This window comes from Panthera tigris, chromosome X (genome assembly GCF_018350195.1).
Source record: "Panthera tigris isolate Pti1 chromosome X, P.tigris_Pti1_mat1.1, whole genome shotgun sequence".
In the NCBI taxonomy this organism is placed as follows: Eukaryota; Metazoa; Chordata; class Mammalia; order Carnivora; family Felidae; genus Panthera; species Panthera tigris.
In genome coordinates, this window is record NC_056677.1 from 72,989,798 (window position 1) to 73,278,155 (window position 288,358).

Here is a 288,358-nt window from a genome sequence, read left to right on the forward strand (position 1 = left end):
AGGTTTTCATCTTGATGGGGTCCTAAGAGTTCAGTTTTGCTTTGGATTCCCTTGCCTCCTTGTCTAGTAAGTATCTGCTGCAGCCAACGTCAAATAGGTTGGTGCCTGTTTTATCCTGTAGGATTTTGATGGTATTAAACCTCACAATTAGGTTTTTCATCCATTTTGGATTTATTTTTTAGTATGGTGTAAGAAAGTGGTCCAGTTTCATTCTCCTGCATGTCACTGTCCAGTTGTCCCAGCCCCATTTGCTGAAGAGATGTCTTTTATCCATTGCCTACTCTTTCCTACCTCGTCAAAGATTAGTCGGCCATACATTTGTGGGTCCACTTCTGGATTCTCTATTCTATTCCATTAATCTATAGGCCTGTTTTTTGCCAATACCATATTGTCTTGATGATTATAGCTTTGTAATGCACCTTAAGGTCTGAAATTGTGATGCCTCTGCCTCTAGCTTTTCTTTTCTTTTCCAATATTATTTTGGCTAATCGGGTCATTCTGGTTCCATACAAATTTTAAGATTGCTTGTTCTAGCTCTGTGAAGAATGCTGGTACAATTTTGATAGGGAATGCATTGAATGTGTAGATTACTTTGAGTAGTATCAACATTGTAACAATGTTCTTCTAATCCATGAGCATGGAATGTTTTTTTATTTGTGTCTTTTTAAATTTCTACTATAAGCTTTCTATAGTTTTCAGGGTACATATCTTTTACTTCTTCGGATAGGTTTATTCCTAGGTATCTTATGTTTTTTGGTGAAATTGTAAGTGGGATCCATTCCTTTATATCTCTTTGTGCTGCTTCATTCTTGTTGTATAGAAATGCTGCAATGTTTATTATTTCTCTTCTGCTGGCTTTTGGCTTTATGTGCTGCTCCTTTCTAATTCCTTTAGGTGTGGAGTTACGTTGTGTATTTGAGACCTTTCTTGCTTCTTGAGATAGGCTTAAATTGCCTATTTACTTTCCTCTTAGGGCTTCCTTTTCTGTATTCCAAAGAGTTTAGACTGTCTTGTATTTCTTTTCATTTGCTTCCATGTGTTTTTTAAATTCTTCTTTAATTTCCTGGTTAGTCCATTCATTCTTTAGTATGATGTTCTTTATACTCCTTGTATTTGATGCTTTTACAAATTTTTTGCTGTGGTTGATTTGAAGTTTTATAGCATTATGATTGGAAAATATGCATAGTATGAACTTCATTTTTTTTGTACATATGAGGGCTGATTTGTGACTCAGTATGTGATCTATCCTGGAGAATGTTCTATGTGCACTGGAGAAGAATGTGTACTCTGCTGCTTTAGGATAAAATATTGTGAATGTATCTGTTAAGTCAATCTTGTGCAGTGTGTCATTCAAAGCCATTGTTTCCTTGTTGGCTTTTTGCTTAGATGGTGTGTCCATTGTTGTAAGTGGGGTATTAAAGTCTCCTACTATTATGGTATCATTTTCTATGAGTTTCTTTATGTTTGTGAATAATTGATGTATATATTTGGTTGCCTCCACATTGGGGCATAACTATTTATAATTGTTAGATCTTCTTGATGAAAAAACCTTTTAATTATGATATAATGCCTTTTTCATCATTTGTTACAGTCTTTGTATTAAAATCTATTTTGTCTGATATAAGTATGGCTACTTCTGGTTTGTTTTTTTTTTTTTTTTTTTTTGGCCTCCATTCGTTTGATAGATGGTTCTCCATCCCCTTGATTTCAATCTGGAGGTGTCTTCAGGTCAAAATGAGTCTCTTGGAGACAGCATATAGATGGGTCTTGATTTTTTTTAATCCATTCTTATACCCTATCTTTTTGATTGGAACATTTAGTTCATTCATATTCAGGGCAATTACTGAAGGATATGAATTTAGTGCCATTATGTTACTTGTAGATTTTGTGTTTCTGGTGATGTTCTCTGGTCCTTTGTAGTCTTTGTTGCCTTGGTCTTTTTTTCCACCACTCAGAGAGTCCCCCTTAAAAGTTGTTGCAAGACTCCTTTAGTGGTCACAAACTCCTTTAGATTTTGTTTGTCTGGGAAACTGTTTATCTCTCCTTCTATTCCAAATGACAGCCTTGCTTGATAAAGGATTCTTGGATACCAAATTTTCCTACTCATCCCATTAAACATTCCCTGATACTCCTTTCTGGCCTGGCAAGTTTCGGTAGACAGGTTTTCTACTTACCTTATGTGTCCACCCTTGTAGCTTAAGGATCTTTTGTCCCTAGCCTCTTTCAGAATTCTCCTTCTCCTTATATTCTTGAAAGTTCACTATGATATGTCATGGTGTTGAATTGTTTTTGTTGATTGTGAAGGGAGTTATCTGCCTCTTGTATTTTGGATACCTATTTCCTTCTTCAGATAAGGGAATTCTCAACTACATTTTTTCCCCAAATAAAACTCCTGCCCTCTTTTCTCATTCTTTTTTGTCTCTTGACTCCTACGATATGGATATTTTTTCATCTCATGGTATCACTTAGTCTTCTAAGTCTCCCCTTGTGACCTAGTAATTTCCTTTCCCTCTTTTTTTCAGCTTATTTTCCACAATTTTATCTTTTATTTCACCTATTCTCTTCTCTGCTTCTTCAATCCTCACTGTTACTGTACCAAGTTTGTTTTGCATCTCAGTGATAGCCTTTTTAAGTTCATCCTGACTAGTTCTTATGTCTTTGATCTCTGCAGCAATATATTCTCTGCTGTCTTCTATTCAATTCTCAAGCCCATTGTGTAGTGTTATGACTGTTTTTCCACATACTTGTTCAAATATATTGTTTGTATCTCTTTTGACAAAGTCTCTGGTTAATTTCTTCTTGACATTTGTTTTGGGGAGAATGCCTTCATTTTCTCTTTTGCGTGTTTCAAAAGCTTGTTATGTCCTACACCTGAGAGTACTACTATATATAAATTTACATCAAAGTTAGCATATAGTGCAACAACTATTTCAGGGGTAGATTTCAGGGGCATTATTTCCATTATGTTTCTTGTAGAGTTGGAGTTCCTGGTGGTGTTCTATGGTCCTTTATAGTTTATAGTCTTTTTTGCTTTTTTTTTTCTTTATCTTTTCTTCCCTCAGAGAGTCCCCCTTAAAATTTCTTGCAGGGCTGGTTTAGTGGTCAGGAACTCCTTTAATTTTTGTTTGCTGGGGAAACTTTTAATCTCTCCTTTTTTTTTGAATGACAGCCTTGTTGGATAAAGAATTCTTGGCTGCATATTTTTCTGATTCAGCACATTGAATTTATCCTGCCATTCCTTTCTGGCCTGCCAAGTTTCTGTGGATAGGTCTGCTGCAAACCTGATCTGTCTTCCCTTGTAGGTTAAGGACTTTTTCTTCCTTGCTGCTTTCATGATTCTTTCTTTCCTTTGACTATTATATGCCTTGTTGACGGTTGGTTTTTGGTAAATCCTATCGGAGTCGTCTATGCTTCCTGTATTTTGATGTCTGTTTCTTTCCCCAGGTTAGGAAAGTTTTCTGCTATGATTTGTTCACATAACCCTTCTACCCCTTTTTGTCTCTTTTCATCTTCTGGGACCCCTATGATTCTGATGTTGTTCCTTTTTAATGAGTCACTGATTTCTCTAATTCTTACATCATGCTCTTTTTCCTTAGTATCCCTATTTTTTCTGCTTCATTATTCTCCATAAGTTTGTCCTCTATATCATTGATTCTTTGCTCTGCCTCATCCTTCCTTGCTGCCGTGGCATCCATTTGATATTGCAGCTCATTTATACTATTTTTTATTTCACTCTGACTAGCTTTTACTTCTTTTATATCTGCAAAAAGGGATTCTAATCTATTTCAACTCTAGCTAGTATTCTTATTATTGTAATTCTAGATTCTAATTCAGACATCTTGCTTATATCTATGTTAGTTAAGTCCCTGGCTGTCATTTTTTTCCTGCTCTTCTTTTCAGGTGAATTCCTTTGTTTCATTATTTTGAAGGGAGAAAAGTAATGAGGTTAAAAAATTTTAATAAAATCAAAAAAGATTAAATTTATAAAATTAGAAACAACAAACTATCAAATAAATGATGCTAGATCCTAGGTGTGTTTTGGTGGGCATTGAAAGGGGCTTGATAGATTAGAGAACAAATGGGGAAAGAAAGGAAAAAAAAAAAGAAATGTTTTGAAAATTTGAAAAAAATGAATACACTGTAAGAGAATAAAATGAAATGATGGAAGTAAAATAGAATTTGAAAATATTTCCAAAAATTAAAAAATATAGTAGAAAAATTGAAGAAAATATTTTTAATAAAAATTAAAAATAAAAATAATTTTTCTCTTTCTGTATTCAAGAAAAAGAAAAGAAACAAAAAAAAGAAAAAAAAACGGGGAAAAATATTTAATAGATGGACCAGCGAACAGACTGAAACATGATTGAAATTACTTCCTTTTCCGCCAGAGTTCAAACAATGAAGCACTTTATAGTCTGTAAACTAAGCAGGCAGAGAGACTTGTGTTCCTGGAGAGTGACGTTGGCCCAGTTGGGCGGGGCTTAATGTAATTGCTCCGTTCTCCACTAGATAACACTGCTTAGCTTACTTGGGTGGATTGTTGTGGTACCTGTATGTGTGTATGCGCATGTGTGGGAGGGGTGAAAATGGCATTACCCAGCTACCCTGTCTCTACTATTGGAAGTCTATGCTCTCCCCAACCAGCAATCGCTCAACTGCCCTTTGTGTCTGGCTTCTGTCCACTCCCCGCTTTTACACTGTCCGTGACCAAGCCCCAGGCAGAATCTCCCTCCTGAGTTTTGTCTCAGATGCGGCTGTTTTCCTTGACCCCTTACTTCTGAGGGACTGTGGCTTTGACCTGTTCTGACCCTCTGTGGGAGGGTCTCACTGAGCAATGGCTAGGTGCCAGCCACCCCCAGGAACATTTGTGGGATCATGCTGCTGCTGATGCCCAGAGATTAGGCTTGGTGCCAGCCCATCCCAGAAAAACTTCATGTGATTGTGTAGCAGCAGCATTTCAGGAATTATGGAAAATCACAACACATCTGGCACCAGGCTTCACCCTTAATGACCTTGTTCCAGCACCAGCAAATATGGTTGTTCTCCTGGGTCTACTGGGGCCTTTACCTTTGGGGGATCCACACAGCCTCTACCAAATGTCCTCCCAGCAGGGGAACGACCTCTCCCTGTGTGCCCTGAAGTCCCCCAGGGGATTTCACTCTGCTCCTGGAGATTTGCCCTTCCCACCTGAGCTCCATCAGGTATTGAGCTGTGGAGTTTCAGACTCTGTGCTCCCCCTGTTTATAGGAGAAGGAATTTAAACCCTCTCCTTTCTCCTTTCTCCCTTTTATTTCAGCTCCTCCAGCTGTTTCCAGTTTTACACTTTCCAGCTGTTTTGGTTGGGGGGGGTGGTACTGATAGGGAAAAATCTTTTGTAAGATGGCCGACAGGACTGATAGATAAATTCCAGTCCCTGCCTGAAGACTCCCCTTCTGGGTTCTTGTTACCACCCTTTTTGCCTCTGGCACCAAATTACTACTAATGAGGAATGCGGAAGTAACAGACTATAAATTGTCCCCTCTGTTGATGTTCTGGGCTCAGACCTCTGGAGAATGATCTCCTCTGAGCCACTGGTGTAAAATAAAATGCCTGCCTTCCAATATCTCCGAGTGCTGCTTGGTTCTTCTGGTGGGTGATCCAGACCAGTTTCCATAACAATGCTTTTCCCATATTTTCCCCCTGTCTCCATCCTCTCTCCACACGCAAAAACAGCTCCCTGTCCTCCGTGGCTTCTCTCATCCCCAGTTCACCTCTCCGTGCCATGTACCTGCTGACTTCTGTGGTTCAGATTGTTGTGTTAATCCTTAAATCAGTTTTCCAGGTGTGCAGGAGAGTTTAGTGTTGATCTGGCTGTATTTCATGGATGCGAGACACAAAAAACCTTCAATGTTGTTCACCATCTTGGCTCATCCTCCAGAATACTACTATTAAAAAGGGGTCATACACTGTCCAGGGCCTGACACTCCAGGAAGTGTTTCTGGTGTATGCTGTTTGCACTCTGTTGTTGTGTTTACCTGCTCATTCCAACTAGTCAGCTTTCTGCAGAGCTCCTCCTTGCTTACAGTGGTGAAGTGTTTGGACCTTTAACTAGGTGTGCTTTGATTTAATTGTTTAAGTAACACTGGGGAAAAAACAAGGGAGCTTGATCCCATAAAAATAGAAAGAACCATAATAAAAAAATAATCAAACAGAGAATCAGAAAACTATAAGGCTGATTCCAGGGGTGGAGGGGAGAGAGAGAAAAAATGCAGAAGAAAAGAGGAAAGAAGGGAAAAAAAGAATAAAAAAAGGCTGATGCACACACACACACACACACACACACACACACACAAAAGAAGATAAAAAGAAATGACAAAAGCAAATCAGAAAATATAAGCCCGATTCCCAAAAATAAAAGGAACAAAGAGCTAAAGAAGAATTTTTAAAAAGTTGTTTGTTGGTGGCTGGGGATGGTGGCAGTGCTAATCTAGAGGACAGACCAGCTGTGGTGTCTCAGTGTCTGTCTTTCACCAGTAAATTAGCAGTTCCCACAAAAGAAGGACAGGTTGGTGTATGTGGGTCTTGTTCCACTGGGGTGCTGTTGCTCTCTTAAGTCTCACGTGTTGGTGTTGGCAGCAAAATGGCACCACCCCAATCTCTTGTCCTAAGCCTGGGGATCTCTATTCCCACTGTTCAAGCAGTCTTCACGGATTAGTGAGGGAAGCCAGGTTGCCTTCTCTTGAATTTTTTTTCTTTTGCATCTGGCTGTGATTCAGAGCCCAAAGTCTTAAAGTGACCAGAATTTGGCATATGACTGGGATTCAAACCCAAAGTCTTAAAGGACCCAGCACAGCATGGTTCCATTCACGTCCTCTGGAGTAGAGCCTCTCTACCTGCTGATGAAAGACATTTGACTGGTGCCTTCAGGGTTTTGTGTCCTTGGGGAGGCAAAAAACCCTCTTCCAAAATTATTCCAGGAAAGTGACTGTTCTCTCCCATTGTGCCCCAGAGATTGCTACACCATATTATGCACTCTTGGGCAGCTCCATCCTCCCAGGAACTCATGACATGGTTCTGCTCTGGAGAAAGTCATGCACTTCCACAACCTCAGAGTTTCAGTTCTAAAAGCTGTTTTTTTTTTAAAAAAGAACTGGGACACTCAATATTCCTCACTTCTCAGTCTGTGGTCCAGAGAGGTTTTCCTCTTGTGCTAACTCAATACCACACTTTCACAACCCCTCTCTCTTTCTCTTTCTTTCTTCCCCTCCCTTCCGTGGCTCCACCATTTTATCTTCCCCAATTCACATCCATGTCCCTTGTATTTATCCAAGCTGTTTCCCTTAACCTGTGGAGGTCATTCTGCCACTCCTCAGATGTATTTTCTGGGTGTTCCAAGTAAATCTTATCTCAGCACAGCTATGTTTGAGGGACAAGGAAAACCCAGGGTCCCCTACTTCATCATAACTCCTCTTGATACATTAATCCTTTGTCTACTTACTCAACGAGTTACAGATCCCTATATGTCTTATTGAGTTGACTATGCATGTTATCCACCAAATTGGCTATCTTTTCACTGTATTCCACACTACAGTCCTTTCTATTCAGTGTTATTGCACATTCAATTTCCTTAGGTTGAAATAATTTTACTCACCCATTAATATTTCTTTATCCTTTAATTCCCAGATTTCTTCCATGCAGATTACCTAAATGATTTCAATCTGCAGTGATTTCTTTCTTTTTTTAAATATAATTTATTGTCAAATTGGCTAACATACAGTGTGTAAAGTGTGCTCTTAGTTTTGGGGGTAGATTCCCATTGTTCTTTGCTTATATACAACATCCAGTGCTCATCCCAACAAGCGCCCTACTCAATGCCGATCACCCATTTTCCCCTACCCCCCATGCCTCATCAACCCTCAGTTTGTTCTCTGTATTTAAGAGTCTCTTATTATTTGCCTTCCTCTCTCTCTGTAACTATTTTTTCCATTCCCTTCCCCCATGGTCTTCTGTTCGGTTTCTCAAGAGCCACATATCACTGAAAATGTATGATATCTATTCTTCTCTGGCTGACTTATTTCACTCAGCATAATACCTTCTAGTTCCATCCACGTTGCTGCAAATGGAATGATTTCATTATTTCTCATTGCCAAGTAGTATTCCATTGAATATATAAACCACATCTTCTTTATCCGTTCCTCAGTTGATGGACATTTAGGTTCTTTCCATAATTTGGCTATTGTTGAAAGTACTGCTATAAGCATGGGGGCACATGTACCACTATGAATCAGCACTCCTGTATCCTTTGGATATATTTCTAGTAGTGATATGGCTGGGTCGTAGGGAAGTTTTATTGTTAAATTTTGAGGAACTTCCACACTGGCTTCCAGAGTGGCTGCAACAGTTTACATTCCCACCACAGTGCAATAGGATTCCTGTTTTTCCACATCCTCACCAGACTCTGTAGTTTCATGATTTGTTCATTTTAGCCACTCTAACCCATGTAAGGTGATATCTCATTGTAGTTCTGATTTGTATTTCCCTGATGATGAATGATGTTGAGCATCTTTTCAAGTGCCTATTGGCCATCTGGATGTCTTCGCAAAAGTGACTATTCATGTATTTTTCCCATTTCTTCACTGGATTATTTGTTTTTCAGGTGTTGAGTTTGGTATGTTCTTTATAGATTTTGGATACTAACCCTTTATCTATTATGTCATTTGCAAATATCTTTTCCAATTCGGTCAGTTGCCTTTTAGTTTTGTTAATTGTTTCCTTCACAGTACAGAAGTTTTTATCTTGATGAGGTCCCAATAGTTCCTTTTTTTAATTTTAATTCCCTTGCCTTTGAAGATGTGTCGGGCATAAAATTGCTGCGGATGAGATCAAAGATGTTGTTTCCTGCTTTCTCCACTAGGATTTTGATGGTTTCCTGTCTCACATTTAGGTCTCTCATCCATTTTGATTTTATTTTAGGGTATGGTGTAAGAAGTGGTCTAATTTCATTCTTCTGCATGTTGCTGTCCAGTTCACCCCACAGCATTTGCTAAAGAGACTGTCTTATTTCCCCTGGATATTCTTTCCTGCTTTGTCAAAGATTACATGGCCATACATCTGTGGGTCCAATTCCGGGTTCTCTATCCTATTCCAGTGGTCTATGTGTCTGTTTTGGTGCCAATACCACACTGCCTTGGTGATTACAGCTTTGTAGTAGAGGCTAAAGTCTGAGATTGTGATGCCTCCAACTTTGGTTTTATTCTTCAATATTGCTTTGGTTATTCATGGTCTTTTGTGGTTCCATACAAATTTTAGGATTGTTTGTTCTAGCTTTGAGAAGAATGCCAGTGCAACTTTGATTGGAATTGCTTTCAATGTGTAGATTGCTTTGGGAAGTATTGATATGTTAAAAATATTTATTCTTCCAATCCACGAGGATGGAATATTTTTCCATTTCTTTGTGTCTTAAATTTCCTTCATAAGTTTTCTTTAGTTTTTAGCACACAGATCTTTTACATATTTCATTAGGTTTATTCCTACGTATTTTATGGTTCTTGATGCAATTGTAAATGGGATCACTTTCTTGATTTTCCTTTCTGTTGCTTCATTATTGGTGTATACAAATGCAACCAATTTCTGTACCCTGATTTTGTACCCTGTGACTCTCCTGAATTCATGCATCAGTTCTAGCAGCCTTTTGGTGGAGTCTGTAGGGTTTTCCATGTAGAGTATCATGACGTCTATGAAAAGTGAAAGTTTGACTTCTTCTTTGCCAATTTGGATGAACTTTATTTCATTTTGTTGTCTGATTGCTGATGCTAGGATTTCCAACAGTGTGTTAAACAACAGTGGTGAGAGTGTACATCCCTGTCGTTTTCCTGATCTCAGGGGAAAGCTCTAAGTTTTTCCCCATTGAGGATGATGTTAGCTGTGGGATTTTCATATATGGATTTTATGACGTTGAAGTATGTTACTTCTATTCAGACATTCTTGAGGGGTTTTATTAAGAAAGCATGCTGTATTTTGTCAAATGCTTTTTCTGCATCTATTGACAGAATCATATGGTTCTTATCCTTTCTTTTATTAAGTGATGCATCACAATGATCTATTTGTGAATACTGAACCAACCCTGTAGCCCAGGAATGAATCCCACTTGATCATGGTGAATAATTTTTTTATATGTTGTTGAATTTCATTGGTTAGTAACTTGTTGAGAATTTTTGCATCCATGTTCATCAGGATATTGGCCTGTAATTCTCCTTTTTTTGTGGGGTCTCTGTCTGGTTTGGGAATTATGGTAATGTTGGCTTCATAGAATGAGTCTGGATGTTTTCCTTCCATTTTTTTTTGAACAGCTTGAGAACGATAGGTGTTAACTCTTTCTTAAAATCTGGTAGAATTCCCCTGGAAAGCTTTCTGGTCCAGGACTCTTATTTGTTGTGAGATTTTTGATAACTGATTCAATTTCTTCACTAGTTATGGGTCTGTTCAAATTTTCTATTCCTTCCCATTTGAGTTTTGGTAGTGTGTGCATGTCTAGGAATTTGTCCATTTCTTCCAGGTTATCCAGTTGTTGGCATATAATTTTTCATAGTGTTCTCTGATAATTACTTGTATTTATGTGGCATTGGTTGTGATAAATCCATTTTCATTCGTGATTTTATCTATTTGAGTCATCTCTCTTTTCTTTTTTGAGAAGTCTGGCTAGTGGTTTATCAATTTTGTTTATTTTTTCAAAAAACCAACACTTAGTAACATTAATCTGTAGTTACTATTAGTTACTATTTCTTTCTTTCTTCTTTCTTTCTTTCTTTCTTTCTTTCTTTCTTTCTTTCTTTTTGGATTCTATATAGTTTATTTATGCTCTGATCTTTATTATGTCTTTTCTTCTGCTGGATTTTGGATTTCTTTATTGTTCTACTTCTAGTTTATTTAGGTGTGCTATTAGGTTTTACATTTGGGGGCGCCTGGATCGCTCAGTCAGTTAAGCGTCTGACTTCGGCTCAGGTCATGATCTTACAGCTTGTGAGTTTGAGCCCTGCATTGGGCTCTGTGCTGACAGCTCGGAGCCTGGAGCCTGCTTTGGATTTTGTGTCTCCCTCTCTCTGCCCCTCCCCCGCTCACACTCTGTCTCTCTCTATCAAAAAAAAATAAACATTAAGAAGTTAAAAAAATATTTTATATTTGGCATTTTTCTTGTTTTTTTGTTTTTTTGTTTTTTTTGTTTTTTTTTGTTTTTGAGATAGGCCTGGATTGCAGTGTTCTTTTTCCTCATAGGACTACCTTTGCTGCATCCCAAAGGGTTTGGACTGTTGTGTTTTCATTTTCATTTGTATATATATATATTCGCTAAGATACATCACATACTGGGTTACAACGCAGCCCTCAAACAACATAAAAGAATTGAGATCATACCATGCACACTTTCAGATCACAGTGCTATGAAACTTGAAATCAAAGAACACCCTACTAAAGAATGAGGGGGTGAACCAGGCAATTAAAGAAGAAATAAGGATATATATATATATATATATATATATATATATGACACTTTTATCCTTTATCCTCCATATCCACTTTATCCTCCATGTCTTTGGATGTTTCCAAAACTTTTTCCTGTGGTTGTATGTGATCCATCTTAGCGAATGCTGTGTGTGCACTCAAGAAGAATCTGCTTTAGGATGAAAAGTTCTAAATATATCTGTCAAGTCTATCTGGTCCAGTGTATCATTCAGGGTCATTGTTTATTTACTGTTTTTCTGTCTAAATGGTGTGTCCATTGTTGTAAGTAGAGTATTAAAGTCCCCTGCAATTACCACATTCATACCAATAAGATTGCTTATGTTTGCGATTAATTGTTTTAGATATTTGGGTGCTTCAGAAATCGGTGAATAAACATTTATAATTGTTCAGTCTTCTTAATAGATAGACCCTCTAATTGTGATATAATGCCTTTCTTCATCCCTGTTACAGCCTTTACTTTAAAACTAGTTTGTCTGACATAAGTATGCTACTCCACTTTTTTTTTTTTTTGACTTCCAGTAGCATGATAGATGGTTTTCGATCCCCTCACTTTCAATCTGAAGGTGTCTTCAGGTCTAAAATGTGTCTCTTGTAGACAGAAAATACATGAGTCATGTTTTTTTAATCCATTCTGATACCTTATGTCTTTTGATTGGAGTACTTATTCCATTTACATTCAGTGTTATTATTGAATGATATGGGTTTAGAGTCATTGTGTTATCTGTAGGTTTCATGCTTGCAGTGATGTTTCTGGTGTGTTGTAGTCTTTACAACATTCACTCACAGAGTCCCCCTTAGGATCTCCTATAGGGCTGGTTTAGTGGTGATGAATTCCTTCATGTTTTTTTTTTTTTTTTTTTTTTTTTGGGCGGGAAACCTTTTGCTCTCCTTGTATTCTGGATGACAGGCTTTCTTGAATAAAGGATTCTTGGCTGCAGCGTTTTCCTAATCTACACATTGAAAATTTCCTGCCATTCCTTTCTGGCCTGCCAAGTTTCAGTAGATAGGTCTCCTACTACCCTTATGCTTCTACCTTTGTATGTTAAGTCCCGTTTATCCCTAGCTGCTTTCAGAATTCTCTATCTCTGTATTTTGCCAGTTTCACTATGATATGTTGTGCAGAAGATTGATTCAAGTTACTTATGGAGGGAGTTCTCTATGCCTCATGAATTTCAATGTCTGTTTCCTTCCCCAGATTAGGGAAGTTCTCACCTATAATTTGTTCAAGCACACCTTTGGCCCCTTTCTGTCTCTTCTTCTTCTTCTGGAACTCCTATGATATGGATATTGTTCCTTTTCGTTGAGTCACTTAGTTTTCTAATTGTCCCCTCATGATCCAGAATTTTTTATCTCTCTTTTTCTCAGCTTCACCTCTTCCCTTAAATTTATCTTCTATTTCACCTATTCTCCCCTCTACCTCTTCTATACTGGCTGTCCGGCCTTTAATTTATTTTGCACCTAATTACAGCATTTTAAAATTCATCATGAGTATTTTTTTAGTTCCCTATCTCTGTGGCAAAAGATTCTCTGATGTCTTCTATAATTTTTCAAGCCCAGAGATTAATTTTGTGACTATTATTTTAAATTCTTGTTCAGTTTTATTATTTAAATCTGTTTTAATCAATTCTTTAGTTGTCATTTTTTTCCTGGAATTTCTTTTGAGGAGAATTCTTCCATTCCATTATGTTTCATTATTTTGGCTTGTTTTCTGCCCCTTATGGGTTTTAAAATATTTTTATTTGCCTGCACCTGTGAGCACTACTATATTAAAGAGGGTTCATATACTGTGCAGGGCCTGGCCTTTCAGGAGGTGTTTTGTAGAGAGTATTACTTTCTCTCTGTTGTGACTTTGGTTAATTTATCTCCCTACTTGTAGTGATGTTTTGGACCCTCTACCAAGTGTGCTTTGATTTGTTCATTGAAGTAGCCCTGGGAAGGAAAGCAAACAAACAAATACACAAAGAAACAAACAAAACAAAACAACAACAACAAAAATAGAAACACCAGTTATAAGTAAACTACAGGGTGTCGGTGGTGCTGATGGAAGAGGCCTTATCCCATACAAAGAGAAAAATGACAGGAGCGAGGAAAAAGAAAAAAAAAATAAAAATTTACCAGACAGAGAAACTATATAGCTTAATGAAGGAGGTGTGAAACATGTATGAAGAGAGTACAGTAAATATGTCTGCTTAAACAAACCAACAACCAGAGTAACCAGAGTAGAGAAGAGGGAGATAAGGAGAAAAGGAAGGAAGAATATATCTATATAATAAGAACTTTCTGAGATAAATCAGGCAGTGCAACAGTGCTGGTCTGGAGGAGGGGCTGTCTGGATTGTACCTGTCAATCCCACTCTTGTAGATATGCAGTTACCAGGCAAGGAGTGGCATGGTTTGGTGTAGGCATGTCCTGCCTCCACTGTGGGCCTGCTGTCTGTTCCCTGAAGCCACACCTTGCTGGTGAAGGGGAGAAAAAAAAATGGTGACACCCCAGTCTCTCCTCCACGGACCAGGAATCCCAAACCACTCTGTCCAAGCCATCCTCACTGTACCTCAAGCAGAAACCAGGCAGTTTGTCCCACTCCACTGACTCCCATGCCTCCCTGGCACTTGGCTGGGACTTAAACTCTGATGTCTGTAAAGTTCCCACTTTTTCCAATCCAGTTTTGAGGAAGTGCCGCTCCTTTGAGCAGATATATTCTTGCTTCCCACAGCAGTCTGGGGAGGGGATCACTTTCTCCCACTGTGGACTTTGCCTCTGAACTAGTTACTGAGCCTGGGATGGCTGCCCTTCTCCCCAAGTTCATGAACAGGACAGCCAGCCCCAGTTCAGGGAAAGCCCTGCAGTTAGAGATTGGATCTTTCTCCAACCTGGTCTGTGGTTTTTCTCTTGTCCATATAAATTCGTAAACTTTCCCAGCCCCTCTTTCTCTTCCCCTTGTCTCTGCAGAAGGGAGTCTCTCCTCTCTGCTTGCTTTATCTCTCCCAGTTCATAATCACTTACCTATGGCCTGTCACGTTTTCCCATTTGGTCCCTGGAAACGTCTCTGTCACTTTGCTGCCTGGGCTCTTGGAGTTCAAAGTCCTTTGGCCTCAACACTTCTTTCTTTGAGAGATGAGCGAACTTAGGAATCCCCTATTTCTCTGCCATGTTGGTCCCTCCCTGTGACTTGTCTATTTTAAGGGAAGTCCACCTCCTTTTCTATTTCTAGTCTCTACTATAGTACTCAATACATATTTATATTCTATCTCTTGTTTTACTCTAATTGTTTCATGTGTGTATTGCATCACTAAGATTTTTTGTGCCACTAGGTGGACGAGCCTTGAATTCCAAATTTTTATCTCACAACTAAATACACACACACAGACACACACACACGCACACCACATATATATTCATCTTTTTTCCTTTGGAAACTTATTTATGGTGGCCAGAAACAAGTTAAATATTAAATGATACAATTTTGACATTTAAACATGGGTTCTGTCTAGGTTTAAATCCTAGCTCCTCCATATACTTCTTGTGTGAACTTAGGAGTGATTATCCTTCCTGTGCTTTAATTTCTTCATCTGTGAAAAAGAAATAATAATATCATCAACTCCATAGTGTTATTTTTAATTGGAATGTTTATCAGATTTACTCTAAAGTAATTCTTAATATGAATGAATTTAGACCAGCGATTTTATAATTTTGTTCCCATCTATTTTTTTCTTTCTGTTACTCCACCCTTTTGGGGGTTTAATTTGATTTTATTTTTTTAAAGAAATTTACTTTGGGGCACCTGGGTGGCTCAGTTGGTTGAGCATGTGACTTCGGCTCAGTTCATGATCTCACCGTTCATGGATTCAAGTACCACATTGGGCTTTCTGTTGTCAGTTCAGAGCCCACCCACCTCTGTCTGCCTGTCCCCTGATCACTCTCTCTATATGTACAACATTTAAGAAAAAAAAAATCACTTTAATTCATTTGGGAGATTTTTATTTTTTTCTATATAATTATTGATTTTTTCCATTATTTTTAGTGGTTTCTTCAGGGAGTATGTTATACCTCCTTTTGTCTTATACCACTGGTTGGTGTTAATATTGCCACTTCAAGTAAAATGTAAGAATCTTGAAATTATGTGTATCAATACCAAAATCACATCCTTTGATGTGGTTGTCATGTCTTATAGCTACATATATTGTATATATAAATCCCACAACACAATATACTATATAAATTGTTCTATATTATGGTGATATTATCCTCTTAATTTTATAAATTAAACTATTTTTTAGATTTATATGCTGTTGTCATAAATAATGCAGATCTTCTCTATCTCTATACCCTTTTCCCAATTTTGTCAATGGCACCATCATGAAAAACTATAATATAGTGTTTAGTTTTCATTAATGTAGACACAATAAAAAAAGGAGTTATTTAATTACATGGAAGTCTTGTGATGCTTTTTAAACGCCAACTCCACCTCATTTTTTGTCCTTAATCTCTAGTATCCATTAATCTGTTTTCCATATCTATAATTTTGTCTTTGCAGTAACGTTATACAAATAAAATCATACAGTATGTAACGTTTTGGCCTTTTTCCCTCACCACAATTTCCTCGAGGTTCCCCAAAGTTGTTCTGTGTATAGATAATTAATTACCTTTATTGCAGAGTTGCATTCAGTGGTATGGATACACCACAGTCTGTTTAACAATTCACCTTTTGAAACATGTCTGGGTCATTTCCACTTTTTTTAATATTACAGAAATTGCACTTAATATTTGTGTACAGTGTTGTGTGTGAAAATAAGTTTTATTTTATCTGAAAAAAACTCCCAGTAGTGCAATTTTTAAGCAATATGTTGGTAACATATTTAGTTTTTGAAGAAACTGTCAAACTTCTTCAGAATGGCTCTACTGTACTATCTTACATTCCCACCAGCAATATATGAGTGATCTGCTTTCTCCATATCCTCACAAACACTTGGTGTTTTCACTCTTCCTTACTTTAGTCATTTTGATAGATGTGTCCTCATATTTCGTTGTGTTTTAAATTTGAATTTTCCCACTGGCTAATGATTCTGAACATCTTTTTCATGTATTTATTTGACCTATCTATGTCCATTTTGGAGAAATGTGTGTTCATGTCTTTCATCCATTTTTTAATTGGATTTTTTACATTGTTGAGTTCTTTATAGATTATAGGTTCTAATTCTTTGTGGGATATGTGGTTTCAAATATTTTCTCTGTAACTTATCTTTTCATTATTTTATGGAGTACTTTCACAGAGCAAAACTTGTAACTCTGAACAAGTCCAGTTTATCAAATTTGTCTTTTATAGATCATACTTTTGGTGTCAAGTCTACAACTCTTTGTTGAGCACTAGTTTCCAGAGACTTTATCCCACTTTTTCCTAAAGTTTTTAGGGTTCCATATTTTATATTTAAGGGCATTATTCATTTTGAGTTACTTTGTGTATGCAATGTGAGATTAGGTCAAGGATTTTTTTTTTTTTAACTATGATAGGTGTACAGTTTCTTGGGCACTATTTGTTGTAAGAATTATCCTTTCCTTATTTAATTGCTTTTAGAACTTTGTCAAAACTCAGTTGGGCATGTTTTTGTCTATCTACTTCTGTATTCTCTAGTTTGTTCCACTGGTCTATCTGTGTGTGACTTTTTCTGCCAATACAACACAATCTGGATCACGGAAGGCTTTACTCTTGGGTATTGCTAGTGTGATTCTTTTTCAAGAGCATTTTAGCTATTGTGTTAGTATGCATGTGATGCTACAACAAAAATACTGCAACTAGATAACTTAAATAATGGACATTTATTTCTCACAGTTCAGGAAGCTGGGAAGTCCACAATCAAGTTGCTGGTGTGGTTGACTTCTGGTGACATCCATCTGTCCACAAACATCTTCTTTCTCACTGTATCTTCACATAGTGGAGAAAAAGTGCACTTAGGCCTCTTCCTTTTCATAAGGACAATTGTTCAATCATACAATATCCGCCCTCAAGAACTCATCTAAACCTAATTAACTCCCAAAGTTCTGACCTCCTACTATCATCATATTAAGGTTGGGGCTTCAACATATGAATTTGGGGGGACATAAACATTCGGTCCATAATAGCTATTATAGGGACTGTGCCATTCCTTATAAATTTTAGAAGAAGCATATCTATGTCTAGAAAAAACTTTACTGGAGTTGATAAGAATGTCATTAAACCTGTGTCTGTGTGTTCCTGTGTGTTTGTATAATTGGTCCCACTTAATGTAGCTATGCAGTAAGTCTTAACATTTTGTCTTCATATCTCACTGTGCAGTCTTTTTCTCTCTCCCGTGCCCTCAAATAACCTTTTGTACCCTAGAGAGTGTTGCCAAAAAGGAAAATTCTTCCCAGGGTATTATTTTTATACACACTTTATTGTGAATAAGTAAGTTGTTCTACTTGACAGTATAGTTTTTAAATTTATCCATAATGACCTATTTATCTCTTGTTTATTTTCCTTTTTTTAATTTTTTAAAATTTATTTATTTTTGAGAGAGAGTGAGATACAGTGTGAGTGGGGAGGCATGCGAAAAAGTGGGAGACATAGAATCTGAAACAAGCTCCAGGCTCTGAGCTGTCAGCACATCTTGAACCCACAAAATGCATTATCATCACCTGAGCCAGTGTCTGGCACTTAACCAACTAAGCCACCCAGACACCCCTCGTTTATTTTCCTTTTACTGTATATCTAAATGAAATCATTATTATACTGGAATATGAAAACAGATTTTCTGTTACCATATAGTCATTTGTTATTTGTTTCATTTTCATTCTGTTACAAACAATTTTTCAATGAACATTTTTGTACACGTCTCATGCATATTTGTGAGAGTTTCTCTTTGCCCAAATTTGGAGTAGAATCCCTGGGTTTTTGGGCACATGTATCTTCAGCTTTATTAGATGTTGGCAAAATGAGTATACTAATTATTTAAATGTAACTTTTGTTACATAATCTCATACCCTAGCTGATTCTTCATATTTTTAAGAGTTTTTAATTTGTGTAATTTTCATGGATGTAAAATATCTCATTTTTGTTTTTGTTTGACTTTTTATGACCATTCATGATTCTAAACTTTTCTTTATACTTTTATTGGATTTCTGTTTTTCTCTTATCTTTTGTATTTTCTGTTTAGATATCTTGTCTCCTTTTCATATGTTTTTGGATAAGCGTAATATACTTTGGCAAAGTATTTACAAAGAGTACCAATTTTCTGTACAGGAAACTGTGTGTGTGTGTGTGTGTGTGTGTGTGTGTGTGTGTGCAGATCTGTCGAAGTTTTATAGGAATGAAGTTTACATATTAAAACAGAAAAATGTTTTGCAAAAACAGTTTTTTTATCTAATGTAAACTTATTGAAGTTTTAAAATAAAGGATAAAAAGGTAGTTTTCTTATATTTTGTACTGAATGAGGTTAGCATTTTTTTTTCTCCTTGAACAGCACAAAAAGTGCACTTCTCCACATCTCTTGTTATTTTGCTTTGATCATTATAAACTGACAGCCATGCTTATGAGCTTACCTAGAAGAAATAAATGTCATAATCTAGGTAAACTGTTAACTCTAAGAAGAATATTTTTTACCTTTTTGTGAGACAAATGTAACTCCTTTTAATTCTTACAACTCTTAACCACTCTTCTAATCATTCCATTATATTCTGTCCATACCATTAGCTAGCAAACTACTTCAAAGTTGAAGCTATGAATTTTCTTGATTTTTCACAATATTTCAAGAGACTTAGGGATATGCCCAAAGAAATTTTTCCAACAATAAAATCCTCTGAAATAATGTTTTTGTAATGAGAATTTGCATTTTTTATGTTGTTTATTTCTAGATGGCTCCAAATACCTTATAGATTAAATTGATTTTCTTCTCTTCACGATATCTAAAAAAACTAGGGGAAGGGCATATTGTTTTTTACTTTCTTGTACAAAAAGAATACTTGAGGAGCAGGATAGTTTTTATGACTTTGCTCACACTATAAGTAGGGAAAGGAAATGAGAATATGATCAGTTCAAGGATTTCTCTATAGATTACTTTGCTACTTACATTTTATATTTTTATTTATTCCAAAAATGTCGCCAAAGACACATTCTGTGACAAGCCTGGGCTTTTCTTTTCAAATGGACTTTCACTTAAAACATCTCAACTATACGCTAGCTATAAGCCTCTTATGGAGCTCATCATTTCTGCATGACCAAGCAGGCACTAATCAGATTTGAAAGAAATAAAACTCTTAAGTCGAGCTCTTAAATTATTATTAACTTCCATATATTACTGTTGGTTCAGCCTTCATATTAATTGGATTTGTAATTACTTGTGGAAAGTTTCAAGTAAGTTTTTACATTTGTATATACAGTTTGATCAGTCCTCACAATTCTATGTTTTTCTTCAAATGCCTCTTTTCTCTTTCTTCTTCTGGGACTACTATAATATGAATGTTATTATGTTTGATGGAGTCATTGTGTTCCCCATGCCTATTCTCATTTTGCACAATTCATTTTTCTCTCTTTTGTTCAGCTTGATTACTTTCCATTACTCTGTCTTCTATGTCACTAATTCATTATTCTCCTTCTTCTTTCCATCCTGCTGTTCATTCCACCAAGCATGCTTCTCATTTTCATTTATTAAACTCCTTATCTCTGCTATGTTATTCCTTACCTTTGTGTTGAGTCTCACTCATGTCCTCCACTCTTTTCTCAAGTTCAATGAATATCCTTATGACCATTGCTTTAAATTTTCAACCAGGCATGTTATTTATATCTGTTTTGCTTAGATTTCTGGCTGCGGCCTTTTCATGTTCTTTCATTTGGGATAAATTTCTCTGTCTCCTCATTTTGTATGTCTCTCTGTGTCTGTTTCTCTGTGTTAAGAAAGTCAGCTGTGTCTTCTGCTCTTGAAAGCAGTGACTTTCTGAAGAAGAGGTTCTGTAATTTCCTCCAGTGCAGTGTCCCCTGTTAACCAGAACCTGGCACTTCAGAAGAGTATCCTATGTTTGTTGATTATGCTTTGCTTATAACAGAGATCTTGATTCCAATAAGTTTACTTAGAATGTTTACTTATCCAGATAACATAAAGGTAATGCATAATTAGTTTCCAGAACTCATTGATTTTGCCTGGGGCTTCTCAGGAAAACTTTCTGAGATTCTCTTCAAGTATTTATATGCTAAGTACCAGCAAGAGACAACACATTCATGAAGGAGAGATGATAAAAGCTAACATTGAGACTTAAAATGCCTGTTGGAAAATAGATTGAGAAGTTGGAAATGAAGAGTAATCTGTTTGTAAGTTGCATAAAAGTCAACTATTCATGTATATTTATTTCTTAGTGCTGGAACAAACTTATTATATCAGTCAGCATTCTCCAAAGAAACTGAGCCAATAAGATGTGTGTGTGTGTGTGTGTGTGTGTGTGTGTGTATGTGTGTGTGTGTGTTTTCTCTGTATCTGTCATCTATCTACAGAGAGACATTGGTTTATTATAAGGAATTGGATCATATGATTATAGAGGCAGACATGTTCCAAGATATGGATCAGCAAGTTGGAGACCCAGAAGATCCAATGGTATAGTTTCTATCTAATGGCTGGCAGGCTTGAGACCCAGAATAGCCAATAGTTCAGTCTGAATCTGAAGTCAGGGGGAAAAAAAAATGATGTCCCAGCTTGAAGACAGGCAAGAAAATTCCTTCTTACTCAGGGAAGTGTGACATTCTGTTTTTGACCTTAAACTGATTGCATAAAGCCCACCCACATTAAAGAAGACAATTTACTAAGTATGTCAACTTAAATGTTAAACTTATCCAGAAACAGCCAAAATTATGCTTAACCAAATACGTGGACACCCTGTTGCTCAGCCAAGTTGACACAAATTTACCATTACACATACAAAAACAGAGAGGAAAAATTAGATTTATAGAAAACTGTAGACAAAATACATACCAAAACTTTGGAAAAGATATTCATTGTTTACAAGATTTTAAAATCCACTGCAAGTAGAAACTTAAAAATGTCTTCACTTTTCCATATTATGTATGAAGAAACTGTGATTAGAAGTTACTTTTCAAGGTTATACAGCTCATTACCATAAAGCCAGAACTAAAACCTAAACCTTACAATTGGGATATTCTTTCTAAGAATAAACTGGTATAATTTCCCCTTATCACCTGTACATTACATGGAAGCTGGATAAAATTCAAACTAAATTTCAAAATGGTATTGGTGAAAGCATTTCTGATACATGATTGTTATAGAAACACTTGCCTTTGTACCATGTAGTGATTCTGATTTAAAGTACTTTGTACACGGTTATTACTGAATTATATGGCAATTCAGAGTTGATTCAAAACATGCCCTTTTTTATCCCCTCAAAAAGACTTTTTAAACAACAACAACAACAAAAAGACCTTGAATACTCCCTGTGAAAGTAAAGAGCATGATAAGGAGGTGTTTATACAGGCATGGGGCCAGAATGGACTATTCGTTTTCAATTTTTGGTCACTGAGAGAGGCACCTCTTCTAACTTAACTAGCTTAGGAAACTACTGCTCTTTTCCTTAAGGTGTGGACTTAAATTACTGTTAATACATCCTCTAGTGAAGAGAGAGGAACAAACCATAGGACTCTTAATGATAGAGAACAAACTGAGGGTTGATGGAGGGAGATGAGTGGGAGATGGGCTAGATGGGTGATGGGTATTAAGGTGGGCACTTGTGATGAGCACTTGATGTTGTATGTAAGTGATAAATCGCTGAATTCTGTTATGCCCAGAATTCGTGATCCCCAAAGACCACTAGGGAGCCGAGTCCGATGCAAAAGCAAAGAGCCTTTATTCGAGCTAGCTCGAGCTCAATCCCCTACCTGCACCGACGCAGCGGTGAGATACCAGGGAAAGAGAGCGAGTTTCAAAAGGACAAAGGTTTTATTGGGGCCTAGGGGCAGTTGGTGAGGTAATGGCTATGGCCTCAGCCGATTGGCTGGGGAAGGGTCCTGGGGAAGGGTCCGAGTCCTGTTAGGCAGGTAAGGGGGGGTTACTCAAGGGGAGGAGGTGTGGTCAAGGTGAAGGACACAGAACAAGATGGAGTCGGCCGGCGTAGGCCCGCCCTTTCAAATTCTACTTCTGAAAACAATATTGCACTGTATGTTACCTAACTAAAATTTAAATTAAAAAACACATTCTGTAGTGGGGTGTGTGTGCTTTTAGTCATGGGTAACCAACACTGTCTCATGTTTCTGAAACTATTCAGGTTTTTAAGTAAATATTAATGTAAAAACATTCATATTTTTAGATATTATGTAAAAGTAACTACAAACCTGCATGAGAGGACTGATGACAAGATGTTCTTCCTTAATGAGGTACCATTAAAATTTCCATGAGTACCTAAAAAAAAGATCATAATAAATCCCTTGGTACAAATTCTTGTAGGACAAAATAGTGCGCTTTCAGAAGTGCACTAATGGGGAATGAATCTGGCAGGGGTGAGTAGAGGGAATATATAAGGAAGTGAGTTTAAATACTGCTTTTGCTCACTTGCCTAGGTTTAAGCCACAGCTAATATAATTCAGGTAAGGAAGAAGAAGCTGGGTTAGATTTGCAAATCGAGGTGGGAGGGCTGTGAGCATGCAAATCCAGCAGCTGCAGTGTGTTGGGGTAGCTGCTTTCCTGTGCTAAGCTGTTTTACTACTTTAAGATCTGATCTCATCATCCTGTCAGTGTGACTTCCCACCTACTGTTAGCTGAAGTTTTCTGCTTCAGTTAGAAAGCTAGAAGTATTCACAGGACACCACCACAGGCAATGGGGGAAGGGAGGGAAGCAAGAAAGACTGCTCTCAGCACTTGTGCTTTTGTTAGTTCTACAGAAGAGGCAGGGAAACAGGAGATAACAAAGGCTCCATTTCCTTTCTCTGAGAGAAGGCTTTTGTCTTTCCTCCAGCAACAATGTCAGTGTTTGGCAAAAAAGAATTTGATGTGAAACAGATCCTAAGGCTGGAGGTGGTTTAGTCATCCTTCTCAAGGATCCTCCAACACTGGAAACTGCCTTCAGCAGGAAGGATATGAGCTTAGAGGGACCCCGGTTCAGGGCACATTGAACAACCACTCTCAGGACAGAAATAGACTGGAAAAAAGGAACAATCCTTTCCATCCCAACATACTAACATCAGTGCCAGGACTAGCCCCTGACCATCAAAGAGCCTTTCAGAATTGGCCTCACAAAACCTGATAGAACATTTTCGAGCAAATGAAGCTACTCCTATGGCACTTCCAGAAGGGAATTTGTTTAAAGAAGCCTGAGAAACACTTAAAGATTTGGAGATGACTGCTGCTGATAATACAGAAGATTCTACAGTGAGGTAGGAATTTTCAATTGCATAATTGAAAGCCACAGAATAGGTTAACTCTTCAACTCTTATTTAGTGTTTAAATAAAAGTGCTATAATTATCTCTGAATTTGTATGCAGCCAATGAACGTTTACAAGAACCCCCTACCTCTAAGTCTATAAAGGAAAAGAGTAATAATTCATAAGTTTTGATAATTAAAGGGAAATATGTTTTAGGGTGGTGAGTTTACTTTTCTGATTCCATTCCAATTCTGTTAAGATTTCTGTTTTAGGGCTAAGAGGTATTTAGTATAATTACTAACTTTTTGTAAATATCTTCTGTGGCTTGGAGGTTCACATGCTTTTGATTCTCTATGCAAGTATAATGAGTTACATGACTAGCAACTCTGACTTTGTGAGGTAGGCCAATTTTGACAAAATAAAAGCTCTAAGTGCTCAGTACATTCTTATCTGTTCTATAGTACATAGTTGCTGTATTTACACTAAATAAATACATTATCTTTATATGAGAGTACAGAACAGCTTCCTTTGGCATTTGAAATTTATTTGAAGTTGTATTTGTTTCATAGATAGTTTATAATCATGAAAATATTTGACATAAAGCAAGTAATGAAATGGTCCTTATATCAGTGAGATCGTAGAGTTCGAAATGGAACACTTCAGCTATTTGAGGATATTAAAATGAAATAAGAAGTGATAATAAAGTATAGCTTAAGTATAGTTCATAAAATATTTGATTATGTCTTCATTTTTGTGTCCACTAACTGTTTGAAAAAGAGAAAACTGTGTTCTGTATGCTAATCTTGTCCAATATAACTTAACCTAGTAGATTTTTACTTTTTTTTCTTTTACACTATCAGATTTTATTTCCCCATATATTGTAGACACAACTGATAATCTTCGCAATGTAATTAAAGTGAAAAAGAACCATAAGAAAATAAGTATTTTTATATATTTTAAATTATGTAACATTTCAACATGAAGCTATGCTTATTGTTCGGAAATAATCTTTATTTGATGTACTATGTCTCTACATAACTATAGAAGATAAGGACCAGCAAATTTGCTTCTAGATATGTTTTTCTTTCCATAAAACTGCCTGACAATTCCTTCCTTCCTTATGTAATATCAGTAGAAAAAACAATATAACATTATGACAAGTGACAACTGTGAAAAATAATGCCTTTATAGAAAATCAATCTTCTTAGTGAAATATAAACATACAAAAGATTTTGTGAAATGACTTTAAGAATAATTTTAGGTTGTGATACAGACACTATAAGAAGTAAAGTGTGTATATATTAATTTCCTAAATAATTTGTGATTATGCAAGAAAATGCTATATAACTGCTGGGATAGCAGGTTGTATTTAGTACAACTAATTGGACTTTAAAATAATATGTAATATATGCTTTTAGATTTAGCACATTTTTATGAATATGATTTATTATCAAGTTGGCTTACCTACCACACCCAGTGCTCATTCCAACGAGTGCCCTGCTCAATACACATTGCCCATTTCCCTCTCCCCCACACCCCATCAACCCTTAGTTTGTTCTCTGTATTTAATAGTCTCTTGTGGTTTGCCACCCTCCGTCTCTGTTTCTATTATTTCCCCTTTCCTTCCCCCATGGTCTTCTGTTCAGTTTCTCAATCCACATATGAGTGAAAACATGATATCTGTCTTTCTCTGACTTATTTCACTCAGCATAATACCTTTCAGTTCCATCCACATTGCTGCAAATGGCATGATTTCATTCTTTCTAATTGCCAAGTAGTATTCTATTGAGTATATAAGGCACATCTTCTTTATTCATCAGTTGATGGACATTTAGGCTCTTTCCATAATGTGGCTATTGTTGAAAGCACTGCTATAAACGTTGGGGTACATGTGCTCCTATGCATCAGCACTCCTATATCCTTTGGGTAAATTCCTAATAGCGCTATTGCTGTGTCATAGGGTAGCACTATTTTTAATTTTTTGAGGAACCTCCACACTGTTTTCCAGAATGGCTGCACCAGTTTGCATTCCCACCAACAGGGCAAGAGGGCTCCTGTTTCTCCACATCCTTGCCAGCATCTGTAGTTTCCTGATTTGTACATTTTAGCCATTCTGACTGGTGTGACGTGGTATCTGAGTGTGGCTTTGATTTGTATTTCCCTGATGAGGAGTGATGTTGAGCATCTTTTCATGTGTCTGTTGGCCATCTGGATGTCTTCTTTGGAAAAGTGTCTATTCATGTCTTCTGCCCATTTCTTCAATGGATTATTTGTATTCTGGGTGTTGAGGTTGGTAAATTCTTTATAGATTTTAGATGGTAGCCCTTATTCCCATATTTCATTTGCAAATATCTTCTCCCATTCTGTTGGTTGCCTTTTAGTTTTGTTGATTGTTTCCTTTGCAGTGCAGAAGCTTTTTATCTTCATAAGGTCCCAATAATTCATTTTTGCTTTTAATTCCCTTGCGTTTGGATATGTGATGAGTAAGATATTGCTCCAGCTAAGGTCAAAGAGGTTGTTGCCTGCTTTCCCTCTAGGGTTTTGATGGTTTCTTGTCTCACATTTAGGTCTCTCATCCATTTTGAGTTTATTTTTGGGTATGGTGTAAGAAAGTGGTCTAGTTTCATCCTTCTGCCTGTTGCTGTCCAGTTCTACCTGCACCATTTGCTAAAGAGACTGTCTTTTTTTTTCCATTGGATATTCTTTCCTGCTTTGTCATAGATTACATGGCCATACATTTGTGGGTCCAATTCTGGGTTCTCAATTCTATTCCATTGGTCTATGTGTCTGTTTTTGTGCCAATACCGCACTCTCTTGATGATTACAGCTTTGTAGTAGAGGCTAAAGTCTGGGATTGTGATGCCTTCCACTTTGGTTTTCTTCTTCAATATTACTTTGGCTCTTCGGGAACTGATTCCATTTCCTCTCTGGTTATGGGTCTGTTCAAAATTTCTATTTCTTTCCGTTTGAGTTTTGATAATGTATGGGTGTCTAGGAATTTGTCCATTTCTTCCAGGTTGTCCTGTTTGTTGGCATATAATTTTTCATAGTATTTTCTGATAATTACTTGTATTTCTGTGGGATTGGTTGTGATAATTCCATTTTTTTTGTGATTTTATCTATTTGGGTCCTCTTTTCTTTTTGAGAAGTCTGGCTAGGGGTTTATCAATTTTGTTTATTTTTTCAAAAAACCAACTCTTAGTTTCATTGATCTGTTCTACTGTTTGTTTCCTTTCCTTTCCGTTCCTTTCCTTTCCTTTTTTTTTTTTTGTTTGGATTCTATATAGTTTATTTCTGCTCTGATATTTATTATTTCTTTTCTTCTGCTGGATTTGGGGTTTCTTTGTTGTTCTGCTTCTAGTTCCTTAGGTGTGCTATTAGATTTTATATTTGGGAGTTTTCTTGTTTTTTGAGATAGGTCTGGATTGCTGTGTATTTTCCTCATAGGACTACATTTGCTTCATCCCAAAGGGTTTGGACTGTCGTGTTTTCATTTTCATATATATATATATATATATATATATATATATATATATTATTCTTCTTCTTTAATTCCTGGTCGACCCATTCATTCTTTAGTTGGATATTCTTTATCCTCCATGCATTTGGATGTTTTTCAAACTTTTTTTGTGGTTGATTCCAAGTTTCATAGCATTGTGATTGAAAGTGTGCATGGTATGATCTCAATTCTTTTATATTTTTTGAGGGCTGTTTTGTAACCCAGTATGTGATCTATCTTGGAGAATGCTGTATGTGCACTCAAGAAGAATGTATATTCTGTTGCTTTGGGATGCAGAGTTCTAAATATATCTCTCAAGTCAATATGGTCCAGTGTATCATTAAGGGTCATTGTTTATTTATTGTTTTTCTGTCTGGATGGTGTGTCCATTGTTGTAAGTGGAGTATTAAAGTCCCCTGCAATTACTACATTGTTACCAATAAGATTGCTTATGTTTGTGATTAATTGTTTTAGATATTTGGGTGCTTCAGAAATCGGTGAATAAACATTTATAATTGTTCAGTCTTCTTGATAGATAGACCCTCTAATTGTGATATAATGCCCTTATTCATCCCTTGTTACAGCCTTTACTTTAAAACTAGTTTGTCTGATATAAGTATGCTACTCCAGCTTTCTTTTGACTTCCAGTAGCATGATAGATGGTTCTCGATCCCCTCACTTTCAATCTGAAGGTGTCTTCAGGTCTAAAATGTGTCTCTTGTAGACAGAAAATACATGAGTCATGTTTTTTTAATCCATTCTGATACCTTATGTCTTTTGATTGGAGTACTTATTCCATTTACATTCAGTGTTATTATTGAATGATATGAGTTTAGAGTCATTGTGTTATCTGTAGGTTTCATGCTTGCAGTGATGTTTCTGGTGTGTTGTGGTCTTTGCAATATTCACTCACAGAGTCCCCCTTAGGATCTCCTATAGGGCTGGTTTAGTGGTGATGAATTCCTTCAGGTTTTTTTGTTTGTTTGTTTGTTTGTTTGTTTGTTTTGGCGGGGAAACTTTTTGCTCTCCTTGTATTCTGGATGACAGGCTTTTTGAATAAAGGATTCTTGGCTGCAGAATTTTCCTAATCTACACATTGAAAATTTCCTGCCATTCCTTTCTGGCCAGCTAAGTTTCAGTAGATAGGTCCTCTACTACCTTTATGTGTCTACCCTTGTAGGTAAAGACTGATTTATCCCCAGCTGCTTTCAGAATTCTCTCTTTATCTCTGTATTTTGCCAGTTTCACTATGCTTTGTCATGCTGAAGATCAATTCAAGTTATGTCGCAAGGGAGTTCTCTGTGCCTTCTGGATTTGAATGTCTGTTTCTTTTCCCAGGCTAGGGAAGTTCTCAGCTATCATATGTTCAATCACACCTTTAGCCCCTTTGTCTCTTTCTTCTTCTTCTGGAACGCCTATGATACATATATTGTTCTGTTTCATTGAGTCACTTAGTTCTCTAATTCTCTGCTTGTGATCCAGAATTTTTTTTAATCTGTCGTTTTCTCAGTTTCATCTTTTTTTCATAATTTTATCTTCTATTTCACCTATTCTCACCTCTACCTCTTCAATTCTGGCTGTCCCACCTTTAGTTTATCTTGCACCTCATTGACAGCATTTTTTAAATTCATTATGAGCATTTTTTAGTTCCTTGATCTTTGCAGCAATAGATTCTCTGCTGTTCTATGCTTTTTTCAAGCCCAGTAATTAATCTTACGACTATTACTCTATATTCTTGTTCATTTTTATTGTTTAAATCTGTTTAGATCAGTTCTTTAGCTGTCATTTTTTCTTGGAATTTCTTGTGAGGAGAATTCTTCTGTTTCATCATTTTGACTCATTTTCTGTCCCTAATGGGTTTTAAAAGCTTGTTATGTATCCTGCACCTGCGAGAATTTTTATATTAAAAAGGGTCATACACTGTCCAGGGCCTGGCCTTGCAAGATGTGTTTTGTGGAGATTGTTACTTGAGCTCTGTTGTTGTGACTTTGGTTACTTCATCTCCCTACTCGTTGTGATATTTTGACCCATCCAGTTGGTGTGGGTTGACTTGTTTGTTGAAGTAGCTCTATGCCTTGTCACGTTGTCCCAGTGTGTCCCTGGAAGATACAATCTCTTCCTCCCATACTCTCAGATTTCAAAGTCCATTAGCTTCAACTCTGCTTTGTTTGTGAGACGAGAGAACTTTGGATCCTCTTACTTCTCCAACATGTTGGCCCTTCCCCCATTCAGCATATTTTCATTTGATCTCTTTTCACCATGAATTACAATTTTAATAACTGCTGAAATTTGAGATTAATATTAAATGCATTTGACTCTGTGGTAGAGAAATTTAAATTATCCTCTGTTACCGCCTGATAAAATTTTTTAAAGATTCCTAAATTGATATTCCAACATGAGAACACTTTTACGATAAATTATTTGATAGAAACATGCTGGATAAAATGTCAAATATAAATTTTCACCAAAGAATGTTTTATATATATATAAATTTCTTTTTTATTTTATTTCTGATATGTTTCATGTTCTAAAGAAATGTTCTGTTAAATTTTCTTTGGTTACAGTAGAAAGTTAATATTTTCTTAAATTAAATAGAGTGGTTTTATAGATGTGCCAAGGATATTTTTAACAAAAGAAAAGGTGTTAGGAAATTATTAATTAAAATATGATGGATTATTAATGTCATATTAGCTATTCTGTATTAGGTCTTAAGGAGAGTTTGAGAAGGAACTTATGTCTTGATTCTCTAACGCTTCTCTTCAACAAGACTGGGGACACAGGAGGAAAGGTTCCTGAGATATTGGCAACAGCCTCACATTCCCTCTTGCGGTAAACAAACAAACATGGCAGTCCGTGTGGAAAATTATCACACTACTACAAGATGGGCTGTGACTTTCTGGGCAAAGTAAGGGTATCTAAGTCATCCTGCTTTCTACAAATATTGCAGAAAATTAAGAGAATGAACTAAATTATTAAATTGGAGCATAAATGAATAACATACAATTATTCCTAAAACAGATATTAAAAGCAAAGTATTAAAGTTATATGTAAGTTATGAATCACTAAGTTGTATACCTGAATCTAATATTACACTATAAGTTAACTAGAATTTAAATAAAAATTTGGAGAAAGAAAAAAAATAGTTATATTAATATCTTGGCTTGATCATTTTAAAGCCCAAAAACATTCCTATGTAATTGAGTTGTAATTTACTACTTCATTTAGGAACAGCACTGTATCATGATCGCACACTGTTAAGTTTGTACATACCAGTATGCTTGTCATTATCATTTTTTGTTCTAGTTGTCTACTAACTCTACATCTTTGCTTCATTATAACTATGTTGCTCAGTGTTCTTTCTTTCCTTTATTTCATCCCTAGCATTCTAAAAATCAAAACAAATATTTTAACAGTCTGTTATAATCGTGCTTCTTATATGGCAAATATTCTTATTTTTGTTTTTTAACTTGTTTTTAGATTCCACTTATGAGTGAAATCACATGGTATTTGTCTTCCTTGATCTAATTTATTTCACTTAGGAAACTATTTTACACTGCATTGTTCAGTAGAAACTGTTACTTCAAAGGAAAAAATAAGGAACAAACTATAATTTGTAGTTTATAGAAAGTTTATGGTTAAATCCCTTGGCATATGGTTTAAAATGTATGGTATAAGATTATACAAATTTTCAATTGCTTTATTAAATTTAGAGTATTTTTAAAAATAATTTAAAATTAATGAAATGATTCCAAACCATTTTATAGATGGAATATCTGATTTTAAATCTTGATTTAAATCTTTGTTACTTGCAGCCTCATTCCATGGTCCTCATGTTTCATTTCTAGCAGTGTGGTATTGTATATATATTTAAGTTAACATTAACTAAAATGTATTTAATATTTGGAAAAATTGGGACTCCTTTCAGTGTAAGGATCTAACAATACGTTAGTTCCATGTTCCTTTAAATACCATAATTAAGCATGTCTATAGTTGTTATTTCTGACATTTGAAAGGCAACTATTTCGGGGCGTCTGGGTGGCTCAGTCGGTTGAGCATCGGACTTCGGCTCAGGTCATGATCTCGTGGTCCATGAGTTCAAGCCCCACATCCGGCTCTGTGCTGACAGCTCGGAGCCTGGAGCCTGCTTCGGATTCTGTGTCTCCCTCTCTATCTGACCCTCCCCTGTTCATGCTCTGTCTCTCTCTGTCTCAAAAATAAATAAACATTAAAAAAAAATAAAAAAAAAAGAAAGGCAACTATTTCATTTCTGCATTTGGAAATAGAAATGAAAGACTCAACATGTATGGTATTATTTAATATGTGGCTTCAAGAACAACATATTAAGTATATCAACCTGTGCCACATTGCCTAAATGTTCAGACACTTACTATTTTAATTTAAAGTTTATCTTTTAAACTTCTATGTATTCTTTCTGATTTTTGTAAAACATCTCCTTAATAGCAATCTTGTTGATGACTTTCCTATGAGTTTGTAAGTAAAAATTGCTTCCAATGCTATATATATATTAGTGTAAAATTCTTATATTTGAATAATATGAAAAACAAATCAAGGTAGAGGAGTGGGGAACACTAGATCCTTAATAATAAAAACACTCAGATTGAAATATAATGTTCTATAAAATGTACCTGGAACATTTTTAGTGCCATAAAAGAAGAAAGTTCTCAAAAAATAATGATGGGGCTATGTCATGTCAAAGGACATAGGCGCCAACTATAAAAGTTCCCAATGGCCAAAGCTAGAACAATGTTAGCAAAAAAATAAAATTATATTTGATTATAAACCAAAATTTAAAAAAATATTCGTAAGTCCATAAATAAATAAATACATAAATCCATAAATAAAAGACAAATGTATTATGCAGAAAAATTCCATGTTATTTATGTACATACTCTGCCCTCAAGGAGGTAGAGGTGACTACTGTGTTTTAAGTGTGGGCAGTACATATTGACTTCTTTCTTAAAAGTGATACAGTATAGAACCACTGCAGGGGTGTGGTAATTTTACAAGGAAGAAACCTGACAAATACTACCTGAGCCAGGTAAGCAAGTTTAACATCAAAAGTGCTTAGTAATTTTGACAGTGTGTACACTTGGTATGATGTGATGAGAATGGCACTTCTGTCCTCTCCTCCCACAAAACCCATAACCTCTCCAGCTAATCATGAGAAAAACATCATACAAATTCTAATAGAGGAATATTTAAAAAGCACCTGGTCTATAATTTTCAAACTACTAATATAATCAAAAAAGGAAATCTGAGAAACTGTCACAGTTGAGAGGACCCTAAGAAGACATGAAAAATAAAAGGGATGTGGAAGAGAAAACAGACCTTAGTTAAAAACTGAGGAAATCTGGGTAAAAAAATGGACTTAAGTTAATAATAATGTGCCACTATTGGTTAATAAATTGTAACAAAATTGCCATACTAATATAAGTTATTAATAACAATGGAAACTGGGCGTGGGCTTTATGGAGACTATACAATTTATAGACTATCACAATTTTTCTGTAAAACAATATTTTAGCAAGTGCTATCTTAGTATGTAGATTCCATAAGTCAATAATAGAAGATTATGTAGTTGTAAGATTTTGTTGTTTGTTTTCTTTAATTTGTTCTTTGTCAACTGATTAAAGGATATTAAATCAAAAGAAGTAGGCTTTTTCCTATACATTGGCAACAACATAATAAACAGTCTAAAGGCAATTCTAGGAAAGGAAGCTAACATTATGAGAATATCTAAAACCTGTATGCAATTTCTGGCCCTATCCTGATGATATGGACTGTAGTTACTATTTGTTAAAGGATACATACACCCCAATGTTTATAGCAGCATTATCAACAATTGCTAGACTATGGAAACAGACCAATGTCCACCAGCTAATAAATGGATAAAGAATATGTGACATATATATAATGAATATTACAGAGCTATTGAAAAGAATGAAATCTTGCCCTTTGCAACAATGTGGTTGGAACCAGAATGTATTATGCTAAGCGAAATAAGTCAGTCAGAAAAAGACAAATACCATATGGTTTCACTCATATGTGGAATTTAAGAAACAGAACATATGAACATATGGGAATATAGGGAAGGGGAGAGAGGGAAACAAACCACAAGAGACTCTTAACAATAGAGATAAAACAGAAGGTTGATGGAAGGAAATGGGTGGGAGATGGGCTAGATGAGTGATGGGTATTATGGAGGGCACTTGTTGTGACCAGCACTGAGTATTGTATGTAAGTGATGAATCACTTAATTTTACTCCTGAAACCAATATTGCACTGTATGTTACCTATGAAACTTATATATATATATATATATATATATATATATATATATATAAAAACATAAACATATATAAATATATATTATAAATATATATAAATATATATTATAAATATATATAAATATATATTATAAATATATAAATATATATTATAAATATATATAAATATATATATTATAAATATATATATTACAAATATATATAATATATAAACATATATATATGCGCATGTGTGTGTATGCACATATATGTATATAAAATTAAAAAAAGAATGAAAAAATCACAGCCCTGGTAGCCAATATATAAGGTTTAAAAGAGAAAAAAGAAAATTAAAAAAAGACTTAAAAAGAACTACCTAAGGAAAAGTAACTAAAAGAGAGAAAATTAAAATCAAGTAGTTTTGTTTTATCTGCTGTTTTAGGATGAAACAGGTATTACTGATATTTAAAAGAAAAAGCATTATGTAATGTTTTACTCTGAAACACAGTAAAATAACATGGCATTTTCCAAATCAATATATTGACACTGGAAGAGAGCAAAACCAGTGATCATGTTTCTTAAAACTATCAGAGTGGGGGAGGTAGGAGAAGATGGCAGAGTGGGAGGACCCTAAGTTTATCTTATCCCCTGGATACAACTGGATACCACTCACATCATTTTGTTTTAACATAATTTATTGACAAATTATTTTCCATACAACACCCAGTGCTCATCGCAAATAGTGCCCTCCTCCAACCCATCACCCACTTTCCCCTCTCCCTGACCCCCCATCTACCCTTAGTTTGTTCTCAGTCCTTAAGAGTCTCTTATGGTTTGCCTCTCTCCCTCTCCGTAACTTTTTGTTTTTTTTCCCCCTTCCCCTCCCCCATGGTCTTTGGTTAAGTTTCTCCAGAATCACATACAAGTGAAAACATACGGTATTGTCTTTTTCTGCCTGGCTTATTTCACTTAGCATAATAGCCTACAGTTCCATCCACGTTGCTGCAAATGGCCAGATTTCCATCTTCCTCATTGCCAATTAGTATTCCACTGTATATATAAACCACATCTTCTTTATCCATTCATCGGTTGATGGACATTTAGGCTCTTTCCATAATTTGGCTATTGTTGAGAGTGCTGCTATAAACATTGGGGAACAAGTGCCCCTATGCATCAGAACTTCTGTATCCTTTGGGTAGATTCCAAGCAGTGCCATTGCTGAGTCATAGGGTAATTCTATTTTTAATTTTTTGAGGAACCTCCACACTGTTTTCCAGAGCGACTCCACCAGTTTGCATTCCCACCAGAAGTGCAAGAGGGTTCCTGTTTCTCCACATCCTCGCCAGCACCTAGAGTCTCCTGATTTGTTCATTTTAGCCACTCTGGCATGAGATGGTATCTCACTGTAGTTTTGATTTGTATTTCCCTGATGAGGAGTGATGTTGAGCATCTTTTCATGTGTCTGTTGGCCATCTGGATGTCTTCTTTGGAAAAGTATCTATTCATGTGTTCTGCCCATTTCTTCACTGGATTATTTGTTTTCTGGGTGAGTTCTTTATAGATTTTAGATGCTAGCCCTTATTCCCATATGTCATTTGCAAATATCTTTACCCATTCTGTCGGTTGCCTTTTAGTTTTGTTGATTGTTTCCTTTGCAGTGCAGAAGCTTTTTATCTTATGAGGTCCCAATAGTTCATTTTTGCTTTTAATTCCGTTGCCTTTGGAGATATGTTGAGTAAGAAATTGCTGCAGCTAAGGTCAAAGAGGTTGTTGCCTGCTTTCTCTTCTAGGGTTTTTATGGTTTCCTGTCTCACATTCAGGTCCTTCATCCATTTGGAGTTTATTTTTGTGTATGCTGTAAGAAAGTGGTCTAGTTTCATCCTTCTGCATGTTGCTGTCCAGTTCTCCCAGCATCATTTGTTAAAGAGACTGTCTTTTTTTCCATTGGATGTTCTTTCCTGCTTTGTCAAAGATTAGTTTGCCATACATTTGTGGGTCCAATTCTGGGTTCTCTATTCTATTCCATTGTGTCTGTTTTTGTGCCAATACCATACTTTCTTGATGATTACACCTTTGTAGTAAAGGCTAAACTCTGGGATTGTGTTTTCTCCCGGTTTGTTTTTTTTTTCTTCTTCAATATTACTTTGGTTATTCGGGGTCTTTTGTAGGTTCATACAAATTTTAAGGCTGTTTGTTTTGGCTTTGAGAAGAATGCTGGTGAAATTTTGATTGGGATTGCATGAATATGTAGATTGCTTTGGGAAGTATTGACATATTAACAATATTTATTCTTCCAATCCATGAGCATGGAATTTTTTTTTTCCATTTCTCGGCATCTTCTTCAAATTCCTTCATAAGATTTCTATAGTTTTCAGCATAAAGATCTTTTACATCTTTGGTTAGGTTGATTCCTAGGTGTTTTATGTTTCTTGGTGCAATTGTAAATGGGATCCATTTCTTTATTTCTCCTTCTGTTGCTTCATTATTGGTGCATAAAAATACAACAGATTTCTGTATATCGATTTTCTACCCTGAAACATTGCTCATTTCATGTATTAATTCTAGCAGACTTTTGGTACATTCTGTAGGGTTTTGCATGTAAAGTATCATGACGTCTGTGAAAAGTGAGAGTTTGACTTCATCTTTGCCAATTTGGATGCCTTTTATTTCATTTTGTTGTCTGATTTCTGATGCTAGGACTTCCAAATACTATGGTAAACACCAGTGGTGAGAATGGACATCTGTGTCATGTTCCTGATCTCAGGGGGAAATCTCTCAGTTTTTCCCTGTTGTGGATGATATTACCTGTGGGATTTTCATGAATGGCTTTTATGATGTTTAAGTATATGCCTTCTATCCCAACTTTCTTGAGAGTTTTCATCAAGAAAGTATGCTGTATTTTTTCAAATGCTTTTTCTGCATCTATTGACAGAATAATATGGTTCTTATCCATTCTTTTAAGTGATGTATCACATTGATTTATTTGTGAATATTGAACCAGCCCTGCAGCCCAGGAATGAATTCCACTTGATCATGGTGAATAATTCTTTTTATATTCTGTTGAATTTAATTCTTTATAATCTTGTTGAGAATTTTTGCATCCATATTCATCAGGGATATTGGCCTGTTGTTCTTTTTTTTTTTTATTTTTTGTTCTGGGTCTCTGTCTGGTTTGGGAATCAAAGTAATGCTGGCTTCATAGAATGAGTCCAGATATTTTCCTTAGTTTCTATTTTTTGGAACAGTTTGGGAAGGAGAGATATTAACTCTGCTTTAAAAGTCTGGTAGAATTCTCCATGGAAGCCAACTGGTCCAGGATTCTTATTTGTTGGGAGATTTGTGATGACTGATTCAATTTCTTCACTAGTTACGGGTCTGTTCAAATTTTCTATTTCTTCCCATTTGAGTTTTGGTAGTGTGTGGGTGTTTAGGAACTTGTCCATTTCTTCTGGGTTGTCCAGTTTGTTGGCATATAATGTTTCATAGTATTCCCTGATAATTTCTTGTATTTCTGAGGGATTTTTTGTAATAAATCCATTTTCTTTTGTGATTTTATCTACATGGGTCCTCTCTCTTTTCTTTTTGAGAAGCCTGGCTAGATGTTTATCAATTTTGTTTATTTTTCAAAAAAAAAAAAAAACAACTCTTGGTTTCATTGATCTGTTCTACTGTTTTTTCTTTTTTCTTTTTTGGATTCTATAATGTTTATTTCTGCTCTGATTTTTATTATTTCTCCTCTTCTGCTGTGTTTCGGTTGTCTTTGCTGTTCTGCTTCTAGTTCCTTTAGGTGTGCTGTTAGATTATTTATTTGGGATTTTTCTTCTTTCTTGAGATAAGTCTGGATTGAAATGTATTTTCTTCTTAGGACTGCCTTTGCTGCATCCCAAAGGGTTTGGATTGTTGAATTTTCATTTTAATTTATTTCCATATATCTTTTAATTTATTCTCTAATTGCCTGGTTGACGCATTTGTTCTTTAGTAGGATGTTCTTTAACCTCCATGCTTTTGGAGGTTTTCCAGACTTTTTCCTGTGGTTGATTTCAAGTTTCATAGCATAGTGATCTGAAAGTGTGCATGGTATGATGTCAATTCTTCTGTGTTTATTGGGGACTGTTTTGTGACCCAGTATGTGATCTATCTTGGAGAATGTTCCATGTGCACTCAAGAAGAAAGTATATTCTGTTGCTTTGGGATGTAGAGTTCTAAATATATCTGTCAAGTCCATCTGGTTCAGTGTATCATTCACCCCATTTTTTCTTTACTGATTCTGTGTCTAGATGATCTGTCCATTGTGGTAAGTGGAGTATTAAATTCCCTTGCAACTACACATTCTTATCAATAATTTGCTTATGTTTGTGATTAATTGTTTTATATATTTGGGTGCTTTTGAATTCGGTGCATAGACATTTATAATTGTTAGCTCTTCCTGATGGGTAGACCCTATAATTATTATATAATGCCCTTCTTCATCTCTTTTTACAGACTTTAATTTAAAAGTAGTTTGTCTGATATATGTAGGGCTCTGCAGCTTTCTTTTGACTTCCAGTAGGATGATAGATAGTTCTCCATCCCCTCATTTTCAATCTGAAAATGTCCTCCGGTCTGAAATGATTCTCTTATAGACAGCAAATAGATTTGTCTTTTTTTTTATCCATTCTGATAGCCTATGTCTTTTGATTGTAACTTTTAGTCCATTTACATTCAGTGTTATTATTGAAAGATATGGGTTTAGAGTCATTGTGTTATGTGTAGGTTTCATGCTTATAGTGATGTCTCTGGTACTTTGTGGTCCTTGCAACATTATACTCACAAAATCCCCCTTAGAATCTCTTGTATGGCTGGTTTAGTGGTCAAGAATTCCTTCAGTTTTTGTTTGTTTGGGAAAACCTTTATCTCTCCTTCTATTCTGATTACAGGCTTGCTGGATAAAGGATTCTTGGCTGCATATTTTTCCTGTTCATTACATTGAAGTTTTCCTGCCATTCTTTTCTGGCTTACCAAGTTTCAGTAGCTAGGTCTGCTATTATCCTATGCTTCTACCTTTGTATGTTAAGGCCCATTTATCCCTAGCTGCTTTCAGAATTCTCTTTATCTTTGTATTTTGCCAGTTTCACTATCATATGTTGTGCAGCAGACTGATTCAAGTTACATCTGAAGGGAGTTCTCTGTGTCTCACAGATTTCAGTTTCTCTTTCCCAGATTGCAGAAGCTGTCAGCTATGATTTGTTCAAGTACACCTTCAGCCCCTTTCTCTCTCTCTTCTTCTTCTCGAATTCCTATGATATGGACATTGTTCTGTTGAATTGCATCAGTTAGTTCTCTAATTCTCCCCTCATAATCCAGAAATTTTTTATCTCTGTTTTTCTCAGCTTCCTCTTTTTCCAATTTTTTTACATTCTAAGTCACCTATTCTCTTCTCTGCCTCTTCAATCCGAGCTGTGGCTGCCTCCATTGTATTTTGCACCTCATTTATAGCATTTTTAAATTAATCATGACTTTGTTAGTTACTTGATCTCTGCATGTCTCTATGCTGAGATTCTCTGATGTCTTCTATGCTTTTTTTCAAGCTCAGCTATTAATCTTATGAATATTATTCAAATTTTTGTTCAGTTATATTGCTTATATCTGTTTAGATCCATTCTTTAGATGTCACTTCTTCCTGGAATTTCTTTTGAGAGGAATTCTTCTGTTTTGTCCTTTTGGCTGGTTTTCTGTCCCTTATGAGTTTTAACAGCTTGTTATTAGCTCTGCACCTGTGAACACTCACATCATGGTAAACAACCCACAAGATGACCCAAAGATGGGCAGAATGAACTCCACAACCAAAAGTAGAGAAGAGACTACATCAAGGAAAGTAGGAGAGGTGGATATGATTTGATACCTCAACCAACTGTGGCCCTTTATAGACAGGAGGGAGCTGGAAGGGATGAATTTCATGAGTTTTTATGACCAGTGGGAATTAAAGCTTGGAATTCTAAAAAATTAGTGAGCTTGGCTTTTGCAGAGCTCTGAGAGGCCTAGTAAGTTGAGTCCCTGTTCTTAAGGAAGCAACATGCCAAACAGCCTGAGCATGTACAACATAGAAGCAAATGCCTGGGACACATGGGAGTGAGAGTGATTTACTCATTACACTGCATGTCCCAGAGAGATAGCGATATCAGAGAGACCTCTTGAGGAACAAAAGTGCTGGTGGGAGCCATTTTCCTCTCCCACCCCTCAGGAAAAACACACAGCCACCTGCAGGAATGAGCACTGTGCCCATAACCACTACCTAACATGCTTGCACCAAGTCTTGTCCTCCCACCCTTTAGCTGATCAACACTTTCCAGTCACTCTTTCCTCAGTCTCAAGGCTGCAGGGATTCTCCCTCAGAAAATAAGCATGCACCTTACTAACATCCCATCTATTGACCCATGTCTTATGTGGGGTCTCAATCCTAGTGGCTGCAGTGGTCACAGCAATGCCTATGATGACAGCAGTGGAAGCTGCAGAAGCCTGAGGTGCACCTTGTAAAATGCATGCACCACCCACACATGCTGTGAAGATCTGCTTAGGCCAACCTATCCTGGCATCAGGGGCTCCAGGTCTCATTTAGCAAGCAGACCAGATTGTACCTTGTTAAAATGCACTTTACACCTCCTAGGGACCAAACATTGCCCATAAAAGGCAATGAGTTACTGCAGAAAACCAGACTGAAGGAAAAGGCATCCAGAACACAACAGGGCACACACAACACACACAGGAGTCATTCCCTGAAGCTCCAGTTTCTGGAAGTAGGGGACAGTGCACTGCATGCTGCTATAAGACTTCTCAATAAGACCATTACTTTCAAGATTAGGAAACATAGCTATGTTCCTAACACAGAGAAACAGAGACATAGACAAAATGAGGATATGGGGAAATATGCCACAAATGAAATAATAGGACAAATTTACAGAAACAGACCTAAGCAAAGCAGATATAAGTAATATGCTTGATAGAGAACTTAAAACAATGTTCATAAAGATACTCACTGAAGTTGAAAAAAGAGTAGAAGACATCAGCAAGACCCTTAGAAAGAGACAAAAAAGAATAAATTAGAGATGAAAAACATAATAAATGAAATTAAAACTACACTTGATGGAACAAATAGGCAAGATGAAACAGAGGAATTAATAACCTTGAAGATAGAATAATGGAAAGTAACCAAACTGAGCAAATGAGAGGGAAATTATGCAAATTAAGCAGTCTTACAGAAATCAGTGACTCCATTAAGAATAATAACATTTGCATAATAGGGATCCTAGAAAATGAAGAAGGATAAAAGGGGGCAGAACTTTTATTTGAAGAAATAATAACTGAAAACCTTTCCAATTTGGGAAAGAAAACAGATATCCAGATCTAGAAGCACAGATATCCCTCCCCCTGCAAAAAAAAAAAAACAAAAAAAAAAAACAAAAAAAAAAACCCTCAACACAGGGAGGTCCACACTAAGACACAAGTAATTAAAATGGCAAAAAGTAGTGATGAAGAAAATAAAAATAAAGTAGAAAGGGAAAAGAAGATAGTTACATACAAGGAAAACCACATTGGGCTACAAGCAGGTTCTTCAGCAGAAACTTTGCATTCCAGAAAGGAAGAGTATGATATATTAAAAGTGCTGAAAAGGAAAAATCTTAAGGCAAAAACAAACAACAAACAAACAAACAAAAAATAACCCCTCTATCCAGCAAGGCATCATTTATAATACAAAAATAGTTAATGAGTTTCTCAGAAAAAAAAATGAAAAGGGATTTTCTCAAACAAAAACTACAGGAGTCCATGACCACTACACCAAAATACAAGAAATATTACAGAGGACTATTTGAGTATAAAAATTCAGCTTAAAGAAGAGTATGAAAAATAAGTATATCTGTAAAATAAGGGGATTCACAAAATAAAAAGATATAAAATATCACATAATATACTACCTATTTTATGTAGAGGAGTAAAGTTTTCAAACTTAAGTGACGATCAACTTAGTATACATGTTATATACAAACCTAATGCTAATCACAAATCGAAAACCAGTAAGAGATAAGTATAAAATAAAGAAAGAAGAATCCAAGTACACCACTAAAAAACCCCCAGCAAACCATGAAAAGCAGCAAGAAAAAAAGGGTAAGAGAAAAATTATAGAAACGAACCACAAAAGTAACAAATGGAAATAAATACATATCTATTAATAATTTCCTTGAATATAAATAGACTTAATACTCTAAAAGACACAGGGTGACAGAATTAATAATAAAAAACAATCTATAGACTGTCAATAAGAAACTCATTTCAGACCTAAAGACACCTGCAGATAGAAAGTGAGAGGATGGGGAAACATGTATCATTGAAATGGATGTCAAAAAAAGGCCAGGTTAACAATATCTGTATTTGACAAAATATATTTTAAGACAAATACTGTAACAAGTGGGGGTGCCTAGGGGGCTCAGTCAAGTGTCTGACTTCAGCTCAGGTCATGATCTCATGGCTCTTGAGTTCAAGCCCTGTGTTGGGCTCTGTGCTGACAGCTCAGAGCCTGGAGCCTGCTTTGGATTCTGTGTCTCCCTGTCTCTCTGCCTCTCCCCTGCTTGTGCTCTGTCTCCCCTTCAAAAATAAACATTATTTTTTTTAAATAAGAAAATTTATAAAAGACTGTAACAAAAAAAGCAGGGCACTATATCATAATAAAGGGGACAATCCAGAAAGAAGATACAATTGTAAATGTTTATGTATCCAACATGAAAGCACCCAAATACATAAAACAGTTAATAACAAACATAAAGGAACTAATAGATAGTAACACAATAATACTAGATTTTTTTAACACCCCACTATCAATGGACAGATCATCTAAACAGAAAATGTACAAGGAAACAATTGCCTTTAATGACACAGAGAAACAAATGGATTTAACAGATATATACAGAACATTCCATTCTAAAAAAACAGAATATACATTATTTTCAGGTGCACATGGATCATTCTTCAGAACAGATCACATATTAGGCCACAAACAAGTCTCAGCAAGTTGAAAACTATTGAAGACATACCATATGCATCTTTTCTGACCACGCCACTATGAAACTGGAAATCAACCACAAGAAAAAAAAATCTGAAAAGACCAAAAATATATGAAGGTTAAATAACATGTTACTAAACAATGAATGGGTTAAGCAAAAAAAATAAAATAGGCATAAAAAAAGTACCTGGAAATAACAGAAAATTAAAAAAAAAAAAAACAGTCCAAAACCTTCATGATACAGCAAAAGCAGTTCTAAGAGTAAAGTATATAGCAACACACCTTATAAGAAGCAGGAAAAAAATCTCAAAAAACAAACAATAACAACAACAAACACCTAACCTTACACTTAAAGGATATAAAAACAACAAACAAAACCCCAAAGCAGAAGAAGGAAGGAAATAACAAATATTGGAGAAAAAATAAATGATAGAGAAACAAACAAAAATAAGGCAGATAATGAAACCAGGGACTGCTTCTTTGAAAAAACAAATCATTGATAAACCTGCAACCAGACTCATTAAAAAAAGAGAAAGGAATCAAATAAGCTAAGTTACAAATGAAAAAGAAATGCAAACTGACATTAAAATTACAATTGTAAGAGAATATTAAGAAAAATTATATGCCAAAAAATTAGACAACCTTAAAGGAGTGGATATATTCCTAAAAACATGAACTACCAAAATTGAAAAAAGAAAAAAATGGAAAATTTGAACACCAATTATTTGCATCAAAATTGATCAGTAATCAAAAAACTGCTATGAAACAAAATTCCAGGACCAGATGGCTTCACAGATGCATTTTACCAAACATTTAAAAAAGATTTAAGAGTTAGTGTCATCTATTCAAGACAATTTTCCAAAGAAGATTTCCAGATAACTAACAGATACATGAAAAGATGAGCAACATCACTCATCATCAGGGAAGTGCAAATGAAAACCACAATGAGATATCACCACATCTGTCAGAATGGCACAGTTGGTGGGAATGCAAACTGGTGCAACCACTCTGGGGAACAGTATGGAGGTTCCTCAAAAAGTTAAAAGTTGAACTCCCCTACAACCCAGCAATTGCACTAGTAGGTAGTTATCCAAAGGGTACAAAAATATTCAAAGGGGTACATGCACTACTTTGTATATAGCAGCACTATCAATAATAGCCAAACTATGGACAGAGCCCGAGTTTCCTTTGCCTGATTAATGGGTAAAGAAAATGTGAGATTATACACACACACACACACACAATGCAATAATAGCCATCAGAAAGAGTGAAATCTTACCATTCACAATGATGTGGTTAGAGCTAGAGTGTATTATGCTAAGTGAAATAAGCCAGAGAAAGAGAAATAGCACATGATTTCACTCATATGTGGAATTTAACAAGAAAAAAAAAAAACAGATGAACATATGGTGAGGAGAAGAGAGAGGGAAACAAACCATGGGGGACCTTTAAAGACAGAAAACAAACTGAAGGTTGATGGAGGGAGGTGAGTGGGGGATGGACTACATAAGCCATGGGTATTAAGGAGGGCACTTATGATTAAGCACTGGGTATTGCATGTAAGATATGATTCACTTAATCCTACTCCTGAAACAGTATTGCACTGTATATTAATTAAATAGAATTTAAATAAAATTTTTTCCAAAAAAATAAAAAATAAAAATGAAAAATTAATATATTTTCTCCTTGAACTATTCCAATGAACAGAAGAGAAAGAAAACATTAAAAATTCATTCTATGAGACCAGCATTACCCTGATGCCAAAAGCAGATAAAGACATGACATGAAGATGACTACAGACCAATATCTCTTATGAACATCAATGCAAAAATTTTCAACAAAATACTAGTAAACTAAATCCAACAATACATTAAAAAGTCATTTATCGTGATTAATTGGTATTTCTTTCTAGGATGCAAGAATTTTTCAATATCTGCAAGTTAATGAATGTGATACATCACATCAATAAGAGAAAATATAAAAATCTTATGATCATTTCAATAGAAGCCGTAAAAGCTTTTGACAAAGTACAAAATCCATTCATTATAAAAACCCTCAACCAAATAGGTTTAGAGGGAATGCACCTCAACATAATAAAGGTCTTATATGAAAAACCCACAATGAACATCATAGTCAATGGAAAAAACCTGAGGCTTTCTCTCTAAGGTCAGGAACAAGACAAGAATGTCCACTCTCACCACTTTTATTCAACATAGTACTGGAAGTCCTAACCACAGCAACCAGACAACAAAAAGAAATAAAAGGAATGCAAATTGTTAAGGAAGAAGTAAAACTTTCACTCTTTGCAGATGACATGATACTGTATAAAGAAAACCCTAAAGACTCCACCAAAAAATTACTAGATCTAATAAATAATTTCAGTAAATTCACAGGATGCAAAGTCAATGTGCAGAAATCAATTGCACTTCTATACACTAATAATGAAGCATCAGAAAAAGATATTAATAAAACAATCCCATTTACAATTGCCCTTAAAATATTAAGAAACCTGGAAAGAAACCTAACCAAATAGGTGAAAGATGTGTACTCTGAAAACTGTAAAACACTGATGAAAGAAATTGAAGATGACATAAATGGAAAGACATTACATGCTCATTGACTGGAAGAACAAATAATGCTAAAATGTCTATACTACTTAAAGCAATCTACACATTTAATGCAATCCTTATGAAATACTGATAGTATTTTTCATAGAACTAGAACAAACAATCCTAAAATTTGTTAGGAACTCTGGAAGATCCCAAATAGTGAAAGCAATCTTGAAAAAGAAAAAAGTTGGAGGTGTCACAATTCCAGACTTTAAGTTATGCTACGAAGCTGGAGTTATCAAAATATGGTCCTGGAACAATAATGGGCATATAAATCAATGAAGCAGAATAGAAAACCCAAAAATAAGCCCAAAATTATATCATCAACTAATCTTCAACAAAGTGGGAAAGAATATACAATTGGGAAAAGACAGTCTATTCAACAAACGGTATTGAGAAAAGTGGAGAGCTACATGCAAAATAATGAAAGTACACCATACACCATACACAAATATAAACTCAAAATGGATTAAAGACCTAAATGTGAGAAATGAAACCATAAAAATCATAGGGGAGAACACAGGCAGTAACCTCTTTGACACTGGCCATAGAAACTTCCTTCTAGATGTCTCCTGAGGCAAGGGAATCAAAAACAAAAATAAACTATTGGGACTACATCAAAATAAAAACTACAGCAAAGGAAACAATTAACAAAAGTAATGGCAAGGTATGTAATCGGAGAAGATATTTGTCAATGACATAACTGATAAACGGTTACTATGCAAAATATATAAAGACATTACACAACATCCAAAACCCAGATAATCCAATTTATAAAATGGGAAGAAGACAGGAACAGACATTTCTCCAAAGAAGGCATACAGATGGTCAATAGACAAATGAAAAGATGCAAACCAAAACTACAATGAGATACTCACACCTGTGATCTCACTCTTGTGAGAATAACCAAAATATAAAACATAAGAAACAGCAAGTATTGGCAAGTATGTGGAGCAAAAGGAACCCTCCTGGCACTTTTGGTGGGAATGCAAATTGGTGCAGCCACCATGGAGAACACTATTAAGGTTCCTCAAAAAGTTAAAAATAGTTGTACCCTATGGTCCAGCAATCATACTACTGGATTTTTACCCCAAAAATACAGAAACACTAATTCAAACAGATACTTCACCCTTATGTGTATAGAATTATTTACAATAGGCAAATTATGGAAGCAGCCCAAGTGTCCATGAATGGATAAAGAAAATGGAATATTATTCATCCATAAAAAGGAGTGAAATTTTGCCATTTGCAACAATATGGATGGAGCTAGAGAGTATAATACTAAGCAAAATAGGTCAGTCAGAGAAAGACAAATACCATATGATTTCACTTATATGTGAAATTTAAGGAAGAAAACTAACAACTGAAGGAAAGAAGAGAAATCAAGAAACAGACTCTTAACTATAGACAGCAAACTTATTGTTAACCAGAGGAAAGGTGTGTGGAGAGATGTGTGACATAGGTGATAGGGATTCAAAAGTGCACTTCTGGTGAGCACTAGATGATGTATGCAATTGTTGAACCACTATATTGTACACTTGGGACTAATATAACACTATGTTAACTAATTGGAATTAAAATAAAAAACTTAATTTAAAAATATCAATGGAAAAATTAAAAAAAATGTCAATGGAAAAAAAAACTGTCAGTAGTGTATCCTTTGGTACTGTTGGCTAACCTTCCTTAACCTGTCACTATTAATCAAAATGACTTATCCCTTCCATGGTCTCAAACATTCCTATTCAGAATAAAAACATCATGGCCTACTTACACACTCTATTTCTCTTACTTCTTCAGTACCCATGCAAACACCTTGGGAATATTTTTAGCAATTCCTTAACATGAGTGATTGTATTTTTGTCATCCCACCAGTAGCTTACTTAATAGAAACAATCTCTTAAATCTTTTGTCCATCTTTTCCCTGAAAAAATAGACTGCTGTGAGCACAATGACATTTAGGTGTCCTTTTCTGGCTAGTGCTCATTACATTTGATATAACAACACTAATAAACAACTGAATATGTAACAGTCACATAAAAATTTAGGCAACACAACTATTTAATTTAGTTTGAAGCCTGTTGTAACATTCAACCAGCCAGTTCCTTAACTAAGACTTTGGTATTCATTTACTATTTCCTTCATTCAACATTTGTTAAACCCCTACTGTATGCATTATGCTTTTTTAGGCTCTCTCAGGATTAAAAGGTAAATATGTGCTGATTCCCACTAAAGACTTATAATATTATTGGGGAGATAAAGTGTATTCACTTAAAAGTTTTCTTGGTCATAAAAAAAGGAGTGTATTGCAAGATAAGTTTTAAGTTGCTTGGTGATTGAGTCCTATATGCATTCAAAGACAAGAAAAAATTCTGATCAGAGCAACCTTAGAATACTTCATGGAGGAGAGATGATTTGAGAAGAATCTTAAGGAATGGATAGCATTTTGATACAGATGGGGAAGAATAAATTCCAGGTAGGAGGAACAACACAGAGTTTCTTCAAAACAGCACTGAAGTGGGGCACCTGGGTAGCTTGGTCAAGTAAGTGTCAGACTCTTGATTTCAGCTCAGGTCATGATCTCCTATTTCATGGGATTGGGCCCCATATCGGGCTATATGCTGAGCATGGAACCTGCTTGGGATTCTCATTCTCTCTCTCTCTCTCTCTCTCTCTCTCTCTCTCTCTTAAATAAAAAAAAATAAACATTAACAAAATGACAGTGAAGTATGAAAATTGAAGGTGTGTTCAAAAGATAAATTTCACTTTAGTTGATGTGAATCATATGCGTTGGAGAATAGTACAAAATTAGGTAGGAAATGAAGGTCAGGCCTAGACTATGTAGGGTTTAAAAAGACAGGATAAGGACTATCTGGACTTTATCTTAGAGTTCAGGGCTTATTAACCCCCAATTATTAGCTGAAATATTTTGTGTCTGTAATAACTTTAGGAACAGATTCTGTTTGCTTTTCTCAGATCTCAAATAGTTTTGTTTCACAGGAAGAACAAAGTAATGAATGGTAGCAAAGAAAGCATGTTAATAGGTATAATGCATTAAGGAAAAACATGTGGTGAGAAAAATAGAAAATACAGTACTCACCATGACATGCGGAATATCTACTTAGGATGTTTAAATATTAAAAAATGACTTTTTATCAATGTCTGCTTGAATGGGATTCCAGGACTCTGGACAGTTCATGGTTATATTTTAACAAGTAATTTTTTTTTTATTTTCAAAAATAATTCTAGTTTTATTTTATTTCTATTGTGGTAAGAACACTTAACATGAGATATACCCTCTCAACAAAATGCACAATAGAGTATTGTTAACTATAGACACAGTATTGTATAGCTTATGTCTGGAACTTATTCATCTTGTATAACTGAAACCTTATACCTGTTGAACAGCAACTCCCCATTTCCCATTCCCACCCCCTAGCCACTGGAAACCACCATCCTACTTTGTTTTTATGAGTTTGATTATTTTACGTACCTCATATATGTGAAATCAAGTAATTTTTGTCCTTCTGTGACTAGCTTATTTCACTCAGGATGATGTCCTCCAGGTTCATTCATGTTGCAAATGGTAGTATTTCTCTTTATTCAGGCTCATATTACATTGTGTGTATATACCACATTGTTTTTATGCATTCCTCCACTGATAGACACTTAGGTTATTTCTGTATCTTGGCTATTGTGAATAATGCTGCAATGAACACGGGAGTGCAGACATCTCTTCAAGATACTGATTTTAATATTTCATGTATGCTTAGACATGAGATTTCTGGTTCACATGATAGTTCTATTTTTAATTTTTCAGGGGGAAGCTCCAAAATGATTTCCTTAGCAACTGCACCATTTTACATTTCCACCAACATTGTATAAGTGTTCCAATTTCTCCATATCCTTGCCAACACTTGTTATCTTTTTTTTTAATTGTTAAATTAGCTAACATACAGTGTAGTCTTGGATTCAGGAGTAGATTCTTGTGCTTCATCACTTACATACAACACCCAGTGCTCATCCCAACAAGTGCCCTCCTCAATGCCCATCACCTATTTTCCCCACCACCCCAAACTCCAACCTGCATCAACCTTCAGTTTATTCTCTATATTAAAGAGGCATGAGGTGATATCTCATTATAGTTTTAATTTGTATTTCACTAATGATTATTGCTGTTTAGCACCTTTTCATGACCACTGGACATTTGTCTGTTTTTGGAGAAATGTCTGTTCAAGTACTTTGCCCATTTTTTAATCACATTATTTGTTTGTTTGTTTGTTTGTTTTTGCTATTGACTTGTATGAGTTACTTTTATAGTTTAGATATTAACCCCTTATTACATAGATGGCTTGTAAATATTTTCTCCCATTCCATGGGTTGCCTTTTCACTCTTGATGATTTCCTTTGCTGTGCAGAAGCTTTTTAGTGTGATGTATTCCCACTGGTAAAGTTTTGTTTGTGTTGCTTGTATTTTTGGTGTTGCATTGAATAAATCATTTCCAAGACCAATGTCATGAAGCTTTTCTTTTGCTAAGAGTTTTACAGTTTCAGGTCTTACATTTAAATATTTAATCCTTTGTGAATTGATTTTTGTGTATGGTGCGAGGTAAGGTCCAATTTCATTCTTTGGCATGTAGATATGCAGTTTTTTCAACATCATTTGTTCAAGAGGCTGTCCCTTTCCCATTGTATATTCTTAACACCCTCATCAAATATCAGTTAACCATATATGCATTTTTTCTGGGCTGCTAATTTTGTTCATTGGTCAATATGTCAGTTTGTGCCAGTACCATACTGTTTTAATTATTTATTTTAGCTTTGTAGTATATTTTGAAATCAGGAAGTATAATGCCTCCAGCTTTTTTTCTTCTTTCTCAAAATTGTTTTGACTATTTGTTGTTTTCATTGTACTTCTATATGAATTTTAGGATTTGTTTCTATTTGTGTAAAAAAATGATATTGAAATGGCAATGAATCTGTAGATAGCTTTGGTATTATGGGCATTTTAACAATATATATATATATTTTCAACCTATGAACATGGAATGTCTTTCCTTTTATTTGTGTCTAATTTCTTTCCTTGATGTTTTGTAACAGTTACCATACATTCTTTTACTTTCTGGTCAAGTTTATTCTTAAGTGTTTTATTCTTTTTGATCTTTTTGTCAATAAGATTGTTTTTCTAACTTATTTTTCAAATAGACTGTCGTTAGTGTATAGAGACACAACTGACTTTTATATGTTTGTGGACTTTGTATCCTGCAACTTTACCAAATTCATTAATTTTTCTACTAGTTTCTTTGAGGAATCTTCATGACTATATATCAGTTCATGACATCTACAAACACAATGTTTCTTTTTCCTTTTAAAAAAATGTATAATTTTTAATTTATTGAGAGTAGGAGGAGGGGCAGAGAGAGAGGAGAGAGAGAATCCCAACCAGGCTCTGCACTGTCAGTGCATGTCTTGATCTCACAAATCCTGACATCATGACCTGAGTCAGATGCTTAGCTCATTGAGACACCCAGGTGCCCCTCTTCTTGGTTTCTCATTTGGATGACTTTTTTTTTCTTCCCAATTACTTTGGCTAAGAGTTACAGAAGTATGTTGAATAGAAGTGATGAGAATACACATTCTTTCTTTGTTACTGATCTTAGAGAAAAAAACATTCACATATATTGTTTCACTGTTGATTATGATGTTAGCTGTGTGCTTTTCATATAAGACCTTTATTATTTTGAGGCAAATTCTTTATATACTTTTTTTGATTTTGATATTTAAAAACTCTTATTATCACTTTTCTAAAATTTATTGTAATGAATGAGAGATGTTTGTATCACCCATTAGCAAGCCACTTGCATTTTTCAAGTTTCCATGAAATGATATATTAATCCTATAAAAAAAGAAAAAAAATCAGACAAGTTTTGGCATATTCATATTGAGTATAATTACTATTGTATTGAAGAATATAGTACCTTAACTGGAAGAGAAAAGTACTGATTTTGAATAAAAAATTAAGTATAAGAACAATCAAAGAAACCCTGCTGTATTTCCTTAGAATAGTTTTAATAATCTTGAGCTTTCATTATTACATTGTGTATACATGAAGAATACAATATAGACTACATATGCCTGAGAAAGAAAACATAATTTTGCAGAACAGTTATGACAGTCAGCATTATTATATAAAAAAAAGGATAGATGTAGAAGATAATCTTATAAAAAACTTTAGAGGTATAAAACCATGTATTTTTAATTTTTTTCTTTGGATAAAGATAGTCAGAAGTATAAATGCCAAAACACCTTGGTAAGTCAATAAAGGTGTTCATTTTCTCTGGGGAAGTAAAGTTTAAATATAAAATCTCTAGGTCAACAAACTTTGAGTACTCTAATCTTGAAGTACTTCTTATTCCAGGTTAACTAGGCAACAAGTATAATACATCAGAAATTTCACCAAGTATAAGCAAAGAATTATCACAAGGGCCAGGCCAGTATGGTAATCCCCATCTCTTTAAAGATGGAGCTTAGACCTTAGATTGACTTGATTTTCCCATTGCTAGTAATAAGCCTATATTATTTTCACCTCTAAAGTGTATGTACAAAAAAATTTCACAAAAGAAATTTAAGAGCTTCTCACTGTGTTACAATGAATTAACCCAAATCAGAGTACAGTCAAAGGACTAAGAACATTAAAAAGGGATCATTAAATAAAGGGATCTTCAATTGGTAGCTATAGCATGTTTGTCTAGCCAAGACCACAAAACTAGAGGACTGAATCTGGGATACAGGTGACAGAAAAAAATAAGAATTTGAAACCAAGGTTGGAAAAACATCCCCTGCTAAATTTCTAAGGTTATAAAAGTTATAATGGAGTGGTAGAGGTAGACCAGTTTTAGATAATAGTTAAATGGACTACTCCTGGGACAATTCACTTTCCTAATAGTGCTAAATAGGATCTCAGACTTCCTTGTGCTCAAGAATCACCTGGGGAGCTAGTTACTCAATATCCACCATAAGAAAATTTATTAGTTTTGAAGTGGCATTTAATCTGAAATTTTAAGACTTCTGAACCAAACTTAAAAACAAACACGTGGTCAGCTATAGCAAGCCAAGTTTGTCAAGATTTCTACAGATACTAATATGTTGACCAATGTAAACATGAGATAATTGAAACAACAAGGCTTTATATAAAGTATAATAAATTATAACATATAATAATATATTTTATATAAAGAATTGTAGATACATTTGAATCTGAGTTACATTGACAAGTTCTCAAATATTGACCAGGAAAATGCTTGAAAAATAGTCAGAAGCATTAACTTAGCCTAGCATCCTCTCATGTGTAATGAACTTTATTATGTTCTGTGAAAGGATAACAAAGGAAGAAAACCATATATCCTACCATTAAGGAGTTCATAATCCAGTTGGAATGGAAAACACAACCTCCTGCCACAAAAGTGTTAAAAAATAATTGCAAGACAACATCTCAGTTTTGATTCCCTAGTGTTTGATATAGAACCTATATGACATAATTAAGATGGAAGTAGGTTTTAACGATTCAAGACATCTTGAAATTCCAACGTAGAAAGTTTAATCCAAGGATAAAAACAAATTTTAACAACATGAATTCTTTTTTAATATTATCAGTTTTTCTTTCTTTTTGCTTAAAGTTTTTTAATTTACTTATTATGAGAGATAGAGAGAGTGGGAGGGAGGGAGAGAGAGAGAGAGAGAGAGAGAGAGAGAGAGAGAGAGAATCCCAAGCAGGGTCTATGCTGTCAGCACAGAGTCCCATGTAGGGCTCAATTCCACAAACTGTGAGATAATGACTTGAGCTGAAATCAAGAGTTGGATGCTTAGCTGACTGAGCCACAGAGGCATTCCAATTGTCAATTATTCAAACTTAAAAAAAAATGACAATTTACCATTATTAACGTCCCTCGACGCTTGGTGAGCTTTCTAGAAGGTTGGTCAATAATTAATAACACTGTATCTCTTATAGATATTTATTAAAAATACTGATTGCATTCTTCCACACTGACTTCAGAACTACCTCTACTACTTAGTTTTCATAAGTAATTGGCTGCTCTTATTTTACTTTCTCCTTTAGTTTTTTTGGTACTTCAGAGTTTCTCTCTTCACCTTCTGGTTTCTTTGCTCTCTGCATGAGCTAATGCATTAAAATTACATAGATTTAAAGTGAAACCCCAAACTGAAAAACAAAAACAAAAAAAAAGAAATTATTGTCATTTTTAACAAGATAGAAAAGGGGATGAAATATTAAGCCTTTCTTTACAAATTATGATCTGAATAAGATCATTTAATATATTAAATAATCGCCTTTCAGAAGCATTTGGATGATCAATAATTTGGCTTGCTTAATGATAAAGCAAGTTTGATAGCAATTAGCATACATATTGCAACAGATCAAGGTGGTTTTTATTTCTATATAAAGTATTGGGTATAAACTTGAGCTTGCCACATAATCAGAGCAAGTATATATGCTATGATTATTTTCATAACTACTGTGTAACTGGAGGAATAGGAAATTTCTTCTCTAAATTTTTTCATCTCTTTTACTTTGAATTATGTCTAAAATAATTGTATATTTACATATACCTTAGGATTTTACTGTACGGAGGACTTTTTTCTTTTTGTTTTCAATTGTTTTAATGTTTATTTATTTTTGAGACAGAGAGAGACAGAGCATGAACAGGGGAGGGTCAGAGACAGGGAGACACAGAATCTGAAACAGGCTCCAGGCTCTGAGCTGTCAGCACAGAGCCTGACGCGGGGCTTGAACTCACGGACCGCGAGATCGTGACCTGAGCCGAAGTCAGCCACTTAACCGACTGAGCCACCCAGGTGCCCTGAGGACTTTTTTTTCAATATATGAAGTTTATTGACAAATTGGTTTCCATACAACACCCAGTGCTCATCCCAAAAGGTGCCATCCTCAATACCCATCACCCACCCTCCCCTCCCTCCCACCCCCATCAACCCTCAGTTTGTTCTTAGTTTTTAAGAGTCTCTTATGCTTTGGCTCTTTCCCACTCTGACCTCTTTTTTTTTTCCTTCCCCTCCCCCATGGGTTTCTGTTAAGTTTCTCAGGATCCACATAAGAGTGAAACAATATGGTATCTGTCTTTCTCTGTATGGCTTATTTCACTTAGCATCATACTCTCCAGTTCCATCCAAGTTGCTACATAGGGCCATATTTCATACTTTCTCATTGCCACATAGTACTCCATTGTGTATATAAACCACAATTTCTTTATCCATTCATCAGTTGATAGACATTTAGACTCTTTCCATAATTTGGCTATTGTTGAAAGTGCTGCTATAAACATTGGAGTACAAGTGCCCCTAAGCATCAGTACTCCTGTATCCCTTGGGTAAATTCCTAACAGTGCTATTGCTGGGTCGTAGGGTAGGTCTATTTTTAATTTTTTGAGGAACCTCCACACTGTTTTCCAGAGTGGCTGCACCAGTTTGCATTCCCACCAACAGTGCAAGAGGGTTCCCGTTTCTCCACATCCTCGCCAGCATCTATAGTCTCCTGATTTGTTCATTTTGGTGACTCTGACTGGCATGAGGTGATATCTGAGTGTGGTTTTGATTTGTATTTCCCTGATGAGGAGTGACGTTGAGCATCTTTTCATGTGCCTGTTGGCCATCCGGATGTCTTCTTTAGACAAGTGTCTATTCATGTTTTCTGCCCACTTCTTCACTAGGTTATTTGTTTTTCCGGTGTGGAGTTTGGTGAGCTCTTTATAGATTTTGGATACTAGCCCTTTGTCCTATATGTCATTTGCAAATATCTTTTCCCATTCCGTTGGTTGCCTTTTAGTTTTCTTGGTTGTTTCCTTTGCTGTGCAGAAGCTTTTTATCTTCATAAGGTCCCAGTAGTTCATTTTTGCTTTTAATTCCCTTGCCTTTGGGGATGTGTTGAGTAAGAGATTGCTAAGGCTGAAATCAGAGAGGTCTTTTCCTGCTTTCTCCTCTAGGGTTTTGATGGTTTCCTGTCTCACATTCAGGTCCTTTATCCATTTTGAGTATATTTTTATGAATGGTGTGAGAAAGTGGTCTAGTTATAATTTTCTCCACGTTGCTGTCCAGTTCTCCCAGCACCATTTGTTAAAGAGACTGTCTTTTTTCCATTGGATGTTCTTTCCTGCTTTATCAAAGATGAGTTGGCCATACGTTTGTGGGTCTAGTTCTGGGGTTTCTGTTCTATTCCATTGGACTATGTGTCTGTTTTTGTGCCAATACCATGCTGTCTTGATGATGACAGCTTTGTAGTAGAGGCTAAAGTCTGGGATTGTGATGCCTCCTACTTTGGTCTTCTTCTTCAAAATTACTTTGGCTATTCGGGGCCTTTTGTGGTTCCATAAGAATTTTAGATTGCTAGTTCTAGTTTCGAGAAGAATGCTGTTGCAATTTTGATTAGGATTGCAATGAATGTGTAGATAGATTAGGGTACTATTGACATTTTGACAGTATTTATTCTTCCAATCCATGAGCAGGGAATGTTTTTCCATTTCTTTATATCTTCTTCGATTTTCTTCATAAGCTTTCTATACTTTTCAGCATACAGATCTTTTACATCTTTGGTCAGTTTTATTCCTAGGTATTTTATGCTTCTTGGTGCAATTGTGAATGGGATCAGTTTCTTTACTTGTCTTTCTGTTGCTTCATTATTAGTGTATAAGAATGCAACTGATTTCTGTACATTGATTTTGTATCCTGAAACTTTGCTAAATTCATGTATCAGTTCTACCAGACTTCTGGTGGAGTGTATCAGATTTTCCATGTATAATATCATGTCATCTGCAAAAAGTGAAAGCTTAACTTCATCTTGGCCAATTTTGATGCCTTTGATTTCCTTTCGTTGTCTGATTGCTGATGCTAGAACTTCCAACACTATGTTAAACAACAGCGTTGAGAGTGGACATCCCTGTCGTCTTCCTGATCTCAGGGAAAAAGCTCTCAGTTTTTCCCCATTGAGGATGATGTTAGCTGTGGGCTTTTCATAAATGGCTTTTATGATCTTTAAGTATGTTCCTTCTTTCCCAACGTTCTCGAGGGTTTTTATTAAGAAAAGTTGCTGTTTTGTCAAAGGCCTTTTCTGCATCGATTGACAGGATCGTATCGTTCTTTTCTTTGATTAATGTGATGTATCACGTTGACTGATTTGCGAATGTTGAACCAGCCCTGCATCCCAGGAATGAATCCCACTTGATCATGGTGAATCATTCTTTTTATATGCTTTTGAATTCTATTTGCTAGTATCTTATTGAGAATTTTTGCATCCATATTCATCAGGCATATTGGCCTGTAGTTCTCTTTTTTTACTGGGTCTCTGTCTGGTTTAGGAATCAAAATAATACTGGCTTCATAGAATGAGTCTGGAAGTTTTCCTTCCCTTTCTATTTTTTGGAATAACTTGAGAAGGACAGGTATTATCTCTGCTTTAAACGTCTGGTAGAACTCCCCTGGGAGCCATCTGGTCCTGGACTCTTATTTGTTGGGAGATTTTTGATGACTGATTCAATTTCTTCACTGGTTATGGGTCTGTTCAAGCATTCTATTTCCTCCTGATTGAGTTTTGGAAGACTCTGGGTGTTTAGGAATTTGTCCATTTCTTCCAGGTCGTCCAGTTTGTTGGCATACAATTTTTCATAGTATTCCCTGATAATTGCTTGTATCTCTGAGGGATTGGTTGTAATAATTCCATTTTCTTTCATGATTTTATCTATTTGGGTCATCTCCCTTTTCTTATTGAGAAGCCTGGCTAGAGGTTTGTCAATTTTGTTTATTTTTTCAAAAAACCAACTCTTGGTTTCGTTGATCTGCTCTACAGGTCTTTTAGATTCTATATTGTTTATTTCTGCTCTGATCTTTATTATTTCTCTTCTTCTGCTGGATTTAGGCTGCCTTTGTTGTTCTGCTTCTATTTCCTTTAGGTGTGCTGTTAGATTTTGTATTTGGGATTTTTCTTGTTTCTTGACATAGGCCTGGATTGCAATGTATTTTCCTCTCAAAACTGCCTTCGCTGCATCCCAAAGCGTTTGGATTGTTGTATTTTCATTTTCATTTGTTTCCATATATTTTTTAAACTTCTTCTCTAATTGCCTGGTTGACCCATTCATTCTTCAGTAGGGTGTTCTTTAACCTCCATGCTTTTGGAGGATTTCCAGACTTTTTCCTGTGGTTGATTTCAAGCTTCATAGCATTGTGGTCTGAAAGTATGCATGGTATCATTTCAATTCTTGTATACTTATGAAAGGCTGTTTTGTGACCCACTATATGATCTATCTTGGAGAATGTTCCATGTGCACTCGAGAAGAAAGTATATTCTGTTGCTTTGGGATGCAGAGTTCTAAATATATCTGTCAAGTCCATCTGATCCAATGGATCATTCAGGGCCCTTGTTTCTTTATTGACCGTGTGTCTAGATGATCTATCCATTGTTGTAAGTGGAGTGTTAAAGTCCCCTGCAATTACCTCATTCTTATCAATAAGGTTGCTTATGTTTGTGAGTAATTGTTTTATATATCTGGGGACTCCTGTATTCGGAACATAGACATTTATAATTGTTAGCTCTTCCTGATGGAAAGACCCTGTGATTATTATATAATGCCCTTTTTCATCTCTTGTTACAGCCTTTAATTTAAAGTCTAGTTTGTCTGATATAAGTATGGCTATTCCAGCTTTCTTTTGACCTCCAGTGGCATGATAAATAGTTTTCCATCCCCTCACTCTCAATCTAAAGGTGTCCTCAGGTCTAAAATGAGTCTCTTGTAGACAGCAAATAGATGGGTCTTGTTTTTTTATCCATTCTGATACCCTATGGCTTTTGGTTGGTGCAGTTAGTCCATTTACATTCAGTGTTATTCTAGAAAGATATGGGTTTAGAGTCATTGTGATATTCGTAGGTTTCATGCTTGTAGTGATGTCTCTGGTACTTTGTCTCACAGGATCCCCCTTAGGATCTCTTGTAGGCCTGGTTTAGTGGTGACGAATTCCTTCAGTTTTTGTTTGGGAAGACCTTTATTTCTCCCTCTATTCTAAATGACATACTTGCTGGATAAGGATTCTCGGCTGCATATTTTTTCTGTTCATCACGTTGAAGATCTCCTGCCATTCCTTTCTGGCCTGCCAAGTTTCAGTAGAGATATCAGTCACGAGTCATATCAGTTTCCCTTTATATGTTAGAGCACGTTTATCCCTTGCTGCTTTCAGAATTTTCTCTTTATCCTTGTATTTTGCCAGTTTCAATATGGTATGTCGTGCAGATCAATTCAAGTTAGGTCTGAAGGGAGTTCTCTATGCCTCTTGGATTTCAATGCCTTTTTCCTTCCCCATATCTGGGAAGTTGTCAGCTACTATTTCTTCAAGTACACCGTCAGTACCTTTCCCTCTCTCTTCCTCCTCTGGAATACCAATTATGCGTATATTATTTCTCTATAGTGCATCACTTAGTTCTCTAATTTTCCCCTCATACTTCTGGATTTTTTTTTATCTCTCTTTTTCTCAGCTTCTTCTTTTTCCATACTTTATCTTCTAGTTCACCTATTCTCTCCTCTGCCTCTTAAACCTAAGCCGTGGTTGTCTCCATTTTATTTTGCAGCTCACTGATAGCATTTTTTAGCTCCTCCTGGCTGTTCCTTAGTCCCTTGATCTCTGTAGCAAGAGATTCTCTGCTGTCCTTTATACTGTTTTTAAGCCCAGTGATTAATTTTATGACTATTATTCTAAATTCATCCTCTGTTATATTGTTTAAATCAGTTTTGATCAGTTCGTTAGCTGTTGTTATTTCCTAGATGTTATTTTGAGGGGAATTCTTCCGTTTTGTCATTTTGGATAGTCCCTGGAGTGGTGGGGGACTGCGGGGCACTTCCCCTTTGCTGTCTTGAAACAGTGTTGCCCACTTGCGTTGGTAGGCAGGGCCACAGGCAGACCTGATGTCTGCCCCCAGCCCACCAGTGGGGCCACAGTCAGACTGGTGTGTGCCTTCTCTTCCCCTCTCCTAGGGGCGGGATTCACTGTGGGATGGCGTGGCCCATCTGGGCTACTTGCACACTGTCAGGCTTGTGGTGCTGGGGATCTGGCGTATTAGCTGGGGTGGATCGGCAGGGTGCACAGGGGCAGGAGGGGCCGGCTCAGCTGGCTTTTCCTTCAGAGATCCGCTTTGGGAGGGGCCCTGGGGCACCGGGAGGGCGTCAGACCCACCAGAGTGATGGATCCACAGAAGCACAGCGTTGGTTGTTTGTGAGGTGCCAGCAAGTTCCCTGGCAGGAACTGGTTCCCTTTGGGATTTTGGCTGGGGGATGGGCGAGGCAGATGGCGCTGGTGAGCACCTTTGTTCCCCGCCAAGCTGAGCTCTGTTGTCTGAGGCTCAACAACTCTCCTTCCCGTTGTCCTCTAGTCCTCCCGTTCTCCGAGCAGAGCTGTTAGCTTATAACCTTCCAGATGTCAAGTCCCTCTTGCTGTGGGAACACACTCCATTTGACCCCTCCACTTTTGCAAGCCAGACTCAGGGGCTTTGCTTGGCTGGTGGGCTGCCCCTCTGCCCCGGCTCCCTCCCGCCAGTCCGTGTAGTGCGCACTGCCTCGCTGCCCTTCCTACCCTCCTCTGTGGGCATCTCATCTGTGCTTGGCTCCAGAAAGTCCGTTCTACTAGTCTTCTGGTGGTTTTCTGGGTTATTTAGGCAGGCGTAGGTGGAATCTAAATGATCAGCAGGACACGTGGTGAGCCCAGCATCCTAGAGAGGACTTTTTAAAGAACTGCATAGGTTTCATTTCCTGCTTGTTTTCTCTCTCCTTTAGGTTTAAGGTTACATTGTACATTTGAGTCTTTCCTTGCTTCTTGAGATAGGCCTGAATTGCAAATTATTTTCCTCTTATCACTGCCTTTCTTTTGTCCCAAAGGGTTTGGACTGTTGTATTTTCATTTTTATTTTATTTCATGTATTTTTAAAAAATTTCTTCTTTAATTTCCTGGTTAACCCATTCATTCTGTTGTAGGATGTTTTACCCTTCACGTATTTGAGGGATTTCCAAATTTTTTCTTGTTGATTTCAAGTTTCATATTGTTGTGATTTAAAAATATGTATGGTATGATCTCAATCTATTTGTGTGTTGAGGGCTGATTTGTGACTCAGTGTGTGATCTATTCCGGAGAATGTTCCATCTGCACTCAAGAAGAATGTGTATTCTGCTGCTTTTGGATAAAATGTTCTGAATATATTTGTTAAGTCCATTTTGTCCAGTGTATCATTGAAAGCCATTGTTTCCTTGTTGATATTCTGCTTAGTGATCTGTCCATTGGTGTTAATGGGGGTATTAAATATTCCTATTTTATGGTACTATTATTATTATTATTGAATTTTTATGTTTGTGATTAATCAATTTATGTATTTGAGTGCTCTACAAACTAGTAGTCTTATGACTGCTTCTTGAAGTTCTTCTTCAGATGTATTGTTTGTATTGTTGTATATATTGTTTTGAACAAATCCTTGGCTGTGATTTCTCTTTGATCTTTCCTTTAGGGAGAATTTCTCTATGTTTTCATTTTGACTGTTTCTGTCTTTTGTGTGTTTTAAAAGCTTGTTATGTGTCTTGCACCTGAGAGTACTACTATATTAAAAAGGTGTCATACACTGTCCGGGGCCTGGCACTCCAGGAAGTGTGTCTGGTGTAACCTGTATTCACTCTGCTGTTGTGTTTTGGTTGCTCTTTCCCACTGGTCATTCCCCTGAAGAGCTTCTCTATGCTTGCATTGGTGGAGTGTTTGGACTTTTAACTAGGTGTGTTTTAGTTTGTTTGTTAAGGTAACTCTGGAAAAAAAAATGAAGGGGGAACCTGATCCCAAAAGAAGAGTAAAGGGAACAACAACAACAAAACAACAGAGAATCAAAAAACTATAAGATTGATTCCAATAAAAAAAAAGTAAAGAAAAGGCTTTTTTAAGGGGAAGAAAAGAAAAAAAGAAGAAAAAAGAAAATAATAAAAAAATTGCTTGATCCAAAAAAATAAGACAAAAGGAAATGTAAAAAACAAACAAGAACCATGGAGCCTGATTCCATAAGAAAAAAAAATAGAAGGAAGAAAAAAAAACTGTCAGTGCTGTTTTGAGGCACAATTTTCAATGCACTTGGTGCATGGTGCGTTCTGACTTTGCTGGTCTTCTGGAGGAGAGGCCAGCTGCATTGGCTCTGAGTCATTCTTGCCCAGTTAATAAGCAGTTGTCAGGCACTGGGAGGGGTATAGGCTGGTCCTGCCTCCACTAGGGTCCTGTGTTGCTTTCTGAATCCCCCCTGTGTTGGTGTTGTGGGGGAAATGGTGCCACCCCAACATGTCCCCAGACCAGGGGTCCACAATCTCTGCTGTTCAGGCAACCCTCACAGAATAGTGAGGGCAGTCAGTTTGCCCTGTGCTATAACAGTAGCCATGCATTGAAGAAAGCATTCTCAGACACTTAGACTGAGAAGACTTGCAGGGCTCCCTCTGCCAGCAAAACAGCAGCAACAGCAAACTGTACATAGTCTTTATTTCATGTTCACCAGGTATAAACATCAAATAATGTCAAAGCATGGGAGGAAAACACAAAGAGCCTCCAGACATAGACCAAACACACATCTGTGTTTACATGAAAGCATGCAGGGAAAATGTGCAGTTTCAAGGACTCCCAGGCAATTAAAGTGGGTCTGTTCCCTAACTGGCTCCTGAAGGATCATGTGGCTCTGTTCTCATAATACTATTGTGTTTGACAGCCTTGAGACCAGAAAACCACTGATGTTTCAGCAATTACCCCATTCACTTTCCCAGGGCTTACAATACACTCTCTTACAATAAATACACACATAATTCTCCTACATTTTTTTTCTTTGCCACGTGGTTGGGATTCAAAACCTAAAGTCTTAAAGGATCTAGCACTGCATGGATCTGCTCCCCTCCTCTGTAGTAGGGCCTCTCCACTTGCTGATGAAAGTCCTTTGCTGGCACCTGCTGGGTCTTTTGTCTTTGAGGAGGCAATAAACCCTCTTCCAAAAATATTCCAGGAAAGGGAATGTTTTCTCCCAGTTCAACCTGGAGATCTGTACTCCAGGGCCATCTTCCCTCTCCCCAGAAGCACGCATCACAGCTGCAATCCAGAGAAAGTCACAAATTTCCAAAACCTCAGAGTTTGAGTTCCAAATGCTGTTTGCAAAAAAGAACTGGGACACTCAGTATTCTCACTCCCCAGTTCGTGGTCTAGAGAGCTTTTCCTAACTCGAAGCCTCACTTCCTCAAACCCTCTTTCTTTCTCTTCCTTTTGCCTTTCCATGGACATTTCACTCCCCTCCAAGGCACCGCTATTCCTCTCCCCACCATTCACTTCCACACACCTTACACCTGCCAATCTGTCTTCCTCCAAATATGAAGATTTTTCTACCAGTCTGCAGATCTATTTACTGGGTGTTCAAATTATCCGACCTCAATACAATTGTGTTTGAGGGACAAGGAAAGCCCAGGGTCCCCTTACTTCTCCCTTTAGTATTTTTATGTGTTTCCTTAATTTTTACTGATGCATGCAATACCATCAGTAAAATACCCTGAAGGCTTCTAAAGCACAGAACTCATTAAATGCTTTATAAATAGTAGTGAGAATGCTATACATAATGACATAAAACACTATTTATTGAATTTAAGGCTGTTATTTATGTTATTTTTAAAACAGCTTTATGTTGAAAACTATGTTACTCACTCTACTTGCTAATACTATATTACAGTGGTATTTCCCAGAAGGCTTGCTTTGATACTTGTCTGTGATAAAAAGAAATAAAATACATAGAAGTCAGTATTTCTGCTATAATTTCTGCTATATAATACTATATTTTCCCTTTCCTACTTCCATCATCTTTAAAAGAAGAATGGCTCTGGAATTTATAAGACAGTGCTCACATCAATAAGAGAGCCATTAAGGTAAATGCCCCACCTACAGTGCTTAAAAATATGCGAGTGAATATATGGGTAATTGAGTAACTTACAGATATCTAGATATTTTCCCAGTCTGTTTGCTTTAGTTAGTATGAGGGAACCAAAATATCACTGACTTGATGCAATTTGACTTTCAAAAACAAATCCTTTTGACTACATTGAGACAATATAAAAAACAGCAGATGATTTTATTTATAATATTAATTTGAGTTCTAAAGAATATTTTTACAGATGATTTTATTTTTATAATTCACATGATTTTCAACGTTAAGTAGAAATTACAAGAATGACTCTATGACCTTCATCTTAAACTTCCCATAATAGTATTCAACCTATACACACACACACACACACACACACACACACAAACACACAGACACACACACACACACACACACACACACACATTCACACACACTTCCTAGAAAAGATTAAGCTTTTAAAAACCAAGCCCTCTTCTCAGGGTATAATTAATTAAACATAATTTGTATTACTGATAAAATACTTAAATAAAACTTAACTAACTTAAATATTATGTATGCCTTTCAGATTTTACTTCATTAACTAATCTCATTCTTTTTACTTAATGAAAACAAAAAAACCCAAATGAACAGAACAGGGAGGCTGTGGGGAACTTTATTCTGATATGTATCTTACAGTTAATGTCAGGTATTCTAAGAATTTAATAGGAGACTACTTCAGATCAGTTATTTGATAATTTTGTTTAAAAATGCTTTTTGAGGCACCCATTTAACTAGGTGAGTCTGGCGTGCTGGAAAGTTATGGTCCTGTATGTAGCTCCAAATAATGTTGGAAATAAAAGTTAGAGAGTCTTACTACAGATTCCCATTCTATACTAGGTATGACATCTAAACTCCTGTGATTTTCCAATGTTTGAGATTTTCTTCCTCCCTTTTCTAGTTGTTCTTTTTCTTTCTTTACTATTTTGATTCTTTTCTTTTCCTAGGAGAGGATGAACAGGAGTAAGAATTTCTGTGTGGATGGGAGTTGCATACGGAGTTGTGTGGGGAACAATCTATCATACCTATATAACTGGATATAAAGTATGACGATTATTGATATTTAATTCTGGAAACTACTATATTTCAATATTTTTTTCTAGGTATGGTAAATTAATTAACAAAGCAGAAGCTTTAGTTAAGCTGACATAAACGGCCTTGAAAAAAAAGTAAATCAACTTTTTGGAGTACTATTACTATAATAACTATACCTAATTAAAAGAGACAGCGATTTTTAGAGGTATTTATTTAGTATATTCATACTGATAACCTTTGGGAAGTCAAAATATGAACTCACTTTATTGCATTTCTTTAAGGAAGAGGTTTATTTTGTGGTAGCCTGCTGAAGCTCCATGATGAAATATAAGGTAAAGCCTGAAATTCTGCCACAGTATACTATTCATATGTTTTTGACTATGAGCTTCATTTAATTCTATATCCTTCACTCTCATTCCTTTCCCTTTCTCTTCTTAAATTTTAAGGATTTATGCAAGAAAACTTGGAAAGAAAAGAGACAAAACCACAGATCCCAATGCTGTACTTAACTTTTTATTTGAATTTTTTCTTACTGAACAATATTGCCCAAAACTTTGACTTTCTCAGATTTTATTAAAGTGCATAGATACTTTAAATACTAAAATAAAACAAACCACAGGAAATTTTTCATTTTATTTTCATATTTTTCAAATAATTATGGCTAAAATATACATTAAAGTTTTAGAAGAGAAGTTCTGCAGAGTGGATACAAGAATTTATAATTTTAATGAGATTAGCAAACTCAAAAATAACCAAGAACATACATATTATTTTCATCATATATAATGTGGATATATAGATAGATAGATAGATAGATATAGATATAGATATGTATATATAACTTATATGCACATGCATGTATCATGTAATAACATATATATGTTCTTAGTAATGTTAAGACCTTGAGTCATTTTTGGGTTAGACTGTTTTCATGCTGGTTTCTCTGGAATTGTCTTCTCCTTAGGCCTTCTCATCATTATACACTATCTGCTGAATTTAATGGAGGGCATTAAGAGAGATAAAACTATTTTTTTCTCAATTCAAACTTTTTGTAATTGTTTTTCTTTAAATATATGCTCCTATTTTTCCCCAAATTCTCCAGTTCCTTTTATGTCACCTGCACATTTGGAAAGTAGTTTTATGTCTTTTGCTAAAACATCATGTTCATGGTAACTTCTTTATCTATTTTTTTATTGATGTATCTGACTTTCATACTCAATGATTTGTGGGGGGGGGCTTCAACAATACTAAATACCCTATTTTTATTATTTTTTCATAATTTGCCACCTCTCTACAAAACATCCAAAATAATGTAGTTATAAAAATATACATGGCTGATTTTCAGATTGAGCTGTGACTGAAAAGCAGCAATGGGAATTTGTCAGTATTGTTTAGTCAGTCAATGGCTGTGAATTTTAAACAGGTATCACAGAAAGCCTCAGACTTAACCTTGTGCATAACAAGACTCTCTTGCTGCTTTGCCGAATTCAAAACAGTTTTCCTCCTATCTCTTGAACTGCCTTATGCTGCTGACTGCAAAAAGAGAATAATTGGTAGTTGTTATGGGCAGCAAAGTGTGATTTTGTAGTCTAGGGTTTCTTCTCCCTAAAAGAATCATTATTTTTGAAGTCTACCTCAGTTTGTACTCAATTTGCTCAAAATATTAGAAATGATTTGCTTTACAAAACTAATGGAAATTAAAAAGCACAGTGATGAAATTGCTAATATACTGAAGAAAAAAATAGTTGACATGAGCAATAGAATTTGTCTTCCAATCATGCTAACCGGTTCTATAATGCCCATTGTTTTCTGGAAAATTAAAAGCTATTTATGGCTCCACACCCAACCTAAATTGTGTGTTTGTGTCCTGGGGCATTTTTCTACCACACCCTATATAAAAAGGCATGAGAGGGTACACTCTGGAGTCAGAGTATCAGAATTAAAAGACAAGTTTTTCTACCTATTTATCTTATGACTTTAAGTGAATTATTCAATCTCTTTGTGCCTCATTTACTCTCATTTTTAAAATGAGAAAACCATGTGCACCTATCTCATATGATTGTGTGGAAGATTAACTGAAGCAATAAATATAAATTTATTGGAACAGTGCCTCACATATAAGTGTTAAGTAAATATTAACATTATCATTTTACATGAACAGTTTTCATCATAACTCATTTGTCATATGCAGATTGTTGAGCATACTATTGTTTCTTGCATGTGATAAAAACTGCCTCCTAATTATATAGTCATTGCTTAATCATTCAGTTACTTATTTTATAGTAAGTATAAGCCATTGTTATTTTACCAAGGTCTTCATTTCATTTCTCATTTGAGAAGATTTTCACGTGTCTTTATAATTGAGTCAATAACAAACATCTTTTCCACATTTGCTGAACTGGATATCTAGAATGGTAAAGTTTAGGTAACATTTTCTAGTCATCCAAGCAGTGGATGGAATAAGAAATTTAATGGTCCATTTTAATATATGATTGTGCTATTTGGGTTGTGATAAAATCAAACTAACTAAATATAAAATAAGTACAAAAGTGACAGCAAATATTTTGGGCTTTTCAAGCCATCCAGTCTCTATTGTAACTACTCAACTGACTTCAGTGTGAAAGCAGCCATAAATAACATATAAATGAATGAGTGTTACAGTGTTCCAATGAAACCATATTTATGAACATTGTGAAATTACATATAATTTTCCTGTGTCCTTTTGATACTGTTAATTATTTTAAAGTGTAAAATCCATTTCTAGCTCACTAACGATACAAAACAGATGGCTGGCTGAATTTGGCTCACAGGGCATAGTTTGCCAACATTTGTTCCAGAAGCACTTAATGAGGCATTGAAGGAATGTTTTTTACAACAAACAACCATGAAAATTCTGTTATGTTGACCTTAGCTGAGATACTTTGAGTCTTGCACCTTCTTACTAGCTGACTCTTGCTCATTTTTTAGAGGTGTTTTATTTTACACTCCTTTTAGGTTCAGTTTTGTATGTCAAGATGTCCTCCTTACTGTTAAACAAGCTAAAGTAATTCTGACTGCAAGCTTTTTACACTGATCCAAAACAGTAAGTGAAAGTCAAAAAAAGCATACTACTGTAAATCCCTTTCATCTCTGGAAAACAAAAATTATGTAAAGGTAAAAATTCCCTTAAAACTACTACTTAATTAATATATTCAATATATATTTATAAAGCATAATATATCCAACATACCTTGACAGAGAGGATGATCTGTAAATCAACTGTTGCTTACATTATAGCAGAGAACATAACGTATGTTTAACAATAACTGTAAAGTAAGATGAAGTGTAATAAATGTTGTAATAGTAGCATAACCAGTAAGCCATAGATTATGTTAGTATTTTGTAACTTAATTAGAAAAACTTGCTTACCAAAACTGTACTTTTAGTAATAATAATGATATAAAAAACCTGTACCCTTAGTTCTCATATGCTAGCTACTTATTCATAGAAAGTGTGTGTGTGTGTGTGTGTGTGTGTGTGTGGCATGTTTATTCCTTTGGTCAATAATTAGGTGTTTAGTAGTTTCATAAAAGCTAGCTTTTTCTCCATACTGGGGAAATACTTAAGTAAAGTCCAGATACCTAAGGGCAGTGTTGCCCACCAGTATTTGCTTTCAGAACCCAGTGACAGTAGTGCTTCAGTCTTGTCTCTGGACTCCTCACGGTGTCCCCTTATGTAGGCAGTGTAATTTGAGGAGTACTCGAAAAACACCCCATGGCCCAAGTATTCTGCCCTTATTCATCTCACTAATCTCCACATTTATTTTTGGAGATTGCTTCCTCTTTTTCAACACAGTCATTGTCCTCTGTTAAGCCATAAATAGCCCTGGCATCTCTTCTACTGGTTTCAGTTAAGATCACGTTTATTTACAGGACTCTGATCCTATATTCCATATGTTGTTAGGTTAATTTTTACAATAATGAAAATAAAGCAAGGATGTATCAAAATTGAATTTTTATGGGTTTTTTCATTTTGTTTTTAAGTTTTTTATTTAGGAATAGTTGACACACAGTGTAATATTAGTTTTAGTTGTACAACATAGTGATTTGACAAATGTAAATATTATGCTATGCTCATGAGAAGGGTAGCTACCTTCAGTCACCATACAATGGTATTACAATATCACTGATTATGTTCAATATGCTGTGCCTTTTATTCTCATGTCTTATTTATTCCACAACTGCAAACCTGAATCTTCTATTCACCTAAACCCATTTTGCCAATCCCCTCATCCCTCTTCTTTTCAGCAACCATCAGTTTGTTCTCTATATTTATAGGTCTGAATCTGTTTGTTTATTTATTCATTTTTTGAGATTCCATACATTAGTGAAATAAGTAATTTACCTTTCTCACTTATTTAACTTAGCATAATGACCTTTAGTTCCATCCATGTTGTTACACATATCAAGACCTCATCCATTTTTATGGTTGTGTAATATTTCATTATATACATATATAATTAAAATGTGCTATTTTTTTCTCATTTATTTATATAAATCACATTTCTTTGTCCATTCATCTATCAATGGGCATTTATGTTGCCTCAATATCTTGGTTATTGTAAATAATGCTACAGTAAACAGGGGTTACATACTTTTTTTTAGTTAATGTTTTCATTTTATTTGGGTAAATACCAGCAGTGGAATTATTGTATTATGTGGTATTTCCATTTATAATTTTTTTAGAAACCTCTGTACCATTATCCACAGTGGCTGTACCAATTTACTTTCCCACCAGTAGTGCATTAGAGTTACTTTTTCTCCACATCCTCACTAAAATAAATTCTAAAATTTTATCATATTCTATCCTCTACTTAAATTACTAGAATGTGTTACCATTCTAGAAATACACTTTAGCAAATGAGAGAGTATTTTAATTCAATTTGATTTAAACCTGAGATGGGGTATATTTGGAAATAACCAAAAGGACAGGAGAGAAATTTTATCAAGAACAAATTTAGAAGTTATTACCAAATTTTAGGGACACCTGGGTGGCTCAGTCAATTGAGTGTCTAAATCTTGGTTTCAGCTCAGGTTATGATCTCATGGTGTATGGGTTCAAGTCCCATGTCAGTCTGTGCACTGACAGTGCAGAGCCCACTTGGGATTGTCTCTCTCTCCCTCTGTCTCTGCCCCTTCCCCACTCTTGTTCACCCCTGTCTCTCTCAAAATAAATAAATAAACATAAAAAAGAAATTATCGTCAAATTTTAAAAATTAGGAACTTATATTAATATACATTTAACATTGTGCTGCTATTAAAATACAATTATTTTACATATGTTTCTCACTGAAATTATTTAGTTGTGATGAATTGACAACCAATTTACAGAGATATGAATATGTATACTTTTATGGGATTTTTCTAAGATAGTTTTCTGTAGTCACATCATCAAGATAATCTCAGTTGGGTTCTTAATCAAGACTCATGTAATACCACTATTAATGTAGTGTCCACTTGTTTAAAAGAAAGCCTTTATTTAAATTTAAAAAGGTACAGGAAACAGCAAAAAAAATCAACAAAATACAAAGACAAGCTATGGAATGCGAGAAAATACCTGCAAGTCATTTATTTGATAAGAAGTTAATATCCAAAATATATAAAGAACTCATAGGGAAAACTAAGGTGGTGGCATAGTAGGAGGATCCTAGGCTTATTTCATCCCTCAAACATGACTAGACAACTGTCAAATCATTCTGGATATACAAGAAATCAATCTGAGAACTGAAAGAATAAACTGCACAAATAGAGGGAGAGAAGAGGCCACATTATGGAAGGTAGGAAGTAGATGTGGTTTGAAACAGAAATGGATTGTGGTGCTGCAGACAAGAGGGAGCCCTGGTCATGGAGAAAGGCAAGAAAGAGTGGATCAAATAGGGATATGCACAAAGAGAGCACTTACCCAAATCCATTGCCTGGGAAAATGAGAGGGGCTGTTTTTCACGAGTTTTTGTAACCAATGAGGTGAAAAGACAAGAGTTTTAGAGGTCGGCAGCCTTGGTTCGGATGGAGACCTGAGGGCACTGACCTAGTCCTAGACAGGAGGTAAATAAGTAACCCCTGTGCAGACAGCAAAATCTGAAGATCAGCTAAGGCACACAGGAAGAGACTTCATTCTTCTTGGAGCACATCTGTGGGAGGTGGCATTCACATAGACACCTCTCTGGAGACAAAAGCTGGAAGACATCTTATCCATAACCTGCCCTCAGCATAGGCACAGAGATAGCTGCTGAATGCAGTTAAACTGGAAACTGACTCTTTAGCCTGTTTTACTCAAATCCCATGCCCCTATGCTCTGGCACTACTTCCCTTCTCCATAAAAGGTGCACCTGTCCAAGAACAGCAAGACTATCCCACAGAAGACCAGCACAGGCCCCTACCACAGTGTGTCCCTAAACTTTGGAGTATTAAAGTCAAAAGGCTTAGGTGGGATAGAGCCCAAAGTGCACCGTGCTTCTCTAGGCAGGCAAACAACCTGGAGACAGATGACATGACCATAGTAATCTGAAAAATTCCAGGGATGTACAAAGGGAAATTATTTGATCTTGTAGGAATGCTTCCCTGATAACAGCAAACACCCTTCTCTAGGGACAAAGGAGCTGGCTGTCACCATTTCACTCACTTTCCATTCAATAAAACCAACCTCAGTAAACAGCACAGCTCTAACACTGGCTGCCTAAACTGCTTAACACTAAATCTCTTCCCCTTGCACTTTTCTGGTACAGTTTCTCTCAAGAAAGTGTGCCTAAGGACTACTGCAGTGGGCGTATCCCCCAGAATATCAGCACAAACTCCCGCAAGCACCACGTCTACTGAACATAGAATTCTCCAAGTTTCCAGTTCTAGTGAAAGTAGTATCAAGTCTCAAGAAACAGACAAGTGCACACTGAGTTAAAACTCAACACACTTCCAACTGCAGGCAAGAATTGCCTCTGCAGACAACTGACCTGGTGCATAAAGTAACCAAAATACAACAGCAGAGTGCACACAGCACAAACCAAAGACACACACTGAAGCACCACGCCCTGGACACTATATGACTTTTTCATAAAGCCATCAGTCTCAGGAGGAGGAAGCATAACAGGATTTTCTAACACACAAAAGAAGACAGAGACCTAGACAAAATGCCAAGATGGAGGAAATCTCCCAAATAAAAGAACAAGAAAAGGTCAAGGACAGACATCTAAGTGAAACAGATGTCAGTAATATACGGGATGGTGAATTTAAAGAAAAATCATTAGGATACACACTGGGCTTGAGAAAATCATGGAAAACACCATGGAAACCCTTACTGCAAAGGTACAGTTTTTAAAAAATCAGAAATGAAAAATGCAATAATTGAGATACAAAATAGACTTGACGTAATGTCCACAAGGATGGAAGAAGCAGATGAATGAATAAGTGGTATATAAAATAGAATAATGGAAAATAATGAAGCTGAACAAAAGAGAGAAGAAGCATTAGGAATTGTGAGAATAAATTTAGGGAACTCAGTGACTCCATCAAATGTAATAACATTTGTATCATGGGAGTCCCAAATGAAGAAGTGAGAAAGGAGGGAAGATGGTTTATTTGAGGAAATAAGAACTGAAAACTTTCCTAATCTGGAAAAGGAAACAGACCTCCAAATCCAGGAGGCAAAGAAAACTCTTATCAAAATCAACAAAAGCAGACCAACACCAAGACATATTGTAGTCGATTTGTACAATTATAGGGACAAAGTAAAAATCCTAAAAGCAACAAGATAAAAGAAGCCCCTAACAAGAGAAGACCTGTAAGGCTAGCTGCAGATCTCTCCAAAGAAAGTTGGCAAGTCAGAGGAGTAGAATTATATATTCAATGTGCTGAATGGGAAAAATATGGAGTCAAGAATATGGTATCCAACAAAGCTGTCATTTAGAACAGAAAGAGAGAGAGACTTTCCCAGACAAATAAAAACTAAAAGAGCTTGTGATCACTAAAATAACCCCTGCCAGAAATATCAAAGGGGACTCTTTGAGTTGGAAAGAAAGACCAAAAGTGACAAAGACCAGAAAGGAACAGAGAAAATCTCCAGAAAAAAATAACAAAACAAACAATAAAATGGCACTAAGTACATATATATCAATAATTATTCTCAATGTAATTTGACTAAACACTCCAATCAAAAGACATAGGGTTTCAAGATGGATGAAAAAAAGAAAAAAAGATCTACCTACAAAGGACTTATTTTGGACATAAAGACACCAGCCAATTGAAAGTGAGGGGATAGAGAAGCATTTTTTCATACAAATGTAAGTCAAATGAAAGCAAGAGTTGCAATACTTATATAAGACAAACTATATTTTAAACCAAAGTCTGTAACAAAGGATGAGAAAATACACTGTATCAGAATACAGGGGACAATCCAAGAAGAAGATATAACATTTGTAAATATTTATGCACCCAATATGGTGGAATCCAAATATATACAATAATTGATAACAAATGTAAAGTAACCATTGATAATAATAAAACTATAGGAGGGGACTTGAATACTCCACTTATAGCAATGGATAGATCATCTAAGCAGAAAATTAACAAGGAAACAATGGCATTGAGTGACACGGTGAACCAGATGGACTTAACAGATACATTCAGAACATTTCATTCACATTATTTTCAATAGCACATGGGACATTCTCCACAATAGATCACATACGAGGTCACAAGTTAGGCCTCAAGATTTACCAAAAGATGGAGATTATACCAAGCATATTTTCTGACTGCAATGCTATGAAACTTGAAGTCAACCAAAAGAAAAACATCTGGGAAGACCACAAATATATGGCAGTTAAACATCATGCTACTAAACGATGAATGGGTCAAACAGGAAATCAAAGAAACAAACATAAATGGAAATTTTTCAAAATGAAAACACGATGGTCCAAAACATTTGAGATGCAGCAAAAGTGGTCCTAAGGAGGAGGTCTATAACAATACAGGCCTATCTCAAGAAGCAAGAAAAATCTCAAATAAACAACTCATCTAAAATAGTAAGTAAAAGAACAATAAACAAACTAAAGCCAACAGAAGAATGGAAATAACAAAGATTAGAGCAGAAATAAATGATATAGAAACTAAAAATATAAAAAAAACAAAAACAAAAACAAAAATACCTAGGAGAATAGATCATTGAAACCAGGAGCTGGTTATTTAAAGAAAAAAAAATCAATAAAATTGATCAACCCCTAACCAGACCTATCAAGAAGAAAAGGAAAAGGACCCAAATAAATAAAATCCCTATTGACAGATGAGAAATAACAAATACCACCATAGAAATACAAACAATTATAAGAGAATATTATGAAAAATTATATGACAACAAATTGGACAACCTGGAAGAAAAGGATAAATTCCTAGAAACATATGAGCTACCAAAACTGATACAGGAAGAAATAGAAAACTTTAACAGACTAGAAAAGAACAAAGAAATTGAATCAGTAGTCAAAAATATCCAAAGAAAATTCCAGGGCCAGATAGCTTTACAGGGGAATTCAAGCAAACATTTAAAAAAGTGTTAACACCTATTTTTCTCAAACTGTTCCAAAAAGCAGAAAAAGAAGGGAAATGTCCAAATTCATTCTATGAAGGAAGTAGTACCCTGATACCAACACCAGACAAAGACTCAACTAAAAACAAAACTATAGACCAATATCCCTGATGAACATGAATGCAAAAGTTCTTAACAAAATACTAGCATATTGAATCCAAAAGTACATTGAAAGAATCATTCATTATAATCAAATGGGATGTATTCCTGTCCTGCAAGTGTGGTTCAGTATTTACAAATCAATCAATTGGTTAAAACAGATGACTATAAGAAAAAATTAGAAACATATACTTGTTTCAATAGATACAGAAAAAGCATTTGACAGAGTAAAACATCCATTCCTCATAAAAAATCTTCAAGAAAGTTGGGATAGAGGGAACATACCTCAACATCATAAAGGCCATATAGAAAATAACCCACAAGTAATATCACCTCAATGAGGAAAAACTAATATTTTCCTCTAAGGTCAGGAAGAAGGCAGGGATGTCTTCTCTCACCATTATTATTTAGCATAGTACCGGAAGTCCTAGCCTCACCAATCAGACAACAAAAATACATGAAAGACATCCAAATTGTCAAGGAAGAAGTCAAACTTTCACTATTCATAGATGACATAATACTCTCTATATATAGAAAATCCAAAAGACTCCACCCAAAATTTGCTAGAACTGATAAACGATTTCAGTAAAGTTGCAGTACACAGAATCAACATATAAAAATCTGTCTCATTTATGTACAGCAATAGTGAGGCAGCAGAAAGAGAAATCAAGGAACTAATCCCATATGCAATTGCATAAAAAAAATAATAGTAATAAGACAACATAGGAATCAACCTAACCAAAGAGGTGGAAGATCTGTATTCTGAAAACTAAGAAACAATGATGAAAGAAATGAAGATGACATGAAGACATGGAAAAGAAAACATTTCATATTCATGGATTGGAAGCACAAATATTATTAACATATGTATACTACACAGAACAATCTACATTTAATACAATTCCTATCAAAATTCCACCAGCATTTTCCACAGAGATAGAATAATCCTAAAATTTGTCTGGAACCACAAAAGACCCAAATTGCCAAAGCAATCTTGAAAAAGAAAAACAAAACAGGAGGCATTTGGACTTCAGGTTTTCTTACAGAGCTGTAGTTATCATGGCAGTATGATACTGGCAGAAAAACAGACACATAGATCAATAGAAAAGAATATAAAACTGAGAAATTAACAGTGAATCTTGGACAAAGCAGGAAAGAATATCCAATGGAAACAAAAACAAAAACAAAAACAAAACAGTCTCTCCTCAAACAAATGGTGTTGGGAAAACTGGACAGTTACATGTGGAAGAATGAAATTGCACCACTTCCTAACAACATACACAAAAATAAATTCAAAATGGATAGGAGAATCAAATGTGACATAGGAAAGCATCAAAATCCCATAGGACAACACAGCCAGAAACCTCTGATATTGGCTGTACCAACTTCCTACCAGATATGTCATCTAAGACAAGGGAAACAAAAGCAAAAATGAACTATTGGGTTTTCATCAAGGTAAAAATGTTTCTGCACAGAGAAGGAAACAATCAGCAAAACTAAAAGGTGGCCTACAGAATGTGAGAAGATATTTGCAAATGACATATTGTTTAAATGGTTAGTATTCAAAATTTACAAAGAACTTATCAAAGTTAAACCCCCAAAACGAATAATCCAGTTAAAACATGGACAGCAGACATGAATAGACGTTTCCCCAGGGAAGACATACAGACAGATAACAGACATGAAAAGATGCTCAACAAACTCATCTGGAAGATACAAATCAAAACTACAATCAAATACCATCTCACACCTGTCAAAATGACTAAAATTAACAACACAGGAAACAGAAGATGTTGGTGAGGATATGGAGAAATGGGAACCCTTTTACATTGTTGGGAATGCAAACTGGTGCAGTCACTCTGGAAAATCGTAGGGAGGTTCTTCAAAAAGTTTAAAAATAGAAATCCCCTGTGATCCAGCAATTGCAGTGCCAGGTATTTATTCAAAGTAAACAAAGGCATTTATTCGAAGTGACACAGGCACCCCAATGTTTATCACAACATTATCCACAATCACCAAATTATGGAAAGAACCCAAATGTCCATTGGCTGAGGAATGGATAAATAAGATGTTGTATTTTGTATGAATATATATGGAATGGAAGATTGCTAAGACAAAACAAATAATGAAATCTTGCCATTTGCAGCTAGGTTGATGGAGCTAGAGTATTATGCTAAGTGAAATAAGTCAGTCAGGCAAAGACAAATACATGATTTCACTCCTATATGAAATTTAAGAAATAAATCTGATAAACATAGGTGTTAAAAAACAGAGGCAGACCAAGACACAGACTGTTAAATATAGAGAACAAACTGTATGTTACTGGAGGGGAGGTGGGTGGGAGGGATGTGTTAAATAGGTGATGGGTATTAAGGAGGGCACAAGGTGTGATGAGCACTTTGTATTGTATGTAAGTGAGGAAACACTAAATTACACACCTGAAATTAATATAACACTGTATGTTTAACTGTAATTTGAATAAAAACCTGAAAAAAATGAACTCATACAACTCAATTGAAAAAATAATAACAATAATAATCATCTGATTTTTCTGAAAATATTCATGGTATGATCTCCATCTTTTTGTACTTGTTGACACTGTTTGTGTCCCAGGATGTGATCTATTCTGCAGAATATTCCATGTGCACTTGAGAAAAATGTGTATTCTGCTACTTTAGGATGAGAAGTTCTGAATATATCTGTTAATTGCATCTGGTACAGTGTGTCATTCAAAACCACTGTTTCGTTGTTGGTGTTCTGTTTATCTGTCCATTGTTGTAAGTGGGGTGTTGAAGTCCCTTGCTATTATGGTATTATTATCAATGAGTTTCTGTATGTTTGTGATTAACTGATTTGTATGTTTGGGTTCTCCCATGTTGAGGGCATGGATGTTTACAATTGTTAGGTCTTCTTGGTGGATAGACCCCTTAATTATGATATAACATCCTTCTTCATCTCTTGTTATAGTCTTTAAGATCTAGATTGTCTGATACAAGTATGGCTACTCCAGATTTCTTTTGGAGACCATTAGCATGATAGATGGTTCTCCATTCCCTTACTTTCAACCTGTAGGTGTCTCTAGGTCTAAAATGGGTTTCTTGTAAACAGAATATAGATGGATCTTGTTTTCTTATCCATTCTGTTACCCTATGTCTTATGATTGGAGTGTTTAGTCCATTGACATTGACATTGACATAGAGTGAATATTGAAAGATATTAATTTATTGCCATTGTGTTGCTTGTGGAGTCGGAGTTTCTGGTGGTGTTCTCTGGTTCTTTCTAGTCTTAGTTGCTTTTGGTCTTTTATGTTTTGTTTAGTTTTTTTTTTTTTCTCCTTTCAGAGAGTCCCCCTTAAAATTTCTTGCAGGGCTGGCTTAGTGGTCACAAACTCCGCTAGTTTTTTTTGTTTGTTTGTTTGTTTTGTTTTTTCCTGGGAAGCTCTTTATCTCTCTTTCTATTTTGAATGACAGCCTTCTGGATAAAGAATTCTTGGTTGCATATTTTTCTGATTCAGCACATTGAATGTACCCTGCCACTCCTTTCTGGCCTGCCAAGTTTCTGTGGTTAGGTATGTTGTGAACCTGATCTGTTTTCCCTTGTAGGTTAAGGACTTTCTTCCCTTGCTGCTTTTATGATTCTCCTTGCCTGAGTATTTTGTGAATTTGACTATGATATGCCTTATTGATGGTCTGTTTTGTTGAATTTAATGGGATCTCTCTGTGCTTCCTGGATTTTGATGTCTGTGTCTTTCACCAGGTTAGGAAAGTTTTCTGCTATGATTTGCTCACATAAAACTTCTACTCCTTTTTACCTCATCTTCTTGTACCCCTGTAATTCAGATATTATTCATTTTTAATTAGTCACTGAGTTATCTAATTCTTATATCGTGCTATTTTGCGTTAGTTTCCCTCTTTTTTTCTGGTTCATTATTATCTATAAATTTGTCTTCTATATTGCTGATTCACTGCTCTGCTTCATCTATCCTTGCTGCTGTGGCATACACTTAAGATTGCATCTCAGTTGTAGCATATTTATTTTCATCCCAACTAGATTTTACTTCTTTTATCTCTGCAGAAAGGGAGTCGATACTTTTTTCAACCCCAGCTATTATTCTTATTATTGTAATTCTAAATTCAGGTTCCTTTCTTTCTTGTTTATATCTGTGTTCACTAAGTCCCTGGCTGTTATTTTTTTTCTGTTCTTTCTTTTGGTGTGACTTCCTTCATTTCATCATTTTGGAGGAAGAAAAATAATTAATAGAATTTAAAAAATAATAAAAAAAAACAATACAAAAAGTGAAATAAACGATGATAGATCCTAGGTGAGTTTTGGTCTGGTTGTTGAAATAAGCTTTATAGAATAGAGGAAAAAGGGAAAGAAAAGAGTGGAAAAAAGGGGAAAAAAGAAAACAAAAGTGGAAAATGTTTGAAAATTTAAAAGTATATAATAAAATAGAATAAAATGAAATGATGAAAGTAAAATAGGATAAAAAATTTACAAAAGGATAAAAGTTTAGTAGAAAAAATTAGAAAAATAATTTTTTAAAAACGGAAAATAAAAATAAATATTTTCCCTTTCTGTATTCAAGAATAAGAAAATAAAGGGAAAAAAAAAGAATAGATGAACCACGGAACAGAATGAAATATGATTGGAATTGCTTTGTTTTCCCTGCAAGTAAAACTGTGAAGCACTTTATAGTCCATAAACTAAGCAGGCAGAGAGATCTATGGTTCTCTAGAGCATGGTTGGAGCAGTTGGACCGGGATTGGTATAATGGCTCTGTTCTCCACTATATGTGCTGCTTAGCTTACTGGGGTGGATCATTGCGGTGTGTGTATGTGTGTATGTGTGCATGTGCATGCGCAAGAGAGGTGAAAATTATTTCACCCAGCTACCCAGTCTGTTATCAGAACTCTGTGCTGTCGCTGATGGACAATCAAGTCCCTCTCCTTTGTCTGTGGCCTCCATCCACTCTCTGCTTGTACTCTGTTCATGGCCAAGGTGTCAGCCTGCCAGGCAACACCTCCTTCCTGAGTTTTATCTCAGATGGGACTGTATTTCCAATCCTCTCACTTCTGAGGGCCACGCAGTTTTGACCCACTCAGACCCTCTGGGGAGGGTCTCCCAATCAATAGCCATGTTCCTGCTCCTAGGAACATTCATGTGACCACACTGCTGATGCCCAGAGACTGCAGCCAGTGTCAGCCAGACCCAGGAAAAGTTCATGCAATTGTGTAGCAGCAGCATTTCAGTGATTATGGTAAATCACAACACACACATAGCACCAGGCTTCATGGTCCCTTAACGCCCTTGTTCCAACATCAGCAAACATGGCTGTTCTCTGGGGTCTGCTGGGACATTTGCCTGTGGGGAGGCCACACAGCATCTACCAAATGTCCTCTCAGCAGGGGAACTGCCTCTCCCTGTGTGGCCTGAGGACTTTTCAGACCTCACAGTCCGTTCCTGGGGATTCACCTTTCCCACCAGAGCTCTGCCAGGTATCAAGGTGTAGAGTTTCAGACTCTGTGCTCCCCTGTTCATTGAGTCTTAAGGGTATCCAAACCATCTTATTTTTCTTTCTTCCTTTCTCCCTTTCTTCTTAATTTCCTTATGGGTGTTTGCACTCTCTCTTTCTCTCCAGCTTTTTTCTGGAGGAGTGCTTTTCTTGTACTCTCCCCACCTGTCTCTTTCTTCTCTCCACAAGCAAAACCAGCTCCCTGCACTCCATGGATTTCCTTGCCCTCAGTTCACCTCTCTGTGCCCCATACTTGCCAAGTTCTGTGGTTCAAGTTATGCAGATTGTTGAGTTAATCCTTAGATCAATTTTCTAGGTGTGCAAGATGGTTTAGCGTTGATCTAGCTCCATTTCAGGTATGAAAGACACAAAAATCTTCCAGGCTGCTCTGCAATTTTGGCCCCTCCAATAATTATCTAATCTTTAAATGGGCAGAGGACTTGAATAGATATTTGTCCAAAGACATAAAAATGGCCCACATGTACATGAAAAAATGCTCAAAATAACCAATCATCAGCGAAATGCAAATCAAAATCACATTGAGCCAGCACTTCACACCTGTTAGAATGGCTATTATAAGAAATAGAAGAGATATCAAGTGTTGGTGCTAAAGTTGAGAAAAAGCAACCCTCATGACATGTTGCTGGAAATGTAAGGTCATGAAGCAGTTATGGAAATAAGTTTGGCATTTCTCAAAAAATCAAAAATAACATTATTATATGATCTAGCAATCCCACTTCTGGGTATATATCTTAAAGAAATTAAATCTGTATGTTGAAGATAAATCTGCATTCCCATGTTCACTGTAGCATTAGTCACAGTAGCCAAGGCATGGAAACAAGCTAAATGTTCATTTACAGATAAATGGATAAAGAAAATGAAATATGTATGTATGTTTTAGACAGTGTATAAAACTATGTGTACACACACATACACATACACAATGGAATATTATTCAGCCATAGAAACAGAGGAAACCTGCTATTTGTGACATTCATGAGTGAACCTTGTTTGTGCATTATACTTAGTGAAATAAGTAGAGGAAGACAAATACTGTATGATCTCACTTAAATGTGAAATCTATAAATCTACAAAAGCCAAACTCATAGGAAATGAGAGTAGATTAATAGATTGGTTGTTTCCAGAGGCTGAGAGGTAGGGAAAATGGTTTGATGTTGATCAAAAGGTGCAAATTTCCAGTTATAAGTTGAATAAGTTCTGGGGACCTAATATATAGCATAGTGACTATAATTAACAACACTGTATTATATACTTTAAAGTTGGTAAGAGAATAGACCTTAAATGTTCTCATCACACAAAAAATAAATGATAATTATGTGAGGTTATGAAGGTATTAACTAACACTCTTGCAGTAATAATTTTGTAGTATATAAGTGTATCTGTCATCATATTAAACACCTTAAGATTACACAATGTTATACACAATTATATCTCAAAATATCTGGGAAAAGGTGTCAAAAGAAGAAAATATAAAGATATAACTGATAAGGAAGAAGATAGTCATAAAATAAGCAAGGCATGATCCCACTATCTGAAAATAGCTAGAGATGTTGAATGTACTGTTTCAAAAAGAGGAAGAGACAGAGAGTAGAAAAGTAGTTGACAGAGACTGGGTATGGAGGAAACTGAAAGAGGTTGGTAAAAATGTGCAAATGTTCAGCTATAAAATGGATATGGTCTATGGATCTAATTTAACATGGTAACTTTGGTTGATAATACCATATTGTATAATTGAATTTCACTAAGAAAGTATAACTTATATGTCCTTGTCAAAAAATAATATGTGTGTGTGTGTGTGTGTGTGTGTGGTGATAGATATGTGAATTAGAAGGGGGAATTCTTTAATAATGTATATGTATATCAAATCTTCATGATGTGCACTTCAAATATTTTATGATTTTGTAAGTTATACAACAATAAAGCTGAAAAAAGAAATGCTAAATATATTTAATGTTTTATCATACTCTGTATGATTTAGCATTTTAGTATACACCTATCTATTATAATCTAATGCGGTATATCTTATGTATTGCAGAAAGTCCCTAGTGTGTAACTTTTTAATTGTATTTTGAAAATGTTAAGTGCCTTAATTAAATAGACATTTAAAAATGAGCTTTTTATTTCTTATGAGGGTTCAATCAATACCATAAATAAAGGTCAGTTCTCATTGTTTTCTCACGAAATACATTTATTATTTTTCTATGTTACTGATTATATATATATATATATATATTTGCATCTTAAAAGTTACAGAATGTTATCACCACATAGCTGTTCAACATTATATATTAAGTAGCAATGGAGTCTACAAAACAATTGCAATTCTATCAATTTCATGAGAGATGATAGCCATGACACAAAAACTAGTTTCAGGTTACTTTAGAAAAACATCTTAGAAAATTTTATGATGTAACACACTGCTCAAAAATAATCAATTATAGTTTATTTTATTTTAAATATTATATTTTATTTAGAATAAAGTGCATTCATTACAAGGTTGTTCATTTTAAAGCTCTCTACCTGATATCCAGAGGTTTTTCTTTCCTTTTTTTCTTTATTATTTATTGATTTTAAATACAAATACATATAAAACATTTTATTTCAGTTTTCACTTCTGATTTCAAATCTTAAAACTGTATCCAGGAATATCACACAATCTCTTCTTGGCCATCGTGGGTAAAATGTGAGGGTGATCACCAATGTCATCATAAAGATTAGCTCCCAGTTGACATTTTGTCAAGATTCCAGTTGCTTCATAGTATCATAGAATTGTAGAAATCTCACATAAAGGACAGACTCTGATGTTTATCATTACCAAATAGATTTCCTTTCAGCTTTATTAATGAATGTTTCTGTATTCAGACACTCTTTCCAAAATTTTCACACCAACATTTAATTTAACCTGTGGTCCTTGTCTAAGATATTTTTTTTTAAGTTCAATATTGCCTAGAGCAAATGTTTTCAGTAATTTATGATTACTCAGCTACTGTATTTGCTTTTTAGTCCTTCAAATTTGGTTTATTAGAAGTGAAATCCAATATTTGCTAATTATATATATATTTAGCTTTCCTCAGTACACTTTTTTTGAATTGTATTCTTCATTCAAGATTAGATTTTACCTTCTACTTTTTTTTAATGTTTATTTATTTTTGAGAGACAGATCGAGAGAGAGAGAGAGACAGAGACAGAGTGGAGGAAGGGCAGAGAGAGAGGGAGACACAGAACCTGAAGTGGGCTCCAGACTCTGTGCTGTCAGCACAGAGCCTGACGCAGGGCTCGAACCCACGAGCCCTGAGATCATGACCTGAGCCAAAGTCGGATGCTCAACCCACTGAGCCACCCAGGCGCCCCAGATTTTACCTTCTACTTAAAGCTTTCCCTGAATACTCCAGCCCACAATGATCTCTTCATTTATTTTTTATTTTTAAAATTTTTTAACGTTTCATTTTTTTTGAGAGAGAGAGACACAGAGTTCAAGCAGGATAGAAGCAGAGACAGAGAGAAAGAGACACAGAATCTGAAGCAGGCTCCAAGCTCTGAGCTGTCAGCACACAGCCCCATGTGGGGCTTTAACTCCCGATTCGTGAGATCATGACCTGAACCGAAGTCAGGAACTTAACTGACTGAGGCACCCACGCACCCCTGATCTCTTCTTTCTTTGAAGTTATATGACATACCATATGTGCATTACATTTTTCAACTGTTCCTCCTCATATAATCTGTTTTTCCAGAATGATGATTACATTGGATATTATTTTATGAATATACTCCAATTTCAATATTCTTCAGGTGACAGGAGAATAACTATAATTAGCATTAAAATTGCAAACGTAATCTGACCAAAACTACAGACTCCAATAAGGCTGTTATCACGTATACCTGTCCCCATCACTGTATCAGGAAATTTCTGGTCAATTATCCAAAATTAGCCTATTTTGTTAGCCATAGTACACTCTACCAATCCATAAGGTGATAGTGGTCAACTAATTTAGTAGAGGTTTTTTTAATATCTGAACTGCCAATGGCAAGTCAATTCTCCTGTTTCCTATATTAGTTCAGACATCACTGTTTTATTTTACATGGAAAATTATTTTTAAAAACATTTAATTTTTTTTTAAATTTTTTAATGTTTATTTATTTTTGAGAGAAAGGGTAGAAAGAGCACGAGTGGGTGAAAGGCAGAGAGAGAGGCAAACACAGAATCCGAAGCAGACTCTAGGCTCCAAGCTGTCAGCACAGAGCCTGACGCGGGGCTTGAAACTACAAACGGCAAGATCATGACTTGAGCCGAAGTCGGACACTTAACGAACTGAGCCACCCAGGAGCCCCTCATTTGATTTTTTAAAGCATGATTTGAACACTTGTTAGCCTTGGATTCTATACACTTGAATTATTCATGGACCAATTTTACACTTTCAGTATTCATGGACATTAGTAGTTCTTAAAAGCCTATACATTGAAATAATACTTCTAGAATCATTTTGGCTTAGGTTATTATTTAAAATAATAAAACATATTTTAATAAAGACTTGTTTTAGTTTATTTTAAAAATTTCAATTGTATTTATTGAACTGGATAGACATACACCTGCTGTTACAAGTGGGAAGTTAAACATTAACCACACTTATAACAACTTTTTTTTAAAAATTGTGAATTAAGCTTGAATTAAAGAAGCAGATTAAACTGTTCTCTATCTGTTGACACAAAGGACAGTTAACATTAACTATATTTTAATGATATTGTTGCATTTAGAATACATTTTTAAGTACCTACATAGACAATATTAAATAACCCCCATGTAATTGCTCAAATCATTCAATCCCTTGAAGTTGTTAACTTACCATGTTATATACATGAATATGGAGATATATTTACATTCTTTAAGGACTTTCCAAGTTTTAGACCAAAATTATTTTTATGACTTAATAATCTGGTGTCTCAGCCAAGTATGTTTTAAAATTATTGGATATATTGAAGACTCTTTACAGAGACCATTTTTTTACAATGGCTACAGGCATTTCTGCAACCTATTTCTATACAGATTATGATTGTTCTCACATGAAACAAAGTCAGTCTCTCAATCTTCACTACAGGAATTAAATCTAATACTGACTCTTTATTATTTAATCAACAGCTATACTACTAGTACTTCAGGTCCTTATCTTCCCTTCATCAACTAATTAATTCCCAACTGTCCATTCATTTTCTGTCCTATGTCACCTTGATCCATTTTATTGTTTTAAGTTTATTTATTTATTTGCAGAGAGGGATAGAAAGAGAGAGAGAGAGCAGTGGAAAGGCAGAGAGAGAGCAAGAGAGAATCCCAAGCAGACTCTGTGCTGTCAGCCTAGAGCCCAACACAGAGTTCTATCTCACAAACTGTGAGATAATGACCTGAGCCAAAACCAAGACTTGGTGGTTTAACTGACTGAGCCACCCAGGCACCCCACCTTGTTCCATTTTCTTCATAAAACTAGTCAGTATTGAAATTTTCTTTCTTTATTTGTTTATTTGTGTGTCTAACCCCCACTCACTCCATAATACAGGCTCTGTGAAAGCTGAAATTCTACTTGTTTTGTTCACCTAGGTATCCCATGGATTGGTATATAAAAGGTGCTCAATAAATGTTGTTCAATTGTACTTTATTATAGAATTCAATCATGAATTAATTATCATCCAGTACTTTACAAGTACAATCAAAACCAGTGATATTTGAGAGAATATAAAGAAGTGTATCAGAATCACCTAAGCACGATTTTTAAACAATTCCTGGGCCTTACACTAGGCCTACTGAATCAGAATTTCTAGGGTTGTGGCCCAGGTCTCTGTATCATTTCAAAAATTCACCAAGTGATACTGATGTAACATTTCCACTGAATATATCTGATTGGTGTTTGAGAACCATCAGTCTAGTGCATATGCTAATTTTATATTCACTTTTTCTCTGTGTTTTAATACTGTTTCTGTATTAGGTTAGCTCATCCAAAGCAACAATCCTAAATTTTATGATGTGGTAACCCAAACAAATGCTTTTACTGAATTGTATTATATTTTCAAACTTAAGTTACCAACGACTTAAAATACACTGTTATGTATGTAGGTTCCTGTATATGGACCTTATGACAACCACAAACCAAAAACCTCTAATAAATACACAGAAAAATAAAGAGAAAGAAAGCCAAGAATAACACAACAGGAAGTCATCAGACACAAGCAAAGAGATCAGGAGAACATGAAAGAACAGACAACTACAAAAACAATCACAAAATAATTCAAAAAATGATGATAAGTACATTCTTAACAATAATTACTTTAAATGTAAATGGTCTAAATGCTGCAATCAAAATACATAAGTGGCAGAATATATTAAAAAACAAGACCCATGGGGGTGCCTGGATGGCTCAGTCAGTTTTGTCCAACTCTTCATTTTGGCTCAGGTCATGATCCCAGTATCATGGGATCAAGCCTCAGGTCAGACTCTGGGCACGGAGCTGCTTGAGATTCTCTCTTTCCTTCTGCCCTTCACTCCCTGCTCTCTCTTTAAAATGTAAATGAATTAATTAATTAATACAAGACCCATCTATATTCTGCCTATAAGAAACTCATTTCATATCTAGACACATACAGACTGAAAGTGGAAGTACTGGAAAATATATACTATGCACATAGAAGGAAAAAAAAACAACAAAACAAGGAAGCAATACTTTATATCAGACAAAATAGACTTTAAAACAAATACTCTATAAAAAAGACTCTTACAAGAGATAAAGAAGGCCACTACCTAATGATAAAGGGAGGCTGTAACAATTATAAGTATCTATGCATCCAACTTTGGAGTGCCTAAATACATAAATCAAATATTAACAGACATAAAAAGAAGACTTTATAGTACTACAGTAATAGTAGGGGATACTGACACCCAATTTACATCAATGAGTAGATCAGCAGGCATAAATCAATATGGAAAAAGTATCACTGAACAACCCATTAAATCAGAAAAACTTCAGAGATATATACAGAACATTCCATCCCAAAACAACAGACTACACTTTCTTTTCACGTGCACATGGAATATTCTCCAGAACAGATCAGACATTAGGCCACAAAACAAGGCTCAATCAATTTGAGAAGACTGAAATCATACCATGCATCTTTTCTGACCACAAAAGTATGAAAATAAAAATCAATCACAAGGAAAAAAATGTAAAGAACACAAACACATGGACACTAAAAAAACATGACACTATATAAATGATGCATCAATGAAACAATCAGAGAAGAAATTGTTTTTAAATATACAGAGATAAATAAAAATAAAAACACAAGGTTCTAAAATATTTGGGCTGCAGTGAAAACAGTTCTAAGAAGGAAAATTATAGTGATATAGGCCTACATCAAGAAAAATAATTCAGACAATCTAACCTTAAACTGACAGAAATGGGAAAAGAACAAACAGAGCTGACGGTTGGTAGAAATAAGGAAATATTAAAGACAGAGCAGAAGTAAATGAAATAGAGACAAAAAAATGGGAAAGATAAATAAACTAAGAACTTATTATTTGAAAAGATAACCAAAATTTTTAAACCTTTAGACAGACTCATGAAGAAAAAAGAGAATACAATTAAAGAAAATATGAATATAAACAGACGTTAACAACTGACACCACAGAAATACAAAGGATTATAATAGACTACTAAGAAAACTTTTATAACAGCAAAGTGGACAGCCTAGAAGTAATGGGAAAATTCCGAGAAACATTCAATCTTCCAAAACTGAAACAGGAAGAAACAGAAAATCTCCATGAAATATTAGTAATTAAATTTAATCAGTAATCAAAAGAACCCCAATGAACAAAATTCCAGGACAAGATGGATTCACAGGTGAATTCTACCAAATATTAAAGAAGAGTTAGTACCCATTCTCCTCAAACAATTCCAAAAAAATCAAAGAGAAAGGAATTTTTCCAAATGCATTCTATAAGGACAATATTACCCCAATACTAAAACTAGAAAAAGACACCACAAATAAAGAAAACTACAGGCCAACATTCATGATGAACATAGTTACAAAAATCCTCAACAAATTATTAGCAACCTGAATTCAACAATTTATTAAAATGATCATTCTTCTTGATCCTTCTAAGGATGCAAGGATTGCTCAATATTTGCAAATTGATCAACATGATACACCACTTAAAAAAATGAAAGATAGGGGTACCTGGGTGGCTCAGTCAGTTAAGGATCCAACTTTTGATTCTGGCCCAGGTCATGATCTCATGGTTTGTGGGATCAAGCCCCATGTCAAGCTTGTACTGTACTGACAGCATGGAGCTTGCTTGGCATTCTCTCTCATCCTCTCTCTCTCTCTGCCCTCCCTTTCTTGCTCTCTCTCTCAAAATAAACTTTAAAAAATGAAGGATGAAAAGCATATGATTATCTCAATAGATGCATAAACAGCATTTGACAAAATTAGACAACTATTCATGATAGAAACTCTCAACAAAGTGGGTTTAGAGGGAACATACCTCCATGTAATAATGGTATATATGAAAAACACACAGCTAGCATCATGTTCAATGGTGAAGAACTGAGAGCTTATCCGCTAAGATAAGGAACGAGACAAGGATTTCCACTTCCACCACTTTTATTTACCTTAGTACTGGAAATCCTAACTACACCAATCAGACAAGGACAAGAAATGAAAGGCATCCAAATTGGTAGGGAAGAATTTAATCTGTTACTATTTGGAGATAACAAGATAGTCTACATTGAAAATACTAAAGACTGCCAAAAAACTGATAGAAGTAATAAATGAATTTAGTTATATTGGAGGATACAAATTTAATACCCAAAAATCAGTTGCATATCCATACACTAATAATGAAGTATTAGAAAAAAGAAATTAAGAAAACAACTCCATTTACAATTTCACCAAAAAAGAGCAAAATACCTAGTAAATAACTGAATCAAGGAAGTGAAAGACAAGTATTCTCCAAACCATAAAATATTGATGAAACAAACTGAAGACAACAGAAACAAATGTAAAGATATCCTATGATTATAGACTGGAAGAATTAATAAGTACAAAATGTCCATACCAACCAAAGTGATCTATAAATTCAATGCAATCTTTATTAAAATATCAACAGTATTTTTTAAAGAAGTAGAACAAATGATGCTACAGTTTGTATGGAACTTCAGCACACCTTAAATCTTGAAAAAGAACAGAACTGGAGGTGTCACAATACAAGATTTCAGGATATACTACAAAGATGTAGTGATTAAAAACAGTACTAGCACAAAAATAGACAATAGATCAATAGAACAAAGTGGATATAACAAAAGTAAACCCATACTTATATGGTCAATTATTCTATAACATAGGAGGTAAGAATATACACTGGGGAAAAACAGTCTTCAAAAAATTGCTCTGGGAGAACTGGACAGCATCATGAAAAATAATGAAATTGAAACACTATCTTACACCATAAACAAATATAAATTCATAATGGATTAAAGACCTAAATGTGAGGCCGAAATATTACGTCTCATAAAAGAAAACATAAGCAGTAATTTATTTGACATTGTCTGTCACATTTTTCTAGACATGTTTACTAAGGCAAAGGAAACAAAGCAAAAATATTGAGATTACACCAAAATAATAATAAAAAGAAATGTTTTGCATCAGCAAAACAAAAACATAACCTACTAAATGGGAGAAGATAGTTGCAAATGACATGTCTCTTAAGGGTTTACTATCCAAAATAAATAAACAAGCCGACACCAAAAAAAAAATAATAATAATAATAAAATCATAATTTAAAAAATGGCAGGGGACATGAATAGACATTTTTCCAAAGAACACATACAGATGATCAACAGATACATGAAAAGATATTCGATATCACTAACAATTAGGGAAATGGAAATAAAAACCACAATGAGATAACACCTAAAATCTGTCAGAATGATTAAAACTTAACAAAACAACAAAAGAAATAACAAGTGTTGGTTGGATGTGAAAAACAACAACAACAACAACAACAATGCTTGTGCCCTATTGGTAGGAATAAAAATTGGAAACACCAGTATGGAAAACAATATGAAGATTCTGTAAAATATTAAAAATAGAAATATCATTTGATCCAGTAATTCCACTAATGGGTATTTACCCAAAGGAAACAAAAACACTAATTTTAAAAGATATATACACTCCTATGTTTATTGCAGTATTTACAAAAGCTAAGATATGGAAGCATCCCAAATGTTTATTGATATATAAAAATGGATAAAGAAGAAGCAGCACGTGCGACTTCTTTTTCTTCCACATACATTGGCTACCGTTTAAATTCCATCCTTTCTCTGAGGAAAGAAATGAGAATAGGGTAGCTTAGAGATAGAAACTTGATGCTGTGACTTTATGCCATTATCCACAGCACTTAAGAGTGATGGGGAGGATGCAGCAGAAGATGGCGGCTTAGGAGGACGCTGGGCTCACAGCGCGTCCTGCTGATCACTTAGATTCCACCTACACCTGCCTAACTAACCCAGAAAACCGCCAGAAGTCTAGCAGAACAGAGTCTCCTGAGCCAAGCGCAGACGAGAGGCCCACGGAAGAGGGTAGGAAGGGCGGAGAGGTGGTGCGCACACTGCATGGACTGGTGGGAGGGAGCCGGGGCAGAGGGGAGGCCCGCCGGCCAAGCAGAGACCCCGTGTCTGGCTTGTAAAAGCGGAGGGGCCAGACACAGTGTGTTCCGACAGCAAGCGGGACTTAGCATCTGGGAGGTCATAAGTTAACAGCTCTGCTTGGAAAGCAGGAAGGCTGGAGGACAAAGGGAGGGAGAGTTGCTGAGCCCCGGGACGACAGAGCTCAGTTTGGCAGGGAACAAAGGCGCTCGCCAGCGCCATCTCCCTGACCCATCCCCCAGCCAAAATCCCAAAGGGAACCAGTTCCTGCCAGGGAACTTGCTTGCTCCATGCAAACACCCAACTCTGTGCTTCTGTGGAGCCACCACTCCAGCAGCAGGTCTGGCTCCCTCCCTGTGCCAGAGGGGCCCTCCTGAAGTGGATCACCTAAGGAGAAGCAAGCTAAGCCTGCCCCTCCTGCCCCCTTGCACCTTGCCTACCCACCCCAGCTAATAGGCCAGATCCCCAGCACCACAAGCCTGGCAGTGTGCAAGTAGCCCAGACGGGCCACGCCACCCCAGAGTGAATCCCGCCCCTAGGAGAGGGGAAGAGAAGGCACACACCAGTCTGACTGTGGCACCAACAGTGGGCTGGGGGCAGACATCAGGTCTGACTGCGGCTCCGCCCACCAACTCCAATTATACACCACAGCACAGGGGAAGTGCCCTGCAGGTCCGCACCACTCCAGGGACTATCCAAAATGAGCAAACGGAAGAATTCCCCTCAAAAGAATCTCCAGGAAATAACAACGGCCAATGAACTGACCAAAAAGATTTCAGTAATATAACAGAAAGTGAATTTAGAATAATAGTCATAAAATTAATCGCTGGGCTTGAAAACAGTATAGAGGACAGCAGAGAATCTCCTGCTACAGAGATCAAGGGACTCAGGAACAGCCAGCAGGAGCTGAAAAACGCTTTAAACGAAATGCAAAATAAAATGGAAATGACCACCGCTCGGACTGAAGAGGCAGAGGAGAGAATAGGTGAACTAGAAAATAAAGTTATGGAAAAAGAGGAAGCTGAGAAAAAGAGAGATAAAAAAATCCAGGAGTATGAGGGGAAAATTAGAGAACTAAGTGATACACTAAAAAGAAATAATATACGCATAATTGGTATCCCAGAGGAGAAAGAGAGAGGGAAAGGTGCTGAAGGGGTACTTGAAGAAATCATAGCTGAGAACTTCCCAGATCTGGGGAAGGAAAAAGGCATTGAAATCCAAGAGGCACAGAGAACTCCGTTCAGACGTAACTTGAATCGAGCTTCTGCATGACATATCATAGTGAAACTGGAAAAATACAAGGATAAAGAGAAAATTCTGAAAGCAGAAAGGGATAAACGTGCCCTCACATATAAAGGGAGACCTATAAGACTCGTGACTGATCTCTCTTTTGAAACTTGGCAGGCCAGAAAGGATTGGCACGAGGTCTTCAATGTGCTGAACAGAAAAAAATATGCAGCTGAAAATCCTTTATCCAGCAAGTCTGTCATTTAGAATAGAAGGAGAGATAAAGGTCTTCCCAAATAAACAAAAACTGAAGGAATTTGTCACCAGTAAACCAGCCCTACAAGAGATCCTAAGGGGGATCCTGTGAGACAAAGTACCAGAGACATCGTTACAAGCATAAAACATACAGACATCACAATGACTCTAAACCCATATCTTTCTGTAATAACACTGAATGTAAATGGATTAAATGCGCCAACCAAAAGACATAGCGTATCAGAATGGATAAAAAAAACAAGACCCATCTATTTGCTGTCTACAAGAGACTCATTTTAGATCTGAGGACACCTTTAGATTGAGAGTGAGGGGATGGAGAACTATTTACCATGCTACTGGAAGCCAAAAGAAAGCTGGAGTAGCCATACTTATATCAGACAAACTAGACTTTAAATTAAAGGCTGTAACAAGAGATGAAGAAGGGCATTATATAATAACTACAGGGTCTATCCAACAGGAAGAGCTACCAATTATAAATGTCTATGTGCCGAATACTGGAGCCCCCAAATATATAAAACAATTACTCACACACATAAGCAACCTTATTGATAAGAATGTGTTAATTGCAGGGGACTTTAACACTCCACTTACAGAAATGGACAGATCATCTAGACACACGGTCAATAAAGAAACAAGGGCCTGAATGACACATTGGATCAGATGGACTTGACAGATCTATTTAGAACTCTGCATCCCAAAGCAACAGAATATACTTTCTTCTCGAGGGCACATGGAACATTCTCCAAGATAGATCATATACTGGGTCACAAAACAGCCCTTCATAAGTATACAAGAATTGAAATTATACCATGCATACTTTCAGACCACAGTGCTATGAAGCTTGAAATCAACCACAGGAAAAAGTCTGGCAAACCTCCAAAAGCATGGAGCTTAAAGAGCACCCTACTAAAGAATGAATGGGTCAACCAGGCAATTAGAGAAGAAATTTAAAAAATATATGGAAACAAACAAAAATGAAAATACAACAATCCAAATGCTCTGGGATGCAGCGAAGGCATTCCTGAGAGGAAAATACATTGCAATCCAGGCCTATCTCAAGAAACAAGAAAAATCCCAAAGACAAAATCTAACAGCACACCTAAAGGAAATAGAAGCAGAACAGCAAAGGCAGCCTAAACCCAGCAGAAGAAGAGAAATAATAAAGATCAGAGCAGAAATAAACAATATAGAACATAAAAAAACTGTAGGCAGATCAACGAAACCAAGAGTTGGTTTTTTGAAAAAATAAACAATATGACAAACCTCTAGCCAGGCTTCTCAAAAAGAAAAGGGAGATGACCCAAATAGATAAAATCATGAATGAAAATGGAATTATTACAACCAATCCCTCAGAGATACAAACAATTATCAGGGAATACTATGAAACATGATATGCCAACAAATTGGACAACCTGGAAGAAATGGACAAATTCCTAAACACCCACACTCTTCCAAAACTCAATCAGGAGGAAATAGAAAACTTGAACAGACCCATAACCAGAGAAGAAATTGAATCGGTTATCAAAAATCTCCCAACAAATAAGAGTCCAGGACCAGATGGCTTCCCAGGGGAGTTCTACCAGACGTTTAAAGCAGAGATAATACCTATCCTTCTCAAGCTATTCCCAAAAATAGAAAGGGAAGGGAAACTTCCAGACTAATTCTATGAAGCCAGTATTACTTTGATTCCTAAACCAGACAGAGACCCAGTAAAAAAAGAGAACTACAGGCCAATATCCCTGATGAATATGGATGCAAAAATTCTCAATAAGATACTAGCAAATCGAATTCAACAGCATATAAAAAGAATTATTCACCACGATCAAGTGGGATTCATTCCTGGGCTGCAGGGATGGTTCAACATTCACAAATAAATCAATGTGATACATCACATTAATTACAGAAAAGATAAGAACCATATGATCCTGTCAATCGATGCAGAAAAGGCCTTTGACAAAATCCAGCACCTTTTTTAATAAAAACCCTTGAGAAAGTCGGGATAGAAGGAACATACTTAAACATCATAAAAGCCAATTATGAAAAGCCCACAGCTAACATCATCCTCAATGGGGTAAAACTGAGAGCTTTATCCCTGAGATCAGGAACACGACAGGGATATCCACTCTCACCACTGTTGTTTACCATAGTGTTGGAAGTTCTAGCATCAGCAATCAGACAACAAAAGGAAATCAAAGGCATCAAAATTGGCAAAGATGAAGTCAAGCTTTCGCTTTTTGCAGATGACATGATATTATACATGGAAAATCCGATAGACCCCACCAAAAGTCTGCTAGATCTGATACATGAATTCAGCAAGGTTGTAGGATACAAAATCAATGTACAGAAATCAGTTGCATTCTTATACACTAACAATGAAACAACAGAAAGACAAATAAAGAAACTGATCCCATTCACAATTGCACCAAGAAGCATAAAATACCTAGGAATAAATCTAACTAAAGATGTCAAAGATCTTTATGCTGAAAACTATAGAAAGCTTATGAAGGAAATTGAAGAAGATATAAAGAAATGGAAAAACATTCCGTGCTCATGGATTGGAAGAATAAATATTGTCAAAATGTCAATACTACCCAAAGCTATCTACACATTCAATGCAATCCCAATGAAAATGGCACCAGCATTCTTCTCGAAACTAGAACAAGCAATCCTAAAATTCATATGGAACCACAAAAGGCCCGAATAGCCAAAGTAAGTTTGAAGAAGAAGACCAAAGCAGGAGGCATCACAATCCCAGACTTTAGCCTCTACTCCAAAGCTTTAATCATCAAGACAGCATGGTATTGGCACAAAAACAGACACATAGTCCAATGGAATAGAACAGAAACCCCAGAACTAGGCCCACAAACGTATGGCCAGCTAATCTTTGACAAAGCAGGAAGAACATCCAATGGAAAAAAGAGTCTCTTTAACAAATGGTGCTGGGAGAACTGGACAGCAACATGCAGAAGGTTGAAACTAGACCACTTTCTCACACCATTCACAAAAATAAACTCAAAATGGATAAAGTACCTGAATGTGAGACAGGAAACCATCAAAACCCTAGAGGAGAAAGCAGGAAAAGACCTCTCTGATTTCAGCCTTAGCAATCTCTTACTCAACACATCCCCAAAGGCAAGGGAATTAAAAACAAAAATGAACTACTGGGACCTTATGAAGATAAAAAGCTTCTGCACAGCAAAGGAAACAACCAACAAAACGAAAAGGCAACCAACGGAATGGGAAAAGATATTTGCAAATGACATATAGGGCAAAGGGCTAGTATCCAAAATCTATAAAGAGCTCACCAATCTCCACTCCCTAAAAACAAATAACGCAGTGAAGAAATGGGCAAAAAACATGAATAGACACTTCTCTAAAGAAGACATCCGGATTGCCAACAGGCACATGAAAAGATGCTCAACGTCACTCCTCATCGGGGAAATGCAAATCAAAACCACACTCAGATATCACCTCACGCCAGTCAGAGTGGCCAAAATGAACAAATCAGGAGACTATAGATGGTGGAGAGGATGTGGAGAAACGGGAACCCTCTTGCACTGTTGGTGGGAATGCAAACTGGTGCAGCCACTCTGGAAAGCAGTGTGGAGGTTCCTCAGAAAATTAAAAATAGACCTACCCTATGACCCAGCAATAGCACTGCTAGGAATTTACCCAAGGGATACAGGAGTACTGATGCATAGGGGCACTTGTACCCCAATGTTTATAGCAGCACTCTCAACAATAGCCAAATTATGGAAAGAGCTGAAATGTTCATCAACTGATGAATGGATAAAGAAATTGTGGTTTATATACACAATGGAGTACTACATGGCAATGTGAAAGAACGAAATATGGCCCTTTGTAGCAACGTGGTTGGAACTGGAGAGTATGATGCTAAGTGAAATAAGCCATACAGAGAAAGACAGATACCATATGTTTTCACTCTTATGTGGATCCTGAGAAACTTAACAGAAACCCATGGGGGAGGGGAAGGTAAAAAAATAAAAAGAGGTTAGAGTGGGAGAGAGCCAAAGCATAAGAGACTCTTAAAAACTGAGAACAAACTGGGGGTTGATGGGGGGTGGGAGGGTGGGGAGGGTGGGTGATGGGTAGTGAAGAGGGCACATTTTGGGATGAGTACTGGGTGTTGTATGGAAACCAATTTGACAATAAATTTCATATATTGAAAAAACAAAAGAAGAAGCAGCACACACACACACACACACACACACAATGGAATACTATGTTGCTATAAAAGGGGATGAGATCTTTCCATTTGCAATAGCATGAACAGACTTAGAGGGTATTATATTAAGTGAAATAAGTCATATAAAGACAAATACTATATGATTTCGTTTATATGTGGAATCTAAAAATCGAAACAAATGAATAAACAAAAATAAGAAACAGACCCATAAACACAGAGAATAAACTGGTTGTTGCTAGAAGGCAGGAGGTTGGGAAATAGACAAAATGGGTAAAGGAGAGTTGGAGATGCAGATTTACAGTTATGGAATGAATAAATAATGGGGATAAAAGGTACAGCATAGGGAATGTAGTCAATGGTATTGTAAAATGTAAGGTGATTGATGGTAGCTGCACTTTGGTGAGAATAGCATAAAATATCGACTTGTTCAATCACTATGTTGTACACTTGAAACTAACGTTATATTGCATATCAATTATACTTAAACAAAAAATTTTAAAAATTTGACTTCTCTGAGGAAATAAATAACAAATAATCTATGTTTTACAAAGGATGGCTAGGCTGTAGTAAAAGAATGAAATTAAAGGATGAGGATGAAAAAAGTATGTACTATAAAAATTACTAAAGGAAATCATGTTTTTGAAGCGGTCAAACATTGTTAAAATTAGTAACACTTTTTATTACAATCATGATATTATTTATGCTGTGATTTTTTGTCCAACCAAATCTGTGAACCACCACATTTTTCACAAGACTGAGGCCAAATATTTCTCTCTACTGTTAAATTATTTGGCCAAGAGGTTTCACAAAACTATGAAATAGCTAAAATTCTTCTTAATAAATAAATTTGAGTTTTTTTATGATTTTGACATCCTTTGTGTTTTGCAAGGAAAATATTTTTTAGAAAAATATTGACTATGCTGGTAAATCACCGAAATAAGAGGTTTAAAGGACATTTTTGATGTGATAGGTTAAAAAAACAGTTTAAAAATGGATCCTTTAGAAATGAAATAAAATTGATGGATAATATGTTTAATATTATAAAACAAAAATGTATGATTGAATATGAGTTTATAAGTTACAATTAAACCCTTAAAGCTCACAAAAATATGATATATGGCTAATTGAGTATATTTCCAAGAGAGATGAGTTCTGAGATTCAAATATTTACCACAAGGAGCTCCCAAACAGTATTTCACTGTGGCTTCACCATTGCATGTTCACACCAGCAGTGTGTAAGGGTTCCAATTTCTCTACATCATTGCCAATACTTACGTTCCTTTTTTTTTTTTTTTGTCTTTTAATTATAACCATTCTAGTGGGTATGACGTGATATTTCATTGTGGTTTTTATTAACATTTCCATAATAGCTAATGATATTGAATATCTTTCAATGTGCTTGTTTGCCATTTGTATATCTTCACTGGAGTACTGTCTATTCAAATGCTTTGCTTATATATGAATTGGGTCATTTTTGGTGTTTAGTTGTAGTGTTCTTTATATGTAATTAATACAAATCCCATATCAATATATAGTATGAAAATATTTTCTCCTATTATGTGGGTTGTCTCTTCAGTTTTTTGATCATGTCCTCTAAGACACCAAATATTTTCATATTTATGAAGTCCAACTTATTATTTCTTTATTTTGTTGTTTCTACTTTTAGTGTCATACCTAAGAATTCATTGTGGAATCTAAGGAAATAAGGATTTACCCTATGTTTTCTTCTATGAGTTTTATAGGTTTAGCTTTTTGTGCTTTCTTTTTTTAGTTATTTTTTTGGTATATGGTTTGATGTAAGGGTCCAAATTCATTCTTTTGCATGTGGATATCCAGTTTTCCTCACACCATTTGTTGAAGACACTATTATTCTCCCCCACCTATTGAATAGTTTTGGCACCTTTGTCAAAAATAAATTGAGCACAGAAGAATAGGTTTGTTTTTAAATTCTCAAGTTTGTTCAATTATATTTCTTTTCTTATGTAAGTACAACACTGTCATGATTACTGTAGCTATGTACTAATATTTGAAATGAGGATATATAAACATTTTGTTATATATATATAGCATCTATTAACCAACTGAGCCACCCAGGTGCCCCAAGGATAAATTCTAAATTATATCCTTGTCTAAAGTCTTAAGTACCCTCATTCGTTATCCTGAGTTACATGAGCATAATACCCCTGAATATATATAGTCATGCATTCCCCACTTCTTTTAGCCTGCTTATGGACAGCTGCTTACCTAACCATTCTCCACATCTTACTTCCTTATCAATGAAATTACCATAAGAATAGAGTTGTAAAGGGGATTAAAGACTGACTTTACATGGATTACTTGGAGAAGTAGCTGTCACTTAGGAAGTGATAATTCAGTGTTAACATGATTGTTATTGATATTACACTAGCTGGAATTCATTTCAGAATTTAAGGATTGCCTTAACATAAGGAGTTGAAATTATCATACCTGCTTCTCAGCTTTCTGTGACTAAAAAGAATAACATAATTAATTTTCCTGAATTTCTGCTTATATTTCTAGATGGCACAAACATTAACAGTCCTTACTGGTCATAAAACCTTTTCAAAGATGCCATGCCAATTCCAGGCCAGGCTTAACTTTCGTCTAACCTTATTCTTTTTGAATTTCTTTTCAATGTTGAAAACGTTAGTATCACTTAAATTCAGTGAGAAAAAAATGTGAGTAAAATAAATTTTCATAAATTTTAGGCATACAGAATATATGTGGATAGGGGATAAGTAGTGGTTACATCAAAGCAACAGTAATATGGTTTGGTTCATATTTATTTTAGTGTATGTAGAAATACAGGACACTAGGTTGTGAATATTCTTTCTTAAAAATCTGACTGTAAGACCTTCTATAGAAAGTGGTGGGCTTTCCACATGTGTTATAGTGCATCATACATCAGCATAGAGCCCTGTGCATGGCAGCTTTCGATAAATATTTGTTGAATTGAATGAATCAGCATTTTACATATTATTTTCCATAAGCATTAAGAAAATGAATTACTCCCAATATTTGATATCTGGTGCAGAAGAATCATTCCATAGAAAATAACATTAACATTATAATGCTTTCCTGTGTAGAAAAGTGTGTTCATTCATATCTGATTTCACTAATTATTCTTAGATAATAGAACATTATAGTAATGGGATTCTGATTCCTACACTGTTTTTAAAATAAGTAAAATTATTTTAAATGCATATGGTCTAGTAGGAATATTCATTCAATGTCTGTGATAATTATTTGTAATGAGTATATCTTACTGCTGTTCTCTGTGCACACTAGAGTTATATTTTTGGTCTATAAATTTTGGGTTTCTAATGTAGTTCAAAATTGTTGTCCATGCAAAATGAACAATGTTTTTAGAATCCCTAAAAGAGAGTTTTATTCAAGCACAATCAGGACAGCTGCCCAGGAAACAGGCTCTACAAAGGGATGAAAGTGTTCCAGAGACGGAACAGTTTCATAGGGTTATATACTTTTTTATATCTTGTAAAAGCCCAAAAGATTATAGAATAGCATACAGACAGGAATCATGAGCTTTATCATAATGGAATGCAGGGAGCAGGAGCATTGATCAATAGCTCAATGACAAGATGGTTTTCCTTTAGGCCACTCATTCACAAAACAGATGTATAATGCATGTTTGGGACCATAAATCAGACTTTTTGTTTTGAACAAAGTTTATATATGCTCATGCTGACATAGAAAGAAATCTAAAATGCTTCTACTATATACTAGGTCTTTAGAGAGTTTTTCTCTCATCATTCCCCCTTTTTTGATTAATAATCGTTTGACAGAAAGCATTGATGATCATTATTTTTCTCTCAATGCAGGGTGATTGTTTATCTGCCCCTGGTCCATCATGTCCTTTGATGCTAGGCCCAATGAGACACCTAGGAGTCTATGATAGGGGATAAACTGTATTGATTTTAATAAGGAATATTATAATTGGTATATATATATTTTTCACTGAAACCAAATTGTCATGCAAATATCATAAATGTGCATAAATGTGGTGAGTTCTTGCCTTTGCATTTTTGTAACATTTATAGCATATATACAGAAATACTAATAAAAATACAATTAATAACATTTAAAGTAATCAATGGAGAGTAGTTACATAATTAGGAAGACCAGAGAAGAATTTTTTAAAAAATCTACTAAAGGTATTTTGTAATCTTGAATTAATTTGAATTAATTTGAATTAATTAATCTTGAATTATTCAAATTAATTCAAATTAATTCAAGATTACAAAATATACATATAAATATATAAATATATAAATATATATAAATATATATATATAATCTTTTATCTACAGTTAGTTGTGCTTTGTGATATGTTTGAGCTGATTGGTTTTATGGTAATTAAATGTTATGTTATTGTATGTAAAGTTTTCTCTGCCCAATTAATTTCCATAGATATTACATTGTGTGTTGGGTGTAATTATATCTCCCTAAGCATTTGGTCATCAATATCACTATTAGTATAATTTTTGTTAGCATTGAACAATTCTATTTGAGTTGCAAAGCCAATATTATACCCTATAGCAATAGTATTATGATGGAAACTACTCTAGTTACAAAATAAATTGAAGTGTATTACAGAGGTGTTTTGTAATAGATTTCAAATCTATTACAAAATTTCAAGATTTCCCCCCTCAAATCTTCCTTTCTCTATATACCATATGTTAGTTTATATACGTATAGCCGATATAGGCTAATTTGGAATGGGTTCAGGGTCCCATTTTTGTTTAGGGCATAGCCATATATTTTGCCTGAATTTGCAGATGTTGGTAGATATTGAAATCAAGGAAGAATCATTGGCTAATAAGATCAATCTTCCTCCCGTAGGAAGAAGTCTAGTGGTATTTACAATAGTTCCTATTCCAATTATGATGTTGAAAAATGTCATAAGCCTGGTTGGCCATAAGTTTGGGTACCAAGGCAGTATTTGAACATTTACATAAGTTATATAAGTCTTTAATTATTTTCCACAGATTAGGAGAGATGTACATTTTATGTTTCTGCAGTTAATAAAGAAGGTCTTTGAGCCATGTTTGCAATGGAATCTTTTCTAGGCTGTATGGCAAAGTTAGATATAAGAGGTGATTGAATTCACCTAGCCACTTCAAAAGTAGCATCTTTGATAGATACCCATTTTTTAAATTTTGTCTTAGGCCATTCCATCCATAAAAATAGGATTTGTGAGTACACTGGTTATTTTGGTATGTTGGACAAACTTCCACTGCTTTTTCCTATTGTACTTGGGTAACATTCTTAATAAGTTATCAACTAAGTTTATAGAGACACAATGGTTGATATGCTGAATGTTGTATATAATGCAGGTTAATATTGAATTAGGTATCACTTCTTGAAAAGATTTTCCTCGTAGAGGTCCCTTATAGTATATATAAGCACTGAAACCTAAAAGAGCATTAGAATATATCCAAAAGATCATAAATATTTTATCTAAGTTATCATCATAATAAAGTATCAGGGTAGTATTTGAAGTTAGTTAAATCCATGGGTAATTATGATATTTTATGAGGATATAATAAAGACAGAGGTGAAAGCAAACATGTAGATTTGCTGTCTTTTTTCTTTTTAATTTTAAAACATTTTATTTGTTTTTGAGAGACAGAGATAGAGAGCAAGTGAGAGAGAGAGAGAGAGGGAGACACAGAATCCCAAGCATGCTCCCGGTTCTGAACTGTCAGCACAGAGCCTGATGCGGGGCTCAAACCCATGAACCATGAGATCATGACCTAAGCCGAAGTCGGATGCTTATCTGACTGAACCACCCAGGTGCTCGTATCTTTTTCTTTTCTTAATTTTAAATTTAATTTTTTTTATCATTTTATTTTTTTCATTTTAAGTTTTTATTTAAATTCTCGCTAGCTAACATATAGTGTTTTTGTGGGTTTTTTTCCAGTATTACTTTGGCTATTCAGGGTCTATTCTGATTCCATACAAATTTTAGAATTGTTTGTTCTAGCTCTGTGAATAATGCTGGTGTTATTTTGATAGAGATTGCCTGGAATGTGTAGACTGCTTTGGGTAGTATTGACATTTTAACAATATTTGGTCTTCCAATCCAAGAGCATGGAATGTTTCTCCAATACTTTATGTCTTTTTTAATTTATTTCATAAACTTTCTATGGTTTTTAGCATATAGGTCTTTCACTTCTTTGGTTAGGTTTATTCCTAGATATCTCATGCAATTGTAAATGGGATCCATTTCTTGATTTCTCCTTCTGCTGTTTCATTATTGGTGTATAGAAATGCAACTCATTTCTGTAAGTTGATTTTATATCCTGCACCTTTGCCAAATTCATGTATCACTTCTAGAAGTTTTTTGGTGGGGTCTTTTGGATTTTTGTGTAGTGTGTCATGTCATCTGCAAAGAGTGAAATTTTGACTTCTTTTTTGCCAATTTGGATGTATTTTATTTCTTTCTGTTGTCTGATTGCTGAGGCTAAGACTTATAGTGCTATGTTGAACAACAGTGGTGAGAGTGGACATCCCTATCATGTTTCTGATGTTAGGAGAAAAGCTCTCAGTTTTTCCCCATTGGGGATGATGTTACCTGTGTGTCTTTCATACTTGGCCCTCATAATGTTGAGTTACATTCCTTTCATCCTTACTTTCTTGAGAGTTTATGCTTTGAAAGACACACAGGACCTGATGGATCACTAATAGATTCAGAATGTTCCATCCTAAAGCAACAGAATACATTCTTGAGTGCAAATAGAACGTTCTCCAGAATGAATCACATGCTGGGTCACAAATCAGCCCTCAACAAGTACAAAAATATTGAGATCATACCATGCATATTTTCAGATCACAACACTTTGAAACTTGAAATTAGCTACAACAAAAAATTTTGTAAAGCCCTCAAATACATAGAGGTTATACAGCATTGAACTAAAGAATGAAAGGGTTAACCAGAAATTTAGATAAGAAATTTAAAAAAATGGGAGAGAATGAAAATGAAAACACAAGATTCCACACCCTTTGGGATGCAGCTAAGGAAGTCTTAAGAGGAAAGTACTTGCAATTCAGGCCTATCTTAAGAAGCAAGAAAGGTCCCAAATACAGAACCTAACCTTACACCTAAAGGAGGTAGGAAAGGAGCAGCAAATAAAGACTAAAGTGAGAAGAGGGGAAATATTAAAGATTAGTGCAAAAATAAAAAAATATGGAAATAAACAGTAGAACAAATCAATTAAACTAAAAGCTGTTTTTTTTTAAATAAGCAAAATAGATAAGCCCATAGCAGACTTATCATAAAGAAAAGAGAGGACCCAAATAGCTAAAATCACAAATGAAAGAGGAGAGATCACAACCAACAGAACAAAAATATAAATAATTATTAGAGAATACCATGAAAAATGATATGCCAACAAACTGGGCCGTCTGGAAGAGATGGACAAATTCCTACAAACACAACTGAAAACTGAAACAGGAAGAAATAGAAAATTTGAACGTGACCATACCAACAAGGTAATTGAATCAGTTGTCCAAAATCTCTCAACAAACAAGAGTCCTTGGCCAGATGACTTCTCAGAAGTCTACCAGACATTTAAAGAGGCAAAACCTATTATTCTCAAACTGTTCCAAAAAAACAGAAATGGAAGGAAAGCTTCCAAACTCCTTCTATGAAGCCAACGTTACCTTGATTCCAAAACCGGACAAAGACACCCATTAAAAAGGAGAATTACAGACCAATGTTTCTGATGAACTTGGGTGGATGCGGAATTCTCAACAAGATACTAGCAAATCAAATTAAACAGTACATTACAATAATTATTTACTATGATCAAGTAGGATTCATTACTGGGCTGCAGGATTGGTTCAATATTCACAAATCAATCAATGTGATACACTACATTAATAACAAAAAAAAGCACCAAATGATTCTCTCAATAGATGCAGAAAAAGCATTTGAAAAAAATGCAGATTCTTTCTTGATAAAACATATCAGAAGATTTTTAAGCACATGCTTAAATAGGATCACAAATGATCATAAAACTTAATATTTAATTATCTGTTTGCAAACATGGCAATAAGAAATTCTACAGAATGTTATATAGTTGTTAGTAAAAAATAGTAAGCAGCTTTTACCTTTTAAGTTATCAAAGACCTGATAAATATAAAACAGTAAAACTTTGATTTCTTGGAAGATAAAGAAAAGAAAAAAAAACACTTTGTTTACAATTTCATGTTAAGTGCAGACCGACAGTCCAACAAAACTTCGTCTTTTTAACAGAGAGAAAATCCAAATCTCAATCTATTAATGTACTTTTAAAACTCATCCATTCCAATCTTAGTCCTGACCACACATAAAATTATTTTCCAAATATTTCCCTTTATAAACCTACAAGTTTATTTTTTCTATACAGATTTTGTCCTTAACATTCTCTCTTTATTTTACTTTAAGTTCATTTACTTCTTTGAGGGGTGGGAGGAAAGTGACAGGGAGAGAGAGAATCCCAAGCAGGCTCCATGCCCAGTGCAGAGACTGATGTGGGGCTCAATTTCATGACCATGAGATCATGACATGAGTGAAAATCAAGAATTGGACGGTTAACAGACTGAGCTAACCTGGTGCCCCTAAACCTACACATTAACTCGTTTTGTTAACTGAGTATTTTTTCATATAATGGGAACTTGAAAAACTTTTGGGTTAGTCTAGTTTTCTGAGTTTTAGAACTTCCAATTCTTATAAGTACTTGCCTGTAAACCAGTTAAATAAAGCTCTTTTACAAATTAATTTAATTTTATTTTTTGTCATTTATTATTTTATTTATTTTTAATATGAAATTTATTGTCAAATTGGCTTCCATACAACACCCAGTGCTCATCCCAAAAGGTGCCCTCCTCAATACCCATCACCCACTCTCTCCTCCCTCCCACCCCCCATCAACCTTCAGATTGTTCTCAGTTTTTAAGAGTCTCTTATGCTTTGGCTCCCTCCTTCTCTAATCTCTTTTTTCTTATTGTCCTTCCCCTCCTCCATGGTCTTCTGTTAAGTTTCTCAGGATCCACCTAATAGTGAAAACATATGGTATCTGTCTTTCTCTGTATGACTTATTTCACTTAGCATAACACTCTCCAGTTCCATCTACGTTGCTAAAAAAGGCCATATTTCATTCTTTCTCATTGCCACGTAGTATTCCAGTGTGTATGTAAACCACAATTTCTTTATCCATTCGTCAGTTGATGGACATTTAGACTCTTTCCATAATTTGGCTATTGTTGAAAGCGCTGCTATAAACATTGGGGTACAAGTGTCCCTATGCATCAGCACTCCTGTATCTCTTGGGTAAATTCCTAGCAGTGCAATTGCTGGGTCATAGGGTAGATGTATTTTTAATTTTTTGAGGAACCTCCACACTGTTTTCCACAGCAGCTGCACCAATTTGCATTCCCACCAACAGTGCAAGAGGGTTCCCGTTTCTCCACATCCTCTCCAGCATCTATAGTCTCCTGATTTGTTCATTTTAGCCACTCTGACTGGTGTGAGGTGGTGTCTGTGGTTTTGATTTGTATTTCCCTGATGAGGAGCGACGTTGGGCATCTTTTCATGTGCCTGTTGGCCATCTGGATGTCTTCTTTAGAGAAGTGTCTGTTCATGTCTTCTGCCCATTTCTTCACTGGATTATTTGTTTTTCGGGTGTGGAGTTTGGTGAGCTCTTTATAGATTTTGGATACTAACCCTTTGTCTGATATGTCATTTACGAATATCTTTTTCCATTCCGTTGGTTGCCTTTTAGTTTTGTTGATTGTTTCCTTTGCTGTGCAGAAGCTTTTTATCTTTGTGAGGTCCCAATAGTTCATTTTTGCTTTTAATTCCCTTGCCTTTGGGGATGTATCATACAAATTAATTTTAGAAATATCATCTGGAAGTAGAAAAATATCTCACATTTATAACACAGGTTAACACATATACACAAACAATAAGCCAGCAAAATCTAGCCTTTGTTTCATTAACATTTGTAAAGAATTAATATCAATAGACCAATTTCCAAATAGCTTTCATTAAAGCAAATCTAATTGCAAGATAACATTATAATTTGTAGATCAATTAGTCATTTCCCATTTTCCAAACTAACACAACTGCTTTTGTCTAAAGATGCCAAATTCTGCAACAACATATGAATCAAATGAAGGCCTGAGTGCTGCTGTGAAGATTTGTTCCTCCCAAATTCAAGGGTTTCATTGACTGAATGAAATGGCTTCCTAGTTTCTGGTTGCTTAGTCTTATAGCTGACTTTCTCTAATTGTGCATGCAAGAAATAAATTTAGACATCTTAAATGAACACTGTTGGGTCTTCTGAGAGTCAGGTTATCCTTAAATTTTCACATTTAAGTAAGCACATGCAAGTAGAGGCTCCATATGTGTTGTATATACAGCCTTCTAGAGTTCCTAGAAGGGTGGTTGTTGACTTTCTGGGAACTGTTTGGCTTTTAAAGTGCAATTCTCTGGGGTATCTGGCAAGGCTCAGAATTAAAGAGATGAAAAGTTTCACAGACAAACAAATATTAAAAGGATTTATGGCCACTAAGTCAACCATATAAGAAAGGATAAGGCAAACTCTCTGAGGGGAAAACAAAAGGCATAGGTAAGAGTAAGAAAAATGAGAAGCACAAAAGCAAAAAATTAAATATATCTGTAAAAAATCAGTCAAAGGAAGCACAAAATCAAAGTATGTAAAATATGATATCAAATATCTGAAATTCCGAGGGGAGAGAAGTAAAGAATGAGTTCAATATTAGGTGACCATTAGCTTAATATAGACTGCTATATGAAGATGTTATATATAAACAGAATGGAAGTCACAAGTCACAAAACAGTAACATATATGCAAACCATAGAGTAAGAAATCCATGTATATCTTCAAAGAAACCAAGAAACCATGAAAGAGACAAAAAGAAGAAAGTATCAGAGAAAAACTATGAAAAAAACCACAAAAAATAACAAAATGGCAATAAATGCATACCTATCAATACTTATTGAGAATGTAAATGGAACAAATGCTGCAATCAAAATACATAGAATAACAGAATGGATAAAAATCAAGACCCGTCTATAGGATGGCTACCAGAGACCCATTTTGCATGTAAAGACACACGTAGATTGAAAATGAGGAGATGGAGAAGCATTTATCATGCAAATGGATGTCACAAGAAAGCCAGAGAAACCAATACTTATACTGGACAAACCAGACTTAAAAAAAAAAAAAAAAAAGACTGTAACAAAGGGCAAAGAAGAACACTATATAATAATAAAGGTAACAATCCAACAAGAAGACAGAACATTTATAAATATATATGTACACAATATCAGAGCACCCAAATACATAAAATGGCTAATGACAAGCATAAAGGAACTGATAGATAGTAATACAATAATTGTAGGAAACTTTAAAACCTAACATACATCAACAGACACATCATCCAAGCATAAAATCAACAAGGAAACAATGGCTTTGAATGACACACTGGATCAGATGGATTTAACAAATGTATTGAGAACATTCCATCCCAAACAGAATACCCATTCTTTTCAAGTGCACACAGTGCATTCTATAGAATAGATTATATATTAGGTCACAAAACAAGTCTTAACAAATTAAAACAAACAAACAAACAAACCATTTAAGTCATACCATGCATCTTGTTGGACCAAAACACTATGAAATTAGAAGCTAATCATCGGAAATAATCTGTAAAAAACACAAATACCTGGAGGTTAAATAATATACTACTAAACAACAAATATGTCAAAGAATAAATATAAATGTACTTAGAAACAACAACAAAAAATGAAAACACAACAGTCTAAAACCTCTGGGATGCAGCAAAAGCAGTTATAAGAGGGAAACATATAGGAATGCAGACCTACCTCAAGAAATCAAGAATCAAGAAAAATCTCAAACAACCTAACTTTATACCTAAAGGAGCTAGAAAAAGAACAGCAAACAAAACCCAAAGCCATCTCAAAGAGGAAAATAATAAAGATTAGAGCAGAAATAAAAGATATAGAATCTAAAAATACAATAAAAGAAACCTGGAGTGGGTTTTTTGAAAAGATCTAGAAAATTGATAAGCATTTAACTAGACGAGAGAGAGAGAGAGAGAGAGAGAGAGAGAGAAAGGACTCAAAGAAAATCATCAGTGAAAGAGGAGAAATAACATCCAACACCACAGAAATATACACAATTGAAAGAGCATATTATGCAACCTATATGCCAACGAAGTAGACAACCTAGAAAAAATAAATAAATTCCTTAAAATACCTACCCTAACAAAATTGAAGCAGGAAGAAATAGAAAATTTGAACAGGTCAATTAAGAGCAAGGAGATTGAATCCATAATAATAATAATAATAATAATAAAATCTCCCCAACAAACAAAAGTTCAGGACCAGATAGTTTCATAGGTGAATTCTACCATACATTTAAAACCTCTTTAATGTTTTTTTTTTTGAGAGAGAGAGAGAGAGAGAGAAGAGAAAGTATAAGCAGGGGAGGGGCAGAGAGAGGGAGACACAGAATCTGAAGGAGGCTCCAGGCTCCAAGCTGTCAACATAGAGTCTGACACAGGGCTCAAACTCATGAACCTTAAAGTCATGACCTGAGCTGAAGTCAGATGCTTAACTGATTGAGCCACCCAGGCACCCCTATAGTGCGCTTAAGTTCTACCACACATTTAAAGAAGAGTTAATACCTCTTCTACTCAAAGTATTAAAAAAAAATAGAAGTAAGAAAACTTCCAAACTTATTCTATGAGGGAGTAATTACCCTGATACCAAAACCATATAAACACACACACATGTGCACACACACACAGACACACACAAAATGGCAGGCAAATATCTCTGATGAACATAGATACAAACATCCTCTAGAAAATACTAGAAAAACAAATACAACAATACATTAAAAAAAAATCATTCACCGTAATCAAGTGGGATATATCCTCAGGATGCAAGTGTGGTTTAATATTGGCAATTCAGTCATTCAATCAATGTAATACATCACATCAATAAGAGAAAACTAAACACTATACGATCATCTCAAAAGATGCAGAAAAAGCATATTACCAAGTACAACATTCTTTCTTGATTATAGCTTTCACCAAAGTAGGTTTAGAGGGAACATACCTCAACATAATAAAGGCCCTAAATGAAAAACCCACAGTAAACATGATAATCAATGGTGAAAAACTGAGAGCTTTCTCCCTAAGGTCAGGAACAAGACAAAGATGTTCACTCTCACCACTTTTATTCAACATCATACTGGAAGTCCTAGCCCCAGCAATTGAAGAACAAAAAGAAACAAAAGGCATCCAACTGGAAAGGAGAAGAAAAACGTTCACTATTTGCAAATTCATGATACTATATGTAGAAAAACTTAGAATCTACAAAAAAACTGATAAATGAATTTAGTATAGTCATAGGATACAAAATCAATGTGCAAAAATCTGTTGCATTTCCATACACTAATAATGAAGCAGCCAAAAAAGAAATTAAAGCATCAATCCAATTTAAAATTGTACCCAAAAAAAGATACCCAGGAAATGTAACCAAAGAGGTGAAAGATCTGTACTCTAAAAAACTATAAAACACTGACAAAAGAAATTGAAGAGGACACAAAGAAATAGAAAGTCATTCCATGCTCATGGATTGGAAAAATCAATATTGTTAAAATGTCTATACTACCCAAAAGAATCTACAAATTTAGTGCAATGCTTATCAAATACAAATGGCATTTTCACAGAACTAGAACAAATAATCCTCAAATTTGTATGGAACTACAAAAAACTCCAAATAGCCATAGCAACCTTGACAAAGAAAAGGGAAGCTCGGGTATCACAATTCCAGACTTCAAGTTATATTACAGAACTGTAGTAATAAAAACGGTATGGTACTGGTACAAAAATAGACACCAAGATCAAGAGAACAGGGTAAAAAACCCAAAAAATAAACCCATAATTATGCCATTAATTAATCTTCAACATAGTAAGAAAGAATATCCAATGGGAAAAAGACAGTTGTGTTGGGAAAACTGTACAGCAACATGCAAAAAGTGAAGCTGGATCACATTTTTCACCATACACAAAAATAAATTCCAAATGCATCAAAGACCTAAATGTGACACACCTGAAACCATAAAAATCCTAGAGGAGAGCACAGGCACTAAGTTTTCTGAAATCAGTCATAGCAACATTTTTCTCCATATGTCTCCTGAGGCAAGTGAAACAAAAACAAAAAATAAAATTTTGGGATCATTTCAAAATAAAATGCTTCTGTACAGCAAAGTAAACATTCAACAAAACTACAAGACAACCTACTGAAATGGAGAAGATATTTGCAAATGACATATTTGGTAAACAGTTAGTATCCAAAACATATAAAAGAACTTATACAACTCAACATCCAAAAGCCAAATAATCTAATTAAAACATGTGCAGAAGACATGAACAGACATTTCTCCAAAGAATATATACAGATGAAAAACAGACACATTAAAAGATGCTCAACATCACTGATCAGGGAATTACAAATAAAAACTACAATTAGATACCACCTCACACCTTTAATGACTAAAATCAAAAATAAAAGAAACAACAGGTGTTGGCGAAGATATGGAGAAAGGGGAATACTCTTGCACTGTTGGTGGGAATGCAAAATGATACAACCACTGTGAAAAACAGTGGGAAGTTTCCTCAAAAAGTAAAACAGAACCACCCAATGACCCATGGATCACACTACTGTGTATTCACCCAAAGATACAAAAATGCTAAGCCAAAGGGATATATGCATCTTTATTTTATAGGAGCATTATTTACAATAGCCAGATTATGAAAGCAACCCAAGGGCTCAGCAATCAATGAGTGGATAAAGAAGATGGTGTATGTATACACACACACACACACACACACACACACACACACATACACACAATGGAATGCTATTCAACCATAAAAAATAATTAAATCTTGCCCTTTGAAACAACATGGATGGAGCTAGAGAGTAATGATAAGATAAATAATTCAGAGAAAAACAAATATCATATGATTTCACTCATGTGTGGAATTTAGGAACCAAAAAAATGAGCAAGTGGAAAATAAGAAACAGACTCTTAACTACAGAGAATAAACTGATGGTTAGCAGATGGGTGGTGGGTGGGGGGGATGACTAAAATAGATGATGGAGATTAAGAGGTGCTCTTGTTGTGATGAGCACTGGGCTTTGTATGGAATCATTGAATCACTATGAATCACTATATTGTTCACCTGAAACTAATATAACACAGTATGTTAAGCACTATTGGAATTTAAAATTAATTAAATTAAATTAAATTAAATCAACTCATTTAAACTAAATTAAATTAAATTCAAAAAACTATATCAAGGACAAGTTTTTCATTAGGTTACTCATTTACAAGCAGATGTACATTGCATGTGTGGCAGGCCACAAATCAGACTTTTGGTTTGAACAAAATTTATATATGGTCATTTTGACTTAGGAAGAAATCTAAAATGCCTTCCCTTGCGTATCAGGCCTTTAGAGACTTTTGCTCTCTTTGTAGTGTCTTCTCTTAATTGGTAAGTATTTCACTTCGTTCTTGAGTAATTGTGGTAAACTTTTTTCAGTAGTATCAGTCTACAATGTTCCTGAAGTATTGCAAATTCTGAATTAGTGAATTCCAAATTAATAAAGTTTGACAGGACAATTGTAATAGATAATGTGAACATAGATATATTTATCTGTCTGTATTGCTGGATCTTTGTTTTCTGAGACTCTTATTTCATTTGTTCTCCTGAACACCATTCTTATTGACTGCATCCGGACACACTATCTTATCCAAATATCAAGGTGCCAAATTCATAAGTACTGTGAAATAGAGGAGAAAAATCTCCCCAAAATATTCAACTCAGTCTAAAAGCTATATTTTGCTATTTTGGTTTCAAATTTAATTCATCTCTGAGAACTGGAATTAATTTATTATTACATTATTTTTTTCAAAAACGTGCCATGTATGAATTGCATGTATCTTTTAACTCTGTCATACAACATTCTGAAAAATATGACTTATGTTTCCTTTCTATAATATCAGGCCCTGAATATTTTCAACATATGAATTAAATATATAATTAGATTCTCTTGATCTTATAAGTGGTTTAGAAATATGAAAAATATCTTTAGCACAAAAAAAGCAGTGTTATGTTTCTCAGTGTCAAACATGGGCTTAAAGGATTGTATTATATGTACAACTTTGAATACAGTGTTCTTAGGTTTCTGAGAGAGTGTGAACTTCATTTTAACATTTCTGCTTCTGCCACTCATCAACATCTCTAGTTTGGGTGTGGTAATAGTATGACTCTGAAAAAAGAACCAAGAATATTGCATCGCCAAAGTATTCAAATAAAACATATATGTAAATTGTAATAAAACCATCCAACACAAGTAAATTAAGACACAACCCATTTTGCTTCTACTTTTTCTTGTAGTTCCTGTTTTACAAGTACACTACAAATCAAAGATTTTGTACAGGAGTCTAAAAATAAATAAAATTCAAAACACTTTATTATCAATCTGGATATATTATTTCAACAATAGCCAAACGATGGAAAGAGCCTAAATGTCCATCAACTGATGAATGGATAAAGGAATTGGGGTTTATACACACAATGGAATACTACTTGGCAATGAGAAAGAATGAAATATGGCCTTTTGTAGCAACGTGGATGGAACCGGAGAGTGTTATGCTAAGTGAAGTAAGTCATACAGAGAAAGACAGATACCATATGTTTTCACTGTCAGGTGGATCCTGAGAAACTCAACAGAAGACCATGGGGGAGGGGAAGGAAAAAAAAAGAGAGGGAGGGAGACAAACCATAAGAGACTCTTAAAAACTGAGAATAAGCTGAGGGTGGATGGGGGTGGGAGGGAGGGGAAAGTGGGTGATGGGCATTGAGGAAGGCACCTGTTGAGAGGAACACTGGGTGTTGTATGGAAACCAATTTGATAATAAATTTCATATTAAAAAAAATCATTCCCTGCTTTCATATGTCTTATCTGAAATCAGGTGGTGCAGAAATAGGTTTTTAAGTTTAAAAATCTCCATAGAGGGGCACCTGGGTGGCTCATTTAAGTGTCCAACTTTGGCTCAGGTCATGATCTCACAGTTTGTGGGTTTGAGACCTACATTGGGTTCTGTGCTTGTGGAGTGGAGCCTGCTGGGGATTCTCTCTCCCTCTGGCTCTATGCCCCTTCCCCACTTGCATTCTCTCTCTCTCTCTCTCTCTCTCAAAATAAATAAATAAATAAATAAATAAATAAACTTAAAAAATAAAAACAAAAATATCCACAGATAAGATTTTTTTCTTAAAGTTTATTTATTTATTTAGAAATAGTGTGCAGGTATGTGCACATGAGTGGAAGAGGGCAGAAAGAGAGGATCCTAAGCCGACTCAGCACTGTTTTCATGGAGCCAGATACAGGGCTGGAACCTAGGAACTGTGAGATCATGACTTGAGTTTAAATCAAGAGTCTTAAGAGTTGGGTGCATAACCAACTGAGCCACCCAGGTGCCTTGATAAGATTTTTTTAGAGAAAAGTAAATGATACAGTTTCAAGAGCTCTCTGAAACAAGTACTAAAATTAAAGGATTTAAAATTGCTAAAATTAGTAGGTCTGCCAATGAAACTAATGTACTTCTTAAATGACTTCTAAGCCAGGCAATCCAGAAATTCTTTCTCTTCCTCCCTTAAAATATCTTGACCTAAAAGTGATATTTACAGGTAAATAATTTGTAATCCTTACATTTTAGCAGTTTAATAAATGATTTAAGAAGCTTACAGATGTTAATATTTTCTGAAATTATAGAATAGAAATTATAGAACTATTGTCTGAAATTTATCTTTCTAACATTTTCTTTAGAATAAATATATATTTTATGTGTTCCAGTTTAAATTGAAACTGTTTAGAAGACAACACAAAGATTCTAACATCCTATAAATTAAATGTGAAGTATAAGTATATAAATGGTATTGTGGAATACTATAAAGAAGGGAGCCTTAGGATGACATAGATCTTGGCTTGACACTCAACCATTCATTTATTAGCTATGTAATATTGTACAGTTTTGAAATCTTTTTGAGTCTTAGTTTCCATATCTGAAAATGGGGATAAAATTTAACTTACAGACCGTGAATATTGTGTTTATTATAACTGACACTCAGTAAATAGACATTATTGTTGTTGCTAGCAGTAGTAGTTGTAGTAGTAGTATTTTATTGGTAATGTATGAGAATGTGTAAGTCCTTCTTTTCTGATAAGTGTTGACAAAAATAAAAGATTATTTTATATTTGCATGGGAACTTGCACCATAATTGTAATTATACACCATATGGTTTATTATAAAATAAATTTAGGTAAACTGCTGTGTCTCTTAATATATACCAAATATGAAGAGAAATAGGTTTATAAGAGGTACTAGATAAGCCAAGTATCAGTTCTCTCAGTGCCCACTTCTAGCCTCATGAAGTTTTTGTTTTGGTTTATTTGTTTGTTTATATTTATTTTTAAATTCCAGTATAACTAATATAAAGTGTTTTATTAGTTTCGGGTGTACAAGATAGTGAATCATCAATTCTATACATTGCTCAGTGTTCATCATGATAAGTGTACTCTTAATACTCTTCGATAATTTCACACATTACCTCACGCACCTCCACTCTGGCAGTCACCAGTTTCTTCTGTATATTTAAGTCTTATTTTTCTCTTTCTTTCTTTCTTTCTTTGCTTCTGCACATGGCTTTATTTATTTTTTTAAGTTTTTATTTAAATTCCCGTTAGTTAACATACAGTGTAATTTGGTTTAAAGTGTAGAATTTAGTGATTCCTCACTTACATACAACACCCAGTGCTCATCACAAGTGCCATCTTGAATACCCATCACCTATTTGACCCTTCCCCTCACTACCCTCCTCTCCAGTAACAGTTTGTTCTGTATAGTTAAGAATCTATTTCCTGGTTTGCCTCTATTTTTTCCCTATGTTCTTCTGTTTTGTTTCTTAAATTCTGCACATGAGTGAAATAATATGGTACTTTTCTTTCTCTGACTGACTTATTTCACTTAACATTATGCCCTCTAGATCCAACCATGTTGTTGCAAATGGAAAGATTTCACTGTTTTATGGCTGAGTAATATCCCACTCTGTGTGTGTGTGTGTGTGTGTGTGTGTATCATCTTATTTATCTATTCCTTTATTAATGGACATTGGCTGCTTCTGTATCTTGGCTATTATAAATAATGCTGTAATAAACATATAGGTGCATATGTCATTTTGAATTAGTGTTTTTTTTCTTTGTGTAAAAACCCAGTAGTGGAATTATTGGATTATATGGTGTTTCTATTTTAATTTTTTTTAACAAAATTCCATACCTCTTCCCATAGTGGCTATGCCAGTTTATATTTTCACCAACAAGGCACTAGAGTTTCTTTTTCCCCACATCCTTACTTGTACTTGATATTTCTTGTATTTTTGATTCTGGTCATTCTGACTGGTATAAAGGGATATCTCATTGTGGCTTTGATTTGCATTTCTCTGATGATATTGAGCATATTTTCATGTGCCTATTGCCCATTTGTATGCTTGTTTTCTTTAGAAAAATGTCTATTCAGGTCCTCTGCCCATTTTTAATAAGAATATTTTTTTGAAAAAAAGAATATTTATGGGTTTTTAGGTGATGAGTTGTAGAAGTTCTTTATATATTTTGCATATTAACTGCTTCTTGGATATATCATTTGCAAATGTCTTCTCCCATTCAGTGCGATCTATTTTATGTTTGTTGATGCAAAATCTTTTTTTTGCTATAGTCACAACAGTGTATTTTTGCTTTTGTTTCCCTTGGTAAAGGAAACATATCTAGAAAAATGTTTCTACATGTGATGTCAAAGAGATTAAAGCCTATGTTTTCCTGTAGGAGTTTTATGGCTTCAGGTCTCACATATAGGTCTTTAATTCATTTTAAATATATTTTTTGTATGGTATAAGAAAGTGGTCCACTTTCATTCTCATGCATGCAGCTGTCCTGTTTTCCCCAAACCATTTGTCTACAAATGGTTTTATCCCATTGCATATTCTTGCCTTTTTTTTTTTTTGTCATACAGTTATTGACCATATCATTGTGGGTTTACTTCTGGGCTTTCTGTTCTGTTCTATTGATACATGTGTCTATTTTTGTGCCAGTCCTATATTGTTTTGATTACTACAGTTTGTAGTGCATCTTGAAATTTTGGATCATGATACTTCCAGTTCTGTTCTTTTTCAAGATTGCTTTGGCTATTTGTGTTCTTTTCTTTTCTTTTCTTTTCTTTTCTTTTCTTTTCTTTTCCTTCCTTTTCTTGTCTTTTCTTTTCTTTTCTTTACTTTTTTTGGTTCATTTTGTTGTGTGTGTGTGTGTGTGTGTGTGTATGGTTCCATAGAAATTTTAGTATTATATGTTCCAGTTTTGTGAAAAATGTTGATATATTAATAGAATTGCATTAAATGTGTACATTACTTTGGGTAGTATGGACATTTTAACAATATCCGTTCTCCCAATCCATAAGCATGGGATATCTTTTCATTTGTTTGTATCATCTTCAGCTTCTTTCATCAATGTTTATAGTTTTCAGAATACAGGTCTTTCACCTCCTCAGTTATGTTTACTCTTAGGTATTTTATTGTTTGTACTGCAATGGAAAATTGGATTGTTTTCTTAATTTCTTTTCTGCTACTTCATTAGTAGTCTATAGAAAAGGAACAGATTTCTGTTTATTGATTTCATATCTTGTGATTTTACTAAATTCATGCATCTCTTCTAGTAGTTTTTTTGTTGGTGTCTTTAAGGTTTGCTGTATATAACATAATGTCATCTGCAGAGAGTGGGTTTTACTTTTTCCTTACCAATTTGGATGCTTTTTATTTCTTTTTCTTTTCTGATTGCTGTGGCTATGACTTCCAGTACTATGTTAAATAAAAGTGGTGAGGGTGGATATTCTTGTCTTATTCCAAATATTAGAGAAAAAGTGGTCAGTTTTTCACCACTGACTATGATGCTAACTGTGGGTTTCCATATATGACCTTCATTATGTTGAGGTATAACCCCTACTTTGTTGAATGTTTTAATTGTTGTACAGCTACTTGTATTTTAACTCTATATCATTCCCTAAATTTAGGGAGTTTTCTACCATTATATCTTCAAACATGCTCTCTGCTTCTTGTTTTATTTCTTCTTCTGGGATTTCAGTTACACAAACATTGGGGTTTTTTGATGATATTTAATAATATTCTAAGGCTGCATTCACTGTTTTTCATTTTTTCCTTTGTGTTTCTCTGATTTGATAATTTCATATTACCTGTGTTCAAATTCACAGAGTGTTATACTGATTCGTGTCTGATGTTGAATGTTTCTAGTGAATTTTTCAATTCAGGATTATAGTCTCAGCTCCAGAATTTATTTGATTCTTTTTATAATTTCTATATAATTGTTCATATTATCATCTCATTCATATATTATTTTTCTGATTTCCTTTAGTTCTTTTTTTGTTTTCCTTTTAAGTTACTTGAAGATATTTAGGAAAATTGTTTAAAATATTTGTCTACAAAATGTGAAACTTGTGGTGCTTTAAGGTCAGTTTCTGTATATTTATTTTATTCCTTTTGAATAGGCCATGTTTCCATGTTTCGTTGTATTTCTTCTGATATTTGGCCAAAAATGGGCAGTTGGAAAAACAGCCATCTTTCCAAACCTTTGTGTAATGTTTCCATGTGGGAAAGTATTTTACTAATCATCCCACCATTAAGGTTTGAGGTCTTTGTCAGACCTGTTCTGCACATACATTTTCTTTGGGCTTCCATGGGTGCTTTTTACTCTAATTTATTATATGTATGGATGCTTATATATGTATTGATTTCTATATGTCTCACCCTTGCTTGTTGGAATCTTGGGTATTCTATTTTTTGTTCTTAATCTCTTACACAAGATGTCCATGGGTCTGCAATCCCTCCATAATTTTCATGTGCTGTGATGCATGCCACTAACTTTTGGGGCTTATAACATGAGAGCCAAACTTTACTGACATTTTCAACTGAGTTCTAAATTAAGCAATATTGAAAACAGTTTCTAGGTGGTCTACAGACAAATTGCTAGAATGTGGCAAATATTTTCCACTCTTTTTCTTGTATCTTGAAGAGGAAATCAAGACATAATTTGTTTTCTTCCAATTTTTCCATGTTACTTTGTGAAGTGGTGGTATGAGAGTGAGCATAAATGCCATGAAATTTCTTACTGATTTGAATATGGCTTTTTTTTTTTTTTGGTTAGTCATGTGCTTTGTTGCTGCATATCTTTTACTTGTTCCCAGAGTTCACACAAAGGTGTTTAATCAGTTCTTAGTTCTTTATTTGCTGATTTCATGGGAGAATGAATGTCTGGAGCTTCTTGATCACCATAATGCTGACATCACAGAAGATTCTTTTGTCTGATTTTATTTAATTTTAAGGGCAATATTGGAGTTTACTGTGTTTTTCTGAAGAGCAGTAAAACAGACATCAGAAAATAAACCCTTGAGATTCCTTTTGCTGTAAAACTATTTTATAACAATTTTGCTGTGAGAAAGAATGGAAAACATTATGTTAAAATATTGGTGAGAGTGTTAGTATTAGTAGCCTCTTTGGAAGGCTATTTGTCAATATACTTTAAAAAATAAAACATACATATTCTTTTTTAAATGTTTATTTTTTTAATATTTATTTTGAGAGAGAGAGAGAGAGCAAGCACATGAGTGGGACAGAAGCAGAGGGAGAGAGAGAGAGAGAGAGAGAGAGAGAATCCTAAGCAAGCTCTGCACTGTCACCACAGAGCCTGATGGTGGGGCTCACTCCCACAATTGTGAGATCATGACCTGAGCCAAAATAAAAAGTTAGATGCTTAACTGACAGAGCCACCCAAGTGCCTCAAATATACATACTCTTTAAACACATTCTTGGAAAGCCTCAAAGAACCATCCAAGTTCAAATTTAATGATCTATATGTGGTTATATTAGAGTGTGCCTTTTACCATAGTTCAAATGGTATAAAGGCACAGAACCAAGTGTCCATTGATAAAGGAATAGATAAGGAATAAATTCTATATATATACAATGGAATATTCTTTAGCAATAAACATATAATGTAATCTTGGGGCTCTTCGGTGGCTCAATTGGTTGGGTGCCTGACTCTTGATTTTGGCTCAGGTCTTGATCTTGTTGTTGTAGGATCAAGCCCCAAATTCAGTTCTGCACTGAGTGTGGAGCCTGCTTAAGAGTCTCTCTCTACTTCTGGCCCTTTCCCTGCTCAGGCTCTCTCTGTCATAAAAAAAATAAAAATAAAAATAAATTCTTGCCACTTGCAACAACATGAATGGATCTGGAGGGTATAATGCTAAATTAAATAAGTCAGTGAGACAAAGACAAATACCATATGATTTCATTTATATGTGGAATTAAAAAAATAGAATAAAAACGGAAAGCAGGATCAGATCTATCCATACAGAGAAAAAACTGATTGCTTCTAAGAGGGGAAAGGTGTGGGGAATGGGCAAATAAGTGAAGGGGGGTTGGAGATACAGGCTTCCAATTATGAAATGAATAAGTCACAGGAATAAAAAGCACAACATAGGGAATATAGTCAATGATATTGTAATAGCATTGTATGGTGACAGATGGAGCTGCAGTTTTGGTGGTCATAGCACAACATATAGAGAAGTTGTTACATCATGATTTTATACACCTGAAACTAATGTAACATTATGTATCAACTATACTCAAATGAAGAAAAAATAAGACAGACGATGGAACAGATCTTTAAATACATGGAATTGGTGGTTGCCAGAAGGTAGGTGGGTTGGGGGGTGGGTGAATAGTTAAAGTGGGTCAAGAGGTACAAAATTGAAGTTGTCAAATAAGTAGATCACACAGATTTAAAGTATAGCAAAGGGATATAGTCAATATGATTGTAATAATGTTTGGTGACTGATGATGACTGCACTTATGGGAAACACTGAGTGATGTGTAGAATTATTGAATCATTATGGTGTATATCTGAAGCAAATATAACACTTCAATAAAATATAAATAAATAAATAAATAAAATACAAGTAGCTAAATGAAATGCAAAAGGATAAATCCAAAGAGACCCAGAAAAAACACATTGTAATCAAACTGTCAGAGAAGTAAAAGAACATTTGAAAACAGCAAGAGAGGAGTGCCTCATCACATTACAAATAATCATCAATCAGATTATCTGTGGTCCCTTAGCAGAAACCTTGTAGGATCAAAAATATTGAGATGGTATATTTAAATTACTAGGGGAAAAAGTTAGCTTAAGAATTCTTTGTCCTGAAAAACTGTTCTTCAAAAATGAGGGACAAATTAAGATATTCCCAGATAAATACAAAGAGAGTTTATTACCACTAGACCTGCACAACAAGAAATATTGAAGGGAGTCCTTCAAGTTGAAAGTAAAGATACTAGACAGTAACTGATAATAATATGATGTCTGCAGAAAAAGGAAGATGTATGGCAAATATAAAAACAAGCATTAATATAATATTCGCTCATAATTTCACTTTTTATTCTACTATAGGATTTATGAGTCTGAAACATAAAAGAATATAAATCTGTGGTAATGGGTACACAATACATTAAAATGTAATTTTTGATGTCTATAACAAAAAGATAGGATCATAGTTGTAAAAGAATAGGTTTTCTATGTAATTGAATAATTTCTGTGATGTGATCAGATGGTATCTGATTACAATGAATTGTTTTGACTTTACGTTATTATATGTAATCTGCGTGGTAACCAGAAAAGAAATATATATATATATATATATATATATATATATATATATATAATATTCACATATAGAAATGAGGAGGGAATTAAAACATTTTACTACAAGAAAATTAACTTAAGTCGAAATAAAAACAGTAATGGAGTAACTGAGGAAGAAAAACATTGTAAGATATACAGAAAGCAAAGCACAAGTTTTAGTTTTTCTCTATCAATAATTATTTTATTATTTAACATTTTTTTAGAGTTTATTTATTTTGAGAGAGACAGAGACAGAGAGTGCGGGGGAAGGGCAAAGAGAGGAAGAAAGAATCCCAAGCAAGCTCTGTGCAGCCAGTGCAGAACCTGGTACAGGGCTCAAACTAACAAAACTGCTATATCATGATCTGAAACAAAACCAAGAGTCAGATGCCTAGCATACTGAGCCACCCAGGCGCCCCAATAATTACTTTAAATGTAAACAGATTTAACTCCCCAATCAAAATATATAGACAGGCAGAATATAGTTTTGTAAACAATTGTACTATATAGTGTCTGAAAGAAATTCACTTAAGATCAAGTAAATTCAAGAATGGAAACAGATATTTCATGTAAATTGCAACCAAAAGAAAGCAGGCATCACTATATTATGGCAAACAAAATAGATTTTTAGTCAAAGCTGTTAAAAAAGAAAAAAAAGTTATACTGATAAAAAGGTCAATTAATCAATATTTTACAGTAATTATAAAGATAGAAACAACAAAACCAGAGCTCCAAAAATAAATATATAAAGCAAATTGATAGAATGGAAAGAAAAAGTAGGTGGATCTATAATATTAGGATACTTCAATACAACATCAAATTCCAGAGAACAACTAGATGTAAGTTTAATGAGGAATGGAGGTCTTCAACACTATCGAAAAATTAGACCTAATAGACATATACAAAACAATTCACCAAATAAGAAAAAAATGTAGGTTTTTTTTCAATTGTACATGGAATACTCTCAAGGTTAAACCATATCTTGGATTGCAAAATGTCTTAATAAACTTTATGTTATTTTTTAAAGTTATTTATTTAAGAAATTTCTACATACAATTTGGGGCTTGAACTCATGACCGTGATATCAAGAGTTGCTTGCTCCTCTGAGTGAATCAGCCAGGCTCCTCCTAATTTTTGTTTTATTTTATTTTATTTTATTTTATTATTTTATTTTTTATTTCTCTAGACGGGGACACTGAGCTCTTCCTAAATTTTAAAGATTGAAATCATACAAATATTTTTTTTCTATTTTCAATGACATGAAATTAGTAATCAGTATCAGAAGGAATATCAGAACATCTACAAATTTGTGAAAATTACTATACACTCTTAAGCAATTAATAGGGCAAAGTTGAAATCACAAGGGTAATTAGAAAATATCTGGAGAGGATATAAGATGGCAGAAGTAGTATAGGGACGCTGAGCTTGTCTCATCACTGAAACATAGGTAGATCAGCATTAACCCATTTTTAACACCAAGGAAATTGATATGAAGATTAATGCAACAATCTACATAATTGAAGCCAGAGAACTTGGCAGGTACATGGTGTGGAGAGTGAATTGTGGAAGAGAAAAGCAGTGGAGCTGCAGACAGTATGGAGCTGTTTTTGTGGAGAGAGGGCAGTGAGAGAAAGAGAAAGGGGGAGAGTGCAGCACATCTGGATCACACAAGAAAAGCACTCCCCCCCGAAAGCAGCTGGAGAAAGAGAGAGAAAGAGTAAAAACAATCACAAGGTACTGGACAAAAAGTCTTTTCCTTACAAAAATTGATGGGGAGAGGACAGGTTTTCAATACCACCAGGATTCTGTAAATAGTGAAGTGCAGAGTTTGAAGGTTCAGAGCTCAGTGGATGGTGGTGCTCTGGTAAGGAAGTAGGGTGAATCCTCAGGAACAGGCAGTGTGATCTGAGGGGTCCGTGTGTCACAAAGGGAGAAGTGGTTCTCCTGATTAAAGTGCATTTGATACAAGCCATACAGCTTCCCCATGAGCAAAAGTCCTGGCAGACCCCAGAAGGCAGCCACATTTGTTGATATTGGAACAAAAACCTTGGAGGGCAGCAAAACCTGGTGCCAGCTGTGTGTTGTGATTTGCCATAAACTCTGGGCCTCTGCCATGGAGCAATCACACAAACCTTTTCAGGGACAAGCTGGCACCCAGCCATTCCTTGGTGAGACACTCCTCCAGAGTATTGGTGCAGGTCCAAGCCACTGGGGTCTCTGAAGTGTGGGGTTTTGAAGCACAGTCCCATCTAATATAAAACTCTGGAGGGAGGTACCATCTGGCAGGCAGACAGCTTGGACACAGAAAGGGTAGAGGTGGGAATCAGAAGCCGGAAACAAAGGAGGGTTTCTTGATCATGGGTCATTGTGGGCACAGGGTTCCTGTGCAAGAAACTAGGGAGTTTGGTGAAGCCATTTTCACTTATAGTGTGCAATCGACCACAGTAAGCTATGCAGCACCACCAAATGGGGAACAGAGCTGTCACACCAAGCCCCACCAACTGCACCCTTTAGTAACATACCCCAGACCAACACAGATCCTTTTTACCTGCTTATTAGTCTATAGACTACAGCGTGCTTCAAAGTTTCATTTCTAGGGGAAACTGGATGTAGATTCATTCAAGTTTCATTCATTCATTGCTGATTCCTTTATTTATTTGTTTTCTTTGCTTCTGTTTTTCTTAGGTTGCTTTTTTTTGTTTTTTTCATGGATACAGAGAGACAAATTATTTTATTATTATTATTTTTACTTTTTAAATGTGTTTAATTTTTAAATTTATTTTATTCATTTTATTGTAATTTATTATTTACTTTTTGAAATTTTTAACTTTTTTTTTAACTTTCTCATTTTCCTCTATACTATCAAGTTTCTTTCAACAAGCAGACTGAAACACACCTAGAATCTAACTTCTTTTATTTGTTTTTGTTTTGTTTTTAATTTTAATTTTTTATTTTATTAAATTTTCTTCCTCCAAAATGAGAAAAGAATTCACCCCAAAAGAAAGAACAAGAAGAAATGAGGGCCAGTGATTAAATCAACACAGATATAAGTAAGATGTCTGAATTAGAATTTAAAACTATAATTATAAGAATACTACCTAGGGTTGATAAAAGCATAGAAGACACCAGAGAATCCTTTTCTGTGGAGATGGAAGAAAAAAATCTAGTCATAGCCAAAATTAAAAATGCTATAACTGAGATGCAATCCCAAATGGATGTCATTATGGCAAGGATGGATCAAACATAGCAGTGAATCAGTGAGATAGAAGATAAAATTATGGGAAATAATGAAGCAGAAAAAAGGAGGGAAACAAAGGCAAAAGATAATGATATAAGACTTAGATAACTCAGTGGCTTATTAAAAGGAATAACATTTAAATCATAGGAATCCCAGAAGAGGAAGAGAGAGAAAAAGTGGCAGAAGGTTTATGTGAGAAAATTACAGCTGGAAAATTTCCTAACCTGGGGAAGGACACAGACATCAAAATACAAGAAGTACAGAGAACTCCCATTAGATTCAACAAAAACTGGCTATCACCAAGGCATATCATAGTCAGATTCACAAAATACACAGACAAGGAAAGAATGCTAAAAGCAACAAGGGAAATAAAGTCCTTAAACTAAAAAGGAAGACAGATCAGGTTTTAAGCAGAACTGTCCACAGAAACTTAGCAGAATAGAAAGGAGTGGCAGGATATATTCAATGTGCTGAATTGGAAAACTATGAGGCCAAGAATTCTTTATCCAGCAAGGCTCTCATTCAAAATACAAAGAGAGTTAAAAAGCTTCCCATGCAAACAAAAACTAAAGAAGTTCGTGATCCTTAAACCAGCTTTGCAAGAAATTTTAAGGGGGGCTCTTTAAGTGGAAAATCAAAACAAAAATACCAAAACCAACAAACACTCGAAAGGACCAGAGAACATTACCAGAAACACCAACTCTACAGGCAACACAATGGTACTACATTCATATCTTTCAATAATCATTCTAAATGTAAATGGAACAAATATACAATCAAAAGACATAAGGTTTCAGGATGGATTAAAAAAAAAACAACAAGATCTATTGAAATACTGCCCACAAGAGATGCATTTTAGACTTAAAGACACCCGCAGACTGAAAGTAAGGGGATGGAGAACAATATATCATGCTAAAATGTACCTCAAAAGAAAGCCAGAGTAGCCGTACTTATAATACTTTTTTCAGACAAACTAGGTTTTAAAACAAAGACTGTAACAAGAGATGAAGAATGGAATTATATAATAATTAAGTGCTCTATCCATTAAGAAGATCTAACAATTATAAATACTTATGCTGCCAACTTGATACACCCAAATGTACAAATACATTAATCACAAGCATAAAGAAACTCATAATAATACCATAAGAGTAGGGGACTTTAAAATCCCACATACACCTACAGAAAGATCATCTAAACAAAAATTCAACAAGGAAACAGTGGCTTTGAATGACACACCGGACTGGATGGATTTAACAGATATATTCAAAACATTTCATCCTAGGGGCGCCTGGGTGGCTCAGTCGGTTGAGCGGCCGACTTCAGCTCAGGTCATGATCTTGCGGTCCGTGAGTTCGAGCCCCGCGTCGAGCTCTGTGCTGACAGCTCAGAGCCTGAAGCCTGTTTCGGATTCTGTGTCTCCCTCTCTCTGACCCTCCCCTGTTCATGCTCTGTCTCTCCCTGTCTCAAAAATAAATAAAAACGTTAAAAAAATTTAAAAAAAATAAAAAATAAAAAAAAAAAACATTTCATCCTAAAGCAGCAGAATACACATTCTTCTCAATTGCACATGGAACATTCTCTAGAATAAATCCCATATGGGTCACAAATAATCCCTCAACAAGTATAACATGATAGATATCATACCATGCATATTTTCAGACCATAGCACAATGAAACTTGAAATCAAACACATGAAAAGATTTAGAAAGAACACAAACATATGGATGCTAAAGAATATCCTACTAAAGAATGAATGGATTAACTAGGAAACTAAATAAGAAATAAAACATCAACATGGAAGCAAATGAAAATGAAAGCACAACAGCCCAAAACCTCTGGAATGCAGCAATGGAAGTCATAAGAGGGAAGTATATAGCAATCTAAGCCTTTCTAGAGAAGGAAAAAAATGTCTTAAATACACAATCTAACCTTATGCCTATAGGAACTGGAAAAAGAACAGCAAATAAAGTTCAAAAAAGCAGAAGGGAAATGATAAAGACTAGAACATAAATCAATGATAATATCAAAAAAATGATAAAACAGATCAATGAAAACAGGAGCTGATTCTTGGAAAGAATTAACAAAAATAATGATAACTTACCCAGATTTATGAAAAGAAAAAGGGAATGAATGAAATAAATCATGAATGAAGAAGAGAGATCACAAACAACACCACAGAAACACAAAGAATTATAAGAAAATATTATCAGAAATTATGTGCCAAAAAATTGGGCAATCTGGAAGAAATGGACAAATTCCTAGAAATATATAAACTACCAAAACTGAAATAGGAAGAAATTGAACATTTGAACAGATCCATAACCAGCAATGAAATTGAATCATAAATAAATAAAAAAAATAACGTCCCAACAAACAAATGTCCAAGGCTGGATGACTTCCCAGTGCAATTCTACTAAACATTTAAAGAAGAGTTAATACGTATTCTAAAGCTATTCCAAAAAGTAGAAATGGAAACTAACAAACAAACAAACAAACAAACAAACACTTGCTGACTCATCTATGAGTCCAGCATTGCACTGATTCTAAATTCAAACACTCCACTAAAAAGGAGAATGTCAGACTAATCTCCCTGATGAACATGAATGCAAAAATTCTCAACAAGATACTAGCAAGACAAATCCAAGAATACATTAAAAGGATTATTCACTGCAAACAAGTGAGATTTATTGCTGGGTGCAGGGGTGGTTGAATTTTCACAAATCAGTCAATGTTATACATCTCATTAATAAAAGAAAGGATAAGAACCACATGATCCTCTCAATAGAAGCAGAAAAAAACATTTGAAAAAATACAGAATATTTTCCGGATAAAACCCTCAAAAAAGTAGGGATAGAAGGAAGATACCTCAACATCATAAAGACCTAATACAAAAGACCCATGGCTATCATCCTCAATGGGGAAAACTGAGAGCTTTCCCCCTAACAGGAATGTCCACTTTCACCACTGTTGCTAAACATAGCGTTGGAAGTCTTAGCCTCAGCAATCAGAAATATTTTCTTTAAAAGCATCCAAATTAGCAAGGAAGAAGTCAAAATTTCACACTTCTCTTTTCATTTAAGGAATACCTGAAAGACTCCACCAAAAACCTGGTAGAACTTATACATGTATTCAGCAAAGTTACAGGATATAAAATCAATATACAGAAATCAGTTGTATTTCTGTACACCAATGAGTAAGCAGCAGAAAGAGAAATCAAGGAATCAATTGCACTGAAAAAAAATAGGATACCTAGGAATAAACCTAACCAAACAGGTGAAAGATCTGTATGCTGAAAATTATAGGAAGCTTATGAAAGAAATTGAAGAAGACAGAAAGACATGGAAAAAAGAAATATTCCATGCCCATGGATTGGATACACAAATATTGTTAAAATATCTGTACAACCCAAAGCAATCTACTTATTCAATGCAATTCTAATCAAAATAACACCATCACTCTTCACAGAGCTAGAAAAAATAACCCTAAAATTTGTACAGAAACACAAAAGACTCAAAATAGCAAAAGTAATGTTGAAAAAGAAATCCAAAGCTGGAGGCATCACAATTCTTGACATCAAGCTTTATTACATAGCTATAATCATCAAGAAAGTATGGTACTGGCACAAAAACAGACACATAGATCAATAGAATAGAATAGAGAACTCATAAATGGACCAAGAAATATATGAGAAACTAATCTTCTACAAAGCAGGAAAAAATATCCAATTTAAAAAAGACATTCTCTTCTGCAAATGATTTTGAGAAAACTGGACAGCAACATGCAGAAGAATGAAGCTGGACCACTTTCTTACACCATACACAAAAGTAAATTCAAATGGATGAAAGATATAAATGTAAGACAGGAAACAATCAAAATCCTAGTGGAGAAAACAGGCAAGTCTCTTTGACCTTGGTTTTAGCAACTTCTTAATAGATATGTCTCCCAAGGCGAGGGAAACAGAAGTAAAAATGACCTATTGGGACCTCATCAAGATAAAAAGTTTCTGCACAGCAAATTAAATGATCAACAAAACTAAAAGTCAACTAATGGAATGGGAGAAGATGCTTGCAAATGATATATCGGATAAAGGGTTAGTGTCAAAAATCTATAAAGAATTTATCAGTCTCAATACCCAAAAACTAATCCAATGAAGAAATAGTCAAAAGACATTAACAGACACTTCTCCAAAAAAGATACCTGGATGGCTAACACACACATGAAAAGATGTTCAGTATCACTTATCATAAGGAAATACAAATCAAAACCACAATAAGATACAACTTCACATCTGCCAGAATGGCCTAAATTAACAACTCACAAAACACATATGTTGGAGAGGGTGTGGAGAAAGGGGAACCATTTAGTACTGTTGGTAGAAATGCAAACTGGTGCAACCACTCTGGAAAACTTTATGGAGGTTCCTTAAAGATTTAAAAATAGAACTACACTGTGACCCAGCAATTGCACTACTAGGTATTTATCCAAAGGATAAAAATGCTGATTCTAGGGGGCACATGCACCCCAATGATTATAGCAGCACTACCAACAATAGCCAAATTATGGAAATAGACCAAATGTCCTTTTGGATATGGATAAAGAAGGTGATTATATGTGTGTGTGTGTGTGTGTGTGTGTGTGTGTGTGTGTGTATGCATGCAAAGGCATATTACTCAGCAATCTAAAAGAATGAAATCTTGTCATTTGCAGCAACGTCAATGATATTAGAATGTATTATGTTAAGTGAATTCAGAGAAAGGTAAATGCAATATGATTTCAGTCATATTTGGAATTTAAGAAACAAAACAGATGACAATAGGGGAAAGGAAGGAAAAATAATATAAAAACAGAGAGAAAGGTGAACCATTAGAGACTCTTAAATACAGAGAACAAACTGAGGGTTGATGGAGGGGTTTTGGGTGGGGGATGGGCTAAATGTTTGGTGGGTATTAAGGAAGACTCTCATTGGGATGATCATTGGATGTTATGTGCAAGTGATGAATCACTAACTTCTAGTCCTCAAAACATTATTACAATATATGTTAACTAACTTGTATTAACGCACACACACACACACACACACACACACACACAGGTTGAAAAGAAAAAAAGAAAAAGAAAATACATTTAGTTAGTGAAAATGAAATCTCAAAATACCTAAACTTATTGGATGCGGTATAAGCAGTAGTAGACGGTTATTTACAAGGTTATTCATAGTTATAAATGCTTACATTAAAAAAGAAAAATGATGCCAAATCAAAAGAGCCAAGTTTATTCCTTAAATAACAAAAGAATAAACCAAAACTAAGGAGAAGGAAGGGAGTAATAAACATTAACACAGATATAAACAAAATTGAAAATAAAAAAACAATTGATAAATCCAATTAAACCAAGAGTTGATTCTTCAAAAACATCAACAAAATTGATTAACCTTTAGTTGCATTGACAAAGAAGAGAGAAGACTCAAATAACTAAAATTATAAAATAAAAGAGGACATTATTACTGATTTACAGAAATAAAACCATATAATTACTATCAGTTATTACAATTATATGCCAGCTTTTGAATAGCCAAATGAAATGGGCAAATCCCCAGAAACACATAACCTGAGCAGAATGAATCATGAAGAAATATAAAATATGAACTCACTGATAAATAGTAAGAAGCAATTGAATTAGTAATCAAAAATTCCCTACAAGGAAGAGCCCTGGACCACATAACTTCACTAGAGAATTCTACCACATATTTGAAAAATTAATAACAATCCTTCTTAAAATCTTCTAAAATATTGAAGACAGAACACTTCCAAACTCATTCCAGGCATCCAGCATTATCCTGATTCCATAGCCAGGGAGACACTAACACAAATTATAAGAAAATAAATCTGTACACAAATATTATGAATATATATGCAAAAATATTCAAGATAATACTAGCAAACAGAATTCAATAGCACACTAAATTGATTATGCACCATTATCAAGTGGGATTTATTTTTAGAATGCAAGGTTGGTTCAACATATCAAAATGAATCAATGTAATACCCCAAATTAACATAATATAGGAAAAAACACATAAGTACTCAATTAATGGAAAAATCATTTGATAAAATTAAACACCCTTTGTGATAAAAAAAGAAACATTTAGCAAACTAGGAAAAGAATGAAACTTCCACAAAGTGATAAAAGGCATTATGAAAATCCCACAGTTAACATCATATCAATGGTTATTGAAAGTTTTTCCTGTTCAAGAAGAAAACAATCATGTCCACTTTTTGCCTTTCTACTCAACATAGTACTGGAAGTCCTTGATAGAAAAATTGTGCGCACACACACACACACACACACACACATGCACACACGCACATGTGAACCCAAGTAGGAAAGGAAGAAAATATCTTTGTCCACTGGTGACATAGTCTTATATGGAGAAAAGTTTAAAGATTCCACACACACACAAAAAAAATTATTACTAAGAAACCAACTTAAAAAATTACAGTATTTGTAATCAACATGCAACAATAAGTTTCCTTCTATACACTGACAATGACAATCCAAAAGGAAATTAATAAAACAATTTTAACTTTTCTCTCACCACCCCTTCAAAATAATTTCATTTATGATAGCTTAAAAATAAATATCTAGCAATAAACCTAACTAAGGAGGACTATGAATTTTACATTGAAAACCACAAAATATGGCTAAAATAAATGAACAAAAACATATTTACATGAAAAGATATCCCATGCTCATGGACTGGAAGATTTAATATTGCTAACATATCAGTACACCCAACATGAACTACAGGGTCAATGCAATCTCCATCAAAATCCTAAAGACATTTTTTTCAGAACTATAAAAATTCATAATTAATTCATATTTTAAGAGAGACTTTTTGAATAGACAAAAACATTTTGGAAAAGAACAGACTTGAAGGTCTCAGACTTCCTAAATTCAAAACCTAATACAAACCTACAGTAACCAAAGAGCATGGCAATGATATAAAGACAGACATATAGACAAATAGAATAGAATAGAGAGCCCATAAATAAACCCTTGCATGCATAATTAAATTATTTTTGAGAAGGGAGTCAAAACCATTCAATAGAGGGATAATTCCTTTTAACAAATGGTGCTGGGAAACTTGGATAACCTCATGCCAATGAATGATATTATGCCTTTACTTTACACTGTATACAAAGATAATTCAAAATGGTTCAACGATATAAATGTAAGATTTAGAGCTATAAAGCTCATAGAAGAAAACATAGAGGAATGACTTTATGACATTAGATTGGACAATAATTTCTTAGATATGGCACCAAAAAGCACAGGGCACAAAAATTCAAATACATAAATTATAACTTGTCAAATTAAAATCTGTGAATTGAGGGGGGAATTACAAATAAAGTGAAAAGGAAACTCATGGAATGGGAGAAACTATTTGCATATTATGTGTTAGATAAAGGATTAATATCCAGAATATATAAAGAATTCCCATGAGTAAACAACAACAAAAGAAACAACTTGAATTTCTAAATGGACAAAGGACTTGACATTTCTTCAAAGAAGATACATAAATCATCAATAAGCACGTAAAGAGATGTTCAACATCATTAACCATTTGGGAAATGCAAATCAAAACAACAATGAGATACCACTTAACATCTGTTAGGATCGCTATTTTTTATCTTTTTTCATTTTTTTAGTTTATTAATTTATTTTGAGAGAGAGAGAGTGAGTGGGGAAGGGCAGAGAGAGGATGAAGAGAATTCCAAGCAAGCTCGGTGCTGTCAGTACAGATCCTGATGCAGGGCTCAATCTCATGAACTGTGAGATCATGACCTGAGCTGAAACCAAGACTTGGACACTTAACTGGCTGAGCCACCCAAGTGTCCCTAGGATTGCTTTATAAAAAAAATGCAAAACATGGGATGCCTAAGTGGCTCAGTTGGTTAAGCGTCCGACTTAAGCTCAGGTCATGATCTCACAGTTTGTTTCGTGAGTTTGAGCCCTGCATTGGGCTCTGTGCTGAAAACTCAGAACCTGGAGTCTGCTTCAGATTCTCTCTCTCTCTCTCTCTCTCTCTCTCTCTCTCTCTCTCTCTCTTTCTCTGCCCCTCCCCTGCTCATGTTCTGTCTCTCCCTCTCTCTTAAAAATAAATAAACATTGATTTAAAAAAATACAAAATACAAAACAACAATAACAAGAAGCAAAAGCACAGGAAAAAGCAAGTTGATGAAGATGTAGAGAAAGTTGAATCCTGTGCACTGTTTTGGGAAATATAAAGTGGTGTGGCCAATGGGAAAATACTATGATGGTTTTCAAAAAATTAAAAATATATTTACCAAATATATGATCCAGCAATTCCACATCACGGTATATTCTCAAAAAAACACTGAAAGCATGGACTTGAACAGATATTTGTACACACGTGTTCATATAAGAATTATTCACAATATCCAAAAAGTAGAAGCAACCTAGTTGTCAAGCAACAGATGAACTGATAAACAAAATGTGGTATATATATATATATATATATATATATATATATACACACACAGTGGAATATTATTCAGCCTTAAAAACTAAGGAACTTCTGACACATGCTACAGGCGGGATGAATTTTGAAGACATTATGCTACATGAATAAGCCAGTCACAGAAAGACAAATACTGTATGATTCCACTCATATGAGGTACCTACAGTAGTTAAACTCATAGAAATGGAAAGTTGATTGGTGGTTTCCAGAGGCTGGAGAATGAGGAAATAGGAAATTATTGTTTAATGAGTACAGTTTAGGTTTTGAAAGATGAAAAATGTTCTGGAGAAAGATGGTGGCATGAATTGCAAAGCACTGTGAATATACTTAATGCCACTGAACAATACATTTTAAAAAATGCCTAAAATGGTATATTCCATTATGTTTATTTTACCACAGTTTAAACACTCAGTTTAAAAACTCTGCTGTCTACAACAGTAGACGATACAAATCCATTCTCAAATAATAATTATAAACATTAGTGCCAGAAAACTAAGGAGACCCCTATATTAAATAATTCTTATATAATCTGAAGATTCTTAGCTGGCATTCTATTTTAATTAAAGGAAAAGTCTCTTATTTCATATCTAAACAAACCAAATAGATAGCTTTGTATAGTACCATGCTGCACCCTGACAATGTGTGAGACACAAGAGTTTTTAATAATAATTTCATAGTACTTGATGTATAATATCCACTTAGTGTGTATCTCAAATAAATGCATGGATAAATACAATTAAACATATATATTGATATTCACTTGCATATTTCATTGAAAACCTCCACTGAAGGATAAGCTCACTGAGAGTGGAGGCTATGTTCCACTACATTTTCGCTGTGACTTTTATAGGAGGTATATATCAAATTAAGAAATAAACAAATCAAAATAATTTTCAAGTGAGGGAGAAAATCATATATTGAAGCAGAAGAGGATGATTATTATGAGTTTGCAAGGTAAAGATGGGGAGAGGAATTATGGAGAGAAAAAATGAATAAACAAAGACCATGAGATAAGAGGTAGCAAGGGATATTTAAAGAAGAATAAGTAGTAGGGTGTATTATTGGTATAAAGGAAGATGTGGTGGGAAGGGTAAAATGAGGCCATGTTGTACTGTCAAGGTGAGAAGTCTGTATTCAACCTAATAGAAAATGGAAAGTTATTTAATGACTTTTAGAAGAGGTAAGATATGGATGGAGCTGTGTTTTATTAACACTAATCTAGCAGTTTCTTATAGAATGGTTTAGAGAATAGGAAATTGGAAGCATAAATATTAGTTTGAACTGTGGAAAGAAATGAGAGTCTGAATCAGGGTGAGGACAACTCATGGAAAAAAAAAGTAAAGATTTTTGATTGTCATATACTTTATATAATCTCATTTCACATTTGAAATAAATCTGCAAAGTCCTATTATTGTCAGTTTTATAGGTAAGGAATCACATGTTCAATGGGATTAATTAATTGAGCTAGAGCTTGAATCTAATGGTTTATTCTAAAACTCTTTTTCTTTTTACCACACCACTCTTAATGAATCACTGTATAGGAAGAAACTACTTGACATGGAAAACAATAATTATGGAGCACAAGAGAGAAGGAGGAATACTGTATAACTCCAAGCTTTAGGGGAAAAAAAAAAAGAAAATGAGCTAGTGTTTAGGTATACTAAGTTAAAAGTGACAGAAAAATGTTCCTGTAGATATGCTAGGTTGGCCATTAGAAATATGAATCTATAGCTCAAAAAAGAAGTTAATTATAAAGACTTGAATTCATCTGCATTTGGATGATAATTGAAATCATAGGAGTTAATGTAATTCCAAAAGCAAAAGTGGAGCTAAAGATAGAATCTTCCAGATCTTGATATTTAGGAAGTTTGGAGAGTAAGAGAAACCAGTGATAAAGCTCCCCTCCTACTACAAAGAGACAGAGAGAGAGACAGAGACAGAGACAGAGAGAGATATTACAAAACTCATGGGAGGAGACATTAAAATGGGAGTGCATAAAAACAGAATCAAGACGAGGAGTTCTGAATCTAGGAAGAGTTACCCATGTATGTGTGCACATACACCATCCATATTAGCATATAAAGACATTTAACATAAATTTTAATGAAGGGATGCCAGGGTGGCTCAGTGGGTTAAGTGGGTTAAGTGACTCTTGATTTCGTCTCAGGTTAGGATATCGTGGTTTGTGGGATTAAGCCCCACATCAGGCTCTGTACTGTACTGTACTGCAGAGCTTGAGATTCTCTTTCTCTGTCCATCTGTCTCTCTCTCTCTCTCTGTGCCTCACCTGCTTGTGCACACTCTTCTCTCTCAAAAAATAAACATTAAAAAGAAAAGAATTTTAATGGAGTTTCAATACCTGTACTTAGATATGTAGTTTTGGATTAACATTTTCCCAATTATTTCCAATACCCTTAATTTTAGTGTGTGGGACTACTCATTAAGAATATTTCCAGGGGTGCCTGGGTGGCTCAGTCGGTTAAGCGTCCTGCTTCGGCTCAGGTCATGATCTCGCAGTTCGTGGGTTGCAGCCACGCTTCCGGCTCTGTGCTGACAGCTCCGAACCTGGACCCTGCTTCGGATTCCGTGTCTCCCTCTCTCTCTCTCCGTCCATCCCCTGCTCACTCTCTGTCTCTCTTTCAAAAATAAATAGACATTAAGAAAAAGAATATTTCCAATAAGCTTTTAAGCTGCATCTCAAAAATAAAATAAAATAAACTGCATCTCTGAGTGCTTAAATCAAGATTTCTACAGTAATCTTTCGACTCCCAATTTATGAGCCCATTTTGAATTTTGAACAGTTCTTTGGAGGATATATGTGACTTATATATTGTACAACATGTTTTTTTGAGAGAGAAAGGGGTGGCACAAGTGAGAGAGGGGCAGAGAGAGGGAGAGAGAAAGAGAATCCCAATGGGGGGGGGGCAGAGTGAGAGAGAGAGGAAGAGAGAGAGAAGCATGGCTCACCCGAAGCAGGGCTCAAGGTCACCTGATGCTGGGCTTGAACTCATGAACTGTGAGATCATGACCTGAACTGAAGTCTGATGCTTAACTGACTAAACAACTCAGATGCCCAAACACTATGCTTGTTTAAAGAAATGCTATTTGAATACTTTTATGTTTATATAGAGTCTTTTTAAGGCATACAGATAGGAAAAGAGTAGTTTTATTTGGGGCAATCAGTTTTTAAGAATTTTGTTTTGGTTTTTATTTTGCTTTTCACTTATCATTTATACATTCCACTTATAATGTTATCCTAAATATATATTCCATAAAATAGAAAAATAGTTTGGGATTTTTTTTAAATTTCAAGTTTTTATTTAAATTTTAGTTAACATATATGGTAAAATTGGTTTCAAATGTAGAATTTAGTGATTCATCATTTACATATAAAACCTAGTGCTCATTGCAAGTACCCTCCTTAATACCCATCACCCATTTAGCCTATTCCTCACCCAACTCCTTCCACCAACACTCAGTTTGTTCTATATAGTTAAGAGTATCTTATGGGTTGCTTCTCCCTGTATTATTTGCCTTCCCATATGTTAATCTGTTTTGTTTCTTAAATTCCACATATGAGTGAAATCATATATTATTTGTTTCTCTGACTTATTTCACTTAGCATAATACATTCTAGCTCCATCCATGTCATTGCAAATGACAAGATTTCATTCATTTTGATGGCTGAGTAATATTGTATAGTATAAATAAACCACCTCTTCTTTATCTATTTATTAGTTGATGGGCATTAGGGCTCTTTCCATAATTTGATAATGCTTCTATAAACATTGGAGTGTATGTGCCCCTTCAAATCAAGATTTTTTTCATTCTTTGGGTAACAGTAGTGCAAATGCTGTATTATAGGTTACCTTTATTTTCAACGTTTTGAGGAACCTCCATGCTATTTTCCAGAGTGGCTGCACCGGTTTGCATTCCCACCAAAAGTGTAAGAGGGTTCCTCTTACTCTGCATACTAGCCAACATCTGTTTTTTCTTATGTTGTTAATTTTAGACATTCTGATAGGCGTTAGGTGGTATCACATTGTGGTTTTGATTGGTATTTCCATGATGATTAATTATGTTGAGCATCTTTTCATGTGTCTGTTAGCCATCTGGATGTCTTCTTTGGAAAAATGTCTGTATATGTCTTCTCATTTTTTTTTAACTAGAATTTTTATTTTTGTGGAGTTGAGTAGGATAAGTTATTTAGCAAACCCTTTAATAGCTATGTCATTTGCAAATATATTCCTCCATTCTGTAGACTGCATTTTAGTTTTTGTTGTTTTCTTCACTGTGCAGGTTTTATCTTGATAGAGTCCCAATAGTTCATATTTGCTTTTGTTTCCTTGCCTCTGGAGACCTGTCTACTATGAAGTTGCTGCAGTTGAAATGAAAGAGTTTGCTGCATGTGTTCTCCTCTAAGATTTTGATAGTTTAGGTATCAAATTTATACCTTTCATCCATTTTGAATTAATTTTTGTGTATGGTATAAAAATTGTCCAGTTTTGAGGGTTGATGGGGGGTGGGAGGGAGGGCAGGGTGGGAGGGAGGGCAGGGTGGGTGATGGGTATTGAGGAGGGCACCTTTTGGGATGAGCACTGGGTGTTGTATGGAAACCAATTTGACAGTAAATTTCATATATTAAAAAATAAAAATAAAAATTAAAATTAAAAAAAAAAAAAAAAATTGTCCAGTTTTACTCATGCATGTTGCTGTCCAGTTTCTCCAACAACATTTGTTGAAGAAACTGTTTGTTTTTATCCACTGGATATTCTTTCCTGCTTTGTAAAAGATTATTTAACCATATAGTTGTGGACCCATTTCTGGGTTTTCTATTCTGTTCCATTGATTTATGTGTCTGTTTTTGGTGCCAGTACCATACTGTCTTGATAACTACAGCTTTGTAATATAGCTTGAAGTCTGCAATTGTGATGCCTCCAGGTTTGCTTTCCTTTTTCAAGATTTATTTAACTATTGGGGTTTTTTTTGGTTCAATACAAATTTCAAGATTCTGCTTTCTAGTTCTGTGAAAAATGCTGGTGGTATTTTGATAGGAATTGCATTAAATGTGCACATTGCTTTGGGGAGTATAGACATTTTAACAATAGTTATTCTTCCATTCCATAAGTATGAATTTTTTTTTCATTTATTTTTGTCCTGTTCAATTTCTTTTATAAGCCTTCTCTAGTTTTCAGAGTACAGACCTTTTATTCTTTAGGTAAGTTTATGCCTAGGTATCTTATGGTTTTTGGTGCATTTAGAAATGGGATCAATTCCTTGATTTCTCTATGTGTTGCTTCATTATTGATTTGTAGAGAGGCGATAGATTTCTGTATGTTGATTTTATATCTCGGGACTTTGCTGAATTTGTTTATCAGTGCTACCATTATTTTTGGTGGAGTCTTTCACTTTTCTACTTACAGTATCATGTCATCAATGAATAGTGAAAGTTTGACTTTTCCTTGCCAATTTGGATGCCTTTTATTTCCTTCTGTTGTCTAATTACTGAGGTTAAAACTTCCAGTAGTATGTTAAATAACAATGATGAAATTGGACATCCTTGTCGTGTTCCTGACTATACAGGAAAAGTTCTCAGGGTTTTTTTTTTTTTTCTCATTAAGGGCAATATTAGCTGTGAGTCTTTTGTATATAGCTTTTACGATGTTGAGACATATTCCGTCTATCCCTACTTTGTCGAGGGTTTTTATCAAGAATGGTTGCTGGATTTAGTCATTTTTTTTCATCTACCGAGAGGATCATATGTTTCTCATCCTTTCTTTTATTCATATGGTGTATCATGATGATTGACTTATCAGTAATGAACCACTCCTCCAGCCCAGGAATAAATCTTACTTGATTATAATGAATATTTTTTTAATGTAACGTTGGATTTGATTTGCTGGTATCTTGTTGAGAATTTTTGCATCACTCTTCATCAGGAATATTGGCCTATAGTTCTTTTTTAGTGGAGTCTTTGCCTGGTTTTGTAATCAAAGTAATGCTGAACTCTTAGGAGGAGTTTGGAAGGTTTTCTTCCATCTCAATTGTTTGGAATAGTTTAAGAATAATAGGTAATAACTCTTTAAATGTCTGGTAGAAATACTGTGGAAAGCCATTTGGCCCTGGAATTTTGCTTTCTGAGAGATTTTTGATTACTGACTTAAGTTATTTGATGATTATGGTTCTGTTAATTTTTTCTATTTCTTCCTGTTTCAGTTGTGGTACTTTGCATGTTTCTAGGAATTTATCCATTTCTTCCAGATATGCTGAGTATGTTGGCATATTATTTTTCATAATGTTCTTTCATAGTTGTTTCTAATTCTGTGTTGTTGATTGTGATGTCTCCTCTTTTATTTGGGATTTTATTTATTTGGATCCTTTCTCTACATGTTTTTTTTTTTTTAGGAAATCTGGCTAGAGGTGTATTAATTTTATCAATTCTTTCAAAGAACCAGCTCTTAGGTTTCTTGATCTCTTCTACTTTTTTTCGTCTGTTTTTATATCATTTATTTCTGCTATAATCATTATTATTTTCCCTCCTCTGGTGACTTTATTCTTTATTTGCTATTTTTCTTGTTGCTCCTTTAGATGTAAGGTTAGGTTTGTTTGGGGGACTTATCTTGCTTCTCAATGTAGGCCTGTATTCCTTTATGCATCCCTCATATGGCCCACCTGTGTTGAATCCCAAAGGTATTGGACTGCTGTGTTTTCATTTTCACTTATTTTCATGTATTTTTTTAAATCTTCCTTTATTTTCTGGTTAAACTATTTATTCTTTTTTTATATTTTTAAATGTTTATTTATTTATTTTGAGAGACAGAGTGTGAGTGGTGGAGTGGAAAAGAGAGAGAGGGAGAGAAAGAATCCCAAGTAGGCTCCACACAATAAGCACAGATATCGATGAGGGGCTCAATAACACGAACTGTGAGATCATGACCTGAGATGAAATCAACAGTCATTCACTTAACCAAATGAGCCATGCAGGCACCCCTAATCTATTTAATTTATCTATTAAATTATCCAGTTATCTATTTAAATTATCTAATTTAATCTATATATATTAAAATTATGTATATATTTATATTTTAATATAAATTTTAATATATTTTAAAATTTTATTTATTTAAATTCAAGTTAGTTAACATAAAGTGTAGTATTGGTTTTAGGAATAGAACCCAATGATTCATCACACACATATACAACACAGTGCTCATCCCAACCCTTAGTTTTTCACTGTAGTTAAGAATCTCTTATGGTTTGCCCCTCTCTGTTTTTATCTATTTCCTTCCCTTCCCCTATGTCATCTGTTGCGTTTCATAAACTCGACATGTAAGTGAATCATAATATTTGTTTTTCTCTGCTTGACTTATTTTTCTTAACATAATGCACTCTAGTTACAACCACATTGTTGCAAATGGCACGAATTCATTCCCTTTGATCAATGAGTAGTATTATATATATTATATATTGTCCATTCATCAGTTGATGGACATTGGGACTCTTTCCAAAATTTTATTATTTCTGATAATGCTATTATAAACATTGGGGTACATGTGCCCCTTCATATCAGCATTTTTGTATCGTTTGGATAAATATCTAGTAATGCAATTGTTGGGTCATGGGTAAGCTATTTTTTTTTTAATTTTTTGAGGAACCTCCATGATGTTTTCAGGGTGGTTGCACCAGTTTGCATTTCTACAAACAGTGGAAAAGAGTTTCCCTTTCTCCAGATCCTCACCAACAACTATTGTTTACTGAGTTATTAATTTTAGCCATTCTGATAGGTTTGAGTTGGAATCTCAATGTGGTTTTGATTTGTATTTCCCTGATGATGAAGTTATGTTGAGCATCTTTTCATGTGTGTTAGCCATCTAAATGTCTTCTCAGAAAGTGTTTATTCATATCTTCTCACCATTTCTTCACTGGATTATTTGATTTTTTGGGTGTTGAGATTGATAAATTTTTCAGAGATTTTATACTAACCCTTTATCTGATATGTCACTTACAAATATCTTCTCCAATTCCTTTGGTTGCCTTTTAATTTTGTTGATAGTTTCCTTCACTGTTCAGAAGCTTTTCATTTTGATGAGGTCCCAGTAGTTCATTTTTGTTTTTGTATTCCTTGCCTTGGGAGACATGTCTAGTAAGAAGTTGCTGTGCCTGAGGTCAAAGAAGTTGCTTCCTGTATTCTCCTTTAGGATTTTTATGGTTTCCTTCCTCACGTTTAGATCTTTCATGCACTTTGAATTTATTTTTGTGCATGGTGGAAGAAAGCGGTCCAGTTTCATTCTTCTGAATATTGCTGTCCAGTTTTCCCAGGACCATTTGCTAAGGAGTCTGTCTCTTTTCCATTGGATGCCCTTTCTTACTTTCTCAAATATTAGTTGGCCACACATTTGTGGGCCCATTTTTGGGTTATCTATTCTATTCCATTTACCTATATGTCTGTTTTTGTGCCAGTATGATACTGTCTTGATGACTAAAGCTTGCAGCTTTCTAATACAGCTTAAAGTCCATAACTGTGATGCCTCCAGCTTTGTTTTTTATCATTATTTTGGCTGTTTTGGATCTTTAGTGGTTCCACACAAATTTTAGATTTGTTTTTTCCTATCTCTGTGAAGAATGATGGTGTTATTTTGATAGCAATTGCATTGAATGTGCAGATTTCTTTGGAAAATATAGACATTTTAGCAATATTTGTTCTTCCAATCCAGGAGCATGGAATGTTTTTACATTTCTTTGTGTTTCCTTCAATTTCTTCCATAATATATCTATAGTTTTCAACATACAGATCTTTTGCCACTTTGGTTAGGTTTATTCCTAGGTACCTTATGGTTTTTGGTGAAATTGTAAATGGGATCTATTCCTTGATTTCTCTTTCAGCTGCTTTATTATAGGTTTATATAAATGCAACTGATTTCTGTATGTTGATTATGTCCTACAACTTTGCTGAAATCTCATATCAGTTCTGGAATATTTTTTCCTGGAGTCTTTTGAGTTTTTGATATAGAGTATGATGGCATCCATGAAGAGTGAAACTTTGAGTTCTTACTTGCTTATTTGGATTCTTTTTATTTCTTTTTGTGGTCTGATGACTGAGGCCAGGACTTCCAGTGCTATGTTGAACAACAGTGGAGAGAATGGAAATCCCTGTTGTGTTCCTCACATTAGGGGAAAAGCTCTCAAGTTTTCCTTGTTGAGGATGATATTAGCTGTGGGTCTTTCATATATGGCCTTTATGATGTTGAGGTATATCCCTTATATCCCTATTTCTTGAGTGTTTTTATCAAGAAAGGATGGTGTATTTTGTCAAATGCTTCTTCTGCATTTATTTAGAGGATCTTATGGTTCTTTGTCCTTTCTTTTATTAATGTAGTGTATTACATTGATTGATTTGTGAATATTGAACCAGCACTGCAGTCCAAGAATAAGTCCTACTTGATCATGGTAATTATTTTAATGTACTGTTGAATTGGATTTGCTAGTATCTTGTTGAGAATTTCTGCATCCATTTTCATTCAGGGATATTGGTCTGTAACTCTCCTTTTTTGTGGAGACATTGGTTTTGGAATTGAGGTAATTCTGGCTACATACAATCACTTTAGAAACTTTCTTCCCATTTCTATTTTTTGGAACAGTTTGGGAATAGGTATTATCTCTTCTTTAAATTTCTGGTAGAATTTCCTTGGGAAGCCATCTCTCCAAGGACTCTTGTTTGTTGGCAGATTTTTGATAACTGATCATTTTCTTTGCTGGTTATAGGCCTATTGAAAATGTCTATATTTTCCTGATTTAGTTTTGGTGTTGATTGAATTTCTAAGAATTTGTCCTTTTCTTCCAGGTTTCCCTGTTTGTTAGAATATAATTTTTCCTAATATTCTCTTATAGTTTGTATTTCTGTGGTATTGGTTGTGATTGCTCCTCTTTCATTCATGATTTTCTCTATTTAGGTCTTCTCTTTTCTTTTTGAAAGGTTTGACTAGGGGTTTATCAATTTTGTTTATTCTTTCAAAAGACAAGAATTTAGTTTCATTGATCTGTTCTAGTATTATTTTTTTTGTGTGTATTCATTTGCTATTACATCATTTATTTTGATCTAATCTTTATTATTTCCCTTCTTCACTGGCTTTACTCTTTATTTGTTTCTCATTTTCTAGCTCCTTTTGGTGTAAAGTTAGGTTCTGTATTCGGGACCTTTCTTGATTTTTCAGATAGGTTGGATTGCAATTTACATTCCTTTTAGTAGTGCCATTGCTGCATACCAAAGTGTTTGGACAGTTATGTTTTAATTTTTATTTGCTTTCATGAATTTTTTAAATTTCTTCCTTAATTTCCTGGTTAACCCATTCATTCTTTAGTAGAATGTACTTTATCCTCCATGTGTTTGAGGGCTTTCCAAATTTTTCTGGTGGTTGATTTCAAGTTTCACAGCATTGTGATCTGATAATATGTGTGATATGATTTCTATCTTCTTGTACCTGTTGAGGGCTGTTATGTGACCCAGAATGTTGTCTATCTTGTAGAATGTTCCATTGAACTCTAGAATAATGTGTTTTCTCTGCCTTAAGATAAAATCCCCCTATTATATCTGTTAAGTCCATCTAGTCCAGTGTGTTTTTAAAAGCCATTTTTCCTTGTTGATTTTGTTTATTTTTTGTAAATATGAAATTTATTGTCAAATTGGTTTCCATCCAACACCCAATGCTCATCCCAACAGGTGCCCTCCTCAATGCCCATCACCCTCCCTCCCCTCCCTCCCAACCCCCATCAACCCTCAGTTTATTCTTAGTTCTTAAGAGTTTCTCATGGTTTGGCTCTCTCCCTCTATAACTTTTTTTTTCTTCCCCTCCACCATGGTCTTCTGTTAAGTTTCTCAGGATCCACATAAGAGTGAAAACATATGGTATCTGTCTTTCTCTATATGACTTATTTCACTTAGCATCACACTCTCCAGTTCCATCCACATTGCTACAAAAGGCCATATTTCATTCTTTCTCATTGCCATGTAGTATTCCATTGTGTATATAAACCACAATTTCTTTATCCATTCATCAGTTGATGGACATTTAGGCCCTTTGCATAGTTTGGCTATTGTTGAACGTGCTGCTATAAACATTGGGGTACAAGTGCTCCTATGCATCACCACTCCTATATCCCTTGGATAAATTCCTAGCAGTGCTATTGCTGGGTCATAGGGTAGATCTGTTTTTAATTTTTTGAGGAACCTCCACACTGTTTTCCAAAGAGGCTGCACTAGTTCGCATTCCCACCAACTGTGAAGAGGGTTCCCATTTTTCCACATTCTCTCCAGCAACTATAGTCTTCTGATTTGTTCATTTTAGCCACTCTGACTCGCGTGAAGTGGTATCTCAGTGTGATCAAGCCAGTCAGAGTGTTGATTTTGTTTAGATTATCTCTCCATTGCTGTAAGTTGGCTAATAAATCTTCTACTATCACACTATTATTATCAATGAGTTTATTTTTGTTCATTATTAATTGATTTACACATTTGTGTCCTCCAAATTGGGGCATAAATATTTACAACTGTTAAATCTTCTTGATGAATAAACCCTTAACTATGATAAAAATGCTCTTCTTCAATTCTTGTTGCAGTCTTCTTTTTTTGAAGTCTAGTTTATCTGATATAAGTGTGGCTACTTCTGCTTTCTTTTGACATCCATTAGATGTTAGATGGTTCTCCATACTCTCACTTTCAATATGCAGGTGTCTTAAGTTCTAAAATAAGTCTCTTGTAGGCAGCATATAAATGTATCTTGTGTTTTTTTATCCATTCTGGTAACCTATGCCTTTTGATTTGAGCATTTAGTCCACTAACTTTCAAAGTAATTATTGAATGATATAAATTTAGTGCCATGTGTTACCTGTAGAGTTGGAGTTTCTGGTAATGTTCTCTATTCCTTTTTTCCTTTTTTCTTTTTTTGTTTTGGTTGTCTTTTTCTTTTTTTTTCCCTCCACTCTGAGAATCCCCCTTACAATTTCTTGTAGAGCTAGTTTAGTGGTCACAAACCCTTTTAGTTTTTATTTGTCTTGGAATGTCTTTATCTCTCCTTCTATTCTGAATGACAACATTGCTGGATAAGGAATTATTTACTGCATATTTTTCCCATTCAGTACATTGAATATTTCCTGCCACTCTCTTCTGACCTGCCAAGTTTCAGTGGACAGGTCTTCTGCTAACCTGTGGGCTCAGCTTTCAGCTTTGTCCTGAAAAGTCGAGGTCAGCAGAAAGAATTACTCAAGGCTCTATGCAAGTCAAGAGAGGTGAGAGGGAGGCTAAGAGAAGTTTCCTCAAGCTGCTTTCAAACTTTTGTATTTATTAAGCATACATGTAAGGAAACAATGTGCAGTACATCAGTGGGCTACATGTCAGTAAGAATGTATTTAAAATGTGCAGAAAAGTTGTGGCATTCCCAAGACTACAACAGAGCAGATGTACATACAGGGTGGAGAACAGGATAAGATATTTCACATGAAAATATCATCTAAGGAATTTATGAGCATTGGCAGGAGCTAACGCCTAGATATACATTAACTAGATAAGTGACGCATGGTCTGCTGTTATCAGCAAGTCCAGAAAACAATGTTCTGCTGTGCAATGTGTTCTCAATCATCTCCTAACCCAGGACATGGCTATTTTATTTCTCATGTTACCCCCCGCTTTTTCTTTGAAGAATCTTCTTGTTTACAGGAGTTAAGGAGACCACTATTGTGTTGATTATTTGGAGGTATATGAGAAGTTAAAAAATATATACATTAAAAATCAAAGAGCTCAGATACTCCAAATACATAAATTGAGGCCATGGAACAAGTTGATTGGATTCGACCATTTCATATTGTCACATAACTCTTGCTCCACTTGTATCTGTGTTTCCTATTGGATATCTAAGAGCTATTGATGCAGCAGGGAAGACAGAGAATTAACCCCAGATTGTAAATTGCTGGAGAAAGCTCCTTGTACATTTTTTTTTTACTAAATCCCAGGAGTGTTGACACATATTATTTCAAGGGAGTGACATAGATTTTTTCATGCTGCAAGTCACATTGATTATTTTCACAATTGAGAAGTATCTGTTGGCATTTCTCTATCCATGCAAGTGCTGCTTCTGCAGCTTGCAGTCTCTTCATGGTACTGTTATCAATTTACATTTGAGTAATCATTCCTTTGGTGATATTAGTCATTACGTGATTGGCTACTTTAACAGTATGGATAGACTCTGTTAGGGGGACCACTGCAACAGAGGCTGTGGCTAAGATGACAACCAATGAGATAAGGAAGGCAATGAGCCATCCAAAAGTCTTTTAGGCCTCCACCTATAAAGGGCTTGGGCTAAATCAGTGAGACAATTGGACGCTTACCATTGCCTTGTCCGGTTTACTGGTAGCCAATTTGAGGCTGTCTTTTTAAGATAAACGTATGTGAGACAAAGTTTTAGTAATATTATAATGGATGATATAGGCTGTGTACCAAGCCTGAGGAAGTACTTCAAAACATAATGTGGGCTGTCAAATGTTATACTAGCCAGCTTGATGGAAATTATGAAAACATAGGCATGAGGTGCACAGATCATGACACTGTCTGGGACATTTTGTGTGGGATTAATATAAAAGGTACCACTATTATTGGCATAATGCCCATGAGAGAGATTGCATAACAAAAAGAAAAGGCTAAAACACCATAAGTTGTAATGCCATGGGATAGATGAATTTTTGTTTTCAATTCTTATTGGCCCTGAAAGCCTGCCATCAGTCCAATGGATGGAGGAGTTGCTAAGTTCTGAAAACCCAGTAGGTTTGTCTGCTGAGGTTAAGTGTCCTTGAAGACTCCAGTTAATGAGAATAAGATTTTGAGAAAATTCCTCTTTATGGGAAAGGGTGGTCTGGCAGGGCTGTCAGATGACTCAAGAGCTACCAGGGACAATATATTCTTTATTTGGCAATGATCAGTGGGGAGTTGGATAAGAAACATTGGTTGAGGTGGATGTAGCAAAGGAGGCTACTGAAATGAATGTCAAATCTGCCTTAAGGTCCTTTGTTTCAGGTATGTAGTGAATACATATCTGTGCTGTGATTTTTAAATATCCAGAAGTGTTCATAGTTGTTACACAAATAGGAGGAAAAGGTGACATAAAAGGAACAGAAGTATTAAGCTTTAACTAATTTCTCCTTTCAGTAATATGGCCTTTAGGCAGAAGCCATTTGCCTTAATCCAAAGACAATCATTACTGGTTAGTGGTGGTTCTGTGTCCCAACATGTAACTGGCTTTAAAAAGGGGGGTCTGTGATATGAGCCCAATACAGTGATGAAAAAGCAGTAGGAGTCTGGATAAAGAAAAAGATTAAGCAAATCATTACCTTAGCTGAGTTTTGAAAAACCACAGCTAAATATGTTAAATCTTATTTTTCGGGGGTTGGTGGCACTCTGACATGGAGCATGACTTTGGTGGTATGTTGATTGAACTTCTTAAGTTGACCCCAGGTGACACAATTTGCCTTGTTTGTTTGTGGTCATGGTCTCCCCTGTTGTCTTTATAAGGACAAATTGGCCATCTGAGGTAGAGGGTTGAGGAGCTGATCCTTCCAACTTATGGTATGGTTTAATCAGAAAGGCAGGTTCCTAGTGAGGTCCTGATGGGAGAAGAATACATGCATATCCCCTTCCTCATGTTATCAGTTCATGAAGTCTTTTCCATGAATAATTGCCTTATATGTCATTGAATAAAACCTTGCCTTCTAGAGTCCAGCTGGGGGATGGCGTAAAATGCCATTCAATAGAGGTAAGGACATGGGAATCACAATTTTAAAAATTTAGGGTGTATAAGGCATTATATAGTTAATTCCAAGGGGAAGCATTAAGTTCCTTCTAATGCTTTGAAGCATTTGTTTTAAAGTGGTGTGTGTACACTCTATAATAACTTGTCCAGTAGGGTTATATAGTATGCCTGTAATGTGTTGTATATTCCAATTTTGGAAGAATTCCTTTACCATGGAGGAAAGGTATACAGGCCCATTGTCAGTTTTAATTTGTTGAGGTTTACTGGCTTGTGGAATGCATGTAAAAAATGGTGAATGATATTTTTTGCACTTTCTCTGAATCCTGAAAAGGTATCCACAGATATGTGGATATATTTGTGACCCCAAATGGGGCATAGTGTGTAATATCAGTTTGTGAAAACTGATTTGCATTTAGACCTCTGGGGTTTATTCCCCATTGTTTTTATCCTCTTGATTGCTGTTGACAATCAGGGCAGGTATCAACAATGTGTTTAGCTTGATTAACTAAGATGGAATTGTTTAATAGGAGACTTATACGTTTGATGAAAAATACCATGTAATAATTGAGCAGTTCTAAAAGCCATATTGGGGGAAGATGGCAGCGTAGAAAGACACTGAGCTCACCGCGTCCTGCGGATCACTTAGATTCCACCCACACATGACTAAATAACCCAGAAAATCACCAGAATACTAGCAGAACAGATTCTCCGGAGGCAAGCATAGATGAGAGGTCCACAGAAGAGGGTAGGAAGGGCGGAGAGGCAGTGAACGCTACACGGACTGGAGGGAGGGAGTTGGGGCAGAGGGACAGCCTGCCGGCAAAGCAGAGCACCCGAGTCTGGCTTGCAAAAGCAGAGGGGCCTGACGGAGTGTGCTCTGACAGGAAGCAGGACTTAACATCTGGAAGGTTATAAGTTAACAGCTCTGCTCATAGAAAGGGAGGGCTGGAGGACAAAGGGAGGGAGAGTTGTTGAGCCCCTGATGACAGAGCACAGCTTGGCGGGGAACAAAGGCGCTCGCCAGCACCATCTCCCTCGCCCATCCCCCAGCCAAAATCCCAAAGGGAACCAGTTCCTGCCACAGAACTTGCTTGCACCTCGCAAACACCCAATGCTATGTTTCTGCGGAGCCATCACTCTCACGCCCTCCCTGTGCCCCAGGGCCCCTCCTGAAGCAGATCTCCAAAAGAAAAGGCAGCTGAGCCTGCTCCTCCCGACCCTGTGCACCTTGCCCATCCACCTCAGCTAATACGCCAGATCTGCAGCACCACAAGCCTGACAGTGTGCAAGTAGTCTAGATGGGCCATGCCATCCCACAGTGAATCCTGCCCCTAGGAGAGGGGAAGAGAAGGCGCACACCAGTCTGACTGTGGCCCCAGCGGTGGGCTGGGGGCAGACATCAGGTCTGACTGCAGCCCCGCCCACCAATGCAAGTTATTCAAGACAGCAAAGGGGAAGTGCCCTGCAGTCCCGCACCACTCCAGGGACTATCCAAAATGACAAAACGGAAGAATTCCCCTCAGAAAAACATCCAGGAAATAACAACAGCTAACGAACTGATCAAAAATGATTTAAACAATGTAACAGAAAGTGAATTTAGAAAAATAGTTACAAAATTAATCGCTGGGTTTGAAAACAGTATAAAGAACAGCAGAGAATCTCTTGCTACAGAGATTAAGGGACTAAGGAACAGTCAGGAGGAGCTAAAAATGCTATTAATGATCTGCAAAATAAAATGGAGACAACCACGGCTCAGGTTGAAGAGGCAGAGGAGAGAATAGGTGAACTAGAAGATAAAATTATGGAAAAAGAATAAGCTGAGAGAAAGAGAGATAAAAAAAATCCAGAAGTATGAGGGGAAAATTAGAGAACTAAGTGATGCACTAAAGAGAAATAATCTATGCATATTTGGTCTTCCAGAGGAGGAAGAGAGAGGGAAAGGTGCTCAAGGTGTACTTGAAGAAATCATAGCTGAGAACTTCCCACATCTGGGGAAGGAAAAAGGCATTGAAATCCAAGAGGCACAGAGATCTCCCTTCAGATGTAACTTGAATCGATCTTCTGCATGACATATCATAGTGAAACTGGCAAAATACAAGGATAAAGAGAAAATTCTGAAAGCAGCAAGGGATAAACATGCTCTAACATATACAGGAAGACTGATAAGACTCGAGACGGATATCTCCACTGAAACTTGGCAGGCCAGAAAGGAATGGCAAGAGATTTTCAATGTGATGAACAGAAAAAATATGCAGCCAAGAATCCTCTATCCAGCAAGTCTGTAATTTAGAATAGAAGGAGAGATAAAGGTCTTCCCAAATAAACAAAAACTGAAGGAAACTGTCACCACTAAACGAGCCCTACAAGAGATCCTAAGGGGGATCCTGTGAGACAAAGTAACAGAGACATCACTACAAGCATGAAACCTACGGATATCACAATGATTCTAAACCCATATCTTTCTATAATAACACTGAATATAAATGGACTAAATGTGCCAGCCAAAAGGCATAGGGTATCAGAATGGATAAAAAAATGAAAGCCATCTATTTGCTGTCCACAAGAGACTCATTTTAGACCTGAGGACAACTTCAGATTGAGAGTGAGGGGATGGACAACTATTTATCATGCTACTGGAAGTCAAAAGAAAGCTGGAGTAGCCATACTTATATCAGACAAACTAGACTTTAAATTAAAGGCTGTAACAAGAGATGAAGAAGGGCATTATATAATAATCACAGGGTCTATCCATCAGGAAGCGCTAACAATTATAAATGTCTATGCGCCAAATACAGAAGCCCCCAGATATATAAAACAATTACTCACAAACATAACCAACCTTATTGATTAGAATGTGGTAATTGCAGGGGATTTTAACACTCCACTTACAACAATGGATACATCATCTAGAAACACCGTCAGTAAAGAAACAAGGGCCCTGAATGATACATTGGATCAAATGGACTTGACAGATATATTTAGAAGTCTCCATCCCAAAGCAACGGAATATACTTTCTTCTCGAGTGCACATGGAACATTCTCCAAGATAGATCATATACTGGGTCACAAAACAGCCCTTCATAAGTTTACAAGAATTGAAATCATACCATGCATACTTTCAGACCACAATGCTATGAAGCTTGAAATCAACCCCAGGAAAAAGTCTGGAAATCCTCCAAAAGCATGGAGGTTAAAGAACACCCTACTGAAGAATGAGTGGGTCAACCAGGCAATTAGAGAAGAAATTAAAAAATATATGGAAACAAACGAAAATGAAAATACAACAATCCAAACGCTTTGATATGCAGCAAAGGCAGTCCTGAGAGGAAAATACATTGCAATCCAGGCCTACCTCAAGAAACAAGAAAAATCCCAAATACAAAATCTAACAGCACACCTAAAGGAAATAGAAGCAGAACGGCAAAGACAGCCTAAACATAGCAAAAGAAGACAAATAATAAAGATCAGAGCAGATATAAACAATATAGAATCTGAAAAACTGTAGAGCAGATCAACGAAACCAAGAGTTGGTTTTTTGAAAAAATAAACAAAATTGATAAACCTTTAGCCAGGTTTCTGAAAAAGAAAAGGGAGATGACCCAAATAGATAAAATCAAGAATGAAAATGGAATTATTACACCCAATCCCTCAGAGATACAAACAATTATCAGTAAATACTATTAAAAATTGTATGCCAACAACCTGGAAAACCTGGAAGAAATGGACAAATTCCTAAACACCCACACACTTCAAAACTCAAACTGGAGGAAATAGAAAGCTTGAACAGACCCATAACCAGCAAAGAAATTGAATCAGTCATCAAAAATCTCCCAACAAATAAGAGTCCAGGACCAGATGGCTTCCCAGGGGAGTTCTTCCAGACGTTGAAAGCAGAGATAATACCTATCTTTCTCAAGCTATTCCAAGAAATAGAAAGGGAAGGAAAACTTCCAGACTCATTCTATGAAGCCAGTATTACTTTGATTCCTAAACCAGACAGAGACCCAGTAAAGAAAGAGAACTACAGGCCAATATCCCTGATGAATATGGATGCAAAAATTCTCAATAAGATACTAGCAAATCGAATTCAAAAGCATATAAAAAGATTTATTCACCATGATTAAGTGGGATTCATTCCTGGGATGCAGGGCTGGTTCAACATTCACAAATCAATCAACGTGATACATCACATTAATCAAAGAAAAGATAAGAACCATATGATCCTGTCAATCGATGCAGAAAAGGCATTTGACAAAATTCAGCATCCTTTCTTAATAAAAACCCTTGAGAAAGTCGGGATAGAAGGAACATACTTAAACATCATAAAAGCCATTTATGAAAAGCCCACAGCTAACATCATCCTCAATGGGGAAAAACTGAGAGCTTTCTCCCTGAGATCAGGAATACGACAGGGATGCCCACTCTCACCGCTGTTGTTTAACATAGTGTTGGAAGTTCTAGCATCAGCAATCAGACAACAAAAGGAAATCAAAGGCATCAAAATTGGCAAAGATGAAGTCAAGCTTTTGCTTTTTGCAGATGACATGATATTATACATGGAAAATCCGATAGACCCCACCAAAAGTCTGCTAGAGCTAATACATGAATTTAGCAAAGTTGCAGGATACAAAATCAATGTACAGAAATCAGTTGCATTCTTATACACTAATAATGAACCAAGAGAAAGACAAATAAAGAAACTGATCCCATTCACAATTGCACCAAGAAGCATAAAATACCTAGGAATAAATCTAACCAAAGATATAAAAGATCTGTATGCTGAAAACTATAGAAAGCTTATGAAGGTAATTGAAGAAGATATAAAAAAATGGAAAGACATTCCCTGTTCATGGATTGGAAGAATAAATATTGTCAAAATGTCAATACTACCCAAAGCTATCTACACATTCAATGCAATCCCAATCAAAATTTGCACCAGCATTCTTCTCGAAACTAGAACAAGCAATCCTAGAATTATATGGAATCACAAAAGGCCCCGAATAGCCAAAGTAATTTTGAAGAAGAAGACCAAAGCAGGAGGCATCACAATCCCAGACTTTAGCCTCTACTACAAAGCTGTCATCATCAAGACAGCATGGTATTGGCACAAAAACAGACACATAGACCAATGGAGTAGAATAGAAACCCCAGAACTAGACCCACAAACGTATGGCCAACTCTTCTTTGACAAAGCAGGAAAGAATATCCAATGGAAAAAAGACAGTCTCTTTCACGAATGGTGCTGGGAGAACTGGACAGCAACATGCAGAAGGTTGAAACTAGACCACTTTCTCACACCATTCACAAAAATAAACTCAAAATGGATAAAGAACCTGAATGTGTGACAGGAAACCATCCAAACCCTAGAGGAGAAAGCAGGAAAAGACCTCTCTGTCCTCAGCCATAGAAATCTCTTACTTGACACATATCTAAAGGCAAGGGAATTAAAAGCAAAAATGAACTACTGGGACCTTATGAAGATAAAAAGCTTCTGCACAGCAAAGGAAACAACCAACAAAACGAAAAGGCAGCCAACGGAATGGGGAAAGATATTTGCAAATGACATATAGGACAAAGGGCTAGTATCCAAAATCTATAAAGAGCTCACCAAACTCCACACCCGAAAAACAGATAATCCAATGAAGAAATGGGCAGAAAACATGAATAGACACTTCTCTAAAGAAGACATCCGGATGGCCAACAGGCACATGAAAAGAAGCTCAACGTCACTCCTCATCAGGGAAATAGAAATCAAAACCACACTCAGATATCACCTCACGCCAGTCAGAGTGGCCAAAATGAACAAATCAGGAGACTATAGATGCTGGAGAGGATGTGGAGAAACGGGAACCCTCTTGCACTGTTGGTGGGAATGCAAACTGGGACAGCCACTCTGGAAAACAGCATGGAGTTTCCCAAAAAAATTAAAAATAGACCTACCCTATGACCCAGCAATAGCACTGCTAGGAATTTGCCCAAGGGATACAGGAGTACTGATGCATAGGGGCACTTGTACCCCAATGTTTATAGCAGCACTCTCAACAATAGCCAAATTATGGAAAGAGCCTAAATGTCCATCAACTGATGAATGGATAAAGAAATTGTGGTTTATATACACAATGGAGTACTACATGGCAATGAGAAAGAATGAAATATGGCCTTTTGTAGCAACATGGATGGAAGTGGACAGTGTGATGTTAAGTGAAATAAGCCATACAGAGAAAGACAGATACCATATGGTTTCAGTCTTATGTGGATCCTGAGAAACTTAACAGAAACCCATTGGGGAGGGGAAAAAAAAGTGGTTAGAGTGGGAGAGAGCCAAAGCATAAGAGACTCTTAAAAACTGAGAACAAACTGAAGGTTGATGGGGGTTGGGAGGGAGGGGAGGGTGGGTGATGGCATTGAGGAGAACACCTTTTGGGGTGAGCACTGGGTGTTGTATGGAAACCAATTTGACAATAAATTTCATATTTTTTTAAAAAAATAAAAGCCATGTTTTAGCCACCAAATTGGTCTGCAATCTCATTTCCTTCTGTTAATGGACCAAGTAAGCCTGTATGTGATCTTGAGTGATAAGATGAAAGTGTTTTCGTTTTTCTAGTAAGGCTTGTAAAGTTAAAAATAACAACAGTAAAGAGGATTCCCTTAATTCCTTAATCGTGGCCTTTTCTATATTCTGTATCACATAAACTACATATTGAGAATCACCTACAATGTTAATAGATTAGCTAGGAAACTGCTGTAAATGCATAATGACTACCTTTAATTATGTTCTTGCAGTAGGCATTTGTCCTTTGGAGATTATGCCATTGTTGTTGAAACCAAGTAATGGCAGATTCAGTAGTTTTTCCTGAGCAATCTATAAAAACAGTGATTGCTTGTAAAATTGGCTGTGGAGATATCCTTTTGGTTAAAGTTATATTTAAAAGAAGTAATTGTTATAATAATTTGTCTTAGAATAGGTAAGTTTGCTGAAAAAGTCTGCCATAGCACTTTGAAATTCCATAGATTTGGTAAAAAATCCACTGAAAGCATTTATAAGACACCACAGGATATGTGAAATCAGGATCATATCCCATCAGTCTTAACTACATTTAGCAGATTTTTTACTCTTAGAAACCATAGTCTCCAGTGAAAACTAAGTGGTAACCAATTGTGAACTGTTACACCAGATATTTTTAGATGACAAATTTATGAACCACTTACGCACAAAGCATGTTTACCAACAGATCCAAATAGCCTTAGTTTCTCTGCAATCAGAAATCAATAATCAATGCTTTAGCATTCCATTCTATTTTTAAAAGACCTATAAGCCCACTGAATTCAGTCCCATTTATTATGCAAGTGAAACTTTAATGTTTTAGGTTACCAAAGACTTTGAAAGATATCTTAAAAATTACCCATGAAAACTATGAGACAGACAAAATTAACCATCATTTTAAGTTATCTTTTTGTTTACAAATTGGAACAGAGATAACATGAGCTTACTTGACCTTCAGTAACCCTAGATAGAATAAATTCCATATTAAATGCTTATAACTCTAAAGACGTGTGTATCTTCATTAAACCAACAAACTTAAATTAGTTTAAATACTGAATATCTTTTATTTGGGTCCACTTAAGACAATTTGTTCCCCATTGTCAATTTTTAACTGGAACACTGGTGGGGGAATCTGAAGTGGGTGGTCCAAGGGAGTGCTCTTTGTTTCTTGACATGGAGGATGGGAGGAGGAGCTGATGGTGTCTGAGTCACTAAGGAGGCAGTTATGTAGTCTGCACCTAAGGTGGTGCAGAAACAGAAGAAGGGGAAGGGAAGGCAGAAGAGGTGAGGTACTAGCAGAAGGCGGAGAAAGAGGATTCCCAGTACTAAAACTTGTCAGCACAGACAGAACAGCAGATACTAAGTTTTTGTTTTGTTTTGTTTTGTTTTCCAACAACTAGTGGAATCAGGCAGTCCATGTCAGGCTAGAGAAGACAGGAAAAGGTATATATGTCATGCGTAAGATTTTAAAATAATTTATGTAACTACCCTCCAAAGAGGTAGACTATAATGTCTCACTCCTTAAGTGTTGTCTGTATGTATTGACTACCTTCCAAAGAGAACAGGATGGAAAGAGCAAAAAAAGAGGACCTTTACAGCAAAGAACCTTGACAAACACTATCTCAGCCAGGTGATCAATGTTCACATCAACAGTGGTTCAGCCATGTTGACAGAAAGCACCCTATCTATAATGTGATGAGCATGGCATTTTTCCTCTTTAGTCTCCCCCCCCCAAATTTATAATCCTTGACTCATTATGAGAAAAAAAGCAAACAAATTCTAATTGAAAGGCATTATATAAAATATCGGTCCAGTACACCTCAACATTTTCAACATCATCAAAAATAAGGGAAGTCTGAGTTATTATCACAACCAAGGGGAGCCTAAGGACATAGCTGACTGTGATCTCTGGAGGAGACTTTAGAATAGTAAAAGGACACTAAGTAAAATGTGAAGAAATATGAAGTATGAATTTTAGTCAATAATAATGCATCAGGATTGGTTTATTAATTATTAAAATGTTTCTTATTAATGTAAATATTAATAATAGGGGGAATTGTGTATGGGTATGTAATTTTCTGTTATCTCAATTGTTCTGTAAATCTAAAACTGTTCTAAAATATTCCATTTTAGAATAGTTTTTTGGGGGGCACATGGTGGCTCAGTCAGTTAAGCATCTGATTCTTGTGGTGTCTGGGTGACTCAGTTGGTTAAGTGTCCAACTTCAGCTCATGTCATGATCTCACAGTTTATGAGCTTGAGCCCGGCCGGAGTCAGGCTGTGTGCTGACAGCTCGGGGCTTGGAGCCTGTTTCAGTTTCTGTGCCTCCCTCTCTCTCTGCCCCTCCCCTGCTCTTTCTCCATCTCTCTCTCAAAAACAAATCAATATTAAAAAGAAAATCTGACTCTTGACTTCATCTCAGGTCATGATCTCATGCTTCATTCTTCATGCTTCATTCATTCAAGTCCCACATCAGGCTTTGCACTGACAGTGAGGGGCCTGCTTCGGATTCTTTCTCTCCTCTCCATGTCTCTCTCTTTCTCTCTCTCTCTCTCTCTCTCTCTCTCTCTCAAAATAAATAAATAAACTTAAAAATAGTTTTTTGGTATGGTAAAATTTCATTTACAATAATGGTTATTTGCAGCAATAGACTCAGTTCCCCTCCTCATTCTCAAAACTCAATAAATTTAATCATTTTGCCATAGTAAAAAAAAAGTTAATGTGTAATAATATTTAGTCACTGAAATTTGGCTTGAATATTAAATCAGGGATTGCATGTTCATTTTGTGCAAATAAATTGTATTATGTGCATCCTTATAAAAATTTTTAACCATAGTATCTTCTTTCAAAGGCTTAAAAAGCTAACTAAAGAATTAAAAGGTAGACCAGAGATGTTCTACCTTGGAACCTTTGACATTTTGGGCTGAGCAGTTGTTGTAGAGGGCTGTCCTGTGCATTGTAGGATGTTTACTAGTATCTCTGGTCTCTATCCATTTGATGCCAGTAGCACTCTTCCTTAGTTGTGACAACCAAAAGTAAAGAATTATCTGTACTTCTAAAATTTTTTATAGTCCTATAACTGCTCTAAAAACTGAAGCTTATTAATTAAATGATAGTTTCAGACAAAAAAACTTTAAAGATATTTATGGAAATAACTATATCTTAGTAGTTAGGATGAACTCAAGACTTAACATTTATAGTGATTATTCCAAGTACAATTTTCTCATGTAGTCATTTGAAAAGCTATGTGACATAAGCATTATTATTGGTAATATTGGTATTAGTATTATTTTCATTCCAATTTTGTAGGAGAAAATTAAAGCTTAGAAAAATAAAGTGACTTGCCCAAGATCACTTAGTTTATATTTACAAGGGCAGGAACTAAACCCAGGCATTTTTATGCTTTTTTTTTCATTTCAGCATGTTGTCTCCCCTGTTTCCATCTGTAGATACCATACAATAAAGAAAATGGAAGAACATTCTCTAATGCATCGGCTTCTATTGTAACATCTGACTTGACATTACAGTATCTAAAATGGAGGAAACAGAATTGTAATTCATGAGCTCTGGGAACTTATTAAAATTGGGTTTTATTTCACTAGTTTAATTGTTGTTGTTAGGTCATTTGTTTGACTTATTTTATCATATTCTGCTTAGATAATGACCAAGAATAGATTATAATGGTTTTATATATTCAGATTAATATTTGTGTTATATTTTTAATGCCTTAATTTGATCTACCTATAATTTTTGAGTACTAATTTCTTGTTTCCTGATGATACACAAGATACAGTTGCCTCTGTCTTTTGAAATCTAACAAAATTGTGTGTGGTTCATATTGATAGGATTTTTATATTCTAAAAATCTACATTTTAATTATAAAAAATATTGCAGATATCTCAAAAATTGATGTCCCAAAGTATACACATTCCAAATTAGTTAGTAATTAAAGATGCTTTATGCCCTTAACCAAATTAGGCTGAAGAAAATTCACAGAATAAAATTATTTCATGGCCAGAACTTCCCAAATTATATTCCTCCTTTAGAATATACCCCTCTTCAATAAATTATGGGGTATACATGAGGAAAGCTAAGATAATATGGCATTGAATATGTGATTGACTCAATGTAAATCAAACCATTACTTGAGCAGAGAAAATATTAGGATGACTGAGTTAAGTGAAACCTGAATTCTTTCTAGTCTATAGTGAAAAATTATTGTTCCTTTCCAAAACAAACAGACACATTTTGTATCAGGCAAGTTTTAAGGATATTCATACCATGCTACATTAATTATCTATATAATAATGTGAGTGAATGTCCCAATGAGTCTTTAAAGGTTAAGAAGATTCAGAGATGAACCGTTTATTTAAATTAAACGAGAATAATTTCACCCTGGACCAATTGTGTTCAGAGAAACACAGGATGAGTTGGGGGTGGGGGAGCCTAAAACTAATGGTGGTTAGAAAGTGATCCCTGGAAGCAAGAAAGGTAATAAGAAAAGTATTTAAGTGTATTCATCTGACCATTAAATATTTACGCTTCTACTGATTGTAAGCCTCTATATGCTTGTGTTAGTATATAAACTCCACCATGTTGTGATGCTGAAAAGACATGTAGACCGCTTTCATCATTGTAAATTCAACAGTCATCATATTTGCCTAAGTAGTCAAAGGGTACAAACTTCCAGTTAAAGGTGAATGAGCTCTGGGAATCTAAAGTACAGCCTGGTGACTATAGTTAACAATACTGTATTGTATACTTGAAAGTTCCTAAGACAATAGATATTTTTAAATATGAAAAAATTTTAATTTCCAAGCATAAAAAATAAATCTTTTATATGAAATTTACATAACTTTTCCAGCTCCCTGAAATCTTCCCCCCTCCCACCTCAGTGACTTCTTACTCATCCATTAATACCCAACTTTCATTTTACTTGCCCCTTTCTGTTTTAGTGTGAAGTGATCAGATCATTCTTTCTAAGCAAAGAGAAATGCCAGGAATCCAGCAAACTAATCAGAAAAAGGACGTTAGATCATTGCAGCTGACTTTAATCCTGAAATGGCTGTTCAACACTTTCTCATGACAAAATATTTCACTGTCCATCACTCCCCATCAGTCATTCTGGGGAAAAGCATCAGATCCCAGGCTATCAAGTGATGTCCCTGAAGCTAGCTGGAGCTGGCTGCAGATGCCCAGAGTTTTGGCATTGGAATTGCCAATGTAGGCATTGTTCTCTCCTCCTGTCCTTAGGCCATGTCATATGGGGACCAGGCAAATGAAGCAGCAACAACAATGAGGATAACTAAGACTATGGAATGTGAACATGATTCCATATTCTTTTTCTCAAGCATTCTGACCAAGTGACCTAAAGATATATATGAACTCATCCATATTTGTGAAATAAAATACCATTGGGACTAACAATTTATTGAAATTTAATAAAAGTCATTTCCAAAGAATGTGAATCCTGGGGTAGTGAGGACATTAATTAATCAGCCCATTTTAGGAGATGCATTATGGATGGATTATGTATTTTCAATACAGCCCTTCAGCACCAAAATGTTTGATTTTTTTCAACATCGTATTTTTCCTGCTCTCTTCTAGTCTTCCATGAATCCTCTCATGTTTGTAATTAAAGCCATATTTACCATCATAATCTATAGTCACCTGAGCTCCTTTTGCCCTGAAACCAGGGACATAGAACTGTGTCATTTCTAATGTGCACTTTAACTTGATACTGGTAAAAGCAGCAAGCAGTGGTATTTAACATACAAGCACTTCAAATTCTACAAGCAATGTTAAAATAACCACACACTTTTTTAAAACACAAAATTCTTTTACACTACCTATTAGAAGTAGCAATACATTTTTTCTCACCATGTTGTCATTATGTTAAGCATTTTTGTAATTTCTCCTTTGTAATTGCCTTAAAATCCACTTGTAACTCACACAGGAAATCTATCTTGCTTTATATTCCAATGTAGGCTTGGCATACAAAAATAGTACTACCGAACTGGATATCTTACTTAAACAGTAGACATGGCCTTATTGATTTTGGTCTCTCTCTTTTTAAAAAAATTAAATCCAAGTTAGTTAAAATATAGTGTAATAATTATTTCAAGTATAGAATTTAGTGATTCATCACGTACATATAACACCCAGTGCTCATTCCAACATGTGTCATCCCTAATGCTCCTTGCCCATTTAACCCATCCCCCCCTACAACAACCTTCCAGAAACCCTCTGTTTGTTCTCAGTATTAAATAGTCTATTAAGCATTGTCTCCCTCTCTGTTTTTATATTTGTTTTGCTTCCCTTCCTTTATGTTCATGTTTTGTATGTAAAATTCCACATATGAGTGAAATTATATATTTTCTCTCTCTGACTTATTTCACTTAGCATAATACACTATTGTTGCAAATGGCAACATTTCATTCTTTTTGATCATCAAATAATATTCCATTGTGTTTATATTTTGCATCTTCTTTATCCATTTATCAGTCAATGGACATTTGGGCTTTTTACATACTTTGGCTCTTGTCAATAGTGCTGTTATAAACATTGGAGTAAATGCTGGAATCAGCATTTTTGTATTCTTTGGATAAATACCTAGTAGTGCATTTTCTGGTTCGTAGGGTAGGTCTATTTTAATTATTGAGGAAACTCCAAATTGTTGTCCAGAGTGGCTGTACCATTTTGCATTCCCACCAGCAGTGCAAAGAAGTTGCTCCTTCTCCACATCATCACCAACAATTGTTGTTGCCTGAGTTAATGTTAGTCTTTCTGACAAGTGTGAGGTTGTATCTCATTGTGGTTTTGATTTGTATTTCCATGATGATAAGTGATGTTGACCATTTTTTCATGTATGTGTTGGCCATCTGTATGTCTTCTTTGCAAAAGTGTCTGTACCTGTCTTTTGACCATTTCTTCACTGGATTATTTGTTTTTGGGGTGTTAATTTTGATATGTTATTTATATAATTTGGATGCTAACCCTTATTCTGATATGTCATTTGCAAATATCTTCTCCCATTCTGTTAGTTGTCTTTTAGTTTTGCTGATTGTTTCCTTCACTGTGCAAAAGCTTTTTGATGAGGTCCCAATATTTCATTTCTTCTTTTGTCTCCCTTGTCTCCAGAGACATGCTGAGTAAGAAGTTGCTAAGGCCAAGGTCAAAGAGGTTGTTGCCTGGTTTCTGCTCTAGGATTTTGATGGCTTCATGCCTTACATTTAGATCTTTCATCCATTTTGAGTTTATTTTTGTGTTTTGTGTGAGAAAATGGTCCAGGTTCATTCTTCTGCACATTGTTGTCAAGTTTTCCCAAGACCATTTGCTGAAGAGACTGTCTTTCTTCCATTGGATATTCTTTCCTGCTTTGTCAAAGATTAGTTGGCCATAAATTTGTGGGTCTGATTCTGGGTTCTCTATTCTGTTACATTCATCTATGTGTCTGATTTCGTGTCAGTGACATACTGTCTTGATGATTATAGCTTTGTAATATATCTTGAAGTCTGGGATTGCGATGCCTCCAGCTTTGGTTGTCTTTTTCAGGAGTGGTTTGGCTACTCAGGGTCTTTTCTGGTTCCATACGAATTTTGGTTTGTGTGCTGTAGGCCTGTGAAGAATACTGGTGTTATTTTGATAGGGATTGCATTGAGCGTGTAGATTGCTTTGGGTAGTATCAACATTGTAACAGTGTTTGTTGTTCCAATCCGTGAGCATGGAATGTTCTCCATTTATTTGTGTCTTCTTCAATTTCTATTAGAAATTTTCTCTAGTTCTCAGTGTGTAGATTTTTCACCTCTTTGGTTAGTTTTATTCCTAGATATCTTATGTTTTTTGGTGCAATTGTAAATAGGATCCATTCCTTGATTTCTGTTTCTGCTGCTTCATTATTGGTGTATAGAAATGCAACCGATTTCTGTGCATTGATTTTATATCCTGCCACTTTGCTGAATTCATGGATCAGTTCTAGCAGTTTTTGGTGGAATCTTTTGGGTTTTCTGTATAGAGTATCATGTCATCTGAAAAAAGTGAAAGCTTGACTTCCTCCTTGCCGATTTGGAGGGCTTTTATTTCTTTGTTTTGTCTGATTGCTGAGGCTAGAACTTCCAATACTATGTTGAATAACAGTGGTGAAAGTGGACATCCCTGTCATGTTCCTGATCTTAGGGGGAAAGATCTCAGTTTTTCCCCATTGAGGATGATATTAGTGGTGGGTCTATTGTTCATGGCTTTTATGATCTCCTTCTATCCCTGATTTCCTGATAGTTTTTGTTTTCTTTTATTCATGAAAAGATCCTATATTTTTTTTCCAGTGCTTTCTCTGCATCTACTGAGATGATAAGGTGGTTCTTACCTTTATTTTATTAATGTGATGTGTCACATTGATGGGTTTGTGGATAGTGAACCAGTCCTGCATCCCAGGAATAAGTCCTTCTTTATCATGGTGAATAATTCTTCTAATGGATTGTTGGATCCAGTTTGCTAGTATATTGTTGAGAATTTTTGCATCCATGTTCATCAGGGAAATTGGTATGTAGCTCTCCTTTTTAGTGGGGTGTTTGTCTGGTTTTGGAATCAAGGTAATGCTGGTCTCATAGAATGACTTTGGAAATTTTCCTCTAGTGGTGTTTTTTATTTGTTTGTTTGTTTTGTTTTGTTTTGTTTGTTTTTTGTTTTTTGTTTTTTGTGGGTTTTTTTTTTTTTTTTGGTACAGCTTCAAAAGAATACATGTTAAATCTTTCTTTAAATGTTTGGTGAAATTCCCCTGAAAAGCTATCCGGCCCTGGACTCTTGTTTGGTGGGAGGTTTTTCATTAATTATTCAATTTCTTTACTGGTTATGAGTCTGTTCAAATTTTCTATTTCTTTCTGTTTCAGTTTTGGTAGGTTATATGTTTCTAGGAATTTGTTCATTTCTTCCAGATTGACCAATGTGTGGCGTATAATTGATCATAATATTCTCTTATTAGTTTGTATTTCTGCATTGTTAGTTGTGATCTTTCCTATTTCATTCGTGATTTCATTTATTTGGGTCGTTTCCTTTTTGCTTTTGATCAGTCTGGATAGGGGTATGTCAATTTTTGTAATTCTTACAAAGAACCAGCTTCTGTTTTTTTTTTTTTTATATGTTCTACTTTTTTTTATTGTTTTTTGTTTTTTTCAGTATCATTGAATTCTACTCTAATCTTTATTATTTCCCTTTTTCTGCTGGGTTTGGGCACTATTTGCTGTTCTTTTCCCAGCTCTTTTAAGTATAAATTAGGTTGTGTATTTGAGACCCTTCTTCTTTCTTTAAGAAGGCCTGGCTTACTATATACTTCCCTCTTATGACCTCCTTTGCTGCATCTCAGAGGTTTTGGACTGTCATGTTTTCATTTTCATTGTCTTCTAAGTATTTTTTAATTTCCTCTTTAATTTCTTGGTTAACCCATTCATTCTTCAGTAGGTTGGTCTTTAATCTACAAGTATTCATGTTTTTTCTATTGCTTTTCTTGTGGTTTATTTCAAGTTTCATATCTTTGTGGTCTGAAAATATGCACGGTATGATCTTGATCTTTTTGTACTTTTTGAGGGCTGATTTGTTTTCCAGTATGTGGTTTAATATGAAGAATGTTCCATGTGCACTCGAGAAGAATGTGTATTCTGCTCCTTTAGGATAAAATGTTCTGAATATATCTGTTAAGTCTATCTGGTCCACTGGATCATTCAAAGCCATTGTTTCCTTGTTGAGTTTCTGCTTAGATTATCTGCTTATTTCTATAACTGGGGTATTGAAGTCCCCTACTATTATGGTATGATTATCAATGATATTCTTTATGCTTGTGAGTAATTGATTTAAATTTTGGGTTTTTCATGTTGGGGACATAAATATTAACAATTGTTAGATCTTTTTGGTTGATACAACCCTTAATTATGATATAATGCCTTTCTTCATTTCTTGTTACAGTCTTTATTTTAAAATCTAGTTTGTCTGATATAAGTATGGCTACTCTGCTTTCTTTTGATAACCATTACCATAACAAATGTTTTCCACCCCCTTACTTTCAATCTGTAGGTGTCTTTACATCTAAAATGAGTCTCTTGTAAACAGCATATACATGAGTCTTGTTTTCTTATCCATTCTGATACCTTATGTCTTCAGATTGGAGCTCTTAGTCCATTGACATTTAGAGAGAGTCCTGAAAGATATGAATTTAGTGCCATCATGTTGCCTGTAGAGTGATGTTCTCTGGTCCTTTATAGTCTTTGCTGCTTTTGTTCTTTTTTGTTTTGTTTTTTTTTTCTTTTCTCCACTCAAAGAGTCCCCCTTAAAATGTCTTGCTGGGCTGGTTTAGTGGTCGCAAACTCCTTTAGATTATGTTTGTCTGGGAAACTCTTTGTCTCTCCTTCTATATTGAATGGCAGCCTTGCTGGATAAATAATTATTGTCTCCTTTTTGTTTTGTTTTGTTTTGTTTTGTTTTTGATTCAGTACCTTGAATATATCCTGCCACTCCTTTCTGGCCTGTCGAGTTTCTGTGGATAAGTAAGTTTTCTGTGAATCTGATCTGTCTTCCTTTATAGGTTAAGGATTTTTTCCCTTGCTGCATTCATAATTATTTCCTTGTCTGTGTATTTTGTGAATTTGGCTATAATATGCTTTGTTGATGGTCAGTTTTTGTGGAAGCTAATGTGAGTTCTCTGTGCTTCTTAGATTTTAATGTCTCTGTCCTTCCCCAGATTAGGAAATTTTCCACTATAATTTGCTCCCGTAATGCTTCTGCCCCTTTCTTCTCTCTCTTCATATTCTGGGACTCCTATGATTCAGTTGTTATTCCTTTTTAATAAGTCCCTGAGTTCTCTAAGTCTTGAATTGTGCTCTGTTGCCTTTGTTTCCCTCTTTTATCTGCTTCATTATTTTCCCCAATTTTGTGTTCTATATTGCTGATTCACTGTTCTTCTTCGTCTATCCTTGCTGTCGTGGCATCTATTTGATTGCATCTTGGTTATAGTATTTTCGATTTCGTCCTAACTAGCTTTTACTTCTTTTATGTCTGCAGAATTGGATTCTATTGTTTTTCAACCCCTAGCTAGTACACTTATTGTCATGGTTGTAAATTCTAATTCAGACATTTTGCTTATATATATGTTTTAAGACTCTGGCTGTCATTTTCCTGTTCTTTCTTCTGGGGGGAATTCCTTCATTTTGTCATTTTGGAGGAAGAAAAATAAAATAAAAATTAAAAACGTAAAAACAAAACAATATAATAAAAGGAAGCTATATCTTAGGTGTGTTTTGGTCTGTCTGTTGAAAGAAGCTTGATAGAACAGAGAAAAAAGGGAAAGAAAAGCAAGTAAAGACAAAAGTTAATAAATTTAAAAATTAAAAATGTATATAATAAATAGAATAAAACAAAATAAAATAGAATAAAAATTTTAAAAATTACAAATTAAAATAAAAACTAATTTAAAAATTAAAAAAAGAAAATAAAAATACATTTTTCTATATCCAAGAAAACAAAAGAAAAAAAATATTTGAAAAACAGAATCAAACAAAATGAAGTTATAAATGAACCAGCAAACAAAATGAAACCCAAATGAGTTTACATCCAGGTTCCCCTAGAAGTGATATTATGAATCACTCTAAAGTCCGTATACTAAGCAGGTGGAGGGGTTTCTGCTGGTTTTCTAGGGGTTATGCTTAGAGGGTGCAATTGGGCAGGCCTCCGTGTTATGGCTCTGTTCCCCACTAGGTGGCACTGCTTAGCTTACTGTGCTGGATCAGTGTAGAGTATAAGTGCATGTATGAGCATGCTTGTTTGCAGGAGACCATGGAAATCCAGCTCCCTCGTCTCTGGGACAAGAAATTCACTCTCTCACTTACCTGCGATCAAGCACCCCTCCTTTGTCTCAGACCTCCATCCACTCCCTGCCTATACCCTGTCCTTATCCATCCCATCAGCCTGCCAAGGGACACCTCCTTCTAGAGTTTTATCTCAGATGGTTTTGTGTTTTAAAACCCCAAACTTCAGAGACCCCTGTGGCTTGGACCCATGTCAACTTTCTGGGGGAGGGTTTCCCTGAGCAATGGCCGGGTGCCAGTTCACCCCAGAAAATGTTTGTATAATCGTGCAACAGCAGACATTCAGAGATCATGGCAAATCACAAAACACAGCTGACACCAAGTTTCACTGCACTCTGGCATCTTTGTCCCAATACCAGCAAATGTGGCTGCTCTCCAGAGTCTGCTGGGACCTATGCCTTTGGGGAGGCCATATGGTCTCTACCAAATGTTCTCCAAGCAGGGGAACTGCTTCTCCCCATGTGGCATACAGACCCATCAGACCCCACTCCCTGCTCCTGGGGATTCACCCTGCTTCCTCACCAGAGCACCACAAGCACTGAGCTCTGGAACTTTAGACTCTGAACTCCACTGTTTATAGAATCCTGGTGGTATTGAAACCCTCTCCTTTCTTGCCATCAGTGGTTTTGGGGAACAAATTTCTTGTTCAGTCCCCTGTGAGTGTATTCACTCTTTCTTTCTGTCCAACTACATTTGGGCAAGTATTTTCACTCTTTCTCTTTTTCTCTAACTACTTTTGGACTAGTGTTTTTCCTGCACTCTCCCCCTTTCTCCATCCTCTCTATGCAAAAACAGCTTCCTACCCTCCACAGCTTTTCTCCCACAGTTCACAGCTTTGTGCCATGTACCTCCTGAGTTCTGTGGCTCAAATTATACAGATTGTTGTGTTAACCTAAGATCAATTTCCTAGGTGTGCAAAATGTCTTGATGCTGATCTAGCTGTGTCAGGGACAAGACAAGCTGAGGATCTCCATGCTGCTCCACCATCTTAACTTGAAATTCTCCTAAGATCATAGATCTTAAATGTTTTAACCACACACATGAAAAATGGTAACTATGTGAGGTGATGGATGTGTTAATTAACCTTATTGTAGTAATAACTTCACAATACATACATATATTAATTCATTACATTGTACATCTTAAACACACACAATGTTCTATATTAATTATGTCTCAATAAATCCTGAAAAAGTATATGTAAGATGGAAATTGTATATTCTCTTGATGGGGCTGACATATTGTAGAGAAATCTCAAGTTTGAGATTCTTCAAGAAATATTTCTGTTGTGTAATGAGTATTCTATGGAGAAGTTTCAGTTCATAATCAAATTTTAAAAATATTTTGAATCATGTCTATGATTTTGTGCCTAATAACATAATTGTGATACCAATAAAAATCAAAGAAAAAGGCTGGCATTTTGAAGTTTATGTTTGTGCATATAAAAATTACCACTAGCGGGGCACCTGGGTGGCTTGGTCGGTTAAGCATCCGACTTTGGCTCAGGTCGTGATCTCACGGTCCATGAGTTCGAGCCCCGCGTCGGGCTCTGTGCTGACAGATGAGAGCCTGGAGCCTGTTTCAGATTCTGTGTCTCCCTCTCTCTCTGCCCCTCCCCTGTTCATGCTCTGTCTCTCTCTGTCTCAAAAATAAATAAACGTTAAAAAAAATAAAAATAAAAAAATTACCACTAGCCCTGCAATGGAACTATACAAATTTATGGTTTCATTCCAGGTAAAAATATGAATCATGACACTTCACTTTAATGGAAGGCTAGACAGTAATTATAGTGAAATATTTAAGATTGGAAGGCATATTTAAACTTTATCTAATCCAGCATATTTCTCTTAGAAGTTGATGTGCCAAAATTTGCATTGGACATTTGTATACTCACTAAGAGAATAAACCATATTTTCACTCTTACACCCCTTTTAGATTAGATACACAATATCCTGAAGAAATGAATGATCATAGATCTAAGGAGCAGTTTCATGCTGTAAATCATGCAGAACAAACTCTTCACAAAATTGAGAACTATCTGAAAGAGAAACAACTGTGTGATGTACTACTTATTGTGGGACACCTCCGAATTCCAGCCCATCAGTAAGTATCCTTATGCAGACAGAACATTTTGTTAGTAAAGCACTCGAATGAGAATGAATTTGTCCATTGAAAACAAATTAGAATGCTGAGGAAAGTATCTTTTTATCTTCCTATATTGAAAAAGCATTAGTATATATGATCCATTTCCCTGTGTGATATTTAAAAGAGCCAAATTTTAAAGAAATACATGTAAAACATCACAAATCCTCAAAAGAAAATAAACTTACCTAATTCACCATTCTAATTTCACTATACTTTACTGAACTGTGAAAGATTCATGCAGATAACGAACTCAGCAGTGTTAAAAACTTATTGACTGCATTTCAAGCTTTTCAATGATATACTGGTCTCATTTAAGTTCCTATGAATCATTCCCATTTCCAGGTTGGTTCTCAGTTCAGTGTCCTATTATTTTGCTGCAATGTTTACTAATGATGTATTTGAAGCCAAACAAGAAGAGGTCAGGATGGAAGGAGTTGATCCTAATGCACTTAATTCCTTGGTGCAGTATGGTTACACAGGTAAAGTGGCACGTATTAAGTCATTCAATCCTCACAATAACTCTACATCATATAACTTACATTAATATTATTTCTATTCTGCAAATGAGAAAATTGAAGGATTGACTAGTTAAGTAACTTTATGAAGGTAGTAAAGTGCAGAATCAGGTTTTAAATTCAGTATTATGAAAGAGTAAGAGATAAATAATATAACATAAAATTTTGACCCTGAGAGAATAAAGCTATTTTAACACAAAAATACAAGCATATATCTGTCTTTCTCTTGAATGTTGTGGATACATTCTCATTTGTAAAAACTAGAGAGGAACTCTCTACATACATACAAAGTCCATACAAAGTACATACAAAGTCCAACTCTATATTAGAGACTTAGTCTTTCCTTTGAAATAACAAAGTCATATTTACTCAAACTATAAGGCAAAGGTAATAAGATGAGTTTGGGGGCCAAGAAATATTAATTAATTAATTAATTAATTCCAAATTTATTGAGGAATAATTGAAAAATATAAGTGTCTATATTTAAAGTGTACTATGTGATAATTTGCTATATATATGCAAGTGGAATAATTACTAAGATGAAGATAATTAATAATAATTACCTTATTATTATATTAATTATAATCATTAATAATGATGTACACATTATCTCAAATTATTAATTGTTTTTGTGGTGAGAATGCTTAAGATATACTCTCAATAATTTTCAAGTACACAGTACCCAATACCATATTATTAACTATAGACACCATGCTGTATTTTAGATTCTCAGAACTTATACTTCCTATAACTGAAAATTTACACCTTTTGAGATGAACCTCCCTATTTCCCCCTCCCAGCCCCTGCCTGGAAACCAAAACTCTACTTGGCATTCCTAAGGTGCTATATATATATATATATATATATATATATATACATCCAACTGTTGAAGGATCTGTATATTGTTTGGCTGTTTTCATATCTTAGCTATTGCTAATAATGCTGCAACAAACATGGGAGTCCAGATGTCTCTTAAGATGCTGATTTTATTTCTTTGTACATACAATCAGGAGTGGAGTTGCTGAATGATAAGGTAGTTTTATTTTCCAATTATTTCAGAAAACACCATACTGTTTTCCATAAAGCTGTATCTATTTACATTCCCACAAACAATGTGTAAATACTCCCTTTTCTTAGAAGCCTCACCAACATTGGTTATCCCTGCTCTTTTTGCTAATAGCCATCCTAATGGGAATGTGTTTTGGTTTACATTTACCTGATAATTAGTGATGTTAAGCACATTTTCATGTCCCTATTGGTTATTTGTATGTCTTTGGAAAAAAATGTTTATTTAGGTTATTTGCTCATTTTTAATTGGATTATTTGCTTTTGTACTATTGTATTCTATGAGTCCTTTATGTATTTTTGTCATTAACCCCTTATCAGATATATGGTTTGCAGTGTTTTTCTCTCATTCTGTATATTGCCTTTTCAATATATTTTATATTTCCTTTGCTATGAAGAAGTTCTTTACTTTGATGAAGTCCCACTTGTTTATTTTAGTTGTAGTTGCCTGTCTTTTGGTATATTATACAAGAAATTATTGCCAATACCAATGTCAATAAGATTTTTTAGTGTTTTCTTCTAGGAGCTTTACAATTTTATTTATTAAGAAATGAATATTATTAATAACCAGGCCAAGTTTCAATGTATATAGGATGTTAAGCTTTATATCTGGAGCTGAGAATACTTGATAACTTCTCTGGGTCTCATGAGATATGGGCAGGACTTTCCCTTCAAAATCCAGGACAAAAATAAAACAACACAAGAAAGTCTGCTGATGGACCAGATCCTTTTGCAACATATTTAGAGGCTGAACCAAATACAGAGCATCTCACAGCTCTTTTCTTTATGTTTATGCAAACATATAGACTCCATATGAGTGCATTTTGCAGGGAAAACTATCAAAGAATAATTTATAGAACATATCCATAGAAAATGTCATTCTTTATAACTTACCTATAGCTTGGATAAACAAAAAAAAGGAATACAACTTACTAACATAACATTTGCAATAATTTATCAATAATGCTTCCTCCAAAAACTACACACACACACACACACACACACACACAGAAAATAGCTTAAATGGCTCTGAATATTTTAAAGATCTCTTCACAGATATTTTTAAACAGAGCCTTTTTTTATATCTGAGAAAATAATCATACAAACATTTATTTATGAACTATTAGCAATATTATTTTTCTTTTGAGACAATGCCAGGTGTCAGTTCTATGCATAATATCTGAGCAAGTTATTCTTATCAATTAATAATGTAGATGCAAAGAAAAAATGGACAGATAACATTAGTGTTCTACTTAGTTACCAAATGTTTTTTTTTTTTTTCCATATAAATGTTACCTGTATGGGCAATTGTATGGTCCTTATACAATATAATATAATGCTCCTTGAATCATATTGCTTACAGTTTATATAACATTTATTTTGCTTTTATTAAAAGTTTTTATTTAAGGAATCTCTACCCCCAACATGGGTCTCTAAATCATGACCCCAAGATTAAGAGTCGCATGGTTTTCCAACTGGACCAGCCAGTTGATATAAGATTTAGATGCAGGTCTAAAATTATAAAGAAATAACTAGTTGCTGTTCTTTGCAATAATAGTGTTCAGTGTTCATTTGCTACAATTGTATTTGATAATCTAGTCTGGCTCCCTTCAGCCATCTTATTAGTGTTTATACAGACTCCCTTGCATATGATGGCCTCAAAAGAGTATTTTGAGACCCCAAAAGATATCCCCACAGTGGTTACTGTGCACTAGAAAAGATAGCCCTAGAAATTAGAGAAAATGAAAAATTCAAGTAGCTAGCACATTCATGTCTTACATAATGGGACATATAATCATTCTTTACTTTTTCAAACCATCTAGGTGTCCTGCATTTAAAAGAAGATACTATTGAAAATTTGCTGGCTGCAGCTTGTCTCTTGCAGCTGACTCAAGTCATTGAAGTCTGCTCCAATTTTCTCATAAGGAAGCTCCACCCTTCAAACTGCCTAAGGATTCGATCATTTGGAGATACCCAGGGTTGTACAGAGCTCCTAAGTGTGGCACATAATTACACAATGGTAAAATCAATTGTTTCAAATTAACTTGTAGTAATATTATATTAACACAATATCTAACTTACTGATTCGTTTACTAATATATATGTGTACACATTCATGTGTGTGTGTGTGTATATATAAATATACAATGTATGTGTGTGTGTGTGTGTGTGTGTATATATATATTACTCTTAGAAGAAAACAGTAAAAAAAAAACCTTTCCAAAAACATTTTTTTTTAATTTTTTTTTAGTGTTTATTTATTTTTGAGACAAAGAGAGACAGAGCATGAACGGGGGAGGGGCAGAGAGAGGGAGACACAGAATCGGAAGCAGGCTCCAGGCTCTGAGCCATCAGCCTAGAGCCCGACGTGGGGCTTGAACTCACGGATCATGAGATCATGACCTGAGCTGAAGTCGGACGCTTAACCGACTAAGCCACCCAGGCACCCCACAAAAACCTTTTCAAAATAAAGACTATAATGTTGGCATAAAAATAAAAATCAATATAAATTTATATAATTGGCAAATGACTGACATAATGGATATTAGATAAAAATATTTGTCTTGTTGAGCTGCGCTCAAGCAAGTTTTTCAATTTTTAAGTTGAAAAGGTTTAATTAAATCTCAAAGCTTGGAGAAATTATGTATGTGTATATATATATATTTCAAATATTAAACCAAAGAAGTATATATTTCAAGTAGAATCCACAATATTAAGAAAATATAATGTGCTTGATTTTTTTTAGTTTTTATGTACATTCCATTTAGTTAATAGAGAGTGTAATATTAATTTCAGGTGTACAACTTAGTGATTCAACATGTACATAGAACACCTGGTGTTCATCACAAGTGCACTCTTATTAAACCCATCACCTATTTAGCCCATCCCCAACCCATCCCCCCTCTGGTAACCATCAGTTTGTTCTCTATATTTAAGAGTCTGTTTCTTTGTTTTCTTCTTTTTTCCCCCATGATTTTTCTTTTTCTTAAATTCCACATATGAGTTAACTCATATGGCATTTTTCTTTCTCTGACTTATTTCTCTTAGCACAATACTCTATCTCTACCCATGTCATTGCAAATGGTATGATTTCATTCTTTTTTATGGCTGTGTAATATTCTATTGTATATAGATACCACCTCTTTATCCATTCATCACATGATGAACATTTGTTTTTTGTTTTTTTTTTCCCACAACTTGACTAATGTTGGTAATGCTGCTCTAAACACTGGGGTGCATGTATCCTTTCAAATTAGTACTTTTGTATTATTTGTATAAGTACCTAGTAGTGCAACTGCTGTATTGTAGTGTAGTTCTATTTTTAACCTTTTGAGGAAACTCCATACTGTTTTCCAACCTGCTTGTACCCATTTGCATTCCCACTAACAGTGTAAGAGGGTTACCCTTTCTCCACATCCTCACCAGCCCCTGTTTGTTTTTTATCTTGTTGATGTTAGCCATTCTGACAGATGTGAGGTGATATTTCATTGTAGTTTCATTTGTATTTTTCTGATGATGAATGATGTAGAGCATCTTTTCATGTATCTGTTAGCCATCAGGATGTCTTCTTTGGAAAAATGTTTATTCATGTCTTTGACTCATTTTTAATGGGATAATTTGATCTTTTTGTCCCTGTTTTTTTTGTAATATTAGAACTTTAGTTTCTAAAATTGTATACATTATGATTTCTAATGAAATATAAATAACATGCAATAAAAACTAATTAATATATCAATATTATCTGAAAGAGCTTGAGAATTATCAAAATCAGCCAATTTTAAATAATGAATATTTTATGTCTTAACAAAAACATCCATTTTGGTTAAAAACCATTTGCAGCTCAATCCTTTAACTTAACTGACTTAAAATCCTTCTCAATTCAATAAGTAATTCTAATAAATTAACTAAACATATTTGTATGTGTTAATTCTTTAAAAGTTTCATGTGATAAGATTGTCTTTATTCAGTCAAGTGACAGTGACATGAAATACAGATTGCCTGTAGGGAAGAGGGCAAGAAAGTAGTCAAAGTATATTAAATTACTTTTAATGTTAATAATTCCCTGATGCAGATTAGAAAATTAACTTTTTAACCTCTGAAGCAAGGAAAATCCAGGGATCTATCTTTCTGTGAAACTCAACTACATGATAAATATTTCAAGCTAAGAAAACTTCTACAGTTATTTAAGATTTGAAAATAAAAATGCAAGTAAATAAAATCAAACAATAGATAGTCACATCTAAAAATAAAATTAACATTATAATTTTAGGATTGAGATACAAACAAACAATATTTTGTTAGAATTTAATACAGACCTTAAAAATTTCAACTTTCTAATGTTTGGATTCTCTAAATTTTCTTGGTAAAATTTTCTCCCTCTTTTTTCCCACCCCTGGTCATTGTTTAAAATTTGAGTTTTCAGGAGAACTTGGATAGTTCAGTAGGTTGAGCGTCCGACTCTTGATTTCAGCTCAGGTCATGATCTCAGTTTCATGAATTCGAGCCCATGTCCTCTGCACTGACAACACGGACCCTGCTTGAGATTTTCCCTCTCTTTCTAGCCCTCCCCTGCTCTCTCTCTTTCTGTGTTTCTCAAAAATAATAAATAAAAAAATTTAAAAAATTCTAACATATTTATGAAATAATAGCATTGTGGGGAGAAAAATATTATAATGGACTGATATTTAATATATGTTATCTAATTGTGCTATTTATATTCATATGTCCTAAATACAAATGCCATATAGTCTATAGGAACAACAGTTATATAGTTTAAAGATTAAACTTACCACAAATTCCAAACATGAAAACTACCTGTTAAATTACTTAAATTATTAAGCTAAGTATTAATTTCCTGTCTGTTATCTTACTCTCACAGACAAAACTTTCTGATAAACAGCTTACATTATTTTTGTTGCACAAAATGAACTTGTCTTCCTTTTTAAATTATGAGACTGAAACTGAGTGTTAAATCAGGATGTGCATAAAAACACAATACTGTTGCCTCATTAAATCAGTTTTAGTTATTTTAGTATCTATTATAAATGAAACAAAGTAGGCAAATGTCTTGCTATAATTATGTTTTTGTAATGCTGTATTATTATAAATATAATTTTAATGTTTAAAAGTAATAAACTCTTAAGACCCAATTACGAACATTTGAATCATAGACTAAATAAAACAGATGGCCCTTCCTAATGTGAATCGGCCTCATTCAGAAACACCCTCACAGGCAATCCCAGAATGTTTGATCCAAAGTTTAGACACTCCATGGGTAAGTCATGTTGATATATAAAATTAGCCATCACAATCATATAAATAGTAGTTTGCATTGATGAAAAACTCAGCATGTATGCTATGTTCTTTTAGTAAGTTTTACAACAAAGTAAGTGTTGATTAAAAAATTAATATCAAATCAAAGGTACAAAAGAATACTCGAGAATGTGCACAGAAGAAAGTGTTTACCTTGAAATTAAAAACAAAATAATTCCAAAATAAAACAATTTAAATTTCTCTTCAAACTTAACTAAATTTTTCTCTACAATACTGTATATTGCAGTACTGCATGTAGATCCTTTAAACCAATATATTTATTCTTTATTTACATTAATTTACTATATTGCCAAAAAATTTTCAGTAGTGTCATCAGGCAGCTACCCAGGAACCATAATATATTCTATCATAAACTCTAATTTCTCACTATAAATATAATCATCATATAAACCATTTGAATCATTTCTTAGCTGTGTCAAATACATAATCACATTTTATAGATTTGTCTATGATCCACATTAGCCATTGAGTAGATTTTACATACTGGGCGAACCTGTCTCTCTCTCTCTCTCTCTCTCTCTCTCTCTCTCATTTATTTGCTTTTTTAAATCATTTAAATTTATCTATTTAAATTCAAGTTGGCTAACATATAGTGTATTATTGGTATCAGGAATAGTACCCAGTGATTCATCACTTACCTATAACACCAGGTGCTCATCCCAACATTACCCATTAATGGATGCCCATTACCATTAAGGATGGACTCATCTTAATGTCCATCACCCATTTAGCACATCTCCCCACCCACCTCCCCTCCAGCAACCCTCAAGTTGTTGTCTGTATTTAAGAGTCTCTTATGGTTTGCCACCCTCTCTGTTTTTATCTTATTCTCTGTTTTTCTTTTCTTTCATTGGAGAGTGGATAGAAAGGAGAATGAGATATGTCTTCCATAATATTGACATATGATATAAGCTCTCAGAGTTAACATCCACTACCAGTAGTAGGTAACCACTACTTTTAAAGTGTTTTATCTCTTTCTCAAATCATTCATAAAAATTATGTCACTTATGAAAGGCAGTTGCAGTGTTGAGCAAAATGGAGGAGACCTGAAGACTTAAGTTTGAGTGTTTATTTGCCATTTATTGCACAGACCAAACAATTCACATAGCCTGTTTTCTCATCAGAATAATATCACCTCCCATAAGATTACATTGATGATGACAATATTTTTTTTTTACTTAATATTTGTGAAAGTGTGATGTGCTGTTTAAGTGTAATGTATTAGTTGTAGTACTAATTCCAATATTTTGCTCTTGGTGAGAGGATTTTCAACCAGGGACATCTGCTACAGTAAAAATATGAAATCCTCTCTCAATTGTTTGCCTTTGTAGCAAGAGGGACCTTCATTTAAATAGGCACGTTAGCTTGGAATTTATGGCATCAGAGCTTCCTGATGGGTCTATCAAATGATGGTTTTTGTATGAATAACTTTAATATTTAAGCTAACTCAGTTCCACAATAACTAAACTCTGAGGGGAGCTGAGAGAGTGATTTGTGAGAGAGTGATTTTCATCTAATATCTCCCCAATTAATTTAGGGGCCGTTTTAAGCTGCTTTCAGAATATCTATCTGTTGTGCAACATAAATTACCAACTAGACATGTTTATTTCCATTTTGGAAGTATATTTTATCACATTTAAAGTTCGAGATTTTTACTATGAAACATGTTAAAAATGATCATTGTGTTGTCATAGAAAAATATCCAACATTATAATTAAGAAAAAATATATTGGTGTTTTGATGAAAAATAATTGAAGCACAGCTACCTGAAATTTGATACTTGATAAAGTGCAACACTGTAACAGAAGAGAGAAAAAAGGAATATGTAAAATTTGAAAGCCCCACTCCCCTCCATAAAAAAAAAAACAAAAAAAAAACTTCATAGGAGTTTCTTTTAGATTGTCCTAAATCTGTATATTGTTATCCATTGTAAAATATATCTTTGCCTTGTTTAATAAAAGATAATGTTTTTCCGTAAGAGAAAATAGTTTTTCATCAATCTGTCTCATCTCAAAGGAATTCAGTATGTTGCCCCTCAAATGCACAGCCAGAGCTACCTCTCCCAGGTCTTTAAGGTAGCCTCCACCTTGAAAATTTCCAGCCTTCCTCTTAAGGTTTTTGGCTAAAGACCAACTGAACACCAATCACTTCTGGAGTCATAAGCTTTTGCCACCTACAACAGGTGGGAGAGAAAAACACTGGTATCAAATCAGACACTATCCATGCAGCCTGTGAAGAAGTTACAGTCCTTCCTTCCATTCAATAAATAATTCCTAGTGTAAACACTTGGCTCCTCAGCTTCAGAAGTCTTCCCATGCCCTTTGTCACAGGCAACAATAGTATCTATTTGTTATAAATGTATATATCTGTCTTTCTGGCCTTTTCTGAATTTTAACAAAGTGAAATGTCTTCATATGCTTATTTTAAGAAGTTTCCAAAGTACAAAGTTTCAGTAGTAGACCTTTCTTTTCTAGGAACACTTCATCGAGGTCATAAAGAACCAAGAATTTCTCCTGCTTCCAGCTAATGAAATTTCAAAACTTCTGTGCAGTGATGACATTAATGTGCCTGAAGAAGAAACTATTTTCCACGCTCTAATGAAGTGGGTGGGGTATGATGTGCAGGGTAGGCAAGGAGACCTAGCAATGTTGCTTTCTTTTATCAGACTGCCATTACTTCCACCACAGGTATGGAAATTTACCAAGGTAACATATAGTTCTAAAATACCACTAGGCCTTAATCCATTCCTTATTCATCTAATTTTATCTTACTCAGAGGATTTCTGTTAATTGAAGTATAAAGTATTTGTTTCCTAGAAGGACATATCCAGCTTTTAATTTCACACTATATTTGATGAAGAAAGAAAACAAAGATTAAAATAAACTACAGCTAATCTCTAAATTTTAGCATATTCATTAATTTGTTTCCTCTCTCGCCAAACAGCACTTGTAAGAAGCAGAGAAAATGACCAGGCTCTTTTTTTTTTTTTTCTTTTCCTGCCCACCTTCAAGGCAAGCTGATAATAACCAGTATAATAGCATCCCAGAGTAGAGTCTAAGAAGCAGTTAGAGTCTGGATAATACTAACATGGTTAATTAGCTTCTATGATTGAAAGTACATCATAAAATCTTCATATGTACTACAGCATCATTATAATGGCATCCTCATCATGTATGCTGAAGGATTATAGTAAAAATGATTCTAAAAACAAACACCTTTGGATATGATTCAGGATTGACCTACCTCATACTGAATTTTAGTAAGTGAAGTTTAGTTAGGTTGGAGTGCAGTCTCACTATATATTTCTACCATTGGTAATAACCACATTTTTTCTGTTAACAAATTAATCAATAGAAGATATCAATTATATATCATACATATGAATATATTGCACATATGCATATTTCGTATATTATACAGCCTGTGACTAAAGTCATAAAATACCATCCACATTGGAAAGAGGAACATTTAGTGGATCAGTAGTTTCTAATAATTAAAATTAATCAACTTCAACAATTAAATGTTATTATTAAAAATAGAATATTAATTTCCTGATGATTTCTCTACTTTTTTTCTTTTATCTGTTAATTAAATCCATTAAACTACATGTTTACTATTGAGAATCTATCCATATGGAATGAAAGAACTTTGACTACCCTTTTGGGTATAGCAAATTTATCCAAAGGGCAGAGCAATAGTAACATTAAAAAGAAAAACGTTAAAATATATATGTAATTTTAACTTTTTAAAAGTTTATTTTTGCGAGACAGAGACAGAACATGAGTAGGGGAGGGGCAGAGAGAGAGGTAGACACAGAATCCAAAGCGGGCTCCAGGCTCTGAGATGTGAGCACGGAGCCTGATGCAGGGCTCGAACTCACAAACCACGAGATTATGACCTGAGACGAAGTCGGATGCTTAACTAAGCCACCCAGATGCCCCAAGATATACATATAATTTTAGACCCAAGGTTCAGAATCATTGGGAATGTTATGTTTGTGTGAATGGGTGTACACTTATATGTGTTACTCTGATGAGAGGATCTGTAATATTTATCAGATTCTCTAAGGCAGTAATGCTCAAAGTGTCCCTGAACTAGCAGCATAGCATTGCTTGAGAGCTTGTTAGAAACTCAGTTTCTCAGGCCCTCACTACAGATCTACTGAAACAAGTTATGAGAGTGAAGCCAAGGAATCTGTATTTTAATAAGTTCTCCAGATGATTCTTAGATATGCAAAAAATTGACATGACTTGATATAAAGGATCAGAGCCCCTTAACTTTACACTGTTTTGTCTATATGGTGTTCTTTCAGCAAACTGCTTAGTTTGGACTTCTCTTTATTGGAATGAGGAGAAATTTCCAGCCCTAACACATAACCAATGGTTTTTGGCCTCCCACCCCTGAGTATGTCTTATGCCTAAAATGTATACTATTGTGAACTTTTCCAAATGATGGTAGTAGTTGGTAATGGCATACAGAATATAGTCCTTCCAAAACAATTTTAATAGTGACTTAAACACATATTCTAAAAATTAAATATATAAATAAAATGTTGGTAAATCTCTGAAGAATATTTTGAAAAGAAATTACATAGTTCAGTTTTCAAACTGATTTTCAGCAGCATATGGATTAAGGAAATGTCTGGGGTCTCACCAGCTAAATAAAAGTGATCCATCAGAGATTACAGGTGAGATAAGAACTGAGCCGGGTTTTACCACTGCAGAACAGGAAAGTTCAGGGAAGCTTTATGGAGTCAGGTTAGCATTTCCAATCTCAAAAACTACTTGCTATTCCTCTCAATGCTCTATGATACCGTAGAGCCAAAACTCCAATGAACCAATATAAATGACCCTTGGTAAAATTCTGAAACAATCTCTTCACTTCTCAACTCATCTCAGGAAAAATATTTTACTTAGCTTTTATCCCATTCAATGAGGGTCTTATTGTCTGCCAGGTAATGATGATTAGAAAAGATTGAACATCTACAATTGCTGATGTATTGGCTACTTAGTAACACATATACTTTACTCATGTTCACATGTACATGTATAGATAAAAAGCACCTGCTTTCAGAATATTTTACAAAAGTCATTTGATGATAAAGATGCAGTCCTTTGTGGGTGATATTACTTTATTTTAACTGGGAATGATTGTATCAATTTCTCTAAATCTACCAATAAAGTGCCTGCTTATTTTGCTTCATACAGCAGACTGGAAGATGCTTGCTTTGTGTAGACATTGGCCTGCTTTCAGTAACCCATTTTATGAGTATCTTTTCACTTTAACTTCTTGAAATTTTATATTTATATATTCAAAAGATGAATAATATGTCAAATAAACCTGAACAGATCAGTAGCTACTGCCATGAGATCGTTAATCATTTGAAATCATAAGTGAACATAAAAATTTACTAAGAATAAGATATGTTACTAACTTAAATTACTAACACTTTTACGTTTGAACTAGCTCAAGTTTTCTCCAAAGTTACATAAACAAAAATATGTTCTTTTTAATGATGGTTTCTTCACTTCATATACCATGCATCATTACTTTTCAGTTACTGGTGGATCTTGAAAACAGCTCCATGTTTACTGGTGATCTTGAGTGTCAGAAGCTCCTAATGGAAGTTATGAAGTATCATCTCTTACCCAAGAGACAACCTATGATGCAAAGTCCTCAGACAAAGCCTAGAAAATCAACTGTGGGGGCACTTTATGCTGTGGGAGGCATGGATGCTATGAAATGTAACAGGAATGGCTTAGAAAGTATCATTCAGAAAGGAAGATATATTCTCAACACCCCGCAAATTATGAAGGTGGCATTAAAGCCATATTTAAATGTGTGCATCTAAAGCTAATTTTCATAACAGCACACTTCATGTACTTTTGCAATTTTTTACCTTACCTTAACAGGATATAATCCTTTAATTAGTGTTAGCAAAGCTCTTAATAGGTGCTTTTATTTTATGGCAGTAATTTTTAAATTTGAGTATTTCCTTTGCAATGTAAGATGTTTTCAGGGAAAACTTACTTTCCCTGAAAATAAATGGAAGGGTTTAGCAAATTTGCATAAAAAGCATATTTGTCTTTTGAAAGAAATAGAAGAGGGGTCTCTAACTCCTTGCTGTCAAGTTCCTGTTAGAGGCTCAAAGACTAGTTACAAAGAATCTTGAAGTGTTGATGCTACAGGACAGAGAATGGGTTCCAAACACAGGTTTACCTGCTTGCCACATGAAAATCAGTAGTCAAGAGATAAGTGATGATGGGAAAGGAAAGGTGCTTTATTCAGAATGCCAGCAACTTGAGAAGATGGTGGACTAATGTTCCAAAGATGATAGTCCCAGTCTAAATGAAACCAGAGTGTTTTAAGGAGAAGGTGTTGGAAATACTGGGGGCTATGAGCAAGCACCAGCAGGAGAAGCTGGTATTCAGGTAATCATATCAACATAATCCTGAACAGACTTGCTGGCATCAGTGGTAGCTGCTTTCAAAAGTGGTTAGGCCTTATCTTTTGGGGCATTATGGTCCTTCATTCCTTAAGGCCAAAGGTCTGCAAAATCTTAAGGAATGTAGGTTAGTTCTGTTACAAACCAAGGGACTTAGGTCAACAAACAAGGAGTGCATAAGTTTAAAGTAAGTTAACCCTTAAGACTGATTGGAATGCTGTTAACATTGATAACAAGATTAGCAATTTAAACTTGGAGTAATGATTTTACATAAGAATTTTATCAAAGGAACTAAGGAAAAGTTTCTGAAGCCTTGATGTTTTCCCTGATTCCTCCAAGAACCTATTTATCTACATCTCCGCCTTTTTTACTTGATTTCTTAGTATACCCATGTTTCCAAAACACCTAGGGAAGGATTTTGTAATTAATACTTAGCTGTGTAGAAATTAAAACCAACCTACTTAAAATCTGCTAAATCGTGCATAGAAATGTTATTTTGTACCTTGTAGAAAAATAATGCAAAAGTCAAAATTCTGTGCTACTGGAAACCAATTATTTATTTTGAAATATGTAAGTGGAAATTGAAAGACAGTATAAGAACTATGACAATTAATCATAAACTTATAAAACGAGAGCTTGTAAATGCAATTATTTACGAAGTAGCAAAATAGCTTCACAGAACTAGTGCTCTTCAGAAAATAACAATAACAGTGAGGTACTATAATTAATTGCAAATTTGGTAACTTGATTTTTTCCCATTTTTTGAACAAAATGAATATTAACAGCACTCTATGAGGTGTCTAGTTTGATATTTAAATTTAAAGGGAACTAAAAACAAAATGCAAGCATAATTATACTTAGTTTCTATTTTTAATAGCCTAAACTGCAAAGGGAAAAATTGAACATTTTGTGCTCTTTTTGTCTGTTTTTTTTTATGTGTTTCTTCCCTATTTTTGTTACTTTTTCAGCTTCTTGTTTAACTTACAAAGTTTATGTTATAAGTTTGTTACAAAATGAATATGTTACAAAAATGGTAATAAGTATCAACAGTTCCTTATCACTTTTTAAGAATGACTGAAATGTGAACCTATAATCTCCTTGATTCTATTACCACAATTTGATATGGAAGGAACTAAGGCCATGATTTTGAGACTCCATGGGTACCTAGTGTTTGGAGACATAAAAAGTCCTATGGGAAATTGCAGACAACTACAATAATAGTAAAAACTACTATTTTTGAGTACTTGATTGGCATTTTGTAAACATAATTTCTAATTCTCACAATGCTACAGGATAGCATTGTAATTTTTCAGATGAAGAAACTGAGGCTCTTAAGGTTAGATAGCCAACCCAAGGACAAGCAAGTAGAAAAACTGAAAGTGGAATTCTTACTCAAATTATATCTTACTTTTTGCTATATTGCCACTATTTTAGAAGAAAGATCAACAACAACAAAACTGACCCCTCTCTTTGTGGGTCTTAGAATCTATTGAAAAGCCAAGGTGAACACTTAGGGAGAAAAAGAAAAGAAAGAAAGAAAAGTATGAAAACACCTAAATATAGCAAAAAAATTAAAGGGGTAACATTTAAGTAAGTCAATATTATATTTCCATTATTTTAAAGCTATAAAAATAATTTAAATGTACATGCTTTCCTTATAGTGTGTTATTTCATTTTTTAAAGATTTTTTCTTAATCATCACCTTATGATGTCTAGGAAATGCAGTACTTCTTGAATCTTTAATTTTCTTTTTGACTCACACAGTTAACTTGGAATTAGTTGCCAAATATAGGTATCACACAAGTGGCTGGGGTTAAGTAAAATTCTTACCATGTATATTAAAACAACCATCAGAAAGTTGTAAGTATGATCACAGAATCACAATGTAAAAATGGTCAAATGGCAAACTTTGGGCTTTTGTATGTAAAAGTATTCAGTAATGTTCCATTTATTAAAGACAATGAATTCTGACAGGCAGTACGTCATGGGGCAAATTAAAGGCTAATATAGTTGTTTTTAGATCATTTTAGAACTAGATGGAGAAAAGTCACTAAATTAGATATGTTCACAATTACAGGAACTAACATGTTCCCAACAATACTACAAAATTAGGTTGGTTTTGTTTCCTCTTGACCAGATCATAAATAAGGGTTGAATAGGAACTTAGAAATTAATTGAGAAACAATATTTGCAACGTTTTAGGGAAGATCTATATACACAGAAACATTATAAAATGAGCCCTAAGGGGAGACATCAGTAAAAAAAAAATCCAATTTGTTTTTCTATCAAACAAGTATAGAGCTGGCATAGTAAGCCAACTAACATTTTGATTGTTTGAAGCAATAGTGGAGGTATGTAAATGGGCTGTAAGAAATCTTCAGAGTTCAAGATACAGAACTATCAGTAGTATATTTTCATAGATAAAAATAAGAGATGTAGGGCATATAAATTTTCTATATTTAATGTAATGCCCAGAAAAAATTAACTTGGTATTAAACAGACTTCTACATTCTTTCATTATAAACTTTCTGTATGCACTTGGTAAATGTAGCTTTGCACAATTTCCTGACTAATGACTTGACTATTAATAGCTTCATAATCTTAAGTAGAGGAATGTAACCTTTGTTTCCTAATCTAAATTGGCTTATTGGTAAATTCCAATAATGAAAAGAGTTTGAAATAAAAAGTTGGAATAGGAAGAAGTGGATAGGAAGACAGATTTGGGAAGATTGGAATGAGGAAGTAGAAAGATATGAAAACATTCAGAGAAAATGGACTGGTTGACAGAGTGAAAGTTGATGTGCAATTGTAGATATTCCAGTTTTAACAGTTTCATCCAGAGATATTTAGTGTAGAAAATATATTTTTCTAGGTGGTATTTGCCCTCTCAGTAGTAAATGTAGTCAATTGAGCAATTGCTGATCTGTAAATCAGAAATCAGCCAAATCCACCTTATCAGTGAAAGATGGAGGGATTAAGGAGAATGGATAATGAGTATCTACATATACAAGTTTTTCTTGTGAAAATCCAAACTTCTGAGACATAAAGGCTTACAGTGCACTATTCATCAGAAAAGATCTAAAATTACAGAAAAGAAATACATGGTCTTCACTAATCCAATATACATAGAAAAACTTTCAGAAGCAGACGTAGATACAATATACTTTGCTTAAATTTTGGATTGATATGATCTCATACCATAGCATTATAATTGGCCAGTGGATACACTTCAGATGTAAGCATTTTCATCATAAGTAATGAATTATATTTTCTCCAAAAATCACTCAGTAGAATAAAAACTGAAAAGTGTTTTTTGCTTATTCCTATTGTTGGTTCTATATATTTGGAATGAAATTCCCTAAATCTGTCAAAATCTGTGTAGGTACACTATATGTGTGAATAATAATTCTTTATTTCAAACCTTGGTAATTAATCAGAAACTTCCTTTTTGTGCAAAATCAAATTTTACTAAAATATAGCAGCAGCTCTTTTGAATAACTGGTAAAAAGCATTGCTTAAAGAAATGGACAATTTATTATGTACTTAAAGGAGCTACAAAAAGAACAACAAATGAAGCCTTAATCCAGGAAAGGAAAAAAAAAATAAAGATTAGGGCAGAAATAAATGATATAGAAAATAAAAGTCAATAAAATAGATCAATAAAACCAGAAACTGTTTCTTTGAAAAGAATAACAAAATTTAAAAAACTCTAGCTAGATTTGTCAAAAAGAAAAGGAAAGGGACCCAAAGAAATCAAGTAACTATTGAGAGATGATAAATAACAACCAACACCACAGAAATACAAACAATTATGAAAAACTATATGCCAACAAATTGGACAATCTGGAAAAAATGAAAAAAATCCTAGAAACATATAAACTACAAAAATTGAAACAAGAAGAAATAGAAAACTTGAACAGACTGATAACCAGCGAGGAAACTGAATCAGAATCAAAAGGCTCCAAGTATGCAGGGGCGCCTGGGTGTCTGAGTCGGTTAAGCCTCCAACTTCAGCTCAGGTCATGATCTCTTGGTTTGTGAGTTCAAGCCCCGCGTCGGGCTCTGTGCTGACAACTCAGAGCCTGGAGCCTGCATCAGATTCTGTGTCTCCCTCTCTCTCTGCCCCTCTGCCACTCATGCTCTGTCTCTCTCTGTCTCAAAAATAAATTTAAAAAAATTAAAAAAAAAAAGGCTCCCAGTAAGCAGAAGTCCAGGGCTGGACAACTTCCTGGGCGAATTCTACCAAACATTTAAAGAAGAGTTAATGCTGATTCTTCTCAAAATATTACAAAAAAATAAAAATAATAATTAAAAAAATAAGGAAAACTTCAAAATTCATTGTATGAGGCTGGCATTGCCCTGATACCAAACCAAGAAAAATACTTTGCTAAAAAAGAGAACTAGAGGCCAATATCCATGATGAACATGGATGCAAAAATTTTCAATGAAGTATGAAGTAGTGATGATTTACTATGGCAATAGTGGCAGTATGCTATGGTAGTAAAACTGACATTTTAGCAGTTGAATAGAAAATGAAATTTTATTAACACATAAAATAGGTAGTATCTCAGAATTACATTCTTAAATATAATAATAAATAAATAATAAGTAAGCCTAATCTATTTTAAATTATAATCCTTAATTTTAACATCATGTAAAATTGTATGAATTGGAGGCACCTGGGTGGCTCAGTCAGTTAAGCGTCTGACTCTGGGTTTCAGCTCTGGTCATGACCTCATGCTTCATGAGTTCAAGTCCTGCATCAGGCTCTGCACTGACGGTGCAGAGGCTGCTTGGGATTCTCTCTGTCTCCCTCTTTCTTCCCCTCCCATTCTCTCTCTCTCTCTATTTCAAAATAAATAAATAATCGAAAAAATACCAAAGGCCCATTTATTTATTTTTGAGAGAGAGAGAGAGAGAGAGAGAGAGAGAAAGGGCCAGAAGTAGAGAAAGAGAATTCCAAGCAGGCTCCATGCCCAGAACAGAGCCCAATGCAGGGCTTGATCCCACAACCCTGAGATCATGACCTGAGCCAAAATCAAGAGTCAGGCACTTAACTGACTGAGCAACCCATGTTCCCCCAAAGGCCCATTTAAAAGAAACTTTCACTCCTGTTTCTTTAGTCACTCATATTTTAAATCAACACAGACACGCAGACACACACACACACACACACACACACACACACAAAACTGAATAAAATAAAAAAGCATAATCAATATATTGAATGGGCATAGGTATTTAAAATCATAATGGATGTATAAAGAGTCAGTAATAGATTACAAGATAATTTTTGTTGTAAATTATCATGTTTGACACCTGTATTAGTATTACTAATAGCATAACATAGCCAAAGAATCCATTATGAATATACAAGCCATATATATTAAATAAGCTGTTTTATTCTGACTCTTCCATTTGGATCTGCTTGTAGCAAAATATTACCTTGCCTTGTCTGCCAGGTTAGAGAATCATCTGGACTACTTACTTTAATTTGAGTTGCAATCACTGATTCTATGCTATAAATTATAGGTACATAAATATAATGTGAATGATAACAACTAAATTTTTTTATACAAGCAATTTTTCCACTGTTTAATGTCCCTTTAAAAACCCATGGAGAAGGGGAAGGAAAAAAAAAGAGGTTAGAGTGGGAGAGAGCCAAAGCATAAGAGACTCTTAAAAACTGAGAACAAACTGATGGGTTGATGGGGGGGTGGGAGGGAGGGGAGGGTGATGATGGGTATTGAGGAGGGCACCTTTTGGGATGAGCACTGGGTGTTGTATGGAAACCAATTTGACAATAAATTTCATATATTGAAAAAATAAATAAATAAAAAATAAAAAAAAATATCCCTTTAAAATATACCACCACAATTGAAAAATATGACCTCAGAATGAACAGCTGGCTACATATTGGCACCATGAGTGGCTGTAGGCTTCAGTTTGGAGTTGCAGTTATTGATAATAAGCTCTATGTCGTGTGAGGAAGAGATGGTTTAAAAACTTTGAATACTGTGGAATGTTTTAATCCAGTTGGCAAAATCTGGACTGTGATGCCTCCCATGTCAACACATAGGCATGGCTTAGGTAAGAGCTTAATGTTATATAGTTTCTAAGGAATGCATCCTTAGTAGAGCTTTTTAAAAGTTAAATTCAGCTGCGCACTATTGGAGTTTTATTTTATTTTATTTTTTACTTTAATCCCAGTATAGTTAACATACAGTGTTAGTTTCAGGTGTACAATCCCATACTAACATATATTAGTTTCAGGTGTACTGTTTGGTGATTCAACAATTCCATACATCACACAGCATTCATCACAAGTGCATATTATTGAGATTTAGTCAAACCCTTAGTCAAAATCTCTCCAAAATGCTGAAAAGCTTAAGCAAATGATACAAACCTGTGAAACTTTTTTTTTCTTTTTTCGAATGTCATACTTGCTAACCCTGTGTCCCTTCAACCAGTATTTTTAAACATAAAAAGTTTTAGAAGGAATACATCATTGAGGAACATAAAACTACAATAGGAAGTTTTCTTCTACACTCAATTTAGAAAAAAAAAAAACAACTTGACTATGGAGAGTCATTGTGCTTCTAATTTGATGAATCCTGTCCCTTCCCATAAGAGGCAAGTCTGTATTTCAGAAAAAGCTTTGGGATGCAGGTTCAAGGCAGGGATGTTTAGAAAAACTGCTTCAGTTGAGAGCAACTCTAAGTTATACTTAAGCCAGAGATTCCAAGAAGTTTAAGAAAGATGGAGTGGAGACTTCTGAAATAGTCTGGAAGCTTTGATTCTCCTGCATCTTTGTCATGGTACATCTTTCTTCATTCTAGACTCTATAAATTCTCAATATCATAGAGTTTGTTTAAAAAAACAGAATTATTGCCTTTGTTCGTTTTTAATAACTGACTTCAACAGCTAAAAAGTGGAATTCAGAAATGGTATTGTTTTTTTCCAAAATTGTTCAGCAAATTGTCTATTCAAATTAGACTGTGTAATTATTCAGCTCAACTGTGTCAGTCTGATTCCTAGACATATCTTAGAAAACATATCTTACAGAGAAATTGAAGCAATTTTTTAAAATCTAATTGATATTACTAAGAAAGTAAAAGTAATTAAGTTATACCCCTGAGGTGCTCATTGGGATGGTGAAGAAGATGGGGGAAAAGGCCAATTGTGTGAATTCCCAGAGAAGTAGTTAGATAGGGACTATTCATAGTATCTAATGGAACTAATTTCTAACTAAACCTCAGAAATCCCTGCTTATTGGGTTATTTCATGGGAATTTTTTAATAACTGTAATAAAAAGCAGGGAATAGAAAGACATGACACAGTCTACAATTCTAAGAATTATCTAAGATTCAGTACAGATATCTCAATCTCATCTATCACTTACAATTTAAAAGATGATGTTGAAATTATGCCAGAAAAAAAAATTAGTTTCCTTTTTCTATTGCATCCTTAGAAATGGTGTGTTCTACTACCTCTTTTAACTTCAGTATTACAACAATGATAACCTTCCATGATACAGAGATTATGCCTGAAAGTTCCCTAGGGTTAAGAGGTCATTTTTAATTTCATATCAAGATTAGTAAATTATTAATGCACACACAAAGTCATTTAAGAAACAAAAACAATTTTTAGCTTTCAAAATGAATAATATCCATTTTGTTTGGTATATCTAAGTGAACCCTCATGCTTTTTTATCTCCTAGGTGTAGCCACACTTGAAGGACCAATGTATGCTGTCGGTGGTCATGATGGATGGAGTTATCTAAATACTGTAGAAAGATGGGACCCGGAGGGATGTCAGTGGAATTATGTGGCCAGTATGTCAACTCCTAAAAGCACAGTTGGTGTTGTTGCATTAAACAATAAGTGAGCAAATCTAAACATTGATGCTCTTTACTCCCAGCTCATGTGATACAACACTTCAGAGATGTGACCCCAAGCATTGTCAATGACCAGGGCATCCTAGTAGTCAGTAGTAAAAGGCCTGTGTTGGTACTTTCCCTTCATCATATGGAAAATACTTGTCTAAAATGAACATTTAATTAAATATTCTGCAGTCCTCTGCTACTCAAGTATAGTCCTGTGACCAGCAGCATCAGCATTATTTGAGATCTATTTAGAAATTCTGAATTTTAGCCCCACCCTAGACCTCCTGAATCAGAATTGGCATTTTAACAGGATCCTCAAGTGGCCTGTGAGCACATTAAATTTGAGAAGCACTTTTTTAGGCCAACAAGTTCAATTTTACCCTCGAGAAGTTGCCACATTTTACGTCATGACTTTTTATTATTAAAACTTTGGTTAGTCTTGTAATAGGGCAAGTCTTTGTCTTCTTTATCATTCACTGTCCTGAGTGTTCAGGGCGCCCGATTCCAGAATTACAGAGTCCAATCTTTCTGAATCTTTCTGCCTTCCTGATCACTTGTATATGAGAGCAAGGTAACATATTAAAGGTTGCTAAGATCTTGAATTGTTACTTATTTAAGGTAATTATGTCCTTTCAGATAAGGGACCTTTGGAAACAATAACCAGCACATAGGAGGGACTTAAATGATGACAATTTTAGACACCAGGACAGATCAGTGGCAGGGGACAACCTTGGTATATGTATTGACTATATATAAAATCAGTATTTCATCGTTCAGCTGGGTCCAGTAGAAATTGCAGCACAGATAGTTTATAGCACCTTGTATCAGAAGTAGGACATGGCTGTAGTTAAGAGGATACCCAGCCTTACAGTATCTTAGAGCTTAAAATACTCCTGCATCTGATTATCTTTGGCTTGACCTGAATATCAGGTGACTTGGAAACAATCTCCTACATATTACAAAACAGATTGAAATAATCAAATTTGACTAATTTAATTTTATTTTGTTGACTTGATATTATTCACAATTGAACATGAAGAGCAGTTATAGACATATGGCTTAGTAAATGTTTATCTTCTTTATTGATGAAGGATTAAATTTAAATGGATTAAAAAATGCTGCTCATCATAAGAATTGACATTCTACAATTTATGGGAGAAATGTGATAGCCAATATGCCTTCTTAGAAAAAAATCCAGTTTGTTGATTCTTATTCCCTTTATTATTTATTGTTAGTCTTCCTAGTGACAAATGTTTTATAATATTGAATGAAGCAGTTCACAAAATAAAAGGGATTCTAATGCTAATCATTTGAACCTAGCCAAAATTGTAAGGTTACTAGAGTTAGTCTTTGGAAACATCCAACCTGCCCTTTTTGTATTTTAATTTCCAGATTTATTGAGGTATAATTGACAAATACCGCCAATGCTTTTGATATATCCTTTCTTTCTCTGTCTTCATTTCTCATGGGATTTTTTAATCTATTGTCTCATACTTTCACAAAAATAATAAAGCTGGGGAGGTTTGGAGTAGAGTGGACCTTGGCAAGTACCTTTTGTTACCTATCCATTCACAAACTCAGGCCATCCATTAAAAAATACTAAGGGAGTAGAATATATAGCCATAAACTTGAAATGCTTTGTACAAGTTTTTTTTTTTAATTTTTAATCTATGCACAAATTAAACATGTTTTACACACACACACAAACACACACACACATACACATACTTCTGTTCTTTTTTTCTAGGCTATATGCTATCGGTGGTCATGATGGAAGTTCCTGCCTCAAATCAATGGAATATTTTGACCCCCACACTAACAAGTGGAGTCTATGTGCTCCAATGTCCAAAAGACGTGGAGGTGTGGGAGTTGCAGCATATAATGGATTCTTATATGTTGCTGGGGGTCATGATGCCCCTGCTTCTAACCATTGCTCCAGGCTTTCTGACTGTGTGGAACGGTAAAATGTTTAGATTTATTTATGTATATATGTATTTGGTTATTTACCTATTTTTCAGAAATGAGAAAGATTTTCAGGCTACCAGAAACTAGTCTTCCAAATAAGTGTTAATCCTTTCAGAGAATTAATCTTTTGTGAAATTGCACACTTACTCCTAGACTCAAAGTATTTTGAAGAAAATTTTCAAATGTATTTTATTTCCATCATAAGAAATATATTCTTTAAATATTTTAACATTTATTTATTTTTGAGAGAGAGAGAGAGCAAGAGAGAGAGCGACAGAGCATGAGCAAAGGAGGGACAGAGTGAGAGGGGGACACAGAATCTGAAGTAGGATCCAGGCTCTGAGATGTCAGCACAGAGCCTGATGCGGGGCTCAAACTCACAGAATATGAGATCATGACCTGAGCCAAAGTCAGAGGCTTAACCGACTGAGCCACTCAACTGCCCCAAGAAATATATTCATTAAAATGTTTTTTATTGTTTGCTAGTTACCCTATAAAATAATGAGATAAAAGGGATGTAAGAATAAAGAAATTTAATGCCAAATTATATTACTCAAACTATTCACCATCTCAAATCAATATGACTTCACTATTTCAAAAAAGTTATATATTGGTCCCCAAAGGATGAAGACTTACCACCACAAAATATACAGAGAGAATTCCCCCAAAAGAGATGTTAATTATACTCTGAAAAATAACTCTATTTTATTAAGTATTTATTTTTCCAAAGGTAACTTCTTTGAATGGGAGACATTCATTTGGATAAAATGTGATAGGATTGTTCAATAACTTAGACATATGATTTTTGGTTACAATACACTCCCTTCAAGATAGAAAATATATATGTACACAAACATAATAGGTAAAATTTACCATTTAACCACTTTTAAGTGTTAAGTGGCATTAAGTACATTCACATTGTGAAAATGTTACCATCATTCATATCCAGATCTTTCTTTTGTCTCCTCAAACTGAAACTCTTTACTCATTAAACAAAAAATCTCCATTCCTCCCTCATCTCAGCTACTGGCAACCACCACTTTATCTTCTGTTTCTATGAATTTGACAATTGTAGGAGCCTCATAAAAGTGGAATCATAAGTAGTTATCCTTTTGCGATTGACATATTTTGTGAATAACATAATTCTTCCAAGATCATCCATGTTATACCATTTGTCAGAATTTTATTTCCTTTTAAAGCTGAACAATATTACATTATATGTACATATTACATTTTGTTTTTATTCATTAATTCATCAGTGAACAGGTGGGTTGCTTCCACCTTTTGGCTACTGTGAATATTGCTGCTATGAACATAGGTGTACAAATATCTGGATGATCTCTGCTTTCATTTCTTTTGGGGATATACTAAGAAGTGAAAATATTAAATGTTAATAGTATTTTTAATTTTTTGAGGAGCATCCATACTATTTTCCATAGCAGCTTCACTATTTTATATTCCCATCAACAAAGCTAAAGTGTTCTAATTTCTGCACATCATCACCAACACTTGTTATTTTGTTTTACCTTCTTTTCAATAGTTAGCCCAATGTATTTGAAGTGGTATCTCTTCATGGATGTAATTTGAGTTTCCCTAATGATCAGTCATGTTAAGAGATTATATATATATTTCTATTCCTAATTTGGTCAGTGTTTTCATCATAAAAGTAAAATGAATTTTGTCACATACTTTTTTCTGCATCAGTTGAGATGATCATGTGTTTTATTTTCCCTTTCATTCTGTCAATGTGTCAATTGATTGGTTTTAATATAATCACCCATCCTTGCATTCCAGGAATAAATCTTACTTTACTATGGTGTCTTATCATTTTAATAATGCTGGTGAATTCAGTGTGCTAGTATTATGTTAAAATTTTTTGTATCAGTATTCATTAAAGATACTGTTGTGTAGTTTTCTTATTGTGTCTGGCTTTGATGTCAGTGTAATGTTTACCTTATAGAATAAACTTAGAAGTGTTACTTCTCCAATATTTTGAAGCATTTGAGAGAGATTCGTGTTAATTCTTCTCTAAATGTTAGAAAGAATTCAACAACAAAGTCATGTGGACTAAGGCTTTCTTTTGTTGGACAGTTGTGATTACTTTGTGGGGAAACTTGATCTTCTTAAAACTATAGCTCTGTTCAGATTTTCTGTTTCATGTTGGATCAATATTGGTATATTGTGTGTTTCTAGAATTGTATCCATTTCATCAAGGTTATGCAAATAGTTGGTGTACAATTGTTCATAACACTCTCTTTAGATCTTTTTTTTTCTGTAAAATTGGTACTGATATGTTCCCTCTTTTTTCTGTTTATAGATTAAAGGAAGTCATTTCATGTGAAATTGTAAAGTAATTTGGTATTTGACATTTTTAAATTGTTTTATTTGAGTGTAATTGACACATAATGTTACATTATTTTTAGGTGTACAACATAGGGATTCAACAAATTTATGCATAATGCTATGTTAACCACAAGTGTAGCTACCATTGCTATTATAATACTAACACTATTTAATATCATTGATTATATTTCTTATGCTGTTACTTTTATTCCCATGTCATTCATTCCATAACCAGAAGACTCTATCTCCCACTTGTTTCACAACTCCTTCCACTCTGGCAACCATCACTTTGTTCTCTGTATTTACAGCTATGACTCTGGGGGTTTTTTTTGCGTTTTTTTTTTAAATTTTTTCTTCAATTCCACATGAGTGAAATAATAAGGTATTTGCCTTTCACAGTTTGACTTTTTTCGCTTAGCATAATAGTCAGTCCATCCTTGTTTTCACAAATGGCAAAATTTTATTCTTTCTTTTTTTCTTTTTATGGTTCCACAGTATTCTAGTGTGTGTGTGTGTGTGTGTGTGTGTGTGTGTGTGTGTGTGTGTGTGTGTATCTTATCTATTTATGTATTGATGGACATTTAGGATGCTTCCATATTGGCTATTGTAAATAATTCTGCAATAAACATAGGGATGCATATAACTTTTTGAATTAAGATTTTTGTTTTCCTTGTGTAATTCCACACAGTAGTGGAATTACTGGATCATATGTTATATTTTTGAAGTTTTGAGGAATTTTCATACTGTTTTCCACAGTGACTACACCAATTTACATTCACAACAATAGTCTGTCAGGCTCATTTTCTTCCACATCCTCACCAACACTTGCTACTTCTTGTCTTTTTATTTTAGCCATTCAGAAAGGTGTAAGGTTATAGCTCATTGTGATTTTGATTTCCATTTCCTTGATGATTACTAATGTTGAGCATGTTTTCAAGTGTCTGTTGAATATATGAATGTCTTTTTTGGAAAAAAATAATGTCTATTCAGGTGCTTTGCCCATTTTTAAATCATATTGTTTACTTTCTGTGTTGAGCTATAAGCGTTCTTTATATGTTTTGGATATTAACTGCTTTTCGGGTATATCATTTGCAAATAACTTCTACTATTCAGTAGATTGTTTTTCAGTTTTGTTGATTGTTTCCTTAGCAGTGAAAAAGATTTTTATTCTGACGTGTTCTTTTGGTTTATTTTTGCCTTTGTTTTCCTTGTTTTAGGAACTCTATCTAGAAAAATGTTATTAAGGCTGATGTCTGAGAAATTACTACCTGTGTTCTTTTTTAGGAGTTTTATGGCTTCAGGTCTCACATTTAGGTCTTTATTCCTTTTTGAATTTAATTGATGTATGGTGTTGGAAAGTGGTTCAGTTCCATTCTTTTAAAAATACCTGTGCAGTTTTCATATGACTTCTTAGAGAGACTCTTTTCCCATCGTATATTCTTGCATTTTTGTCATAGACTAATTGACCACATAATAGTAGATTTGTGTCTGAATTTTCTTTCCTGAACCATTGTCCTATGTGTCTATTTCTGTGCCACTACCATACTATTTTGATGACTGTAGTTTTGTAGTACATCTTGAAATCTGGAACTTTGTGATACATACAACTTTGTTATTCTTTCTTCAGATTACTTTGGCTACTTGGGTCTTTTGTGCTTCCATACAAATTTTAGAATTTTTTATATTATTCTATGAAAAAATGCTTTTCATACTGTTACAGTTATTACATATCTATATATATCACTTTGGAAAATATGGACATTTAAAAATATTAATTTTTCCAATCCATGAGCATGGACTACCTTTCCATTTGTTGTGTAGTTTTCAATTTCTCTCATCAATTTTATTTTATTTTGTTAAGTTTTTACTTCAATTGTAGCTAGTTAACATATATAGTAAAATTGGGTTCAGTTGTAGAATTTAGGGTTTCATCACTTACATATAACATACAGTGCTAATCACAACAAGCATCCTCCTTTTTTTAACACTTCCAAACTCACTTTATTTTTTTATGTTAAATATAATTTATTCTCAAATTGGTTTCCATACAACACCCAGTGTTCATCCCAACAGGTGCCCTCCTCAATGCTCATCACCCACTTTCCCCTCTCCCCCACCCCCATCAGTCCTCAGTTTGTTCTCAGTATTTAAGAGTCTCTTATGGTTTCCCTCCCTCCCTTTCTGTAACTTTTTTTCTTCACCTTCCCCACCCCCATGGTCTTCTGTTAAGTTTCTCAGGATCCACATATGAGTGAAAACACATGGCATCTGTCTTTCTCTGCCTGACTTATTTCACTTAGAATAGTACCCTCCAGCTCCATCCACATTGCTGCAAATGGCCAGATTTCATTGTTTCTCATTGCCAAGAAGTATTCCATTGTATACATAAACCACATCTTCTTTATCCATTTATCAGTTGATGGGTATTTAGTCTCTTTCCGTAGTTTGGCTACTGAAAGTGCTGCTATAAACATTGGGGTACATGTGCCCCTATGCATCAACACTCCTGTATCTCTTGGATAAACTCCTAGCAGTGCTATTTCTGGGTCATAGGGTAGATCTATTTTTAATTTTTTGAGGAAACTTCACACTGTTTTCCATAGTGACTGCACCAGTTTGCATTCCCACCAACAGTGCAAGAGGGTTCCCGTTTCTCCATATCCTCTCCAGCATCTATAGTCTCCTGATTTGTTCATTTTAGCCACTCTGACTGACGTGAGATGGTATCCCAGTGTGGTTTTGATTTGTATTTCCCTGACGAGGAGTGACGTTGAGCATTTTTTCATGTGCCTGTTGGCCATCTGGATGTCTTCTTTAGAAAAGTGTCTATTCATGTCTGGTGCCCATTTCTTCACTGGATTATTTGTTTTTCAGGTGTGGAGTTTGGTGAGTTCTTTATAGATTTTGGATTATAGCCCTTTATCTGATATGTCATTTGCAAATATCCTTTCCCATTCCGTTGGTTGTCTTTTAGTTCTGTTGATTGTTTCCCTTGCACTGAAGAAGATTTTTATCTTGATGAAGTCCCAATAGTTCATTCCTTCTTTTAATTCCCTTGCCCTTGGAAATGTGTCATGTAAGAAATTTCTGAGGCTGAGGTCAGAGACGTTTTTTTTCCTGGTTTCTCCTCTAAGGTTTTGATGGTTTCCTGTCTCACATTCAGGTCCTTCATCCATTTTGAGTTTATTTTTGTGAATGGTGTAAGAAAGTGGTCTAGTTTCATTCTTATGCAACAAGCATCCTCCTTAATGCCCATCACCGATTAGCCCACCCACCACCCAACTCCCTCCATCAACCCTCAGTTTGTTCTCTATAGCTAAAAGTCTCTTATGGTTTGCTTCCCTTCTCTCTTTTATTTGCTTCTGCATGTTCATCTGTTTTCTTTCTTAAATTCCACATATGATTGAAATCATGTGGTATTTTACTTTCTATGACTGACTTATTTTGCTTAGCATAATAAACTCTAGCTTTAGCCACATCATTACAAATGCCAATATTTCATTCTTTTTGATGGCTGAGTAACATCACACTGTATGTATCTACTCCATTATCTGTATCCATTCATCAGTCAATGCACATATTGGCTCTTTCCATAGTTTGGCTGTTGTTGATAAATCTTCTATAAACATCAGGGTGTATGCGCCTATTTGAATAAGTATCTTTTTATCCTTTGTGTAAATACCTAGCAGTGCAACTGCTGGTTCATAGAGAGGTTCTGTTTTTAACTTTTTGAGAAACCACCATACTGTTTTCCAGAGTGGCTGCACCAGTTTTCATTCCCACCAAAAGAGTAAGAGGGTTCCTCTTTCTTCACATCCTCGCCAACACAGTTGTTTCCTATGTTGTTAATGTTAGCTTTTCTGACAGGTGTGAGGTATCACATTTACACTTTTCATCCATTTTGAAATAATTATTGTGTATGGTGTAAGAAATGGTCCAGTTACACTCATGCATTTTGCGTTCCAGTTTCCCCAACACCATTTGTGGAAGAAAGTGTCTTTTTAATTGGATATCCTTTCCTGCTTTGTCAAAGATTAGTTGACCATATAGTTGTGGACCTATTTCTGTGCTTTCTATTCTGTTCCATTAATCTATTTGTCTGTTTTTGGTGGCAGTACCATACTGTTTTGATGACTACAGCTCTGTAATATAACTTGAAGTCCACAATTGTGATGCCTCCAAGTTTGCTTTAATTTTTCAAGATTTCTTTGTCTCCTGGGGGTGTTTTGTTGTTCCACACAAATTTCAGGACTGTGTTTTCTAGCTTTGTGAAAAATTCTGGTGGTATTTTGATAGGAATTGCATTAAATGTGTACATTGCTTTGGGTAGTAGACAGTTTAACAATATTTGTTCTTCCAATCCATGAGTATGGAATATTTTTTTCCATTTCTTTTGGCCCTATTCAATTTCTTTTGTAAGTGTTCTATAGTTTTCAGAGTACAGATATTAGTACTTTAGTTAGTTTTATTCCTAGGTATCTTATAGTTTTTGGAACAATTGTAAATGAGATAAATTCCTTGATTTATTTTTCTGCTGCTTCATTATTGGTGTATAGAAAGGGAACACATTTCTGCACGATAATTTTGTATCCTGTGACTTAACTGAATTCTTGTGTCATTTCTAGCAAGCTTTCTGATGGATTCTTTCACTTTTCTACACAGAATATCATGTCATCTGTGAATTATGACTTCTCCTTTGCCAATTTGGATGACTATAGTTTTGAGTTTTCTGATTGCTGTAGCGAGGACTTTCAGTACTATGTTGAATAGCAATAGTGATAGTCACATCCCTGTCTTGTTCCTGATCATAGAATAAAAACTCTCAGTGTTTCCCCTTTGAAGATGATATTAGCTGTGGGTCTTTTGTATATTACCTTTATGATGCTGAGTTATGTTCCATATATCCCTACTCTGTTGAGGGTTTTTATCAAGAAATGAATGCTATATTCTTCAAATGCTTATTTTGCATTATTGACAGGATCATATGATCCTTATCCTTTGTTTTATTAATGTGGTGTATCATGTTTATTTTTATTTGTGAATATTGAAATGCTTTCAGCCCAAGAGTTAATCCCACTTGTTTGAGTTAAAAAATTCTTTTAGTATACCGTTGTATTCAATTGACTAGCATCATGTTGAGAATTTTTGAATCCATGTTCATCAGGGATACTGGCCTATAAATTTCCTTTTTAGTGGGACCCTTGTGTGGATTTGGAATCAAAGTAATACTGGCCTCTTATAATGACTTTGTAAATTTTCTTTCCTTTTCTATTTTGGAATAGGTTGAAAATAGGTATTAACTTGTATTTAAATGTTTGGTAGAATACCCCTATGAAAACATCTGGCCCTGGATTTTAGTTTGCTAGGAATTCTTTTTTTATTAGTGATTCAATTCATTTGCTGGTTGCAAGATTATTCAAGTAATAGAAAGTATTTCTTCCTGTTTCAGTTTTGGTAGTTCATATGTTTCTAGGCATTTATCCATTTCTTTGATTGCACAATTATTTAACATATAGATTTTCATAATGTTCTCTTATAATTGTAGTTCTGTGGAGTGGGTTGTGATCCCTCTTCTTTTTTTTTATTTGGTACCAATATGTGAATTTATTTTATTTATTTTATTTTAATGTCTTAATATGCAATAATTTTACAAATAGGGACCATTTTCTCTAACCTATTAACATGCTTTACCAGCTGATCTTTTTCCTATAAGTTAAATAGAAGACTTCCTTTTTAATAATTCCTTGGCATAAGTTATAATTTGCTTTAATCAACAGTTAAGTGCTTATTTATAAACATTTGTGTGCATTGATCTGCATGAATTATGTTAGATTGATAAAGATTTCTTAGTTGGCTTCCAAAAGTTCCTTGTTCTGTGAGTACACAGATGATATTAGTAGGGAACTAACATGTAAGTGTCAGACATATTACTGATATACTGTAGCCAGAAGAGAAATTTTCACCAAATCCTTACTTTTCCTAATGTGAACACATTAATAAAAGAGAGTTGATGCTTAGTATTTCTTTTGTAAGCAAGTGTTTTCTTCTCAGTGAATTGGTGTGTTGCTTGGAGTGGGTAAACATCAATGAAGAGTTGCTAGTGTCAGTTTAATTAGGTTTTTTTTTTTTAAGTTATTTAGTCTTGAGAGCTGTATTGTCTATAAATTTAAATGCGCTGTTATTAATCTTTTTCCAAGATTATCCATCCCAGGTGTGTGTGTGTTTTTTTTTTTCTAGAGACCCCTTTAAAAAGTCTTCGTTCATGTGGTTAAATAATATTGCATTTATCCCATCAGTTATTTGTGCACAGAACAAATGAGGAAGGGAGAAGTTTTGATTTAGAATGCTTCATTAGGGCAGAATTCGTGTTGTTTCACTCTAAGCAGTAATAAAGTATTTTATGTGCTAAGCACTGTGCTGAGCACTTGACTCTAACTGCTACTCTGGGTAGTTGGGGGTATATGCTGTAGATGAAGAAAAACTGACTCAAGCTGACATTGATCCTTCACTCATGATATCAGTAGTGGTAAATTTTCTTTTCACCTGTACTGTGATTATCCTTTCATAGCAGAGGCATTACTGGTCTCTAAAATCTGGAGTACTCCAGAGATGTATTCCATGAACATAGAACAACACACGTTGTGCAAGATGTTGATTGGTGTAACATATAAGAAAAAAGAGGTTTTTAGCCAAAAATTGGGTAACAGGTAAGGTATGTTCACCAATTTTCTTTACTTTAACACTTTCCAGAACTACTAAACATCTGTGTTTCTTTTTATTTTATTTTATTTTGTTTTGTTTTGTTTTATTTTACTTTATTTTATATTATTTTATTTTGTTTTATTTTATTTATTTACTTTAAATTTACATCCAAGTTAGTTAGCATATACTGCAACAATGATTTCAGGAGTAGATTCCTTAGTGCCTGTTACCCATTTAGCCCATCCCTCCTCCCACAACCCCTCCAGTAACCTTCTGTTTGTTCTCCATATTTAAGAGTCTGTTAAGTTTTTGTCCCCCTCCTTATTTTTTTATTATTTTTTCTTTGCTTCCCTTATGTTCATCTGTTTTGTATCTTAAAGTCCTCATATGAGTGAAGTCATATGATATTTGTCTTTCTCTAACTAAGTTCGCTTAGCATAATACCCTCCAGTTCCATTGCACAGAGTTGTGAATGACAAAGTTTTATTCTTTTTGATTGTCAGGTAATACTCCATTGTATGTATATATACCACATCTTCTTTATCCATTCATCCATCGATGGACATTTGGGATCTTTCCTTGTTTTGGCTATTGTTGATAGTGCTGCTATAAACAGTTTGGTGCATTTGCCCCTTCGAAACTGAATACATGTATCCCCTCGATAAATACCTAGTAGTGCAATTACTGGATCCTAGGGTAGTTCTATTTTTAATTTTTTGAAGAACCTTCATACTGTTTTCCATAGAGGCTGCCCAGTTTGCATTGCCAACAACAATACAAAAGAGATCCTCTTTCTCTGCATCCTCGCCAACATCTGTTGTTGCCTGAGTTGTTAATGTTAGCCATTCTGACAGGTGTAAGGTGACATCTCATTGTGGTTTTGATTTGTATTTCCCTGATGATGAGTGATGTTTAGCATTCTTTCATGTGTCAGTTGACCATCTGGATGCCTTCTTTGGAGATGTGTCTATTCATGTCTTTTGCCCATTTCTTCACTGGATTATTTGTTTTTTGGGTGTTGAATTTGATCAGTTCTTTACAGATTTTGGATACCAACCCTTTATCTGATATGTTATTGCAAATATCTTCTACCATTCTGTTGGTTGCCTTCTGGTTTTGCTGATTGTTTCCTTTGCTATGCAGAAGCATTTATTTTGATGAGGTCCCAGTAGTTCATTTTTGTTTTTGTTTCCCTTGCCTCCAGAGATGTGTTGACTAAGAAGTTGCTGCAGCAAGATCAAAGTGGTTTTTGCCTGCTTTTTGCTCAAGGATTTTGATGGCTTCCTGTCTTTCACTTAGGTCTCTCATCCATTTTGAGTTTATTTTTGTGTATGGTGTAAGAAAGTAGTCCAGGTTCATTCTTCTGCATGTCGCTGTCCAGTTTTCCCAGCACCACTTGTTGAAGAGACTGTCTTTATTCCATTGGATATTCTTTCTGGCTTTGTCAAAGATTAGTTGGACATACATTTATGGGTCCATTTCTGGGTTCTTTATTCTGTTCCATTGATCTGTGTATCTGTTTTTGTGCCAGTACCATACTGTCTTGATGATTACAGCTTTGGAGTATAGCTTGAAGTCCGGGATTGTGATGCCTCCTACTTTGGTTTTCTTTTTCAAGATTACTTTTGCTATTCTGGGTGTTTTCTGGTTCCATAGAAATTTTAGGATTGTTTGTTCTAGCTCTGTGAAGAATGCTGGTGTTATTTTGATAGGTATTGCCTTGAATATGTAGATTGATTTGGGTAGTATTGAAATTTTAACAATATTTGTTCTTCCAATCCAGGAACATGGAATCTTTTTTCCTTTTTTGTGTTTGTCTTCTTAAATTTCTTTCATAATATTTCTATAGTTTTCAGTGTATAAATTTTTCACCTCTTTGGTTAGGTTTGTTCCTAGGAAATTTATGGGTTTTGGTGCAATTGTAAATGGGATTGATTCCTTGATTTCTATTTCTGTTGCTTCATTGTTGGTGTCTAGGAATGCAACCAATTTCTGTGCATTGATTTTATATCCTTCCACTTTGCTGAATTCAAGGATCAGTTCTACCAGTTTTTTGGTTGAATCTTTTGTTTTTCATATGGAGTATCATGTTATCTGCAAAGAATGAAAGTTTGACCTCCTCCTGGCTGATTTGGATGCCTTTTATTTCTTTGTGTTGTCTGATTGCTGAGGCTAAGACTTCCAATATTATGCTGAATAACAGTGGGGAGAGTGGACATCCCCATCTTGTTCCTGACCTCAGGGGGAAAGCTCTCAGTTTTTCCCCATTGAGTATGATATCAGCATTGGGTCTTTCATATATGGCTTTTATGATCTCTAGATATGATCCTTCTATCCCTACTTTCTTAAGGGTTTTTATCAAGAATGGATGTTATATTTTTCAAAAGCTTTCTCTGCATCTATTGAGAAGACCCTGTGGTTCTTGTCCTTTCTTTTAGTGATGTGATTAAACACATTGATTTTTTTGCAGATATTGAACAAGCGCTACCTCCCAGGTATAAATCCCACTTGGTCGTGGTGAATAATTTTTTAATGTATTGTTGGATCCAGTTGGCTAATATCTTGTTGAGGATTTTTGCACCCATGTTCATCAGGGAAATTTGTCTCTACTTCTCATTTTAGTGGCGTCTTTTTCTGGTTTTGGGATCAAGGTAATGCTGGCTTCATAAAGAGTTTGGAAGTTTTCCTTCCATTTCTATGTTTTTAACTTTTTGGTTAGCCCATTTATTCTTTAGTAAGATGTTCTTCAGTCTCCAAGTATCTGTTAACTTTCCAAACCACTTTTTTCTGGTGGTTGATTTCGAGTTTCATAGTGTTGTGGTCTGAAAATATGCCTGGTATGATTTTGGTCTCTTTGTACTTACTTAGGGCTGGTTTGTGTCCCAGTATATGGTCTATTCAGGAGAACGTTCCCATGTGCACTGGAGAAGAATGTATATTCTGCTGCTTTAGGATGAAATGTTCTGAATATATCTGTTAAGTCCATCTGGTCCAGTGTGTCATTCAAAGCCATTGTTTCCTTGTTGATTTTTTGATTAGATGATCTGTCCATTGCTGTGAGTGGGGTGTTGAAGTTTCCTACTATTATGGTATTACTATCAATGAGTTTCTTTATGTTTGTGATTAATTGATTTATATATTTGGGTGTTACACATTGGCACATAAATGTTTACAATTGTTAGGTCTTCTTGGTCTAGAGACCCTTTGATTATGATATAATGCCCCTCTGCATCTCTTGATACAGTCTTTATTTTAAAGTCTAGATTGTCTGATATAAGTATAGCTACTCTGGCTTTCTTTTGTTGACCATTAGCATGATAAATGGTTCTCCATCCCATTATTTTCAATCTGAAGGTGTCTTTAGGTCTACAGTGGGTCTCTTGTAAACAGCATATAGATGGTTCTTGTTTTCTTAACCATTCTGTTACCCTATGTCTTTTGATTGGAGCATTGAGTCTATTGATGTTTAGAGTGAGTACTGAAAGATATGAATTTATTGCAGTTATGATGTTTGTAGAGTTGGAGTTTCTGGTGGTGTTCTCTGGTCCTTTCTAATCTTTGTTGCTTTTGATATATATATATATATATTCATCTTTTCTCCCTTCAGAGAGTCCCCCTTAAAATTTCTTGCAGGGCTTGTTTAGTGGTCAGGAATTCCTTTAATTTTTGTTTGTCTGGGAACCTTTTTATCTCTCCTATTTTGAATGACAGCCTTGCTGGAAAAAGAGTTCTTGGCTGCATATTTTCCTGATTCATCACTCTGAATACATCCTTCCACTCCTTTTGGGCCTGTCAAGTTTCCATGGAAAGGCCTGCTGCAAACCTGATATGTCTTCCCTTGTAGGTTAGGGACTTTTTTTTTCCCTTGCTGCTTTCATGATTCTCTCCTTGCCTGAGTATTTTGTGAATTTGACTATGATATGCCTTTTTGTCAGTTTTTGTTGAATCTAATGGGAGTCCTCTGTGCTTCCTGGATTTTGATGTTTGTGTCTTTCCCCAGGTTAGGAAAATTTTCCACTATGATTTTCTAACATAACCCTTCCACCCCTATTTCTCTCTCTTCTTCTTCTGTGACCCCTATGATTCTGATGTTGTTCCTTTTTAATGAGTCACTCATTTCTCTAATTCTTAAATCGTGCTCTTTTGCCTTAATCTTCCTCTTTTTTTCTGCTTCATTATTCTCTATAAGTTTATCCTCTATATCACTGATTCTCTGTTCTGCTTCATGCATCCTTGCTGCCGCTGCATCCATCCATGATTGCAGCTCAGTTATAGCATTTTTAATTTCATTCTGCCTATTTTTCCTTCTTTTATCTCTGCAGAAAGGGATTCTAATCTATTTTCAACTCCAGCTAGTATTCTTATTATCGTGATTCTAAATTCTGGCTCAGACATCTTGCTTGTATCTGTATTGGTTAAATCCCTGGCTGTCGTTTCTTCATGCTCTTTCTTTTGGGGCTCATTCCTTCATTTTGTCATTCTGAAGGAAGAAAAGGAATTAATCAGTCAGAAAAATTGAAATTAAAACAATTAAAATTAAAAAAGATTAAAATTAAAAATTAAACACACACACACACACACACACACAAATCGAATAGATGATGCGAGATCCTAGGTGTGTTTTGGTTTGGGTGTTGAAAGTGGTTTACAGACTAGAGAAAAAAAAAGGAGGAGGGAGGAAAAAAGAAAAGGAAGGAAAAGAAAAAAAAAGGAAATTGTTTGAGAATTTGAAAAAAAAAATGAATACTGTGAAGTAGACCAAAAAGAGATGATGGGGTAAAATAGAATTTGAAAAAAAATATATAAAGAAGAGTAAAGAATATAGTAGAAAAAATTAAAGAAATTATTTTTAATAAAAATTAAAAATAAATATGATTTTTTTCTTTTTCTGTATTCAAGATAAAAGAAAAGAATCAAAAAATAGAAAATGATTTAAAAAAGAAAAAAAAGACAAAGAGGAAATCTTATGTAAATTTGAAAAAGTGAGTACACGGTGGTAAACTAAAATAAAATGATGCAAGCAAAATAGAATTTGAACAAGTTTACATAAAAAGAAAATATATTAAATAATTAAATAAAATATTTTAATAGAAATTTAAAGTAAAAATGAAGTTTTTCTCTTTCTGCATTCAAGAAAAAGAAATGAAACGAAAAAGGGAAAAAAGGAAAAGGAAAGATAAAAAAGGAAACTGAAACTTTGGAAAGGTGAATACACTGAGGTCGACTCAAATAAAATGATGGAAGTAAAATAGAATTTGAGCAAAATACACAAAAGTAAAAAATATAGTAATAAAAATTAAAGAAAAATATTTTTAATAAAAATTGAAAATAAAAATGATTTTTTTCTCTTTCTGTATAAAGAAAAAGAAAAGAAATGTAAAAGAGAAAAAGAAAGAAAATTGAATACAGGAACCCTCTAACAGATTGAAGTAGGACTGAAATTGCTTTGTTTTCCCTAGAAGTCAGTCTATATAGTACTTTATAGTCCATAAACTAAGTCAGTGGTGGGTGAAATTTGTGTTCTTGAAGAACGAAGTTGCCCCAGTTGGGTGGGGCTCAGTTTAACTGTTCTGCTCTCCACTAGATGGCGCTGTTAGCCTACTGGGATGGATTGTTGCAGAGTTCTTGGGTGTGTATGGGCATGCGTGGGAGTGGTGAAAATGGAGCCACCCAGCTACCCAGTCTGTTCTCTGGATCAGCAATTGTGCACTTGTCCTCTGTCTTCAGCTCTGGTCCACTCCCTGCTTTTTCACTCTCCATGACCAGGCCCCAAGCAGTACCTCTCTCCCGAGTTTTGTCTCAGTTTCAGCTGTTTTCCCCGGTCCCTTACTTCTGAAGGACTGCTGCTTTGACCTGTTCTGCCCCTCTGTGGGAGGGTCTCACCAAGCAATGGCTGAATGAACAATGGCTGAATGCTGGCTGCACCCAGGAACACTTGCTGGACCCTGCTGCTGCTGGTGCCTGAGACTGTGGCCAGGTGCCAGCCCACCCCAGTAAAAGTTCACGAGATAGTGTAGCAGCAGTGTTTCAGGGATTATGGAAAATCACAACATACATCTGGCACCAGGGTTCCACCCTTAAGGACCTTGTTCCAGCACCAGCAAATGTGGCCATTTTCTGGGATCTGCTGGGACCAGGTGGCTTCAACAGTCTCTATCAAATGTCCTTCAAGCAGTGGATCCGCTTTTCCCCGTGTGGCCCAAGAACCTCCCGGACCCCACTCTGTTCCTGGGGATTCGCCCTTCCCACCAGAGCACCGCCAGGTATCAAGCTGTGGAATTGCAGACTCTGCGCTCCCCTAGTTTACAGTCTTAATGGAATTTAAACCCTCTCCTTTCTCCTTTCTCCTTTCTCCACTTTTAGTTTTGTCCCTGCAGCTATTTCCAATTTTCCACTTTCTCTCCAGCTGCTTTTGGGGAGGGGTGCTTTTCCCATATTCTTCCCCAGTCTCCATCCTCTCTCCACCCGCAAAAGTGGTTCCCTGCCCTCTGCAGCTTCTTGCTCCCCAAATTCACATCTACGCGCCATGTACCTGCTGAATTCTGTGGTTCAGTTTGTGCAGATTGTTGTGTTAATCCTCCAATCAGTTTTTCTAGGTGTATTGGATGGTTTAGTGTTGGTCTGGATGTATTTCATGGATGCAAGACACACAAAAAATTTCCATGTTGTTCTGCCATCTTGGCTTCTCTCTGTTTTCTTTTTTTAAGCCTTCTACCAAGATATACCCTTTGATAAGGGAATTTAATCCATTGGCATTTAATGTGATTACTTAGAAATAATTACTATTGCCATTTTGTTATTTGTTTTTATATATCTCATAGCTATTTTGTCCCTCCTTTCCTTTCTTCCTGCCTTCATTGTGTTCAGTTGATTTTTCATAGTGACGTCTTGATGCCCCTCTCAATTCCTTTTTGTATATTCTATAATTATTTCTTTTGTGATCATCATTGGGATTACAAATAACATTCTAAAAGTTTACCAATCTTTTTTAAATTGACACCAAATTAACTTCAGTTGCATAAAAATAATCTTTACAGCTCTGCCTTCTCCCCTGTTTTATGTTATTGATATAACAAATTCTGTCTTTATATATTGTATACCGATTAACATAGCTTTATGATTATATTCATGCTTTTGGTTTTTACAACCTGTAGAAGAATAAAAAGTAGAGATGCAAACCAAAATTAAAATAATATCTAGTTTTATTAATAACTAGCCAATGTTTTTACTTGTACCAGAGAACTTTATATATTCATATATACATATTCTATAAATATAAATATTTATTCATATATTCATATGACTCTGAGTTATTGTTTAGTAATTTTTTATTACAACTTGAAGAACCAACTTTAGAATTTCTTGTAGGACAGATTTACTAGATGTAAACTCCTTTACCAATAGCTTATCTGGGAGTGTCTTAATATTTCCCTCTTTTTTGAAGAAAGTTTTGTCAGGTATAGAATTCTCAGTTGACAGGATTTTTCTTTCAGTACTTTCAATATACGTTCCTACAGTTTTCTGCTAAAAAATTTGCTCATAATCTTATTGAGGATACTTGCATGTCAAAAATTGATTTTCTCTTGCTGCTTTCAAGATTCTTTTTGCGTTTGATGTTCAACAATTTGATTATATTATTCCAGTGTGGGTCTGTTTATATTTCTTCTGCTTGAAGTTCACTTAGATTCTTGGATTTGTAGATTCCCGTTTTATTCACATTTGGGAAGATTTAAGCTATTATTTCTTCAAATATTATTTCTTCCTCTTCCACTCTCTTCTGGGACTTCCAAAATGCCTATGTTGATCCAATTGTGCTGTCTCATACGTCTGTTAGACTCTGTTAAGTTTTCTGTATTTTTTGCTCCCTAGACTTCATAATTTTAAATGACATGTCTTCAGGTTAACTTATTTGTTCTTCTTCCTGCCTGAGTTTCCTACTGACTCCCTCTAGTGATTTTTTTTTAATTCAGTGATTTTATTTTTCAGCTGTAGATTTTCTGTTTGGTTCTTCATCATAATTTATTTTCCTTTGTTAACATCCTCATTTTGTTGGGTTATATTTTTCTTGATTTCTTTTAGTTTTCTTTTAGTTCCAGATCTTTTAGTTTCCTTTAGTCTGTCTTTCTTTTAGCTCTTTGAACATATATATGATAGTGGCCTTAATGTCTTTATCTGGTATGTCAGATACCTGTGTTTTTACAGGGATGTTTTCCAGAGATTTCTTTTCTGTTTCTTTTTTAATGAAACTCATTTTCCTGTTTATTTGTATTTTTTGTGATTTTTTTTATAAAATTGGGCATTTGAAATTACATACCTGTTCCAGTGTCTGAAGACTGGCTCCATGCATGGGAAAACCATCACTAATTAGCAGGTCATCTTCTGTGCCTGGGATCAACCCAGTATGAAGACTTGAGGTCTTTTCAGACATTTCTTGGATGTGTGTTTCCTCGACTTTTGTATGTGTGTGTGCCTGTGTGTGTTTTGATTCTCTGTGTATATGACAGTTTTTAAATGTCTTATTTTACTTAAGAGTTTCAGCCATGCTGCTTCTTAAGCTTTAGCTGTTCTCTTATAATCTTCAATCAGTTATCTTTTTCCCAAGTTGTGTATATATCGGTAATATCCCTACATGCTTCACAAGCCATGTGTTCTACAACTTCCCATGAATTTTCTTAACCTGAGATCTGGGCTGTGTCATGTTTGACTCTGATATCTGAATTATGTAACAGAGAATAATCTGTCTTTCAGCAACCAGACTGGTTAGATTCTTGTATATTAGTTCTGTTTTATCTCTGGTTCAAGGAAAGGAACTGGGACTGGGTCACTGCTTTCTACAAACCATGATGTCATTTGCTGGGAGTGTTGGGGCAAGGACAAGTGAAAATATCACAAAACTGCCTATTGATTTGAATGAAGCTTTTTCTTGACTGAGAATTTATTTGGCTGTGGATCTTTGAATGATTTCCAGAACTCCTATAGTTATTTCAGCTAATATCTATTTAATGTTTCTGTGACAGCATGAGATCCTAGAGCTTCTTAGTCTACCAGCTTGCTGACATAACTCACTAGTGATGCAACATTAGAAACAATATAAAAATCACATGAAAATCACTTTGGGTCACCTGCGTATTTGAAAGATAAAGCTGAACTTGTTATGTCCTTTATTTATATACTGAAGTACAATAAAGAAATTATATGTAATTACAAATGAAAAGGACCTTGAAAATCTAGTACATCCTTATCACCACACAGAAGTGGAAGTTGAAACCCTCTTTGGTTAAATGACAAATAGTGGCAAAAAAGATTTTGTAAAATTTGGAAACTAATCATATTTGACTTTCCATTTCAATATGAAACCAAAAGCTCAGTATATTACACTCAGGAAAAATGATATAATTAAACCTCAAGCCAATAATTTCTACTTTTATTAATGCAGAATTTTGGCATGTGTACCAAATTTTAAGCTTTTACTAAGCACGTGCATGTGTGTTTGTGTGTGTGTGTGAAGGGGAATTGTGTTTCTCTTTTAGAAAGATCAAAAATATATAGTAGAATAAATATTTGCTTAAAATCCACTGTAAGATTCCATTGTGTATATAAACCACAATTTCTTTATCCATTCATCAGTTGATGGGCATTTAGGCTCTTTCCATAATTTGGCTATTGTTGAAAGCATTGCTATAAACATTGGGGTACAAGTGCCCCTATGCATCAGCATTCTGTATCTCTTGGGTAAATTTCTAGCAGTGCTATTGCTGGCTCATAGGTTAGATTTATGGATAAAGAAATTGTGGTTTATATACACAATGGAATACTACGTGGCAATGAGAAAGAATGAAATATGGCCTTTTGTAGCAAAATAGATGGAACTGGAGAGTGTTATGCTAAGTGAAATAAGTCATACAGAGAAAAATAGATACCATATGTTTTCACTCCTATGTGGATTCTGAGAAACTTAACAGAAGACCATGGGGGAGGAGAAGGGAAAAAAAAAGTTAGAGAGGAAGGGAGCCAAAACATAAGAGGCTGTTAAAAACTGAGAACTGAGGGTTGATGGTGGATGGGAGGGTGCAGAGAGTGGGTGAGGGGTATTGAGGTGGGCACTTGTTGGAATGAGCACTGGGTGTTGTATAGAAACCAATTTGGCAGTAAATTTCATATTAAAAAATAAAATAAAATCTACTGTAAGAAATTGAGAAAAGAATAGTTTCTATTGAAATTTTATTTTATTATTAATTGATCAATTTATTTATTTAAATTTTATTTTTTCAAGTTTTTATTAAATTCCAGTTAGTTAACATATAATACAATATTCGTTTCAGGTTAGAACTTAGCAATTCATCACTTACAGCACCCAGTGCTCATCACAAGTGCCCTGCTTAACACTCATCACCTATTTAATTGCCTAGATAATTTGTTGATGCCTTCTATAGACCAAAGTGTAGAGAGCATACAACTCACAAAAGATTTGGTACAAATCCACCTGTCAGAAAATATATACACACATTCAAAATCTCATACTTGTATCCATAAAAGCTAAGTTTTCATTTTAAGTAATGGTACCTAGACACCAGATTCTATTTTTATGCCTGTGAAAATATTTGAGTTTTTAAAACATAGAATAACTATAGCCTCCTCTTTATACAAACTATTGATATTGGAAAAGACTAGATCATAAACAGACAATATCAGGAATTACTATATTTGAGAAAATGCAACTTTATTAAAAGTAGAAACAAATTCATGTAAAACTAATTATGCTATCTTAAGTTTCCATTAATACTTAAAACTGTATTGGAGTTATACATTCATGAGAAGGTGAAGCCAAAGAGTGGCCATATTCTCCATATTGATATAGAGAATTTATGTCCTTTACCAAAATATAAAAAGTTACTTAGAAGAGTTTTATACAAAATAACACAGTACTGTACAAAATTACATTTAATAAATAAAAAGTCATGAAGGTTTGTTACTATGAAAATCAGACCTGCCTTCACAAAGTTTCTTCTTAATTAAAAATTAAATCATGTAAATTTATAGACAGAAATAATATTCTAAGCACTTATAATAGCAATTTTCTTGTAAGAAATCCAAATTAGTAAGAGATTTTTATGTATATTAGAATCCATGCTTTGTTCTATTGCAGCTTTGGAGGCTTCTTATTGAATCTTCTTATTGAATCTTAGTGGTATAACTTGTGTTGCATTTGCTTGGTTCTTTGTATCTAAATGCATATGTGTAAAAAACAAAGTTTGGTAGAAAAATATGTATTTAATAAGAAAAATTCTAGAATACATAAAATAATTTTTTAATGTTTATTTATTTTTGAGAGAGAGGAGGGGGAGACACAGAGAGAGGGAGACAGAATATCCAAAGTGGGTTCCGCACTGACAGCAGAGAGCCCAATGTAAAATTAACTTTACAATTTCTTAAAGTGTCTATATTTATTTAAATAGGCATTCACACATGCAACTAGAAAAATATAAACTCAATTCATATTTGATATAAAAAAGTTCATAGTGCAGACTACAAAACTAAATATTCGACAAACATATCCTAATACTTAAATGTTTAATCTTATTTACTGACATAGTTAAATTTCCAAAAATATTTATTTTTAAAAAATCAGATATATTAAAATAATTAATGGAAAAAAAGAACACTTCCCATATACCAAAAAATGTATAGTATACTAGTTAAAATATTAAGTTTGGAGTCAGACCAATCTGAGTTCAAATCCCAGGTCTACTATTTACAAATTATGTGACCTTGACCCAGTTATTTTACATCCACTAACATCAGTTTCCTCATGTGAAAAAATAAAGGGATGATTATAGTGTCAACTTCATAGAGCATAATATGATAAATAATAAGGCAGTAAGCATACTTCCTGGCACCTGTTACATACTCAGTAGAAGTTATCTGATGGTATTGTATTTGTTTGTATTGTTTTTGTAATGATTATTATTGTCATTACTATTATTATCCCCTTATTGGTGTTTTCCTTCAAAAGACCTTAAGAAAATGGCAAGTGTTAAATTATAATTTTCAAAAAATTATAATTATGGCTTTCATACAAATATAAAATTAACATGGGTCAAAGATTTTATGATTCGTTAACTAATGAGGCAATTTATATGATGTTAAAACTGAATCTTTCAAAGAATCTTTGAAGAAAAGACATAAAGACAATTAATAATACTGAAAAAAATATTAATAGACAAGGAAGTAGTTAATATCTTATAGAGAGTAAAATGCAATCATTGGGGGTCATTTCTACCTGATGGAAATTAATTCTATCTCTATCAGGCAAAATTCATTTATATTGTCATGTATAAGAATCACAAGAAAACTCAGCTTTCTACAACTTAACACCTACAGAGTTATAAAATAGTCCTGTTAGTAGAAAGCCAATCAAAAGTTCATGTTTAATGAAATTTGATCATCCTCATTTTTATGTCTGAGACAATTTTCCTGTCACTGTTTTCAACACCTAAAACACTGTTGGCCTATTAATACCTTAGGAGTCTCATTCAATTATTTAAAGTAATCATTTAAAGTTTTCTAAAATCATCACATAAACATGGTGGTTGATTCAGGGATTACTATTTCTACAATGTTGATCAGAAAATTGAGGCAAAGAAGTCAAGAAAATGATTCCTAATTTCTGTAAGTGTAGGAATAAATCCATGATGAATTGTCTTTATTTCAGGCTCCATTTTTTTTTCTACTAGAATATATATACGTATATTCAAAGTGAGGAGAGATAGAAAAGCAAAAACAAAAAGGGAGAAATGTGATGTTATTTAATTTGAAAGTGATATAGTGGCTAAACATTTACTTTAATAACTTCTCCTGTGTGTCTTTACAGATAGTAACCATAGTGCAAATGCCTTTTCTTCAGAAGATTCAACATTACCCCAATCCCTCATGTTATATCCAGATTTGCCAGATTTTTTAGCATTATCATGCACATACAGGAAAGTCAGGTTTGGATGCAAATGTGTAAAGAAACCCTTCTGTGAGCCTTGATTCCCCATTCATTTATATGTGTACTCTGTTAGTTGACTGCAGCATCAATTAACAATAGCAAATATGTTGAAAATTTTGTTTAACTAAAGCATACAGTTGTGGATTTTCTGGTTCTAGGTTTTATTATAACATCAAAATTGAAGATGATGTTACATGACACTCAGCAATATGTATGAGACATGAAAGATATTTTAGTTATTGCTGATTACAGATATTATTAAAAATATTACTGGATGTGAGACCAAGTTCAAATGGAACCTGAGATTAGATAATTTAGAGTATAATTAAAGACATCAAAAAAGAACTGAAAGGGGTAATAGAAATATAATAAAATTAGTAGAAGGTAATAAATAAAAATGTCTTCTGTAAAATACACCTTTTTCATTGAGTTTTGTACCTAGGTCAATACAAAATCAGAGAACATTTCCATGTATAATTATATAAGTTTTCTTTCATTGTTTATTCCTTTTGAATTTTAGCGTTATGCATTTTTTAAAAGGCTTAAAATTTTAGGAAAGAATTCCTGGAGAAGATTTTATTACTTACTGAATTATCTTTCATTTTGCTCACAGAAAATGTTTGGAGATAAAGAATTAGCTTCAGATTAAAATGGAAAAAATCCTTCTGTTACAATAAATAGGAATATTCATGGGGGGAAAATATAGGATAAGACTATGGCCATTCTAACTAAAAACAGTATTAAAACTATTTTACTACAGTCTACAAAACAAAAAAGACAATTATATTCAGATTTACTTGAAATGTGAGCTTTCACATGATAAGATCAGGCATCTCACATACAACTTTTGAAAAACAAAGGATAAGAGAAAAACAAAAGTTCTCCAAATAGCATACTAAAAAAGAGAGGGGGCATTTTTCATATAATGTTAAGATACTAATATATGAAATTTCCTCATAGAGAATCTGAGTACTGATCAAAGAAATACATAGTATTTTGGAAAGGAAATACATTTTTTATATGCTTGAGTGACCTCTTGTGGATGAATAGAATTTTGTCATGCATTTATTTTAACACTTATTGGTCAAACTAAACTTGATATTTGTAAGGTGTTTTTAATTCCTTATATTGGATAAGTATACATTTTATTAATGTTTATTATTTTTAACACTATTGGACTTCCCTTTTCAATTGTCTTCCTAAACTTCTTAAGGTATGATCCAAAAAATGATTCATGGTCAACTGTGGCACCTCTGAGTGTTCGAGATGCCGTTGCTGTTTGTCCCCTCGGAGGTAAACTCTATGTGGTTGGAGGATATGATGGACACACTTATTTGAACACTGTTGAGTCATATGATGCACAGAACAATGAATGGAAAGAGGTACTATCATTGAAAGTATGGAAATTAGTACATTTCAGGTTTTAATAAAAGTTTAAAAAATATACTTCAGAATTAATTTCATCCTTTTCTTCTCTAGGGCCTACCCAGAATATTTTAGTAAAATTTGCAGTATTTTCTTTATCTATGCTATAGAGAAATAGTCGATCTAATTTGTCATGAACAGGATCCATCAGTACTTATATGAAAGGGGACAGCACATTCTCTTGACTTTATGGACTCATTCCTTTCACAAAAAAGTGAATCAGATCCAATAATTCAAAAGCTTTACTCTGGCTTTTTTATGTATGTATTACGACTTGAGAACTCAAGAGCAATGTCCTTGTCTAAAAATATCTGCTCCTTCTTATTGGCTGTTGCCCATGGGAAATTTTTTTTCAGTTCCATTTTTATAGATTCTATAAACTGCAACAATTTTCATCTTAATCAGTCACTCAAGGAATTTAGTGCATGATGAGAAACTGAAATTAAACCCTCTCAAGAATGCTAGGCATCAAACAGAAGAAATTCTAAGGAGAGTATAAGAAGGCCGTGAAAGGATATCTTGGGGATTCTAAAGCCAAACTTGATATTTTTGACATTTTTTCTAGTGATAACTATGAATTTATTCCAAAATATCTAATGGTGTTCTATTAATTAAATGATGGCTTAATAGAAAAAATTAGATTATGATTAATTTTTCATCATTTCCACAGACAAACATTGTATTTTATCTAACTTCACCTTCCCTTACACTGACTTCTTGCTGCTCTGTAGTGTATGTAGTAAGTTGGTTACTATCGTAAATAAATATGTGTTAATATAATGATAGTTGATAATGACTTTCTGTCTCTTTTCTCCAACAATATTATTCATTAAGACCCTCAGGAACATTCAAATTTGGCCATGTAGGTAGCTTCTTACTTTATCAATGCTCAGGACCAGCTAGGAATGGCAGATAATTTTTTTTAGCAAACAAGGAGTTGTTAGATCAAATACAATAATCAAAATATTTGTATAAGCTTGTGGAATTTAATTTTCTGGAAATTATTGACCAGTAGCTAAGAGATCTAGATTCTATTCCTGGATTTTCACTCTTTCATTGTGTGACTTTGGAAAGAGTGAAAGAGAACTAATGGATAATGGAATTATAAACATTATCTGCCAAATTATTTTTATACATTGTCTTACTTAATCCTAACAAAAACTTTGAAGGATGAGAATTATTAGCTGTAACTTTTCAAATGAGAAAATCATCACCCCAAATCAACTGCTCCTAAAACTCAGGTCTACATAATTTAAATAATATACTCTTTCCACTATATTGGACAACTATCTGGACTGCATTTTACATCTTTATGCCAGGGCAATGATGGACCAGAATAGCTAAGGACTTGTTCAACTCCAACATGTTGTATTATATATATTATGCTGAGGACAAAGTTCATTAAAACGGTAATTTCTTTTCTTGATTTTTTCTGTGTTAGGAAGTTCCTGTCAACACTGGAAGAGGTGGTACATGTGTTGTGGTAGTGAAGCTGCCATAAAGCTATCTTTATCAATAGGATGGAAACTGGTCATTTCAAGAAATGGAATAGGAAGAAGAGAGGAAGAAAAAATATATTCTTTCCTTCAGTTATTAGTCAAACATGAACATTATTGTATCATTTTAGTATGTACTTATAATTGATCTCATTTGAAAAGTCAAAGCAAGTTTTCAAACATGAATTACATATAGGTGTTAAGTGTATGTGTTGTTGCAGCTGATACTTAACATGGAAATCCAATAGCCTAGGTTTAGCCTCCTTACTAAAATTTTTAAGGGAAATCAATAGAGGCCAAGGTATGAAAGATTGTGAAAGCATTAGTAATTTTGAAGTTAAGAATATGAGAAGTTAAAAACATTTTTTTTATTTCAAAAAGTGAAAGGTACTCTATTATCTGAACTGTATAAAAAAGAACATCTAAAGTTTAGAATATTAAGTCTGGCTTTCAGTAAGATATCATTCCCTTATTCAAAAATATCCCAAATAGATAAATTACACCTCATATTTATAAACAGGAAAACGTTTACTAGGTTGAGGCTAAAAAATAACTCATTTACATAATTTGTTATGCTGATCACAGTATATTAAAAATTTCACAGACTTCCTCTTTTACAGTACCATTTTCCAAAACACACACACAGATTTAGTATTCTTTAACATATTGTCTTATTAAATTATCAGTAAAATATTATTGTAATTTCATATATGCAATCTATATAATAAAATAGTGAGTATTTATTGTATTGATACAAACTGTGACCTCAGCTTTAGAGTGTCAGGGCCTTGTCTATATAGAAAGTAATACTCTTAAACATATTGTGAACTATGTAAATAAATATCATTAAGTTAAACAAGTTTTCAAAAGCAAAACAAGTTTTAAAGTGCAGTAAAATTGAGAATATGTTCTACAATATTAACACATGGGAACACCAAAATGTTCAATATTCATGGTTAACTCTATAATTATCTTTTATGTACGAATACTTGGTTTCTGTTAATATTATATTCATCCAGAAGAAAATGTTAAGGGTATACGTACTATAAAAAAAACTTAAAATTAAAAAAACCCAACAAAATAGCTAGTTGGTTAGTATTTTACCTTTAAATTCTTATTTCCATTTATCCCATGATAGAAATATTTAAGATAAAATGCTGAACAAAACTATATGAAAGTAACTTTTCAAGTAAACATGTGATTTTAGAATTTATGTAATATGTTCTTTTTAACAGGCTTTATATTGTAGTGTGTGAAACCAACAAATAAAACCCAGAGAGATGTTTATAACATGTACTACTAATTTTTAAGTTTTAAAAAAGAGCAACATAAGTTGCACAAATATATATATATATTTTTTCACAAATTGAATTTAAATAAAATCTATTTCCTCTGGTTATAGTGTGACTTTAGATTATGTTAAGTGCAGCTTAAATTTAGTTTTTTATATTTATCATCCCAATAACTAAAATATTTAAATATAAAAATAAGGTTTCCCTCCTTTGTTTCTTATTGCTGCCACTGTCTTTAATTATAGAGGTCTATAGACATCTTCAGTTCCAGGGTTGTAGAGATGGAGACATAGAGATGCTGTAAAACTAAACACACACACACACACAATCACACACACACACACACACACACACACACACAGAGAGAGCTCTGTTGAATTTGTTAAATTCATAAAATTCATACCTTATCCAAATCAGTGCAGACATTGACTTATGTAAACCTTTATTCCTAGAGCAAAGTCTGGCCTGTCAAGTTAAATTCAAGAGGAAATTTTTCCAATGGGAAAGGAAAGAAGAAAGGACTTATATCTATCAAAGCCTAGCTTTCCAATGCTCCAGTGACACCTAGATGGCACCAATAGGGAGACTGTGTCTACAGTCATGCCTGGTCTGGCAAGCAGAGATTGAATACTATTTTCTTGTTGGTCCAATAGGCTTGCTTCATTTTTATCAGGTATATCAGGCATTGACTAGTAGGAAGTGTATATATACACACATACAAACAAAATTCACCCTAGGGCTACTGTTGCACGGCTGTATTTGAGTATTTGAAAATTGTGCTTAGGCCACTATGGCTTAGCTGGTTTACCAGTCTAAGCAAATCTGAGCAGTTAGAATGGAGAGCTACAGACACTCAAGGCACTATAACATAACTGTGCTTGCCTCAGTCAAATCTACTTGGGAAAAGGAGTTAAATCGGAAAGCCCCTTGTTACTATGGTGTAGTAGAGACAACATACCAGGCTGGTTTAAGCTAACAAGGATAAGAGACAGAATTTGTTTATATATTCTCTCAAGGAGTGGAAGAGATGACACATTTAAGCAGTGTACTCATATTGGAAAGACAATGTTAGTTCTTGATTTTTTTGTAATGAGTATGACCTTGTGCAGGATCTCCCACTCTGCAGCCATGAGCCTGTATCAAGATTACTTTATAGACAACAGCCATCAGCTACTTTACCTGTATTTCCACAGGGCATGCATGAACTTCTAAATACCTTCTATACCACACAGGAGCTTAAGGAGAGTAGGACTCCAAACTTGACTCATTCCCTTGCTTATGTCATCCATCAACTTGACTCAGATGTGGTTTCTGACCCATTTCGATATGGAGGGAACACTGAAAGGAGGTCTCTGCCTAAAGACCCAATTAAGGTATAGAACAAAAATTCCTCTGGTTTCAGATTTTCCCTTAATTTCTATAGTAAGATTCCTACCCTGAGAACTTAGTTCAGAAAGGAAAAAAGACCATAAAACAAATGTTTTATCACCTGTTGTCATTCTGTCCTCTTTCTCTTACCAGTCACCTGAGGTAGAGGGACAGGTTTTCCAGTTACTTTTCCTTTTTTGTAATGGACTTCTTTTATATCATATCCCTTTTGCTGGAGACAGTAAACCCCAACCTGAAGGATGGAAAGAATATCTCCTCTCTATTCTGTTGAAGAAACTACATGAACCTGGCTTTCTTTGTGTCAAAGGAAACTTATAAAATGTTTTTTATAACTTTTCTTCCTCTCTTGAAAATACTTGTTTTTCAAGATTGTAACCTGATACAGATTAGGGAAAAATCCTATTTTATAGGCTAAATGTTTACTATTGACTACCTCCTTTTTGAATTCCTGTTACAATCCTAATCTCCTCCCTTACACACACACACATATAAACATAGAACATAAACAATGAGGGAAATGGCACACCTAGAAAAATATGAAGTATCTCATACATTAATAAATGTTAAAAGGTAAAGTTATGTTACTATCTTCAAAAATAGTATTCCAGTGTCACATTTATTAAGAACATACTGTGGTGGGCCTCCTTGATGGCTCAGCCTGTAAGCATTCAAGTCTTGATTTCTGCTTAGGTCATGATCTCATGGTTGTGAGATTGAGTCCCACATTGGCTTCCTGCTGGGTGCAGAGCTTGCTTACAATTCTCTCTCTTCTTTTCCCTCTTACTCTTCCCCTCTCACACATGCATGTATATATGTATATGTTCCTCTCCAAAAAAAAAAAAAGAATGTGTCTTAGACTAGTGGTATATATATAAATTTGGGCTAAGTTTATGAAATCTCTACCAAATCCAGGCTTATATAATTTAGATTGTATTCCAAGTAATGGAGAATCAGATTTTGGTTGCCTCTCCTCTACAAATACCAAGTGTATATTCCAAGTTCACATTTCATCTAAGGTCGTGAGGACCCTCACACAAGCATCCCAGAGCCATATAAGAAATTCAGTATCTATCTGAGTGATTTAATTCTCCTATCTAGATCATAACTAATTAGACCTTACCAGAATTGGAACACATAGGGGTTCTGGCCATCACAGAACAACCAGTATTATTTAAAAATATGCCTAAAATGACAAAATCATAAGGAGATCTTTGAGAAAAGTGATGTCATCAAATTGGTGGCATAGGAATTTCTATGGCTTGTTCTTCTTCCCACCCCCAACATCAATTCGAACAACTATTCATACGTGAAAATATCTTCACAAGAGCAAAGATTCCAGGTGAGTGATAACAGCACCTGGTTAAAGCACAGAAATAAGAATGGACACATTGAGGAGTGTATGAAAGATACATTCACACAACCTCATGAGCCCTCACCCAAGCCCAGGCATTCCATCATGGAGAGAGACACCTTCCCCATGGGAAAAGGAGAATAAAGTGAGCACCGGATTTTAGCATGGACCCAGGGTGGACCCACCACCAGGCCAACTCCTGCAGCTCTCAGTGGTGCCCTGCAGGTTCCTACAAACACAAGCCCCCCACCTACCTTGATGCTTGTTGGCTCCAGCAGCTGCTGGCAGTTCCACTAGCCCCAAATGGTGTCCTTGGCACCAAGCCCCCAGCAAGCTCCAGTGAACCCAGACCTCAGCTCATACCAGTGCTTGCCTACTCTAGTGGCCTCAGGCAGCTCACACAGCCCCAGGCAGGTTTCACTGCAGGACTTATGGTGGGATTCCACAAACTGACGCTCTGCTCACCTCCTTATTTGCTAACTCCAGCACCCCCAGGAAGATCCTTTGGCACCAGGCTTCCTGAGGGCTCCCAGAAGCACAGCCTCCAATCTCACCTTAGTGCCTACTGGATTTGGTGGCCCCAAATGGTGTTCTTGGCCAAAGTTCTTGGTGAGCTCCCATTAAGCCAGTCCTAGGATCACTTTGGCACTTGACTATTTCAGTTTTCCAAAGTAGTTCCCATGACAAGGCTTCTAGCAGGTTAACACAAGCCCAGGCCTCTGGCTGACCCTGGTGCTTGCCTACTCCAACAGCCACAGGCACCTTGCATGACTCAAGGTGGCTTACAGTGCAGGACTAAAAGCAGGCTCTTGGTAACCCAGGCCCCTGTTGCACCCAAGTGCCTGACAGATCTGGTGGTCCTTGGTGGCTCCTGTGACACCCAGGTTCCCAATGGACTCCTAGAAACCCAAGTCCCCAGATCACCCTAGAACCTTATTTAGTGGCCCAAGATATGTCTTTGGCACCAGGAGCCAGGTGGAATGCTGTGAATCCAGGCCCCCATCTCACCCTAAGCACCTGCCAGCTCAGGTAAGCTCAGGTGTCTCCTGCTTCACCAGGTGGTCTCTTTGGCACCTGAATCCCAGTAGGACCCCACAAATCTAGGCCCCCAGATCATCCTGACACCTGTTGACTCCACTGGCACCATGTAACTCCCACAGACCCAGGTGGATTCTATATAGTACCAGGCTTCCAGCAGGACACCCATGAAGCCAAGCCTTCATCTCACACTAGTGCCTGTCAGCTTCAGCAGCCCCAGGCAGCTCCCTGATTCCAGATGAGTTCCTCAACTTCAGGTTCTCAGAAGGCACCTGAAAACTCAAGCTTCTGGCCCATGAGGGACTTGGCCAGCTCGAGCATTCCCAGGTGATCAGTGGCCACAGGTGATTCTGCACTCCCATCAGCTTCCTCAGTTCCAGGCTCCTAGAGCACTTCCATGAACAGAGGTCCCCGCTCAACTCTGTTGCTTGCTGGTTTCCATGATCCCAGGTAACTCCAGTTGCCCAGGACTCTGGCCCACTGTTGCATCTGCTGAATACTCTTACAAAAGGTTCCCTATAGCTTCCCATGAACACAGGCTACCAACTTACCCCAGCACCAGCAGGTTCCTGTGGCCTTGGACAGCTCCTGTGGCAACAGGCTTCCAACAAGCTCTGGCAAGTTCCCAGAATATTTCAGCACTGGCTAACTCTTGCTGCCCTGGATTACTCCTGTGGCTTCAGTTTCCCAAACAATGGTTGCAACCCAGGCTCTGGGGGGCACCTGTAAACCTAGAGGCTTAACAAGGCTCAGTACCAAAATGACAACCCTATCCCAGGCTTTCAACCAACCCAAACACCAGTGAGCCCAAGGTTTCCAGCAAGGAGGATGGAACACTGCCAAACTCATTTAATGAGGCCAGAATTATCCTGATACAAAAAAAAACAGGTAAGAACACAAAGAATAAAAAAATATAGGCCAATATTATTGGTGAATATAAATGAAAAATAACCAGAGCTCAAAAATCTACGAGGTGAACATTCACAGAATTGAAGGGAGAAATCCATTGTTGATTACTAGCAGTAGGGGGCTTCAATACCTCACTTTCAATAATGGATAGAAAAGCCAGATAGAAGAACAATAAATACGTAGAGGACTTGAATAACATTATAGGTCAATTGGACCTAACAGATACATACAGAACGTTCCAACCACCAACAGCAGAATACACATCTTTATCAAGTGCTAATGGAATATTCTCCAGGCAGATGTTAAGCCATAAATCAAGTATTAATAAAATGAATAAAATTTAACATAATATAAACAATCTTTTCCTAGCACAATGAAATGAAAATAGAAATAAGTGACAAACTGAAAAATAGAAATTTAACAAATATATGGAAGTTAAATAATACACTCAAGCAATCAGTGAATTCAAGAATAAATCACAAAAAAATATAAAATGTATTGTGATAATGATAATGAAAACACAATATACCAAAACTTATGGGATGAAGAGAAAGTAGTTGTATGAGAAAAATTAATAGCTGTAAACAATTACATTTTGAAGACAGAGAGAGAGATGTCAAATATATTTCAAATAAAAAAGGCAGCATAATAGATAAGCAACACACTTTTTAAAAGTTTTTATTTAAATTACAGTTACTTAAGATACAGTGTAATATTAGTTGCAGGTGTACAATATAGTGATCTATACAACACCCAGTGCTCATCACCACAAATACACTCTCTAATCTCCATCACCTATTATTTTGTTAACTTTTTAAAAGTTTATTTACTTTGAGAGAGAGAGTGAGAGCGAGAGCACAAGTGGAGTAGAGGCAGAGAGAGGGAGAGAGAATTCCATGTAGGCTCCATGCTGTAAGTGCAGAGCCCAATGCGGGGCTTGAAGTCATGAACCATGAGATCATGACCTGAGCTGATATCAAGAGTTGGAGGCTTAACCAAGGTGCCCCCAGGTGCCTGTCTCCATCGACTATTTTACCCATCCCACCACCCACTTCCCCTCTGGGAATCATCAGTTCATTCTCTACAGTTAAGAGTCTGTTTCATGAATTGCATCCCTCTCTTTTTTCCCTTTGCTCTTTTGTTTCTTAAATTCCATAAATGAATGAAATCATATAATATCTGTCTTTCTCTGACTCACTTATTTTGCTTAGAATACACTCTGGTTCTATTCATGTTGTTGCAAATGGCAAGATTTCATTCTTTTTTTATAACCAAAATAAAACCACCACACACCTGTCAGAATGGCTAAAATTAACCACTCAGGAAACAACAGATGTTGGCAAGAATGCAGAGAAAGAGAAACCCTTTTGCACTGTTTGTTGGAATGCAAACTGGTGCAGCCACTCTGGAAAACAGTATGGAGGTTCTTCAAAAAATTAAAAATAGAACTACACTATGACCCAGAGATTGAAATACTAAGAATTTATCCAAAGGATACAGTAATGTTGATTTAAAGGGGCACACACTCCCCAGTGTTTATAGCAGCACTATTAACAATTGCCAAATTATGGAAAGAACCCAAATGTCCATTGCCTGATGAATGGATAAAGAAGATGTGATTTATCCCTTTTACCTTTAACCCATTATGTCTTCTATTCTTTCCTCAAGCCCAGGAAGTGTCCTTATGATTGTTCCTGTATGTTCCATCAGGCATAATACTTATATCTGTTTCATTTAGATCTCTGGGCACTGCCTTATCTTCTTTCCTGTGGGATAAATTCCTCAATCTTGGCATTTTTTCTAAGAGTCTACATTCTCTTCTTTGTTAGAAAAGCCAGTTATGTTTCATGCTCCTGAAAGTAATGGCTTAACGAAGAAGAGGTCATGTGGTACCCAGGGTCTGGTGCGTCAGAGAATGTCTCTGGTGCACGCTGTGTGCACTCTGTTGTGTTTTGGCTGCTCTATCCTTTAGTCATCTGAAGAGAGTGGGCAGTGTCTGGTCTTTGGTCTGAATGTGGTGAATTTTAACTGGGTGTACTCTGGTAGATTGTGAAATAAAACTTGATACCACTTCCAACAGAATGAGGCCATGCAGAACTCTGTAGTTGGGACATGTGGTGTAGACATGAGTTGTGCTGGTCCTCTGGGAGAGGAGCTCACCTTGCTTGGACTGAGGCAATTTGGACCAAGGGCATTCCCACCAGAGCTCATGGAGGTGGGGGTTGGTGTAATCAAGTTAGGCAGCCAGTGTTGGAGCCATGCTGCTTCCTACAAGAAGCTCTGTGCTTATGCTGAATGGCAGGGGAGGGAATGGGACAAACCAGGCCCTTTGTTTCCAAAGGGGCATCTCATGAAAGCTGACTTTCAGTGATACGCTCCTGAGAAGAACGGATAATCTCCTTACTGTGTGCCCCAGATGTTCTTTAGACTATTTCCACATAGTCTTCCCTCTGGTTGTTGGCCTGCCTTCTCTCCAGAAGAACAGTGCACTTTGGGCTCTGTCCCATCCAAGTCCACTGACCTTTAAAACTTCAGGCATTAAGCCTCGCTCATTGCAGTAACTCAAGAAATTTAGCCAGTTCAATTTTCCAAGCCAGTTGCTTTTGGAAAATATTCATTCTATACATTCTCCTTTGTGCTTCTCTCTCTCTCTTGCCCTTCTCTGAAACCATGGCTCCTTCTCCTCTGCAGTACCCATGATTCATTTCTCCCCTAAACCATGTCTCCACTCTTCCTATATTCTTGGATGTGGCCTCTTCTATCCCTTTGTGGAATTTGTTTTCAGCTTTCAAGTTGATTTCTGGGGTATTTAGTATGATTTGGTAGTTATCTAGTTTTTTTCATGGGATGAGACGAACTTAGGGGCCTCCTACTTCACCACTATCTTTAGAACCCTCTCTTGATCTCATTCTTTTTTATAGCTGAATAATATTTTGAATTTTTTTGTCTTTTGTTTAGCTTGATTAATTTCCATTATTCTTGTTTCTAAGTCACCCATTTGTTCCTCTGCTTCCTCCATTCTGCCATTCTTTCGACTGAACATATTTATCATTTAATTCATTGAGCTCTTTATCTATGTTATATTATTACTTATCACTGTTTTAAGAGTCACTCATGTCCTCCACTCTTTTCTCAAGTCCAGTGGGTTTCCTTATGATCATTGCTTCAAATCATCTATCATTTATGTTACTTATATCTGTTGTGCTTATATCTCTGGCCTTGACATTTTCCTGATTTTTCATTTGTGATAAAACTCTCTTTCTCTTCATTTTGTCTAACTCTTTGTGTCTGTTTCTGTGTTACTAAATACGTGTCTTCTTCTCTTGAAAATAGTGACTTTATGAAGAAGAGGACCTGGAGTATCCTGCAATGCAGAATCTCCTATTCTCCAGAATCTTGCACTTCAGCAGAATATTCTGTGTCTATTTAGTATGCCCTGCTGTTGTGTCTGAATCACTTTTCCTTTCAGTGTACTTGTCTTCACTCACTCTCTGCCTTTTGTCGGCTGTGCTTGCTCTCTGTGGTGTTAGTGAGACCCATGCAGTCTAACTCTGAAGGGGCAATCCTGCCATGGAAGTTGGAAGCAGAGCAGTGGTCTTAGCCAAATAACTGCTGAGCCAGTAGTCCTATGCCAGATACCTGAAATGCTGCAGCAGCTGGGGCTGTGTACTGGGTCAGCCAGTGGTGCAAAGGTGGAGGTGACTCACAGTGATGGCTGAGTGCAACATCCAGAGGTGCCTGGGTGCTTCACAGAGGCTGTATGCAATGCTTGAGAGCAGCTAGGCACCTAGTGGCTGGGTGGTGCACACATACATGGCCTCAGTAAAATTTACCTGGAGCCTCGGGCTGAGTCTAACAGGCTTGTAGTGGGTAAGCCCTTAGGAGAATTCATAGGCATGGTGCACTGTTACCAGGTTAGGTAGCAAGTGTCTGTTCATCACTGACTTCCACAAATGGTCCTATGTTTATGCTGGGGCATGGGGGAAGAAAATTATCCCAACAAGCTCCCTCATTTTCATAGCAATGCCTAAAATCACTCTGAAATTAACATAAACAGATCTGTCACCATTTTGCCCCAGGCAAAACTTCTGTTTTTATGTTGCCTCTCTGTAGAGGATTCTATCTCTTTAAGGGCAGCAACCCAGGTATCACTTGGGTGCAATGCTGTGTCAGTCGACTTTTAAAGCTCCAGGATTGAAATCACACTGGTTATACAAAATCACGGAATTCAACCCCTTTGGTTTCCATAACCAAACTTTATGGGGATTAAACTTCCCTGTGTGAGTTCCCTGGTATAAGAACAAGTATCTCTACCCTCTTTGCACATGCAGCTTACTCCCTTATTCAGACATCCTCCCTCTGCCTTTCTGATGTTCCTAAGTTTTAAGATGCAGCTTCTTCTCTGTATTTAGTTGTGGAGTTTGTTCTTCCAGACTTCAGAGTGCTCTCTATTTTAGTGACATGGATGTGGATGATATCTATTTGTAAATATGGGACAGGTTGAGCTCAGGTTTCTTTTACTCTGCCATGTACCCAAACTCCTCTTGCTGCTACCATACATTCAAATAAGAGTGTATATTTATGTTTATAAATCTATTCCAACAAACAGAAAAAGAAGGAAAGCTTCCAAATTCATTCTATAAGGCCAGCAATACACTGATTCCAAAACTAGGTAAAGACACCACAAAAGAGAGAGAGAAAGAGAGAGAATTATAGGCCAATAGCTCTAATGAACATACGTGCAACAATCCTCAAATAAACCAAGCAAATCAAATCCAACAATATATTTTTAAAAATCATTCATCAGTATCAAGTGGGATTTATTACCAGGATGCAAGAGTGTTTCAATATTCACAAATCCATCACTGTGATTCATTGCATCAATAAGGAAAAGGATAAAAACCATATGATCATTTCAATAGATGCAGAAAAAGCATTAACAAAGAAATTATTAATTCAGAATAAAACCTCTCAGAAAAGAAGGTTTTGAGGGAACATACTTCAACATAATAAAGACTATATATGAAAAACCCACAGTTAACATGATCCTTAATGTGGAAAAACTGAGACATTTTCCCCTATGGTTAGGAGAAAGACAAGATGTCCACTCTCACCACTTCTATTCAACATAGTACTGGAAGTCTTAGCCACAGCTGTCAGACAACACAAAGAAATAAAAGTCATCCTAACTGGTAAGGAAGAAGTAAAAATTTCATCCTTTGCAGATGACATTGTCCTTTATATAGAAAACTTGAAAAGAACCCCAAAAAGCTGTTAGAAGTGATAAACAAATTCAGTAAAATAAATATAAATCTGTAGCATTTCTATATATCAGTAACAAAGTAACAGAGATGTTAAAACAATCTTATTTAAAATTGCTCCAATAATAATAAACATAGAAAGAAACCTAACCAAAGAAGCAAAGATCTATTGCTTGGAAAATTATAAAGCACTAACAAAAGAAATTGAAGATGACACAAAGAAATAGATGACATTCCATGCTCATGGACTGGAAGAACAAATATTATTAAAATGTGTATACTACCCAAAGAAATCTACAAATTCAATTAAATCTGTATCAAAATACCAACAGCATTTTTCAAAGAATTAGAACCAGTAATCCTAAAGTGTATGGAGCCACAAAAGACCCCAAAGAGACAAAGCAATCTTGAGAAAGAAAAACAAAGCTGGAAGCATCACAATTCTTGTCTTCAAATTATATCAAAAATCTATAGTAATCAAAATAGTGTGGTATTAGCACAAAAATAGACACAGAGAACAATGGAACAGAGTACAAAATCCCATAAATGAATCCACAAATATATGGCCAATTAGTCTTTGACAAGGCAGAAAAGAATAATCAATGGGAAAAGGATAGTCCCTTCAACAATTGATGCTGGCAAAACTGGAGAGACACATGCAAAAGGAATTTATTTGGACCACTTTCTTCCACCACACACAAAAACAAACTCAAAATAATGAAAGATTTAAATGTGAGACCTAGAACCTTAAAAATCCTAGAAGAGAGCAACAGCAGTTACCTCCTTCACATTGGCCATAGCAACTTTTTCCTAGAAATCTCTCCTGACACAAGAGAAACAAAAGAAAAAATAACTATTGGGACATCAACAAAATAAAAAGCTTCTGCACAGTGAAAGAAACAATCAACTCAACTAGAAGGTGACCTATGAAATGGGAGAAGATATTTGCAAATGACATATCTGATAAACTGTTAATATCCAAAATATAGAAAGGACTTATAAAACTCAACACCCCAAAAACAAAAAATCTGATTAAAATATAGGTAGAAGACATGGACATTTTTCCAAAGAAGACATATAAGTAACCAAAAGATACAGGAAAAGATGTTCACCATCACTTACCATCAGGGAAATGCAAACCAAACTACAATGATGTATCATCTCACATCTGTCTGAATGGTTAAAATCAACAACACAAGAAACAACAGGTGTTGGAAAAGATGTGTAGGAAAAAGTAAAACTCATACACTGTTGCTGGGAATGCAAACTGGTACAGCCACTTGGAACAGTATGGAGTCTCCTTAGAGTGTTAAACCACCCTGGGATGCCTGTCTGGCTCAGTCAGAAGGGCATGCACCTCTTGACCTCAGGTTCATAATTTCAAGCCCCACATTCAGTGTAGAGATTACTTATCTTTAAAAAAATAGTATGACCCTATGATCCAGCCAACATTGTACTGAGTATTTACCCAAAGAATACAAAGATAATCATTCAAAGAGATACATGTACCCTTATGTTTATTGCAGCATTATTTACAATAGTCAAAGTTTTGAAGCATCCCAACTGTTCATAAATTGATGAATGGATAAAAAAGAATATATATATATCTATATATATATATATCTATATATATATATATATCTGAATAGTATTCAGCTATGAAAGAATGAAATCTTGACATTTGCAATGACATGGATGGAGCTAGAGAGTATTATGCTTGCCCATTCCTTTGTTCCAAGAGTGTTCTCTCTGTGAATGCTGCCTCTCTGGGACACACTCTGAGATAGGCAAATAACCTCTCTAATGTGTGCTCCAGGTGCTTTTCAAATGGCTGTTTCCATGCTATATGTATGTGGGCTGTTTTCCTGAGGTGTTTCCAAGAACAACACAATGCCCTTCAGTTTCTATCTGAGCCACACCCGCTTACCTTTAGAATTCCAGGCTTTAAGCTCTGCTTGTTGGCAGAATTCATGAAATTCAGCCCTTCTTGCTTTCCAAGTGAATCGCTATGGAAATTCCTTTTCCCATATGTTAGTCTGTCTCTTCCAGTTCCCTGTGTCTGCAGCTCTCTCCTCATCACAGTGCCCACGATCCATTTCTCTCCCAAACTTTGTCTCAGCACTTCATATTTCTTATTTATTTTTAGTTGTGGAGTGTGTTCTGCAAGTCTTCAGGCCAATTTCTGGGATATTTAGGATGATTTGATAGTTATATAGTTGTATTCATGGGACATGGTGAACCTAGGATCCTCCTACTCCACCACCATCTTTCCCTCAAGCCAAAATCTTATTTAAATAAACAATATCTTGGGTGTCTGTGTGGCTCAGTTGGTTAAGCATCTGACTTTTGATTTCAGCTCAGGTCATGATCTCACAGTTTGTGGATTTGAACTGTACATTGGTCTCTGCAGTGACAGTGTGGAGCCTGTTTGGGTTTCTACCTGTCTTCACTATTTGCCCCCCCACCCTGCTCGTGCTCTCTCTCTCTCTTTTTTTTTCTCAAAATAAAAAAATAAACTTAAAAGAAAGAAACAATAGATGAAAACTTTCATAGCCTTGGGAAGAAAATAGATAATCCTGTTTCTGGGAGCACAGAATTCCAAAAAAGTGAACCCAAAGGGGTCCACACAAATACACGTGATAATTAAAACATCAACGACTGAACATAGACGGATTTTAAAAACAGCAAGTGGGAAACAAATAATTATGTACAAGAGAAAACATAAACGTCTATGAGCTCATTTTTCAGCAGGAACTTTACAAGCCAAAAGGGAGTGGCATAATATATTTAAAATGTTGAAAGGAAAAAAGTCATATAAAGAATACTCTACACAGAAAGGCTTTCAGAATTAAATGAAATAAAGAAATTCCCAATCAAAACTTGAAGTAGTTTATCACCACTAAGCTTCTCTTACAATAAATGTTAAGTCAGCTTAAAGAAAAGGCCACAAACAGACATAAATACATTGTGAATAAAATATATACAATATAACAATAGGTATATAAAATCTGAAGTAAGGAGTATAATAGATTTTTTAAATGCGTTGAATATAAATTATTGTCAAATTTATATGCCCTGTTATATATTTAGGCTGTTACATATGAACATTATGGTAACCACAAACCCCAAACCTATAATACATAGGAAGAAAAAAAAACATAAAAAGAAAGCCAAATGGCAGAAAGTCATTAAACTAAAGGGTGAGAGCAAGAAAAGAAAAGAACCTATAATAATTACAAAATCAAACAGAAAATAACAAAATGGCAATAAGTACATATGTATCAATAATTACTTTAAATATGTATGGTCTAAATCGTCCAATGGAAAAAAAAAACTAAGTGGAGAAATGGATAAATGAACAAGACTCATTTACATTCTGCCTACAAGACAATAACTTCTGACTTCAAGACATATACAGACTGAAAATGAAATAATGAAAAAAATATATTCCATAAAAATAGAAGCAAAAAACCCAGTAGGGTAGCAATACTTATATCAGAAAATATAAACTTTAAAATGAAGAGTGTAACAAGAAAAAGAAAGGCATTTCAAAATGATGAATGAATCCAACAAAAGTATGTAAGAATTGCAAATATCTATGCACTCAACATGGTAGCACATAGATATATGGAGAAAATATTAATAGATATAAAGAGGGAAATTGAATGTAATACAATGATAGTAGGGAACTTGAACATCCCACTTACATGAATGGATAGACCATCTAGGCAGAAAATCAATAAGTAAAGAGTGTCTTTAAATGACAGATCAAACCATATGGACATAACACATATGCAGGGAACATTCTATTCCCAAACAACAGAGTACACATTCTTTTCAAGAGCTTGGGAATATTCTAAAAAATAAAGCACATGCTAGACTAAAAGTCTAAATGAATTTAAGAAGATTTAAATAATATATATGTATTTTAGGACAGAATGGTAGGAAACTAGAAACCAATCACACACACACACACACACACATGCACACACACACACACATACACAGAGACCTTGAAAAAAAAAACACCTTGAAAAACCACTATCACAATGAAGGTAAACAAGATGGTAGTAAAACAAAATATGGATCAATGTACAAATCAAAGAATAAATTTTAAAAAAACATGCAGACAAAGGAAAATGAAAATACAATAATCCAAAATCTTTGGAATGCAATAAAAACAGTTCTAAGAGGGAAATTTATAGAGCTACTAGCTTACCACATACACACAAAATCAAAGAATCTTAAATAAGTAAACTAACCTTACTCCTAAAGGAATAGAAAAAGAAGAATAAACAAAGCTCAGGGTCAGAGGAAGGAAGGAAATAATAAAGATTAGGACATAAATAACTTACATAGAAACGTTAAAAAAATCGATACAAGAGCTAATTCTCTGAAAACACAAATGAAAGTGCTAAATCATTGAAAAAAAAGAGAGAAGATCCAAACAAAATGAGTAATAAAAAGAATTGATAACTAGCACCACAGTAATATAACAGACTACAAAAGACTACTATGAAGAATTATATGCCAACAAAGTGGACAACACAGAAGAAATGGATACATTTCTAGAAATATTTAGTCTTCAAAGCTAAGTCAAAAAGAAATAGAAAGTCTGAGGTAACCAATCACTACCAACAGAATCAATTCAATAAAAAAAAAAAAAAAAACTATGAGCAAAAGTACAGGACCAGATTGATTCACAAGTGAATTCTACAAAACACTTAAGAAGAGCTCATGCCTATTCTTCTCAATATATTCCAAACAATAGGGGAGTAAGGAGGCCATGAGGCCAGCATTACCCTGATAAAAATATCAAAGACCCTACAAAGAAAAAAAAAGGATAGGCCAATATCCCTGAAGAACACAGATACAAGTATTCTCAACAAAATATTAGCAAACTGGATTGAACATTACTTTAAAAAGATAACTCACTAAGATCAGTGGAATTTATCCCAGGGATGTAAGGATCAAGTAACATGATACACCATAATGAGAAAACCAAGGATAAATAGCATATGATTACCTGAAAAGATGGAAAAAAAAAAAAGAATTTGCCAAGTTTCAACATCCATTCAAGAAAAAAATTCCACAAAGTAGGTTTAGAAGAAACAGACTTCAACATAATAAAGGCCATATATTAAAAAAAAAAATCATGGCTAACATCATGGGTTAACCCTAACCCTAACCCTAACCCTAACCCTAACCTTAACCCTAACCCTATTCAGTGGTCAACAGTACCCTATGATGGCTAACATCATAGAGTTAACCCTAACCCTAACCCTAACCCTATTCAATGGTCAACAGTACAGAACAGTACAACAAAAAGATATAAAAATTATAAATATCTATATACCCAAAAATGGAGCACCCAAATACATAAAATAGTTCATAACAAACCTAAATAAAATAATTGATAATAATGCAATAATAGTAGAGGATTTTAAGTCCACATTACATCAATGGATAGAATATCCAAATGGAAAATTAACAAGGAGACCAAGACTTTGAATGGCATATTGGACCAGATGGATCTAGCAGATATATTCAGAACATTCCATCCTAAAACAGAAGAATACAAATTATTTTCAAGTGCATATAAAACATTTTCCAGGATAGGTCACATTTTAGGTCACAAAACAAGTCTCAACAAATTAAAAAAAAAACATTGAAGTTACACCATGCATCTTTTCTGACCACAAACACTATGAAACTAGAAATCAACTACAAGAAAAAAGCTGGATAGCGCACAAAAAACATGGAGTTTAATAACATGCTACTAAACACTAAATAGGTCAAATAAGAAATCAAAGAGGAAATAAAAAGCTTAGAAAGAAATGAAAACAAAAGCACAAGAGTCCAAAATCTTTGGGATACAGCAAATGTATTTCTAAGAGGAAAGTTTATAGCAATTCAGACCTACATCAAGAAGCAAGAAAAATCCCAAATAAACAGCCTAACCTTAAATCAAAAGAAGTAGAAAAAGAACAACAAAATGGCCCAAACTAGTAGAAGGAATGAAATAATAAAAGACCAGAAACAACCTTAATAAAAACAAAAACAAAAACCTTAGAAATGATCAATGAGACCTGGAGCTGGTTCTTTGAAAGGATCAACAAAATCAATAAATGATTGGCCAGCCTCATAAAGAGAGAGAGAGAGAGAGAGAGAGAGAGAGAGAGAGAGAGGACTCAAATAATAAAATCAGAAAAGGAGAGGAATAACAACTGACACCACAAAATACAAAATATTGTAAAAGAATATTATGGAAAATTATATGCCAACAAATTGGACAAACTACAAGAAATGGAAAACATATAACCTCCTAAAATTGAATTTGAAAGAAATAAATAATTTGAACATACCAATTACTAGCAATGAAATTGAACCAAGGGCCAGAGAGTTTCACAGGCAAATTCTGCCAAACATTTAAATAAGTATTAATAATGATGTTTCTTGCACTATTCAAAAAAATTAATAAAAGAGGAAGGAAAACTTCCTGATTCATTCTATAATGCCAACATTACCCTGATACCAAAATCTGATAAACACCACAAGAAAACAGAACTACAGGCCAATAACTCTGATGAACATAGAAGCAAAAATCCTCAATAAAATGTTAGCAAACGGAATCCAATGATACATTTAAAAAATAATTCACCACGATTGGGGTACCTGGGTGGCTCAGTCTGTTAAGTGTCCAACTTCAGCTCAGGTCATGATCTCATGGTTCATGAGTTTGAGCCCCATGTCAGGGCTCTGTGCTGACAGCTCAGAGACTGGAGCCTGATTCAGATTCTGTGTCTCCCTCTCTTTCTACCCCTCCCCGGTTCATGCTTTCTCTCTCTCTCCCTCAAAAATAAATAAAAACATTTTAAAAAATAATTAACCATGATTAATTGAGATTTATCTGTAGGATGCAAGGGTGGTTCAATATATTTGGGTCAATCAATGTGACACATCACATTTATAAAAGAAAGGTTAAAAACTATATGATCACTTCAATAGATGTAGAAAAAGCATTTGACAAAATACAACACCCATTCATGCTAAAATCCTCAACAAAGTAGGATTCAAGGGAACATACCTCTACATAATTAAGGCAACATGTGAAAAACCCACAGATAACATCATACTCGATGATGAAAAACAAAGTGTTTCCCCTAAAGTCAGGAACACGACAGGTATGTCCACTTTCACTACCATTATTTATCATTGTACTGGAAGTCCTAACCACAGCAATCAGAGAATAGGAAGGGGGGGAAAGACATCCAAATAGGTAAAAAAGAAGGAAAAAAAATCATTATTTGAAGATGACATAATGTTATATATAGAAAAACCTAAAGACTCCACCAAAAAACTCTGAGAACTGATAAATGAATTCCGTGAGATTGCAGTATAGAAAATCAATGCACAGAAAATCAATGCACATTTTATATACTAATAAGGAAATAATAGGAAGAGAATTTCAGGGGGTGCATGAGTGGCTAAGTCAGTTGAGCGTCTGATTCTTTATTCTGGCTTGGATCATGATCCCAGGGTCATGGGATTGAGCCCCATGTTGGGCTACATGCTGACCATGGAGCCTGCTGGGATTCTCAATCTCTCTCTCTCTTTCTCTCTGTCTCTCTCTCTCTCTCTCTCCCACTGCCCTTATCCTCTACTTACTTACTCTCTCTCAAGTGAAAAAAAGAGAGATTAAGAAAGCAATACCACTTATAATTGCACCAAAGATAATAAAATACCTAGGAATAAATCTAACCAATGAGGTGGAAAATGTGTACTTTGAAAACTATAAAACATTGATGAAATATATTGAAGAATAGATAAACAAATGGAAAGACATTCCATGCTCATGGATTGGAAGGATAAATACTGCTAAATGTCCATACTAATGAAAGCAAACTACAGATTTAATGCAATCCTTATCAAAATATCATTTGTGCCAGAACTAGAACAAACCATCTTCAAAGTTGAGGGAACCTAAGAAAACCCCAAATAGTTTAAAAAACAAAACAAAACAAAGGCATCACAATTCCAGATTTCCAAAGCTGTAGTAATCTAAACAGTATGGTACCGGCACAAAAATTGACACATAGATCAATGGAATAGAATAGAAATCTCAGAAATATACCCATGCTTATATGGTTTATTAATCTTTGGCTAGGGAGGAAAGAATATGCAATGGGAGAAAGATGGCCTTTTCAACAAATAGTCTTGGGAAAACTAGATAACTTCATACAAAAGAATAAAACTAGACCAATGAGTTACAGCATAAACAAAGAAACTCAAAATGCATTAAGGACCTAAATGTGAGAACTGGAACCACAAAAAATCCTAGGAAAGAGCACAGACAACAACTTCTCTGACATTAGATATAGTAACATTTAATTTTTTTTAACATTTATGTATTTTTGAGAGACTGAGTGCAAGCAGGGGGTGGGACAGAGAGAGAGGGAGACAGAATCCAAAGCAGGCTCCAGGCTCTGAGCTGTCAGCACAGAGCCTGACACGGGGCTCGAACTCATGAGCTGTGAGATCATGACCTGAGCTGAAGTCGAATGCCTAACCGACGGAGCCTCCCAGGCGCCTCGGATATAGTAACATTTTTAGACATGTCTGCTGAGGCAAGGGAAACAATAGCAAAAATAAACTTTTGTGACTTTATCAAAATAAAAAAAAAAAAAGCTCCTGCACAGCAAAGGAAACAATTAATAAAACTAAAGGCAAACCTACTGAATGGGAGAAGATATTGACAAATGATATCCCTGATAAAGGGTTAGTATCCAAAATATTTAATGAACGTATATAACTCAACACCTAAAAAATAAATAATTAAAAATGGACAGAAGACATGAACAGGAAGTTCTCCAAAAGGACATCCAGATGGACAACAGACACATGAATAAATGTTCAACATCACTGATCATCATGGAAATGCAAATCAAAACTACAATATGATATCACCTCACCCTTGTCAAAATGGCTAACATTTTTAAAAAGAAAGAAAAAGAAAAAAGCAAGTGTTGGAGAGGATGTGAGAAATAGGAACCTTCAGGGCCTATTGATGAGAGTGCAAACTGGTGCAGCCACTGTGGAAGACATTATGGAAGTTTCTCAAAAAGTTAAAAATGAAACTCCTCTATGGTCCAGTAATTGTACTACTAGTATGGATCCACATAATACAAAAACAGTTGGGGCACTTGTGTGGCTCAGTCAGTTAAACATCCAACTCTTGATTTTGGCTCATCTCATGATTTCATGGTTCATGGGATCAAACTGCCTCAATATCAGGCTTGGTGCTGACAGTACAAAGCCTGCTTGGGATTCTCTATCCCTCTTTCTGGGGCCCTCCCCCTACTCATGTGCACTCTCTTTCTCTGTCTCTGTCTCTCTCAAAATAAAATAAACTTTAAAAAAGATTACAAAAACAGTATTTCAAAGGGATACATGCATACCCATGTTTATTGCAGCCTTATGAAAATTAGCCTAATTATTGATGATGAATGAAATATTATTCAGGAATAAAAAGAATGAAATCTTGCCATTTGCAACAAAATGGATAGATCTACAGCTTACAATTCAAAGTGAAATTAGTAAGAGGAAAAAAATACTATATGACTTCACTCATATGTGAAATTTAACAAAACAAAACAGACAAGAAAAGAAAAAAAAATAAGTAGATAGACAAACCAAGAAATAGACTTTTAATTATAGAGAACAAAATGATAATTACCAGAGGGGAGATGGATGGAGGAATATGTGAAATAGGTGATGAAGACTAGAGAGTACACTTATTATTATGAGCACTGAGTAATGTATAGAATTGTTGAATCACTATATTGTTAACACTATACTGCAATTAAAATTTATTTTAAAAGATGTAAAATAAGACAAAATATACAAAAATGTGAAAAGGGGAATGAAAAGAGGGAGATAAGGGGAAAAAATCAAGAAATAAGTTATTTTACACTTACTGTGTTTTTTTGATGTGTTTGAAATTAAATGACCATCTAATGAATATATAATTCTTTATACTTAGGATGTTATAACAACCCCAAAGCATATAATAGATACACAAAAAATTAAAAAGAAATAAAACCAAAATAAAAGTTCAGAAAGTCATCATTCACAATGAAAGAAAGAAGAGGAAAGACAGAGAGGAACTACAAAAACAAGAAGAAAACAAATAAAGTTGCAGTAAGTACATATCCATCAATAATCACTTAAAATGTAAATGGTCTAAGTGCTCCAATGAAAAGATAGGGTAGCATAATGCATAGAGAATAAGACTTATCTATATACAGTCTAGAAGAGACACACATCAGACCCAAAGTCACATACAGACTGAATGTGTAGGGATGGAAAAACATTCACCATGCAAATGGAAGTTAAAAAAAAAGGCCAGGGTAGCAATACTTACATCAAACAAAATAGACTTTAAAACAAAGACTGTATCAAGGGACAAATAAAGAAATTATCAAATGATAAAAGGATCAATCCAACAAGAGGGAAAACAATTGTAAATATATATGTGAACAATACTGGAGCCCAAAAATACATGAAGCAAATATTAATAGACATAAAGAGAAAACTTGAATGTAATACAATAATATTAGGAGACTTTAACACTCCAAATACATCAATGGATAGATCATCCAGGCAGAAAATCTCTACAGAAACAATGCCATATTACCAGATGGAGGTAACAAATCTATACAAAAAATTAAAAAAATTCCATCCCAAAATGGAAGAATACACATTTTTTCCCCTAATGTTATTTAAATCAAAGTTAGTTAACATGTAGTGTAATAACGGTTTCAGGAATAGAGTTTAGTGATTCATCACTTACATATAACATCCAGTGCTAATCCCAACAAGTGCCGTTCTTAATGCCCATCACGCATTTAGCCCATTCCTCCACCCACCTCCCCTGTAGAAACCCTCAGTTTGTTCTCTGTATTTAAGAGTATCTTATGGTTGCCTCCCTCTCTGATTTTAGGTGAGTTTCCCTCCCTTCCCCTATGTTCATCTGTTGTGTTTCTTAAATTCCACATATGAGTGAAATCATATATTTATCTGTCCCTGTCTGACTTATTTCACCTATCATAATACATTCTAATTCCATCATGTTGTTGCAAATGGCAAGATTTCATTCTTTTTGATAACTGAGTAATATTCATATATATATGTATATATAGATATATATAGATATATAGATATAGATAGATGTATAGATATAGATATAGATATAGATATAGATATAGATATATAGATAGATAGATAGATAGATATATGTATGTATATGCCACATCTTCTTTATCCATTCATCATTCAATGGACATTTTAGCTCTTTCCATAATTTGGTTATTATTGATAGTGCTGCTATAAACTTTGGGGTGCATTTGCCCCTTTGAATCATCATTTTTCTATCCTTTGGATAAATGCATAGTAGTGCAATTGCTGGGCCGTAGGTAGCTCTGTTTTTAAGTTTTTGAGGAACTCCCATACTATTTTCCAGAGTGTCTGCACCAGTTTCCATTCTCACTAGGAGTGCAAGATGGTTCTCTTTTCTCCACATTATCACCTACATCTGTTTTCTCTTAAGTTGTTAATTTTAGCCATTGTGTCAGGTGTGAGGTAGTATCTCATTGGGGTTCTGATTTGTATTTCCTCCATGATGAGTGATGTTGAGCATCTTTTTATGCATCTCTTAGCCATCTGAATATCTTCTTTGAAAAACTGTTCACGTCTTTGCCTATTTCTTCACTGAATTATTTGTTTTTGGGGTGTTGAGTTTGATAACTTCTTTATAACATATATTTTGGATCTTTATCTTATAGATTTTGGATACTAACTATTTAATATGTCATTTGCAAATATGTTCTCTCATTCTGTCACTTGCCTTTTAGTTTTGTTGATTGTTTCCTTTGCTGTGCAGAACCATTTTATTCTGATGAAGTCCCAACAGTTCATTTTCACTTTTGTTTCCCTTGCTTCAGGAGACATGTCTAATAAGAAGTTGCTGTGGCTGAGATCAAAAAGTTGTTCCCTGCTGTCTCCTCTAGGATTTTGATGGTTTCCTGTCTTACATTTATGTCTTTCATCCATTTTGAGTTTATTTTTGTGTATGGTGTAAGAAAGTGATCCAGGTTCATTCTTCAGCATGTTGCTATTCAGTTCCCCCAACATTTGCTGAAGAGACTATCTTTTTTCCATACCATTCTTTCTTGATGAAAATCTTTCAAAAAAGTAGGGATAGAAGGAACATACCTGAAGATCACAAAGGCCATATATGAAAGACCCACAGCTAATATCATCCTCAATGAGGAAAGACTGAGAGCTTTTCCCCTAAGCTCAGGAACACAACATGGATATCCATTCTCACCACTGTTTCTCAGCATTCTGTGGGGAGTCCTAGCCTCATCAATCAGAAAACAAAAAGTAATAAAAGGCATCCAAATTGCAAAGGAAGAAGTCAAACTTTCACTCTTTGTAGATGACATGATACTGTACATGGAAAATGAAAAAGACTACAACCAAAAAAATGCTAGAATACATACATGAGTTCAGTAAAGTTGCAGGATATAAAATCAAAGCACAGAAATCAGCTGCATTTCTATATACCAATAAAGAAGAAGCAGAAAGAGAAATTAAGGAATCAATCCCATTTACAACTGCTCCAAAAACCGTAAAATACCTGGGAATAAAATTAACCAAAGAGGTGAAAGATCTGTATGCTGAAAACTATAGAAAGTTTATGAAAGAAATTGAAGAAGACACAAAGAAATGGAAAAACATTGTATGCTCATGGGTTATAAGAACAAACATTGTTAAAATGTCTATACCACCCAAAGCAATCTGCACATTCAATGAAATTCCTATTAAAATAACACCAGCATTCTTCACAGAGCTATAACAAACAACTCTAAAATTCGTATGGAACCACAGAAGACAAAGCATAGCCAAAATAATGTTGAAAAATAAAACCAAAGCTGGAGGCATTACAATTCTGGACTTCAAGCTGTATTATAAACCTTTAATTCTCAAGACATTATGGTACTAGTGCAAAAACAGACCCGTGGATCAATTGGACAGAATAGAGAACCCAGAAATGGACCCACAAATGTGTGGCCAACTAATCTTTGACAAAGCAGGAAAGCACATTCTTTTATTTTTTTAATTTTTTAAAAATTTTTTAATATATGAAATTTATTGTCAAATTGGTTTCCATACAACACCCAGGGCTCATCCCAAAAGGTGCCCTCCTCAATACCCATCACCCACCCTCCCCTCCCTCCCACCCCCCATCAACCCTCAGTTTGTTCTCAGTTTTTAAGAGTCTCTTATGCTTTGGCTCTCTCCCACTCTAACCTCTCTTTTTTTCCTTCCCCTCCCCCATGGGTTTCTGTTAAGTTTCTCAGGATCCACATAAGAGTGAAAACATATGGTATCTGTCTTTCTCTGTATGGCTTATTTCACTTAGCATCACACTCTCCAGTTCCATCCACGTTGCTACAAAGGGCCATATTTCATTATTTCTCACATTCTTTTAATGTGCATGTGGAATATCCTCCAAAACAGATGATATGTTATCCCACAAAAAATTCAATAAATTTAAAAAGCTTTAAATAATACCGTGAATAGTTGCTGATCACAACAGTATGAAACTGTAAATAAGCCACACCCAAAAACAACAACAACAACAAAAGCTAGAAAAACACAAACATGTGGGGACTAAACAACATGACGCTAAACAACCAATGGGTCAATAAAGCAAACAAAGAAAAAGAAAAAATGATGGAGAAAATTTAAAATAAAAAAGCCGCTGGCCCAAAATCTTTTGGACACAGTTTAAACAGTTCTAAGTTGGAAGTATACATACTTTCACATGACTACCTCAAGAAACAAAACAAAACTGAAATAAACAATCTAACATTACACCTAAAGGAGCTAGAAAAGAACAAACAAATCCAAAGTTTAGTGAGAGAAGAGATAATAAATATCACAGCAGCATTAACTGACATAAAGAAAAAACAAAAACAGAAAAAAATCAATGAAACCAAACTATGCTTTTTTAAAAAATGAACAAAATTGACAAACTCTTAAGCAGACTCATAAACCTAAAAATATAATGGCCTCAGATAAATAAAGTCATAAACAAGAGAGTAGAAGTAACAAATGCCACCACTGAAACCCCAAAATTATATGTCAACCAACTGGACAACCTAGAAGAAATTGATAAATTTCTAGAAACATATCATCTTCTAAAACTAAGCCAGGAAGAAATAGATAATTTGAACAGACCAATTACTGGTAACAAAATTAATTGGTAATAAAAACATTATCAAAAAATAAAAGTCCAGGTCCAGATGGAGTCACAGGTGAATTCTACCAGAGATTCTACCAAATCTCTACCAGAGAGATTTGAAACCATAACCAGACACATTCTATCAGGCCATCATTACCCTGATACCAAAACCAGACAGTAAAATCATAAATAAAACAACAACAACAACAACAACAAAAAAAAACAGACAAACTACAGGCAAATATCTCAAACACAAATGTAAACATCCTCAAGAAAATATTAGCAAACACCATGTGACTATATATTTCATATATCATTAACCATAATCAGGTAACATTTATTTACAGAACATAAGAATAATTTAATATCCTCAAATCAAACATTGTCATATGCCACAACAAAACAAATGATGAAAATAATGTGATCATCTCATTTAAATCATTTTTAAAGCATGAAGACAAAGCATTTCACAAGATTCAAAATCCATTCGTGATAAATACTCTGAAAAAAGTGGGATTACAGGGAAAATACCTCAAGATAATAAAGGTATATATGATAAGCCCACACTACCATAATATTCAATGGTGAAATCCTAAGAACTTTCCCTCTCTGGTCAGTAACAAGACAAGGATGTTCACTCTTAGCAGTTTTATTCAACATAATACTGGAACTTCAAGTCACAGCAATCAAACAAAAACAAAAACAAAAATGAATAGGCATCCATATTGCTTATGAAGAAGTTAAACTGTCAGCATTTGCAGACAACATGAATGCTATACATAAAAAATTCTATAGTCTCCACCAAAGAACTACCAGATAATACAAGAATTCGGTATGTTGCAGGACACAAAATTAATACCCAGAAATCTGTAACATCTCCATACACTAGTAATGAGGTAGCGGTAAAAGAAATTAATAAAACAACACCATTTACAATTGTGTCAAAATTATAAAATAACTAGGAATAAACTTAACCAAAAAGGTGAAAGACCTGTACTCTGGAAAACATACAATATTGATGGGAAAAAAACTGAAGATGGCACAAATGGAAAAATATTCATGGAAGAATTAATGTTGTTAAAGTGTCCATATTACCCAAAGCAATCTATAGATTCAATACAATCCTTATCAAAATACCAACAGCATTTTCCACAAAACTATAACAAATAATACTAAAATTTATATGAAAGCACAGAACACCCTGAGTAGCCACTGTGAAAAACAATATGGAGGTTCCTCAAAAAAACCCAAAATTTAGTTATCTGATCTAATGATTCTACTACTGGGTACTTACCAAAAGCAAATAAAAAATAATTAAAAATGTATATGCACCTATATGTTTATTGCAGCATTATTTACAATAGCCAAGATATGGAAGCAACCTAAGTGATCATAGTTAGACAAATGGATAAGGAAAACGTGATACACACATACACACACAAATTGAATTTTACACAGTCATTAAAAAAGGATGATATTATGCCACTTGAGATAACATGTAAGGACCTACAGGATATTATGATAAATAACATGAGTTAGAATGAGGAGGATAAATTCCATTTGATTCCAATCATAAATGAAAATTAAAAGAATCCATATTAAAAAAAAGGAGAATCAGACTTATAATTACAAAGAACAAAGTGATGGTTGCCAGAGATGGGGGCAAACCTAGGCAAAATAGGTGAAAGGGAGAGGAAAATACAAGTTTGCAGTTATTGAACAAATACATTATAGGGAAAAAGCACAGCATAAAGAATACAATCAATGATATTGTAATAGCGATGTAAGGGGATAGATGGTAGCTACACTTGTGGTGAACATAGCATAATGTATAAATATGTCAAATGACTAAATTGCACACCAGAAACCAATGTAACATTGTGTGTCCACTATACTCAAATAAAAAAAATTATATTTTTACCCTTCTCAGATGAAACAAACACGATTCCAAATTCAAATAGTTTTCATAAATCATTTTTAAACATATAATTCTCTCTGCTCTGAAATAAATTTTATTAAAGTCAATTAATACAATTAAAAAACAATAGTGGGTACTTGCATGAACACAAATATATATACCAATGACATAGACTAAAGATCTCAGAAATAAACCCAAGTACATATGGTGAAATTGTTTTTGACAAGGGTGTCAAGACAATTCAGCAGAAAAAGGACATTCTTTTCTACATATTTTGCTGGGGTAACATATGAAGTTTGACCTTTTTCTTACACCATACACAAAAATTAGCTCAAAATAGAGCAAATACCTAAATGTAAGAGCTAAATCTATAAAATTCTTAGAAAAAAATACATAGGATAAAAGCTTCTTGACATGGGATTTGGTAATGATTTATTGGATATGACACCAAAAGCACTAGCAGTAAATGAAAGAGAGATAAATTGTACTTCATCAAATTTAAAAAGGTTTTGCCTACAAAGGCACTATGTTTTTAATGATTATTTATTTTTGAGACGGAGAGAGACAGAGCATGAGTGGACGAGGGGTAGAGAGAGAGAGGGAGACACAGAACCTGAAGCAGTCTCCAGTCTCTGAGCTGTCAGCACAGAGCCCCACACGGGGCTTGAACTCATGAGCTGTGAGATCATGACCTGAGCCAAAGTCGGACGCTTAACCGACTGAGCCACATAGGCACCCCTCAAAGGCAATATTAAGAGTCAAAAGTCAATACGCAGAATGAGTGAAAGTATTTGTAAGTCATATGTCTAATAAGAGATTGCTTTTCAAAAAATATTAAAAATTCTACAAGTGAACTACTGAAAACAATCCAATTAAAAATGTACAAGGACTTGAATAGATATTTCTGCAAAGATGATATAGAATGGCCATAAAAAACACATGAGAGTGCTCAATATTACTAATAATTAGATAAATTCAAATAAAAAATACAATATTATATACTAATTTATACTCATTATGATGGCTATTATTCAAAAATATATAAAAGAACAAGTATTGGTGAGAATTCAGATACATTGGAGCCATCTTGCATTGCTTGAAAGGAATGTAAAATGGTACAGGCACTGTAGGAAACAGTATGGTTGTTTCTCCAAAAATCAAACATACAAATATCATAGGACTTGGCAGTTCCATTCCTAGGCATATATCCAAAAGAACTGAAAGCAAGGACTTAAACAGATATGTATACACTCTTGTTTACAGTAACATTACTCACAATAAACAAAATGTGGAAGCATTCCAAGTAACCACCAATGGATTAATTGGTAAAATGCTATACATACATACAATGAATATTGCTGAGCCTTAAAAATAGAAATTTTGACACATGATACAATATAAATTAACCTTAGAGATTATGCTAGGTGAAGTAAGTTTGTCCCAGAAGGGACAAATATTTAATGATTCTACTTATATACAGTGCATTGATCAGTCAATCTCATAGAGACAGAAAGTAGAGTGGCAGTTTTGAGGATCTGGTCAGAGCAGGGAATAAAGAGTTACTGTTTTGCTAGCATAGAGCTTTGATTTGAGAAGAGAAAAAAGTCCTTCAGAAAGATGATGACAATGGTTGCACAATAATGTGAATATACATAATGTTACTGAACAGGATACTCAATAATGGTTAAAAAGGAAAATATTTCTTTTGTTTATTTTACCTAGATTTATGAAAACCTAAAAATTCTCTCTTATTAGAGCCTTGCCTCATGAAGTTCTTAGCATTTTATAATCTACATTAAATTAAACTGCAATAATTGAGTGGTACTTTTGATATCAAGTTTTTATTTAAATTTCAGTTACTTAACATATGTGGTAAAATTGGTTTGGGGCATACAATTCAGTAATTCATCACTTACATATAACGCCCAGTGCTCATCACAACATGTACGCTCCTTAATACCCATCACCCATTTAGCCCACCACCTTGCCCGCTTTTCCTCCATTAACCCTCTGTTTGTTCTCTATAGTTAACAGTGACTTATGGTTTGAGTCCTTCTCTATTTTTTCCCATACCTTATGTTCACCTGTTTTCTTTTTAAAAATCCACATGTGAATGAAATCATATAGTACTTGCCTTTCTCTGACTTATTTCACTAACCATAATACACTCTAACTCCATCCACATCATTGCAAATGGCAAGATTTCATTCTTTTTGACGGATGACTAATATTACATTATCTATCTATCATCTATCTATCATCTATCTATCTATCTATCTATCTATCATCTATCTATCTGCCACATCTTCTGTATCCATTAATCAGTCAATGGACAATAGAGCTCTTTCCATAGTTTGGCTATTGTTGGTAATGCTGCTATAAACATCAGGGTTCGTGTGCCCCTTCAATCAGTATTTTTGTATGTTTTGGGTAAGTACCTAGTAATGAAATTGCTGGTCATAGAGTAGGTCTAGTTTTAACTTTTTGAGGAAACTCCATTATTTTCCAGAGTGGCTACACCAGTTTGTAATCTCAGTAACAGTGTAAGAGGGTTCCCCTTTCTCCACATCCTCACCAACATCTCTTGTTTCCTGTTATTAATTTTAGCCATTCTGACAGGTGTGAGGTGGTATCTCATTGTGTTTTTGACTTTGTATTTCCCTGATGATGAATGATACTGAGAATGTTTTCAAGTTTCTGTTAGCCATCTCTGTATGTCTTTGGGAGAATGTCTCTTCATTTATTCTGCTCATTTCTTAACTGTATTATTTGTTTTTGGGGTGTTGAGTTTAAGTAGTTATTTATAGGTTTTGGAGACTAACCCTTTATCAGATATATCATTTGTAAATATCTTGCCCCATTCCTTAAGGTGACTTTTAGTTTTATTGATTGTTTTATTCACTATTCAGAAGATTTTTATCTTGATGAAGTCCCAATAGCTGATTGTTGCTTTTGTTTCCCTTGACTCTGGAGACATGTATATTAAGAAGTTGCTATGGCTGAGGTCAAAACGGTTGCAGCCTGTATTCTCCTCTAGGATCGTGATGGCTTCCTGTCTCACATTTAGGTATTTAATCCATTTGAATTCATTGTTGTGTATGGTGTAGGAAAGTGGTCCAGTTTCATCCCTCTGCATGTCGTTGTCCAGTTTTCCCAACAGAATTTGTTGAAGAGACTGCCTTTTTTCCATTAGATATTTTTTACTGCTTTACCAAAATGTAGTTTATTATATAGTTTTAGGTCATTTCTGGGTTTTCCATTCTATTCAATTGATCTATTTGACTGTTTCTGTGCCAGTACCATACTGTCTTGATGACTACAGCTTTGTAATATAGCTTGAAGTCAAGAATTGTGATGCCTTCAGCTTGTTTTTCTTTTTTTTTTTAATAATTATTTTTAATTTATTATGTGTTTATTTATTTTGAGATAGAGAAAGAAAGAGGGAGAGAGAGAGCAGGGGAGGGGCAGAGACAGAGTGGGGGAGAGAATCCCTAGCAAACTCTATGCTGTCAGTGCAGAGACTGACACAGAGCCCAATCTCACAAATTGTGAGATTATGACCTGAGCCGATATCAAGAGGATACTCAACTGACTGAGCCACCCAGGTGTCCTCATCTTTATTTTTCTTTTTCAAGATTTCTTTGGCTATTTGAGGGCTTTTGTGGTTCCTTAAAATTTTTAAGATTGTTTGTTCTAGTTCTGTGAAAATTGCTGGTGCTATTATGATAGGGAGTGCATTGAATGTGTAGTTTGCTTTGGGTAGTATAGGCATTTTAACACTTGTTCTTCCAATCAATGAGCATGGGATGTTTTTCTATTTCTTTGTGTCTTCTTTGATTTCTTTCTTAAGGGTTGTATAGTTTTCAGAATACAGATCTTTCACCTCTTTGATCAGGCTTATTCCTAGATTTCTTATTGTTTTGGTGTAATTATAAATTGGATTGATTCCTTGATTTCCTTTTCTGCTGGTTCATTGCTGGTGTGTAGTTATGCAACAGGTTTATTTTTTTGTTTTTTTAATGTTTTATTTATTATTTTTGAGAGAGAGAGAGAGAGAGAGAGACAGAGAGAGAGAGAGAGACTGCAAGTATGGGAGGGGCAGAGAGAGAGAGGGAGACACAGAGTCTGAAGTGGGCTCCAGGCTCTGAGCTATCAGAGCTCATTCTATATGCTGCAACTTTGCTGAATTCGTGTATCAGTTTTAGTAATTTTTTTGGTGTAATATATTGGGTTTTATACATAGAGTATCATGTTTTCTGCAAATAGTGAAAGTTTGACTTCTTCCTTGCTATTTTAGATGTCTTTTATTTCTTGTTGTTGTCTGATGACTGAAGTGAAGACTTCCAGTACTGTGTAAGTAACAATGGTGAGAGAGGATATCCCTGTCTTGTTCATGACTGTGGAGAAAAAGCTCTCAGTTTACCCCATTATGGATGGCATTAGCTGTGTGTCTTTTGTATATGGCCTTATTATGTTGAGGTATTTTTCTCCATCCCTATTTTTTGAGAATTTTTATCAAGAATGGATGCTATATTTTGTTAAATGCTTTTTCTGCATCATATGGTTCTTATCCTTTCTTTTATTATTGTGGTATATGACAATTATTAAACCATTCTTGTAGCCCAGGAATAAATCCCACTTGATCATGGTGAATCATTTTAATGTACTATTTGATTTGATTTGCTATCATCTTGTTGAGAATTTTTGCATCCCCAAGTACATCAGGGATATTGGCCTGTAATTCTCCTTTTTAGTGTAGTCTGGTTTTGGAATCACAGTAATGCTTGCCTCATAGAACGAGAATGAAATATTTCATTCTATTTCTATTTTTTGGAAATGTTTGAGAACAATAAGTATTAACTCTTCTTTAAATGTTTGGAATAATTCCCCTGGGAAGCCATCTGGCCATGGACTTTTGCTTGTTGGGACATCTTTTTTTTTTTTTTTTTTTTTGATTACTGACTTAATTTTTTGCTGGTTATGGGACTGTTTGAATTTTTAATTTCTTCCTATTTCTGTTTTGGTCGTTCATATTTTTAGGAATTTCCCTTATTTTCAGATTGATGAGTTTGATGAAATGTAATTTTTCGTAATATTCTTTCATAATTGTACTACTACAAACTGTTGTGTTGTTGTGATCTCTTTTTTCATTTATGATTGTATTTGTGTCCTTTCTTTTTTTTCTTTTTGATAAGTCTGGCTAGGAGTTTATCAATTTTATTAATTCTTTCAAAAAAACCAACTCTTAATTTCATTGATCTTCTCTATTGTGTTGTTGTTGTTTGTATCTATATCATTTACTTCTGCTCTAGCCTTTATTATTTCCCTTCTCTGGCTTTAGGCTTTATTTGCTATTATTTTTCAATCTCCTTTAGGTGTAAGGTTAGGTTGTATATTTGAGACCTCTTGCTTCTTGAAGTAGGCCTGCATTGCAATATTCTTCCCTTTTATAAATGACTTTTCTGTATCACAAATTTTTTTTAATGTTTATTTTTGAGAGAGAGTGCGAGTGGGGGAGTGGGAGCGGGGAAGGGAGAGGGGGAGATGCAGAATCTGAAGCAAGCTCCAGGCTCTGATTTGTCAGCACACAGCCCGACACGGGGCTCAGACCCGCAAACCATGAGATCAAGACCCAAGCCAAAGTCAGTTGCTTAACCAACTGAGCCACCCACGTATACCCCCCAAAAGTTTTGGACTGTCATGTTTTCATTTTCGTTTGCTTCCATGTAATTTTTTTTATTTTTTTCTTTAATTTCTTGGTTAACCCATTCATTATTTAGTAGGCTGTTCTTTAACCTCCATGTATTTGTGATCTTTCCAAACTTTTTCTTGTGTTTGACTTCTCATAGCATTGTGGTTGGAAAATATGCATGGTGTGATCTCAATCTTTTTGTCCTTGTTGAGGGCTGATTTGTGACCCAGTGTGTGATTCACTGAAGAATGTTCTATGTGCACTCAAGAAGAATGTTTGTTCTGTTGCTTTAGGATGGAATGTTCTGAATATATCCAGGATCCACCTGGTCCAGTGTGTCATTCAAAGCCATTGTTTCCTTGTTAATTTTTTGCCTAGATGATCTGTCCATTGTTGTAAGTAGGGTGTTAAAGTCTCCTACTATTTTTCTATTATTATCAATGAGTTTGTTTGTTATTAATTAATTCATATATTTGGGTGTTCTAAGTTGGGGGCATAGATATTTACAATTTTTATATCTTCTCATTTGATATACCCTTATAAATGTTCTTAACTTTTAAAACGTGTTTTACCCGGTGCACTTTGTGATTCATTATACATACTTTGAAAGTATCATGACTCCTAACATCAAGTATATAAAGTGGACATCTGGGTTGTTATAATACATGAAGTTGATGTTTTGTAGACATTGAAAAGTATTTAATATTCCAAATGTCACAGAATTGTAGACTGTAATTATTTTGAGGATACCTGTATAGAATATGTATTTAATTCATTTACCATTGTAAACATCTATTGAAATATCTTGATACTTAAAATTACAAATCTATTGAAAGCTGCATATCTCACCTTTGGATTGACAACAGATAGCAGTGCTATTTAAATTACAATTTTACCTATTTTTCCATATCATTCTCTTTTAGAATGTAAGATGTGCATAAGGCTATCCTTAAAACAAATATGTGCCAACATGCAAACAGTTTGGAAGTGTATATTTAGACAATAAATGCACACACACACAATGTTTTAAACATAATGACAGGTAATACCATTTTACTTCAGCATTCAGAAAAATATTTGTACAATATATATTCTAAACAGATATATACTTTTGCATTTTGTGCTTTGGTTTTAAATATTTTATAACATGAAAGAGTAAAAATAGGATGCATCACTTGCATACCTATTTTAACAGTAGAAATCTGTATTTTGCCATTTTTCAAAGGATAGATTTTGCTTTACTTTTAGTGCCCTTTAATGAATTGTGTATTCTAATCCCCTTCTCCCCAAAAACCACATTTGTTCTGTTAAAAGTTCTAATAAGGAGACACAAAATTCAAAATATTTATAAGGAGCACTTGAAGAAGATACTGGTGCATACTTCAGAATATTTTTGAGTAAAAATCTGTAAAATAATGGCAAGTTTTACTTTACTAGGTTTAAACTTTTTTAAATTCTTTAAAAATTTTCAGTCTACAAAGGCTAATCAATAAATTTTCTCCTCTGATTCTATAGAAATTGAAAATGATGGGGGATACAATCTCATAACTAGTCTTACCCTAAAGAGGGGAGTGGACAATTAGTTATTAATCTTGGCACCACACAGTACACAATATGTTACCAAATCTTGCTCTTAATCTTTCTCTCACATATATAGAGGTTTAGAGGTTTCCCTTAATATTTATAGCATACATTTCTCTGTACCCATCTTTTGCTTCCTGTACTTCCATTTTTGTTGCTGTCAAAACACATTCATCCAGAAGATACATATTAAATGTCTATTAAATACAAAACAGTGTGTTAGGCATTAAGTTTAATAGGCAGAGGAGAGATACAGTCTTTGCTCTTCAAAGGCTGATAATCTAGAGGGGAAAAAAAAAAACATATTGATGTACTCTGTCAGCACTATCATTGTGGGTCTGCAAAAATTTCCTCAGATAGTTCAGACTATCCTGGGAAGATGGCGGCATAGGAGGATACTGGGCTCACTGCGCATCCTGCTGATCACTTAGATTCCACCTACACCTTCCTAAATAACCCAGAAAACTGCCAGAAGACTAGCAGAACGGAGTCTCCAGAGCCAAGTGCAGATGAGAGGCCCACGGAAGAGGGTAGGAAGGGCAGCGAGGCGGTGCGCACTACAGGGACTGGCGGGAGGGAGCCGGGGCAGAGGGGGGGGGCCTGCCAGCCAAGCAGAGCATCCAAGTCTGGCTTGCAAAAGCAGAGGGGCTGACAGAGTGTGTTCCAAAAGCAAGAGAGACTTGACATCTGGAAGATTATAAGCTAACAGCTCTGCTCGGAGAACGGGAGGGCTGGAGGACAACAGGAAGGAGAGTTGTTGAGCCCCTGACGACAGAGCTCAGCTTGGTGGGGAACAAAGGCACTCGCCAGCACCATCTCCCTCACCCATCCCCCAGCCAAAATCCCAAAGGGAACCAGTTCCTGCCAGGGAACTTGCTTGCACCACGCAAACACCCAACGCTGTGCTTCTGCCTATCCATCCCTCAGGAGGGTATGACACCCTCCCAGTGCCCCAGGCCCCTCCCAAAGCAGATCTCCAAAGGAAAAGCCAGCTGAGCCTGACCCTCCCGCCCCTGTGCACCCTGCCAATCCACCCCAGCTAATATGCCAGATCCCCAGCACCACAAGCCTGGCAGTGTGCAAGTAGCCCAGACAGGCCAGCCACCCCACACTGAATCCCACCCCTAAGAGAAAGGGGAAGAGAAGGCACACACCAGTCTGACTGTGGCCCAGGTGGGGGGCTGGGGACAGACATCAGGTCTGACTGCGGCCCCGCCCACCAAGGCATGTTATTCAAGACAGCACAAGGGAAGTGACCCGCAGTCCCACACCACCCCAGGGACTATCCAAAATGACGAAACGGAAGAATTCCCCACAGAAAAAAGTCCAGGAACTAACAAGAGCTAAGGAACTGATCAAAAATGATTTAAACAAAATAACAGAAAGAGAATTTAGAATAATAGTCATAAAATTAATCGCTGGGCTTGAAAACAGTATAAAGGACAGCAGAGAATCTCTTGCTAACAGAGATCAAGGGACTAAGGAACAGCGAGGAGGAGCTAAAAAATGCTATCAATGAGTTGCAAAATAAAATGGAGACAACTACAGCTCGGGTTGAAGAGGCAGAGGAGAGAATAAGTGAACTAGAAGAAAAAATTATGGAAAAAGAAGCTGAGAAAAAGAGAGATAAAAAAAAATCCAGGAGTATGAGGGGAAAATTAGAGAACTAAGTGATGCACTATAGAGAAATAATATACTCATAACTGGTATTCCAGAGGAGGAAGAGAGAGGGAAAGGTGCTTAAGGGGTACTTGAAGAAATAATAGCTGAGAACTTCCCTCAACTGGGGAAGGAAAAAGACATTGAAATCCAAGAGGCACAGAGAACTCCCTTCAGACGTAACTTGAATTGATCTTCTGCACGACATATCACAGTGAAACTGGCAAAATACAAGGATAAAGAGAAAATTCTGAAAGCAGCAAGGGGTAAACGTGCCCTAACATATAAAGGGAGACCTATAAGACTCGTGACTGATCTCTCCTTTGAAACTTGGCAGGCCAGAAAGGAATGGCAGGAAATCTTCAATGTGATGAACAGAAAAAAAAAATGCAGCCGAGAATCCTTTATCCAGCAAGTCTGTCATTTAGAATAGAAGGAGAGATAAAGGTCTTCCCAAACAAACAAAAAATGAAGGAATTCATCACCACTAAACCAGCCTTACAAGAGATCCTAAGGGGGATCCTGTGAGACAAAGTACCAGAGACATCGCTACAAACATGAAACCTACGGACATCACAATGACTCTAACCCATATCTTTCTAGAATAACACTGAATGTAAATGGACTAAATGTGCAAACCAAAAGACATAGTGTATCAGAATGGATATAAAAACAAGACCCATCTATTTGCTGTCTACAAGAGACTCGTTTTACACCTGAGGAAACCTTCAGATTGAGAGTGAGGGGATGGAGAACTATTTATCATGCCACTGGAAGTCAAAAGAAAGCTGGAGTAGCCATTCTTATATCAGACAAACTAGACTTTAAATTAAAGGCTGAAACAAGAGATGAAGAAGGGCATTATATTATAATCACAGGGTCTACCCATCAGGAAGAGCTAACAATTATAAATGTCTATGTGCCGAATACAGGAGCCCCCAAATATATAAAACAATTACTCACAAACATAAGCAACCTTATTGATAAGAATGTGGTAATTGCAGGGGACTTTAACATTCCACTTACAGAAATGGATAGATCATCTAGACACACGGTCAATAAAGCAACAAGGGCCCTGAATGATACATTGGATCAGATGGACTTGACAGATATATTTAGAACTCTGCATCCAAAAGCAACAGAATATACTTTCTTCTCGACTGCACATGGAATCTTCTCCAAAATAGATCACATACTGGGTCACAAAACAGCCCTTCATAAGTATACAAGAATTGAAATCATACCATGCATACTTTCAGACCACAATGCGATGAAGCTTTAAATCAACCATAGGAAAAATCTGGAAATCCTCCAAAAGCATGGACGTTAAAGATCACCCTGCTGAAGAATGAATGGGTCAACCAGGGAATTAGAGAGGAAATTAAAAAAATATATGGAAACAAATGAAAATGAAAATACAACAATTCAAACGCTTTGGACTGCAGCGAAGGCAGTCCTGAGAGGAAAATACATTGCAATCCAGGCCTATCTCAAGAAACAAGAAAAATCCCAAAGACAAAATCTAACAGCACACCTAAAGGAAATAGAAGCAGAACAGCAAAGACAGCCTAAATCCAGCAGAAGAAGAGAAATAATAAAGATCAGAGCAAAAATAAACAATATAGAATCTAAAAAAACCTGTAGAGCAGATCAACGAAACCAGGAGTTGGTTTTTTGAAAAAATAAACACAATTGATAAACCTCTAGCCAGGTTTCTCAAAAAGAAAAGGAGATGACCCAAATAGATAAAATCATGAATGAAAATGGAATTATTATAACCAATCCCTCAGAGACACAAGCAATTATCAGGGGTACTATGAAAAATTAATTGCAAACAAACTGGACAACCTGAAAGAAAAGGACAAATTCCTAAACACCCACACACTTCTAAAACTCAATCAGGAGGAGATAGAAAGCTTGAACAGACCCATAACCAGCGAAGAAATTGAATTAGTCATCACAAATCTCCCAACAAATAAGAGTCCAGGACCAGATGGCTTCCCAGGGGAGTTCTACCAGACGTTTAAAGCAGAGATAATACCTATCCTTCTCAAGCTATTCCAAGAAATAGAAAGGGAAGGAAAACTTCCAGACTCATTCTATGAATCCAGTATTACTTTGATTCCTAAACCAGAGACCCACTAAAAAAAGAGAACTACAGGCCAATATCCCTGATGAACATGGATGCAAAAATTCTCAATAAGATACTAGCAAATCGAATTCAACAGCATATAAAAAGAATTATTCACCATGATCAAGTGGGATAGATTCCTGGGATGCAGGGCTGGTTCAACATTCACAAACCAATCAACGTGATACATCACATTAATAAAAGAAAAGATAAGAACCATATGATCCTGTCAATCGATGCAGAAAATGCCTTTGACAAAATTCAGCAACATTTATTAATAAAAACCCTCGAGAAAGTCGGGATAGAAGGAACATACTTAAAGGTCATAAAAGCCAATTATGAAAAGCCCACAGCTAACATCATCCTCAATGGGGAAAAACTGAGAGCTTTTTCCCTGAGATCAGGAACACGACAGGGATGCCCACTCTCACCGCTGTTGTTTAACATAGTGATGGAAGTGCTAGCATCAGCAATCAGACAACAAAAGGAAATCAAAGGCATCAAAATTGGCAAAGATGAAGTTAAGCTTTCACTTTTTGCAGTTGACATGATATTATACATGGAAAATCCGATAGACTCCACCAGAAGTCTGCTAGAACTGATACACAAATTTAGCAAAGTTACTGGATACAAAATCAATGTACAGAAATCAGTTGCGTTCTTATACACTAATGATGAAGCAACAGAAAGACAAATAAAGAAACTGATCCCATTCACAATTGCACCAAGAAACATAAAATACCTAGGGATAGATCTAACCAAAGATGTAAAAGATCTGTATGCTGAAAATTATAGAAAGCTGATGAAGGAAATTGCAGAAGATATAAAGAAATGGAAAAACATTCCATGCTCATGGATTGGAAGAATAAACATTGTCAAAATGTCAATACTACCCAAAGCTATCTACACACTCAATGCAATCCCAATCAAAATTGCACCAGCATTCTTCTCGAAACTAGAACAAGCAATCCTAAAATTCATATGGAACCACAAAAGGCCCCGAATAGCCAAAGTAATTTTGAAGAAGAAGACCAAAGCAGGAGGCATCACAATCCCAGACTTTAGCCTCTACTCCAAAGCTGTAATCATCAAGACAGCATGGTATTGGCACAAAAACAGACGACACATAGACCAATGGAGTAAAATAGAAACCCCAGAACTAGACCCCCAAATGCATGGCCAACTAATCATTTACAAAGCAGGAAAGAATATCCAATGGAACAAAGACAGTCTCTTTAACAAATGGTGCTGGGAGAACTGGACAGCAACATGCAGAAGATTGAAACTAAACCACTTTGTCACACCATTCACAAAAATAAACTCAAAATGGATAAAGGACCTGAATGTGAGACAGGAAACCATCAAAACCCTAGAGGAGAAAGCAGGAAAAGACCTCTCTGACCTCAGCCGTAGCAATTTCTTTCTTGACACATCTCCAAAGGCAAGGCAATTAAAAGCAAAAATGAACTACTGGGACCTTATGAAGATAAAAAACTTATGCACAGCAAAGGAAACAACCAACAAAACTAAAAGACAACCAAAGGAATGGGAAAAGATATTTGCAAATGACATATCAGACAACGGGCTAGTATCCAAAATCTATAAAGAGCTCACCAAACTCCACACCTGAAAAACAAATAACCCAGTGAAGAAATGGGCAGAAAACATGAATAGGCACTTCTCTAAAGAAGACATCCGGATGGCCAACAGGCACATGAAAAGATCCTCAACGTCGCTCCTCATCAGGGAAATACAAATCAAAACCACACTCAGATATCACCTCACGCCGGTCAGAGTGGCCAAAATGAAGAAATCAGGAGACTATAGATGCTGGCGAGGATGTGGAGAAACGGGAACCCTCTTGCACTGTTGGTGGGAATGCAAATTGGTGCAGCCACTCTGGGTAACAGTGTGGAGGTTCCTCAAAAAATTAAAAATAGATCTACCCCATGACACAGCCATAGCACTGCTAAGAATTTACCCAAGGGATACAGGAGTGCTGATGCATAGGGGCATTTGTACCCCAACGTTTATAGCAGCACTCTCAACAATAGCCAAATTATGGAAAGAGCCTAAATGTCCATCAACGGATGAATGGATAAAGAAATTGTGGTTTATATACACAATGGAGTACTACGTGGCAATGAGAAAGAATGAAACATGGCCCTTTGTAGCAACGTGGATGGAACTGGAGAGTGTGATGCTAAGTGAAATAAGCCATACAGAGAAAGACAGATACCATATGGTTTCACTCTTATGTGGATCCTGAGAAACTTAACAGAAACCCATGGGGGAGGGGAAGGAAAAAAAAGTGGTTAGAGTGGAAGAGAGCCAAAGCATAAGAGAGTCTTAAAAACTGAGATGAAACTGAGGGTTGATGGGTGGTGGGAGTGAGGGGAGAGTGGGTGATGGGTATTGAGGAGGGCACCTTTTGGGATGAGCCCTGGGTGTTGTATGGAAACCAACTTGACAATAAAATTGATATATTGAAAAAAAAAAAAGAATAGTTCAGACTACTTCTGTGCCTTTGTAGATCCAATCATAATGTCCTTGGGATACACTTGAGATATTAAAAGACAGTAGGAATTGTTTTCAGATGGTGATTTTAATTGCCTTCTAAAGCCTAGGGGGGCTTTTTGACATTATTTTTAAAAGTGAAGGGAAAAAATAAAATTTTGTAGCCAATGTAATAGAAGTATAATTTTTACATAATGAACTAGAAGTTACTAGCGGGTCCATAAGAAGATTTCATAGTTATTATATAACTCACTTGATATTTGCTTAAATTTAAGCATAGTATGATTTTATTTCTAAAACAAAATTCATTTAATAAAAAAATAAAAACATGAAAAGGGGAATTTTAATATTGAAGAAGTTTTAAGATGAAACAAACTGCATTTTGAGGAAATTCCTGTTTTTCTATTTTCCAAATAAATGCATCAGAGGTCCATATGATATCATGTTTTTCTTTTGTTTTGTTTTGTTTTCCTGAAATAAGGATTACTATGTACAATTTCCTCATCCACAGCTAGAAATTACTTTGGACCCTATAAAATTGTGGGGGATAAAGTGAAGAATCCCCTGGGTTTACAACAATGGATTAACAGGGCATTGAAGAGGGCATCTTTTGGGATGAGCACTGGGTGTTGTATGGAAACTAATTTGAGAATAAATTTCATATAATTAAAAAATAAATAAATAAAAATAAAACTTTACCTTTTTAATATAAAAAAATAACAAGACATAAAGGAATACAAAGTCATAAAATGCTCACACCCGAGTTTGGGTAAACAAGATTGGCACCCCAAGAATATGGGGTGCAAAGTTGCCCAAAAATAGAGAGGGGGTGCAGAGCCCCCAGAATAGAGAGGGAGAGGAAAAGACCTAAAATAAAAATGGTGCAAAGATGCACATTACATCGGTATATGAAGTAAACAAGACTAGATATTCAGAGTGGAAGCACCCCCAACTTAGTACTATTGCAGAAAAGCTGCCTTCACAGGAGGATAGGGCCAGGTTAGTGAATTGGACTATTGGTGGACTATGGACCACTGCGCTGCAGGCAAAGCAACCCAGAGTGGAGATGGTTAACAAAAGAAAGGGTGCCTTATTAACCCTGAGGTTATTTCCACTATCTCTCTCATCCCCTAGGCTAGCAAAGATAAACAGGCATGGCACTCCTGTCTGCCTTTAACAACCATCTACCCATCTGACTGGCACCAGGATTTTTTTTATATTGACCCATACCCCAGACACTGTATATCTTCAAAATTCCCATTTTCCCTCATGTCCCCAAGTTAATGTTCACAGTTTCTTTGTCTCTTTGTGCATGCCCATCACATTTGTAAGCCTTCTGATCTGAATAAATATGAGGCAAGGACCCTTATTCAGGGGTCTTGTCTTCCCAGACATTAGCCATCTCTCATTTTTTACCGTGTCCTACTCTCTTGCTAGACAAGAGAGAACTGTAGACCCAGAGCCTACGACAAAAAGTCAAGTTTTATATGACAAGCTACTAAATTCTTTGGAGAAAATAAACAGTATTTAAGTTATTCCTAGCAACTTTATCTTCCTCAATTCATAGAATTTCAAGGTTTTTGCAGTATTTTCTTCTCAAACTTCAAATGTTAGATTTCAAATATGCTTTTTTTAAAAAAAAAATAATGTTTGTTTATTTTTGAGAGAGAGAGAGCACTGGGGAGGGACGTAGAGAAAGGGAGACACAGAATCTGAAGCAGACTCCAAGCTCTGAGCTGTCAACACAGAACCTGATGCAGGACTTGAACCCACGAACCTATAGATCATGACCTGAGCTGAAGTCAGACATTTAAATGACTGAGCCACCCAGGGGCCCCTCAAATATGTTTTTAAACACGGTTGGGTCAAAATACCCTTTGGTTTACTGTTGGTTCAAAGCTTCTTTTGTTCTTGCAGGAAGCAGACAACATAAGAACCTAGGGAACATTATTATTTATAAATAGAATGGCAAGAATTGAGACTGAAATATTTATAGTATCAGAGTAGATAATAAGTCTAAATTTGAAAATGTGTAATGAATTAATTATAATATAATAGATGGATCTGCTTAAGCTTATTATTTTAGTCTTTGCTACCAGTTATTAGTACACAGCTTCTAGGTTTTAATATGTTTACTTCTAACTTGAGATAAGCAAGATAAAGTGGTAGGCAACATAGATACTAGGATTAGCCAAAAAATCAGAATTTAATAGATTTGACAAAAATAAAAGCAAAACATTATTAGATCTATAAGTCTGTAATTAGTGTGGACATTCTGCAAGAAAGGCACCATCTGCCAGAAGATATTTACAATCGTATTCAATTCAATAAACATTTACTGGGAGTGTTTGAGGCCCAGGTAAGCATAAATGCAGATCATGACATCAATTGATAAGTTTTCTAGCACTGCCTCTATTGTGAGAAAGATATACTCTAGGGAGAAAACAACAACAGTAACAACCTGCTGTTCTTGCCATATTTTGACTTGGTCAATAAGTACACACATCCTTAATATCATCAGTTAAAACTTTCAATAGCATCATACTAACGTAGTACATAGCGAATTTTCACATCCACTTTCATTGTTTAGACTAAATGGTTCATTCTGGTTAATTGATTTCAAGGCATCTGTATATTATTTAATGACATGACATATATGAGGTGTATACTGCAGGACTGACTATGAGAAATAATTTTCAAAATTAGTGAAATTAGAGTCCTAAAACAATGACAAAAATAATAATCCTATCACTATTATTATTTCTTTTATTACTATAAGTATCCACTAATATTTATTAAAAATTACCATATGCCCAGTGCCAAATTTCTTACCTATATTATTCCTTTTAATGTCACAATCACTCTGTGATTTGTCTTATCTTACCCATTTTGTAGTGAGGAAATTAAGTTTCAGAAAATTTTAGTAATTTGTTAAGGTTATTGCTACTACGTATTAGAGCCAGAAAATTCTGGTCTTTCATGTCTGTTTTTTTTTTAATTTTTTTAACGTTATTTATTTTTGAGACAGAGAGAGACAGAGCATGAACGAGGGAGGGTCAGAAAGAGGGAGACACAGAATCTGAAACAGGCTCCAGGCTCTGAGCTGTCAGCACAGAGCCCGACGCGGGGCTCGAACTCACAGTCTGCGAGATCATGACCTGAGCCGAAGTCAGCCACTTAACCAACTGAGCCACCCAGGCATCCCGTGTCTGGTATTTTTTTAACCACTGTTATATATTATACGGTTTATACATGCTACATTCATAGATTATAGTTCTTTTGTTCATTTTACTTTGTTGGTCCACCTGTTTCCTTGTATAAGACCGTAATATAAACCTTACCTTACCAAGGTTTCTGCTGTGAATAGCAAAGTTCCCAACACAGAGACAAGACAAGACATGGTGAATTCTGACACATTATACGTATTTAAAAATATTCTGATTTTAATTCTAAGGTTCTCACATATTTTTTTTTCAGTTGTACAATGGCTCATGAACTAAACAATTAGGTCAGTCCACAGGAATATTAGAGAAGAAAATGTCAAGAATGAGATCCATAATGCTTCCTTGTTAAACATAAGTATAAACCTATGTCTTGTCTTCTCTTGTAATTAATTCAATAAACATATTAAATATGAGCTATGCCTCAGTCACTGCTTTAAGAGCTAGGACTACTGGGATATTAACGGGATTTACTAGCAGAAGAGACAGAGTATAAGAAGTAATCATTTTAGTAAAATAATAAATGAGGGAAATGTTAGACAGTGATGGAGGGCAGGAAGGGATCGTTACATTAAATGAAATGGTCAGAGAGCAACTCTCAGAGGAAGTGATATTAATTTAAGCTGAGATTTGAATTATGAGATATGGGTATCTGATTTCAAAATCCAGGGGAAGAATATTCCAGCAAGAGACAGAGCATCTGATTCAAAGACACAAGCAGGAATTATCATGATGAGTTTAATATAATGTAGAAGATCAAAATGGCTGAAGCACAGTGAACTCATGAGAGAAGGATAAGGAGTTGTGGTTGGAAAGGTAGACTGAGGCTATTAAAAGTGAGGTCTTGTAGATCCTCAGATTTTATTCTGAGTTTGATTGGAAATTAATAAAGGTTTCTTTCAGTTTAGGAGTATTGTGATTTGATTCATATTTTGAATGATCACTCTGACTGCTATATTGAAAGAGATTAAGGGGGTTTGAAATATGGAAATATGGAGGCTATTGCAGTCAGTAATCCAAGTGAGGTGATGGTACTTGGGTATTGATGCAAGTGATAAAAAGTAGTCAGATCTGAGATATGTTTTGAAGTATTGTTACAAGATATGACAATAAAATACATTATGGAATATAAAAGGAAAAGAAGAATAAAGGAAGATTGCCAGTTTTTTTATGCTGGGCAGCTGAGTAAATAGTAGTGCCACTTACAGAGATGGGAAGTAGAGTGAAACAGGTTAAGTTAGAGGGTGGTTAGAGGAGAAAAAAAAACAATAATGATGATTTCCCTTTGGCTATGTTTTGTGGTGCTAATTAAGTATCTTTATAAAGATGTGATTCAGGTTTCAAAATATGAGTGTGAATGTCAATGGAGAAGTACAGAATCAGAATATTAATTTGGAATCCATCATCATACAGGTGGCATTTAATAATCATAGGTGGCTATTGGAATGAATGTGATTATACAGTGATGAATATGAATAGAGAAAGAAGGAAAAAGTAAGTAATAAGAAATATAATAGATATATTCATGAATAGTTCTTAGTTATCAATTGCAGCATAACTAGTTATCCTAAAATTGAGCAGTTAAAACAACAAGCACTTATTATTTCACATAGTTTCTGAGGATAAAGTACATAGTACCTAGCTAAATGGTTCTAGCTTAGTCTTCCATAAATGTTTAGTCAAAATGTTGGCCAGATCTGCTGTCATCTCAAGGCATGACTCTTGTGGTCATTTGGGACTCTCAGTAGGACTGCTTATAACATGGAAGCTGGTTTACCCAGAGAGAGTGAGTAGTCTGAGAGAGAGAGAGAGACAGCAAGTATACCCAAGATAAAAGCCATTGTCATTTTAGCACCTTGTTCTGGCTTGAAGTATATTGTGCTATCACTTGTACTGTATTGGTTAGAAGGGAATAATTAAATTTATGCTATCCTAAAGAGGAGAGGAATTATGTCTCAATATAGAGGTGTTCTCTGACCATCTGTTCTTCCAATCCATGAGCATGGAATGCTTTTCCATTTCTTTGTGTCTTCTTCAATTTCTTTCACAAGTGTACTATAATTTTCATAGTACAGATCCTTTACCTCTTTGGCTAAGTTTCTTCCTAGGTATCTCATGGGTTTTTGTGCAGTTGTAAATGGGATTGAATCCTTGATTTCTCTTTCTTCTGCTTCATTATAGATCTATACAAATGCAACAGATTTCTGTATGTTTATAGCATGTCCTGCAAGTTTGCTGAATTCATATATCAGTTATGGACATTTTTTGGTGGAGTCTTTCAGGTTTTCTATGTAGAGTATCATGTCTTCAGTGAAGAGTAAAATTTTGACTCCTGCCTTGCTGATTTGGATGTCTTTTATTTCTTTTTGTTGTCTGATTGCTTAAGCTAGAACTTCTAATATTATGTTGAACAACAGTAGTGTGAGTGGACATACCTGTCATGTTCCTGTCCTTAGGAGAATAGCTCTCAGTTTTTCCCCACTGAGGATGGTATTAGCTGTGGGTTGTTTGTATATGGCCTTTATGATGTTGAGATATGTTCTTTCTATCTGTACTTTGTTGAACATTTTTATAGAGAATGGAGGTTGTATTTTGTCAAATGCTTTTTCTGCATCTATCGAGAAGATCATATGGTTCTTTTCCTTTCTTAATGTGGTGTATCATGTTGATTGATTTGAACCACCTCTATAGCCCAGGAATAAATCCCATTGATCATGGTGAATCATTCTTTTAATGTACTGTTAGATTAGATTTACTAGTATTTGTTGAGAGTTTTTGCATCTATCTTCATCAGGGATATTATTCTGTAATTCTCCTTTTTAATGGGGTCTTTGTCTGGTTTTGGAACCAAGGTAATGCTGGACTCATAGAATGATTTTGAGCATTTTCCTTCCATTTCAGTTTTGTGGAACAACTTCAGAAAAATAAGTATTAACTCTTCTTTAAATTTTGGTAGAATTCCCCTGGAAAGCCATTCGACCTTGGACTCATGTTTGTTGGGAGATTTTTGATTATTTATTCTGTTACTTTGCTGGTTATGCGTCTGTTCAAATTTTCTATTTTCTTCCTGTTTCAGTTTCAGTAGTTTACATGTTTCTAGTAATTTATCCCTTTCTTCCAGATTGCCAAATTTTTTGACCTATAATGCTCATAATATTTTCTTATAATTGTCTTTCTGTGGTGGTGGCTGTGATCTGTCTTTTTTTGTTTATGATTTTATTTACTTGGGTCCTTTCTCTTTTTGATAAGTCTGGGTCGTGGTTTATCATTGTCTTCAAATTCTAAGAACAAGCTCCTATTTGCACTGATCTGTTCTGCTGTGTGCGTGTGCGCGCACGTGCGTGTGTGTGTGTGTTTAATTTGGTTCCTATATAATTTATTTCTGCTCCAATCTTTATTATTTCTCTTCTTCTACTAGTTTTGGGCTTTATTTGCTGTTCTTTTTCCAGCTCCTTTAGGTGTAAGTTTAAGTTGTGTATTTGGGCCTGCATTGCTATATACTTCCATCTTATGACTGCCTTTGCTGCATCCCAAAGGATTTGAACTGTTGTGTTTTCATTTTCACTTACTTCCATGTATTTTTTTTTATTTATTATTTAATTTCCTGGTTAACCCCTTCATTCTTTAGTAGGATGTTCTTTAAATTCCATGTATTTATGGTCTTTCCAAATATTTTCTTGCAGTTGACTTCAAGTTTCATAGCACTGCTGTCTAAAAATATAATCTCAATCATTTTGTACTGGTTGAGGCTTGATTTGTGACCCAGTATGTGGTCTACTCTGGCAAATTTTTTAATGTGAATTCCACTAAATGTTTTGTGGAACAATTTGAAATTAACATTGCATTTCATATGTATTCTAATGCTTTAGGAAAAATTCTCTGAATATATCTGTTAAGTCCATCTGTTCAAGTGTGTCATTCAAAGCCATTGTTTCCTTGTTAGTTTTCTGCTTAGGTAATCCATCCATTGTTTTCAGTGGTGTGTCAAAGTCCTTTACAATTACTGTATTATTATCAATGAGTTCCTTAAGGTTGTTATTAATTGAACTAAATATTTGGTTGTTCCCAGTTTGGAGGTATAAATATCTACAACTGTTAGGTCTTGTCTTTGGATAGACCACTTTAGTATAATATAGTGCTTTTCTTTATCTATTACAGGTTTTCATTTAAAATCTTGATTGTCTGATATAAGGATGCATACTTCAGCTTTCTTTTGATGTTCACTATCATGATAAATGTTTCTCCACCACCTCACTTTCAATTTGGACATTTCTTCACGTCTAAAATGTGTCTTTTGTAAGAACCATATCAATGGATTTTTTTAATCCATTCTGATACACTATATCTTTTGATTGGAGCATTAATTTCATTTTCATTTAGAGTAATTATTGATATGAATTTAGTGCCATTTTATTACCTAAAAAGTTGTTGTTCCTGTAGACTGCCTCCGTTCTTTTCTAGTCTTAGTTGCTTTTGTTCTCTTTTTCCCATTTATACGGACCTTTTTAATATCTCTTGCAGAACTGATTTAGCGTTCACAAATTCCTTTAGTTTTTTCTTTTCTTAGAAACTCTTTATCTCTCCTTCTATTCTGAATGCCAGCTTGGCTAAATAAGGTATTATTGGCTGAATATTTTTCCCATTTAGCATGTTGAATATATCATGACACTCCAATCTGTCCTGCCAAACCTCTGTGCTCAGGTCAGTTGGTAACCTTATGTGTCTACCCTTGTAGGTTAAGTACTTTTTGTCCCTAGCTGCTTTCAGAATTCTCCCTTTATCTTATATTTGCACATTTCACTATAATACGTCTTGGTGTTGACTTTTTTTTAAAGTTTATTTAGAAAATGAGTGTGGGAGGGGCAGAAAGAGGAAAGAGAATCCCAAGCAGACTCTGTGCTGTCAGCACAGAGCCTGACACAGGGCGTGATCTCATGAACCTGGAGATTATGACCGGAGGCAAAATCAAGAGTCAGATGCTCAACCTAATGAGTCACCCAGGTGTCACAGTGTTGACTTGATTTTGTTGATTTTGATGGGTGTTCTCTCTGCCTCTTGGATTTGAGCGCCTGTTTCCTTCCCCAGATTGGGGAGCTTCTCAGCTCTAATTTGTTCAAATACACCTTTGTCTCCTTTTTCCAGCCTTTCCTCTTCTGGAATTCCTATAATAAGGATATTATTGTGCTTTATGGAATTGCTGACTTCTCTAAGTCTATATTCATTATCTAATAGTTGTCTTTCCCTCTCTTTTCAGCCTCATTATTTTCCATAATTTAATTTTCTGTATCTCCTATTCATTCCACTGTTTTTTTTTCCATCCTTGCTGTGATTACGTCTAGTCAGTTTTGCATCTCAATTATAGGTTTGTTTGTTTGCTTTTTGCCTGACTAGTTTTTAAGTTTTATTTTTTTAATCTCTGCTGCAAAGGTTTCTCTGCTGTCTTCTGTGCTTTTTACAGCTAGTATTCTTATGACTGTTGTTGTAAATTCTTGTTCAGATATATTGCTTATATCTATTTTGAGCAAATCCTTGGCTGTGTTCTCTTCTTGGTTTTTCTTTTAGGGAGAATTCTCCCATCTTGTCATTTTGTCTAGGTTTCTCTATTTTGTGTGTTATGAAAGCCTTTTATGTTTCCTGCTCCTGAGAGTAACGCTACATTAGGACAAGGTCATACACTGTCCAGAGCCTGGTGCTTCAGGAAGTGTTTCTGGTATATGCTGTTTGCACTCTGCTGCTGTGATCTGGCTGCTCTTTACCCCAGGTCAGTCCTCTGCATAATTCCTCCTTGCTTGCAGTGGGGAGTGTTTGGACCTTTACCTAGGTGTGCTTTGATTTGTTGGTTAAAATACGATTGACTAAAAAAAAAAAAAAAAGCCTGATCCAAAATATGAGAAAAAGAAAAGGAACAACAACAAAACAACAACAGCAACAACAAACAGACACACAAAAACTATAAACCTGATTCCAAAGGAAAAAAAAGAAAGAAAGAAAGAAAGAAAGAAAGAAGAAAAAAGGAGCCCGATCCAAATAATTAGTAAAGGAAATGAAACAAACAAACAAATGATCAAAAAACTATAATCCTAATTCCAAAAGACAGAGAGATAGAGAAAAAATAAAGAAATGAATAAAAAAAGAAAATGCTGGTACTATTTCCACCAGAACTGAAGCTGACGCTTTGGAGTAATCAGTAGACTTGGTGCATACAGGGTGCCTGTGTTGGTCCTCTGGGGGAGAGATTCACTGTGCTGGCTAACAATCAGACCTGCTCTAGCAAAGATGTCCCTGCAGGGTGCCGGGGTGGGGGTGGGGGTGGGGCAAGGTTTGGTGTAAGTGGCTCCAGCCTTCACTAGGGGCACTGTGTTATACACTGAGGTCCCACCAAACAGTGGGGGGAAGGTGGCATCAACCTCCTCTCTCATCCCTGGGGCAGGAAGCTTATGCCAGCTGCTGCTCAAGAAACCTTCACGGACAATCTCCCCTCCTATGTCCCAGGCTTCTGTCAGATCCCTGCCCTCAACCCGTCTGTGCCTGGGTCATCAAAGTATCTAGCACACAGCCAGGATTCAAAACGCAAAATCTCAGACCAGCAAGGTGTAGAGCTGTTCCCTCCTCTGGAGGAGAGCCTTGCAGTGTTGCACTTGACACCATTCCATCCCATTAAAGCAGTTGCACAACGATGGAGGTGCCAGGAGTGTATGGTGAAGCAGAGAAAAAAATTGTGACCAGGTTAGCTGCCCTCTGCATGCACCTTTGTCACCTGTTGTTGAAAGGCCACTCAAAGGCACCAGCTGGGTCTTTTGCCTTGGAGAGGCAATATACTCTCTTCCAAATGCAGGAAAGGAAACATTCTCTCCCAGTGCAACTCAGGGGAACCCCACACCATGCTGTCTGGTGTCCACTCTTGGACATCCACCCTCCTTCTCCCTGGGAGCACAGCCACCTGCTTGCATCAACTTCTTTGGTGCCAGTTTCCCAAACCTCCATATTTAAGCTCCACCACTTGCAAGAACTTGCAATAGTTTCTTCAATTCCCCAGTCAATGGTATTGGGGAAGTGCTTTTCTTGTGTGAACCTGATGTGATGCTCTCTCTTCCCCTCACTCCTTCTATCCATGAAAATGGCTCCCTACCATCCATGAACCACGGCTTTTGTCTCCCCCAATTCATGTCTCTGCACCTCGTATCTTCCAGGTTCTCTGTCTCAAAGTATGCAGACCATTTTTCCAAACTTCAGATTGATTTCCTGGGTGTTGAAAATGATTTGATGTTGATTTAGCTGTGTTCAGGGATTGAGACAAGCCCAGGGGCCCCCTACTACTCCACCATATTAATTACTCCTTGTTATTTAATTTCTTTTTGCTATTTATTTATTTTTAAATTCAAGTTAATTAACATACAGTGTAGTCTTGACTTCAGGAGTAAAACCACCCAGTGCTTATCCCAAAAACTGCCCTCCTTAATGCCTATCACCCATTTAACCCATCCTCCCACCCAACTCCCCTCCAGAAGTCCTCAGTTTGTTCTCTGAATTTAACAGTCTCTTATGGTTTGCCTTCCTCTATGTTTTTTTATCTTATTTTCCCTTCCCTTCCCTTTTGTTCATCTGTTATGAATGGCTAAAGAAGATGTGATTATACACACACACACACACACACACACACACAATGGAATACTACTTGTCAATGAAAAAGAATGAAATCTTGGCATTTGAAACAATGTGGATGGAACTAGAGGGTATTATGCTAAGTGAAATAAGTCTGTCAGAGAAAGACATATATCATATAATTTCACTCATATGTGGAATTTGAGAACTTCCTTGTTTATCTTATGAATAAACTTAAATGGCTCCTTGTTTTCCAGCCAAATATTTTCTTTTCTTTTTGTTTTTTTTTGTTTTTTTTTTTAATATATGAAATTTACTGTCAAATTGGTTTCCATACAACACCCAGTGCTCATCCCAAAAGGTGCCCTCCTCAATACCCATCACCCACCCTGCCCTCCCTCCCACCCCCCATCAACCCTCAGTTTGTTCTCAGTTTTTAACAGTCTCTTATGCTTTGGCTCTCTCCCACTCTAACCTCTTTTTTTTTTTCCCTCCCCCATGGGTTTCTGTTATGTTTCTCAGGATCCACATAAGAGTGAAACCATATGGTATCTGTCTTTCTCTGTATGGCTTATTTCACTTAGCATCACACTCTCCAGTTCCATCCATGTTGCTACAAAAGGCCATATTTCATTTTTTCTCATTGCCACGTAGTATTCCATTGTGTATATAAACCACAATTTCTTTATCCATTCATCAGTTGATGGACATTTAGGCTCTTTCCATAATTTGGCTATTGTTGAGAGTGCCGCTATAAACATTGGGGTACAGGTGCCCCTATGCATCAGTACTCCTGTATCCCTTGGATAAATTCCTAGCAGTGCTATTGCTGGGTCATAGGGTAGGTCTATTTTTAATTTTCTGAGGAACCTCCACACTGCTTTCCAGAGCGGCTGCACCAATTTGCATTCCCACCAACAGTGCAAGAGGGTTCCTGTTTCTCCACATCCTCTCCAGCATCTATAGTCTCCTGATTTCTTCATTTTGGCCACTCTGACTGGCGTGAGGTGGTATCTGAGTGTGGTTTTGATTTGTATTTCCCTGATAAGGAGCGACGTTGAACATCTTTTCATGTGCCTGTTGGCCATCCGGATGTCTTCTTTAGAGAAGTGTCTATTCATGTTTTCTGCCCATTTCTTCACTGGGTTATTTGTTTTTCGGGTGTGGAGTTTGATGAGCTCTTTATAGATTTTGGATACTAGCCCTTTGTCCGATGTGTCATTTGCAAATATCTTTTCCCATTCCGTTGGTTGCCTTTTAGTTTTGTTGGTTGTTTCCTTTGCTGTGCAGAAGCTTTTTATCTTCATAAGGTCCCAGTAATTCACTTTTGCTTTTAATTCCCTTGCCTTTGGGGATGTGCCGAGTAAGAGATTGCTACGGCTGAGGTCAGAGAGGTCTTTTCCTGCTTTCTCCTCTAAGGTTTTGATGGTTTCCTGTCTCACATTCAGGTCCTTTATCCATTTTGAGTTTATTTTTGTGAATGGTGTGAGAAAGTGGTCTAGTTTCAACCTTCTGCATTTTCTTTTCTTTTTGGAAAGAGACTCTCAGAGTTCTTTAAGATGCATTATGATACCTTAGATCACAGCAGCTGTGGATTCACAGCTGAAGCCAACTTTGAGTTCCATGCAGGTAAAAGTATTTTCATGTGTGATTTTGTAAAAGTTAATAATAAAAAAAAGGTTCTCTATACACTTGAAGTTCAATAGGACATATCGATGGGCTTTAGAAATCAGAATCAGAATCAGAAAATTCTGCCTTTCTCAGCTGACATGGCATGGCAGAATTCTCCCCTGTATGCTTTGCTACCATTTCCTATGTTTGCAAGGCAGACATAAATAATTCCACTCCCAAAATCAGATATGTGAAAAGTGAAATAATTATTTTAATATTTCAGAAATCCATAATGATCTGTTCACAGTAAGGACATTTGTTGCAAGTATTAAATAACATGTTTTATAATATATGCTTCTTGGGCTTTATCTCATTGCATCTATTTCAAAATATGGCCTTTCATATGCTCTCCCTCTCTTTATTATAGGTTCATATATCAAAATGTATAATCACATGTAAGCAAAGTAATGTTCATCAAATAAGCTATTGGTGTAAATTGCAATATTTTTGTGTGTTTATTACACAAATAAATTTGTATCCCCAAAAAATTGTACATGAATACAAATTTCAGTTTTTGAAATTGGATTGACATTACTTAAAAAGAGTAATTTAAACATTTAAGTTTTGGAAGTGTAAAGAAATTAAAACGTAGCTCAACTCTAAAGAAGAGTTATACTACTGGGGCACCTGGGTGGCTCAGTCGGTTAGATGTCCGACTTTGGCTCAGGTCATGATCTCACAGTTTGTAGGTTTGAGCCCCACATCCGGCTCTGTGCTAACAGCTCAGTCTGGAGCATGTTTCAGATACTGTGTCTCCCTCGCTCTCTGTTCCCCTCCCCCACTGTCATTTTGTCTCACTCTGTCTCTCAAAAATAAATAAATGTGATAAAAAAGTTTAAAAAAAGAAGAGTTATACTACTTAAAGGAAACTGAAGAGCACTATTTGTATTTTAATAATTAGTAATAAGGGTTATGAGGTGTTGATTATGTTCTACATATGACCTTTTTAAGTTTATAAGTATTGTACTTCAATTAATTGTCTGTGGTGTCATAAAGAATAAGAGACTGTTAAAAACTGAGAACAAACTGAGGGTTGATGGGGGGTGGGAGGGAGGGCAGGGTGGGTGATGGGTATTGAGGAGGGCACCTTTTGGGATGAGCACTGGGTGTTGTATGGAAACCAATTTGACAGTAAATTTCATATATTAAAAAAAATAAAATAAAATAAAATAAAGGACTTGTATCCAGAAAAAAAAAAAAGAATTATTTTCACTGCAGCACGACTATGAAAAGCTCAACTTTAAAATTTTAAAGTTTAAAATTACCTCAATTCAGCTCAAGTACAAAATTCACAAATGACCTTAGCACCGAGCAGTACCTCATTGTGTTAATGCAGATTTTCTATTGGCATAAATTACAATACGATAAAATATCTGAATGCTTTCCTATAAGACATGCTGAGTTTTGTGAAGTCATAGAAATTGTTACATTTTAAAGTTTTATTTAATTACCAGCTGTCTAAATATACACTGAAAACTAATTGGGAATTTTAGTAGTACTATAATGAGCCAAATTAGAAAGTACTATTGGAACACTTTAACTCTTATTGGAGCCTTTTCTATTTGTCTCTAGGCTTGCCACAGACAATGAAGAAAACTAAGAATTATTTGTTCACCATTAGTTTACTGTTTACTATGTGCAAATCAATGAGTATATATGTTAGCAGTAAAAAGTATAAATAACAAGAGGTGGATAAGACACAATTCTTGTCCTCAAGGAACTCACAGAACAAAAGGAGGAATTTAGAATTACCATAGGAATCTAATTATCTCTTCTTCAGAAATAAATAGTAATTCTGAAAGCAAACATGAGTGGATTGCAGGCTTATATGTATATTGGTGTTGGGGTGGGAAGGAGTGGTGGGAAGTAGAATGTCTTCACATTTACTTCTTGAGAAAGCAAGAGAGAAAGACAATACAGAACTCAAATGAAAACACTGACAATCTGGAAGCCTCCTGCCAGTCATACCTTGCTTCGGGAAATCTGCTATATTCCAAACTCAAATGCATCAATGCCATTTCTGTGACAGCAATTTACTAAATCCATTCTTACATCATTCATGTTAATTAGAATTACACAGGAATTTATCATTCAACAATAGTCAAAGCATCACTTCCATTTCTTGGGTCTGTATTTATATTTAATATCATATAATTAGACAAAAACATTATGTTTTACTTGGCCCATTTGCTGTGCTGAAATGGAGTTACCACCTATTAAAACATTGAAATAAATGGTCTTCTCATTAAGGCAGTCTCTGAGCCCTAGAACCATTCTATCCAGTGCATTTATAATTAATAAGTCTACAGTGATTCTCCATGTATTTACATGTGCATATGTGTACACAGAGAAAAACCTTTCTCTAAGTTCTCATGCATTTATGTTTGAGGTTATTTTTATTTATTTATTTTTTTAGTTGAGATAAAATTAACATTGAAAAGATTACTTTTAAAGAATTCTCTAGTTTCTTAAGTTAACAGATACATGATAATTGTGTAATTGATAAGTATCTTTAATAACATTTTATCATAAAATACAAAAAAGAATACATAAGAGAATAAAGTCACATTAGTTTACCAAAAATAATGACTGGTATTATTTATTTAAACTGTATATATGGTTATACTGTATATGTGGTTCTATATCTTACTTTTCATGTCTCACCACCTATACTTAAAGTCATTTTAAATGAAATTTACTAACATTTTTGGTTTGCATTACTAAGCTATTACACTCTGAGATCTCAAAGGATGCCTTTATACTATGAGCCTAGATAAGTGTTAATTTTAAATTATGGCATTTTCAAATATATTACGTGTGAAAATAATGCATTCTTTCATTATTACCCACTAGCTTATGGACAGAAAACCAGTTTTTGCAGTTGCTGTATCAAAAATTTTAAAATGCAGAAAAGGAATATAATTTTGGAATTATACATCTATTCATGAAAAAAGTACCTGAATTAAGGGGCGCCTGGGTGGCTCAGTCGGTTAAGCGTCCGACTTCGGCTCAGGTCATGATCTCATGGTCTGTGAGTTCGAGCCCCACGTCGGGCTCTGTGCTGACAGCTCAGAGCCTGGAGCCCGTTTCAGATTCTGTGTCTCCCTCTCTCTTTCTGCCCCTCCCCTGTTCATGCTCTGTCTCTCTCTGTCTCAAAAATAAATAAACATTTAAAAAAATTTAAAAAAAAGTACCTGAATTAAAAAAAAAAGTTCCTGAATTCATGGATGCATTTTTTCATATTCAGTAGGTTTCTTTAAGTCCATAACAAAATTTTAGTTGTTCATTCAACTAAGAAAAGTTATTATTTTTACAATGTTCACAGGTACAAGAGGAGTACATCTCCAAGAATTTAAAATAAAATAATACTGATGAAAAAAAATTTCAAAGTACTGCATTTGTAGATTAAGAATAACATCACTGTAAAATACAGGGTCATTTTTAAAAATATCTCTGGTTTTGGGGGTCAGAACATGGTAAAATGTACTAGAAATTTTAGCTTCTGTTATGCTGAGAGATAGAAAGTTGAGATGAAGTTAAGTTGTACTGTTGGCCCAAAGTAGTGGCAAAAGTCCTCTGGAACAGGAGGTAGAATGTAACAAAAAGAGGATAATAGGAAGTGGTTTAACTAAGCTGCAGAACTAACTTGGGAAAACAAGATGAATTTGCAACAAAAGATAGGTAAGAACAAGAGGACTGACCATATCAATATCTAGACTGGTTGGAACTTGGGTTTACAAGTGAGTGGAAAGGTCTTGCATATATACTCGCATGCACACACACACACACGCACACACGCACACACACAAACACACACACGCACACACACACACACTCACACAGAGGCAGTACTAAAGGTTATAATTTATGATTCATTTAAAGATGTTTTCAATGGAAAAAAATAAGGGGGGGTTATTATTTTGGCACTTATATGTCAATATCTTTACTAGAGAGATTATGAATATGCTTAGAATAAAAAGCAAATATCATAGCAGATTTTGCTGGACATGTAATTCTGTTAATTTTCTCTGGATTCCATTACCAAGAGGAGAAAAGAGGCACAGCTTTTTTAGAAAGGGTTTGCAAGCCTGCAAATTAACACATCTTTCCTGCTTGTGAAAGCAGTATATTCATCCTTCAATATACCTGTCACTATGAGTCCTATCCTGATTGGATTTAGTTTCCTCTGAAACCACCCGTGGATTAACAACATATATTCTGCCTTATGTTAAATTTTTTATATGTCTGTTTTATCCCCACTATGAGTTTCACAAAGACTTTGTTTCTCTCTCTCTCTCTCTCTCTCTCTCTATATATATATATATATATGTTTTTGTTTTTATTTTCTTTTTTTTTGTATCTGGTGGATTTCTAATATTCTCTTATTGGAAACCTTACTATCTTCCCTCAATATTCTTCTCACAGTTTTAATATTGATTCTCTGTCATCAATGGTGAAGGAATCCTACACTACAAATTATCTTAAACAGTGGTTCTCAACCATTTGAATGCATCAGAAGTGTTTGGAGGACTTCTTAAACACAGTTTGCTGGTCCCCTCACCTAGAGTTTCTGACTTTGTAGAGCTGGGGTAGGCCTGAGATTTTTCATTTTTAACATATCTCCATTTGTTCCTGCTTCTAGTGGTAGGGAGCTCCATTTTGGCAACACTATCCTCTAGGAGTTGGCAAACTATTGCCTCAGGCCAAATCCTATCCTCAGCTTTTTCCTCCACTTCCTTAAGGTTATTTTTATAACTATTTACTGATGTATAATTCATATACCATATAATTCATGCAACTGAAGTGTGCAGTTCAATGAGTTTTGCTAAATTCACAGATTTGTGCAACCATCACAATTTTAGAACAGATTCAACCTCCCAAAAAGAAACCTGTACCCATTAGCAGTCACTCCCCATTTGCCCTACCCCCAGTACACTTCAGCCTGTTTTTGTATGACTGAGAGCTGATAATAATATTTTAAATTTTTAGATTATAAATAAAAAGCAAAGGTAAACATGTGACAGAGACCTTATTTTGCCTGCATAGATATTTACCATCTAGCCATTTACAGAAGAAAATTTGTTTACTCATTTAGACATAGACTATACCACTATCAAATGTAGAAATCCAACACCTCAAAGTCAGACACTAATAAGGAAGCAGAGGCAAATTCCTTTTCACAATAGCCTAAGAATTACCTCCCGTCTGAGTTCCATGATTGATCTATCAGAGGCAATAATAAATGAATTTTGAGAAAGACAGATTACCAACATGACAACAATACCAGTTAAATAAACTTATTGGTGAAGAAGCTTGAAGAGACAATGTGATGAAGAAGGGGCTCCTGATTTCATTCCTCTCCTAAACTGTCTGATTTTTTATCAGCTTCTGATATTTCTGAGCCTCGGTTCTTGCTTTTTATTCAAAGGGAGGCAGGTGTATATTATTTATATATCTTCATTATTGTCCTCACAAGTTTGTTCTGAGAATAAAATAGTAGATCTTAAAATGCTTTATAAGTATAAAATATAAAAGTATAAAGTTAGTGTTATTATTGGTCAGCCTCCTTAATTAGTTTTAAAAAAACTAGGGTTGCCAAACAGTATTTGCATGGCACGTACTTATATAAAAACATTATTAGATATTCATCTGAAATTCATATTTAACTGGCTTTCTTTATTTTTATTTGACATTTAACAGAAACTCTGCTATTTAATAACAGTCTTATTTGTACAGTATATTATATGCTTTGGAAAATAACACTCATCATATAAATAAATAAATAAATAAATAAATAAATATTTGCAGTGATGGTCACATAATTAATTATCCTTATGGTACATAAAAAGAAAATTAGGCTTATTGAAGTTAAATTACTTGGTAAAAGTAATGCAAAAGGCATGCATGTGTCAAGTGTTGGAATCAGGTTTTATGAATCTGAATACTAGGAGTTCTTGAAATCTGTGTTTCTTAATCCTTTTAGAGTGAAGAATTTCTGTCAAAGTGTACAAAATTTTGAGACGCAATTAGGAATTAAGTAATTACTTAAGTTTTTTTTTATTTAATGTTTATTTATTTTTGAGAGAGAGGGAGAGACAGACTGCGAGCATGGGAGGGGCAAAGAGAGAGGGAGACACAGAATCCTAAGCAGGTTCCAGGCTCTGAGCTGTCAGCACAGAGCTCGACACGGGGCCCGATCTCACTGAGCTGTGAGATCACGACCTGAGCTGAAATCAGCCACACAACGGACTGAGCTACCCAGGCACCCCATTACTTAAGTTTTTAAAGTAACTAAAGTAAAAAGTAAAAAATTAATTTTTAAAAGTTTTGTTTGGTATATGATAAAGAAAGTATGTTCAGGTTAATTTAGCCCAAATATTTTATTAAAGTATTCATTAAAATATACTTTTATTTTTTAATGTCTATTTATTTTGAGAGAGGGAGAGAGAGCAAGTGAGAGAAGGGGCAGCAAGAGAGGAGAGAGAGAATCCCAAGCAGGTTCTGTATTGTCAGGGAACAGACTGATACAGGGCTCAATCCTATGAACCATAAGATCATGACCTGAGCTGAAACTGAGTCCAATGCTTACCTGTGTAATATAGGTGCCCCCAAATATACTTTTAAACTATGATACATTTAAAAAGAAGTTTAACCTATTTCCATTTAACTAGGACTTATGACCACGATGGAAAATTGTCTCCTGTCTCTTCTTTTGAAATGGAAACTAGTTTTTAGCTGGACACATGGTTTTTCAGATTAAATACTACATCTCTCAGCCTCCCTTGGGCTGAGTGTGGCCTTGTAACTAAGACAGTGTTTTTAAAGGAAAGAATCATGCCTTTTCCTTGCCTCTGACTCATTCCTGCTGGCTGAATTCAGGTGTGATAATAAACCTTTTGCATCATGAAGTGGAAGCTACCTGATAATAATGGGAGAGCAGTAAGCTAGAAGGAGCTGGTGTGAAGCCAACGTATCCTTGAGCTGCTTACTTTTAGTCTTCTTTTGCATAAGATAGACATAAACTTCTATATCATTTAGGATGCCACTGCTGCTAAATAAGAAAGTTGATGACTAAGGGCTCATTCTACAAATTTCATTAGCCAGATGGGTACTTTAAAGCTTGCATCTTTTTGTCTAGTAAATTCACTTTCAAATTATACTTCGTGTGAATGCATCTGATTAGAAGAATGAAATAACATCTGTGTTGTAAGGAGTATGGAAAATGTAATGTTTAGCTTTCCACTCTCTGCAATGTAGCAAAGGAAATAAATTAGAAGAAGGTTGGAATGAAAATGAACAAGCTAATTCACAGTATTCACCATGTCCGCTGTTTTAATTTGCATTAATTCTGTAAGTATGAATGTGACTTCTTGAAAAATAAACTCATGTTTGTTTTTGGAAATGAATGTAACTTATCAAACAGACAGAAAATTAACTCTATGTTATGCACAAAGTTAATAGATAAAATTATTTTATGATTTGATGTTTAATGGTTATGTATCTGACATCTTAAGGAAATCTATTATTTTTTAGAATCATGTTTTATTTCCAAATTACAAGATTATAAGATTACAAGTGTAGGTTTTTAGCTTGGTAGCTATCATGTTATGGTGGGAGTCACTTCTATTTCAATTTAATAAAATAATGAGAAGGGATATAATTTTAGTTTTCAATATACTTTTACTTTTGTGGTGTTGATTTTAAATTGCCAAAGATACATTTATGCTTCATGTATGATTTTGATGAGATTAATGTATTTTTGTATCTGATGAAGGTCATGTTGAATTACATGGATTATCAATTTTTTATTCTGATTCACTACTAATGTTCTTTATCTTATAAATTAAATATATGAATAATAAGCAAAATAATTGAAAATTATATAATAGTTAAAATCATCATGAAAGCTAGCAAGATCCAGCTGAATGATTAAAAAAAAAAGTGAATAGGATTTCTAGTAGTATGTTTAATAACAGTGGTGAAAGTGGACATCCACTCATTTGTGGAATTTAACAAAACAAATAAGCAAAGGGAAATGAGAGAGAGAGAGAGACAGACAGAGAGAGACAGAGAGGAAAACCAAGAAACAGACTCCTATCTATAAAGAAAATACTGATGGTTAACAGAAGACAAATGGGTAAGGATTAAATAGGCGATGGGTATTAAGGAGTGCACTTCTTGTGATGATCACCAAGTGTTGTATATAAGTGTTGAATCATTGTATTGCACACCTGAAACTAATACTACACTGTATGATAATTAACTGGAATTTAAATAAAAACTTTAAAAAAGTGAAGAAGTACCCATGAAAATGGTTACTTACATCCACTACTGTATATACTTACTCAATAATAGATTCAGAGTTCTCTCAGGTTTAAAAAAGAAACTAGTTCAAATAACAATTTTATCGACAGGGTGGGGAGTGCTGAGAAGATGACAAAGTAGGAGGACCCTAAGCTCACCTTATCCACATTTACAACTAGATTTTTGACTCATATCCAAGTCAATAAATGGGAAAGCAATCCAAAGAGTGTCAGAACAGACACGCCCTCTAAATGTAGAGAAGAAGCCTCATCAGAGAGTCTAGGAAGGACAGAAACTTTGGTCTGAAGCTGTCCACAGGAAGGACGGAGCTGTGGCCAAAGAGAGGGGAAAGCACCAGGGAGCTCACACAGGGGGAAAAACAAATCCCCATAACATTTGACCTTAAAAACCAGAGGGTCTGAATTATCTGAGTTTGTATAACCAGTGGGACTTGCATGCAGGAGCTTTACTAGTAGTTGAATCAACACTGAGTGAGTTGGGTGGGTGACTTAATAGCTTAAAAAAACAACAGCCCAAGAAGAGGCAACATAGAAGTGAAAACTTACACAGTGGGAGGGATATCTGTTTATACTGATTTCAGAACATGCTGGGGGATTTCTCCAGGAAGAAAGGAGCTTGGAGACACCATTTTCCTCCCCCACTTCCCAGCATAAACACAGGACCATCTGCAGAAGGCAGCCCTGCACAGACACTTGCTATGTTGCTAACAGTGTGCCCCACCCACAAGTTCTAATGAGGACTGGCCCACTCCAAGCTTCCTAGACTCAGCCCAGGGCTCAGTGCAATTTTTGCTAAAGCTACACACACCTTGCCCAGCAGCTGCCTCTGTGCAACACATGCCTGTGGCCAAGCTTTGGGAGATTTGCCTAGGACTAGTGGCTCAGTGCAAATTCTAATAATGCCATATCTGAGCCCTGCCCAGTTGCCAATCACAGAGACATCACACACCTCAAGCTGCCACCAGCACCACCATGCACTGTGCCGCTGGTAGTCATCCAGCTGTGGGGGATCTGGCCTAGGCTCAGTGCAAATTTTCTACCACTGTGGGCCCACCCCCAAACCAAGCCCTTATGCTGTCATGGCCCCACAGAGCCGGCCTGTCTGGATCTCACAAACATCACAGACTGTAAGCACAGCACAAAAGAGGCAAAGAGTCAGTGCAATAGTCTGGACTGAAAGGAAAAATGATTCACACACCATAGCAGGATGCAAGCAACATACATAGGAGATTCCCCTGAAGTGCCATGTTCTGGTGAATGGGGAACGCTGCACTGCAGATCAATATAGAACCTGGTCTTCATAAAGCCACAGCTGTCAAGAGCAGAAGACATAGCTGACTTCACTAACAAACAGAAACAGACAAAGAAAAGTAGATAAAATGAAGAGACAGAGAAATAAGTTCCAAATAAAAGAACAGGACAAAATCACAGTAAGAGATCTAAGTGAAAGAGAAGTAAGTTATATGCCTGACCCAGAATTTAAAGTTATGATCATAAAGAGACACACTGGACTTCAGAAAAAGGTGGATGATATCAGTGAGACACTTGAAAAAGTGATAAAAAATAACATACCAGAGACAGAGAACTCAATAAATAAAGTAAAAATACAACAGATGTAATAAATAGCAGGTTACAGGAAGCAGAAGACTGTATCAGTGAAATGGAGGATAGAGTAATAGGAAAGTAATCATGCTGAACAGGTAAGAGACAAATAGTGCATAATGATAATAAACTTAGAGAACTCAGTGACTCCATAAAGTGTACCAAAATTCAAATTGTAAAGATCACAAAGGAGAGAGAAAGGGGGAAGAAAATGTATGCGAAGAAATAATAGCTGAAAACATCCTGAATCTGGGAATGTAAACAGATATTCACATACAGGAGGTACAGAGATCCCCCAACATATTCAAACCAAGGAGGCCCACACCAAGACACATAGTAATTAAAATGTGTAAAACAGTATTTATAAATAATTTTTAAGTTTGAAAGAGAAAAGAAGACAGTTACATACAAAGAAAACTCCGTAAGGCTATCAGCTGATTTCTCAGCAGATTTTTTTGCAGGCCAGTAGGGAGTGATAGGATGTATTGAACGTACTGAGTGGGAAAAATCTGCAGCTAAGAATATTTTACCTAGAAAGCCTATCCTTTGTTAAGAATGGAAGGAGACATAAAAAGTTTCCCAGATAAACAAAATTCATGATGACTAAACCACTCCTACAAGAAATGTTAAGAGTTACTTTGTGAGTGGAGAATAAAAACTATAAGTAAGAATAAAAAAAATAGGAAGTACAAAATAAATGGATGTCAAAAATGGTATCAAATATATGAAATGTGGAGGGGAAAGGAGTAAAAAATGAGTTCAAAATAAGCAAACATCAGCTTTAATATAGGCTACTATATGCAGAAGATGTTATATATAAACCAAATGGTAACAAAAAATAAAAAAAAACAAATAGATATGCAAACAAAGAGTAAAGGACCCAAATATTTTATGAAAGAAAATAGGCAAACTGTGAAAGAAAGAGAAAAGAAAGATCAGAGAATAATTACAAAAAACAACCACAAAACAAGCAATAAAATGACAATAAACATATATCTACCAATAATTACTTTCAACGTAAATGAGCTCAACTCTTCAATCAAAAGACACAGGGTGACACAGTGAATAAAAAAGACCTATCTATATGCTGCCTATAAGAGAATCATTTCAGATCTAAAGACACCTGCAGATTGAAAGTCAAGGGATGCAGAAATATTTATCATGCAAATGGATGTCAAAAGAAAGCCAGGGTAGCATTATTTATATTTTACAAAATAAACTTTTAAACAAAGTCTGTAATAAGGAATTAAGATGGTGGAGTAGTAGTGGGACCCTATGCTTTCTTCATCTCTTGAACCCAGCCAGATAAATATTAAATCATTCTGAACACCCAAGAAATCTATCTGAGGACTGAGATCAAACTGCATATCTAGAGAAAGAAAAATAGCCACATCATAAAAGTAGGAGCTGTGAAGAGTTGATTTTGGGGAGAAAATATTGCAGGTGCTGCAGAGGGCAGGGAGCGCTGATCATGGAGAGAGAAGAAATTTAAAAAAAAATACATGGAAGCAAATGAAAATGAAAACATGACATTGCAAAGCCTTTGGGATGTAGCCAAGGTGGTCATCAGAGGGAAGCATATAGCAGTACAGCCCTATGCAAGTACCAAGAAAAGTCTCAAATACACTGATTATCCTTTCATATAAAGGAGCTAGAAAAGGACAGAATTTAAATCCTAAAGCCAGGAAACGAAGAGAATTAATAAAGATTAGAGCATAAATAGTATAAAAGGAAACAAACAAAAAACAGTAGAACACATTGACAAATCTAAGAGCTAGTTTGTTGAAAGAATTAATAAAATTGATAACCTCCTAGCCAGACTTATAAAACAAAAACAAAAACCCAAATAAATAAAATCAGGATGAAAGAGGAGAGATCACAGCCAACACCACAAAAACACAAACAATTCTAAGATAATATTATGAAAAATTAGATGCCAACATATGGAAAATCTTGAAGAAATGATATCCTAGAAAAATATAAAGTACCAAAACAGAAACATGATGAAATAGAAAATTTGAACAGATCCATAACTAACAAAAAAAATTGAATCAGTAATCAAGGATTTCCCAACAAAACAAGAGCACAGTGTCAGATGGCATCCAAGGGCAATTCTACCAGACATTTAAAGAATTAATATCTCTTCTTCTGTAACTGTTCCAAAAACTAGAAATGGCAGATAAACTTCCAAACTCATTCTATGAGGTAAGCATTACCTTGATTCCAAAACCGGACAAACACTCCAACAAAAAGAGAGTAACAGACCAATATCCTTGATGAACCTGGATTCAAAAATTTTCAAGAATTTACTAGCAAATTAAACACAACAGTATATTAAAAGAACTATTCACTACAACCAAGTGGGATTTATTCAAGGGCTTCAGGGTGTTTTCAACATACAAAAATCAATCGACATGATAATAAAATAAATTAATAAAAGAAAATTAAAGAAAATATGAGAAAAGAAAAGATGAGAGCCATATAATCCTTTCAATAGTAGCAGAAAATGCATTTGACAAAATACAGCATTCATTCTTGATAAAAAACCCTCAATAAAGTGTGCATAGATGGAACATATTTCAACCTCATAAAGGCCATATACAAAAGACCCACAGCTAATATCATCATCAATGGGGAAAATCTGAGAATTTTTCCTTTATGTTCAGAAACAAGACAGGGATATCCACTCTCACCATTGTTATTGAACATAGTATTAGAAATCTCAGCCTCAGCAATCAGACAACAAAAAGAAACAAAAGGCATCCAAATTGGCAAAGAACATGTAAAACTTTCATTACTCACAGACAACATGATAAACTATGTAGAAAACCCAAAAGACAAGACCAATAGCTACAACTGATACCCGAATTCAATAATGTTTAAGAATGTAAAATCAATGTATACAAATTTGTTGCACTTGTACACACTAACAATGAAAAAACAGAAAAAGTAATCAAGGAATCAATCCAATTTAAAAATGCACTCTAAACCATCAGATACTTAGGAATAAACATTATCAAAGAGATAAAAGACTTGTACTCTGAAAAATGTAAAACATTTATAAAATAAATTGAAGAGGATACAAAGAAATGGAAAAACATTCCATACTTAGGGATTGGAAGAACAAATGTTTATACTACACTAAGCAATCTACACATTTAGTGCAAAATGTTTCAAAATTACAGTAGCAGTTTTCAAAGAACTTTAACAAACAATGCTAAAATTTGTAGGGAACCACAAAAGACACTGAATACTCAAAGTAATCATGAAAAAGAAAAGCTAAGCTTCAGGCATCATGATTCTGGACTTTAAGTGTACTACGAAGCTGTAGTCATCAATACACTATGGTACTGGCACAAAAACAGACACATAGATCAATGGAACAGAACCCAGAAATAGACCTGCAAATGTATGGTCAATTAATCTTCAATAAAGCAGTAAAAGGTATCGAATGGAAAAAAGACTGTCTCTTTAGCAATTGTGCTGGGAAAACTGGACAAAAACATGAATAAAAATGGAACTGGTACATTTGCCTACACGATACACAAAAATAAATTCAAAATGGATGAAAAACCTAAATGTGAGACAAAAAACATCTAAATCCTAGAGAAGAACACAGACAGCAACCTCATTGACGTCAGCCATAGAAACTTCTTACCAGACACATGGCCAGAGGTAAGGGAAACAAAAACAAAAATGAACTATTGGACTTCATGAAGATAAAAAGCTACTGAATAGTAAAGGAAATAATCAACAAAACTTCAGAAATGGGAACCTTCAGAATGGAACAAGATATTTGCAAATGACCTATCTGATAAGGTGTGAGTATACAAAATCTATAAAGAACTTAAAAATCTCAACAACCAAAAAATAAATATTCCAGTTAAGAAATGTACAAAACACATGAACAGATATTTTCCAAAGAAGATACACAAATGACTAATAGACCTATGAAAACATGTTCAACTACATTCATAATCAGGGAAATATAAATCAAAATCGTGATGAGATACCACCTCATATCTGTCAAAATATATAAAATGAACAACACAAAAAGCCACAGATGTTGGCAAAGATGCGGAGAAAGAACTCTCTTAAACTTCAGGTGGGAATGCAAACTGGTGCAGCCACTCTGGAAAACAGTGTGGAGTTTCCTCAGAAAGTTAAAAATAGAGCTAGACTATGACCCAACAATTGCACTACTAAGTATTTAGTCAAAGAATACAAAACTGCCGATTCAAAGTGGAACATGCACCTCAATGTTTATAGCAGTATTACCAACAATAGCCAAACTATGGAAAGAGCCCAAATCTTCATCAACTGATAGATGAATGGATAAAGAAGATGTGGTATATATATGAAATGGTTTATTACTCAACCATCAAAAATAATAAGATATTTCCATTTGCAATGACGTAGATGGAGCTAGAGTGTATCATGCTAAGTGAAATAAGTTAGAGAAAAACAAATAACATATGATTTCATTAATATGTGTGATTTAAGAAACAAAACAGATCAACATATGGGAAGGAAAACAAAACGGACAGGGAAGCAAACCATGAACCTCAACTATAGAGAACAAACTGAGGGTTGATGGAGGGAGGTGGCTTTGGGATGGGCTAAATTGGTAATGGATATTAAGATGGGCAGTTGTTATTTTGAGTGCTGGGTGTAATATACAATTGATAAATCACTAAAGTCTACTTCTGAAACCAATATTACACTATATGTTTAAAAAACTAGTATTTAAATATACATACATACATAAAACAAAGACTGTAAAGAGACAAAGATTCCCTCAAGTTATTTACATATATATGTATAAATTTATAAGTATATATATATATATATATATATATATAATAAAATAAGATAGTCCAAGAGGAAGATATAGTGATTGTAACTATATATGCACCCAACATGAGAGCGCCCTTATACATAAAACAGTTATTTAGAAACCTAAAGGAACCAATTGATAACAATGCCATAGTAGTATGGGACTTTAAAACAAAATGTACATTGATAGACACATCATCCAAACAGAAAATCAACAAAGAAAGAGGGGCTTTCAATGATACACAGGAACACATGTGTTTAATGGATATATTTAGAATACTCCATTCTAAAAAAGCAAAATACCCATTCTTTTCAAGTGCACAGAGAATACTCTATAAATTATCACATATTAAGCCATAAAACAAGCCATAGCCAACTGAAACAGATCAAAGTCATACCATACACCTTTTCTAAACACAACACAATAATACTTGAAGTCAACCATAAGAAAAAAATCTGAAAAGACCACAAATCCATGGACTTTAAATATCCTGTTATTAAACAATGACTTGGTCATCTTAAAAAGAAAATACTATGTCAAATAATACCTAAAAATAAATTAAATTAAAAAATTTAAATGGAAACACAATTTTCATAAACCTAATGGGATATAGCAAAATCAATTCAATTTTCATAAACTTAATGGGATATAGCAAAATCAATTCTATGAGGGAAGTTTATACAATATAGTCCTACCTTAAGAAGCAAGAGAAATCTTAAATAAATAACCTTACATTACACCTAATGGAGCTAGAAACATGGAAATATTAAAGACTAAAGAGTAAATCAATGATATGAAACTAAAAAAGCTATAGACAGATCAATGAAACCAGGAACTGGTTCTTCAGAAAATAAAATAAAATAAAATTGATAAACTTTTAGCCAGGCTCATCACACACACACACACACACACACACACACACTAGAAAGGACTCAGATATTCAAAATCACCAATGAAAGAAGAGAAATAACAATCAACATCACAGAAATACAATTATAAGAGAATATTATAAGAAACAATATGGCAGCAAATTAGACAACATAGAAGAAATGGATAAACTTCTAGGAACATACAACTTACTAAAACTGAACCAAAAGAAAGAGAAAATTTGAGCAGACCAATTACTGGCAAGGAAACTGAATCAATAGTCAGACTCCCAACACACAAAAGCCTAGAACCAGATGGCTTCATAGGCAAATGGTACCAAACATTTGAAGAAGAGTTCATACCTACTGTACTCAAAAACTATTCCAAAAATAGAAGAAGGAATACTTCCAAATTCATTCTGTGGGCTATCACCCTAATATTAAAACCAGATCAGAAAAGGGCACCACAAAAAGGAAAATTCCAGGACAACATCCTTGAATAATATAGATGCAAAATCCCTAAACAAAATACTGCCAAATCATACCCAACAATACCCTAAAATGTCATTCACCACAATCATGTGGGAATTATTCAGGTAGCTAATCAACCAATGGGTTACATCACATCAATAATAGACAATATAAAACTCATATGGTCATTTCAATACATACAGAAAAAAATATTTGACAAACTATAATATCAGTTCATGATAAAAGCCCTCAACAAAGTAGGGTTGGAGGGAACATACTTCAAAATAATAAAGGCCATATATGAAAAACCCATATCATTCTCAATGGGGGAAAAACATGAGCTTTCCCACTAAAGTTAGGAAAAAGACAAGGATATCCACTCTCACCCCTTTTATTCAACGTAGTGCTGGAAGTCCTAGCCACAGCAATCAGACAACAAAAAGAAATAAAAGGCATCAAAATCTGCAAGGAAAAAGTAAAATTTTCATAATTTGCAGTTGAAATAATAGTCTATATGGAAAACCCAAAAAACTTCACCACTAAACTGCTTAGGCATGACAAAGGAATTCAGTAAAGTCACAGGATACAATATCAATGTACAGAAATGTCTTTAATTTCCATACTAATAATGAAGCAGCAGAAAAATAAAAAAACAATCTTATTTGCAATTGCATCAAAACAATAAGATACATAGGAATACAATTAACCAAAGAGGTGAAAGATCTGTACTCTGAAAACTATAAAACACTGATGAAAGAAATTGATGATGAAAAAAGAAATTTAAAGGTACTCCATGTTCATGGGTTGTAAGAATACTGTTAAAATGTCTATAATACCCAAAGCAACCCACACGTTGCCTATAATCCCTATCAAAATACCAACAGAATTTTTCACAGAACTAGAACAAACAATCCTAAAATTTATATGGAACATTAAAGTGCCTACATAGCCAAAGAAATCTTAATAAAAAAAGCAAATCTTTTTGAGGGATCACAATTCCAGACTTCAAGTTATATTACTAAGCTTTGGTAAACAAAACAATATGCTACTGGTACAAAAATAGATACATAAGTCAATGTAACAGAATAGAAAACCCAGAAATTAACCCCCAATTTTATGGTTAATTTATCTTTGACAAAGCAGCTAAGAATATATCCAAAGAGAAAAAGACAGTCTTTTCAACAAATGGTGTTGAGAAAACTGGACAGCAACATGCCAAAAAAACTTTTTTTCACCAAAAACAAAAGTAAATTCAAAATGGACTAGATACCTAAATGGGAGACCTGAAACCATAAAAATCCCAGAAGAAAGCACAGGCAGTAACTTCTCTGACATTGTCCACAACAACAGTTTTCTAGATATGCCATCTAATTAAAGGGAAACAAAAGCAAAAACAGAGCATTGGGACTTCATTGAAACAAATACCTTCTGAACAGCAAAAGAAACAATCAATAAAACTAAAAGGCAACTTACAAAATAGAAGAAGTTATTTGCATATTACATATCCAATTAAGGCTTAGTATCCAAAATGTATAAAGAACTTTTACAACTCAACACCCACTCAAAAAACAAAAAACCCAGTTAAGAAATGGGAAGAAGACATGAATAGACATTTTGGCAAAGAAGACATACAGATAGCTAACAGACATGAAAAGATGCTCACCTATCAGAATTGCTAACATTAACAACACAGGAAACAACAGATGTTGGTGAGGATGTGGAGAAAGGGGAATCATTTTATACTGTTAGTAGGAATGCAAACTGGTGCAGCCACTCTGGAAAATAGTATGTAGGATCCTTAAAAAGTTAAAAATATTACTACCTTAAGATATCAATAGCAATACTGGGTATATATTCAAGGAATATAAAAAGACTAATTCAAAGGGATATATGAACCCCTATATTTATAGCATCATTATTTACAATAGCCAAGATACAGAAGAACCCCAAGTGTTTAATCAATTGATTAATGAAAAAGAAGAAGTTGTATTATTCAGCCATAAAACAGCATGAAATCCTGTTATTTGCAATGACATGGATGGAGCTAAAGAGTATAATGCTAAGTGACATAAATCAGTCAGAGAAAGACAAAACCATATGATTTCACTCATGTGCAGAATTTAAGAATTTTTAAAAATGAGAAAAAGAGAAAAGATATAGAGGTAAAGGAAGAAACAGACTTTTAAGTATAGAAAACCAAATCATGATTCTCAGAGGGAAGGTGGGTGGGGGATGGTTGAAATAAATGATGACTATTATGTAGTGCCATTGTGATGAGCACTGGGTGCTGTATAGAATTTTAGAATCACTATATTGTATACCTGAAACTAATATATCACTGTATTTTAACTATACTGGAATTTAAAGTAAAATAAAATAAAATAAAATAAAATAAAATAAAATAAAATGAAAAAATTCTTTACAAATCCAGTAATCTTAAGGTCTCCTTGGAATGGATGTGTTTTGATCTATTTTTAAAACTACTATTCTTAGATTCCATACAAATTTTAGGATTATTTGTTC

General features: G+C 35.0%; 1 protein-coding gene across 1 annotated transcript; it reads left to right on the forward strand.

The window, feature by feature from the left end:
- Nucleotides 1-23,462: 23,462 nt before the first annotated feature.
- On the forward strand, nt 23,463-216,197 carry KLHL4 (kelch like family member 4). Its single transcript, XM_007085586.2, is given in 13 exon segments — nt 23,463-23,509; nt 23,511-23,725; nt 23,728-23,875; nt 167,817-167,984; nt 168,369-168,505; nt 171,430-171,626; nt 177,415-177,627; nt 180,498-180,680; nt 187,247-187,475; nt 189,106-189,268; nt 191,018-191,230; nt 214,485-214,653; nt 216,138-216,197. Coding segments are annotated over 13 exon segments (2,142 nt in total).
- The last annotated feature ends 72,161 nt before the right edge of the window (nt 216,198-288,358 follow it).